The sequence below is a fragment of the Mustela putorius genome, unplaced genomic scaffold (assembly GCF_011764305.1).
Source record: "Mustela putorius furo isolate JIRA1106 unplaced genomic scaffold, ASM1176430v1.1 tig00003853_pilon_pilon_pilon, whole genome shotgun sequence".
NCBI lineage: Eukaryota > Metazoa > Chordata > Mammalia > Carnivora > Mustelidae > Mustela > Mustela putorius.
In genome coordinates this window covers 22,795,498-23,082,222 of record NW_025422005.1, presented here as the reverse complement: position 1 = coordinate 23,082,222, position 286,725 = coordinate 22,795,498, and the positions used below count along the sequence as shown (strand labels likewise).

At 45.7% G+C, this 286,725-nt stretch overlaps 2 protein-coding genes and 3 non-coding genes across 24 annotated transcripts; all 5 read left to right on the top strand.

The window, feature by feature from the left end:
* Positions 1-65,129: 65,129 nt before the first annotated feature.
* PUM1 (pumilio RNA binding family member 1) lies at positions 65,130-201,742 on the top strand. 20 transcript variants are annotated; one of them, XM_045064081.1, is made up of 22 exons: positions 65,130-65,233; positions 69,564-69,937; positions 113,215-113,283; positions 131,680-131,785; positions 132,758-132,936; positions 142,056-142,222; positions 144,239-144,509; positions 155,412-155,505; positions 156,681-156,797; positions 161,866-162,017; positions 166,430-166,568; positions 168,075-168,218; positions 169,122-169,418; positions 170,504-170,740; positions 180,949-181,216; positions 182,809-182,938; positions 185,473-185,607; positions 188,804-188,941; positions 191,373-191,498; positions 192,788-192,909; positions 197,734-197,926; positions 201,190-201,742. In XM_045064081.1, the coding sequence occupies exons 2-22, from the start codon at positions 69,575-69,577 to the stop codon at positions 201,319-201,321; spliced, it is 3,579 nt and encodes a 1,192-aa protein (XP_044920016.1). In that variant the 5' UTR covers positions 65,130-65,233; positions 69,564-69,574; the 3' UTR covers positions 201,322-201,742. The 20 variants fall into 20 exon arrangements, with proteins under 20 accessions (XP_044920016.1, XP_004741015.1, XP_004741012.1 ...); XM_004740958.3 differs by having other exon boundaries at positions 131,677-131,785; positions 156,696-156,797; positions 185,473-185,601; XM_004740955.3 differs by having other exon boundaries at positions 131,677-131,785; positions 156,696-156,797.
* LOC123387439 lies at positions 166,689-166,766 on the top strand. The gene has a single exon (XR_006601891.1). It is a non-coding gene; the product is annotated as a small nucleolar RNA SNORD103/SNORD85 (small nucleolar RNA).
* Positions 186,539-186,623, top strand: LOC123387438. The gene has a single exon (XR_006601890.1). It is a non-coding gene; the product is annotated as a small nucleolar RNA SNORD103/SNORD85 (small nucleolar RNA).
* On the top strand, positions 198,713-198,797 carry LOC123387437. The gene has a single exon (XR_006601889.1). It is a non-coding gene; the product is annotated as a small nucleolar RNA SNORD103/SNORD85 (small nucleolar RNA).
* A 13,399-nt stretch (positions 201,743-215,141) lies between the features above and the next one.
* Positions 215,142-252,830, top strand: SDC3 (syndecan 3). The gene is made up of 5 exons (XM_045064079.1): positions 215,142-215,474; positions 243,638-243,755; positions 245,396-246,009; positions 247,677-247,968; positions 248,786-252,830. The coding sequence occupies exons 1-5, from the start codon at positions 215,337-215,339 to the stop codon at positions 248,950-248,952; spliced, it is 1,329 nt and encodes a 442-aa protein (XP_044920014.1). The 5' UTR covers positions 215,142-215,336; the 3' UTR covers positions 248,953-252,830.
* Positions 252,831-286,725: the final 33,895 nt, after the last annotated feature.

The following is a 286,725-nucleotide window of genomic DNA, read 5'->3' as shown; positions in this document are numbered from 1 at the left end:
TTGGGAATAAGAGAAGCCACTGGGGAGTTTTGAGCAGGAGTGGCACTGGCTGAACTGCCAGGGACAGAATCTGGGGCCCCCTGAGGAGGCCACAGCAAGGTTCCAGGCCCGAGCTGTCAGTGGCTTGGACCTAAGGGATAGCCAGGAATTGGTGGAAAGGGTCAGATTCTGGATGTATTTTGAGGCAAACCCAATAGACCTTGCCGTGAGATTGCAGAGAGGTGTCAGAAACAAGAGCTAACTAAGGCTGAATTCCACAGGGGACTGGCAGAGCCCCCAGAAAGGGTCTAGGTGACTGCCAGAGGGCCGCTGCAGACTGATGGTGGCTTTGCTGGTTTCTGGGTCCAGGGCCTCCTGCCATGGGAAGCCATAACCTGCACTCAGCTCATTTTTTTTTTTTTTAAGATTTTATTTATTTATTTGACAGACAGAAATCACGAGTAGGCAGAGAGGCAGGCGCAGAGAGAGGGGGAGGCAGGCTCCCTGCCGAGCAGAGAGCCCGATGCGGGGCTCGATCCCAGGACCCTGGGATCATGACCTGAGCTGAAGGCAGAGGCTTTAAACCACTGAGGCTCCTCAGCTTATTTTTTTAAAAATATTTTATTTATCTATTTCACATAGAGAGAGAGAGAGCGCAACTAGGCAGAGAGGCAGGCAGAGAGAGAGGGAAGCAGGCTCCCCGATAAGCAGAGACCCCCCCGATGCAGGGCTCAATCCCAGGACCCTGAGATCCTGAGCTGACCTGAGCTGAGCTGAAGCTGAGCTGAAGGCAGAGGCATAGCCCACTGAGCCACCCAGGTGCCCCCACTCAGCTCATTCTTAAAAGACCTCACTCCCACCATTTCTGTGTAAGGTAGTAAGAGTGGGTTTCCATCCAGATCAACTGAGAGACAATCCCTCCTGATGGGCCCCTCCATTTCACATTTCAGGGACCTGAAACTTTGTAATACTTTCTATACATGTCTGTTTCTACCCCTGGAACCCGAGCTCCCTGAGGGCAGAGACTTTGCCATCCACATCCGCATCTGTGGGACCCAGCCTAAGGACCTGGGCTAGAAAAGTCTTAAGATTGCTGCCCATTCATTGGACTCCAAAACAGAAAGCGTCCTATGTGAAGAGTGCCTCATTTCTACCCCAACCAAACCAATGCTACTTTCTCTCTTTAATATATTGGACTTCCAAGTAGCTTCCTCTCTGAAACCCAGGTACCCCTTCAATCACTTCATTTAACATAGAATCCAGATCTGCAGGCAAGCTTCTACGTGCTTACAAGGAAAACTTTTCTCAGAGTAAGAAAAATATCACCTGACTGATGTTGCTCAGGGAATTTTTTAAAAGTTTTATTTACTTAAGTGATCTCTACCTCTAATGTGGGGCTCGAACGCATGACCCTGAGATCAAGAGTCACATGCTTCTTGGCCTGAGCCAGCTAGGTACCCCTCCCAGAGGGAATTCCTGATACCTCTGTACCATCAGTGTATTATCTATAGTGTCTAGCCGGTCAGTACCCAGACTTACACAGTGTTTCTAAAATATCTCTTTGTTTCAAAGTATTTGTTACCATTTTGAATGTTTCATCCCAGCCAACTGTCTTGAAACTTTGGATGTTCTTCCAGACATTTCTCTTCCAGAATCCTAATTGATACCACATAAATACAACAGTTAGTAAGACCTACAGGTTCATCAGTCTATGGGGAAAACTTGATTGTCAATGCGTGCCACTAATAGCACGATGTTGGTCTGAAGTCACACCTTTCTCATTTCCAGCACTTCCAAATGTGATGATTCCTTTGGTCCAAGGTGCAGTGTTGACTAGTTCCATGCAAGCCAGGAAAACCAATGCTTTGGCATTTGCACAAAGGCGTCTTGGTTTTAACTACTAATTGTGTGGGATTGAAACTACCTTCTTTTTTTTTTTTTTTTTAAGATTTTATTTATTTATTTGACAGAGAGAGATCACAAGTAGTCAGAGAGGCAGGCAGAGAGAGAGAGAGAGGGAAGCAGGCTCCCTGCCGAGCAGAGAGCCCGATGCGGGACTCGATCCCAGGACCTCGAGATCATGACCTGAGCCAAAGGCAGCGGCTTAACCCACTGAGCCACCCAGGCGCCCTTGAAACTACCTTCTTGAGCTGGGCCTGATACTGTGAAAACCAATCTCATGAAAGGAATTTTGTTTTATATTTTGCATGTGGAGATGTTCTTTTTAAAAAAAATTCAAGCCTTTCTTCTGTGTCCAATGATGTCTTACGCACATAGAACACAGCTCTGGGAATTAAAATTATGATAACGTTCAGGAAGATGAGAACAGAAGAGCTGTAAATCTTGGTATGGGAATGTCGCAGAAAGTAGAACAAAAAGGACAGAGATGGAAAATAACAGAGCAATTATCAGAAACTTAGAGGCCCAATCTAGGAGGTCTACTATCTCCATTTCAGGACTTCCAGAAAGAACAGAGGAAACAGAGGGGAGGAAATCCTCCAAGAAAACAATTCAAGAACTCCAAAGAACATTGGTTACCATAGTGAGGCCCACTAAGTTCCCAGAAAAGTAGAAGAAAACTGGTCTAGGCCAAGTTGCATTGACAGGAAATTTCAGAACAATAGGGACAAAGAGAAGATGTTACAAGATTCCAGAGAGAAAAACAAGTTTTCCACAGGCATGCACACACCGAAAGTCTGGTTATGGTGTTAAAACTTGCTGAACAAAGGACATTGGTTCTGTTACAATGCAAAAAGCAGTACTTGCAAGGGTGTACTTTTTGGGGGAGTGAGTGAAGTGTGGGTAAACTCTATCATTTGGTCTGTCTGCAAATACACGTCACTCTTCTGGGAAATGGTTCTGTCCCTCCTTCCTCCACATGTACCATTTGTTTCGAGGGGGTGCTCCCTGGTCATAGAGGCCCCTTTCTATGTGGCCATGTTATACCAGAACCACCCCAAAATTTATGACAATGGAGCTCGAAAGGCATCACCCAGTTCCTGCTGGGTGGTGAAGATGGAAGCTTCCATAGCTGCCGGCCACCATGAGCCCAGGAGATGTTAGAGACTAGAGTCTAAGCAGTGAGAAGCAGAGAGAAGCAGAGGTAAGATTTGGCCAGGTCACAGACTTTGGATCCAGCTGTCCCTGAACCTAGTGCAAGCTAGACCCTTATCTTTTCTGAGGCCATGTGAGGTCTTCCAAAACAAAGCACATTTGTCTGACCTGAGTTCCCATCACTTCAAACAAAGTCTTGCGCCTTGTACAGAAACATAAAGGGCAAACATACTTACTGGTGTGATAATTAATCATTAGAACAGACATGGACTGGGACTTTATCTGTAAGGTAGACAAAACGATACAGTCCAGCCAGCAGGATGGCTATGAGCTTGAGCTCAGTTACTGCTTGTGAGCACCTGGCACCACCATCAGCGCACCGTGACCAGGAGCTGCTGCCACCGCTGGAAGCTGATGTCTCCATCTATTTCAAGACTTTCCACAGTGCGCTTTTGCATGGCTCCGTCTCTATCCTGGCACTGGCATCTCCAGACCAGATACCCTTCGTGGTGATCCAAGTGTGATCTACTCCCAAAAGACATCTCCTGGCCTTCTAACCGATTGGCTTCCCAGTTAGAAACTCAATATTTAAGTCTGGTTAGGTTCCTTTAAAAATAGTTCCTGACTGCATATGAAACACACAAATCCAACCTCCTTATTAAAAATGTATGCATTAGGGGCGCCTGGGTTTTCAGTGGGTTAAAGCCTCTGCCTTTGGCTCAGGTCATGATCTCAGGGATCATGGCCCGCATCGGGCTCTCTGCTCAGCAGGGAGCCTGCTTCCCTCTCTCTCCACCTGCCTCTCTGCCTACTTGTGATCTCTATCCGTCAAATAAATAAATAAAATCTTTTAAAAAAAATCTTAAATATAGAGAGATGCCTGGGTGGCTCAGTCAGTTAAGCTTGACTCTTGATTTCAAGTCAGGTCATGATCTGAGGGTCCAGAAATAGAACCCAGTGCCAGGCTCTGCACACTCGGTGGGGAGTCTTGCTTGAGATTCTCTCTCTCCCTCTCCTCCCCCCACAATAATAAACAAATAATCTTTTTAAAAAATTGAAATATGGAAAAAGTGTTTTTCACCAAATAATTTCCAGAACCACTGACTGACCTTTGTCTTTTAGGTGCCTTGAGTAAAATATTAGGAGGTGGAACAATTCAGTTTGTGAATATTAATTGGATTTAGCCCAAAACGAAGTGAGGGTGAAATGTGCCATGTAGAAATAGCCAAGTCACCCGTCGGTCTCTGATACACTGTTCCACAGCCCCCCGTGCCTGGCACAAGGAAGCAACCCTCATTGCCTCACTTGGGAATCCGGCTCCATAATGATTACAAAATGGCCACTCAGGTTACACTCAGTAGCCAGGAGGCTGGAGGGCTCTGAAAACCAGCCAGTATCACCTGCTCCCAGCGAGAACAAAGATCCCTCTGCAACTGAATTACTTTCCAAGACCTCTTTAACCTGTGACCTTCGCCATGTGAAGTCTTTTTATTGCTATTCCTGTTTACTCGTGATGACTGCAATTTGTGTCTAGAGATTTTTTTTTTGCCCCAGATATGCCTGCCGTCTTTCTGCTTCCAGATGACACAGAACCCTGGTGGTACACAGGGCCAATCTTTTACCCCTCTTATGGTAATACCTTTTGCCATCTTTTGCCCCTTTTATTGTATTTTGATTTGTTCCCCATCGAGGTGTTTTGGGACAGAGAGAAAAATGGGGAAGTCAGTCACAACACACACATTTCTGAAACTGAGTAACCTCTGATAACACAAGATCTAATTTAGCTTGTCCCTGGAGAAAATTCAAGCAACTTTGGTGCTTATTCAAACATTCAGGCCGTGGTGTCAATTTCTAGCATAAATCACAGCTCTCAGCACACATGTACCTTCAAAAGAAAAATAAAAGCAAGCCATTTAAAAATGTTTTCTTAAATGTCACTTGTTGGATTTTTAGAGCAGATCTGAGTATCTAAAACTCAAGCTTGAGTTATTTTTGAAACAGATAAACTGAAATGTGTTCACCAATGGAATAAATTCTGTACATGTAGCCAACTTGTTTACGAGTTTCTTATTTAAAGGCAGTAGGGAATTTATATTTGGCAATATCCAATCTGCAAATCAGGTTATTTTTACTCAGAATTGCATTTTATAGATAACAGAGCATTACAGACTGTGTCCTAGGGTAAGAAATGTGGGTTTTTGACAGGAATCTACACAAAAACCCTTGTTGAGATACTTTCCCAAATTAGTAGGATATAATTTTTTATTACTTTCCCAGAAAAAAACAGGGAAACACTATAAAACACATTACTCTCATAGATAAAAAGAGGTAACGACCCCTCGCTCTATTATTCTTTACTGTAAACATTTTTTTAAGTTCAGTATAATAAGATGTTTAGACATTTCTGTTAATTGTTCATTCATAGGAGGTAACTGAGTAAACCAGAAAAAGCTAAATCTTTTTTCAAAATTTTATTCAGTTTTTTTGTTTTAATTCTGGTACAGTTAACATACAGTGTTATATTAGTTTCAGATGTACAATATAGTGATTCACCAATTCTATACTTTACTCAGTGCTCGTCATGCTAAGTGTGCTCTTTCTTTCTTTCTTCTTTTTTTTTAAGACTTTATTTATTCATTTGTCAGAGAGAGAGCGGAAGCACAGAGAGCTGCAGGCAGAGCAGGCAGAGGGGGAAGCAGACTCCCCGCCCAAGAAGGAGCCTAATGCGGGACTCAATTCCAGGACCCTGGGATCACGACCTGAACCAAAGGCAGATGCTTAACCAACTGAGCCACCCAGGCACCCCTAAAAGCTAAATCTTTTTTTTTTTTTTAAGGTTTTATTTATTTGAGAGAGATCACAAGTAGGCGGAAAGGCAGGGAGAGAGAGAGGAGGAAGCAGGCTCCCCACTGAGCAGAAAGCTTGACACGGGGCTCGATCCCAGGTTCCTGGGATCCTGACCTGAGCTGAAGGCAGAGGCTTTAACCCACTGAGCCACCCAGGTGCCCCTAAAAGCTATATCTTTTTTTTTTTATAAACATATATTTTTATCCCCAGGGGTACAGGTCTGTGAATCGCCGGGTTTACACACTTCACAGCTCTCACCATAGCACATACCCTCCCCAATGTCCATAACCCCACCCCCCTTCTCCCAACCCCCCCTTCCCCCAGCAACCCTCAGTTTGTTTTGTGAGATTAAGAGTCACTTAGGGTTTGTCTCCCTCCCAATAAAAACTATATCTTAATGTTGAACTCTTTTGCCCATCTTTTGGCACCCAGATTAAAATCTGTGGAAATGAAATGGGAACATGATTCGAGATGGGAAAGAATGTCTGTCTGCTAGGGTCTTAGGCCTAGTGTCTTCTGAATGACCGGAAAGAGAAGTCCTGCTCGGTTGACTAAGGACTCATTTTTCATTGAAGTAACTTCCACCCACTTTCTACCTTCTTCATGGCACTTCTGTTTGCTTGCTGCTTTTTTGTAGGAAAGGATATGAATAAGGCCAGATCTTATTGGTTTCTTATCAGGAGAATGGTTCTCACATCCTTCCCACCTAGCCCTCCCCTTCCCCCCCCCCCGCCCCCGTTAATATTGAGGCCTGCAGGACAGGATTTCTTGGGCTTCCTAAGCCTTTGGTCTCTTGGCAACAGTTTCTGGTCAGATCACAGATGCCAGTGGGTGGGGGAGGGTTGGATTCAGCCCGGGACTCAGGACACTGGCTCTAGAAACCCAGGAAGTAGGAAGGCATTGCTTCATGGTCTTTGAAAGGCATGCACAGGTTGATAACTATCTCTGTCGGATAAAGTTAGTCCAACAGCCAGCTCCACGGGGTAAGATTTTTCAACTGAGTCGCACTGCCTGGGGTGGGTATCCCATGCACGATGAAAGTCTTGATTGCACACTGACTTGTGGTTCCCTCGGTGGGTGGTCTTGGAGCAGTGACCTGATGGAGACATGGGAACTGGTGTTGGGGTGATGCCTCACCACACAGTAGTACCCTTGCCTAAACTCAGGGCCCTCCTGATCTCTGTGATCCACAGCTGCCTGGACACCTCCATACTGGAGAGGGACATTAGGGCCACCTCTGGGGTGGGATGAGAGGAGGCTTTTGGTCCAGCGAGGCCACTCACCCAGCTCTTCCTCACTTCCACTTCTTAATGTCTATGCTTTTGAAAGTCAGTTGTAATCATAATCATGGCCATGTCCCCACTTATTTTTCACTTCTTTTTTTTATTTTTAAGATTTTATTTATTTATTTGAGAGAGAGGGAGCGGGGGGACGAACAGAGCAGGAGGGACAAGCTGACTCCATGCTGAGTGCAGAGCCCAGTTCAGGGCTTGATCCAACGACCCTGAGATCATGACCTGAGCTGAAATCAAGGTGCTTAACTGACTGCACCAACCAGGCACCCCTTCAATTCTTTTTTTTTTTTTTTTAAAAAAAAAAAAATTTCCCCTTCAATTCTTTTTTTTCTTTTTTAAAAAATTTTTCCCCTTCAATTCTTTTTTTTTTTTTAAGATTTTATTTATTTATTTGACAGACAGAGATCACAAGTAGGCAGAGAGGCAGGCAGAGAGAGAGGTGGAAGCAGGCTCTCCGCTGAGCAGAGAGCCTGATGCGGGGCTGGATCCCAGGACCCTGGGACCACAACCTGAGCTGAAGGCAGAGGCTTTCACCCACTGAGCCACCCAGGTGCCCCCTCCCCTTCAATTCTTAATAGAATCAAATTTCCTTAGCATGAAATCCTCAGGTCGTAAGTATGCAGCCAGAAGGGTTCTGACAAAGGCATACACCCAGTAACCCTTCTCAAGATAAAGAGTATTTTCATCACCCTATAAATGTTCCTCAGCCCTCCTCTGTTAATCTCCCCCACCTCCATCCCAGGCACCTGGTACATTCCTGATAAAAAAGCACAGGAGGAGTTTGGTGTTCTGATTTTCGCAGATTGTGTTACAGCATAAGTTAAGTATTCACGGTAATGCATAAAAGAAAGTTAGAACGACTCACTGGGACTTCATGTATATTACCTCATTTATGTCTCACAACAACCCCGTCAGGTATCAATAGCTCAAATTTACAGGTGAGGCGACTGAAGCCCAAGTCATTGAAGCTGCTTAATTAGTAGCCTGGTCCTAAGTGGTGGGACCGCTGTTGGGAAATCAGGCTATGAGACTCCCAAGTTTCTGTTCCATTCTGCTCATGTTGCCTCCACATATAGCCTTACAAGTAACTTTTTTCTTTCTTTCTTCTTTTTTTTTTTTTAATAACAGGGCACTGCTGAGGTGGGATGGAGGCCAGATTCGACCTAGAAGGTGCCAGAACCGTGGGTCTGTGGGCCCTCGGGAAGGTATGCTGGAGTCGGCTCACCTGAGCAGACCATTCGAGCAAGCTGATGCAGAGTTGGAAACCAGCGTGAGGAAAGCAGCAAACACTGCAAGCCCAAGCTGTCTTTTCCGGGGCTTGTTGGTGGGCATTGAATGGCACGCTGCTGGTGACCCTTGTCATGCCGATTGCCCTTGCCTGTGCAGAATGGTCCACTGTCAGATCAGCCTTCCTAAACAGCTGAGTGGAAAAGGCTCTGGAGACCAGCATTTTGAGCTGAGCTTGGCAGTCGGCTAGGTGAGTGACCTTGAGCTCATTGCTCACCCTTGAGTTTCAGGTTGGTCCTCTGACAATGAGGGAGGGAGCAAGCCAAGGAGTATGGAGTCAGGGTCCTGATCGCTCATCTACCTGGGACTTTCTGAATCTCCCAGGCCACAGGGCCCAAGCAGAGACTAGGCAGGACCAGGCAGGTTTTAATGGTCTCTTAGCCATTAATAATGTAGAAGGCCGCCTGGTGAGACAGGCCTTCATTTTTGGTTTGGCAAGAGAAGCTGCTATTTTAAAATGACTGCTTGCTTGGCACCCTGGAAGGACATAGAAAGTCACCTAGGGGCTGAGTTGTCTAGGCAAGGATTCCTGGAGTGACCCCCATTAGGTATGTAGCATAAGGCTGGTTGCTCCCTATCTCTTTGTCTGTCTGTCTGTCTGTCTGTCTCCATGTGCATGTGCGTGTGTGTGGGTCAGGGGACAGACACACTTTGTAGCCTGACAGAGGCTGCTTCGCCAACTGGAGTCTTGACGGAGACAGAGGAGGGAAGGAAGGAAATTTGTATTGTGGGAATGACCAGCTGGAGACCCTGAGACACCGTCCCTTTGAGGGTCAGTGTTTTTAGACCATTTCTGTAGGACTAACATGTCTTCTCTCTTTCTGTTCTTTCTGGAATTCCTCGTTGTTAGACGCTGTTCTTCCGTACTCACTTCTCTTTATCTCCCTCAGATTTCAAGTTAACTTAGAAAAATTAGAGAGGTGCCTGGGTGGCTCAGTTGGTTAAGCAACTGCCTTCTGCTCTCACAACAAGGTTGATTCCAGGGTCCTGGGATCAAGGCCCACATCGAGCTCCCTGCTGAGCAGGGAGCCTGCTTCTCCTTCTTCCTCTGCTGCACCCCCTGCTTATGCGCTCTCTCTCTGACAAATAAATAAATAAAATCTTTAAAAAGAAAAGAAAAGAAAGCTTAGAAAACGCATGTGCATGAAATTAAGGCACACATGGGGAGACGGAATAGCAGCCCCTGGATCCCACAAACGAAGATATTGCTGCAGACTTTCTCACCCATTCAGGTTGCCCTTTCATTTCCATTCAAATACACACAGATGGGGCACCTGGGTGGCTCAGTGGGTTAAAGCCTCTGCCTTCAGCTCGGGTCATGATCCCAGGGTCCTGGGATTGAGCCCTATATTGGGCTCTCTGCTCAGCAGGGAGCCTGCTTCCCTTCCTCTCTCTCTCTGCCTGCCTCTCTGCCTACTTGTGATCTCTGTCAAATAAATAAATAAAATCCTTAGAAAAACAAACAAACAAAAAAAACAAATACACACGGAGAAGAGATATCTCCCTACATGTGTGCATTGCAGCCTCTGTTTCCACCGGACGTTTTCATTATAGAAATGTACCAGTGCAGCCCTGTTGTCTAATGGGTATCATTTTATTCTTCTGACTTATTTCCATCCCATTATTAATTTCATCAAGCCCCTGAAGCTAACAATGAGATTGTTCCCTCTAATTTTTGCAACTAATGTATTTCTTGTACTTGTTTAAGAACAACCATATTATTGGGGCGCCTGGGTGGCTCAGTGGGTTAAGCCGCTGCCTTCGGCTCAGGTCATGATCCCAGGGTCCTGGGATCGAGCCCCATATCGGGCTCTCTGCTCAGCAGGGAGCCTGCTTCCCCCTCTCTCTCTGCCTGCCTCTCTGCCTACTTGTGATCTCTGTCTGTCAAATAAATAAATAAAATCTTTAAAAAAAAAAAAAAAAAAAAAAAAGAACAACCATATTATTATCCTTGTTTCACTAACTTAAAACTTGTTAAAAACTTTTTTCAACCTCTTCTCTCCTCCTCTCCTTCCAAGCACCCCTGCCCAAAAGTAATCCGTTTGAACTTTCTGAACATGATGATGTATATCCTTCCACATCTTTCCTCGAACTCGTCCAGTTATTATTTATACACATACTTTATCATGGCTTTTTGTCCACGATAGGATCGTGTTATGTACATTTCCATGCAATTTCTTTTTCTCACCTGACAACTTGACCTGGAGGATCTTACCAGTCAATGGATGGAATTACCTCATTTTTTTCTTTTAGTAGCTACAAGATGTTCCATAGTGGTGATGGGCTACCACAGGCCCGACCATTCTCCTACCCATGGGTATTCAGGTGGTTTGCAGATTGTGTGTTTTTTTTTTTTTTTAAAGATTTTATTTATTTATCAGAGAGAGAGAGCGAGCATAGGCAGGCAGAGGCAGAGGGAGAAGCAGGCTCCCTGCCGAACAAGGAGCCTGATGTGGGACTCGATCCTAGGACGCTGGGATCATGACCTGAGCCGAAGGCAGCTGCTTAACCAACTGAGCCACCCAGGCATCCCTTTTTTTTTTTTTTCTGACTCTCCAAACAATATTGTGATTAACGTTCTTTTTTTTTTTTTTTTTGAAGATTTTATTTATTTATTTGACAGAGAGATCAGAAGTAGGCAGAGAGGCAGAGAGAGAGAGGAGGAAGAAGGCTCCCTGCCAAGCAGAGTGCCCGATGCGGGACTCGATCCCAGGACCCTGAGATCATGACCTGAGATGAAGGCCCTTGACTGACTGAGCCACCAGGTGCCCTTATTTTCATATTTAAATCCTTAACTCATCTGGAATTCACTTTTTAAAAAAATTTATTTATTTAGAGAAGGGACCTGGAGGGGAGGCGCAGAGGGAGAGAGAGAAAGAGTCCTAAGCAGACTCCATGCTGAGTGCAAAACCCAATGGGGCTGGAGGGGGGCGGGGGAGCGGGGGGCTGCGGGATTCAATCTCACAACCCTGAGTTCAAAACCTGAGCCAAAAACAAGAGTTGGATGCTTAACCAACTGTGCTACCTGGGCGCTCCTGAAATTCACTTTTGATCTAAGAGAGGGATAAACCAGCTTCATTATCTTCTAGGGTAGACTAATACCACTTATGCTAGCATCGTTTAATACATGACCCCCTTTTCAATTTGAAATTAAATACCACATTTGCCATTTGTTATACATGCATATGTGCACATGTGTGTTTTTATGTATGTGTATATGTACATTCGAGTATTTCTGGATTGTTTCTTTTTTTAAAGATTTTATTTTTTTATTTTTAAAAAAATATTTTATTTATTTATTTGACAGAGAGAGAGAGAGAGATCACAGGTAGGCAGAGAGGCAGGCAGAGAAAGAGCAGGGTAGGGAAGCAGGCTCCCCGCTGAGCAGAGAGCCTGATGCAGGGCTCAATTCCAGGACCCTGAGATCATGACCTGAGCTGAAGGCAGAGGCTTAACCCACTAACCCCTAAGATTTTGGTTTTTTTTTATTAATTTTTACACCCAGCCTGGGGCCTGAACTCACAACCCTGAGGTCAAGAGTCACATGTTCTACTGACTGAGCCAGCCAGGCACCCTTGGATTCCATTTATTTCTTTTAATTTTATCATTTTAATATATTTATGACTACAATATTATAATATTTGCTCACTTCTCCCCTGTAAATCCTATTAGCTGGTATGGCTAGACCCCATCTTTATTTTTCTCCTGCACAATTTTCTTGGCTGGTCTCAAATGTTATTCCTCTGCATGAAGTCTGAAATAATTGCATACTCCCCCCTGTGTCTAGCTCTTGTTTTATGTCATTTATGTCATAAGATTTTATACTTTTCTACAATTAGATGCAGTAACTTTTTTTTAATTGTGTGGCTCTCCTAAAATGCATTTTTAATTGCTTATTGAAAGCACAAAGAAAAACTCTTTGATTTAGTCATGTTTGTCTTGTCGTCATCCTCTTGCCAAATTACGTTCCTAAGGCTGACAGCAAACTATGGTAAACTTAGTGGCTTAAAGGAACAGATACTTTCTTTCTCACCAGAGGCCAGAAGTCCAAAATCAAGGTGGCAGGGCCGTGCTCCATAGGGAAGGGAGCTTCCTTGCCTCTTCCAGCTTCTGATGGCTCCTGGTTTTCCTTGGCTTGTAGCTAAGACCAATCTCTGCCTCTGTCTTCATATGGCCTTCTCTTCTCTGTCCATCTCTGCATTGCTTTTCTCTTAAAATGGCAGTTGGCACTGGATTTAGAGTCTACATAGATAATCCAGGATGATCTGGTCTCTATGTCCTATTTATTTATTTATTTTTAAGATTTTATTTATTTATTTGACAGACAGGGATCACAAGTAGGCAGAGAGGCAGGCAGAGAAAGGGGAAGGGAGCAGGCTCCCCGCTGAGCAGAGAGCCCAATGCAGGGCTCGATCCCAGGACCCTGGGATCATGACCTGAGCAGAAGGCAGAGGCTTTATCCCTCTATGTCTTTTCTTTTTTTTTTTTAAGTTATTCTTAAGTAATCTCTACACCCAACATGGGGCTTGAACTCATGACCCCAAGATCAAGAGTCACTTGCTCTACAGACTGAACCAGCTAGGTGCCCCATCAACATCTTTAACCTGATTCCATCTACAAAGACTCTTTTCCCAACTAAGGTCACATTCATGGGTCCCAGGAAGTAGACGTATCTTCTTCAGGAGCCACCGTTCAACCTACTGCAGGTAGTTTGGTGTTCCTTTTTGGTTTTTATTCTGTTAGTTTTTTGTACCCGGAGCTTACTGGGTTTTCCCTAAGTGAATAAATATATTGTTCAACATTCATTAATTCAACGAGTATTTATTGAACAGCTATAATGGGCCCAGGGTTCTAGGCGCTGGGATACCATTAATAAACAAACATAAAAGTCCTTGTCCTGGGGTGCCTGGCTAGCTCAGTCGATGGAGTATGTGACTCTTGATTTCGGGGTCATGAGTTCAAGCCCCACGCTGGGTGTAGTAGAGCTTACTTTAAAAAACAAAAAAGTTCGGGGCGCCTGGGTGGTTCAGTGGCTTACAGCCTCTGCCTTCGGCTCAGGTCATGATCCCAGGGTCCTGGAATCAAGCCCCATGTCCGGCTCTCTGCTCTGCGGGGAGCCTGCTTCCTCCCCTCTCTCTCTCTGCCTACTCTGCCTACTTGTGATCTCTCTCTCTCTGTCAAATAAATAAAATCTTTACCAAAAAAAAAAAAAAAGAAAAAGTTCTTGGAGCAGCTGGGTGGCTCAGTGGGTTAAGCCTCTACATTCGGCTCAGGTCATGATCCCCGGGTTGTGGGATTGAGCCCCACATGGGGCTCTCTGCTCAATGGGGAGCCTGCTTCCTCCCCTCTCTCTCTCTGCCTGCCTTTCTGCCTACTTGTGATCTCAATCTCTCTCTCTGTCAAATAAATAAATAAAATGTTTAAAAAGTAAAAAAAAAATTAGTGAAGAAAGAAATAAATAAAAAGTTCTTGTCCCTACAGAGCTAACATTCTAATGGAGAGAGACAGTTGATCATACACAAATAATATAAAATGTATCAATGTATCTTTGTTATAAGAAAAGTCAGGCAGGCTTTGGGATAGAGAGTGACTAGAGGGGGTATTTTATTTTTCTTTATCTATTTAAATATTTTTTTTAAAGTAATCTCTACACCCAGTATGGGGCTAAACTTAGATCAAGACTAAACCTGAGATCAGGAGTCACAGGCTTCACTGACTGAGCCAGCTAGGCACCCCTAGAAGGGCTATTTTAGATACATTGATTAGGGAAGACCACTCTAATCAGGTGACATTTGGGTAGTGACTTGAATCGGGCAAACTGCTGGAAGAATATTCTTGGTAGAGGTAAATGTCCTGAGGTGAGCATATGCTTGATGTGATTTGGGGATAGAGTTAAGAAGAGCAGTGACAAGTTTTACAAGCATCACTCTGGCTGCTGAGTGGCAAGTAGACTACAGGGGTCAAGGGTAGAAGCAGTTAGGAACCCAACTGAACAATCCAGAGGGAGATGACGGTGGCTTGGACCAGCCTGGTGACAGTGGGGTGTAGGAAGTGTCCAAATTAGGGATATATTTTGAAGACAGAGCTGACATCATTGCTGATAGATTGAAGAGGCAACACATGAGAGAGAGAAGATTCTAGAAGGACACAATATTTTTGGCCTGAACAACTAGATGAATGGAGGCTTTGCAGGGAAAATTGACTCCATTTTTTTTTTAAAGATTTTATTTATTTATTTGACAGAGATCACAAGGAGGCAGAGAGAGAGGAGGAAGCAGGCTCCCTGCTGAGCAGAGAGCCCGATGCGAGGCTCGATTCCAGAACCCTGGGATCACGACCCGAGCCGAAGGCAGAGGCTTTAACCCACTAAGCCACCCAGGCGCCCCTTGATTCCATTTTGATTAGGTTGCGTTTGAGATGCCTGTTGGGGCCACTAAGTGGAAGAGATTAGCAGGTAGTAGATTTCCTTCTCTGGAGGTCAGGGGAGAGGTCGGAGCAGGTGATCCAAATCTGGGGTTTTTCAGGATAGAAACAGAATTAAAAGCCATGGAATTGGAAGACTTCACCAGGGAGGAGAAGGTAGATAAGAGAGGTCCAAGAACTGTGTCCTGGGGAACTCTAACTTGTAGAGGTTGGAGAAGTGGGAAGGATTCTGCAAAAAATACAGAGGAGGAGATACCAGGGAGGTAGGAGGACCAAGAGACTGATGTTCTAGAATTCTATTTAAGAAAAGGTTTCTGGGGTTGCCTGGGTGGCTCAGTTGGTTAAGCATCTGCCTTCAGCTCACATCATGATCGCAGGGTCTTGGGATAGAGTCCTGCATTGGGCTCCCTGCTCAGCGGGAAGTCTGCTTCTCCCTCTACCCCCTCCTCGGCTCTCTCTCTTTCTATCTCTCTCTCAAATAAATAAAATCTTTAAAAAAAATTAAAGACAAGAAACAGCTTCTAGGAGGAGGAAGTTGTAGGCCAGATCAGGGGCTGCTATTCAGGCAAGTAAAAGGGAGCTGAGATTGATCATGGGACTTGCAGCAGGAAGGTCATCAAATGACCTTGTTTCATGAAGAAGTAGGAAGAGAAGCCTGACTGGAGCAGATTTAAGAAAAATGAAAGGAGCTCCTGGGGGGCTCAGTGGGTTAAGCCTCTGCCTTCAGGTCAGCTTATGATCCCAGTGTCCTGGGATCAAGCCCTGCATTGGGCTCTCCGCTCAGCCAGGACCCTGCTTCCCCCTCTCTCTCTGCTTGCCTCTCTGCCTACTTGTGATCTCTCTGTCAAATAAATAAATAAAGTCTTTAAAATAAATAAATAAATAAATAGAAATTTAAGGAAAATGAAAAAAGAAAATGTGGAGAAAATAAGGGTGGATAATTATTTTTAGACCTTTTGCTGCAAGGGGACCAGAGAAGTAGGGTGAAAGTCTCATGGGATCTGGAGATAATCATTTTATCCTTTCTTTTCCAATATTTATACTGGTTATTTTATTTTCTTGTCCAACTGAATGATAAAACCTCTCAAAACAATATTGAATAATAGCATGCATATAGAATCTGTATCTTGCCAGTTTTTATGGAAAGGGTTTTCAGGTTCAACCACTGAGAATGATTCTTGCTGTTGAATTTTGGTAAGGAAGTTGTGGCCTTTAAAAAATAATATTTAAGGAGTTTTAAAATCCATATTTAAATGAATTAAGGAGGAAGCACCTTGGTGTCTCTCTCAGTTAAGTCTCAGACTCTTGATTTTGGCTCAGGTCATGATCTCAGGGTCCTAGGATTGAGCCTTGTGTGGTGCTCCAAGCTCAGTGGAGAGTCTGCTTCTCTCTCTCTCTCTCTCTCTCTCCTCTGCCCCTTAAGCCCCACTCACGCACACATGCACTCTCTCTCTCTGAAATAAATTTATCTTTTTAAAAAAGAAATAAAATAGCATTAGATATACCTGATTTTTAATGATTAGAGAAAATTCAGCTATGGAAAGCATCTGATCTGGTATTTTTTAATGATTTTTTGTTTATTTTGATATAATCTTAGGCTTGGAGAAAAGTCTTAAGAACCATACAAGGATATCAGATTCAATAAATATTTACATTTCGCCCTACATAATTCTCTCATCCTTCTGTTCCTCTTTCCCTTTCTCTGTGTATATAAAACAAGAACATTCTCTTATATAACCACAGTACAATGATAAAAAATCAGAACATTTCGTATTAGTGCATGACTATTGCTTAATATACAGTCCATATTCAAAGTTTATCAATTGTTGCAATAATGCCCCTTAGAGCTATTTTTTTTCAGGTCCAGGATCTAATTCCAAAATCACAAATTGCATTTAATTGTCCACTCTTCAATGTCTTTTAATCTGGAGAATAGTTCCTCTGACTTGGCATTTTGGAAATGTCCAAGCCAATTATCTTGTAGAATGCCCATCAGCTGGGTTTGTCTGATGCTTCTTCATGATTAGATCCAAGTTGCGCACTTAGCAGGAATACGACAGAAGTGAGCTGTGTCCTTCTCGGTGCAGAGGACCCTGGTCAACTCTCAGATTGTCCTGGTCATGGGGATGCTAATTTTGGCCATTTGGTTAAATTGGTGTCCTCCAAGTGTCTTCATTGCCAAGTCCCTGTTTTTCTCTTTGTAATTAACAAATATTTATGGGACATGACTTTGTGTCCACTTAAATATCCCATTCCTCATCGAACATCTGGCCTCACACCTTTTAGAAAAATAATAGAGCTTTCATCACTTTCCAATCGCCTCTTGATGATCGATGTTCCAACTTGTCTATTTATTCTTGGGTCAGCTCTCAAATTTTCTGCCCATCTTCTTAACTCTACATTCTGTGGAACTTTGTCACCTTTTGTTTAAAATCTTTTAATTGGATTTAAAAAAGTAAACTTAAGCAATGGTATAATTAATTCCAAGAAGTCTTTCCTGTCCTCTGTTTATTTTTTAAAGCACGCTGTTGTTGTTGAAAGGATTATAATAACTTCAAATTTCTTTAAGGATAGTAACTAGGGTCCCTTAAAGTACCTTTGCTACCTCCAAGACTTTTCCTCCTTGTTTGTCTTGGTCTTCTCCCTTCACTCTTTCCCGTAGAAGCCTTCTTCACATGCCTGACAAACCTTGTTTGGTGTGCATTTCTTTTCTTTCTTTCTTCTTCTTCTTCTTCTTTTTTTTTTTTTTTTTAAGATTTTATTTATTTAGGAGCACCTGGGTGGCTCGGTGGGTTAAGCCTCTGCCTTCCGCTCAGGTCATCATCTCAGGGTCCTGGGATCAAGCCCTGCAGGGAACCTACTTCTCCTTCTCTTTCTCTGCCTGCCTTTCTGCCTACTTGTGATCTCTCTCTGTCAAATAAATAAATAAAATCTTTTAAAAAAAGATCTTTTTTAATAGATTTTATTTATTTATTTGAGAGAGAGAGGATACGAGCAGGCAGAAGGGGCAGAAGGAGAGGGAGAAGCAGACTCCCCACTAAGCAGGGACTCCATCCCAGGACCCCAGGATCATGACATGAGTCGAAGGCAGATGCTTAACTGACCGAACCAACCAGGAGCCCTGGTGTGTATTTCTAAGAAGGAGGCAACACGAAGGTTCTCGGGGGACCTTGCATGAACTTGCTAGAGGCTTTCTAACTGAAGACTTCATTTTTAGAGGCACAGGAGGGACCCTTACAGTGCTGGAGGACCTCAAGGAGAGATTTATTCAGACAATAGCTCTTCTCCAGCTGTCTTCATCATCCGCAGAGAGTTTAATTGCATGGAGAAGAGACCCTATCAAATGCCTGCTGTTTTGTGTGGTGGAAGGACATCTGGGCAAGGTGTGCCATCAGTACATACATTTACAGCCCATTTCTGACTCTACCACGTTACCCCCCTTCTCATTTCTCCATCAGGCACTTCTCTAGAACTCTGCCAAAAAATAGATTCCCTCTTTTCCTGCAGCCCCCTCTCTACATTCTCTAATTTGCTGCCTTTGTCAATATACTTGGCCATTTTCCATCCTCTTGAAATTGGTTGAAACCTCTAGTTCTCTGGTAGATCATTCTCCTTTTTTAGGTGCAGATATATACAATTTAAAAACATTGTGCTATCATTTTAGTCGGCTCTCCAGCTTGAACATGATGCAAGGATGAGATTGCTGCCTGGAACCATAGTCTCTCTCCCCTGTTACCTTGGCATAAAATCCCCTTTACTGAGATAGCTGAAATTTACATCTGTTATTTGTAATCCAAACATTTTGAGAGAGAGGCGCATGGTCAGTTTGTATCTCTCTGCACTAGGCTTAGGGTCCTCACCCATTGCCTTAGCCTTTCTGCAAATACACTACAATGTGATTGACTCCAGGTCTGGCTTGTTGCAGGAGAGCTCTCCCAGATCACCTTGGATCAGAGTTTTGGTTGCTCCCTAAATCCTCCAACACAGTTAATTTTCTCTCTGATTCTCACACCCAAATACCTGGAGGACCCAGACAGGTGTGACCAGTGAATGATGTGGGCTAGCATGGGGACTGGGACAAACCGAGGGTTTGTGCACCATGGAGCAACAGGGGCCACTGGACCACTCAAGGTCTCTGCCGTGTGGACATGTGACCAGAGTTGCCAGATCTTCTAATTTTCGAGAGAAATTGGGAATCTAAAATTTATGTAAAAATTCCAGATTTTTAAATATTGGCAACTAATTTTTTAAAGATTCCATTTAGGGGCCTCTGGGTGGCTCGGTCATTAAATGTCTGCTTTTGGCTTGGGTCATGATCCTGGGGTTCTGGGATCAAGCCCTGCATCAGGATCCCAGATCAGTGGGAAGCCTGCTTCTCCCACTCCCCTTGCTTGTGTTCCCTCTCTTGCTGTCTCTCTCTCTGTCAAATTAATAAATAAAATCTTAGAAAAAAATAAAATAAAGATTTCATTTATTTATTTTAGAGAGAGAGAGAGAGCGTGCACATGCACAAGTGGGGGAAGGGGTACACAAAGAGGTAGAGAGAGCATCTTTTGATTTTGGCCTCAATCCCCAGACTCTGGGATCCTGAACTGAGCCCAAGTCAGATGCTTAACTGAGCCACCCATGCACCCTATGTGGGGAGAGAGAATCTAAAGGAGATGAAACAGGGCTCAATTCCAGGGCCATGGGATCATGACCCGAGATGAAATCAAGAGTTGGACACTTAATGGACTGAGCCACCCAGTTGCCCTGGCAACCAGTTTTTTAAAATTTAAAACATTGTTCTGGCTAAAGAAAACATGCTTTAAGACCACATGTGTTACTTCTAATTTAATCCTGTAGGTATTTAATCACATCTGATTTATGGGACCCTTTTATTACTTCTACTTCGGGTGACAATTTTACTGTGTGTTTACTATTAGGCATTGTGCTAAGTAATTCATGAACATAATTGTATTTCATTGATATTACTTTTCCATTTTATAGATGAGGGTGTCTGCGCAGCAAGAGCGAATCTTTTGAAAAATAGCTCTTAAATCCTTAAATCTGTTCAAAGTTTCCTTCTTACCCTTAGAATAAAAATCAAACTCAAGATCCCTTAGCTTGGGGTGCCCGGCCGGCTCCATCAGTGGAGTCTGTGATTCTTGGTCTCAGGATTGGAAGTTCCATTCCCCACACTGGGTGTTGATATTACTTAAAAATAAAATCTTACTTTTTTTTTTTTTAAGATTCGTTCATTTATGGGCGCCTGGGTGGCTCAGTGGGTTAAGCCACTGCCTTCGGCTCAGGTCATGATCTCAGGGTCCTGGGATCGAGTCCTGCATCGGGCTCTCTGCTCAGCGGGGAGCCTGCTTCCCTCTCTCTCTCTCTGCCTGCTTCTCTATCTACTTGTGATTTCTCTCTGTCAAATAAATAAATAAAATCTTAAAAAAAAAAAAGATTCGTTCATTTATTTATTTATTTTAAAGATTTTACTTATTTATTTGACAGACAGAGATCATAAGTAGGCAGAGGGGCAGGCAGAGAGAGAGGAAGGGAAGCAGGCTTGCAGCTGAGCAGAGAGCCTGATGTGGGGCTCCATCCCAGGACCCTGGGACCATGACCTGAGCCAAAGGCAGAGGCTTTAACCCACTGAGCCACCCAGGCGCCTCTAAGATTTATTTATTTTTCTGAGAGGAAGAGAGAGTGAGCATGGAGAGGGGAAGAGGGAGAGGGAGCAGACTCCCTCCTGAGAGCAGATGGGCAACCAATCCTAGGATCCCAAGATCGTGACCTGAGCTGAAATCAAGAGTCAGCCGCTTACCCAACTGAACCATCCAGGCACCCCCGAAAGAAAAAAAATCTTAAAAAAAAAAAAAAAAAAAAGTAGAGAAATAGAAAGTAAGGCTGCCCTCGAGAATTAGTTTGGTCCATGGAGTAAAGTGTTAGGGGTCCAGACTCTTAAGGCAGACAGACCTGGACTCAAACTGCCTCCCGTCAGGGACACAGTATGACCTTGGGCAAGTTAATCAACTGCTCTAGCCCTAAATTTCCTCCTTTATTCGTTCATCTGACTATTGAACGCTAACTCTGTGCTGGGCACTGGGCTAGATGTTCATAATACAAAGGAGAACAGGGCAGTCTAGGGCTGACAGGTACTTGCCCTCATGGAGAGACAGACCCCTGGGAGAGACGGACTACAAAACACGCTGTGTTTATTATGACCAGGCTAGCTGCAAATGCAATGACGCCCCGACTAGCTGTGTCTGGGTGGTGGTCCAGGGCTTCTGTATCATTCTCTTGTCAGGAAATACGTTTCCTCTATTTTTACGGCTCTATCACACTTGATCTTAACTTCATGTTGCAAAAAGCCAGATCCATATACTGGAAAGGAAGGAAGAAGTGAAAGGGCCTCATGTTGGGATTAGAAATTACTTACAAAAACCTTTTTATAGGGATGCCCGGGTGGCTCAGTTGGTTAAGCATCTGCCTTTGGCTCAGGTCATGAACCTAGGATCATAAGTTTGAGGCCTGCATCTGGCTTTCTGCTCAGTGGGGAGCCTGCTTCTCCTTTTCCCTCTGTTGGTCGCTACCCCTGCTTGTGTTCTCTTTCTCAGTCAAATAAACAAATAAAATCTTTAAAAGCAAAAAACCCCACCTTTAAAAAATAGATTATTATTATTAATAGTAGCAATTATCTCCTCTCTCTCTCTCTCTCTGCCTGCCTCTCTGCCTACTTGTGATCTCTCTCTGTCAAATAAATAAATAAAATCTTTTAAAAAAAAAAAAAAAATAGTAGCAATTATCATATCATTTCCTTCCTTATTCATTCTCTGTGCTATGGGGAAATATCTATTCTGTGCCTCTCCCTTAGCTTCCGGTGGTTTGCAAGCAATCTTTGCAGAGACCTGGCTTGTAGAATCGTCATCCCAAACTCTTCCTTCATCATCATACCCTGTTCTTCCTGTGTGTGTGTGTGTCCCCAGATTTCCCCAACCAGTCCTATCAGATTAGCACCCACACTAATGATCTCATTTTAACTTGATTATTTTTGAAAAGATGCTATGTCCAGGGGCACCTGGGTGGTTCAGTTGGTTAAGCCTCTGCCTTCGGCTCAGGTCATGATCTCAGGGTCCTGGGATTGAGCCCCACATCAGGCTCTCTGCTCAGCGGGGAGCCTACCCACCCTCCCCACTGCCTGCCTCTCTGCCTACTTGTGACCTCTCTCTGTGTGTCAAATAAATAAATATCTTTTTTAAAAAAAGAAAGACGCTATGTCTAAATAACAACACGTTTTGAGGTGCTGGGGGTTGGGCGTCCACAAATGAATTTTAGGGGGACACGACTTAACCTCAGAACAGTCTCTCAACAGCACAATGAAAGCCTCAGCCTGGGTAGTCGTTCTGCGCCTCCGTACCCAGGGACGGGAAGTGGCGGGCCCAAGGCCACAGAGATAGTGGCTCAAGTGGGGACTCACATCCAGGTCGGCCTGACTCCAGACCCTGAACTTTTAAACCAGTACAGATTTACGGTGCCCAGTTCATAGGGAGGGAGACTTCAATTTCATGGACATGCAGACCTTGGTTCCAGGGTCAACATGTCCGCCATGTCTCTTGTCTAGGCAGCTGTGCTCACCCTGAGCCCTCACTCCTCCAGCAGAGTTTTCTGTCCCAGGCAGGAGCTCACCTGCTATCACATGTCCTGTCCTCTGCCCCAGCAGGGAAACAGGGACGCCCAGACCTTCTCCATAAATATTTGTCTTGTGAATGTGTGGTGGGAGGATGGGGCTGGGTTGCTAGAATCCCCAGAATGGTTGAGGAGAAATCCACTGTGAGGGGAATTGGCATCTTGCCTCCTGGGCTGAGGCCAGGAAGCCACTGGGATTTTTCCATCATGGTACACAAGGAGTGTGTGGTGTGGGTGATGAGTGGGGAGACACTTGTGTGGGTGGTTCCCATACAGGGCACTGCCTCGAAGTCTCAAACACCCCAGAACAATGCTAAAGAATCACAGGAATGGCTAGGGTCTCGGTCTCTCTTTATTTCTTTCTTAAAATGCTTTCTTTCTTTCTTTTTTTAAAGATTTTATTTATTTTACAGAGAGAGATAGCGAAGAGAGGGAACATAAGCAGGGGGAGTGGGGGAGAGAGAGAAGCTGTCTTCCCGCAGAGCAAGGAGCCAGATGAGGGGCTTGATCCTAGGATTCTGGGTTCATGACCTGAGTCGAAGGCAGATGCTTAATGCTTAATAACTGAGCCACCCAGGCTCCCTCCTTGCTTCCCTTCTTCCTTCATTTCTTTCTTTCTTTCTCTTTCCTTCCTTCCTTCCTTCCATCCTTCCTTCCTTCCTCCCTTTTGAATTGATTTATTTTATTTTTTTAATATTTTAATTTATTTTTTGACAGAGAGAGACGGGGAGAGGGAACACAAGCAGGGGGAGTGGGAGAGGGAGAAGCAGACTTCCCGCTGAGCAGGGAACCCGATGCGGGGCTCAATCTCCAGACCTTGAGATCATGACCTGAGCCAAAGGTAGATACTCAATAACTGAGCCACCCAGGTGCCCCAAGATTTTATTTTGTTTTTTTCTTTTTTTAAGTAATCTCCATACCCGACATGGGGATCAAACTCACAACCCTGAGATCAAAAGTCACATGTTCCACTGACTGAGCCCGCCAGTCACTTCTCACTTCTCATTTCTTTTTTTTTTTTTAAGATTTTATTTATTTATTTGACAGATAGAGATTACAAGTAGTCAGAGAGGCAGGCAGAGAGAGAGGAGGAGGCAGGCTCCCCACTGAGCAGGGAGCCTGATGTGGGGCTCGATCCCAGGACCCTGGGATCATGACCTGAGCCGAAGGCAGAGGCTTTAACCCACTGAGCCACCCAGACGCCCCTCACTTCTCATTTCTGACTTCAGTTTTACCATCTGTAAAAATAGAGATAAAACTACTGATCTCTTACCATTGTAATAGATAGCTAATAGTCATTGAACTTGGGGCACCTGGATGGCTCAGTGGGTTAAGGCTTCTGCCTTCGACTCAGGTCATGATCCCGGGGTCCTGGGATAGAGCCCCAAGTTGGGCTCTCTGCTTGGCAGGGAGCCTGCTTCCCTTACTCTCTCTCTCTGCCTACTTGTGATCTCTGTCTGTCAAATAAATGAATAAAATCTTAAAAAAAAAAGTCATTGAACTCTTTGTAAGGATGAGGAACTGTACTAAACCAGGGACTGGCAAATGTTTTCTGTAAAGGGCCAGATGGTAAATATTTTAAGATTTGTAGGCAAAGAGGGGGCGCCTGGGTGGCTCAGTGGATTAAAGCCTCTGCCTTCGGCTCAGGTCATGATCCCAGGGTCCTGGGATCGAGTGGGCTCTCTGCTCAGCAGGGAGCCTGCTTCCTCCTCTCTCTCTCTGCCTGCCTCTCTGCCTACTTGTGATCTCTGTCTGTCAAATAAATAAATAAATAAAATCTTAAGGAAAAAAAAAAAAAAGAGATTTGTAGCCAAAGAGCCAAAATTGAGGCCATGATGTAGGTATGTATAAGATGAGAGAGAAAAAAAAATTTCCACTAATTTTTTGATGATATTAAAAACACAAGCCCGTGAGTTGTATAAGCATAGGCAGCAGGCCAGATTTGGGACACGGACTGTAGTTTGCTTATCCCTGTTCATTGCATTAGGTATAATGGCTCAATTAATCTTCACATCAATAGGGGTGTCTGCTGATGAGGGATATGCGGTCTTTATCCTTGTTTTGCAGACAAGGAAACAGAGAATCCCAGAGAGGTTGTTTTTTTTTTTCCCCTAAAAGATTTTATTTATTTATTTGACAAAGAGAGAGAGCACAAGCAGAGGGGGCAGCAGGCGGAGGAAGAGGAAGAAGTAGGCTCTCCGCTGAGGAGGGAGTCTGACTCAGGACTCAATCCCAGAACCCCAGGACCATGACCTGAGCTGAAGGCAGACACTTAACCAATTGAGCCATGCAGGTTCCCCCAAAAGAGTTTAATAACTTGCCGAAGTTCACATAATTCTTTTTTTTTTTTTTTTAAAGATTTAATTGTCTTAGGTAATCTCTATACCCAATGTGGGGCTTGAACTCACAGCCCTGAGATCTGGAGTCACATGCTTTAACCAGCCAGGTACCCCCTAAATTCACATAATTCTTCAGTGATGGAGCTGGAACTTGAACCAAGGCAGTTAGTTCACTTCTGGAGTCTGCAAACTTAACCAACTCATTGTGCAACAAACCTAAGGCCCATGTAGGACTTATCCCCTAAAATACTTATTTATCTGTGATTGCTTCCCTTTTTTCCTCTGAAGCGTGCCAAATTGGGAAAAAGATATGTCTTTTTTTTTTTTTCCAAAGAATTGACAGAGAGTGAGAGAAGGAGAGAGAGCACAAGCAGGGGGAGCAGCAGAGGGAGCAGGCTCCCTGCTCAGCAGGGAACCCAATGCAGGACCCGATCCCAGGACCGTGAGATCATGACCTGAGCCAAAGGCAGAGGCTGAGCCACCCAGTTGCTCCAGGAAAAAGATATTTTTAATCCAGAATGATAAGTACACAGAAAGAAAGACATGCAAGGGGCTTTAGGAGGAGAAGAGTCCCCAACACTTCCAGTTCCATGCCCATCACCGCTGATAACCTCATGATGACTTAATGAGGGCAGATTTAATGATCTCTGTTTTACAAACACTAAGGAGAAACTCAGAGATGTAAAATGACTTGTCCAAGTTCACACAGCAAGTATGTGGCAGAGCCAGGATTAGGGCTCCTGCCTCCTGGGGCTTGTCCAGGTGTACCCGCCCCCCCCATCACAGTGTCTTTCAGACCCTGTCCGTGTCTGCAACCTCCCCTATTGGGGAATAGGTTTTCCAGGATCTGGTTCTTCCAGAGAACACCATGTGTGATCCTGGGTTATGCTCTAAACCCCAGAATGTTCAAACCTCTAGGAGATCAAAAGGGGCAAGTCCATGAAAGACGGTCAGGGACCCTCCTACTCCAGTAGTCTTCAGTGTATCAGGCGTCACTGGCAGCTTGGCACCCATTATTTCCTTCAATCTCACAAGAGTCTCCTGGCTCAACCATTTACCATGTCTGCGACCCCAGTTAAGTTGTTTTACCACTCTGAGCCTCAGTTTCCTCGACTGGAAAACTGGGACGATATAACCGATCTTGCACAGCTGTTGTAAAAATTCAAATGAACATTGCGGTTCTTTTAAGGATTTTAATTTTAAATAATCTCTATACCCAACATGGGGCTTGAACTCAACAATCCGAGATCAAGAGCCACACGCTCCACCAACTGAGCCAGGCCAGGTGCCTCCAAATTAGGATTTGTATGTCAGATTGTTCTCAGTGGTTATTACTAAGGGACAGCGCTATGGGAGACATGTTTCACAGACTTCTTTTATTTATTATTTATTTATTTGTTTATTTATTTGACAGAGGCCACAAGTCGGCAGAGAGGCAGGCAGAGAGAGAGAGGGGGAAGCAAGCTCCCTGCTGAGCAGAAAGCCCGACTTGGGGCCCGATCCCAGGACCCTGGGATCATGACCTGAACCAAAGGCAGAGGCTTTAACCCACTGAGCCACCCAGGCGCCCCTGTTTCGTAGACTTCTATACCTGTAAATATTTTATAATAACCATGTATTATTTTGTAAATAAAAAATATGTTTAGGTGACTATGTCATATGTATATATACAAGCTAAGTACATACAGTAAGCACTCAATTCATTCGCTTATGTGTGTATTTATTCAACAAACATTTAGGGAGCGTCTGCTGTCTACAAGGTCCTGGCTATAAGAATTTGTATGTGGGATTTGAGCCCTGAAGAAGTTCCCAGTATGATTCACACGGGATGAGGGTGGGAGGCATCTGCTGTGTGGAGGTGACAAGGCCAGGGAGTGTGAGCCTCTAATTGCCAGTTAGGGGTGACAGAGACACTGGGGGAGGCGGGCACACAGAACAAAGGGTAGGTTTTATGGATTAGTTGAGCTTTGCCGGAGGGCAGATTGCGAAGGTACTTTCCCACAGCAGCAATGATTTTTTTGCAGGATTATAAGGAAAAGAGTTCTTTGTTTGAGGATGGCTCAGTATATGTCAACCTTTGTAGCAGGGAAGACAGGGCCACAAGATTTAAGGACCCACAGGTCACTCGTGGTTGGGGACAGTTCCCTGAGAGAGGCTGGTTGTCATCCAGATGGAGTCTAGTTCCCTTGCAAATTTAAATATTACACATAGAACCATCAAAGTTCAGGAAGAAAATATGTGAGTGAGTTTACAACACAGGGTTGAGAAAGGTGTTCCTCTTGTACACAGAGCCAGAAGCCAGGGTGTAAAAGACTGATTAATTTGATGGGGAAAGGGACGCCTGGGTAGCTCAGTTGTTAAGAGCGTCTGCCTTTGCTTCAGGTCATAATCCCAGGATCCTGGGACTGAGCCCCGAGCCCCGCATCGGGCTCCCTGCCTGGCGGGAAACCTGCTTCTCCTTTCCCACTCCCCCTGCTTGTGTTCCCTCTCTTGCTGTGTCTCTCTCTGTCAAATAAATAAATAAAATCTTAAAAAAAAAAACTGATGGGGAGAAAAAATCTAACCGTAAGTACAGTAAGAGTCCAAAACCAAGTTAAAAGGCACATGACAGATTGGGGGTAAATATTTCTAACAAATATAACATATGCATAGTATAAGCACAGGGCACCTATAAGTAAGCAACAGAAAGACAAAGAAGATAGACCACTCACAAAAGAAATGGCTGAGGAACATAAAAAGATGTTTAAAATTCCTACTATTTATGAAAGATGCAACAAAGGAATGCAATCTTTTTTACCTTTCATGAAGATGGACAAACTTCATGAAGGTTTACGACAGCCTGGGTTGGTAGTGCTGCCTCTGGGTGGATTTGTGTACCTTTTTTTTTTTCCAAGTGTAAACTCTACCCTGGGTGCCTGGGTGGCTCAGGGGTTAAGCCTCTGCCTTTGGCCCAGGTCATGATCCCAGGGTCCTGGGATGGAGCCCTGCATCAGGCTCTCTGCTCAGCAGGGAGACTGCTTCCCTCTCCCTCTCTGCCTGCCACTCTGCCTACTTGTGATCTCTATCTGTCAAATAAATAAATAAAATCTTTTTAAAAAAAAATTTTTTTTGTTTCTCTAGGTGTGGAAATTCTATTCCAGAGAGTCTCTTAAAAAAAAAAAAAAAAAAGTTTTATTTATTTATTTGAGAGAGAGAAAGAAAGCAAGAGAGAGAACACAAGCAGGGGGAGTGGCAGAGGCAGAAGCAGGCTCCCCGCTGTGGAGGGAGCCTGATATAAGACTCGATCCCAGGACCCTGGGATCATGACCCTGAGCTGAAGGCAGACACTTAACCAACTGAGCCACCTAGGTGCCCCATATTCTAGCAAATCTCTTATTGAAAATATTTCCACTCCAGAAATCCCAATATTGCACTGTATGTTAACTAAAATTTAAAAAAAAAGAAAAAAGGAAAAAAAAAGAAAAATACTTTCATGAGGGGACAAAGATATTCCTATAAAAATATTTATTGAAGAAGCTCAGTCAGTAGACCGTGCGACTCTTGATCTTGGGGTTGTGATTTTGAGCCCCATGTTGGGGGCTTAAAATTAAGCCCTTAAAGTTAAAATAAGGATTACTTAAAAATAAAATCTTCAGTTAAAAAAAAAATTCATCGAAGCATTATATGAAATGGTGAAAAGAAGATGACAATCAAAATAAATGTGCCTCCATAAGGAGGATACACGGAAACAATTTTTCACCCTGGGATACTATGTGGTGAGTGTGGATATTTCTCCAAAATCCTGATTTAATTTCTTCGGAGGTACCCAGAAGTGGGGTTGCTGGATCATAATAGTAGTTCTATTTTTAACTTTCTTTCTTTTTTTTTTTTTTAAAGATTTTATTTATTTATTTGACAGACAGAGATCACAAGTAGGCAGAGAGGCAGGCAGAGAGAGAGAGAGGAGGAAGCAGGCTCCCCGCTGAGCAGAGAGCCCGGGACTGATCCCAGGATCCTGAGATCATGACCTGAGCTGAAGGCAGCGGCTTAACCCACTGAGCCACCCAGGCGCCCTATTTTTAACTTTCTGAGGAATCTCCATACTGTTTTCCATAATGGCTGTGACTTTTTGGTCTTGTTTGAAATGTTTATCATGAGCACATATTAGAATGATAACTGAAGAATAAAGGAAAGCTAATGAGACATAAATATTATTTTAGAACAAAAGGACTAGAGAGAAAAAAATCAACAGCCTGTCTGAATCACCGGAGTCTGGATTTTGGGTTTTTGGTTTTTCTCCTCTTCTCCTTTCCCTCCTTCTTGACCAGTTCTCCTCCTTCTCTTCTTACTCCTCTTTTATTATTTTTTAAGAAGATGTTTCTTTAAGTAATCTCTACACCCAGTGTGGAACTTGAACTCATGGCCCTGAGTTTGAATCCTGTGTTCTTCTTCCTGGGCTAACCAAGCATCCCTTCCTTCTCCTTCTTTTAGAGTCAGTATCTTTGTTTTTGTTTTTCGTTTTGTTTTGTTTTGGTTTGGTTTGGTTTTAAGCACAGAAAGACTATCAAGTTTGTGCAGCTGCGGCCAACGTTGGGGCTGGTTCAGAAGGCTGCCTGAGGAGGATGGATGGCAGCGGACTGGTGTTTGCTGGGGGGTTCCTGGCGGCGGGCTGGTGTTTACTGGAAGTTCCTGGCGGTGGGCTGGTGTTTACTGGGGGTTCCTGGCGGTGGGCTCATATTTACTGGGGGGTTCCTCAGAGCAGGTACTGTGGGAAACACTTCCCACTCCCTGTCTCCTCTACCCCTAACACAGAGTCTCTGAGGCGGGTGCTGGTGAAGGCGCCTCCCGCATACAGCCAGGAGAGCTCAGTGGTGCCCCCTGTGCCACCCGTGAGCTGTGGAACTTTAGTTACATTCTTACCCTTAACGTGTCTCAGTAAAATGAAAAGAAGAATAGCAGTCCCCTCACAGGGCTGTGGTCAGGATGTAGTGAACTGATCTGCATCAGATTTCTAGAGCAGGGCCTGGCCTAAGTCCACAGATGAGGAAACTGAGGTAAGCCAGCACGGCTGGGTGCCTACATCCCTTGGCCTGGTTCCAGAGCCTGAGTGCTAGGCGCCTGCTGGGTCCTTCCACTCAGCCCTATTTTGGGAGCCAACCTTTCACTTGGACTCTGAGGCAGCATGGGGAGATGGAGTCGGGAGGAGTTCCCTTCTCGCTCCTTCCTGTGTTTCTTCAGCTGGGGATCACAGCAGTGATTTCCTTAATGAAGCAGGAGGCAGCTTTGGGAAAGCAGCAGCAAGTCCTCCGTACTCCCAAACTCTCAGAATTTCTATAATGGTTGCACAGGGAATCTGTGCAAATCCCTGGGAGGGTCTGGAGTGCTGCGTTGTGTCTGTGTGTATATGCGTGTTGGGCGGTGGGGGGCGCAGGTTCTTTCCTCACTGGCCTGAGGGAATCAATCGCTGCTCGCACAGGTCAGGCCCTGGTCAGCTCCCCATCCCATCCCTGGTGACCCTGTGTGGCCCCCGCTTGGTAAAATAAGTGAGAGAGAGGTCCCTGCAGAAGGTTGGTTTGAAAAATCATCTTTTGAAAGTATTTTGCTTTGCATTGAAAATTTTTAGATGTTTACAGAAGAAAAAGTCAATGTGAAATTATTTCTTCTTAAGACAACTGAGGTGGGGCGCCTGCGTGGTTCAGTGGGTTAAGCCTCTGCCTTCGGCTCAGGTCATGATCCAGGGTCCTGGGATGGAGCCCCAATTCAGGTTCTCTGCTCAGCAGGAAGCCTGCTTCCTCCTCCTCCTCTCTCTCCCTCTCTCTCTCTCTCTGCCTGCCTCTCTGCCTACTTGTGATCTCTGTCTGTCAAATAAATAAATAAAATCTTAAAAAAAAAAAAAAAAGAGAGAACTGAGGTTGGGCAACCCCTTCCTGTCCCCTGCCTCCTTGGGAGTTTTGAGTTTTGTACTATCACTTTGCTATCACTCAATAAACCTTGCCTTGCTGCCCATCAAAAAAAAAAAAAAAGAAAAGAAAAAGAAAACTGAGGTCACGAAGGGAATGTGGCAAAATCCAAGGCTTCCTTTGCCCCGCCCCTGCCCAGGCTGACCCCACCCCCCCTCTCCTTTGCCCCGCCCCTGCCCAGGCTGACCCCCCCCCCCATCTCCTTTGCCCCTCCCTATCTCCCCCTACTAGGGGTGTGTGTCTGTGAATGGGGACAGAGCCTTTGGTTCTGAACAGGTCTTTTCTTACCCAAAAGCCTGTCCACACTCTGACCTCTCCAGGACCTGGACTCTTCCTCCACCCCCTTCTTCCCCCTTATAATTTTGTGTAAGAATTTAATTCCTGGGGTTTGTATGTGTGTTAAGTCTGTGTGTGCCTTGTGGAAAGGAGTCTGGCTTCTACTCCACTGAAAGTAAAGAATAATAAACCACAAAATCAAAACACATACACAAAAAGGCAACTTAGAAAGCAATATTTATTCTGCTTTTGCTTTTGCTTTGAAAGGTAATCATGTTCTTGACAGTGCAAAAGGGAAAACACAGCTCCTCCTGGCACCAAGAGCAAGCCAACCTTTTCGTTAACAGTTGGCTTCTTCTCTTTGGGTTACAGGACACCTGTGATGTTTATTGACCCTGGGCTGGGGAAGACACAGCCACCTGTCTCTGCACCCCCTTCCTTCCCCCCTCCAGCATGGAGAGGGCAGAATCGGGGGCACGGCTCTGGGAAGTGGGTGGCTAGAGCTGAGGACCAGGCGGGAACCCCAGTGCATTTGTGCCTTTGCCGTTGTGGGTGTGGGTTTGGGAAAAAGCGAATTGACTACAGATTCCATCTGGGTCCCTTGACTCAGCAGAAGGGCTCCCAGGGGGTAAAGCATAGACTCCTCTTTCCTCCGTCTTCCTTTAACAGATATGTATTCACTCACTCATGAAACATTCACTGACCCCACCCGCCAGGCTGTGAGAAGTGCCCTTCCCGGCCTTCCAAGAGCTCTCTGCCTGCTGGGGACAGGGTGGGAAGTAAGAGACAATGAAGATGACCAAGGGGGCACCCCAGGGATGTGGGCGGGACAGGGGAAAGGGGAGAAAGCAGGGCCCGTAGCAGACCCTAAAATGTGTGTGGACCATTAAAAAAAATATATTATGTAACAGCATTTACTGTATTCCAACAAAATTTTATTTAGGGACACTGAAATGTGAATTTCATATCATCTTTATGTGTCAAGAAATAGTATTCTTGAGGCGCCTGGGTGGCTCAGCGGGTTAAAGCCTCTGCCTTCGGATCAGGTCATGATCCCAGGATCCTGGGATCGAGTTCCCCATCAGGCTCACTGCTCAGCGGGGAGCCTGCTTCCCCCTCTCCCTCTGCCTGCCTCTCTGCCTACTTGTGACCTCTTGTCGAATGAATGAATAAAATCTTAAAAAAAAAAAAGAAAGAAAGAAATAGTATTCTTCTTTGATTTTTTGTCAACCATTTTAAAAACATTAAAACCATTCTTAGCTTAGGGACATCGTATAAAAACAGGGAGCAGGGGTGCCTGGGTGGCTCAGTGGGTTAGAGTGTCTGCCTTTGGCTCAGGTCATGATCCCAGGGTCTCACTTTGGGCTCTCTGCTCAGCCGGAACCCTGCTTCCCTCTCCCTCTCTGCCTGTCTCTCTGCTTACTTGTGATCTCTGTCTGTCAAATAAATAAATAACTAAAAATCTTTAAAAACAGGGAATGGGGGAGAATTTGGCCCTCAAGCTGTACTTTGCTGTTCCTTGATTTCCAAATAAATTTGGAAAATGCAAAACAAAACTTTTTTCTTAATACAGACTATGGAAAGTAAAGCGGGAGGAAATCTGGTAAAGAAATCTGGTCTTGGGGTTATCATAAGTCTAATACCGTGCCCCTGAACCTGGTGGGACTGGAGGGGACGCAGGGTCTTGACCATTTCCAGAGGCTGACCAGGAATGGGTAGGTATGACCAGAATGAGGAGGACTTAAAAAGGTGAATTCCAGATGGATGGGGGAGGGTTGCTAAATGGAAGGTTAGAGGACAGCCCTGATTAGGAAGCAGGGATCTGAGCCCTGGGGGTCAAAGGGAGAGCTTGGCAAATTCTGGGACACAGTAGGAGCTGGAGGGGGGAGGTGCTCAAAGGGTAGTGGCAGGAGGTGACACTTAGGACAAAGTTTCTGCCCTGTGTTCCCAGGGCAATGGGAAGCCACGGGGGTGTTGGCTAGAGTTCTTTGGTTAAAGGGGACAAAATTCTCCTGGAACTATGTTTAAAAAGACAAAGAAACCTATTTTTTTTTTTCATTCTAATTATTGTCATTTTTAAGTAGGCTCCATGCCGTAGGGCTTGAACTCAAGACTCGGAGATCAGGGCCTGAGCTGAGATCAAGAGTCAGATGCTTACCTGACTGAGCCATCCAGGCGTCCTGACCCAACAAAGGGATCTCTTAAAGAGAACTAAAGAGATAATGGCCAAGCTGAGGGAAGAGAAAAGGGATGTCCCAGCTGTGGGAATGTGTGTGCTAACTCTCTGGGTGGTAAGTATAGCTTCTTTTACTGGGTTCCCACTTTGAAAGCAAAGCCAAGCATTGCTTTCAGTCCTTCACATGTGTGAATCTAATTAATCCTCAAGTAGTAAGGCCTCAGTAAGTATGACCTGTTGTTCTGACCCCCTGCTGCGCAGGTGAGACGGGTTATGTGACATGCCCAAAGTCACAGCCAAGGGAACAGTGGAGCTGCAATTAAAATCTGAGCAGTATGGCTCTAGAGCCCATACCCAAATCCCTGCCCTCTCCAGCTGCGTCTCGTGTTGATTAATTCAGCATCTAGGCATCTTCACTCAAGATGGAAATTCCCAAGAAAGAGCATGACTGGGAGGATGCATTCCCAGCGAAAAGTGGTCCTTGGGACCAGATGCCAGGATTATCAATGTCATCATCCCCACGCAGAAAGAGGCCTGAGAGAAAAGATGGCGCCATGACAGGAGGAGACCATGAATGGACACATGGTCTAGTTCTCCCCCATGGAGGGACTGATGAGGTCAGATTTGTATTCTAGGAGAACCACTCTGGGTACCTGGTGGAGGATGTGTGAAAGGGCTCAAGAGGGGGCTCCAGGAGCCCTACCAAGGACACCCGTCCAGCCATCCTTCAGGAAATGCCCACGACTTCAGCCATGGTGATGGCAGGAAGTGTGTGGTAAGGGATGAATTTAGAAGATACAAGAGATGGGGTGCCTGGGTTGCTCAGTTGATTAAGTGTCCACCTTCGGCTCAGGTCATGATCCCAGGGTCCTAGTATCGAGCCCCACATCAGGCTCCCTGCTCAGCGGGAAGCCTGCTTCTCCCTCTCCCACTACCCCCTGTTTGTGTTCCCTCTCTCGCTGTCTCTCCCTTTCTGTCAAATAAATAAATAAATAAATAAATAAATAAATAAATAAAATCTTAAAAAAAAAAAAGATAAAAAGAGATGATTAATAGGATAGAGAAGCAAGCAAGTTCAAGTGGAGGGAAATCAAGAAAAATTCCAAATCTCTGGTTGAGCAACTGGGTTGATGAGGATGCCAAAGGAGCAAGTCTGGGGCCACGCTGAACTCAAGCTGTCTTCGGGCGCCATCAAAGTGAGATGCTCAGGTGGCAGCGAGGGGTTTGAGAGACCGAGAGGGACCTTTGCTTGGATTCAAGTTTCCACGGGGCTGCCTGAAGCCCATAGAGTGGTTTTTGGAGTAGGGGTTGGCAATAATTTTCTGTAGAGGACCAGATGGTATATATTTTAGGCTTTGTAGGTCATATGGTCTCTGTTGAAAGTACTCAATTCTGCTGTTGGAGCATGAAAGCAGCCACAGACAATACTTCAACAAATGGATGTGACTGTATTCCAACAAAATTTTATTTAGGGACACTGCAATATGAATTTCATATCATCTTTATGTGTCAAGAAATAGTATTCTTCTTTGGATTTTTTTGTCAACCGTTTTAAAAACATTAAAACCATTCTTAGCTTAGGGGGATCATATAAAAATAGGGAACAGGGGGAGAATTTGGGTCTCAAGCTCTACTTTGCTGATCCTTGTGTGGAGAATTAGAAAAGGAGCCCCAGGGACTGAGCCTACGTGGCTCAGCTGCTTAAGCAGCTGCCTTTGGTTCAGGTCAGGATCCCAGGGTCCTGGGATGGCTCCTTGCTCAGCGGGGAGCCTGCTTCCCTCTCTGCCTGCTGCTCCCCCAGCTTGTGCTCTTTCTCTGACAAATAAGTAAATAAAATCTTAAAAAAAAAAAAAGGAAAGTAGCCCTAACCTCCAGTAAGACATTGCATGATTTAGTTAATTATTTCTCAGTAACAACAACTATGACAAATATTAAATCACTTTGTATAAATTATACAAATCAACTGTTGGTGACAATAATAGAAACGTATCATTGTTGCAAACACATTGCGGTTTTCCAACAGTAATCATACCAGAGTTTAGAGAAGAACAAGATTTTTGGTTCTTAATACATTAATATCCCATCAAAATCACTTCTTTCTTGGGGCTCCTGGCTGGCTCAGTCAAGAACCTGTGACTCTTGATCTCAGGGGTTGTAGTTTTGAGCCCCACATTGGGTACAGAGATTACTTTAGGAAAACTAAATAAATAAATAAAATCTTTAAAAAAAAAAAAAACCTGTGACTTGATCTCAGGGGTTGTAGTTTTGAGCCCCACACTGGGTACAGAGATTACTTTAGGAAAATATAAAGTCTTAAAAAAAAATCACTTCTTTCTATGTATATGTTTGATTTCAATTGTAAACTTTTACAGAGTGACAGTGGTCTGTATTTATCATAACCCTTTCAATTGTGTATGTTGCCTGGTTTAGAATACTTTTAAAAGGCCATGATGCTCTTTTTTTTTTTTTTTAAGATTTTATTTATCCATTTCAGAGAGGGAGGAGAGCACGAGGGAGAGCACAAGCAGAGGGAGGGGCGGAGGAAGACGCAGATTCCCAGCTGAGAAAGGAGTGTGATGTGGGACTCCATACCAGGACCGTGGAATCATGACCTGAGGTGAAGGCAGCCGCTTAACCGACTGAGCCACCCAGGTGCCCCTTTTTATAAGATTTTATTTATTTATTTGACATAGAGAAAGAGATCACAAGTAGGCAGAGAGGCAGGCAGAGAGAGAGAGGGAAGCAGCTTCCCTGCTGAGCAGAGAGCCTGATGCAGGGTTTGATCCCAGGACCCCGAGATCATGACCTGAGCCCAAGGCAGAAGCTTAACCCACTGAGCCACCCAGGTGCCCCAAAAGGCCATGATGTTCTTTCAGAATCACAAAATTTCTTTTAGCAAAGTAAAATGAAATAATTTTGAAATTTAGTTTTGGATCTTGGAAATCAAAACAAAAGGAATCTTCCTCCTTTTTTCTTAGCATTGTCTACATGAGTAAAGGCACCAAGATTGAAATTCTATAATTTGGCATCACTAACCTACTTTTCATAACTCTTGCTTCCTTCCCTGTGTGTGTTTTTGCTTTCTTTTTAAAACAAAGAATATCTTTTTATTTTATTTTGAGGATCTAATTGGCTTTATTAAGTGATTCATGAAGGGAGCCTGGGTGGCTCAATGGGTTAAGCCTCTGCCTTCAGCTCAGGTCATGATCTCAGGGTCCTGGGATCAAGCCCTGGATTGGGCTCTCTGCTCAGTGAGGAGCATGCTTCCCGACCCCCACCCCGCCCCTGTCTCTCTGTCTACCTCTTGTGATCTCTCTGTCAAATAAATAAATAAAATCTTTTTTAAAAAGTGATTCATGAACTGGGCAGCATCCCTTGCAAGCAGAAAAAAAGCTCTTAAAGAGCATCTTAACTCTTTTTAATGTTTTCAGGGGCTGTCTGTGTGCTAAATTTTGGCTCTTGTATGATCGATTGACTTAGAAGATTTCACCCTAACGCCTCTTCATATTAGCTAATACATTTAAAAGTTGGAATTTGATCGAGTGTGCTTTGCATTCTACAATCTATCTCTTTATTAATGCAATAAACTGTTCCTAAAAGGTATCTTGCTTGCCTTTAAGGTTTTTAGTGATACGATGATATCCACTTGACTTTCTCATTGTGGATTCAACATGGACATTCAATATTTGAAAATTTCTGTTTGAAAATATATGTTCAAGGGGCACCAGAGTGGTAGTCAGTTAAGCATCCAACTCTTTTTTTTTTTTTTTTAAGATTTTGTTTATTTGATTGAGAGAGAGAGAGAGAGAGGCAGAGAGGCAGGCAGAGACAGAGGGGGAAGCAGAGAGCCTGGTGCAGGGCTTGATCCCAGGACCCTGAGATCATGACCTGAGCTAAAGGCAGAGGCTTAATCCACTGAGCCACCCAGGCACACCAGTATCCATCTCTTGATTTTGGTTCAGGTCATGATTTCAGGGTTATAAGATCAATGCCTGCATCTGTATTCCGTGGTCTGTGCTTAGCCCGGAATCTGAGATTCTTTCTCCCTCCTTCCCCCCTTTGACCTGCCTCCTCTTGTGTGCTTGCTCGTGTTCTCTTTCCCAATCTCTCTCTAATAAATTAATAAATAAATAAAATCTAAAAAACAAAAAAGAAAATACTTGTTCAAAACACTCCAACATTTCATCAAAACTGTAATTTTGCTGTGTAGATCCTAGACACTCTTTAAAAATTCAAAGATGTCACAATGCTTGGGTGGGTCAGTGGGTTAAATGTCTGCCTTCAGCTCAGGTCATGATCCCAGGGTCCTGGGATTGAGTCCCCTGTCGGACTCCTTGTTCAGTGGGGATCCTGCTTCTCTCCCCGCTTGTACTCTCTCTCTCACAAATAAATAAATTCTTTAAAAAAAATTAAGTGATGTCAAAGGAATTTTTTTTAACACATCATTCACTATCAAGTTTAAAGAATATACAAGACAGGGCGCCTGGGTGGCTCAGTGGGTTAAAGCCTTTGCCTTTGGCTCGGGTCATGATCTCAGGGTCCTGGGATCGAGGCCCGAATGGGGCTCCCTGCTTGCCAGGGAGCCTGCTTCCTCCTCTCTCTGCCTGCCTCTCTGTCTACTTGTGATCTCTCTCTCTCTCTCTGTCAAGTAAAGAAAGAAAGAAAGAATATACAAGACAATATAAAATAGATTTCCCTAGAATTATTTTTCAAGGCTCCTTTATTACAATCCATCATAGTTTTCCATGCATTTTTTGTTGCATTGTCACATTCCTGGCCCTTTGGGCTATTTTTGTCTTCCTCTCAATTCAGTTTTTATAAGTCATCTACTGAGACTATGAAACCTTTCCCTAGTCGAGTCATCTGCTAAACAAAATCCCCCAAGATGTTCACACATAGATATATTTGCATTTTGGAAATCAACAAATCTAAAATAATTGTCATGATTTTTGCATAGCTTGTTCCTGGAGTTGTACTTAAAATAATTGAGTAATGTCTAACATTTCTGTATTCAACACGATCTCATTCATTGCAGCTCTCATTTTAATTATTTAGTTTTGTCTTTTAGTCCCTAAACAATGTGTAATATTATTTTGTGTCAATGTTTATATTTTGCATAAATGTTCTGACATGATTGTATCCATTTTTGCTGTGATTCCTGCCAAATAAAGAACATTTCTCATTATCACCCTCATTAACTTTCTTGGCCGAGCTTAGATAGTCCCTCACCAAAAACTGAATCATAAGTATCATATGCTCAAAAACAGCACCCATTTCCCCCCCCTCATTTTCACAAGGATATTATATATTTTTGGAATCTGATTTCAATTTGGTTGTTGTGCATTTCATTTCATGTTTATTAGGAATATGCAGTCAATGCTGCCAGTCTTTGCTTTCATTCCTTTCTCATGTTGATTTGATTCTTTCCATCCCTGAAGATTTTACAATATAGACAAAATATAGACTCCTTTGTAGAATAAAGTAACCAAGATCTAGTGACTTTTTTTTTTCTGGAAGAACTGCAAGTCTTTTTTTCCCCCAAATTTTATTTTTAAGGCATCTCTATACCCAAAGTGGGGCTTGAACTTACAACTCCAAGATCAAGAGTCCCATGTTCCACCGACTGAGCCAGCCAAGTGACCCCGAAGTATGCATATTAAGTTTCCAGAGCTTTCTACCTGAGACATTATCTGGAAATTTCGCATTTCTTACCTGAGATAGATCATGTCAACCAGGGTTGCTCATTTAAAATGCGAAGTTATGTGGTCAGGTGCCTGACAGGCAGAAAGAGAACTGGGTTTAATGAATTCCTTGAGGGTGTTTTTTTTTTTTTTTTGTTTTGCTTTGTTCTCTCTTACAGTGTTTCTTGAATTCCATCTGTTACAGAGTATTGAAGTCAAAGGTAATCTCAAAACCTGTGAGTTGTGTTAGTGTTACATTTGCTAAAACTTATACCTCTGAAGTGTTTCCTTTTCTTCTAGCAATCTTCCTAATTTTTTCAGAAATCCAGTGATCTGGAGGAGTCATAAGTTTGGCCACTGGAACCCAAATGAGTAAGAGAGTGCCTAGATCACTGTAAGCAAATATCCACACCTATATATATTTTTTTAATTAAAAAAATTTTTATGGTGCGCCTGGCTGGCTCAGTCGGTAGAACACGAGATTCTTGATCTTGGGATCATAAGTTCCAGCCCCACGTGGGTGTAGAGATTATTTTAAAAAAAAATTTTTTTTTTAAGTACAGTTGACATGTAATATATTTTATTTCTTTTATTTTCTTCCAGGAAAAACAGCTTTATTTGGACTGAGAGTTGGAGAAGGAGAAAGACCTGAGCCAGCTAAGGAGCCTCCAAAATGGCAGGCAGAGCTAATCAACCAAATGGACTCCACCTCCCAGCAGCCTTCCAGTTAGTATAATCAATAAAGGCTGTAGGGAAATGTATTTGTCACTAAATCACCAAAATGTGCCAGCCACCATTACAAAAAAAGTATAGTATCTTTGTCCATAATTCAATTTCTGCAAGATCTTCCAACCACAAGTAATATAAAAGAAAGTTAAGGGTGTCTGCGTGACTCAGTTGGGTAAAGGACTGTCTTTGGTTCAGGTCTTGATCCTGGAGTCACAGGATGGAGTCCCGTGTTTGGCTGTCTGCTTGGTGGGGAGATTGCTTCTCCCTCTGACCCTTTTACCTCTCATTCTCTCTCTCTCTCAAATAAGCAAATAAAATCTTTAAAAAAGAAAAAAAAAGGGGTGCCTGGGTGGCTCAGTGGGTTAAAGCCTCTGCCTTCGGCTCAGGTCATGATCTCAGGGTCCTGGGATGGAGCCTGCTCCTCCTCTCTCTCTGCCTACTTGTGATCTTTGTCAAATAAATAAATAAAATCTTTAAAAAAAGGGGGGGGGATAAAGTTAAAAAAATCACATTTTACAGATCTTAAACTCATTTTTGGTATTTAAGTCTCACCATCCTCAAAAAATAGTTCACCTGGTAAACTCATCAGCTAGAAGTTCTACCCAAGTAGTAAGAAGAGGGTGTTTGTAAACTCATGGTAATTTCCATTTTCCCTAGCCAGTTAGGGGTGAATAGCAGAGTGAGGCTCGGATTGTGGGACTGAGAGAGAAGGGGCATGAGGGCTAATTTTCCCTGATACGAGTTGGCATCTGAAGCGTGATGGGGAGCAGAACCAGAGATGCTGGACGGAAAGAGGAGGAAGAGTCCCTGCTGGACGAGGAGGAGGAAGAAGAATGTTTTGTCCTGCTTAGGATGTTTGTGCTTTTTTTTTTTTTTTTTTTTAATTTATTTGCTTGAGAGAGGGAGAGTGTGAGCGGAGGGGAGAGGCAGAGGGAGAAGGCCAAGCCAACTGCACACTGAGCACAAAATCCCACACTGGGCTCAATCCCATAACTGGGAGATTTTGATCTAAGCCTCAATCAAGAGTCAGAGGCTTTAACCAACAGAGCCACCCAGACACCCCTACTTTGTAGATTTTTAATGTTAGAGTCATTCTCATTATTATGTAAGTTTGTCACAATAAAAATTCTGGTAAATTTAATTGGAAACTCAATAATAATCTCATGGCATAGATACATAGTAGCAGATGGTATGAACTATAAGATAAAATACAGCTGGCCCTGGATAACATGGGTTTGAACTTTATGGGCCCAGTAATATATGGATTATTTTTGATAAATATGGTACATTATTAGGGCGCCTGGCTGGCTCTGCCAGTGGGGCACATGACTCTTGATCTCAGGGTCAAGAGTTCAAGCCCTATGTTGGATGTAGAAATTATTGAAAGTTAAATCTTAAAAAATATATACATTTTTATTGTGTTCTTTCCTCTAGCTTGCTGTAAGAAAACAGTATCTGATACATATGACATATAAGACTGTTTATGTTATCAGGAAGGCTTCCAGTCAACAGTGTTGTATTAGTAGTTATGTTTTGGGGAGAGTCAAAGTGATATGGGGATTTTTAACTGTGCAGAAGAGTCAAATACCTCTTGTTTATATTAGATGATATTAGAGCAACAAGTTTTTTTTTTATATTAGATGATATTAGAGCAACAAGTTTTTTTTTGCACAAGATTTTTTATTATTGTCAAAATGGAATGACATATGGTGACTTTGTTATAAAAAAGATATTTTAGTATATGCTTGAAAATTGTTGCATTCATGATACAAATCACTAATCTTTTGAGTAAGCAAAATTTAAGATTTTTCAGTAATCTTTACACCCAAAGTGGGGCTCAAACTTACAACCCTGAGATCAAGAGTCACATGCTTTACCGACTGAGCCAGTCAGGCGCCCCTAGAATGAAACACTTACAATTCAAAATAACAAAGCTATCTACCACTTGAATGACACTCCCTTAGATAAGGTGGCGTTGTGCAGTGTACAACCTTAACAACAATACCCAGAGGCTCTGCTGTGGGAATGATAAGATGAGAATGGTGATTAATGTCATGGGAAGGGACACTGATCTCAGATGAGGGGCATTATTTTATCCTAACCCCATGACCACAACTGCCAGCAGAGGGTAAAAGGGGAGATAAGAGGAGAGCTACAGATAAAGCCTGAAATGACTCACTCCCTGTGAAGGTTACCCCCAATTATGCTACAGTGTGGCTTCCCTCTTATTTCTCTGACCTGAAGAACTGGCCCCTATCAGCAACCTAGTCCCTACTCAAGCTTGTTCCTGCTCAGCTTTCTGAAATGCAGCACCATCTTGGTTCGCATATTCCCTATTGAAGCTTTTTGACTGGTTCTTCTTCCTGCCTTCCCCAAGACTGCTGTGATGCTCCCTTTGACTGCTACTCTAGTCTTTCTCCCTATGCCATCTTCTCATTCATTCATTCACTTTCTCACTCACTCACTCATTCATCCAATAAGCATATCAGGCCTCATGCTAGACCCTGGAGGTTTGAAAAATGGACCCATCACGGTCCCTGGCCTCTGGGCCTAATGGAAGATGCAAACAGGTAGACTATGTTTCAGACCCTGTTCTTAATACTTTACAGGGGTTATCTCCTTTAATCCTTGCCACCCTCTCAGTAGTAGATTGGAGGAAAGAATGGGGGAAGAAGGAGGTGCAGTGACCTAAGGTTTATGGGCTGATTGGATGGAACAGAGAGAAGTCTAGTATACTTTGGGGGAGCAACTGGGTGAACAGTGATGTCACTTACAGACACAGGGATAAGTAGTAGGTTTGGAGAGAAGGAGCAAGACGGTGGCTGAAAGTCCAGACAAACCGGGTTTTCAATATATGTGTGGGCTATCCGTGCAGGAGAATCTATAAACAGTTGGTGGCTCTGAGGGAAATCTGTACTAACCCCTTAAATTGTAGCTGGAAGGTTAGAATCACTCAAGGAAAGACTGATGAAGAAAAGAGAATCCAATATTGGGGTGCCTGGCTGGCTCAGTCAGTAGAGCACATGATTCTTGACCTTCGGCTTGTGGGTTCAACCCCTACATTGGCTGTAGAGACTACTTAAAATCTTTAAAAAAAGAAAGATCTAGTAAACAATGGAAATTTCAGAAACTGCACCCACACACATGCCTTCCCACTGACCCTAGTAGATTAAATTTCTTTGTTCCTGTCTACTGCCAGTCATCTCTCCTCTGAGCCACCAGCCGCATCAGTGACAGCCATCTTCTTCTCTCTTCCACATCATCTACTTGAGTTCTCTGCTGGCTCATTCCCACCACCTTACAAACATTCTACTCTTTCTCCCATCTTAGAAGAAACTCATCTTCACTCTACCTCCCAACCAGTGAAAGTTTCTTCAAAGCCAGTCTCCCCCAAAGAGTTGACCTACCCACTGTCTCTGACGTCTCATGTTCTCTGTTAACCCTTCTTCTCCAATCTGGATTTTGCCTCCAGCATTCCACAGACTTTGCTCTGGCCAAGGTCACCAGTCACCACCACTTCGTTAAGTTCAGTGGTTAATGCTCCTTCTTTGTCTAGTTTGACTGTCTGCTCACTCTCCCTTCATACACTTTCCTTTCTTGGTTCCAGAACACTTCACCATTTACCTCCATTCCTTCTCTGTGTCTCAGTGGAACTGTGCGCTTCTCCTAAACCTTAGTGTAGCAATGCCGCAAGGCCCCAGGTTTGATCTCATTCTCCTTCTGGATCTACTGTCACTCCGTCTCCACCCCCACCCCTGGCTCATCCAGTCTCATGGTTTGAATGCTAGCTGTGTGCCAGTAACTTCCAAATGTGTATTTCTAGCCCAGACCCCTTTCCCGAACTCCAGACTTCCTTATCTGTCTAGACAACAATACTGCTCGAATCTGCTTGAATGTTGAATAGCTATTGCAAATGTAAAATGTGTGAAACTGAACTGCTAATCTCTTCCCCACCGACTTCCTCATTCCATAGACTTCCCTGACAAAATTGAGCACAACTGTCTAGTACTCGGGTCTCCAATCCTCAAGTCATCTAAGTGACATGCCAAGGTTGGGGGTTGGGGGGGGTTGGGACAGACAGTGACAATGGCCTGCTGCAGTGGGGAGGGAGTATTTTATAACTTTTGGGACAATATTTGATATTGGTGGTGCATGGGGACGGCTCAGTTGGAGGGACATGTGACTTTTGATCTCAGGCCTGTGAGTTCGAGCTCCATGTTGGTTGTAGAGATGACTTAAAATCTTTAAAAAATAATAATTCAATAAAGTCAGTGGTGCATGAGGCAGCAAGGATGCAAGGCTGGCAGCTTTGCAGGAGTATGGTTGGGTAGGTAGCGCTCACTAAGCACCCTATTATTGCCATTATTTATAATAGAGCCCCTCACTGCCATAATTTATAATAATAAACAGCAGGACAACATCTGGTCCATTTTATTGATTTTAAAATTCTCCACAGACAAGGCATCCCCCTTAATCCTTCTTACCTAAGTCGAGATATTCTAGAACTGTCTCATGGCCACGCATCTCACCCCTCCCTTGGTGGGCTACCGTCTTGAGTCCTGCCTGTTCTTATATCGTCTTCATTCTTCCATTGAACAAATTCTATTAGCTCTACCTTCAGAAATATCCAGAATCCAGAATCCACCCTCTGTCACCTCCACTGATGCTGCTTTGTCTGAGCCACCATCACCCCTTGTTCACATCTATTATAAGTAGCCTCCAACGAGGTCTGTGCCTCCGCCCGTGCCCCTCTCAGTCATTCCTGACACAACAGCCAGAGTGATGGTTTGTTGTTTTTTTTTTTTTTTTAAGAAGCATGAGTCACGGTGTGTGGAGGCCCCGCTCAGTATCTTGCAATGGCCTCTGAGTCCTGCAGTCAGTCTAGCCCCTCAGTCTCATCCTCTTCTACTCTTGTGTCTCCCTCCCTGGCTCTTGTTGCTCCAACCCCAGGGCCTTTGCAAGAGCTTTCTTGGTTGCCTGACTGCTCTTCCCCCAGCTGTCAGCTTAACCAACTCCCTCACTTCCCTCAAGCGTTTGTTCTTGTGTCACCTTCTCAGTGAGCCCCACCTACTCAACCACACTCCTGCGAAGCTGCCAGCCTTGCATCCTTGCTGCCTCCCCGACCCAGAACCTGTGTGAATCCTCTTATCTTAAGTTGAAGACATCAATTGGCTTTACTAAATAATTCATGAATTAAGCAGCATCCTATCTAGCAAGGAGAGGGACCCTTTAAGGAGGAGGTGTACAAAATAGGGTTTTTTTTTTTTTTTTTTTTGGTTTGTTTCTTTGTTTGTTTTTTAAGTGGGCTCCATACCCAACATGGGGCTTGAACTCATGACCCTGAGATCAAGAGCCACATGTTCTACCGACTGAGCCAGCCAGGAACCCTCAAAATGGAAGGTGTTTCTAGAAAAGAAGGTGGAGCAAGAAAGTTTTAAGCAAAAGAAAAGAAAGGATTGGGTAGCTGGGGCCCCTGACACTCGATCTAAGAGTCATGAGTTCAAGCCCCACGTTGGGCCTACAACTTGCTTCGGGACAAAAAATGATAATTCCAGGCAAGATCACTTTTTCTCAGGGGGCGGGACAGGGGTTCTCATCATGCAGATGACCTCATCTTCTTTTGGGGAATGAAGATGGCTGAGTGACAGACTCACGGGTGCTCCCTGGCAAATTCTTGACCAATTGGTTAAAGCTACCTTCTCCGGGGTGGGGAAGGGGTGGTGTGAGTCCCCTTACCTTCATCTCTGTTTTGTTTTCCCTCTTTCTTTAGCACTTTCCCTGTCTAATGTGCTATATCATTTGCTTATTATGTTTATTATTTCTTGTCTTTCTCTCCAGAGTAGAATGTTAACTCCCGGAGGCCAAAGATCTTTGTTTATTCACTGAGGTTCCCAAAGGTAAGGTAATCATCACATTTACCATCTCGGCTGGGAGTGGAAGAAGGGGTTATTCTCCGCGATATCTTGGGTGTAGAGACTTTTCCCCCCCGGGACACTGGCGCAAGATCATCCTACCCAAAGGCGCAGATAGAGGCAAATTTTTCACCTGCTTATCTGAAAAACTTTGAAGTTGCTGCACACTGGGTCCGAGGACCCAGAGGAGGGTCCTTGCCTTTGGGCAGGGTAGAAATCAAACGGGAGCTGGGGAAAGTGAGAGCGAGATTTATTGAATCACGTGACAGGTGGAGAAAGGCAGATGGAGTGTCTGGGGGACTCAGAAAGGAAAGGAGAAGGGGTCTCTTTGTTGCTTCGGGCTAGGGGTTCGTACAGGAAGGGGGCTAGGGTACGTGTTCCTTCTGGAATCCAGGGGACGTCCCAATCGAAGGAGAGCGCCAGGTGAATATTCGGTGCTATTTCGTAAATCATCGAAGGTGGAGGGTACTGACGTCAGCGTCAGCGGAGGTGTGTTTGGAGCTAATGCTCTGAACAGGTTTGGGCTCTGGCTCCCTTTAGATATTATCAGGTGTTTGCCGCCTAAGAAAAAACTTAGACAATGATTAACTTTCTTGTCTCCTGCTTGGAATGGGAACACAGTTTCTTTGGCTAATTCAGAGGCAAATATGGAACATGAGTAAATGGGGCCCAACAGACAAGCAACTGAGACTGAGCCTTTCTAAAACGGGGTGCCTGGGTGCCCCGGCGCGCTCAGTCCACACAGCCTGCGACTCCGATCTTGGGGTTGTGAGTTTGAGGCTCACGTCAGGTGTAGAGACTACTTTAGAAAATAAATAATAAATAAAAAATAAAATAAGATAGGAGCACCTGGGTGGCTCAGTCGATTAAGCGTCTGCCTTCAGCACAGGTCGTGACCCCAGGGTCCTGGGATGGAGTCCCACATCAGGCTCCCTGCTCAGTGGGGAAACCCTTTCTCCCTCTGCCTGCCCCCCCCCACTATCCCCCCCCCCCCCGCATGCCCTCTCCCTCTCTCTAATAAATAAATTCCTAAATAAATAAATAAATAAATAAAAAGTGAAATAAGATGGGGTGCCTGGGCGGCTCAGTTGCTTAAGTGTCGACTCTTGTTTTTGGCTCAGGTCTTGATGTCAGGGTTTTGAGATCCAGCCGCCTGGGCTTCGTACCCACCCGGAGTCTGCTTGCGATTCTTTCTCACTCCCTCTGCCCCTCCCTCCCCTGCCAGAGTGCACACGCATATGTTCTCTCTCTCTCTCTCTCTCTCTCTCAAACAAATAATTTTTTTTTTTTTTTAAAAAAAAAAGCAGAGCAGGGACGCCTGGGTGGCTCAGTTGGTTGGACGACTGCCTAGGATGGAGTCCCGCATAGGGCTCCCAGCTCCACGGGGAGTCTGCTTCTCTCTCTGACCTTCTCCTCGCTCATGTTCTCTCCCACTGTCTCTCTCTCAAATAAATAAATAAAATCTTAAAAAAAAAAAAAAAAAGCAGAGCAGAGAGCCCCATGCAGGGCTCGATCCCAGGACTCTGAGATTATGACCTGAGCCAGACAAGAGTCTTAACCCACCTAGCCACCCGGGCACCCCTAAAAATTGATTTATTAAATAAAATAAGATAAAATAGAGTTCTTTCATCTTTTCTACCTCAAAGGTATTCAAATATGTAATTGCCAGCAGCGTTCCCCATCCATCATTTTCCATCACACTTCTCACCTCTTTGCTTTCATTCTGAACCCTTTATGATACAGTCTCTTCACTGCTGGCTGAATACATCTTTCTTTCCCCATTTCCATTCCCTTAACTCTCCTCTCCCCTCAAAGACAATCATGTAATGTGTATACTTAGACTTATAATGAAGTAAAATTATAAATTATATTTTAATACTAGCATTTTTGTGGGTTTGAATTTAATTTATGAGAACGGGACTGTGTTTTTTAAAACTTTTTCTTTTCCCTGGGGCACCTGAGTGGCTCAGTTGGTTAAGTGCCTGCCTTCACCTCAGGTCATGATTTCTAGGTCTTGGGATCAAGTCTCACATCAACTGTCCCGCTCCTCAGTGAGTTTGCTTCTCTCTCCCTCTGCTTGTTCTCTCTCTCAAATACATAAACAAAATCTTAAAAAATAAAAACATAACTTTTCCTTTTTGGGATGCTTGGGTAGCTCAGTCAGTTAAGCATCTGCCTTTGGCTCAGGTCACGATCCCAAGGTCCCGGGATGGAGTCCTGCGTCAGGCTCCCTGCACAGCAGGGAGTCTGCTTCTCCTTCTGCCTCTTGCCTCTGCCTCCTGCTCCCCCTGCTTGTTCTCTCGCTCTCTGTGACAAATAAATAAAATCTTTAAAAACTTTTTTCTGTAAATATATATATTTACATATATATTTTATATATGTTTACATATGTATTATATATATATATAAATATTTATATACACACACTTTTTTTTTTTAATAATCTGTTTTCCCAATTTGTGGGGAACTCCTGACTGAGATCAGGAGTCACCTGCTCTAGTGACTGAGCCCTGTCTGGGGCCTCTGTAACAATGGTTTAAAGATCTATTCATGGTGCTCTGGGCCCTGAAGCATAACACTTCCCTGAAGGCGTCCACTCCATTTCATTCTTTCAAGGTCCCAGTGATGACCACCAGCTGCCTCATGGTCTCTGCTGCCACAAACAAGGCCTAGATGGACATCCTTATACAAGCTGCTCTTAGGACCCTTACACACATTTCTTTGGAATGGAAGTTAGGAGGTGAATGGCTGCACCATAGGAGGTGTTCATCTTTAATCTGATCAAGTTCAGATACATTGATCTCTAAATGGCTGCAGGGCCCGAGGGATCTTCTATGTCTGTCTCTCTCCTGAATAATGTTCGGATTATCTAGCTTTTCACCATGGTTGTAATTTGCATTTTTCTGATGACTAATGAGCCTGAGTGTCTCTTCACATATTTGTTAGTCTTTTGCTTTTCCTTTGCTGCAAATTATCTACTCATACATCCTTTGCCAATATTGATTTGCAAGAATGTCTTGGTTTTTAGTCATTGTTGGTTTTAATGATTGCAAGTATCTTCTTCCACTCTGTCTTCCTTGTTGTAACTTTGTCCATTGTATCATGCTTTGAATAGAAATCCTTAATTTTAAAGATGTGTTTATTTTAGAAAGGGGGGAGGGGCAGAGGGAGAGGGAAAGAATGAATTTCAGGCAAAATCCACGCTGAGTGTAGAGCCTGATGTGAAGATCAAACTCAGGACGCTGAGATCATGACCTGGGCGGAAATCAAGAATGGGATGCTCAACTGACTGAGCCATCCAGGCACTCCAGAAACATTTAAGTGGTTTTTTTCTTAATTATTTTTTTAAAATTTTATTTTTAAGCAGTCTCTATAACCCAACATGGGGCTCAAACTCATAACCCCGAGATCATGAGTCACATGCTTCACCAACTGAGTCAGCCAGGAGCCCCTTAATTTTTTTTTTAAACTAAGTTCTATACCCAATGTAGGGCTTGAACTCACAACCCTCAGATCAGGAGCCACATGTTCTACCAACTGACCAAGCCGGGAGCCCCCAGATTTAAGTTTTATTTAAAGAATACTTACCCAATCCTAGGTCACAAATATGCTCTCCTATTAACTCAAGACTTTTGCTTTTCATGGTTAGGTCTTTATTTCACCTGGAGTCTGTCTTTCTATATAGTGGTGAGTAGTCATCACGTTTATTGTGAGTCAATTTTCCCAATTACACTTACTAAATGAACTAGCCCTCTACATTAATGGAGGTGCTAACATTGTACGTTAAGTACTCATATCTACATGAGTTTGTCTCCAAGTTTCCTATTGTATTCCGTTGGTCTATTTGTTCATGAATAAAAATATGTGTTCTTGAGAAATGCTACAATATATTTCATTCTGATGGTTTTGCAGTGTGTCTTAATATCTGGGACAGTTGGTCTTTCCTTCTTTATTCAGCATTTTCAAGGTGAACTTAAAATCTGGAATTATTGAGATTGCAATTAATTTATAGAACATTGGGGAGATCAACATCTATCTAATTTTGAGTTATTTCATCGAAGACATTTCTCTTCATTTAGTGAATCATCATCAGTGTTCATTGCTAGGTTCTTAAAGTTTAAAAAAAAGTTTTCTATGCAGATATCTGCATAGCCTGAGTTCTTAAATACATGAAGGGTTTTTTTGTGCTTTTTTTGTTTTTATTTTATTTTTAAAGATTTTACTTATTTATTTGACAGAGAGAGAGAGTACAAGCAAAGTACAGAGAGAGAGAGCAGCAGGGAGAGGGAGAAGCAGGCTCCCACGGAGCAGAGAGCTCAACGTGGGGCTCTATCCCAGGACCCCAGGATCATGATCCAAGCCGAAGGCAGATGCCCAGCTGACTGAGCCACCCAGGTATCCCTTATTTTTTGTTTTTTTTTGTTTTTTTTTTGTTTTTTTTTTTTTTTTTTTTTTTTTGGAGATTTTTTTTTTTTTTTTTTAAGATTTTATTTATTCATTTGACAGAGATCACAAGCAGGCAGAGAGGCAGGCAGAGAGAGAGAGGAGGAAGCAGGCTCCCTGCTGAGCAGAGAGCCCGATGCGGGGCTCGATCCCAGGATCCTGGGATCATGACCTGAACCGAAGGCAGAGGCTTTAACCCACTGAGCCACCCAGGCGCCCCTTATTTTTTGTTTTTAAATATTTTATTTATTTATTTGACAGAGAGAGAGCACAAGTAGGGGGTGCATCAGAAGGGGAGGGAGAAGCAGGCTCCCCAATGAGCAGGGAGCCTTATGTGGGGCTTGATCCCAGGACTCTGGGGTCATGATCTGAGCCTAACGCAGACACTTAATGACTGAGCCACCCAGATGCCCCACATTAAGATTTTTGTTGCCATATGTGATATGTTTCTTATTTTTTTTTTTAATTTGGGGTGCCTGGGTGGCTCAGTTGCTTAAGTGTTGGATTCTTGATTTCTGCTCAGGTCATGATCTCAGGGTTGTGAGATAAATATCTTTAAATTATATTTTTCAGTAGGGTGTACCTGGTAGAAAGTAACCTCCTCCTTGTCTTTCAAGGCATCTTTTGGTCAAATTCTTCCCCAGATGCTTGATTTTCAGCTTGATGAAATTCCTTCCCTCTTTGTTAAGAGTTTCTGGCACAGCAAGAACCTTCTTTCTCTCTTCTTCTGTACACTCCATGTTTCCAGCTGGAAAAGAGGAAGAAAAAAAAATTTTTTTAAAGCTAACAGAAAACACATCTCTGGTAAGACTTAATGAGAACAACAACAACAAAAGAAACACAAATAATATTATAAATTAAAAAGGGAATATAAAAACAGAAAAGGAAAATTTTTAAAAAGGTTTTATTTATTTGGGGCACCTGGGTGGCTCAGTGTGTTAATTCCTCTGCCTTCAGCTCAGGTCATGATCTCAGAGTCCTGGGATGGAGCTCTGCAATAGTCAGGCTCTCCTCTCCACTCAGCAGGGAGCCTGCTTCCCCTCTTTGCCTGCCTCTTTGCCTGCTTGTGATCTCTCTTTCTCTGTCAAATAAATAAAATATTTTTTAAAAATTATTATTAAAAATAAACAATATTTTTTAAAAAATATTTTATTTATTTATTTGAGAGAGAATGAGTGAAGGAGAGAGAGCACAGAGGAAGAGGAAGCCCAGAGGGATAGGGAGAAGCAGGTTCCCTGTTGAGCAGAGAGCCCATTGTGGGACTTGATCCCAGGACCCCGAAATCATGACCAGAGCCAAGGGCAGATGCTTAACTGACTAAGCCACCCAGGTGCTCCAAGATAGATTTAAAAGGTAATAAGAGAGGGGCACCTGGCTGGTTCAGTATGTAGAGCATGTGATTCCTGATCTCAAGGTTGTGAGATTGAGCCTGATGTTGTCCATAGAGCTTAACTTAAAAAAAAAAAGAAAGAAAGAAAGAAAGAAAATAGTCTTCACAAAACAAAGCACCTATATACGATTATTCATAGCAGCTTTACTTGTAAGAGCCCCAACCTGGAAAGAACCAAAATGTCCTTCATTGCTTACATCTGTGGTTCATCCCTAGCAAGGACTCCTACTTGTTCTGCAAAAAAAGGAACAAACTATTGATACAAACAAAACTTGAATAGAACTCAAGGGAATTATGCTGAGGGAAAAAAGCCAATCTTGAAGGGCTACATGCTGTATGATTCCATTTATATAAGGTTCTTAAAAAACAAACAAACAAACAAACAAACAAGGGGCGCCTGGTGGCTCAGTTGTTAAGTGTCTGCCTTTGGCTCAGGTCATGATCCCAGGGTCCTGGGATTGAGTCCCACGTTGGGCTCTCTGCTCATCGGGAAGCCTGCTTCTCCCTCTCCCACTCCCCCTGCTTGTGTTCCCTCTCTCTGTCTCTCTCTGTCAAATAAATAAAGTCTTTTAAAAAACAAAAACAGGGGTACCTGGGTGGCTCAGTCGTTAAGTGTCTGCCTTTGGCTCAAGTCATGATCCCAGAGTCCTGGGATCAAGCCCTGTACTGGGCTCCCTGCTCAGCAGGAAGCCTGCTTCTCCCTCTCCAACTCCCCCTGCTTGTGTTCCCTTTCTCGCTGTCTCTCTCTCTGTCAAATAAATAAATAAAATCTTTTAAATAAATAAACAAATAAACAAACAAATAAGTAAGTAAATAACAAAAACAGAAACCAAAACCGTGACAGATTTTATTTGTAAGCAATCTCTTCATCCATCATGGTGCTCGAACCCACAACCCACAGCCCAAGATCAAGAGCCCCGTGCTTTACCTGTTGAACCAGCCAAGGGCCCCTACAACATTTACTATTGAAATAGCAAAATTATGGAAATGAAGACAGATTTGTGGTTCATAGGAGTTAAAAATGGGGGAAGTGATGTTTATGGCTATAAAGGGGTAGTAGGAAGGATCCTTGTGATGATAAAACAATTCTAGATTATGATTATGGCATGTTTACACAACCCTCCATGTGCAATAGAACTGCACAGAAGTGTACACACACCAACCCACGAGTGAGTGCAAGCAAAACTGACGAAATCTGAATAAGCCTTTTGGGCTGCACCAAGGCCAGTTTCTGGCTTTGATATTGTACTTGAGTTACGCAAGCTATTGCCTTTGGGGAAATTTGGGTGTAGCCTACACTGGACATTCTAATACATTTTTGCAACATCCCATGAATCTATAATTCCTTCAAAAAAAAACAGTTTTTAAACATTAAGCAGTAAACAATGTCTAGCAAGGAAAACACCAGGCCCTGATGGTTTTACAGGCAAATTCTTTCAGCTTTCAAGGCAGAGATCATTCTCATCGTATACAAACTGCTGTAGTGTTTGAGCGTGGAAAAAGAGGGGCTATCTCCCTCCTGCCAATTCCATGAGGTCCATATAATTTCAGCTAAAGGAAGAACAGGAGAATGATATTATAGGCTTATTTCACTTGTGAATATAAGTGCGAATATCCTAAACAAAATATCAGTGAATAATATCCAATAATGAAATAAAAGAAACAATATACCATGACCAGTTTGGGATTATCCCAGGAATAATGTATCTCCAAGTTAGAATATCTGTAGATGGGGATTTCTGGGTGGCTCAGATGGTTAAGTGTCTGCCTTCGACTGAGGTCATGATCTCCAGGTCCTGAGTTCGAGCTCTGTGTGGGGTTCCCAGCTCAGTGGGGAGTCTGCTTCTCCCTCTCCCTCTGCGCCTCTGCCTGCCTGTGCTCTCTGTCTCTCTCTCTCTCTTTCTCTTAAATGAATAAATAAAATCTTTTTTAAAAAGATTAAGGTATAATAAAAGATTAAGGTGAAAAAAATCTTATAAACATTTCAAAAAGTATAGGAAATTATTTGACAAATCCAGCATAAATTAAAAATAGAATGGTAACCAAAGAGACCTACAAAAACTTACAATAATTGTTAAAGTTCGAAAACTTTAAAAGCATCTGCTTTAAAGTTATAAACCTGATATGCAGGGCACTTGAGTGGCTCAGGTTGTTAAGCATCTGCCTTTGGCTCAGGTCATGATCCTAGGGTCCTGGGACCAAGCCCCATGTTGGGCACCCTGCTCAGGGGGTAATCTGCTTCTCCCTCTGCCCCACTCCCTTACTCATGCTCTCTCTCTCAAATAAATAAAACCTTAAAAACAAAATCCTGATATGCATGCCAACTATCCTTATTTCTTTTTTTCTAAAGATTTTATTTATTTATTTGAGAGGGAGAGGGAGAGTGAGATAGAGCACGAGTGGGAGCTGGGAGGGTGGGAGATAGGGAGCAGAGGGAGAGGGAGCTGAGCAAGAAGCCTGACATAGGGCTCCATACCCGAACACCAGGATCATGACCTGAGCTTACAGCAGACACTTAACTGACTGAGCCACCCAAGCCCCCCATCATTATTTCTTTTCAAAAATATGATGGAGGTCTTAGAGCAATAAGATTATAGTAAGAAATTCATGGCATAACTACAGAAAAGGAAGAAGTGAAATTGCCATTATACTCAGATGATAGGATTCTTTTTTTTTTTCAATAAGATTTTATTTATTTATTTGAGAGAGCGAGAGTGAGCGAGAGAGAGAGAGAGAGAGCGAGAGCGAGGGCACACAAGTGGGAGGAGGGGCCGAGGGGGTGAAAAGTAAACTTCCGGCTGAGCAGGGAGCCAAGCTCTGGGCTCAGGCATCATGACCTGAGCCAAAGGCAGATGCTCAACTGACTAAGCCACCCAGGTGCTCCAATATGATTATTTTCATTAAAAATAACACAGAATAGGGACGCCTGGGTGGCTCAGTGGGTTAAGCCTCTGCCTTTGGCTCAGGTCGTGGTCTCACCGTCCTGGGATCAAGCCCTGTATCAGGCTCTCTGCTCAGCAGGGAGCCTGCTTCCCTTTCTCTCTCTGCTTGTCTCTCACCTACTTGTGATCTCTCTCTCTGTCAAATGAATAAAAAAATCTTAAAAAAAAAAAACCAGAACAATTTATAGATGTTATTAAAGTATTAAAGTAATATAGTATGGTAGCTGATTATAAGGTTCATATACAAACCTGATTATAATTCTATACAATCATATCATGTAATTATACAAAGAAGTTATTAAAATAGCAACAAGACTATGACATGCTCAGAAATAAACTTGACAAATGAGGTATAAGATCTGTACCTAGAAAATTATAAAACTGTACTAAAAGGTGACAAAAACCTGAAAAAGTGACAGCTACTCCATATTAACAGTAGAAGACTTAATGGCAGAAAAAGATAATTTTCTGCAGGTTGATCTATAGATTTAATAGATTTTTACTCAAAATCAGTATTGGATTGATAAGCTGATTCTGAAATGTATATGTAAGAATAGACCAAGAATGCTGAAGAAATTTTAGTTTTAAACTTATTATATATATTTGAAATTTTCTACAGTGAAGATTTTTAAAAGATCTTGTCTGTCCTTTGTCTTTTCATCTTCCTATATTATAATAAAACTCTCGCATACTCATTCAGTTTCAACAATTATCAGTTCTTGTACCATCTTGTTTCATTTATACTCTCATCTATTTCCCCCACTCCAGATTATTTTGAATCAGATCCCAGACATGACATCATTTCATCCTAAATACGGAACTCTCTTTAAATGTTTTGACAACATAGCTGCAAGAAGAATCTTTTTGCTCTCCTCTTAAGTTACTGATACATTCCAATAAAATAAAATAGAAGTGGAAGTTAGATTGTGTTTCACTTAAATATATTTTCAAACTTCTCTTTAATCTTGCCAGTTTAATAATATAACTAAAATTTATAAATAAATGCAAAAAAAGGGGGTGATTTACCTTTTCTTTTCAAACAATCCAGAAGTAAAGGGTTAACTCAAATACATCACACAAATGGACTGTGGAATTGATTTATCTCAGACATGATGCATTAAATTTTATTTTTATTTATTTATTTTTTTAAAGATTTCAGTCGTTCACTTGACAGAGAGAGAGAGAGCATGCACAAGCAGGGGGACCAAGAGAGGGAGAAGCAGACGCCCCTCCAGGCAGGGAACCTGATACAAGGCTAGATGCCAGGACCCTGGGGTCGCAGTCCACCCAAGCTGAAGGCAGATACTTACCTGACTGAGCCACCCAGGTACCCCTAAATTTTATTTATCTTTTTAAAAGTAATCTCTACCCAACGTGGGACTTGAACTCAATGGCTCTAGAATCAGGAGCTATAAGCTTTACCAACTCAGCCAGTCAGGTGCCCCATACTTAAAGCATTTCTAAACATTGGTATCCCCATGTGTTATTACATTCATTTAAAAAGTCAAGTATTGGGGTGCCTGGGTGACTCAGTCAGTTGGGCATCTGACTCTTGGCTGCCACTTGGGTTGTGATCTTGGGGTTGTGGGATCTGGCCAGGTGAGGGGTCTGTGCTGGACACGGAGTCTGCTTGGGATTCTCTCTCTCTCTCCCTCTGCCCCTCCCACTCGTGCTTTCTCTCTTTCTCTAAAATAAGTAAATAGATCTTTAAAAAAAATAAAAATAAAAAGTCAAGTACTTGGGTAATTTTTCAGTTTTCATCATTTACTCACAATATCATAATGCATTCCAGACAATATACCTTCAGGGTCACAAGCAGACTCTCTGCTCGTGTCCATTGACTAAATGTATTTATCCAAATATTTGCCTATGAATAGATGGTTTTGTCTGGTAATTTTCCATCATTTTTTGAAAAGTCCTGCAAGATCATGCAATTGACCTTTGGTCTCTCCACAGAGTATAAAAGCCAACAGGTCTTTTGCCGTTGGATTTTTGTGTTAGCATACCCTTAATTTTCTCTCATAGGATGCACATTGTTCTCTTTTCCTTTTCCTTTGGGTTTGTCCTGTAACTTCTTCTAACTTCTTGAATTTGGAGTAGTTGGCCCATTTGCTTGGAACAATTCTAACTCCAAAAAATATGTTGTAAATAAAGTCTATTTAAAATTATGTACTTCCTCCAAATATTGGGTTTTTTTTGCTTGGTTCCACAAATTTGACATGTAGTGTTTTCCTTATGATTCATTTCTAAGTGATTTCCTTTACACATTGGAAGCACAATGGTTACTTAATAATGTAGTTTAGTTTCCAAGTAGACAGGATGTGTACTATTCAGCAATTTAAAAAACAAAACTTTCAATTTCTCATTTTATAGCTAGAGAACATGGTCTATGTGATACTGATACTTTTTTGGAATTTATTGAGGCTTCTTTTATACTATAATGCATATTCCATTTTTGAACATGTACTATAAATGTCTTGTGATTTTCTGTTGACTGGGAATAGACTTTTACATACAACCAGTAGGTTGAGCTTATTAATTGTGTTGTTCAGATTTCTTTATATTTTTACTTATTATTTGTATTTTAAAGGAAGTTATGTTAAAATCTTTCCTTTTTTTTTTTTTTTTTAAAGATTATTTTAAAGGAAGTTATGTTAAAATCTTTCCTTTTTTTTTTGATTGATATAGCTATTTCTTCCTGTTGTTCTGTCAGTTACACTACTGTAGTTCGAGGCTGTGACGTTTACAAAGGTCTGATATTTACAATTCATGATCTATTGATGTTTTTACCAATATGTAACATACTTCTTTACCATTTAGGTTCATATTTAGCTGGTATTTATATTTAAGTGTGTGTCTTATAATTTCATCCATATCATAGAGTTCTCATCTTTTTTTTTATTTAAATTTTTTAAATTTTTTTTATAAACAGATAATATATTATTAGCCACAGGGGTACAGGTCTGTGAATTGCCAGGTTTACAAACTTCACAGCACTCACCATAGCACATACCCTCCCCAATGTCCATAAACCCACCACCCTCTCCCAATGCCCCTGCCCCCAGCAACCCTCAGTTTGTTTTGTGAGATTAAGAGTCTCTTATGGTAGAGTTCTCATCTTTTATTGGCAAGTTTAACCTTTTTATATTTATTGGAATTACTCTTTTCTTTTCTTTTTTTTTTTTTAAGTAATCTCTATATCCAATGTGGGGCTCCAATTCACTGTCCCAAGATCAAGAGTTGTGAGCTCCAGGTCATGATCTCAGGGTCCTGGGATCGAGTCCCGCATCGGGCTCTCTGCTCAGCGGGGAGCCTGCTTCCTCCTCTCTCTCTCTCTCTGCTTGCCTCTCTGCCTACTTGTGATCTCTCTCTGTCAAATAAATAAATAAAATCTTTAAAAAAAAAAAAAAAAGAGTTGTGAGCTCAACAAACTGAGCCAGCCAGATTGACCCTTTTCCTTTCTTTTCTTTTTTTTTTTTTTTAAAGATTTTTTATTTATTTATTTGACAGACAGAGATCACAAGTAGGCAGAGAGGCATTCGGAGAGAGGAGGAAGCAGGCTCCCCGCTGAGCAGAGAGCCCGATGTGGGGCTCGATCCCAGGACCCTGGGATCATGACCTGAGCCGAAAGCAGAGGCTTTAACCCACTGAGCCACCCAGGTGCCCCCTTTCTTTTCTTTTTACTTTACTTTTTTTTTCTTTCTTTCTCACCCACTTTCAGGATGATGTTTTCTTCTGTTGGTTTAAAAGTTGTAAATGCTATTTTTATTTTTTGGTAATTGCCTTTATCCTAAAACCCATACTCAGGTTTATTTAGTTCCTATCATTTCCTAAAATCTCTCCATACCTTATCTTCCCCTAATAAGTCCATACTTTCGTATCTTTTTCATGTGCCATTGGATTCCTCTGTGAGATTATTTATGGTCATATTTTCTAAAATTTTAGTTCTGGGTTGAATAAGCTTCATAATTCTGGGGCACCTGGTTAGCTCAGTCAGTGCAGTGTGGAATTCTTTTTTTTTTTTTTTTTTAAGATTTTATTTATTTGAGAGAGAGAGAGAGAGAGAAAGCATGAGAGTGGGGAGGGTCAGAAGGAGAAGCAGACTCCCCACTGAGCAGGGAGCGAGAGGTGAGAGTTGATCAGGGGACTCCAGGATCATGACCTGAGCCTAAGGCAGATGCTTAACCCACTGAGCTACCCAGGTGCCCTATCTCTAACTTTTTCTTTTTTTTTTTTTTTAAGATTTTATTTATTTATTTATTTGACAGAGAGAGAGAGAGAGATATCACAAGTAGGCAGAGAGGCAGGCAGAGAGAGAGAGGGGGAAGCAGGCTCCCCACTGAGCAGAGAGCCTGATGTGGGGCTCAATCCCAGGACCCTGAGATCATGACCTGAGCCCAAGGCACAGGCTCAACCCACTGAGCCATCCAGGTGCCCCTACCTCTGTAACTCTTACCCTTTGTCTCTTTTCTATCTTTTTGCCTCTTTATGTTTCATTCTGGATGTTGCTTCTCTATATTGACTACTTCTGCCTTCAGCAGTGTGTAATTTACTGTTGGTTTTTAATTTCCCTATCATATTTTTTAGTTAGAGCATTTCCAGTTGGGCGTTCATACATTTTCTACTTTTCTGCTAAAGTAATCAGCCTATTTATCTTCTTGAACATAGTAAGTAATTTGATGCCTACCGTATCTGTGGTCCTTTGGTGTACTTTTCAGTTGTCCTTTGTTGATCCTGGGTTTTGTTCATGTTATCTTGCCCTCCAGTACGTGTGACTATTTTTGTTTGTGGATTGAATATGATAAATGCGTAATTGTTCATAGAAACCACTGGAGGCCTAGGATGGTCATCTCTTTTAAGCAGAGAGAATTCACTTTGTTTTCTGCCGGGCCCCTGGAGGCCTTGGCACTCTAGGATCACCTTGATACATAATTCAGAATTTGAGATGGTTTGAAGCTGAGTTTTGATTTCTGTGAGAGCTTGTCTATTCTACTCACTTTTGTTTTGATTTTTTTTTCTAAAGATTTATTTATTTATTTAAGAGGTGGGGAGGGGTGAGGAAGAGAAAGTCCCAAGCAGACTCCACGCTGAGCAAAGAGACCAACTTGAGGCTAGATATCATGACCCTGAGATCTACACATGATCGAAAACCAAGAGTCAGACTCTTAATTGACTGAGCCACTCAGGTTCCCCTAATGGTCTCTACTTTCAGAGAAAACTGAGGGGTGCCTGGGTGACACACTTGGTAAAGCATCTGCTTTCAGCTCAGGTCATGATCTCAGGATTCTGGGATCCAGTAGCCACACTCAGCAGGGAGTCTGCTTCTCCCTCTGTCCCCCTCCCCCACAACAGTTCATGCTTTCTCTTTCTCCCAAATAAATAAAATCTTAGAATAAAAAACAAAAGTGGAGTCCATCAGTAAATAAATAAATCATAAAACAAAACAGGGGTACCTGGGTGGCTCAGTGGGTTAAGCCTCTGCCTTCGACTCAGGTCATGATCCCAGGGTACTGGGATTGAGTCCCGCATTAGGCTCTCTGCTCAGCAGGGAGCCTGCTCCCCTCCCCCCCGCCTCTCTGCCTACTTGTGATCTCTGTCAAATAAATAAATAAATAAAAACTTTAAACAAACAAACAAAACAAAACAAAAAAACGGGGAATGGGGTACCTGGGTGGCTCAGTCCGTTAAGCATCTGCCTTCAGCTCTGGTCATAGGTCTTGGGATGGAGCCCCACATCAGTCTCCCTGCTCAGCAGGGGTTCTGCTTCTCCCTCTCTCCGCTACTCCCCCTGTTGTGCTCTCTTGCTCTGTCAAATAAATAAATAAATAAATAAAAATCTTAAACAAAAACAAAAACTGGGGTGCCTGGATGGCTCAGTGGGTTGAGTGGCCAGCTCTTGATCTTGGCTCAAGTCATGATCTCAGGGCTGTGAGATTGAGCCCTGCATAGGGCTCTGTGCTCAACAGGGAGTCGGCTTGAGATTCTCCCTTTCTCCCTCCCCCACCAACATGTGCACTCACACACACACTCTCACTCTCTCTCTCTCTCTCTCTCTCTCTCTGAAATTGTAAATAAATCTTTAAAGTGGTGTCTGTTGGGATCCACATCCAAACCGAGAGTTATTTACTAGGTGCTTTCTTTCTCAGTGGGGTCTGGACAGCAGTCTCTGCCCGTTTAACCCCCCAAGGATGCTAAAAGCTCAACTCTTTCTCTTCGCTACATCTCAGGAAATGCCCCACCTGGAATTGTAGTCCTAAATATGGGGCTTATAGTCCTTAATTTCTCTCTTCCCAGATCTTGGCTCAGGGATTCTTCACTAACTTGTTAACTTTCCAATGATTTCAAGATGAGATATTTTGATTTTTCCAGTTTTGCTAGTTTTCCTTAGTGGGAGAGTTGGTCAGAATTACTGGTCACTGATCCCAGAAGCCCGAACCAACCCTCCCTCTTACCTTCTTATGGAAAATGTGTTGTAATAACCAAGATTTGCTAAGAAACAAAATGACAATGAGAATGTTAACATTGTAACCATTACCCAAGCCCTAAAACAATGAGAGGAAGTGCCACCTAAGGGAGATTCCACAAATATACAAAAACACAAGTGTAATATAGTCTAAAAAGGCAACTCAAGCCAACACTGACTGCTAACAAATTATGTTTCCAGAAAGTGGAGTATTCCAGCTCTGCTTGAGAACGCTTTACATTCAGTTTAGAAATACTGTGTTATAGCAACCTTTACTAGCCAATAGCAGTTGGCTGGAAGAGAGGATAAAGGTCTGTGGAATTGAAAATCACTTATGTTCTGGAATTTGTTCTCTGCTGTCAGCGTGACCAGGTTGGCTGACTCACCAGTGAGCCTCAGCCCATACTTTGAGAACCACTACTGGACGAAGGAAGAGGCAACTGTTTGAAATCCTTGAACCAAGGTTTTTTTGCATGGCCTTCACTAAATGTTTCTGTCTCGAGATCTCTGTCTTTCTCTGATTAGGTTACAATGGAATGGATTAGGTTTCTACTGATTAGACCAAAGAACCCTTCTCAAATCTACCCTAATCTTCACCCAAGGCCAGCTTGATTAGAAATTTTTTTTTTTTTTAAAGATTTTATTTATTCATGAGAGAGAGAGAAAGGAAGGGAGCGAGCGAACACACAGACGTGGGGAGAAGGAGACTCCCCGCTGAGCCGGGTACCTGCCTGGGGCTTGATCCCAGGACCTGAGTCAAAGGCAGACGCTTAACCAACTGAACCACCCAGGTGCACCTAGACTTGGTTTTTGAAAACTTCCAGAGATTGGTTGTATTATCTATTATATACGGGTTTAACCAGATGAATTGTGGGGAGTCCCAAGTTTGGGGGATGAGTTCGACATCCTGCTGACCAGACAACTCTCAGCAAATAGCCCTAGATAACACGTTTGGATATATGCTAATCTGGTTCCTTAATCTCCCAGAGCCTCAATTTTCTCATTCTTTAAAAAAAGATTTTATTTATTTATTTGACGCAGAGAGAGAGAGAGAGAGAGAGAGAGATCACAAGTAGGCAGAGAAGCAGGCAGAGAGGGAAGGGGAAGCAGGCTCCCTGCTGAGCAGAGAGCCTGATGTGGGGCTCCGTCCCAGGGTCCTGGGATCATGACCCGAGCCGAAGGCAGAGGCTTTAACCGACTGAGCCACCCAGGTGCCCCAGTTTTCTCATTTAAAAAAATGGGAATAATTATGTTGTCTGTGTCAGAGGTATTTGGGGAGTTTTAAATGATGAATATAAAAGTCTTAGCATGGTGCATGGCCACAGGTAAGCACTGTTTCAGGAGTTTGTTGGAAGGTGATTCTCTGCTGGGGTTATTTTGGGCTTGGACAGGGGTCTCAGGTCCTTTGAGAACAATTAAGGGAAATCAGGGATGAGCAGCTAGTATTCTGTTGAGACTGCAACATTTGACTGGGCAAGGGCATGGCTACACTGATATTTGAATCTTTATGGCTGAGTAATGAAAGCTAAAGCTTAAAACTAAGGAGTTGTGAATCTTAGAATGAAATCATGGAGCACACCTGTGGTAAGAGTCTGGAAACTTTGTAATTTTGTCATGTCTACTATGTTTCTTCCTCTAACATGCTCTTCTATTATGGTTACTCAGCACACAGTGTCTTGGCCCCATGGGACTAAATGTTTTATCTGCTTTATTTCATTTAGTGCCATTGTATTAGCCTCATGTTTCATGGGAGAAAATGGAGACTTAGGTTAAGTAATTTCTTCTCTGGCTTAAGAGCCGGATCTCTGAACACAATATACTACTTTTCAGGTTCTTGAATTTGAGAGGTGACACTCCCAGTGGCTGTTGAATTCATTCATTTAACAAATATTTAGCAATGACCATACACCCTGTACTATGTTGGTCTCTGGGGATTCAGAAATGAGTAGAAGGCTACAACTACAACAAAAGTTATATTTATTGAGTGTTAATTCTGTGTTGGGCACTTTGTACATGTTAGTTCACGAAACTGTTATAACCACCCTGTGAGAAGAGTACTGACATCCTTTTTTTATGGATGAGGGAACTGAAGGGACCTGCCCGAGGCCACACCACCAGGAAGTGGCAGAGCTCAGGGCATCTAACTTGCCCTGAGCTCTGCCTTCTTTTTCAGAAATGAAAATCTTACTTTTTTATTTCTTAAATAAAAATAACATTCTTTTTAAAAATAAAAGTAACATATACTGACACAACTGAAACAACAGGAGTACTGATTTTCGCACAAAACTTGCCTCCACGGGTGTTAATAATCATTTTAAATTTTGCCAGTAGGGGTGCCTGGGTGGCTCAGTGGGTTAGAACCTCTCTGCCTTTGGCTCAGGGCATAATCCCAGGGTCCTGGGATTGGGCCCCACATCCGGCTTTCTGCTCAGCAGGGAGCCTGCTCCCTGCCCCTTCCTGTCTGCCTACTTGTGATCTCTCACTGTCAAATAAATAAATAAAAAATAAATAAAATCTTAAAAAATAAATAAAATTTTGCCAGTATATTGTGTTTCTTTTATTTTCCCATTTTTATACAGCTTCACTGAGATATATTTCACATACTGTAAACTTTGCCCATTGAAAGTACATCGTTCAGTGGTTTTTAGTACACAGTATTCTCAGGGTTGTACAACTATGATTACAATCTAACTTTAAAACTTTTTTTTTTTAACACCCGGGAAAGAAATCCATACCCATTAACTGTCTTTCCCCATTCCCTTACTCCTCTACCCCTCAGCCCCAGGCTAGTTGTCTTTATGTGTTTACTGGACACTAGTGGTTTTATGTCTGTTTATTTTGGATTGCTCTCTTTACTTTTAAAAAAATTTTTATTTTTTTTTAAAAGATTTTATTTATTTATTTGACAGAGAGAGACAGCAAGAGAGGGAACACAAGCCAGAGGAGTGAGAGAGGGAGAACCATGTTCCCTGCTGAGCAGGGAGCCCAAGGCGGGGCTCAATCCCAGGACCCTGGGATCATGACCTGAGCGGAAAGGCAGACACTTAACCCACTGAGCCATCCAGGCGCCCCTGGATTACTCTTAAAAAAAAAAAAAATTCATTAGAGATGTTCTGTATTTATCATGAAGATTAACCTTCTACCATGCATATTGCAATATTTTAAAGCTTATTTTCTCATTTGTTCTACTTTGTGACATCTCTATGTGAAAAACGTTTAAATATCTTTCAATTTAAAAAATAACTAATTGATTTTCGTTCATTATAAACGTTTTTCCTTCCTCCAGTTATAAAGTTTCCTGGCATATCCCCTTCTGGTCTTTTGTAGTATTGGGGTTTGCCTACGTTTTCCATCCATCTTGGGCTTAGTGGGAGATACAATAGCCATATCTTATCAAATACTACTGATTTTAAAAGTCACTCGCATCAAATGGCCAAATTTCTTTTCCTCCTTGAAGCTGGGCAGCATGACAACAGCGAACACTGGTTGAGTGCTTACGAACAGGGTCGGCTTTATGTCTTTGGTTTTGGTTTACGGCTCTGCTACTGCGGTCTCAAAATTCCTTAAACGATTTTGAACAAGGGGCCCCACACCTTCATGGTGCACGGAACCCTGAAAATTATGCTTTGGTCCCGTTTACAAGTCCTAGGAGGCACTGTACCAAGCGCTGGAGATCTTTCAAAAGGAATAAGAAGCCACATTATTTCACTTAATCTTCACGGCAGTTCTGTTGAGTAGCCGTTCTCATTTTCCTCTTCACTCTCTAAATGGGGCGATGGAGGCAGGAAGATTAAACAAGGCCCCAGAGCCGGAAAGCTGCAGCAAAGGGGTCAGAAGTCAGCACCTGTCCAGCCAGAGCCGAGCGATAAGCAAGAGTCCCTCAGCCCCGCAGGCTGCTGCAATCTGGCGGTGAGGCTGGGAGCGCGCGGGAGCGGGCGGTGCCGCGTCTACGGTCCCTCGGGGATCCGGCGGGGCGCCCCTGTCCGACCCCCCGGGGCCCTGCTCCGTGCGGCGCGTGGCCTGGCGCCCGCAAACACCACGGGCGCTCCTGTGCCGGCGCGGGACCCCGCCTTCTGCCCGCGACGGCGCGCGCTCGCTTAGCGGGCGGGCCCTCGCGCGCGCAGCGGTTGTGTTGCCTGCGAGTTTCCCAAGTTCACACAGGCCCTGGGTTGGCATGGCAACCAGGCAACCTGTTCCAGAGCCGCCTGCCTTCTCCGCACATGCCGCTGCCACCGCCGGAGCCGGGGCCAGAGCCTATCCCAGGATGCACCGCGCCAGCCCCGTCCCCAGTGGGCCGCCATGTTGTCGGAGTGAAAGGTAAGGGGGAGCGAGAGCGCCGGAGAGAGAAGATCGGGGGGCTGAAATCCATCTTCATCCTACCGCTCCGCCCGTGAGTATCCGCACCCCGCCGGCCCCAAACGCTGCTCCGGACCCCCAGCGAGCAGATCGCCCCTTTGTATTGGTGTTTGAGAGCGGTTGTGGGGGTGAGAAGGGCTTTGGAAAAGCCGCCCGGGGCCCTGGCTGAGGCTTCTCACTCGCTGTTCCTCGTACATGTTTTGGAGTCAGCAGCAAGGCCCCTATTGTTATCAAAGGAGGGAGGGGGTGGGGAGCGGGGTCGAAGCGAGGAAAATGCCGGGGCTTTAGGCCCCGGCTCGGGGCAGAGACGTGCCTGTACATTTCTGCTGGGACCCGTTGGAGCCCCCGAAGATTGATGTTGCCATTCGGGTTGCTTTTTTGATGGGTTTGCGAAGCCGCGAGTCTTCTGTGTGGCCATGAAGTGTAATTCTGGGCCACCCTGGATTTCTTCGACTTCTTGAGCTGCCGTGGCAGTGCCGAAGCAGGAGGAACAATAAATCGCTTTAGAAGCAGCCTTGGCCCTTGTCTCCAGGCGAGACCCACCATGGGGGAACTTTGCGAGCCTTAAATGTGAAGAAGTGGCGATCAGGAAGTTTCAGATCGCTTTTTAGTCTCCTGGGTGCTTGGGGCCTTTTGTTTCCGTGAGAGCTTGGGTTTTCGGTGGGTTCTTCCTCGTCGAGCCTCCCTGTGCTGGTGAGTGTCTGTCTTAACTCAGAGAGGGGCGCACCCCTCGGTAGTAGGAAAACAGATAGTTTTAGTCCTCGCCGACGTTCTTGGTAAACAGGCATCGTTTGTTAGACTTGTCAGTACCACTCCCACGTCAAGTGAGGAATAAGCTCCTGTAACTTTTTCTCCCCACGAGAGCCCCCCCCCCCCGCGTGTCCCCCGACGCGCGCGTACACACACACACACACACACACACACACACACACACGACAGATAGCATTAGGGACGGTTTTATCTTCCCCATAACTTGAAGAATTGTTACTCTTCATTGTCTAATTGATAATAACAAAAACAAAAACAAAAAAAAACACACACCGTTTTTAGTTGTCCGTACCCAATCCGTTCCTTTTCTATTCTTCCTGGGATGAAGGATAATGAGACTTTATGGAGGGTTTTGGGGGGTTCTGTTTTGAAGTCAGTTACTTCTGAAACAATAGGTTTATAGCTTTAGCTTTTGTTTGTTTTAAGAAACACCTAAAAACTCACCAAAACAAGCCAAGATTTGTGGCCCCCAAAGGACTTTTTGTAAACAAAATAAACATTTTAACTCTTTGCTGATTTTAACTTTCTAAAACACCCTTTGGGGCTGTTGATTGTTTATCAGGATCTTTGGGAAATGCTGGATTTTGCACTTTGAATTAGCATTTCGCCTTAGCTACAGTTGAATTCATTTTGTTCAAGGCCACAGCTTTTTGAAGTTGGGTTTGAAGTTTAGTTTGGGTTTGAGTTGAAGTGCTTTAAAGTAAATTTATGACCACAGATTTTTTTTTTCCCCCTCAGTGTGGAAAAAAAAAAAAAACACCTTTTAAACTAAGCATTTTAGTTAAAGGAAGGTGAGTGGTGGAGAAATTAAACTGTGTTCCTTTGCTTGAAATAAAATGTTAGTGATATTGCAAGAAAAACTTTCATGAAAACAGTTTGAAAACTTTGGAAGAGTAACTAGAATCAGCGCTTATTTCTAGTTGCTTAAAATAATTTTTATAATGTGCTGTTTGTAAAAAGTCACATTTCAAATGGTACACATAACTTTTCAGTGGGCTTTGAGAGTTTTCTCTAAAAGGCATCAGCAATTTAAATGTTTTCTGATATTTAAGTGATTTCTTAATTTTTGTGCTGTAATTGCCAAGATATTACACAACTACCCAAGACACATGTTAATTGCTTAGGTATTTGCTCACTTTCAAACTGTCCCTTCTGCCAGGTTTTCTCTTGTTTCAGAAACTGCCTTGCCTCATTAGGTAAAGCAGGAAGTCTTAGGGCAAACAGATAGCTTTACAAAAGCCAATTGTTTTGTTTGAACTTTTTTATGGAAACTCCTCCCCCCTGGCCAGCCCCTTGTTTGACTGTAGTAGTGAGAGTTTCAGAGGTAAACCTTTTTCATATGGAAATTATTCGTTAGATAAGTATTGTGGCAAATCTTTTATTTTAGTAAAGATTGCATTTGCTATTTTAGGAATCCTCTTAGGAACTGGTGCTTCATTGCCTTAACTGGTGGTAACTGAATGGCTGGGGTCCCAGCATGGTGACTTTAAAGTTACCCAAAAGTTTTGTATTGTTTTATTTTGATGAAAAACAAGCAAACAAATTTGTGAGTCCTAGAGAAAGCATTTCTTCTATTTTCTAGGTGGGGAACAGGCTCTGAGAGGTTGCTGTTTTAGTGGTAAAACTTAGGTTTTGGGACTCCTTGCTTGCTGTAGAACAGACTGTTAAATTGATATTCCCTTGTGGAAGAAAATGGAACTGGCTACTGTTGGTAATAAGAGGGCAATGAGTTTGTTTGGTGATGGATAGTAATTAGACTTATTGTGATCATTTCAAGTGTATACAAATATCCAGTCATTATGTTGCACTCATGAAAACTAATACCATGTTATGTGTCAGTTATACGTCCATAAAAAGGGGCAATTAATTCTTTTGAAATTCAAACAGGAGGGTATTAGACTGCTTGGCACTTTGTAGACACCTATGGTAAATACAGCTATATGACTTTTTGGTTTTGGTATGTAAGCATGAACATGAGTCTATTCATGAAATCAGAAACTAGTTGAAAGCTAGACTACCCACTACCCTAGTAAGATTCTGATGGATTGGAATTGTTAACTGAAACTAGGCATTTCCAAATTAGGCTTTGAATAAATTACAGATTCCATTGTGTTGTCTTCTGGCTTCAAAACATGAATTGTGAGAAGCAGTTCTTTATCAGGAAGCTTAATTCTGTAAAGAAATAACTTAATAGATTCCTCATAAATCTTGTGAATGGGTTTTTGGAATGTTACAGTAGGGCTTGGTGGAGAGAGCAGGCGTTGTAGCAGTGGACTATTAAATTGATAGCCTTGAAATTGGACTCCAGTGAGTATAGACAGTTATAGTCTAATAGGTAACTTATTACTTTGTAGCAATTTTAAAAGCACCCACAGGCTGACAAATGTTCTGTATTATGTACAAATGTAGTTTTTGATTTTAAGAAATTTAAATAGTAACATTTCATAGTAACATTTTAGAGATTCTTTGTTCCAGAAAAGAGTAGTGGGTGCAAGTGAGAGAAATAGTATCTGTGTGTAGCAAGAGGTGGATACAACTAAGCTTGGGTGTAAACAGGTTTATTTGTCATGTTTTAAAGATTTTATTTTTTAAGTAATCTTCCTACCCAAATTGGAGCTCCAGCCCATAACCCGGAGATCAAGAGTCGCAAACTCCACAGTCTGGGCCAGCCAGGTGCCCCTAAAACAGATTTAGGTTTGATTCTCTCTTCTACAACTCAGCATGGCCTTTGGCACACCACCACGTAGCCTTAGAATTTTCATTTGTAAAGTAGGACTGATAAGATACTACTGTCTGCAAAATATTTGCCACACAGTTGTTACTGAGGCATCTTTTTTTACAGTGAGGCTTTCTACACTAGTAAAGTGTTTGGATTTAGTTGGTCTCATCCTGTTTATAAACGGAATAATGATGTGATTACAGTTGTAAATTATTGGTAAAAATTTCCACCCCCTTGCCCAACAGCGGCTAAAAAAGGTTTAGGCTGAGAACATTCTGTTGCTGTTCTTGGTCAGGGGGCCTTATGTTCCTTCAAAGAGCATCCTATGACTGTGTTGGACATTTTAAAGGATCTTCTCAAGTTTTAGACAGTCTGAGTCATTGCTAATTATATAGAGTTTGGATTTTTGTTTGGTTTATTGGCTTATATCTGCTCTATTTGTAAAGTGGTATTTCATAGATCTCTTGTTCATTTAAGAAGTATTTGCAGAATTGGCTTAAGGTGCAAATAAGTTGGGTAGACGAGCCATTGATTGAAGTCCAATTCTATGTTGTTAGGTTTGGTAACAACATAAGCTTTCCTGAAGTTGCTGTATTAAATTTTGATCTCAGTGCCTTGTCATACTGCCTGCAACCAACCAACTACATTTGTTTTCACACCTGCTTGTATTCAAACTTAAAAATAGAGGTTTCAGTCTGGAAAATTGTGTAAATACTGTAAAGTATTTAGCTGCTTGGTAGAATTGGTTATAGATGTGGTACTGCAAAAGACACGGGGCTCATATTTTTGTATTGGTATATATCAAGTTATTTTTTTTTATTCAAGTTATGTTTTTAAAAACACAAATTTTAAACATTTGTAACCTCTTTGTCCTTAGGTGTTGGTGGAATGAGCGTTGCATGTGTCTTGAAGAGAAAAGCAGTGCTTTGGCAGGACTCTTTCAGCCCCCACCTGAAACATCACCCTCAAGAACCAGCTAATCCCAACATGCCTGTTGTTTTGACATCTGGAACAGGGTCGCAAGCGCAGCCACAACCAGCTGCAAATCAGGCTCTTGCAGCTGGGACACACTCGAGCCCTGTCCCAGGATCGATAGGAGTTGCAGGCCGTTCCCAAGACGACGCTATGGTGGACTACTTCTTTCAGAGGCAGCATGGTGAGCAGCTTGGGGGAGGAGGCAGTGGTGGAGGCGGCTATAATAATAGCAAACATCGATGGCCTACTGGGGATAACATTCATGCAGAACATCAGGTAAAAAAAAGTTCACTATTTCAGCTTTGAAATTCTTTTATAATCTCTGTTCACTTAGGATATGTGCTTTCAATGAATGTCTTTAAAAGCCTAAATTGCTAATTTCATTTGGTCCAAACATAAGAGTTACTTGTTTTAAAGGATAAATGTTGTAATACTGTTACTGGGTCATTTATCGTGCTAAATAGTAAACCATCAATTCATTTAAGAAAAGTCAGAGTTATTTTAATGTGCATGTGCTACATTTTCACATATGCTTCTTTTTTTTTTTTTTATGTTTTATTATTTTTTTTATTTGAGAGTGAGAGATAGCAAGGGAGAGCATGAGCAGTGGGGAGAAGGAGAGGGAGAAGCAGGTTCCCTGCTTAGGGATCATGACCTGAGCCAAAGGCAGATGTTTAACTGACTGAGCCACCCAGCTGCCTCCCCATACATACTTTTTAAAGCAAGGATACTTTTTCCGCTTTGACATATATTCTTTTAAGAACTGTTTGGACTGTTTATAGCCTGTATCCATATTTTCAAAGCCTTTCCTGTGGGGTGTGGGTGACTTTAGTTTTTAAAATGTTATAGTTAAAGGTTACTAGGAAGTTGGTAACAAAGTAGTTGCTCGGGTGAGATTTATTTGAAATGGAACTGGTATATTTGATGTTTTGTGTCAGAGAAGAGTGGTTGTGGCTTTTAGGTTTCAACCATCTTTGTCCTCTTGTTCTAAGCACTCCTTTCATTTGGTTAATTTTGACGTGCTAACTCTTAATTCAAAACCACAGCTAGAATCACAGCATATTTTACTGAGAAGAGTGTTTTGCCTGATCTGTGTTTCCTAACTTATTCATAGTGATGAAAGGATTAGTGTATTTAATCAGGCTATTCTTTGACACAAGGTATAGGTTGAATTTGCAGAGGGTTCATTTCATACTGTCAGTGTCTGAGTACTGACTAGCAAAATTAACTGACATCTTTCACTAGGTCTCTGGTGTTTCTGTTCTGTTTCAGAAATAAATCAGGTACGAGCACATTTGCAAATTTGAATTCTCAGTTGTGCTTTCCCTGACCCTTCCAAAAAGGCAGTGTGTGTGCCATGGTGTTTTACCATAGTAGAAATGAGGAGGTGGTGTTTACTTCTTATTCATGAGATTTATGAGATTTATTGAGCACATTAATTATATGTCTTTGGTTTATTGGAACAATCCTCAGCATTAGTGCTGATTGATAAGAACATAGTATGTGTAGGTAGGTGAGGGACAGTAAAAAGTTAGACATACAGGTTTTTTTCTTTATTTTTTTTTTAAAGATTTATTTAGTGAGTGAGTGGGGGGCAGTGCATGGGAAGGGTGGAGAGAATCCTAAACAGATTCCATGCCAACTGCAGAGCTTGTTGTGGTGCTTGATCTCAATGACTCTGACTGAGATCATAACCTGAGTTGTAACCAAGACCTGGACACTCAACCGACTGAACCACCTAAGTGCCTCTAGAGGGCTTTGTCTGCACTTAGGGCACATTCTGTCTTCTTTGTTTATTTAAGATTTTATTTATTTATGTAGAGCATAAGTTGGGGGAGGGGGAGAGGGAGAGAAAGAATCTCAAGCAGACTCCTTGCTGAGAATGGAGCCTAACACAGGGCTTGATCTCACAACCCTGACATGACCTGAGCTGAAATCTGGAGTCCGATGCTTAACTGACCGTCACATACATGCCCCAGGGCACTTTTTAATCTTTAAGGCACTATATTTCTTTCCTGTTTTCCTGGAGTCTTGCAGGTGGGAATCAGATTTTATTCACCTCAGTATCCCATTTCCCTGGAATTTGGCATATAATAGAGCTTCAGAGGAAATCTGTTAAACACATGAATCCCTAATCCTTTGGCTTTAAAATAAAATTGGAGAAAAAGGATATTGTCACAAAGAGAAGGGCCTTGAATGCCAGGGCTAAGATTTATTAATTCAATAGGCTGCAGTGTTTTCGAATGTGTGTGTATGGCTTTTATCCAGGGGTGTTCAGGAAGATTGAATTGGCAGTGAGAGATTGGAGTGGGTGAGGCATGGTGTGAGCAATGAAAAAAATAAGTTATGGGACTGAGAAATACAGAGTTTGTGGTGACTGAATTAGAAATCTTACCCTGAGAAAATGAAGTAATAAAGGAAGGAATAGAGAGGGGTATCTGGTTTGGGGCAAGATAATTAAATTTGGTAGTGTGTATGTTGAATTTGAGATGTAGACAGCTGTACATGTAGAGACCAGAGTAGGAGGTGTTTGGTTTGGATGGTATCTATGTAGTGGCATATGTGGAAGGCCTGTAATCTTTGCCTTATTGGCTAAACATTGTTTAGAAATCATAAACATTGGTTTGAAAAATCTCTATTATAGATCTTGTGTTGTCTTTTCTAATGATGGGCTGTTGGGTAAAGCTTAAAGGAGAATCAAGGTGCTCACCTGTCTTGGGCGAGGTGGGAGAATCAAACTCGGGGTCAGTTCTGGCAGAGCTCTAAGATCTAGAATCTGGTTGTGCTGTGCAAGTTAACAAGTGTTTATTGAAGGCTTAGTCTGGGTTGTGTCGTATGCTGAGCTTTATTTTAAGGAACCGCATCTGACTTGTTGAGCAGTTTTATGTGGGTCAGTTAGCAAACTGGAGTTACTGTTAAATGGTGAAACCTGTTCCATACCCAGGGGCCTAAACCAGTGAACCAACTTGGAATTGGCACTCATCACAAAATAGTTCTGTTGGGCCAGACACATGATCTAATAAAGAGTGTTAGAGAAACTCAGGGTAGTTGCTGTGTTGCAGATATGGGCCACACACAGATTACCTCTTCTGAGTCATTATAGTGTATTATAATTTACTGGGTTTGGTGTTGATCTCATCTCTTGGTCTGAACTGTTCCAGGGCAGAGACTGTTGTGTTTTTCATGCCCCTTTGTCAGGTGATGTCTGTAATTTTTGTGTTGATTGAATGAGGACCTTAAATTCTTCAGATTTGTACTCGGGTAAAGTGGGAGATCTTACAGCTCAGCTGTCCTGTGGGGAAAAACAGGTAACAGGTAGGCAGAGGTGAGTATAGCATAATTGAAGAGTGGAGGGGCCTATCATTAAGCAGACAATCACTGCCCTCATCAGCCACTGTTACTGACTGGAGGAATAAAAAGGTGTTTGATCTGTCAAAAGGGAACCACTGATGGGGGTAGAAACATTTATATTTTAGGCACTGGGCTATATTTCCTGTACTTAAGTCTCAGAACAATGCCATGGGGGAGTTAATATCCTTTTTGAGAGAGTAGAAACTGAAGCTTAGTTGCCAGTTGGAATCTGGTTTTGAAATCAGGTCTTTGTGAGTCCATTTCCCATGCTCTCTCTGTATTTCTGGCCCCCCTCCCCCAATAGTTTAAACCTTAAAAACTAAACCAAAACAAACAAAGTGACTGCAGCAAAGTAGCACAATTCGAGGTCAGAGAATTGCCATAATTTTGCTTGAATTTTAGAGATGATAAACTTAATAATACGGAGTGGAATATAAATAATGTTGACCTTTCTCCTAGAATTTCAAGAGTGCCTTTTTTTTCCACAGTAGCAGCAATGCAAACGTCCTTTCCCCCCGCAGATTTGTTTTTATTTACATGTGTATTCTATTTAGTAATTGTGAGAAACTTACATATATCAAGACTGAATTAATATAAAGTGATCTACTTGCCATACTTGCCAGCGCATTCTGCTGTAGTAACCCTTGGGATGTTAATTCCTCTTTGGTGGGCTTACGTCCTTAGCTTTTTTTTTTTTTTTTTTTAAAGGCCTTTTGGCATAATGGAACAAATTTGATCGAATTGGCAGAATGCTTTTAGCAGTGACCTGGCGAAGTAAAGAATATCACAGGCTGTGATGCCAGCCGGCAGTGTTGGAGGGAAGGAAACTATTTATTATTCCAAGTACCTTAGAGCCGTTTCTCTCATTATTACTCTTTTATGAACAATCAGTTTTTTACAATTAAAACTTTTTTTTCACCTTTTGAAATTAGGATTTTCCTGCCTGATGTAGAAATTTTCTTAGTGTCTGAGTTTTCCCCTCTTTTAATAGTGAGCTCTTTAAGCTGTGCCTAAATGTGTATGTGTGTGCACGTGTATATGTATACACACACATAAATATACATGTCTTTTTTTTTTAAAGGTTTGTTTATTTATTTATTTATTTATTTGACAGAGAGGAATCACAAGTAGATGGAGAGGCAGGCAGAGAGAGAGAGAGAGAGGGAAGCAGGCTCCCTGCTGAGCAGAGAGCCCGACGCGGGACTCGATCCCAGGACCCTGAGATCATGACCTGAGCCGAAGGCAGCGGCTTAACCCACTGAGCCACCCAGGCGCCCCTACATGTCTTTTTTTAATACATGAATTTTATTTTGAAGTATAAACCTTAAGGGATAATCAGCACGAGGCTCTTTAATTAAGAGCTTGAGAACATGTGTTGAGGTGATATGTACTACTTTAAAAATCTTATAAGCTTTATTTACAATTTAAAATAATTTAATTTAAAATATTTTAAAATTTAAAATTTAAGTTTAAGGGGCACCTGGGTGGCTCAGTGGGTTAAAGCCTCTGCCTTCGGCTCAGGTCATGGTCCCAAGGTCCTGGGATCATGCCCTGCATCGGGCTCTCTGCTCAGCAGGGAGCCTGCCTCCTCCCCCCCCTCTGTCTGCCTCTCTCCCTACTTGAGATCTCTCTCTGTCAAGTAAATAAATAAAATCTTTAAAAAATTTAAGTTTAAAATTGAACTGTTTATTTTTATTATTTTATTAAAAATTTAAAAAAAAGATTTTTTGTTTATTTAAAAGAGTTTGAGAGTGAGAAAGAGGATGAGTTGGGGGAGAGGCAGGCTTCCTGCTGAGCAGGGAGCCTGATATGGGGCTCAATCCGAGAGCCCCCAAGATCATGACCTGAGCTTAAGACAGATGCTTAACAGACTGAGCTGACCCAGGTGCCTCAGGTGTCTCTTCCTTTAATACTTAAAATTACTGTATTTGGGGACGCCTGGGTGGCTCAGCTGGTTAAGCAGCTGCCTTCGGCTGGGGTCATGATCCCATCGTCCTGGGATGGAGTCCCCCATCGGGCTCCTTGCTCGGCAGGGAGCCTGCTTCTCCCTCTGCCTCTGCCTCTGCCTGCCATTCTGTCTGCCTGTGCTTGCTCTCTCCCTCTCTCTCTCTGATAAATAAATAAAATCTTAAAAAAAAAATTACTGTATTTGACATACTTAGAAACTTCAGAGCCTCATTTTTGGGCCGAGTTGAATGAAGTCTTTGGAGGGGAGTGAGGGAAAGAAGTCTCATGAATTTTGTATTTTTGGCCCATAAAACTTACACGTAGTAAACAATACATCTTATTTAAAAATCTTGCCTACAAAAAAATTTATATTTATTTGTTTTTTGTGTGTGTACTTGTTTTAACAGTAATTTTTATAACCCGAGAACTTTTATTTTGAACAGCATTAAAGGTTTCATCATGCAAAAAACCCAAGGTCAGGTCTTTGATTTGTTGGATTATTTTATTCTCTTATTGTGAAATCTGTTTTCTCTGTAAACTGCTGTGAGATAAAGTGTGTGATGAAATAGGGAAAAAATTTTAGGGTTGACCAATTGAACTGTGTGGCCTCTGTCCTGGTTTTTAAGGAGCAGGGATAGGTAGCTCTGCTTTGGTGAAAGGAAATTTAGAGGGCAACCTCACAGATCTTTTTCACTTTTGCTAGTAGTCTGTTGGTTCTAGGATAGATGAGTATCCACCATGGGTTGATAGCCAGTGGTAGATAATTCTAGATAGCCAGGCGAAAGTCAGTGAATGAACCTTCTTTTTGATTCTTCCTACCCCCATTTTTTTTCACTTGGTGGTTTCATCTTTTTTTTTTTTTTTTTTTTTTAAGATTTTATTTATTTATTTGACAGACAGAGATCACAAGTAGGCAGAGAAGCAGGCAGAGAGAGAGGAGGAAGCAGGCTCCCTGCTGAGCAAGAGAGCCCGATGGGGGGGGGGCTCCATCCCAGGACTCTGGGACCATGACCTGAGCTGAAGGCAGAGGCTTTAACCCACTGAGCCACCCAGGCGCCCCGGTAGTTTCATCTTTTAATGGTATCTTGACACCTGCCCTTGATAATGGCTGTGGTTACTCTCCAGTGGCTGTGAGTTAGTCCTTATATTTGTAATTATTAAATACTGTGTTAAACTGGGAGGGAGCTCAAGTATCCAGGTATTCCCCATACTGACAATCTTGTCATTCTCTGGAGATTTTCTCTGTTGTCCCTGCTGAATGATTGTGTTAGACTGTGAGCCTCTTAGCTTCCTGGGTAGAGTGCTTATTGGTTAACATTGTACTTGAAAGCTGAACCGTCCACGATGCCGTATTTTGTTTTGTGCCAGTGTTTCCTGGAGCCTTTTTCATTATATTTGGAGTTTACAGAGACTTAATGTTATGTACTTAACTTGGTTAGAAGCATCATCAGCAGGCTTTCTTTGACTATAACTTTGAGAACTGTTTTCTATTTTTAAGAATTAGGTTCCAGTGTTAAAAAATCAGCATTCAGTCAGACGCTCTTCTCTAATACTATGTGTGATACTTGATTGCCTGTGCCCCCAGATGGCAGCTTGCAGAGGTTTATGACCCATCTTTGTTTTGTTTTGGAAGGTGTTTGGTGTGGAGTTAGGAATTGTAGGATAGGTGGAAATGAGATGTAACAATGGGAAAATAAGGGTATGTCAGGAAAATGAAGGGAGTAAATTTAGAATTTATAAATATGTACTGGTGGGGTGGATTACAGAATTTGTTCTCAGATTCCCTGTGGCCAAAGAAGGGGGAAATGTCATGAATTAATGAGATTTCTTTTTTTTTTTCCTTAAGTTTTTAATAAGTAACAGCAGTTACTAAGGAAGAGCTGTGTTTTAGCTTTCAGTTATGGATGTGTTTGTGAAGTGCTTTATAAGTAAAGTAATACGATGGTACTGTTTCTCAGCACACTTCTCTGTACTTGGAGAAGAGACACACATCTTTTGTGCATGGGTGTGTCTTGGCAATAGCATTTGCTGAATACTTTGTACAGCCTGAGCCTGATCACAGAATTATGCTTCCTCACGTTGTGGAAAAAATACTTGGAAAAAAAGTTCTGACACTTGCTTAGAATCTGTCCACCCTTGGGAAATGTCTTAACATTCAGAGAGAAACATAGGACTGTCAACACACTACTAAGAGAGTAGTTTAGTGCTGAGGATAGGATAAATAATAGTTATTTTATTTTTTTAAATTTTTAAAATTTTTTTCATTTTTTAAAGATTTTATTTATTTGACAGACAGACATGACCAGTAGGCAGAGAGGCAGGCAGCGAGGTGGGTGGGAGGAAGCAAGCTCACCGCCAAGCAGAGAGCCGATGCGGGGCTCAATCCCAGGACCTGGGATCATCACCCGAGCTGAAGGCAGAGGCTTAACCCAGGTGCCCCAGTAGTTATTTTATTTTTTGGTTGAGTGATTTCTGGCCCTCTTTGCTCTATTTTTTACTTTCAGTTTCTTCATTTTTTGGATATAGTAAGGAGATGTAATGAGAGAGTGGCTTCTGCTCATTGGACTGCTCTGGCAGTTTGCACCCTGCCTACCACTGTAGCATGGAGTGATGGGCAGTGATCAGCGTTAGGTTGGGGAGTTTAATTTGGAAATCTGACTGAAGAACTTGGGCCTGAAGGGTGTACATGGCATTGGTGATAAAATTATAGTTGAAGAGTTATTGGACCTTTTTCAGAGGAATGCTTTTCTATTTTTTTTTTTCCATGTAATACTGTTAGAGAACTGTTGGTTTTAAAATGGTTTCAGAAGATTTAGCAGATGTGGATTTGTCTATTTATTTCCTTTAGTAAGTGCTCTTTTATGGTTAAAATACTGTTTGTAGTGTTCTTATGAACCTCAGCAGGAAAATTCTTAGGTTTGTGGATGTCGAAGGCCCTAAAATTTTTTTAAATAATTGCCTTATTGATACATAATTAATCCATTTAAAGTGTATAAGTCAGGGTACCTGGGTGGCTCAGTGGGTTAAGCCTCTGCCTTCAGCTCAGGTCATGATCTCGGGGTTCTGGGATCGAGCCCCGCATTGGGCTCTCTGCTCAGCGGGGAGCCTGCTTCCCCCTCTCTCTGCCTGCCTCTCTGTCTGCTTATGATCCCTCTCTGTCAAATAAATAAATAAAATCCTTAAAAAAATGTACGGTTCATTTTTTTATTATATTCACAGAGTTGTCCAGCCATCATCACAGTCAGTTTTAGAATATTTTTATCACCCTGCAAAGAATATACCCAGTAGCATTTATTATTTTTTTAAAGGTTTTATTTATTTTTTGAGAAAGAGCACGTGTGTGCAGAAGTATGAGAGGAGCAAAGGGAGAGTTTCCCAAGCCTCGTCTGTGCTCAGCTTGAGCCCCTGCATGGGGCTGGATGTCATCACCCAGAGATGATGAGCTGAGCCGAAATCGGCATTCTAACGCTTAACCACCTGAGCCACCCAGGCACCTGAGTAGCATTCACTTTTTAGTCCTCAGCAACCACTAGTGGCAACTCTGTGCGGATTTGTCTGTTCTGGACATTTACCGATATGGGGCTTGATCCCAGGACCCTGGGACCATGACCCGAGCCAAAGGCAGAGGCTGACATTTAGTTACTTTTAAGGTGGTTTTACCTTTTTAATAATTGATTAAAACCCAGGATCTGAATCACAAATGTCTGGTTGCACTTTTCTGTAGGCTTTATTTTTTTTCTTCATGTAAGCTCTAGGCCCAGTGTGGGGTTGGAATTGATGACCCTGAGATAGAGTCAAGAGTTGCATGCTTTACGGACTGAGCCAGCCAGACACTCAGTATTTTTTATTTTTTAAATTTTAATTTTTTAATTGAAATATAGTTAACATATTTTAGTGTCAGGTGTACAACACAGTGAGTTGACACATGCATTTTGAAATGATCACCATGATAAGTCTCGTTACCATTTGTTACATAAACCTATTATACTGTTATGGATTGTGTTTTCTATGCTGTACTTTACATTCCCATGACTTACTTATAGCTGGAAGTTTCTATTTCTTAATCCCCATTACCTTTTTGCCCATTCCCCTGAGCCCTGCTGCTGCCACCCCTGCAACTACCAGTTCTCTGTACTTACGAATCTGCTTTGTTTGTTCAATTTTTAAAGATTCCATATATAAGTGAAATCATACTATATGTGTCTATTTCTGTATGATTTTAACATATCGTCTAGGACTATCCATGTTGTAACAAATGGAAAGATTTCATTCTTCTTTTTTTTTCCTTAAGATTTTTATTTATTCATTTGGGAGAGTGAGTATATATGCCTACAAGCTGGAGGGGGGTGTAAAGGGAAAGGGGGAAGCAGGCTCAATCCCAGGGTCCTGAGTGGACGGCAAATGCTTAGCCAGACGAGCCACCCGGGTGCCCCAGATTTCACTCTTTTTTTTGTAACTGAGTAATATTCCATTGCATGTATATACCACATCTTTTTCCATTCATTTATCAGTGGACGCTTCGGCTGTTTCCTTATCTTGGCTATTATAAATAATGCTGTAGTGAATGAGGGGTGTATTTATCTTTCTGAATTAGTTTTTTCATTTTCTTTGAATAAATTCTGACAAGTGGAATTGCTGGATTATATGGTATTTCTAGTTTTGATTTTTAAAAAAGTTTATTTATTTAAGTAATCTCTGCATCCAACATGGGGCTCGAACTCCTGACTCTTGACGTCAAGAGTCTCGTGCTCTTCCAGCTGAGCTAGCCAGGCACTCCTGTAGTTTCAGTTTTTTGGTAAAGATTTTATTTGAAAGAGAGAGAGAGGGAATGAGTTGAGAAGGAGAAGCAGACTCCTGCTGAGCAGGGAGCCTGATGTGTGGGGCTTTATCCCAGGACTCTAGGATCGTGACCGGAAGTGAAGGCTCCATCGACCAAGCCACCCAGGTGCCCCCCTCTAGTTTTAAGTTTTTGAGGAACTCCGTACTGTTTTCCATAGTCTCTGTACTGATTTACATACCTACCAACTGTGCACAAGGATTCCCTTTTCTCTACATCCTTGACCACACTTGTTATTTCTTGTCTTGTTTTTTTTGTTTTTTAATTTTTTTTTAGATTTTATGTATTTGAGAGAGAGTGCTCTTGAGAGAGGACCAGCCCAGGGGGTAGGCAGCAAAGGGAGAGGGACCATGACCTGAGCGGAAGACAGATGCATAATTGACTGAGCCACCTATTTGTTTGTCTTTTTTTTTTTTTTAAGATTTTATTTATTTATTTGGCTGGGGGAGAGAGATTGAGAGCACAAGCAGGGGGAATGGCAGGCAAAGGGAAAGGGAAAAACAGGCTCCCTGCTGAGCTGAGAGCCTGATATGGGGCTCTATCCTGGAACCCTGGGATCATGACCTGAGCAGAGGGCAGACGCTTAACAGATTGAACCACCCAGGTACCCTGGTTGAGTGTTAAGAGTCTTCCTGTAGTAGTATCATGTCATCTGCAAATAGTGTTTATTTCTTCCTTACCAATTTGGATGCCTTTTATTTCTTTTTCTTGTTTGCTGTGGCTAGGACTTCCAGTTCTCCGTTGAATAAAGTGGCAAGATTGGGAGTCTTTGTCTCCTGATCATAGAGGAAAAGCTTTCAGGTTTTCACCCTTGAGTATGATGTTAGCTGTGGGTTTGTCAGATATGGCCTTTATCATGTTGAGGTGTATTTCCTCTATCCCCATTTTGTTGAGAGTTTTTGTTAACATGTGCCAGGGCTTTTTAGAAATAAGGTTGGGAGAGTCAGTTTATTTACAGCTTTATACCACAGATTGGGAATTTCTCTAAGCAACAGGTTTTACTGGAACTAATGGTAACAACTTCTCTCTCTGTGAAGTCAGTATTTTCAGGTTAACAGCGTAAACAAACTTGTTTACAACCGTGGGAAGAGGAATGCTTAAATTACAGAGAACAGCAGGTGTTTTCAGGGAACTCTACTCTTTAGATGTCATGAATATACAGTCAGTTGATCCACTAATGACAAATAATTTTTTTCTGTTAAAGGAAATTCCCTAAGGATTTTAATAGGAGAACACTTCATTAACCTAATTCTAGTTATTGTATGTATTTAAAAGCAACATACCTGCTGTTAATTAAAAAATGTTCTTTAATTTGCTAAGAATTTATTGATTTAAATTGTTTTTGCCCCCAGTTGGCCAAATTAAGGAGATACTACTTATAGGGGTCAGAAGCCTAATAAAATTCCAACCTGTGAAATTAATATAGTATTCTTTTCTATGAGGAAACCTAGTTTCATGAAGTGAGGAAGGAATTATAAAGAAGATTTCTTCTAGGTGAGAATTTCAGTGAGTGTGTACATTTAAATGAGTGCTGAAGTAGGGCTCTTTTGTGTTTGGGTGACACAAATCAGATGAGACTAAATTTTATATTAAATACAATTCCTTTGTTAGTTTATTACCTAGAAAATGGGCTTTGAGTTCTAAGTAAGAGTGATGTACATGGGAAAAACACTGGTAGGAAATACGAGAAAATCCTGCTTTTATTTGGGTGGGTAGGGAGATTATGAGTAATTTTGTTTTGTCTTACATGTTTTGTATTTTCCAAATTTCAAACCCTGAAATTTTTATAGGTTGAAAAAGGAAAAAAGATAAACCTTACGCCTTTTTTTTTTTTTTAAAGAGATTTTACTTATTTGAGAGAGAGAGAGAGAGGGCACGCAGGTGCATAAGCAGGGTGAGGGGAGGAGCATACTCCTGATCATGAACTGAGCCAAAGGCAGACACATAACTGAGTCGTTCAGGCACCCCAACCTTGTACCTTCTGTTAAGAGCTTATTGGGGCCCCTGCCTGGATCATTCAGTGGAGCAGGTGACACTTGATTAGTTTCTGGGTCTTGAGTTTGAGCTCCACATTAGGCATAGAGCTTACTTAAAACTAAATAAAATTGTTGGAGCACCTGGGTGGCTCAGTGGGTTAAGCCTCTGCCTTCAGCTCAGGTCATGATCTCAGGGTCTAGGGATCAAAACCTGGGTTAGGCTCTGCTCAGCAGAGAGCCTGCCTCCCTCCCCCTTCCCGCCTGCCTCTGTCTACTTGTGAACTCTCTCTGTCAAATAAATAAAATTCTTAAGTAGATAAATAAATAAATTGTCTAAAAAAAAAACCCAAAAAACAAAGAAAAATGCATACAGAAAATAAGGAGCTTGGTTTACTGTATTAAATGTGTAAAGTGAATTGGCTTATACATTTGCAGTGGAATTTTGACATTGGAGAAGATCTTGGAAATTATTTAACTTTTTTTCCCAATGCAAGGATCTCCTTTAATTATCTCTGTTTTTTTGTTTTGTTTTTAAAGATTTTACTTATTTGACACAGAGAGAGAGGTCACAAGTAGGCAGAGAGGCAGGCAGAGAGAGAGGGGAAAGCAGGCTCCCCGCTGAGCAGAGAGCCCTATGCCGGCCTCCATTCCAGGACCCTGGAATCATGACCTGAGCCGAAGGCAGAGGCTTAACCCCCTGAGCCACCCAGGCATCCTAATTGTATCTGTTTTAATAAAAAGAATGTTAGTGTTTTGAGCAGGTTGCTAGGTTGAGAGTGTAACCAGTGAGATCTGAAGGTGATTTTTTTTTTTTTTTTTTTTTTTTTTTAGTATTGAGTACTGCCTTTTTGTATCTGGAAGTAATAATGACAGGTACTCTCCATAAGTGGTATGCTGGAGCTGTTCTCATGTTTTACATATGATTTGGATTCCCAGTTTTTATCATTTCCATTTTATGAATGAGGAAATGCAGGGTCAAAAAACAAGACCCCATGTTTTATGTTTCCAGATGATACATGTTGAAGGTGATAACCTCATGCTTTTATCACCAGGCCAGTCTGGAGACCTACCATTCTTCATCATGGAGTAGGTCAACTTTTCCCTAAAACATACACAGGCTTCTTTTTACACATTTTAGGCCCTACCTGCTGGGCATATGTTAAAGTTTAGGGACAGCAATAAGAGGTTAGTTGTATGTCTGATTATAGGAGCCCAGTATGGATGCACAGCAGGTGTCAGGAAGTGCTGTGACTCTTCAAAACTGGTTAGTGTCCACTGTGCCCTACGCCCTGTTTTTGTGGATGCCGTCCCCATTCCGGGCACCCTAGGAGTCTTAGCTTCCTGCAGCCAACCTCCAGCGGTTCCCAGGTTATATTCGTATTGCCTTGTTTGGAAGGTTCATATTTCTTGCCAGGACATTTACAGTAGTCTTCTGATAGGTTTTCTGTGAACACCCTCCCCCGTTCCCTGCCCCCAGCTCTTAGTTCTCTGTTACTGCCAGATTGGTATTTCTGAAGACATAGATCTTATGTCTCATCATTGCCTAAATTTTGTTTTTTGCTTTTCAGTTGTTCTTAGAATAACTTCCAGGCTCCTCAGCATAGCATAATTTAGGCCCTTCATGTTTTGAACCAGCTTACCAGTCTTTGCTGGTACTTCACCTCAGCTGTACTGAAGTATTTGTAATTTTCAGAACACAGATGCTAATTTCATAGTGTGTGTAATTCCTCAACATGGTTGGGCAATTTTTATTTACGTACTTTTCTCTGTTGAGAACCCCCTTCCCGTCTCATCCACCTAACCACTTTCTCATCTTTCACGTTTCAACTCAAGTATCATCTCTGGGAAACCTCCTTCTTTGCCCCCCCCCCTTTTAAAAGATTATTTATTTTAGGGAAAGAGAGTGAGTGTAGGGAGGGGCAGAGGGAGAGAGAGAGAAACTTTAGCAGACTCTGCACTGAGTGCAGAGCCCGACATGGGGCTCAATCTCATGACCCTGAGCCCAAACCAAGAATCAGATACTTAAGGGACTGCACCATCCAGGGACTCCTTTTTTTTGAAGGTTGGGTGTGCTTTTGATGCTGTTGTCATTATTTGATAACTCATCTTATTGAAGCATTCAGCTCCCTGTATTGGAGTTGAGTAACTACTTTTTCTTTTAGCATTGGGTACTAGGAAGCTGTTTAAGTAAACACATTCTTGGGCTTAAGTCCAGACCTCCTGAATCTAAATCTCTAGTGATGAGCTGCAATTCATGCTTTTTTTTTTTTTTTTTTTTTTTTTTAAACCGCTCCCTGGTGATCTTATGTGCACTTTGGTTCAGAGCTACTGTGATGGTTCCTCTTGAAGAATCTTTCAGCCTTGGGTCTCCAGCACCTGGCAAATAGTGTATACCTCATAAATGATAAATGAATCCATTATGTTATCAGGGCATATTGAAGAGCTTTATTGAGTGGAGTATTTTGTTTTGGAGGGTGTTAAGATGTCATTTTGAATTGATAAGGTGTAAGGTGTAACAGAATGTGGAGTCTTGAATACTGAAAGGCTTTTGGGCCTGAAGTTGAGTCAGTTAGCATTTATTGAAGGATTGCTTTTGCTTTGCTCCCTGACACCATGAGATTTCTTGAAGCCATAAGGGGTTGGAGGAGCAAGGTTTACTCTTCTTAATTTGTAAGACTTTGAAACATTGTCTCTGTTCACAGTTATAACGCATAATTGGAAAACAGTGCCAGCTTTTTCAACTTAATACATTTACAAGGTTCATTCCTGTTCTCTGACTTGAATAGTATGTGCCAGCATAGTTCAAGAAACTAACATCCTTGTGAATGTAGGATTGAGATTGTAATTTAACTGTTTATTGTCTGCAGTTAACTGCTTTTAAGACTAGTGACTCATTTTCCTACTTGAAGCTTTTTAAGAACTGCTGTTTGGGTTTGAGCTTTCTATTGGGGCATGGTAAATTAAAAAAAATCTATTAGGACATGGTATAAGGTACAAACTATGAATTTATTTTTATTTTATTGTTTAAATCTTTATTTTTCAAGTGATCTCTGCACCCATTGTGGGGTTTGAAATCATGGTTTCCGAGATCGAGAGTTGCATGCTATACTGACTGAACCACTTAGGTGCCACCCAAACTGTGAAATTTAAAATGCACAATTTTTATTTTTTATTATGGTTATGAATTTTGTTCTAAAGTAGAATTTATTAAAACGTTTTGAGATACAATTCACATACCATACAGCTGACCCATTTAAAAGGTTCTGTTCATTGATTTTTAGTATATTTAGAGTTGTGCAGCTATCACCATTTTCATTATGCCAAAAGAAACTATGTATGCAGTACCAGTCACTGTCTACTTCCCCCTTCCCCTTAGCCCTAAGCAGCCACTAATTTATTTTCTTTCTAAGAAGGAAATTTTTTGGTGACTTGAAACTTTTTCAGAGTTAAATGCTTAACAGCACAGGTCATTTCCTTCTAGATGTTTCCTGTGCATATATAAACACGGATTCAGGAATGTGTTGTAGTTTTAAGCCAAATGGGAACATTGTAAATGTATTGCACCTGCACATAATTGTGAACACACTGTGTGGTAGTCTTTTTGCCCTTAATAGATTGTGGCTATCTTTTCAGGTACCTTTGTATCTTTTTTAAGGGCCATGGTACATGAAACCACAATACTTTGACTGACTTATCCCAGGTCACTGAACTTTTTTTTTTTTTGGCTTTGACTTTGTAAACAATGCTTTAGTAAACAATATGGTAGTTTTATTTTTGTATTCTGCAATCATTTCTTTAGAATGTATTTACAGAGGTGAAATAGATCAAACAAAAGAATGCATTTAACATTTTGATACATATTTTCTTTTTTTTTTTTTTTTAAAGATTTTATTTATTTATTTGACAGACAGAGATCACAAGCAGACAGAGGGGTGGGCAGAGAGAGAAGAGGAAGCAGGCTCCCTGCCGAGCAGAGAGCCCGATGCCGATGCGGGGCTCAATCCCAGGACCCTGGGATTATGACCTGAGCCGAAGGCAGAGGCCTTAACCCACCAAGCCACCCAGGTGCCCCTTGATACATATTTTCACACTGTTCTCCAGATTTCCACATTGTTCTACCAACACTGTATGAGTATTGTTAATTTTTTCTGTTGGTGTATATATTATTTTCCTAGATTTATAGGACCGTTTTTGTATCTTTTAACTTTATTGTGTCTTTTGCAAAATCAGAGTTTTAAAAATCAAAAGTATTGGTCTTCTGCTTTTGACTTCTTATATACTTAGGTCATCCCTCACCCGAGCTCCTGCATTTCTTGTAATATTTTTGTAGTTCTCTTTTTGTTTTAAATCTGTAATTCATCTGGAGTTTGTTTCTGTGTATTGTATAGGCAGGAAGTAGTGATGTAGTTTTCCTTTTTTCACATTGGTAACTAGTGATCCTAGCACCATTTGTTGATTTCAGAGACCTCCTTTATAATAAAGTAGATCTCCTATATGTGGATCTGTTTTGACTTATTTGTTATATTGGTATGTTTATTCTTATTCTAGGGCTAGAATTTTCATTAATTCCCATCTTCTCCAAAAGTTTTGTGGGCCTCTTTTTATTCCCCGAGCAGCAACTGGTGGTGAATTGCTTTCTGCCTAGGCCTAGAATTTAAATACTGTATTTTTTTTTTTAAGATTTTTTATTTTCAGACAGATAGAGACACAGCAAGAGACCGAACACAAGTAGGGGGAGTGGGAGAGGGAGAGGCAGGCTTCCTGCCAAGCAGGGAGCCCGGAGTGGGGAGCCCGACGTGGGGTTCTATCCCAATCATGACCCGAGCCAAAGGCAGTTCATAGGGTTATACTTAAAACAACTGAGCCATCCAGGTGCCCCTAATTATTGTATTTTAATGGCATTTGGAATGACAGTAAAACAGTTATTTCTAGAGTCAAAGGTATACCCCAGTCCCAAAGGGATGAATGCTCCTCTGGAGATACCTGTAAAAGTTGCTCCCTCACCACTGTCAACTCCTTTGCTTAAATGTTATTCTCATTGAGGCCTTCCATGAACATTATTTAAATCGCAGCTCAATAGCCATTTATTTATTTATTTATTTGCAAAAACAATTGAAAGTAATTCTTAACATTTTCTGCATTATTTATTTATTTATTTAAAAATATTTTATTTATTTGACATAGAGAGACATAGCCAGAGAGGGAACACAAACAGGGGAAATGGGAGAGGGGGAGGCAGGCTTCTCACTGAGCAGGGAGCCCTGTGTGGGGCTTGATCTGAGGACCCTGGGATCATGACCTGAGCTGAATGAAGGTAGCCACTTAACGACTGAGCCACGCAGGTGCCCCCACTCTGAATAGCCTTTAAACCATCTTGTAATTTTCTGTACTTTCCAAAATGTTTGGAGTGAAGGTTTATTTTTAGAATTCAAAATTACCTTAAAGAGATTAATTTTAATGGGAGGGAAGAAAACCTATGTGTTTTGATTTTTAAATCCAATTTCAAACATGATTCTGTGGCACTCATGGCACCCATAGTCTTGAAATTTAAAACCCAATAAATACACTATATCTTAAGTTCCTCCCAACCCGGGGAGGGAAAACTTGTTGCATCATCACCTCACAGTAATACAAAGTGTAGAGTAATGAACTAAAGATAGTAACTGCTCAGAAAAGGAACAAATTAAGGTTTATTGTTTGCATCATATCGGGTGGAATTCTTTTTTTTTTTTTTTCTTTCCCTTAGGTGGAATTCCAGAAAAAAATTAAATCACCTAAACTAATACATGCCAGTGCTTAGAAGATTATTTTGATTAGCTCATCCTTTTCCTTTTTTAATTCAAAGGAGATAGGAACTCTATTAAAATATATTCTCCACAGATAAAGTTTGGATTTATGTATTATGTGTTCTTTTAGGATCATAAAATCCAGAATGAGCTGTTTGATGTGCTTGGTAGCTGCCTTCTTTTAAGATTTTATTTATTTGACAGAGAGCTCAAGCAGCAGGAGCAGCAGGAAGAAGGAGAAGTAGGCTCCCTGCGGAGCAGGGAACCCCGGTGGGGCTCAATCCCAGGATGCTGGGACCTGAGCCACAGGCAGATGCTTAACTGAGCGAGCCACCTAGGCGCCCCTTATAGCTGCCTTTTTAATTATGTTGTTGTGACTTACCTGGGTAAATTTACTCAATGAGAAGATGTAGTTGAAGATTCGTGTCAAGGCTGCTGAATGGAGGAAGACATTTTGTCAGCCTTCTTCTGGCTGAAGACCTGTTAGATATAGGAATCTCCTATTTCTTGTGCCAGTTGTTTGTACTGTAATAATGATAATGAAGTGTTCAGCTCATGAAACTTTGTGTTTATGTCACCAGAGTTTATTCCCCTTACATGTAAAAATACATGCAGAGGGGCATCTGGCTGGCTGTCAGTGGAGCTTGTGACTCTTGATCTTAGGTTGTGAGTTCAAGCCCCATGATGGGTGTAGTGATTATAAATAAATAAATAAACGAACAAATGAAGATATGATAAAACAAAGGTCATTGTTATTAGCGATGAATGTAATTTTGTTCTCAATATTATAGGTGAATTAAGGACTTTTTCCACGGCCCAATTTCATTCTGTATATCATCATAAACAGTGATTTGAAAATCAAATAACGCCTGGGTGGTTCAGTCAGTTACGCATTTTGCTTTCGGCTCAGGTCATGATCTGAGGGTCCTGGGATCGAGTCCCACATCCTTATTCAGTGGGGTGTCTGCTGCTCACCCCGCTTGTGCTAGCTAGCTCGCGCTCTCTCTGACAAAATACTCAATAAAATCTTTCCCCTTCCCATTTAAAATAACTTGTAGTTACTTTTGATTTCTAAAATCAGTAAATGCTTATTGTAAATATTTTGGAAAGTATGTACGATTACAGAATTATAAAAACACCCAAGATGCAAACCCCAAACCCAGCTAACCAACCACAAAGTAACTGTAATTCAGTCTTCTGCAGTATTCTACTGTTAATTTACCTTTTGTGACAGGACCATCTAGTTTTTTTATTCAAAGCTTGTAAAAATGTAAATGATTATAGTATATTTACAGACAGAAAGATCTCTTTGGTGCTAGTAATGAGAATGACTGCTTCTTTTTTTTTTTTTTTTTTTTTTAAAGATTTTATTTATTTATTTGACAGAGAGAGATCACAAGTAGGCAGAGAGGCAGGCAGAGAGAGAGGAGGAAGCAGGCTCCCTGCTGAGCAGAGAGCCCGATGTGGGACTCGATCCCAGGACCCTGAGATCATGACCTGAGCCGAAGGCAGCGGCTTAACCCACTGAGCCACCCAGGCGCCCGAGAATGACTGCTTCTTGACCTTTGCTTTTGTGTGTATGTTTTTCGTTGGTTTGTTTTTTAAATCTGATGGTCAGTATGAATTTTTACTGATTATTTTTCTTGTTTAGAGGTAAACTTATGGCATTTCTAACAAGTATATAGGACTCAATAACATTTTATTTATTTGTTCATTTAAAGATTTTATTTATTTGACTGAGAGAAAGACTGTGAAAGAGGGGAACACAAGCAGGGGAAATGGGAAAGGGAGAAGCAGGCTCCCTGCTGAGGCTGGATCCCAGGATCCTGGGATCATGACCTGAGTTGAAGGCAGTCGGTTAACCACCTGAGCCACTCAGGTGCCCCTCAATTACATTTTATAAGCAAGTCTCTTCTCATTTTCCCTTTGCCTTAATTTTCTCACTAGTTGAGTTTATTTGATTTGGTAAGTCACTCTGAATCCTTTTTGGAAGAAGTTGAGATAAAAGTAAAAACATTCCTGTATTACAGTTTTGTGTCTATTTTCTTTCTTTCTTTCTTTTTTTTTTTAAAGATTTTATTTACTTATTTGACGGAGATCACAAGTAGGCAGAGAGAGAGGAAGGGAAGCAGGCTCCCTGCTGAGCAGAGAGCCTGATGTGGGGCTTGATTCCAGGACCCTGGGATCATGACCTGAGCCGGAGGCAGAGGCCTTAACCCACTGAGCCACCCAGGCGCCCCTTCTGTCCATTTTCAATTTAACATATCAGAGTATTTTATGATAGAATATTTCCATAGATAATTTTAAGGTTGTGTACTATTCTCTTTTCCTAATATTGTTCATTTAGGCTTCTAAATTTTTACCATTGTAGGTGGTGTGTAATGAATAGTTTTATCAATTGTAGTTTGAATTATTTTCTTCACTTAAGCCTTAGAAGCGGAAAAATATGGCTAATCCTTAATAATGCTGTTCTACCTCTTTAACTATTTTTTCCCCATTTTTAAGATATAATTTACATATAGTTAAAATATAAATTTACAGAGAGAGAAGTAGACTCCCAGTGGAGCTGGGACTGATGCTGGACTCTATCCTAGGATTCTGGCTTCATGACCTGAGCCGAAGGCAGTCGCTTAACCAACTGAGCCACCCAGGCGCCCCCTACCAGCAGTGTTTGAACACTGTAGTTTTTCTGTCCCCTTAGGAGCATTTGGTGGTGTTACTGTTTTTATCTTAGTCAATCTGATACGTAATGATACCTCACTGTATTTTTTTTTAAAGATTTTATTTATTTATTAGAGAGAGAGAGAAAGAGATCACAAGTAGGTAGGTGGTCAGGGGGTGGGGAGAAGCAGGCTCCCTGCTGAGCAGAGAGCTTGAAGACCTGAGCCGAAAGCAGAGGCTTAACCACTGAGCCACCCAGGTGCCCCTCACTGTAGTTTGAATCTGTATTATCCTGATGGCTAATGATGTTCAGCATCTCTTCATGCGAGCAGTTACCTTTATTTTTTAATGTGATTTTATTCTTTTTTTCTATTTATATGAGCTTAATTATAAATAAAAATAGTAAATTCTATTGAATAAATTTCCCGTTTCCTTTATCCTAATGATATTTGCGGAACTCCATTTATAAGTTTGATAAGAGATCTTTACTTAGTTTATGGATCAACATTAACTTAGTTTGTATTCACTTGGAGAGAATTTGTTTTTTAAGATTTTATTTATTTCTGAGAGAAAGAGAGAGATGGAGCATGTCAGGGGAGGGAGGAGGGCAGAGGGAGAAGCATACTTTCTGCTGACCAGGGAGCCTGACTTGGGACTCAGTCCTAGGACCCTGGGTTCATGACCTGAGCCAAAGGCAGATACTTAACCGACTGAGTAACCCAAACACCCACTTGGAAAATTTCAATAATTCATTTTACTTATTTATTTATTTTTAAAATATTTTATTTATTTATTCGACAGAGAGAGATCACAAGTTAGGGAGAGGCAGGCAGAGAGAGGAGGAAACAGGCTCCCCACTGAGCAGAGAGCCTGATGCGCGGGGCTCCATCCCAGGACCCTGGGATCATGACCTGAGAAGAAGGCAGAGGCTTTAACCCACTGAGCCACCCAGGCGCTACCAAGATTTTATATATTTATTCAACAGGGATCACAAGTAGGCATAGTGACAGGCGGAGAGAGAGGCGAAAGCAAGTTTCCTCCTGAGCAGAGAGCAGGATGTGGGCTCAATCCCAGGACCCTGGGATCATGACCTGAGCCGAAGGCAGAGGCTTAACCCACTGAGCCACCCAGGCACCCCTTTTTTATTTTATTTTTTAAAAGATTATTGTGAAGAGAGGGCAAGCATGAGCATGAATTGGGGGCGGGACAGAGGGAGAGACTCCTAAGCAGACTTCCCTTTGAGCTGTGGTGCCCATGGGGAGCTCGATCTCATGACACTGAGCAAACCGAGAATTGGATGCTTAATGCGCTGAGCCCCCCAGATTCCCCTTAATGATTTATTTTTAAACTAGATTTGGCAAATCTGTGGCCTCTGTGCTAGATCTGGCTTGCTGCCTATGGGTGTATGGCCCTTGAGCTAAGAATAGTTTTTACATTTTTAAGGTTGAAAATCAAAACAAAGAATATATGACAAAAACCCTGTGTAGCCCACAAAGTCTATATTATTTGGCCTGTTACAGAAAAAGTTTGCCAACTCCTATTTTTTAAATAACAGCTTTATTGAGATGTTTTTCACATATCTTAAAATTCATCCTTATTATAATTCAGTGGTTTTTAGTACTTTCACAGTGTTATGCAACTATCAGCTATATAACTGTAGGACATTTTTAGCACTCCCAGAAGAAACTTTGTACTCATTAGTAGTCATTGCCTATTTTCTCCTTTCCCAAGTGTTTGGCAAACACTAATCTCTTGTTTTCTGTAGATTTATTTATTATGGATGTTTCATATAAATGGGATCATATAATGTGTGGCTTTTTTCACTCACTGGTTTTAGGGTTCATGGATGTTTATATATCAGTGCTTCATTACTTTTTATGGCCAGGTAATATTCCTTTATAGGATATTCTATATAATTTTAATACATCAGTTGATGGGCATTTGGGTTTCCATTTTTTTCATTTATTTTTTATTTTAATCTTTGACTTTTTCCTCCAGATTGAGCTCTTTTTAGATTTGTTTGCATTATTTGGTTTACTGCTTACTGCCTTGTGGATTTTAATTTTGCTATGAATTTTTACCTATGTATATTCATTTCCTCTAACAATAGATAATCATTTTCTGAAATCGTCTCTTCTGTATCTTCAGGATGTGGTTTCTCTTTCCTCGTTAAGTAGTTTACTTCCTATAGTCTCATGGTGACTTCTTTTGATCATCCTTGAATTAACAGAGAAGAAAGAATCCTAGAGTTCTGGCCACAGATGGGCTGTGTGGGTGGCTGTTATATCTTCAGATATACAGTTGGGTAGCAGAGTAATGTGCACAGCTCCTTCTCCACTTTTGAGTTTCTAGCAGACTTTCATCTAGTGAGCTTCCTTGGATCTCGATGGGTCCCTTTGTCTTTGTTGCTGAAACAGTTGGAGTATCCTAAGAGTCAGACTCTCGAGTCAGCCTGCCTGGGTAACTTCAGGCAAGGTTTTCACTTTCCTCTGTCAGTTTTCTCCTCCATTAAAAAAGTGGGGAATGTTCAGCTCAGATCAAGATCTTGGGTTGTGAGGGTGGAGTCCTGCCTCAGGCTAGGAACCCAGCAAGTAGTCTGCTTCTCTCTCTCCTTCCTGACCCAGCCAGCACAGGTACTTCTGTGCGTACTCATGTGCCACTCTCTCTCTGAGGAAATTATAGTTGAGACCTCAAAGTTGAGTAACAAGTATGAAGAAGGGACTCCTTTCAAGAAAGCACATGTGTGGGGGCCACTGATTAAGAAGGAGTTTGGCCTGTGTCTGGAGAGTTAAGAGGCCAGGACCAGGACTTGGACCAGATCATGGAAGACTGCAGTAGAGATTTTGGCCTTGATCCTTAGAGTAATTGGGGGAGGCCTTTGGAAGTTTTAGCCAGAAGTCATGTGGTCACATTTTGAATTTTTCAAAAGAATCCGTTTCAGATGAGAAGATCTGAGCTTGAATCTAGCAAGTCCCCTTTTACAGACAGTACGTGGCCCATGGCCTTAACAGATGGATCTGGGAACCAGGGCTCCTGAATCCTTTGGGGTTTTGGACCACATGCTTGCACAGGAAGGGAAGAAACAGGTGAGGCCACCCGTTCAGAGGTTCCCCACCCAGTGACCTCTGAACCCTCTCTCAGAACACCACTGAAGAGGCTCACATGCGTGATTTGCATACTCATGCTCTCAGCCTCCCTGTCCTCTTAGGACTTTTCTCTGTGTGGAAAGGGAAAGTTCATTCCTTTTTTTTTAAAAAAAGATTTTGTTTATTTGACAGAGAGATGACAAGTAGGCAGAGAGAAAGGGGGGAAGCAGACTCTCTCCTGAGTAAAGAGCCCAGGGCGGTCTGGATCCCAGAACCCTGAGATCATGACCTGAGTGAAGGCACAGGCTTAACGCACTGAGCCACCCAGGTGCCCCTAACTTTTTTTTTTTAATTTGAGAGAGCGAGCATGAGAGGAGAGAAGGTCAGGGGGAGAAGCAGACTCCCCGGTGAGCAGGGAGCCCAATGCGGGACTGGATCCTGGGATTCCAGGATCATGACCTGAACTGAAGGCAGTGGTTTAACCAACTGAGCCACCCAGACACCTGGGAAAGTACATTCCTGATGTGGAGTAGAGGCTGTCCTACTGGATTGGGGGGTGGGGAGGTCATGTGGAATAAATGAGCTGATTTACTTAACCATTTTTCTATCACTAGGTAGTAGAGTTGTTTGAAATGTTCACTATTATAAAAAACACTGCAAGGGGCACCTGGGTGGCTCTGAGGGTTAAGCGTCTGCCTTCGGCTCAGGCCCTGATCTCAGGGTCCTGGGATCGAGCCCTGCATCGGGCTTTCTGCTCAGAGGGGAGCCTGCTTCCCCCACTCTCTCTGCCTGCGTCTCTGCCTACTTGTGATCTCTCTCTCTCTGGCAAATAAGTAAATAAAATCTTAAAAAATATATTGCAGAGAATGTCTTTATATCATTTTGAGGAAACTTAAGCTCCTAAAACAAGATTTTAAAAAATGGGGAATGGATGATAAATAAGAATTATTTCATATCTGGGGCGCCTGGGTGACTCAGTTGGTTAAGCATCTGCCTTCGACTCAGGTCATGATCCCAGGGTCCTGGCATCTAGTCCCAAGTCAGGTTCTCTGTTCAGCCGGAGCCTGTTTCTCCCTCTTCCTGCCACTCTGCTGGCTTGTACTCTCACTTTCTCTTTCTCTCTGTCAAACAAATAAATAAATAAATACATAAATACACACACTCATACATACATACAAATCTTTAAAAGAAAAATGAATTCTTTCATGGTTTGAGAATTAAATAATATCTATTGCTACCTAGAACATAGTAAGTACCAGCTGTTACAACAGTTAAAAAAGGCTCTCCTGTTTCTGTTCTTTTCACAGTGCTGTCCCTGTGGAAACTGCTTCTGGATATACCATAATGAACCTTTTTATTTACTGGTGGCTATTCCTACCCTTAACTTTTTGTTGAGAGTATTTACTGTTTTTTCTTATTGATAAAATTAACTGCACAGTGAACACCTTGGCTTATCGGCCTTATGCCTTATTTTGGTTATTTAAGATGTTTTAGAAGAGAATTGGTTTGAAAGGTATTCATATTTTAAAGACATCACAAATGTCAGATTCATTTTTAGAAGATTCTGATTTTTTTTGTAGGTGTTAAACAAAATGTAGAAACTAAGAAATTTTAAATTAACATTTGAGTAAATTATCTTTTAGTCTTGTTTTATTTATGTCTGTATGGAAATATATATGTATCTTTATATATGCAGATTTGTAGAATCCTTACATGTAGACATATTTTTCTGTTTAGCAATTTTAAAAATGTCTTAAATAGCTGTATAAAATTCTTTAAATGACTTTTTGTTATAATGATTCCTGATATATTTAAAATTTTTACCACTTTTTTTTAAGATTTGAGAGTGAACGCACACATGTGTGTGTGGGAGAGGAGCAGAGGGAGAGTAAGAATCTCAAGGAGACTCCCACTGAGCAGGGAGATCAATGTGGGGCTCGATCTGAGGATCCTGAGGTCATGATCCCAGCCTAAAGCAAGACTTGGTCTCACTATGGACTGAGCCACCCAAGTGCCGAATAAGACCTTTTTTTTAAACCACTTTTGCCGTTATAGTGTTGGGTTGATGATCTTTATTAATAAATCTTTGATGATATTTCTGATTATTTGCCTTGGCTAAATTCCTAGAAGTGGAATCAGTGCATCTGAGGGCATGACCATTTATAGAACTTGATGCATATTGTCAGATTTTTCTCTTGAAAAGCCCTAAAATGCCTTACAAGGTACTAAGCAAGATAAGAACCATTTTAAAGAAGCTGGCACTAGAAGTCCCCGTTCTGCTATTTTTGTCACTCCTAAGACCAAGGGTTATTTCTCAGATTACAAATAATAGTGTGTAACATGTGTCATGTTTTTAATCCCCGGGGGGTTACTTTTAGGGAGATCAGGTAAACTACCATGGCATTATTGGTAGAGTGCAGTTTTGCTGCTTAGTGGTTGTTACTTGAGAGCAGCTGAGAGAGCACTAAGACAAGTACCACGGTCCTTGAACTTTTGTCTACATCGATTGACAGCACATTAACTAGAGAAGTAGTCTTTAAGTACTAAGTACTCCTCCTACCCAGAGACTGACACTGTAGGCATACTCTGTAGCAGACAGTTTCCCTTTGAACTTATTTTCCAAAATTGGTAGTTTTCACTGGTGGTAAGTTGTGTATCTGTTTAGAAGTATTCACTGTTGTATAGAAAATTCTTATCAGTGCATGTGTAGGCCCATAAATTTTTTGACAAACTCTTTATGGTAGAAATTCTTCTAAACCTTTAGTGCCTATGAATACATGTCTATTAGTGAACATAAGGTATGACAAAGTGAATCTCAGAAAACTTGGTATTAGCAAAACTTTGGAAAAGCCAGTTGTGTGCCTTTTTTTGTGGACAAATACTTGTTATGTTCACATTACTTTACACATATTCCAGTACTCTGCCAGTAGGATTGTTCCTGATTCCAGTGATGGCAAATATGTTAAATTTTCATTTTTTTTGAAAAGGTCTGATACTTAACAGATTTGCCACAACCTGATCTAACAATTTTTGGATGAGTATTCTTAATTTTTAAAAAAATTTTCTTCCATATGTCCTCTCGAGACTGGCATTTTAGAGTGAAGTTTTTTTTACTGCTAATGGACACTTTTTGGTGTGTGCTGCTTTTGCAGATAAACATTTTTTGATGTAATGTAATCTATATAGTGCTATGGGAGTCTCTTATGTTTTTGAAATTTGTTCTTTTGATAGTCAGGAATATGCCATTCAGATTTCTGGCTGTAATTTATTGCCAGGCAGAGATAAGGCTGATTGTTATTTTTAAGATTATTAAATATTAAAATTATTTACAATATATTTAAATTTATAATAATATTAAGATCATTAAAGATATTTATATTTGTGATATAATAAAATACATAAAATATAATTAAAATATTAAAAATATTTTTATTGTGAGATTGAGCCCACACCAGTGAGGGGGCAGAGAGAGAGACTCCCTGCTGAGTAGAGAGGGCCAGCAGCAGGGCTCCATGCTGGGGCCCTGAGACCATTAATTACCTGAGCCAAAAACAGATGCTTAACTGACTGAGCCACCCAGGTGCCCCAAGATTTTCTAAGTAATCTCTATACCCATCGTGGAGCCCAGAGTCACAACTCTGTCTTCTGTGCCCCTGATAATCATTATCTTAAGTCTTACACTTTTAATTAGGTCCCTATGTAACAATTTAATTTTATTTCTGTAGTTAAAATGGCCTACTCCTCAGTATTGATTTCAACTTGAACATGATTGGTGAAATAAAGACTGGCAGAACCAGCAGTTGCAAGGCTTTGTGTTTAAAGGTCACTAGTATCATTAAAAGATTTTGAAAATACATGTTCATCCTTTACTTTGTAAGTTGTTTTTTGTCTAGGAACTGCTGACATTTACATGAGGTGTATATATTCTGGTAGCAAAACAGTTCTGATAACTTGTTTATTATGTGGGTCTGTCACACATTAGGTAATCTTTAAACTCTTTGTTTTTACTTTTATTCTTTAAACTCTTAATGTTTTTACTTTAATTGCTAATGATAGTAGCAGTCTTTAATGAGAGTAAAGTGGAAGTTCATTCTTAAAATATATTCGGGGGGGGGGAGCTCTATACCAGACTCCTTTCAGTTCTGAAATCAGGACTAAGTTGACATTTGACTGAGGAACTTCCACCCAGGCACCCATGGAAGTTCCATTCTGACCCTGGTTATTGTGGTGACTTCATTTCCCCCTTGTGTATCATGGAAGACCCTATCATAATAGTAATCACGTGTTGGAACAGCTGTTTCTACGTGTCCTTTTGTGCTTGCCTTTGATGAGAACAGAGCTGTTGAAGGTAGAGACATGAATCTGAATTCCATTTCTAGTTCTGATCATTGCTTCATGACTTCACTGAACCTTGGTTTCATATATAAGATAGGATGTCTCTTCTGTAGTACAGCATCTTGAAACTCAGCAAACTCTGGTATTTAGCATTATGGGCAGTGAAAAAATACGAGTGGAAACATTCATGAATGTGTTAGGCTAAAAGAGTAGGTCCCCCCTCTCCTTGGAGGAACCACCCAGACATCCCAAGATGTTTAAAATATCTATACCCAGTGTGGGGCTCAAATATGTAACCCCAAGATCTAGAGTCATGTGCTCTGAGCCAGCCAGGTACCCCTCAAGTTTGCTTTTCGTGGGTTTTTCTCACTGGTATCATCTCCTGGTAATGGTTCTTGGCCTGTTAGTGAAACAGAGCCATGGTGATCTAGGCTTGCCTATGCATAAAATCCTCCAGGAGAGCAAAGGTAGTGGAGAAAATCTGACAACTTAGATTTGGTAGTCAAGGAAGCCAATATTTGAGTAAAGGCAGTTTTAGTCTCAAGGTATAGACAGAAATGTGTTTTTAGCTAGCAGAATTTCAGGGCATTAAATGAAGGACTACCAGGGTTTCTCTGATCCCCCTGCCCCTGCAGGAAATAGGTGGACCTTCTTGGTACTGGGTGGCTTTTTCATGGTCTGGATTTCCTGCCTTTTTTTCTTTCTTCTTCTTCTTTTTTTTTTTATTTTTAAGATTTTATTTGACAGAGATCACAAGTAGTCAAGAGAGGCAGGCAGAGGAGGAAGCAGGCTCCTGATGTAGGGCTAGATCCCAGGACTCTGGGATCATGACCCGAGACGAAGGCAGAGGCTTTAACCCACCGAGCCACCCAGATGCCCCTTATTTCTGTTTTTTTCAACATAATCTCTTCTCTGTGTTCACATATTCACCTGGTTATACTTCAGTAGAAAGAATCTTTACAAGCTATCTGGTCTAAATGCTTAGAGGGAACCTGAGTAGGTCAGTTAACCATTTCTCACCAGGTGCAAAGTGATTTGGCCATTTAGGGGAATACTTTTGCTGTAGTTGTTGGTGGCCTGAGGTGGTAGGAATCGCTCTTTCTAGGCTGGTATCCTGAAACATGTTCATATAAAGTATTGAGCTGTTGAATTTTACTTTGATAGAGCTTAGTTACTCTTTAAACTTCCAGTGTGATGTCAACAATAAATCTCAGTGATACTCTTGTGTCTGAGTTTGGTTCTTCTGTAGCAGAAAACTCATCAAGCTGGTTTGTAAAGGGACATTCATTCTAAGAGACACTGAACATTTTAACAATGTAATAAAAACATTCTTTTAGGTTTTTTATTCTGGTCTGCATGGTCTGTTTACCTGCTTCTGCTCTGTAATTTTAATTTTCAATAATAGCTACCTGAGAAACTGATAAATTGTAATTCATAAAGTATTTGGGTCATGAACTTCTTACATTTGTGCCTAAGTTTCTTTTTTTTACCCTCCCTCCCCAAACATTGGCTGGCAAGACACACAAACATCTAAATGGTGAGGTAGGTCAGGAAACAGTAGTGCCATGAAGTTCAGGAATAAATTGTAGAAGGTAACTTCTCAGTCTTGTGACCCTGAGATCACAACCTAAGCCAAAATCAGAGTTGGACACTTAACCCACTGGGCCCACTAGGTACTTCTGTGCATTGATTTTGGAAATGCTGAACTTGAGAGACAACCAACCCTCCTCACCCCCACCCCAGCATGGGAAAGAAACGGTGAGTGGTTGAAAGAGACATTTCAGTAACTTTATAAAAGTTAAATATGTGGTGAATACAGAAGTGCTTAACTAAATACTGGACATTCTGTCTCATTAACCAGTACAACAAACTGGTATATACAGCAGTTGCAGGTGAGGAAACAGTGATGCATTATTGTGTATGGGATGTTGGGTATGTTGAGTAGGATGATGGGAAAGTGATGTAGTTTTGGAATATAGGTGAGGTTTCAGGGCTGACGATGACCAAGAAAAGAATTCATGAGCTGTCTTTGGTGCAGAATGGTAGCTTATTAAAGGACAGGGACAGAGCGAACTGCTGCATGAGGATCTTGAGGACTGGGAGTTGGGAGAAAGGAGGGAAAGGTCTCAAAAGAACTTTCATATGCTAAGGAGAACCAACCTACAATACACATAAGAGACTGGAGACCTTGCCTTTCCTTAAATTTGTTTTCCTCTCCAACACGTTACTATAGTTGGCAGATTCCTGGAAGATTGTCATACATCTCCAACCCAAGATTCCCCGGGGGTGGGAGGGGAGGTTGCAGGGTACAGGCTTCTGTTTTGTCCTCAGCTAGTGTTCAGTTCCCGCATTTCCTCCCTGAACAATTGACCCTTAAATCTGAGGTTGCTGAAGGTGGGAAGTTTTCATCTTCTGTTAAGATCCTCCTGCTGTAGGGGCATAGAGACACCCTGAACATATTACAGAAGTGGAGGCAGTTGAATCCAATGCTGACAGAAGTATCTGAGTGATAGGATCATCTGTTGTTTTGAAGTCTTAGTGGGGATAGAGTCTCAACAGCAAGCGGAGGGAGATTAAAAAGGCAACACATTAAGATCAGTATGGCTATTAAGAATGAGAAATCCAGGGCACCTGGGTGGCTCAGTCATTCAGCGTCTGTCTTTGGCTCAGGTCATGATCCCAGAGTCCTGGGATCAAGTCCCACGACAGTCTCTCTGCTCTGCAGGAAGCCTGCTTCTCCCTCTCTCATTTTCTCTGCTGTGTTCCCTTCTTGCTGTGTCTGTCTCTGTCAAATAAATAAAATCTTAAAAAAAAAAAAGAGAAATCCAATAAAGTGACCCCTAATAGTTGACTGTAATTTTTCTCTAAGCCAGGAACTTAACCCATCATTAATGAGACAAGAGATCATTTAAAGCACCAATTTGAGTATTCATGTCGGTTAGAAACCCAGAAGTATTTTTGTGGTAATCTGGAATATATATACAGCATATTTATGATGGTGCAAGTTCTACCTTATGCAACACTTAAAACATCTAATGCTATTCTGTTTTGTAGAACTGCTTCATACAGCTGCATTCTTTTATTTATTTATTTAAAAAAAAGATTTTATTTATTTATTTGAGAGCGAGACAGAGCATGAGAGGTGAGAAGGTCAGAGGGAGAAGCAGACTCCCCATGGAGCTGGGGGCCCGATGTGGGACTCGATCCGGGGACTCCTGGACCGTGACCCGAGCCGAAGGCAATTGCCCAACCAACTGAGCCACCCAGGCGCCCCCTCCTTTATTGTTTAATAGAAGAATACTATTTTCAGTTGTCATTTCGGGCTTTGAGCTTCCCTGTGCCAAACATCTCCAGTCTTAAAGAGGGAAGAAAGATGGATGCTAGGTGGTCCTACCAGTGTAACACAGAACAGGTCCACTACTGTTTTAAATTTGGAAGATTAGCTGGGTTGGTAATAGTTTTAAGAGTTGCATAGCCACTGGGTTCTAGCCAGGAGCCAGCCATCTAATACTGGGCATCTTTGAAGTGCAGTCAGTGTATCAAGGGCTATTCACTTGGAGGCCTATCCTTTGAATTTGTGTAATAATTTCTGGGTCAATATGATTGAGGAATTACTTGATAATAACCCCCTTTTTAAATTGCGCTATGGGCATGTAGGAATACAGAAACATATTTGTAGTCCATACAAATATTAATTTAAGACTTCAGCAGTTGCCAAGCACAAGTGAGCACTACAGCGTACCCAGCTTTTCTTGTTCTTTTCCCTAAATTATTGCCATCATGAAACCTGACTGTTATTTGCATTTTTTAATAGGGGCATCTTGAATCTGGATAATCGGAATAAACGAGATCAAAACCTCTGAACAGTTGCACTGGTAGATAGATGGGTTTAAAGTTTGACAGTTTTTAAAAAAATTTTTAAAGGTTTTATTTGACAGACAGATCACAAGTAGGCAGAGAGACTGGAGGAAGCAGGCTCCCCGCTGAGCAGAGAGCCTGATGTGGGGCTCGATCCCAGGACCCTGGGATCACCCAGTCCAGTCATAAAGTGAGGTCATCCATTATCACCTTTAAGTCCCTAGTTAACTTTGTGGAGTGTGGTATGCTCTGGCTTTTCCACCAAGAATTTAAGTATTAGTGAAGTTAGATCATCATTGGGGAATTAATCCTAAATAACTACATGCCCATGGGGTCCTGTTATCCCTACATTAGAAACAATTATACATGAACTATTGTGTGGAAGTAGAAAAGCTGTTTCTCTGAAGTTTACCTCAAGCTGTCTACCTTAACTAGGACTTAACAGCCACAAAGGTGGGTTACTGAAACAATTTTTAAAAAATAACCCTCATTTTCAGAGATAGCCAAAATCAAGACTTATGTTAGCAAAAAAAGTCCTAGTTAACAAACTTGGCCTAACTATTTAAGCTCAGTAAGAATGATTGATTATATAGATCTTTTAGAATATGCTTTACCAAAACTTTTTAAGATCTTATTTATTTATTTGACAGAGATTACAAGTAGGAGAGATGCAGGCAGAGTGAAAGAGTTAAGTAGGCTCCCCGCTTAGTCGAGAGCCTGATGCAGGACTCGATCGCAGGACCCCGGGATCATGACCCGAGCTGAAAGCAGAGGCCTTATCCCACTGAGCCACCCAGGTGCCCCCCAAAACGTTTATAGAGTCTTTAGGTTGAACTTTTAGTAGCCTTTCCACACCAGAAGCCCAGACAGGTACTGCCATCAGACATGCCTGTAATTCCTGTAGATGTGGGCAGATCCTCTTCATGAGGTCCCCAATATATCCTGAGGTTTCCCACACCAGCCAGAAGTGATGATCTTTATTCACCTGGTGAGGATGGTGGGAACTCTGTAAGCAAGGTATCAAGCCAACATTTCCAAGGAGCCTTATGGTTCTAGGTTTCATAAAGTAAGCCATGTTAGTTCCTCAGAGCTATTTGGTCATATCTGAGTCTATGCATGGCTCTCTCAAATATGACATTCCAGTCTAAGCCTTGGTGAAATAACCAACATTTCCAAGTGTATCCTGTTACAAGGAGACCAGATTTTTTTTTTTTTTTTAAGACTTTATTTATTTGACAGAGATCACAAGTAGGCAGAGAGGCAGGCAGGATAGAGAGACAGAGGAGGAAGCAGGCTCCCTGCCGAGCAGAGAGCCTAGGCTGGGCTCAGTCCCAGGACCCTAGGATCATGACCCTAGCAGAAGGCAGGCGCTTAACCCACTGAGCCACCCAGGGGTCCCAGGAGAACAGATTCTTTTTAAATTTATGCAAATGATAATAACTGCCATGGAAGAATACTTACTGAAACCTTTTGAATTTAAGAGAGAAGTTAAATCCTTCAGTTTGTTTACAAATGAGTATTTTATCATCTTAAGAGAGTTCCCTTAATCTGGAAGAGTAAACATGAAGGAACCAGCAATATTTTAAACAAGTCACAAAACTTGTAATAATCTTAGTTCATTTAGTTCCATGTTAATAATTCTTGTTTAATTTAAATGCAGCTTTAGTTCATTTTGAAAATGCCTATTTCAGAAAGTTTTAGGATTTTAAAGATATTGAATACCTGTATTTGTCCTTAAAAGTCCTTTATATGGGGACTCCTGAGTGGATCAGTTGCTCGGTGTCTGCCTTCTGCTCAGGTCATGATCCCAGGTTCCCTGGATCAAGTCCAACATTGGGCTCCTTGCTCAGCAGGGGAGCCCGCTGCTCCCTCTGACTGCTTCTCAGCTTGCTTGTGCGTGCTCTCTGACAAATAAGTAAATAAAATCTTTTTTTAAAATATTTTTTTATTCTTTTGTGAGAGATACAGAGAGGAAGAGGAAGAAGCAGACTCTCCACTGAGCTGGGAGTCTGACATGGGGCTTGATCCTAGGAACTGGAGATCATGACCTGAGTCGAAAACAGACTTTAACCATGTGAGCCACCCAGGCACCCCAAATAAATAAAATCTTAAAAAAAAAAAGTACTTTATATGAATCTCCCTAAAGATGAAACATTTTACAAGAGAATAAGAATAACTATAAATGACAAAAAACTCAGAAATGGACATGTTTAGAAATCCACGAGGTTACAATGTAACTGACAAACCTGGTCATTTCTGTGACACATAACAATTCAATAATCAAAATATTGAGTGATGATGATCTTATGCCGCCACAAGGTAACAAACCTTATTAGACTGTTCATGATTTAAGTCTTGGGAGAGTTCGCTAAAACCTTAGAAAGTTTTAAAGCACATGCTTAACTGGGATTAGGGATCTTTGAAAAGACCTGATAAGGGAAAACATAGAAACTGGTTTTGTGGGCAGACAAAAGAGGAAAAAAAATTCCCTTTTTTGGGTGCCTGGGTGGCTCAGTGGGTTAAGCCGCTGCCTTTGGCTCAGGTCATGATCTCAGGGTCCTAGGATGGACCCTGCTTCCCTTCCTCTCTCTCTGCCTTACTTGTGATCTGTCAAATAAATAAATAAAATTTTCAAAAAAAAAAATCCTTTATTTTACTTTTAGTCTGTTCTGACCACACCTAAAGCTCCTTTCCAAAGATTTCCTATCACAAATCTTCTACAACTTTCCCTTGCACTCAGGTTTTGTCCCAAGCATTTTTTATTAGAGATGTTTTAAAAAATTATTTGATTGGCAAGAGATGGCAAGAGGGAACACAAGCCCAGGGAGTAGGAGTGGGAGAGGGAAAAGCAGGCTTCCTACGGAGTAGGGATCCTGACCTGAGCAGAAGGCAGGAAGGCAGACACAACGACTGAGCCACCCAGCACCCCAGCATCCCAGCACCCCCAAGCCATTTCTTTCCAAACCACCATCTTATTTAGGACAAAATTACCTTCTTTTACCTTCAACAAAATGCATTCCTATTCTTTATGCCTTTCTTCCATATCTCCCACTTTTACATTGAGTTGTTTCCTTTTTTTTTTTTTTAAAAGATTTTATTTACTTGACAGAGATCACAAGTAGGCAGAGAGGCAGGCAGAGAGAGAGAGGAGGAAGCAGACTCCCCACTGAGCAGAGAGCCTGGTGCGGGGCTCGATCCCAGGACTCTGGGATCGTGACCTGAGCTGAAGGCAGCGGCTTAACCCACTGAGCCACCCAGGTGCCCCTGAGTTGTTTCCCTTATTCCCATCAGTCTTCATTACATTTTAGCAGAATTTTGCACTCCTAGAAATCTTGTCTCTCTAAAAACTTAATATCAATTATGAAGTCTTAACACCAAAACTTTAGACCACAAACTTCTGAGTCACTTAAGCACAAATCATGTTTACCAGCAGACCCTAATATTCTTATTTTCTGGGCATTAAGTATAGAAGTGCAAACCTGTATTTAGTAATTAATGCTTTAGCACTTTATCCTATTTGGAAAAGACCCAGATGTCTAAATCAATCCCGTTTACCATCCAAGCAAAACTTTGAAGTTTCAGGTTACCAAAGACTTTTAATACTACCCATGAAAACTTTCCAGTCAGACAAGATTAACCATCATTTTAAATCATCTTTTTGCTAACAGATTACAACAGAGATATTTTGAGTTTATTTGACCTTCAGCAAACCTCAGTAGGATCAAAGTTTTACTACATTTGATGCTGATGATTTTCAAGACATGTCTAAATTAAACCCAACAGGTTAAATACTGGATATATTCCACATGGGCCCATCCCATTTTCAGTTTTTACCTGATGGGGACTCTGGAGTGGGTAGTGTTGAGTCCAGGGGGTTCTCTTCTTGATGGGGTTTTGGAATACAGGTAAAATGAGTTAAAATTTAGTGGGGTGAAGTCTGGAGGCAACAACCAGGAGTTAATGGGGACTGTGGGGCCCAGGGCTTGCAGAGTGGCTCCTAATATACTGGGGAGTTGGTAAGGGAGGTTTAAAAACAACTTTCATATGCTAAAGAGGGCAGACTTACTAGATACCTGGAGGCCTGGCCTTTGTCAAGTTAAGCTTGTTTTCCCCTCTAGCAAGGTATTAACATTGAGTTGGGGACATCTTGGAAGAATGTAACACTTATTTCACTCAGAAGTGGGGGTGGGAGGGAGGTTGCAGGGTGTCGCCTTCTGCTTTGTTCTCAGCTAGCCCTCTGCTCCCTCTCTCCTTTTGACAGTGAAGGGAGGAGTCATGGTGCCTGTGGCACTGAGGTTGGTCTAGAAGCCAGTTTGTTGTCGGCACCCAAGGGCCGAAGGAAAGAAGTGGGGATGGGAAGACTGAAGAGGTGGAAGTTTAGCCAGAAGGCAGAGAATGGGTTCCCAGTTCTAGATTTCATCAGCTCCAGAGGAGCAGACGCCATGTTTTCCTGCCAACAGGGGACACTAGGCAGTCCTTGTTGGACCAGAGAAGCTAGGGAATTCCCCTGAAACAAAGGTAGTTTCGGCAGCTGCTTGGGAATATTCCTTCAAGTTCCAAGGTAGACTAACCATAGATGGCTCGCTCCAGCTATAGTCATTAACCTGGGAAATGAGTATAGGAGAAGCTCCCATATATATTAGGAAGAAAGTGAGGGACCCAAGAGTCCTCTTGGTCTGGGATTGTCTTGTGTTTCCTCCGACAACCTGGGTTTACTTGGAGGAGGCCTATTTGTTTAATTATCATCCAATATGTGTGGGGGGCGGGGCATGGCGGCTAACAAGCAACACATTTGGGCAAGAGGCCCTTAAGTCAGGGTCCTGGTGTAGAGCAGCGAAGGCCCAAGTACCAGTAATAAAGGTCCTCTAAGTCCATTTGCCCTATTAACTGCAGAGCAGACCCAACTAAATAGATCCCACCAAGGCTGTGCAGTTATAACACAGTTCAGTCCTTTCCTGAGTTTTGCAATTTGAACTGTTTCTGGTGGGTTAAAAGGCACCCCGAGGAGGAGTCCTTGGGAACTGAAGAAAAGAGAAGATCCATTCTCCCCGGTGGCATAGCAGGATATGTCATAGTTTCCTGGTGTCAAAGCAACCCGAGGTGTGATTACTGTTGGGTCCCCCAGTAATGGGTCCATGGTCAAAGGAGGAGACTGATACAAAGCGAAGGTCAAACAAAGCTTTATTTCGCACCAAGCATCAAGAATCAAGAATCAAACCGACTGTCAAACAGACCAGTCGGGGCCGCCTCTTACGGACTCACAGACTAACTTTTATAGAGCAAAGGCCATGTGGTTGGGCCTGGCCATACACAGGTGGCGAATGAGATAACACACAGAGAAAGCTGACAGTCATGCTAGGTCACACACACGGGTGGCCAATTGAATTACAATTCACCCCATAATAGCTATTTGAACTAGCCTGTCACCTTAGTCAGAATTGGCGCCCAAAAGGCGGGGCCCACACTCCTTGGTAGCTAGGGAGACAGTATGCTGCTTTACTGATTGGATGTCTTCACCTGCCCCAACTCATCCCTGCATTCGGGCTGTTATCTCCACCTGACCTGACCCACCCTGGTATTTGGGCTTTGTTACCTGGGACTGGTTTCCCCTGCTTACTTTTAAGTAAGTTCCCTTGGGGGGGGAGGGGGGGGAGAGGCAGGGTCAGTTTAAGTTTTACTCCATAAACAAAATGACTGTTCAACCAAGATGGGGCCGCTCTGGCTAAATAGCCCTTACAGTTAGCACCTCAGTTAAAAGGTCCCTGTAGGAGGGAAGCCTTTCCCTCTCCTTTGCTTCCCCATTGCATTCTAGGCTGCAGACAGGTGCCTGCATTTGGACTGAAATACCATGCCTTGAAGGTCATGTGCCTTTTTTACCTGTCTTGAAGGTGATGACATAGAAGGTTATGCCTTACCGTTCCTTGAAGAACCTGTCGTTTTTAACCCATGGAGAACACTAGAAAAGTTTTACATGGGGGAGTTACCGAACTTTGTATCTTAGTTAGTAGAGGACACTGACGCAAACAGTAAAGATAGAAAATACATCATGATTCTAAGCCATATTCCAACACATGTGGTCCTTCGAGCCACCTTCCCTAGGAAATGGTTCCTGGTTGGGTTTTAATTCCATTGGGTACTGGTTTCAGCCAGGTCCTAGTGGAGGTCTCATGGCCAGAAGTGAGTAGACCAGGGATGTGAAGGGGATCACATTAGATCAGTCCGGAGGAAACCTCACATGGGAGTCTTAAGATTGGCAGTGTGCTAGTAACTTAGATGGCTGTCTTGTGCTCAAGACAGACAGCTTTGTTTAAAAACAGGAATAAACAGAGGGCATCAAGTTTCTGGGTCTTTTTATTTATTTGAAGAGAGAGAATGCGAGAGAGTACGAGCAGGAGCAGGCAGAGGGAGAGAACAGACTTCCTGCTGAGCAGAGAGCCCAGGGACTGGAGATCCTGAGACTATAACCTGAGCCCAAGGCAGAGGCTCTAACCCACTGAGCCACCCAGGCGCCCCAAGTTTCTGGGTCTTATTACCATCCTGGCCAAGGTACCAACTTCTAGCCGAAAGGCATGCTCTCTCCTCCCTATACAGGCTAGAGCCTGAGCATTGACATGAAAGTAGTCTAGTAAGACTGTATTCCTTGAAGAGCCTCTGAACTGAGAGTAAAGGAAGAGAAAAGAGTACTCAGATTTGCACCGAAGCCGAGTCCAGATGGGAAGACTCAAAGCTCCATGTTCGGGTGCCATATGATGTGGTTTTGGAAAATAGGTGAGGTTTGGTGGGTTGAGGTCTGGAGCCCACGACCAACAATGAAGTCTTTTTTTTTTTTAAGATTTTTTTTTTTTTAAGATTTTATTTATTTATTTGACAGAGAGCGATCACAAGTAGGCAGAGACGCAGGCAGAGAGAGAGAGAGAGGAGGAAGCAGGCTCCCTGCTGAGCAGAGAGCCCCATGCGGGACTCGATCCCAGGACCCTGAGATCATGACCTGAGCTGAAGGCAGCGGCTTAACCCACTGAGCCACCCAGGCGCCCCAACAATGAAGTCTTGAGACATCTTTGGTGCAAAATGGTGGTTTTTTAAAGCAGAGGGACACAACCCGTGGGCAGAAAAAACTGCTGTACCAAGATCTTGAGGTGTGGTGATACATACTGGGGAGTTGGGAGAAGTAAAGAAAAGGGAGGTTTCAAAAGAACTTTCATAGGCTAAAGAGGGCCGAACTACAGGACACCCTCATTGGGCTCCCTGCTTGGTGGGGAGCCTGCTTCTCCCTCTCCCTTTCCCTCTGCTGCTTCCCCCTGCTTGTACTCTCTCGCTCTCAATAAATAGATATTTAAAAAAAAGATAACCTGCAAGATACCAGGGGCCTTGCCATTGTCATGTTAAGGTTGTTTTCCCCTCTAGCAAGGTGTTAACATTAAGGTAGTTGGGAGATTTCTGGAAGAAGGTCACATATGTCTCTCCCAAGAGTGGGGGTTCGGGGGAGAGGTTGCAGGATGTAGGTTTATGCTTTGTCTTCAGCTAGTCTTCTGCTCCCTTATCAGAAAAAGCAGGTAGTGCAGAATGTGATTATTTTAAAATAGAGATTTATAAGGTGCTACTTTTGCTTAATTTTTAATTTTCCAAGTGTGATGCATAGTTCTGGGTTTATCTCATTTGATATATTTTTTAAAAGATTATTTATTTATTTATTCGACAGGCAGAGATCACAAGTAGGCAGAGAGGCAGGTGGAGGGGGGTGGTGGGGGAGTGGGGGGTTGGGAAGCAGGCTCCCTGCCAAGCAGAGAGCCTGATGAGGGGCTCCATGAGGGGCTCGATCCCAGATCCCTGAGATCATGACCCGAGCGGAAGGCAGAGGCTTTAACCCACTGAGCCACCCAGGTGCCCCCTCATTTGATCTTATATGTAACTTCCTGTGTGGTAAAACATGCAACTTTAGAGCTACACTATAGCTCTAGTCCGAATAGGATCCCTGAGAGGAGGAGGCAGCTGTTGAGGCTTACAGAAGAAGGTTCTGGGATCTGGAGAGTGGAAGGGAAACTCAGAAGCATGGGATATGTGCATCGGTGATATGTGTGGTGGGATGAAGGCCCGAGTTACAGAGGTAGGTCAGGCAGTGAAGTGCTAATCTTGCTTTGCCTCTTCAGTAGAGGGAGCAGGAGATACATTTGTGGGGAGGGGCAGCAGTAGTATGAGAAAGTTAATGGTACTGACAAATAGCCCAAAGAGGAAAAGTAGGAAGCAGATTGGTGAAACCAGAGCAGATAGGGAAGATCAGTTAGTAGAATGAAGGGCATCTTCTAAATATATAGCAAAAGTGGAAAAGGAATTAGCAAGTAGTGCTAGAAATGAACATTAACCTGGCACTTAAATTCTAGAGAAAGGGGAGGTAGAGCATGAGAAGTAGAAAAGATTATTCTGTTGTGATGGGAGCATTTACTCTGATTATAATTTGTAGCCACTTTTTCTCCTTTATGATAGAAAGGATACCTTTCTAATACCTGCCTAAAATATTTCTGTTCTTTGATTTCTCTGGATTCCTGAGCATTTTCCTTTGGTCATTTGTTTTATTTCTTAGGAAGAATTTGTGTGGACTCTGTGTGGTATCTGTGACCATACCAGGTATAGCTCCTATTATAAACAGTAAGTTTCTGACGAGTTAGAAGCATTTTTGTGAGAAATATTTGGTTTATTTGGTCTTGTCACCTGTGGGCAGATGATTTATAATGGAGTTTCTGGAGTAGCAGATCAAACTTGGGGGATTGAGTCTCCTTCTCATCAGTGTCTACAGGAATTAGGAGGGAGTACACAGAGGGAAGAGGAAGACATCTCCCCCCCCCCCCAAGAGGGATGGCTAAGGGAGCAGAAAAGGGAGTTGGAGAGAGGGAGAAAGAAGACCTGAGCAAGCTAGGAAATTAGGAAATGGAGTTGGGGGGGTGGGGGCGGGAGATGTGATAGGTGGGGAGATCCTAGAGAAAGGAATGCAAATTGCTCCAGGGGCAGGATGGGCAGACTTTGAAGGTTGGGGGAGGGGAGAGAGGAGACCAGGGAAAACAAAGGCAAAAAGACCACTAGAGAGCGTACTCCTCAAAACCCAGGCAGAAAACGAAGGCACTTCTATCTGTGGGTGGAAACTTGTGTGGCTCCCTTGGAGGCAGCATGGTGACATAGGAGGGACATTACATTATGAATTGGGAGAACTGGATTTAGATTCTTTCAGTGTCATTTAAGTGCTCTTTCCCTCTTAAGAATAGTTGGGAAGGGCATTTCTTGGAGGCTTAGTTTTCTCATTTTCTTTCTTTCTTTCTTTCTTTCTTTATTTATAAGATTTTATTTATTCATTTGACAGAGAGAGATCACAAGTAGGCAGAGAGGCAGGCAGAGAGAGAGAGAGGAGGAAGCAGGCTCCCTGCTGAGCAGAGAGCCCGATGCGGGACTCGATCCCAGGACCCTGAGATCATGACCTGAGCCGAAGGCAGCGGCTTAACCCACTGAGCCACCCAGGCACCCTCTCATTTTCTTTTTAAAGAGATTTTATTTATTTTTAGAGGGAGCAAGTGAGTGGGGGCGGGGGACAGTGGGAAACAGAAAATCTTGGGCACACTTCCACTGAGCACGGAGCCTGGTGGAGGGCTTGATCTCCCAACCCTGAGATCCTGACCTGAGCTGAAACCAAGAGTACACATACTTAACCCGACTCCAGGCGCCCTTCTCATCTCTTAAATGGGAATGATTGCTATGATGATGTGTTTGTGACGATGACCAAAATACGCATCCTGCATGTTCTGTACCTTTCCTTACTACTCCTGTTTTTTTATTGGGAAATATAAATAGAATTTCCAACATTTTTGGTTAGAAGTCTTTGTAGACTTTTGGATTTTCAAGAAATGCCTAGCTCTAGTTAAACATATGATTAGATTCCACAGAAGGAGCTGGATATAGGGTTTTTATGCATTTGATTTGCATGCTTTGTAAATGTTAACTCTGGCCTGAAGCTTCAAAATAATTTCATCTGACATTTGTAGTTTTCCAGCTAATATCCTGTTCTTATCCCTTCCTTGACCCTCCCCCTTATCTTTGCTACCTTTAGTTTAGGAGCTCATTCAGTGTTTACCTAAATAATGGAAACACCTTGTTATGTGTTCATAGCTTCTGTTTCAAGGACTTTTGAAACAGTTTTACCACAAAAAAAGCTTTGTCTCTATGTCTTTTTGTTTCATTGGGCTGAATTTTAGCTTCATTTTGAATTTTATAAATTTACATTTTTAGCAGGCATCCCAAAGCTGTTTTGTTTTAGTGACACAGTGTGTCATTTTGTGGGATATTTCAGAGAGCTCTGGGTTTTGAAAATAGATGTTTTAAAATAGCAATGCAACTTTATTTTTATGTGATAATCAGTTCAGTCAAATTAAGATTATTGGATGACAAACAGGAAGCTGTTAATATAAATCTTGAATTGGTTCTCCTACCTGTTTTCCAGCTCATGCTCTCTGCACGCATCCCTTTCCCTGCCTGGCCTTAGCCTCACCTCCTCCTTTATATGTACCCACTGCTGGCAGTTGTGTACCTACCCTGGGAGGTAGTGATGGTCAGATGAGGGGGTCTGGGAGATTCCTGCTTCAGGCACTTGGCTCCCATGTTTTTCAGACAAGCAGAGAAGACTTCTTTTTGAATAAACAAGGGACTGTCCTCTAGCCTTAGGCAGCATGGATGACTTGCCTTTCATAACTGAGAGGACTAATAGAATATTGGACAACACGGTTTTTGAATTATGATCGAACTATTTTTTTTTAAAGATTTCATTTATTTATTTTACCGAGAGAGATCACAAGTAGACAGAGAGGCAGGCAGAGAGAGAGAGGGAAGCAGGCTCCCTGCTGAGCAGAGAGCCCCATGCGGGACTCGATGCCAGGACCCTGAGATCATGACCTGAGCCGAAGGCAGTGGCTTAACCCACTGAGCCACCCAGGCACCCATGATCGAACTATTGAATGAACTATGAACTGTTTCACACTTCATTCTTGGTTCTCACCTTAAACCTTGTAGAAATAACCTTAGAGATGAGTTAATTAAAGTCTGGAAAGATTGTTATGATTTGGGTAACACATTTAATGGGTGAAGTTTGAAGGGATTCTTGTGATACATGCTGTCTTTTTTTCCTTTCCTTGACATTCAAGGAACCCCCAGAGATCTTCCAACATGGAGAAATGTTGGGGCACTTCATTATATAATTTGTAACACCTTTTCCTGAGGTTTATTAAAGAATAACTGGGTCGGATCAAATGAGTCCCCTGGTTTCTACTTGCTGTTTGCAGTTAGGGGCAAGTACTGTGGCCTTTTGAGTCTAGCCATGTTCAGGTCACTAATCATATGTCGTTGCCCTTGAGCATATTGGTCTTTACTTATTAAATTAAAATGTATGAAAAATAGTTAACAATTCTCTTGTGATGGAATATGCTTTTTCTTTTTCTGGATTATGTGTTTTTCATGTTTTGAAAAAAAGAAAGGGACTGGGAGGGGAGAAAACCGGGGTTATTGGCTCTGTACCCTGATGATTAAAGGTAAGTGAATATTTAATGTCAGTCACTTGATTATTGTTACTGTCTTTGTCAGTATCTGAAAGTAAACATAGAAAAGCCTTTCAGTCGTGTTTAATGTGTATGTGAAATTCAAGATCCTAACTTGAAATTTTTCCCTTCTGTATTATGAACTATAGGTACGTTCTATGGATGAACTGAATCATGATTTTCAAGCACTTGCTCTGGAGGGAAGAGCGATGGGAGAGGTAAGTGAACTGGTGTGTCAGAGAAGTGGGACTGTTTTTAAGGGAAGTTTGGAACTGTCTTTCATCAAATGTGTCTGAATCTAGTCTCCAGAAGTATGTGCTTGCTTTTCCTTGTTGCCATCCTCATGATAGGAGTGGGATATTGCAGAATTTTGCCAAAATGATCTCATTATAGGAAGAATGTTAACCTTACCCTAATGTCTTCAAAACAAAACATGAGCACAAATTATTGATGATTATATTAACCAGTTAGTTGTAAATTGAGGCTTTAAAATTATCAAGTAATTTTATATGCATCAGATGTCCTTACTTTTGCCTCATTATCCAGTTGCTAGGTTTTTTTTTTTTTTAACAGTAGAAGGGAGTCTTAGATTGGAACATGTTAATAACCTGTTTTTAGAGTAGTGCCATTTTCTGAGGAGGTTGTTTAGGGCTCCATTATGAAGAGGAAGTTGCTAGATTTCTGGTGAAATAATTCCAGAAGGTAGAGGCCTCTGTCAGTCCCCCTTTACCTACATAGATGTACAGAACAAGAATTTTGGTTTGTTTATAATGTTTAACATTTGCAAGAACAAAATTTACTGTTACCCAAATGTGGATAGGGAAGACTGCCAAAATTCTAAAAGAAATGGATGTATAAAGTGCAGCTGACTTCTGGTGATTTCTAGTTGTTGACAATAAGAATGTATTGGTCTTAAGGTAAACATACAGTTTGAATTAATAGAGGTGTGATAGGTTCTCAAGCTGGGGGCATGTGCTTGTGGTTCTCTTGTTCTGGAGATTAACTGTAGGTTTTTATTCTTTTGTTTTATTTTTTACATATCTAATGTTTAATAGCTCCCACATCTATTTTAATGTTTTAAAGGAGGGAAAATACCTGTATTCTGGATTCTCTTTTATATCAATTGTTAAATACATTTGTTCTTTGATTTAGCAAATATTCTTTGATCCAGGCACTGTGCTAGGTTCTGAGGATTCAAAATTAAGATAATTCTTCTCCTGATTTGTAGTAAATATTCATTGACTGCCTTTGTGGTTAAGCGTTAGCTAAACTCTTTTGGTGTTTTGGTTTTGAGATTCGCTTCCTGTGTTACAAGACTTTGTTTCCAACTTTTTTGAATCATCTTGTGGTCAGAGTTCCAGTGTCCTATCATCTTGGGTTTATGGGTTTGGGGACTGTTCTTGTTTTTCCCCTAGAGTTTAAAGAGAAGATAGGTAGGTGGCTTTATGTCTCCTGTACTTGCCTAATATCATTAAAACAGTGCACAGCAATAAACCTTACATGGTTATTGGGGAAGAGATTTTTCTCAATTAGCTTTTGGAGCAAAATTTGAACAGAAAGTTAACAGATGAATCAGATACTAAGTATAGACGGGAAACCATATTTGTCTTGTGATTTTAACCTGGTCCACTCTACCAAAAATATAATCCCAGATTTTAAAAATTAATTTACAAAATAAAGCTTTTTGCTGTTTTGTACACAATATTTTATAATTTCTAAAGGCTTAAGTCTAATTGAATAGTGAACAGAATTGAATAGAAAGTTGATTTTATTTAAATGGTAACAATAATATTTTTTAAGTCATTTTTTCCTTCTAAATATGCCGTTTCTCCCGCAAGGTTTCCAAACCTCACTCTTACTTTTTTAGAAATGTTATTTTTTTGGGATCCATATATAATTCTCAGACCTGGATGTAGGCATATGTAGATAACCAAAGTATATTCCAACAGTAATATGCACTATTACTCTTCCTTCTTCATTCCTCATTATTTATTCACAGAGTAATAATAGCTACCCTTTTGCTGGCCATGTATTCCACAGATGCTAAGGGGTCTGCATCCATTGTCTCATCAGTAACGCTATCAGGATAGATCCAGTATCCAGTTTAAGAAATATGCTGAGATAAATGAATTAATTTGCCCAAGATCGCATATGATGGAGCTTGGGATTCTGACCTGGCTTCCTTTCTAAAGCATGTTTCCTTAGAGTAAATGAAGCCAATACTTGTAAAATAATTGAAGGCAAAAATCTCATCTTGGTAAGCTGTATAAAAATTGACATTTTGCCTAATATGCCTCCTCCCAGAATATAGATAACGAAATGTTTTTTTTTTTTTATTTTTAAAAATTTTAATTTAAATTAAAAGTTTTTTTTTTTTTTTTTTATTTATTTGAGAGAGAGAGAGAGAGCACAAGCAGGGGGAGAGGCAGAGGGAGAGGAAGAAGCAAACTCCCCGCTGAGCTGGGATCCCGATGTTGGGCTTGATCCCAGGACCTGGAGATTATGACCTGAGCCAAAGGCAGCTGCTCAACAACTGAGCCACCCAGGTGACTCTGAAGTTTTTTTTTGTTTTGTTTTGTTTTTTACAAAAGCAAACTCTGCCCCCAGTGTGTGGGGCTGGAACTCATGACCCCCAAGTTCTAAAGTCACAAGCTGTACTGACTGAGCCAGCCAGGCATCCCTACCTACTTTTAAATTTTTATTTAATTTTTAAAAAGATTTTACTTATTTATTTGAGGGAGAGCGAGAACACGTGGGTGTGCAAGCTAGGGGAGGAGCAGAAGGAGAGGGACAGACTTGAGCCTGACACCAGGCTTACTCTCACAACCCTGAGATCATGACCTGAACTGAAATCAAGAGTCAGATACTTGACTGAGCTACCTAGGGCCCCACTGATGCCCTTGTTTGTTTGTTTGTTTTTTTTAAGATTTTATTTATTTATTTGACAGAGAGAGATCACAAGTAGGCAGAGAGGCAGGCAGAGAGAGAGAGGAGGAAGCAGACTCCCTGCTGAGCAGAGGAGAGCCCAACACGGGACTCAATCCCAGGACTCTGAGATCATGACCCGAGCTGAAGGCAGTGGCTTAACCCACTGAGCCACCCAGGCGCCCTGCCCTTGTTTTTTTGAAAGCATAACTAGGTTAGTCACAAAGGAGACAAACTAAGTGCAGAGTGAGGTTTCTGTACTCAGGGAGCTCTGTAGCGGTCAAGGAGGCAGTGAATACAGACGATAGAGAAAGAATGCACAGTATTTTCTATGTATGGTTCAGATTTAGAGAAGGGAGTGATTAGTATCTGCCAGACTAGTTTGTGATTACTTATTCGAGAGTGTAAGACTTGGGAAACATTTTCTGGTTTAGTTAGGGTCTGCAGAGGTACAGGATGGGAGAATTTTTTTTTTTTAAAGATTGATTTATTTACTAGAGAGAGAGGGAGAGGGAGAGCGGGAGCTTTGGGAGGGGCAGAGGGAGAGCATCCTTAAGTGGACTTCCCAGTGAGCACCAAGCCCTTTACAGGGCGCCATCCCAGGACCCTGAGATCATGAGCTGAAACCAAGAGTCAGATGCTTATTAACTGACTGAGCCACCCAGGCTCCCTGAGAACTGCCCCCCACTCCCACCCCCAAGCTTTACAAGGGAGAACAGCAAAAGAGAAATGAATTAATAAGCTTTTATAATATAAAGCACAGCTTCTAATTAGTTTAACTTCATTAAATTTCCTTTCCTTTAAGCAGTGAAGCATCTCTGGGAGAGAGGATATGTATAAATACAGTCTTTACCCACATGGGCACTAAAATTTGAAGTAAATTGTATTGACTTTTCAGCCAGGCACAGAGTATTTTTGCTACACTTACTACATGTGTATTGGTGTGGGTGTGTATGCGTGCTTGCGCTTGTGTGAGTCCTCATTATGGTAAACAATACCTAAATCAGGAATGTGTGAATCTTTAGAATTGGAAGAGAATTAGCTCCATTCAGAGTAATTGATCTCAGGTAAAGTTAGTGCTGCTTGGCTCTTGTTATCAAAGCCAGTACTAGCCTCTTGGTGTCCCTTTGTAAAATTTACAGCATTTCCTAGTTGAAATCTTGCTAGGAAGTGGCTACTTTAAAACATCTCCTCAAACCTTACTAGTTGTTTGATGTACAGTTGTTCTTAGCTGAAGGACTCACAGTGCAAGTGGTTTACTTGCCTCTTATTCTTGAAAGTCAGCATTAAAAAGGAGATAGTAATTTGCCTTAGGAGTAGGGCCAGAAATTGTTTTCCAAATATTTTAGCTGGTCTCCTTGCTGGCCACTTTCATTCAACTTAAAGTTGTAGTCCTGAAAATTAAAAGGCACATCTTTGAGCCCCCCACCCTTTAAAATTTACATATGAAAAGACGGGTCTGTTAGTTGACTATTTAAGAATGTTTCTTTGTACTACTGAGGAGGCTCACTAATCTTGGGTTGCTGGACTTGGTTTCTACATTGGTTTGGTTTAGGATCTTGTAGGACTTATTTGCTCTATCTGTGGGAGGGCATTGACTTTCTGTGTCCTAAAAAAGGATGGATTTGCCAAAGGGAGAGCTGTTGGCAGAAAAGCACCTTCTGCATAATTGGTTTTCTAATTTTTTTTTTTTTAAGATTTTATTTATTTATTTGTCAGAGAGAGAGAGAGAGCAAGAGCGAGCACAGGCAGAGTGGCAGGCAGAGTCAGAGGGAGAAGCAGGCTCCCTGCGGAGCAAGGAACCCGATGTGGGACTCGATCCCAGGACGCTGGGATCATGATCTGAGCTGAAGGCAGCTGCTTAACCAACTGAGCCACCCAGGCGTCCCTGGTTTTCTAATTTTTAAAACCTTTTTCTGTTTAAGATTCCTTAATGTTTTACATGTAGGAAACTTGACCACTTTCAGGGATGTTAAGATAGTAGTGATTATATGGCCCTTCATCTTTGTTTTAGAAACCTGAAGCGATAGAAAAACTTAAAATAGACAAGTTTGTAAACCTGAGGAAGGAGATCTGGCAAGTGCTCTTGTATGTGGAGACATGATGAACCCTATCACGTTTCCTGCAAGTAGAATAAGGTGAGAGATATTTAAAATACAGCTATAGATTTTCATTAGATATCACATAGGCATTCTCTCTGTAAGTGTAAAATAGCAGAATGGCTAGTAGAGGGAGGAATTTGGTAGTGAGCTGGAGAGCTCCTCACTCAAAGAAAAGTGTAACTTGGCAGGATAGAGCTCTCTCTGGACCAGAACTCTGAAGCCACCATCCAGCTAAGATGTTTGTCTTCTTTGGACTTTTATTTGTTTTCCATCTGTATGACAAAGATGTTGGACTAGTTTCCTAGGACTCTCTTAAGTCTAGGGTTTTGGAGTTTGTCCTTATTTCTCTATCTTTAAAAAGATAGAAAAGAAGAATAATTCTACTTTTTCTAGGATATACCAAAGGGCATCTAAAAGATGTCTTTTTAGAGTGACTCCCCCTGTGTGGTACAAAGGTCCTGTAACTTTTCACTAGGTTTTCTAAGTGACTCATTCACCAGTCTGCAGTTATCTAAGGCACTGAAGTATTTGTCCCTAAGGGCTCTTGGGTGCTGATTCTGAAATCAGGGCAGGTGGAAACCTGATGTGGATACCAAGTCTGCTAAGTTCTTTTCCACATCTTTCCATCATGGCAAACAGAACAGCTCATGGAATTGGAGGCTTTTTGGCTGGCTAAAAGTACTTGTAGGAGTTATAGCCCAAGGACTACCTTATGCTGGCAGCTTCTTACAGCTAGGGTCCCCTAAGAATAACTCAGTTGACACCAAAATGGGTTGAATTTTGAAAAGGAGATCTATATATATGTGCCAGCAAAATCATACACCCTTTCTTGCAGAAGAGAAGAAAAATTAATACAGTCTTTAATGTATTGATGTAAAAACACCTGACCAAACAGTGTAGTGAATCTCTTTTTCCCCAAAATGTACCTTGGAGTATGGACAGGAATGTTAAATCTGCCTAGTTCCTTGAACCTTGTATTAATGCCATTTGGTTGTTGGGCATTTTTGGCATCTTGCTATTGATATGTTTACTTCAGAGAAAACATATCTAGCCAGACCAAGTGATCTGGAGAAAAGAGATCTTAGTTCATAACTTTCCGGTATTAGATTTGTGACTATGTGTGAGAGACAAAGTGACCTTTTAAAGAATATTTTTTTATTCTTTGGGGAAGTTCCTGGGATCCATAATAGTTTGGGGATTGGGCGTTTTGAAGAACTGGAAAGAGGAAAGTGTCTTGTAACCTTGACAATGTGGATGCATCGGATATTTGGAACTTGGTTCTCAGTTCTGTCCTGTCATTCTGAGGCCTGTTTGGAATCGCACTCATTCCAGTATCTACCTTCTATCCTATATTGGGACAACAAGAGAGACCTACCATTGTAGTGCTTGCAGTGCTTGAATGCAGGAAAACATGCTCCTTTGCAGCAGGATGTAGCCTCTCATTGTTAAATTTCTCCCCTTTTATCCTCCTTTGGCTAAAACCTGTTCATTCTTTTCATCTGCATCACTATGCTTTATTTGAGGGTAAGTCAACTAAATAATTACAATAATGCATTAACACTTTTCAGGATACTTTGGCATTGATTTCATTGCCTATGTGAATGTCCCAACAGATTTTGGGGAGATACTTGTAACATGGTTTTTACATGAGGAAAAGGGGTCCTAAGGTCAAGTGACTCCAGTTAAGGTCATGAGTATTAAGATGTGGGTTTGACTCCCAAGTTCTATTTTGTTAGGCTAAGGAATAATAGTAGCTGCAGTATATCGAGCATATATGATTTTGCAGGTAGTATGCTAACCGCTTCATATGCATTACAGTCTTGACAGTGTCCTGCAATGTTATGATGCTCTTTTATAGACCAGGTGAAAATGGATCAGGGAGGTTAACATGATCATGAACCAGCTAGTTGAACTCACATCTTTGTCACTCTAAATCTTGTTTTTTTCTGTTATTTATCTCTGCGTGTCCAGAGTCTACCCATTATTTAAAATCTGACTTCAGTGATCAGCTCCTCTATAAAACCTTTTTTCCTCTAACCAACCAGAAACTGTGGAGAGGAAGTTATTTGTGTCATTCTTATGGCCCTGGTTTATTTTATATGTAGTGATTTGTATAAATGTTTTCTGTTTCCCAGTATGCAAGTTTGTTGAGGGTAGGGGCTTCAGCCAGTAATGTACTTTGTAAACAGTGGCTGCCTAATACATTGTGTTGAACAAATCTTAGACAAATGCTTTTTTTCTAAGCATGGATTCCTCTTTATTTTCTCTTTTACTCCAAAAGTTGATACTGCCCTCCCTTCAAGGGACCATAGTCCAATTCAGTAAATACGTATTGCCTATATTCTTTATTCAGATTACATTTCCATCCCGAGGAATGTGGGGTTGTAGAGGGGAGGATGAGGAACTGACAAAACTGAAAAGCCTCCATTCATTCACGCTTCTCTGAATATTTTTACATTTTCAAACTATGTGATTATTACTTTCCTAAAGACAAGTACAAAAGATGAATAGTCAATCAGCAATGCTGTTACCATCCAAGTTGAAATCGATATAAGGCATTTATTATAAAAGATCTTTTGTTTAATATAGTTGTACTAGATCAATGGGACACTTTCTCTGGGCCATCTGCTGGGACATGGAAATACCTTCATTATATATACACAACCAGACATAATAGTGTTTGAAAAGCGGAATTACTTTTGTTGTTATATTTCCTGTTCAAGTGTGTATTAAATAATATTGTGTGTAACTCTGTCCTCTTTACTATTATTTTGCTGATGAAGAACCAGAATTAACCAGTTAATCTGTTGTCTCTTGATTGATTAATGCAGTCTGTGATTCTCATTATGGGAAAGCATGTGGAGGTAGTAGTTTATTTTCTGTGTCAGTCTTCCTGGTATACACAGTAGCCATATCTATGAAATTTTCATCTTGTGGAGTTCATGAAAAAGGGAACTTAACCATGTCTGGTACACTGAGATCTTTGTCTCGTCAATTTAATAATTAAAAATGCCCTGAGGCTGACTGGGTGTGTGGGTGGGTTTAAGTATTTGTTCCCATCTTGAGGCAAAGGACCCTTTCTTCCTCTTTTAGTTAGTTGTGCCGTTTCCTGCTTTGTAGATATGAGGTGGGTAGGTCATGAAGCAAATCTATGTGGTTTCATGGTTTTATGCATGAACTTTATACAGGTTTCCTAAGTGATCTGCAGGCTTATCTTTTGCACATTGGACTGTTAGGTACTACTGCAGGAATCACTTATATAATGATTAAGTTTGGACCTAGTGTAGCATGCATGTGGTTATGTTGTAGGTCAAACCATATAGTTTATACTTGTGAAAACAAACGACCTGATTTATAGGTAACCTATAGGTAGCCAGGGTAACATAGTCCTCTGTTCCCTTCCATTGGTTCCTTTATCCTACAGAAAAGCTTAGTTCACCCTGGCATTTGTTCGTTTTCTGAACAGTTTCATAAGACAGCAGAGAAAAGAAGTCTCATTGGCTCTGTTCCAATAATTTGAAGGGGGAAGGTATAAACAATCTTACTTTCAGTGGATTGGTGAAAGGGTGTGCAGCTTCGTTTGGAGATCGCCCTATGGTAATTTGTCACGAAAGAACATGGAGATTGAGGTGTTAACGGTGTCTCTGAATTTTTTTTACGTAAGCATGAAAGAGGTCTAGTGTGTGTTTAATTTCCCAAATGAAGTTGTTCACAGTGATTGTGTTCTCTGTGTGGTCAGGAACTACTGTGCTCCTTTGAAGAGAGTGCACTGCGGAGTTCAGCAGTCATCAGTTGAACCGACTGCAATTCTGTCCTCACATTTTAGATGTACAAATTCTTGTAACGTCTGCTTGATTGCTCTTTTTGCACCTACTGTTCCCCAGTGACCCACCATGGATCTTCAGGGGATCTTTAAAACTTTACCCATTGAACCTGTGTTCTTAAACTCGGAACACCATGTTTGTATGTACTTGGGTCCTGTTTTCATCTAGACTTTGCAATCAGCTGACACTACAGAATAGATTTCTGGTTAAAAGAATTTCAGTGATAGATTTGTGCATACTTACTGACTTCATTCTTGATCATCATAATGGGCTACGAATCCTCATTTTTGAAATTACATAGTTTTGTTTTTAATTTTTAATTTTTTGTTCATTTATTAGAGGGAGAGCAGAGCATGAAAGAGGAACACGAGTTGTGGGGAGAAGGGCAGTGGGAGAAGGATAAGCCAGGCAGGGAGCCTGCAGATTCAGATGCGGGACTCCATCCCAGGCCCCCAGGATCATGACCTGAGCAGAACTCAGGTTCTGCTGACTGAGCTTAACTGACTGGGCCACTCACGCGCTCCAGTTTTTCTTTTCTTTTTTTTTTTTAAATGCTTTGAAAGCTGAGAGAGGCATCTAAGCAGCCTTTTTGTACCTTCCTTGCCCCCATTTCCACAGGTTCCTTCTCTGTTTCATACCTAGTTACTGCAGTGACCTTTTTGCTTAGCTTCTCAGAATCCATTTAACTTGCCTTCACCCTATTTTATGGAGGAATATGAGACTAATTTTCTGGACTTAATTTTTATGATGTTACTACCCGTTGCTGTCTATTGCATTAAGAACCTAATGCTTTGGTGATCCATGAAGCTTCACTGGTCACTGGACTAATTGCTTTTCTACCTTTCCTTACTGCTTTCCTGTGCCACTGGCTAAACTCCTTTCTTGGTGGGCACCTGGCCCGCTTGCTTTTCTTTCTTTCTTTCTTTCTTTCTTTCTTTCTTTCTTTCTTTCTTTCTTTCTTCCTGCCTGCCTGCCTGCCTTTGCTCTTTGTGGAGTGTCCTTCCCACTGTCTCTTCACTCTGAACTCTCCCCCTCCTATATGGTGGTCCTGACCAGTCCTGTCGCTACTAGTGTTCCTTTCTTCATCCAAAATAGGTGGTGAAGTTTAACAGTCTGAAGCACACTGTAAGTGTGCTTAAAATGAATGCCTGCGAGCTACATCTCTTTGATTCCTGATAGGTTTTTCTTTTTACTTTTCTATTTGGGCAAAGAGAGTCTTTTACTACTTTTATTTTTAGTAGTAGCTACAATAGGTTGTGCATTTCAGGGCCTGTTCAAGTAGTACTTCACTTTTTGACATCAGTACTTCAGATCTGAAACTCCTGAAACTTTTCAGTAGCCAGAAGAGCAGTAGTGGTTTTCCAGATGTGAGGTGAGGGTTCTAGAAGGTCAAATTTTACTTCATATTGGCCAGGCCTAAGTGATTTGTGTCATTTCATCCTTAGTGGTGGGAGTATTTCTGAGGGACGTTAGATGTAACTATTGACTGTGCTAATGAAAAGTGCTTAATAGCTGGCAAATATTTCTCAAAAAATCTGTTAATTTTGTATACCGTATAATTATAATTATGTAAAATAATAAACTTTTCTTCTTGAAAAGTCCATTAAATTTTAACCAAAAGAGATATTTACTTAAGAGACCAGTAATGTGTAAATTGTTTTCAGTAGAGAGCATCTTGACACCTAGATGAATAGCTTAAGCAATAATTACAAGGTGCCATGTTCTGAATTTGCCTGGTAGAAAAATGTGAAAAATACTGATTCTTGGACTGTGTGTGTGTGTGTGGTGTGTGTGTGTGTGATTTGAATGTAGTGAAGCAGGACATAGTGTTTTAATATTTAAAAATAATCTTTACATGTCAGTATTATTTAATTAAAAAGAATGCAGGGTGCTTCCTCAATTAGAAGATATATAAACAGGAAGTGTGAATTGAGAAGATCCTATTCATTAAACTGAAAAAGAATATGAAGGGCGCCTGGGTGGCTCAGTGGGTTAAGCCGCTGCCTTCAGCTCAGGTCATGATCTCAGAGTTCTGGGATCGAGTCCCGCATCGGGGTCTCTGCTCAGCAGAGAGCCTGCTTCCCTGTCTCTCTCTCTCTGGCTGCCTCTCCGTCTACTTGTGATTTTTCTCTGTCAAATTAATAAATAAAATCTTAAAAAAAAAAGAAAAAGAATATGAAAATCAAAGCACCATAACCATATATATATATATATAATTTATTTATTTGAGAGAGGTGGGGAGAAAGAGAGAGCATAAGCCAGCATTGGGGGTGGTGGTGCAGAGGGCCAGAGGGAGAGGAAGAAGCAGACTGCTGCTGAGCAGGGGAGCCCAACTCAGGGCTCTATCCTAGGACCCTGAGATCATGCATGACCTGAGCTGAAGGCAGACACTTACCTGACTGAGTCACCCAGGTGCCCCTATACTTGTTTTTAATTAAAAAAAAAAACAAAAAAAACTGAGTTGTGATTAAACCATTGAAAACGTTCAACATTCCTTATGTAAGCTACAGTTTTCAGAGTGGATTAGATGTTATTAACTGCTTGCTTAGAAATATTTGCAACGTAAGGTGAGCTCTTCTTAAAATTGCCACTAACTTTGGTTACTGTGAAGTTAGGTTGAAGTGAAATGTGTCAGTTTAAGAGAAAATGTCTTATTTGTAGGAAATTCCATACCACCAGAATCTCAATTTTTGTTTATTAGAATATCAGTTCTAAATCATAAAAGTATATTATATTTTGTAACAAGTCATTCATAATGCTACCACACCAGTAAGAACCTATTTCAGTTTTTATTTTTCTTTACAGTCTTGATCCAGAAGGGAAGAGTGCATAAGAAGTAGTAGTCTTTACACATGCAATTTTGTATTTTACTTTTAAAAGTTAGTGTTTTTTTGTAAACACACGTAGTCCTTGTGGCTGTTGTGGACGAGCTTCCGTTGTGCTTACATAGCGACCTTGGTGAACATTTAGCTTGCTCCCAACATCTTTGCTCTTAGACTTTGAACGTAGAGGGTTTTTTCCCTTTTGAATTGTCTTTTTGTTATTGTTGAGATAGATTCTCAGGAATGAATGTGACCCTTGATGGACTTACTTTCTAAACTCTTTACCAAAGAATTATCCTAACAGTAAAGTAAATGGATGTACCTTTTTTTTTTTAAGATTTTATTTATTTATTTGACAAAGAGAGAGCACAAGTAAGCAGATCGGCAGGTAGAGGGGCGGGGGGAAGCAGGCTCCCCGCTGAGCAGAGAGCCTGATGTAGGGCTCTATCCCAGGACCCTGACATCCTGACCTGAGCTGAAGGCAGAGGCTTAACCTACTGAGGCACCCAGGCTCCCCTGAATGAACTTTAAAAAAAAAAGTCTTGTAAAATATATTGATGTATATTTGTCTTGTTAAAAGCTTTTTTTCTTATTAAAGCTTTAAATGACTTATGAGTGTAGTTCATAGTATTTATGAAAGCACTTTGTGTCCCGTCTCACTTGATACCCCACCAAACCTTTATGACATGGGGGTTGGGGCTAGGCCAATCCCTAGGCATTAAGCTTTTTAGAAGGGATTTCTGAAAATTATACAATTGTCACACATCAGACCTCTGCCTAGAACATGTGACTGTCAGTGGCTACCAACTATACTTCTTTATTTCAGTCAGTTCTGAGTGGTTCTTTCTTTGAGTTGATGTCAAATTCTTTTAATGCAATAAGAATGTGTGCTAAGAGATTAAAAAATTTGGGCAGGGGCTATGTCTTCCCACCTGGTTAAAATACCAGGTATTTGACTCCTGCATTGTTTACATCCCAGTGATGAAACTAGGCTTGTGTTGGAAGTTTGCGTTGCCAGGTAACATGATCGAACCTGATGGTGCCTCCAGGGCTGTACCATGCATCCCTGCGAACAGTCCTCCTTAAGAAGCCTAATTTCTGCTCTGAGAGACAGCTCTATGCAGCCTCTGTTGAGTATGTCAGCAGTTACCTGGTATTTTATTTCTCTTGAGTGCAGAGTACTTGTTGGAGTGTGCATTTGGGTTTGAGACCTCAGGAAACCTCACTGATACTTTCCTGTGCAAATATTAGTAACCATTGTGGTCAGACAAGTCCAGTCCTTAATAATCATCTTGCCTCTTTGTTTTTGCAAAGCTGTAATCATGGCTCTTTTGTTAGGGCTCTTAATTTTATGGGATTTACGCTGAAGTGGGTTGGGTGATGCTGTGCTCACATCTGCTAGCTGAGTACTGAGGAGCATTTCATTGACTAGCCATTAGTAGTGTTCTTAAATGATAGTAGCAGCTGATTTTTTTGAGTGGTTGCCCAGAGCTCAGCATTGTACTGCCTTTTTTAATTTTTTTATTTATTTAATTGACAGAGACAGAGAGATCACAAGTAGGCAGAGAGGCAGGCAGAGAGAGAGGAGGAAGCAGGCTCCCTGCCTCACCGAGATCCTGATGTGGGGCTCGATCCCAGGACCCTGAGATCATGACCTGAACCGAAGGCAGAGGCTTTGACCCACTGAGCCACCCAGGTGCCCCTGTACTGCTTTTTTACATAGATCTCATTTAATGTTCACAATAGTTCTTTATAGGTGAGAAAACTGAGGCCAACAGGGATTAAATTCTGAGTTGGGATTTTAAATCAGGTTGGTTTTTAAAAATGATTTCAGAGTGCTGGCGTGTATTTTACTACCATATTATATATTATTTCTTAAAATAAGAAGCCCTTTATTGTCTATATCTATTAAAGGGCTCTTAGTGGGGGCTAATGTTGGATTGATCGTGCAAGGTTGGCTTTGGGTATTGTCTCTTTTGTTAGGTGATAAAAGAGAAAAGGTGTTTCCAAACAAAATCTAGAGGTTTTCCAAGTGGCTGACATTGCTTATAAACTAGTGCTTGATTTCTCTCTTGTTCTCCAGAAGCCTCATGAATATGCTTACTGATTTTTTTATTTTCTCTAAGTCGTCGTCTTTTATAAATCCGTAGTTCAAGCTGAGATAAATAGTGTGTGTGTTTTTTTTCCCTAAAGGTTTGAGAACTGACACTATTAGGGGTTTGGGCCAACTAGGAATCCCATTTCATGGGACAAGACAGGGAAGACTATAAGGTCTGTTGTATGGTTGGGTAGGATGGTGGGACTTCCTAAGTCCTGGTTCTCAGTTTGTAGGTCTTAAAAGGGATTTCCATCACTAATTCAGAAGCAGTTAGCTTATGGGATTGACCTACACTAACAAGAACCACAAGAAACTTCTGTATGAAAGTCAAAATGCAGTGTACTAATTTATAAGGAGAAATAATAACTCTCAAGTGAACAAGGTAATTGTGTTCAGTGATCAGCATGCTTGGCTAGAGGAGGAATCCAAGTTCTCATAAGAAGTTTGCTTGCTAAGCAGAGTCTGAGCCAGGGAAGTTAGTTGGATGTTTTTCGTGGCTAGTGTAATCAAGCTACTGTCTAGCTTGATGCGTTAATTGCTTTTATAAGGATAGGCTTCTTTGTGCATCATATGCCCTCTCCCTAAATATGCCAACTGGGTCATACTACCTGATTCCCTGGGTCTCTTGCTTTTGTTGGACTCATTCCTAATTTCAGTTATCTTCCTTTGGAATTGTCAAATCTTTTAATCCTCTTATTGCCTAATCTTTCTTTAAAGTAAATTTTGTAAACCTCTGCTGTGATCTGTTCCTTTTTTGGCTTGTCAAAGAACAGTTTTGTTTTTTTTTTTTCCAAGTTCTTGATGGGATAAAGGGGAACTGTTTTCTCATGCAATAGTTGGATTTAAATTTGTTGATTGGATTTAGGTGTGGCTTGAGTGAAGGTTTGGGAGCTCCCAGTGTTGATGCCAGTGGGTTGGAGAACAGATATGTTTTAGCCAGTACTATCAAGACGTTAACTCCAGAGGGTTGCTATTGAATTTGAAATAACAACTGGAGTCTCATCATCACTTAGTTTTATTTTATAATTCAGTAGATTATAGCTTCTTTCATTCTGATCAGATTAGAACAGTTAATGTTTTCAGTTGACTTGAATATGTGATTGCTATTAGTTCTCAGTAAGCTTAATATGTGTAAGACCATCTAATTTTGCAGAAGTTTATACGTTTTTTAATACAGAGGGACTATAAGACAAAGTAGGGGAGAACATGACAATAGAAAGCATGTAATTTTTCCAAATTCAAAAGCACTTGGATTTTAGACATTTGAAATGGAACGAGACAGGCTTCTTAAAAACAAACTTGAAAAGAACTGTGTAGACTATCAATCAAAGCAACCCTGTTTAAATATATTTGTAACTGTATTAGTTCCTGTTGCTACCTAGTAGATCACCTCAGAATTTAGTGGCTTAAAACAACAGAGTTGTTTCCACCTATAGTTTCTGTAGGTCACCCAGTCATGGCTTCGAAAGATCCTCTGTTTCAGGGTCTCCCACACCCTGCACTCAGGATTCCAGCTGGGGCTGCAAGTCATCTCAGAGTGCAACTGGGGAAGGCTCTGCTTCCCAGCTCACTCTTGAGGTTATGTCAGGATTAAGCTCCTCACAGGTTGTTGGACAGAGGGCCTCAGTTCCTAGTGAGTTGATGTCCCATGACCTCGCTTGGTTTTTTGCCATGTGAATCTCTCTGCAGGGCAGGTCACAACATAGCAGGAAGCTTCATCAAAGTGAGCAAGCAAGAGGGCAAGAGAGAGTTGAACGCAAGAGGGCGAGAAAAAGAAATAAGACAGTCAGTTTTTTGTAAGATAGTCTTGAAAGTGATATGTCATCACTCCTGCCATGTGTTACTCCTGAGGAACGAGTTCACAGTAAAGGGAAGGGGATTACATAAGGGCATGAGGGCCAGAAACAGGAGTCCTTTCTGATGCTGCTTACCACACAAGTGAGAGGTGGGGATGGGGATGTTTTAGAGGAACGTGAGAAATGCTAGGTTCTGTAAAATATCCAGACTCAGAAGAGCTTTGCTACATTTGCTTCTGTCTTTGCCTATGTGCCTGGGGTCGGTATTTAAATTTTCCTCCCTTTCGCAGAACACTCTTGGAAAGGTTCCGCCTTTCTCCTTCCCAGAATTGGCATGCTAGCACCTTCCTTCCATTTTTCTTTATCTCTTATGCACTTGCCCCTTCAGTCCAAGCTGTTTTCATTGATAATAGTTTCTTGACCACCTCACTACTACTTTGCCAAAGCATGTGGCTTTCTAGTACTTGCCGCTGCTTTCTACCATCTGTGTAGGATTTATATTTATTCTAATGATTAATAGTGGGAGATAGGGTTGCCTTTCAGTATCTGATTAGGGTCTTGGGGTTTTTGGTGTGTATTCCTTTGAGACTTGTTGCACCGGTTACTACTTTGAAGTAGAATCTTCACTTTTTAGCACCTTTCTAAACGTTTGTTGTGCTGTTGATCTCTTTTGAGAGACTTTGACTCAGAACCAGTCTTGCTTACATGTTCACCTGCTTTTGCTGGCTTTGCATGTTATGACAGCCTGGCAAACTACAGTGAAAGGTGACAGAATTCTAGAAGTCATTTTTGAAGCCTTGAGTTCAAGGGCTGCTGCTTTCAGTCAGTAAACAGTTTGACAAATTCTAGACAGACTGTATTTGCATATGGAGACTGGTACCTGAGGAAGTTTTTCCTTGAGCTTTCAGGAAGGATTTCCAAATTTGACAGAGATTTCCAAAATTGACAAATTTGGAGAGGGATGAGCGCCATATTGAATATATTTTGATCTCCTGTGCTCTCTTTTCTTTATTTTATGGAGAACATCCATTTTTATATGAAAATTCACCAAGTGAGGTGTCCCTTCAGCCGACATTCTTTCTTGTACACACAGGAGAAGTTTGTCCTATTTATTTACAGTCCCTACACATACAGGAGAAAAACCACAATTTTAGTTGGAAAAGATACAACCAGTAGGGAAATATTTATAATCTTGCGAGAGGGCATTTTTGAGACTAAAAGAAAAGGAAGTTTAAAAACAAGAATTCTTGAATTGTACTTGGGTAATTCACATTAATTTTTCAGTGTCCCTTCTGTGATTTACAGCTATTTTTCCTTGGTATGATGCCACTGAATACATTTATTGAGAATCTGCTATGTGGTGGGCATCATGCTTGGCACTCATCAACACGATCTCTAATCATCACAAACTGGAAATTATTTCCTTCAACAGTACAGAGAGAATGAGGCTCAGGACAGTTCAGCAGTTTGTCCTAGGACACATCAAAGTTACCTAGGCCTTCACTTCCTGACCCCACTTGTTCCTGACCCCACTGGTTCCTGACCCCACTGTTTAGCTCTCTCTCTCTCCCCCTTTCCTCCCTTCCCCCAGCCCTCATCCCTTCAAGTTCATAGACCATTTCTGTCCTTGTTTCCCTCAGAGAATGAATCCAAGAGGCTCACTGGAAAGTGACTGCTTATAACTGCGTATCTTCAAGTAAACCTGTGTTTACTAAATGTCAGACCATAAGTGTCTTTCATCATGATCTTACTGAATTAGAAAGTAACAAATGAGGGGTCAAAAAGTGTGTGGGACACTGCTTTGAGCAGGTTTTAACCCAGGCCTACCAGATAGATTTATAGAGCTAGATTGGAATTATGCTAAGAAACCCATGATCCAGATTTGGAAAGCCAAGATTTGATTTTAGTGAGGGCAGAGTTATTTCTCCCTTATCATTGGGGTATAAATTGGAAAGGTAAATTTTCATTGTCAAGGAGGAGAGCAAATGGCTTTGCTTTCTGGTTTTTGGTTCTATTCCTCTGAGAAATTCAGCTTTCTAGGTGCCGCCTTTTATGCTTAAAAGCAGTTACTAAGTATGATTTCAAAGTTCTGAATTTCTTGTCTTATTGTTAGTAGCTGAAATGAAAACATACGTAGAAGTGATAAGGGGGACATTTTAGTGAGTAAAGCTGATGTCCAGAATGAAGAGGGATGGAAGTCTAGTGGAATTTCACTTTGTAACCCTGGTCACTAATGCTTTTGGTCTTGTGCACACTGTATTGGGTTTTACTTGAAGGGTACTTTCCATTTCCTTGGTCATAGCTCGTTTAAAGTTCTCATACTGGTTTAGGGCCAGTGGGGTGTGTACATGTCTATGAAGCATGGAATGTTTTGTGAAGTCACTATAATGGCATCACTAAGTTTTGTTAAACTTAATTGAGGTTAGGAGATTTTATTTCCCTTCCAGGAATGGGGAAATAGCTTGTCTGCCTTTCCAGAATCTTGGAATAGGTTTATGTTGTGGTTGGGAAGTTTTCTGTTTGTTTTCTCTTTCTGGTAATGAGTGTTTTTGGTGAATACAATCTCTGTGTGTGAAGGAGGGGAGTTTTGCCTCTAGCATTCCATAGCTGGGGTCTGAGTTCCTGCCCCAGCTTGAGTGACTTTGTATGGCCAGTTAGTAGACATGAAGGCAGAAGTAGTATTTTAGTAATTGTAGGTACTTTCTGTTTCAAAAGGAGTCTTCTTAGCAAGCATTTAGCTAATGGGTCTCACATAACTCCCTTCCCTTCCCACCCCCCATTAAAAATCTTGGCATAGGTTAAGTGAATGATTCTAGATATTTAAGCTGAGCCTCTACTGTGGTGGGTTGATCTGTGGTCCCTCCTTGCCTTAGGCCTCTCTGTGACTTTTACCCAATATACAGTCTGTGTAGTCAGAACACCGTGAGTAAAGACCTTCAGGACACATGAGCATCTGCAGTACCCTTGTCTAAAAGAAAGTGTTGACTGCTGTACTTTCATCCTTTATGAATTCTTTAAAAGCGTCTATTATTTTTAATTTGCAGCAGCTCTTGCCAGGTAAAAAGTTTTGGGAAACAGATGAATCCAGCAAAGATGGACCAAAAGGAATATTCCTGGGTGATCAATGGCGAGACAGTGCCTGGGGAACATCAGGTAATCTAGATCTAGCATCTGTACTGTGATTTATGCCTGTCTTAGAGCTCCTTTCCTCAGCAATTGGCAAGTCATGAATTTCACATCAGTGACATAAGCATGTCAAGCAATGTCCTGTCCTGTAGTATAATTGCCATGAAGGAGCTTATATGATGTAATTTATTAAAACATAATTAACAAAAAATCAAATCTTCAATATTTTATTGAAGTGTTAGCTGCAGGGGAGTGGTCTTATTTGAAATGACCATAATTTCAGCTATAACTTCTTGTTCTGTACTGCTGTCAGCATACTTGGAATTAGAAAATCCATGCCTGCCATTTGAAGTTCATGTTTCTTTTTCCTCCCCTTGCTCCCCTGTGTACTGTGTATGGGATGATTTATTTGTAAATGTGGTTGGGACCAAATCAAGTCACTGGGCACGGATGCTCTTCTGACAGACTACCCCTGAGGAGGGTTGGGGAGAACCTGTAGAGGCACACACTGACAGCAGAAGGAAAGAACAGAGGCTAGGGAGGAAGGAGACCCACACCCAGAAGCCGATGTGCTTTGTTACAGCGCAGGGTAAAAATGGAACCTCAGATGACAGTGAGTCATCAGAAAATATCAAATTATGTTGTTGGTTTTAAAAAGGGCAGTAAAATCACATATTGTTTTAGTAATATTACAAATAAAATATATTAAAAAGAAATTCTGCTACTTGAAAGGGATAAACAGTTTACCCACTATAGCTAGATAAACCAGTTATGTGAACTGCTGTCTTGCTCTGCTGTCCGGATATATGAGGAGTATGTTCCGTTCTCCTTAGTTTATGTAGAATTTTATACTTAGAGAAAAACACAGTAGGAGGTTTTGGCTCACCTGACCATGGCAGGCTTCCTGATTCCCAGTCATTGGTTTATCCATGAGACATCACTCATAATTTGTTTGAGCCTCTGGCTGCACTGTATCATGCTTGTGTATCTTTTTTGTAGATCATTCAGTTTCCCAGCCAATCATGGTGCAGAGAAGACCTGGTCAGAGTTTCCATGTGAACAGTGAGGTCAATTCTGTACTGTCCCCACGGTCGGAGAGTGGGGGACTAGGCGTTAGCATGGTGGAGTATGTGTTGAGCTCATCCCCGGGCGATTCCTGTCTAAGAAAAGGAGGATTTGTAAGTTGGCTTGAGGAACTTGTTCCTATATCTCTCTTTTTTTTACCCCCCTAAAGCAAAACATGCCTGTTTAGTTTCCTTAGATATTCACAGCACTAATTACAGTGTATTTTAAAACACTTCTGTTGCAATTAGGTGCCAGCAAACACAGTAGGGGATGCAAACTGAACTTTTACAAAACAAAGACGTGATGTTTTGGGGGGGATACATTGATAATGTGAGGTAGAACTGATATCTAGTTCTCAGTTCATTGGTCTATCAGAAGACATTTATAGTTCAAAAAAAAAAAAAAAAAGAGAAGGAATTAAAATAAGAAAGCTGAAGTTGGGAGTCAATAGGAAATAGATCTGAGAGCAGTGATTTGCCAGTTCGTAATAATCCTTAGAGTGGATCAGGTACGTAGGATCGTTCTTGGTTGCTTTGTTTAATTATGGTATAGTCTTTGGCCCTCTTTGAACAGCTTTGCCTCTTATACCTTGCCTGTTAGGAAATTCAAAGTTCCGTTAATTCCAGATCTGTGTGTAATATATATATATATAAATTTTTTTTTTGGACTCATCACCATTTGACCTCTCTGATGCTCAGTTTTTGCCAAAGCAGCTTGTCTGCCCCTAGCCTCTTCCCATGTAAGTCTTCCTCAAGATGTTTTCCTCAAGCATCTTTGATAGCCTTTCTTTCTCAAAACTCCTTTCTTGTCATCAGCTCTCTAGATGTGGAAAGTGTGACGATGTATTTCCATTTGAATCTTCCTTATTTTGTGTTTTCTGCCTGGTTTTGTATTCCATGTGGTAGTCAGGACACAGCCTGAGACACAGCCTGATGCAGCCTGAATCTGTCTTCCTCTTTACCTCCTGACTTGGCTTGCTTTGGACCTTTTCAAAATCCTTTCTCTGTGAAGTCTTTTTCAGCTAATCCTTTTTGTTGGCAGTCATAGAAAAGACTTTCTTTCCCCCAAATTGTATTAATCATTTTGCCTCCATAACTGTCTTATGTTACCTTAGAGTATTGGTTGTCAGTATTTTTATGTCTGTCAGTATTTTTGTTTCTGTTGCTAGGTGTCAAAAGCTTATTCCTCTTTTCTTCATTCTACCTGAAACTTCTTCAGAATAGCAGGAGTTCATTCTTGTTGCAGCTTCCTCAAGTGTTAAGTACAGTTCCATCATATGTTAGTGGACCTTAAATGAATGTTGACTTGGTTGGCATGAGAACAGGTGATGTTTAAGGTAACTGGAATCCATATGGAGTTAGCTTTCTTCTAGGCATGCCAAAGATGATGCTTCAGCTGCCATTGACACTTCCCATATGACTGGAGCTTTTAATTGCACAGGAAAACCAGAAAAGATGAACTTCTCTAAGAAGGTGCATTGGATTTCTCCCAATTTCACACCTAGAAATTTGGTGTGAGGAATTAAGCCAGAAGAGGATCTTTTATTTTTATAATGACTCTTAGGAGGATCAAGGACTGAACTGGGGCTTTTGTCTTGAATCTTGAGTACTAGTCATTCCAAAGCTGACCTGATTGCTTCTGTGTCTTTTGACACTGCAAATACATACATAGGTCAGATCAGCAAGGGAGAGCCCTTCTTTATTTGAACCTTCCCGAGAGATTGCTTGGGAACAGTAAGATATACCCTTCGGATGTGAGGAATGGATTTGGGTAAAGTGATCATTTTCTTCTTGTCCCATGGGAAGGATGGTGTTACTCCTCCTCTTTCACCATATCCCTGGTTCGCCTCTTTTTCTGTCCTCACACTACCCATCTCATGAGCGCAGATTTCTCAGAGGAAGTGCTGCCTGCTAATTTCTGTGTATAACTTCTAGTTATTTATTGTGGAAGAAAAGTCAGTATTGTATGTAGGTAAGTTGTCAGTGTGGTGTGGTGAGTTGGAACCTGTATGACTCTTGCCATGAGTTCTCTGCCATGCATGTGACCATTTTCTAATCCTTGGGTATTAGCCAGGAGGCTCATGCCTGGATTACTTTAAAGTTTATAAGCAGGCAGAAAAATAATTGGAATTAGGAGAAAGATAAAACACTGGGACTGAATTATTATTATTTTTGCCTGCTTCTCTCTTTTAAGCAATTACTTTGGCAGTCAATCTTATGATAGAGTGCGTTATCTTTTGCTTTCATTGTCTTGCTTTTCATTTTGTAAAGATGGCTTTCATCCTTGGTTGTCCTAAGAGACTGGTAATTTTTAGCTCTTGTACAGTATTGTCACCAGAGGAGTTTGAGATCTCAGAAGGTTAAGAGGTTGGAAAATTGAACTCTCATAATCAGATAATTTACTGTGCTTCTGAGGTTTGCATGAAGATGAAACTTCTCCAAATCTGTGTTCCAACTTCTTCTCAGAAGGCAGATTGTGGGTAATGAAATACTGTGGTGTCTTTTGACTTGAGTTGCATCTAAAGGGTTACCCAGGAGGTGACATCAGGCTACCACATTGCATGTCCAGTCTTTTGGTGGATGGAGGCCTGAGGATCAGTGACCTCCTTTATCAACCTTATGGCCTGGCTTTGCTCTGCCTGTTAGATGACATTTGACCAAAGCTCTGGTCACGGAAACCTGAATCACTTGTTGGTTGTCATGGTATGCAGGCATCTTCTTGGAAAAGATGACCCTCCCCCTGCCTTTTAAAAAAAATCTAGTCTGTCATTGAAAGTATTGAGTTCAGAGGCCAGGGAAGAGAGAATATCTGCTGCTTTGTAGATAATTGTTCTAAAGTGGCAATTGGTGGTGTATGGGTCAGAGCTCAGGTATTTTTACTTTGGATGCTGTACCTGCAGTAAACCGTGAAGAGTCTCCATTTTAATTCCAAGAGCTGAAAGCATCATCTCTGATGGTGTAATGAATGTAGATTTCAAGCAAGCACTTAAGGGGCCATCTTGGGTACTGACAACAGATAATCCAGACTCTGACTAATAACTTTTCAGTTAGAGGTGGTTTAGGACTAAAGTAAGCTACTCATTCTACAGTGATTTTCCACTTTCAGTAAGGTGGTTTCTTGCTTACAGCTTTAATGAAGGTATTTAACTCTTTGTCTAGCTTTCCTGAGCTTTCTTAAGTTCATTTTGATTGTACAAATGGACTCAGTTGAGTACTTCAGCTTCTGTGATGAGATTACTTTCAAGCTGACAGTAAGAATCCTAGAGTAGTATTTTGTTCTTAGCACCCACTGTAAAATTTTGGTATTTTTCTACATATGAATCAAAAACTTCAGGGTGGCAGTTTTCAGAACAATAGGAAGATTCAGAATACCAGTTAAGTCAGAGTCTGTCAAGTCTTGAAAATATTCTTTTCATATACTTTATTTTATTTATTTCTAGAATAAGACATTCCCCCCTCCCCCAACAAAGCATGGCTCAGAGTGGTTATAAAACCACATGTGACTACTGTATTGTGAGGCCACTGAGTGAAATATACCATCAAAGGATCCTGCTGTTTGTCTTTTGGAATTCCAGCCAACCTTGAGATAGATCAGAGTCCAGCCGGTCAGAAGAGTGGATCATAATTTCTACCTTTGTGGTTTATGGTGCCTAGGGAAATGAGAAGTCCACTTAAATTTTAGGTGAAGATCACCTTAACCTTGCAGCGGAAAGATTTTTTAGAGAAAATAACCTTTGGCACGCCTTTCTACTTGTACGTAGAGACTGGCTGCTTTCTGACCTGAAAGGAGGCATGCACACTCCTAGCATTTGGGTCACAAAACTTGGTAACTGGTTTTTCTAGTCTTCCCCGCATTTGTTTTAGGTAACCAGTGCTATGTGCAGTGTAAAACATTTAGAAGTCAGGGGTTTGAATTTCAACTGCAACTTAATTTTCTCATCTGTGAAATGGAGTAAATGAAAACACACAAAGTCTAATTCATGTGGATGTGTAATATATGTGACAGTGCCTTTTATTTTTTTGAAGATTTTTATTTACTTATTTGAGAGGGAGTGAGAGCGAGGGGGATCATAGGAGAAAAGGGAGAAAGCAGACTCACTGTTGAGCAGGGAGGCCGATGTGGGGCTCAGTCCCAGGACCCTGAGATCACGATCTGAGCTAAAAGCAGACGCTTAAGTGATTGAGCCACCTGGGTGCCCAGTATATGAAAGTGCTTTGTAAACCTTACAGAATCTTCCTCCACAAAGTCCATGGGCCAGTAGCATTATCACTGCCTGGCTGCTTATTATATATTACCAGTTCAGAATCTCCAACTCAGCCCCAGCTCTGTTGAATCAAAACCTGCATTTTGCCAAGAGCCTTAGGTGATTTGCATGCACACTGAAGTTTTGAAAGATACGTAATCTTCTCGGAAGATTAAATTACCAGAAGACCATGGATCACATTCAGAAACTTCAGCTGTAGGGTAGAGCCCCTCCAGATTTGAGCTTCCCTCAAGCAAGAATTCTACATGCTTTACTTTATAATGTCAAGCTTTTAACTACTGACTAGGTAAAAAGTTTAAAAAGCACCAGATGACTTTTAGAAAACTTGTTTTGTTTTTCGTCTCTAATAACAAATAATATTCTGCATGGTCAAGATACGTTTTTTGTTTTTTACTTCCTCCTGGGTCTGGTGGTTACCACAGCAGAGGGGAACACTCTCCTTACCTTTCTGTACACCTGCAGTTAGGTGATGATGTACACAGTGCCTGGGATAGTCTGTGTTCCACTCTTTCTAAAGTGTATACCTCCCCACTTTGTTCATTTTGAAAATGGGATGCATCTTTCAAATGGTAGTATATCATAGTTTAATTGCCAGCATTTCCTTTTTAGCAGGACATAAAATGATGTTTCATAAATTTCATAAATTTATGTTTCATGAATTGATGATTTGATGAAATGTGGTAGTTGGTCATGGCTCAGTTCTGCACACATACTTCACGGAAATCAGTGCTACAAAGGGTCTAATGATCAGAGCCGTAAGTTTTTTCCCAGGGGAGAGACATAAGATATCTAGCAATTTTGAGGTTTTGAGAGAGTGGGGGCTGGATGTCTCTGAAAAAGACAGGAAAAAAATGTGAAAGTGGAGTAATGAGCACTTTTAAGAATTTTTTTTTAAAAGAATTTCACTTTCATGAATTGCCTTATTAACTCCTTGAAACAACCCTTTGATACTGTTGTCCCTGTGAGTTGATAGTAGTGAAAAATGAGGCTTAGAAGGGAAGTGGTAGGGCCTGGATTCAAACTTTGTTCTAATTTCAAATACGCAAAATAGTCTTTTTTAGAAAGAAGGGAGGAAAATTACTAATCTCATTGACTATGACTTGCTCTGTGGAGCCTTGTGGGTAAGATCACTGCAGTAAGAGGAGAAATTAAATTCTCATTTCTCTGACTCATTCAGAATTAATAGATACTCTCTGAAATATTCCTCCTGTTCTGTGAGGCTTTTGAGGAAGCTGATCTATAAGTGGATGGACTCTACTCTCCATAATAGAAGGTTCTTCTCTCTTTCTGCTCTTCTCTCAGTTCTTTGCTGTCTTGCAGTGGAATATAGCCTTGTGCCTCAGTGTAGACAGGGGATCTCTCAGAACCATTCTTGGCCCCACTCTTGAGATTTTGATGGGGCTTGGCCATGTGCATTTTGAACACTCACTGAAGCTTGTATGTGAGTACAGGTTTGGGTTAACATTCATTTAAAGGAAGCCCACAATAAAAATATGCTATTAATCCATCTTTCTTTTTTATTTAGCTAATAGACTTTCAGTACTATTATGTACTAGGGAATGCATGACGAAAAAGCCCAACAAAAACCCTGCCTTTATAATGCTTATGTTGGACTTAATTACAGCAGTTGTCATTTGTGAGTGCTTATGAGAGTTGCTGGAGGAGAAGCCTTTTATAATACTTGTGGGAGCTTCTGCAGACCAATTAAATCAGAATCTCTGGGTGTGAGCCCAGACACTTGTAAATTTTAAAAAGATTGTGATGCTCAGCACTAACCATACAACCACTGCACTATGAAAATGATAACCCTGGGAGGGCCAGATTGGCTATATACTTCTAGTAGAGTTAAACCACTTAATTGGCCATTTAAGAGGTTTAATCTTGATATCTTGGATAACGTTACAGAAGAAATACCATCCCAGTGCTTAGCTTTTACTAATTATCATATTGCTTTTGTATAATATGATTTATACTTCACAAATCCTTTGTATATGCATCATTTCATAACTACTCTGTTGTAAACAAAGTTATCCCTGTGCTATAGATGAGAGAACTCAGGCTCGGATTTCATGACCTGTCAATAACCTTTGCTAGTACGTGTCAGCAGTTGAGATAGAATGTTGGTTCTGTGCAGTCTGGTTTAGCTCTTTCTTCAAGACCACATAGCTATGAATACCTATCCTTATCTTAAATATTAAAAACATTTGTAAAAATCCTGTAAAATATACCAGACCATTTCTATCCCTCTTCCCTCTCTAGGGTGTTCACATTTCTGAGAGACCCTTTTTATGATTCTGAACCCTGTATTCTCTTTTACTCTCTGACTTTTGACAAAAAGTCTTTCCATTCTGCTCTTGGTATCACTTAAAAATCAGACTTGTCAGCCATTTTTATTTAGGGCTATTGTTGATTTACTCAACTTTTTTCTCTTAAGTAAACTTTTTACTGAAATATGACCTGTGTGCTGAAAAGTGTTTAAGTCATAAATGTTCATCTGTGTGTGTTTCTACAAAATGAATACACCCAGTGACTATCCAGATCAAGGTATGGAAGCCTCCGTTAGGCTCCCTCACCTTCAGATAGAAGGAACCTGCTGTTCTGAGGAATTTATAGCAGAAAACCAGGAAGCTATGTTTTATAGGGATAGACTGTACAATAAGGATGAAAAACAGCCCATCCTAGGGATTCCTTTGAAAATCTGGTCCTTGGCAGTATAGTGAAGAAAGTTAAGTATCAGGGACTGTTTCCAGAACAGTCCTCTTAGAGTCAGCCCAGCAGCTTCTTCACAAGCTCTTCCAAAGGGTCACTCAGGAGAGCTTCTGCAAAATGTTTGTTGATTTGGCGAGTGAGTCTCCCCTGTCATCAGCCTTCTCGCTTGTTGGTGACACTTCCTGCTGCTTCTTTATCCCATTTCCTTCCTGTTTTTGCTTGCAGACCTTTGGAACTGCTGATGAGAAATTGGAGCTGGGATGCTCCTTCTGGGTCGGTGACTTGATTTGTAGATTTATGGAAGATTACTTAGGTGTGTCAGTGGGATTATCCTTCTAATTAATACTTTCGTTACTGACATTAATAGTGGCTAATGCAGGCAGAGTTGTTTGTTATCTAGACCCTGTCATTACCTCCTGGACTCTTATGATAAAGACAGTGGGAGGATCCTTCTAATTTTAGTGGTTCAGTTTTTCAGGATTTTTTTGGTCATTTCAGTTTACTTTGTCATAGTTTTTGAACTTCTGCCAAGCACTACACTCAGTGTTGGAATATGAAAGTGAATACACGGTTTTTGTCAGTTTTACCTTTGCAGTAGGAGGGAGCTATTGTCTTCAGACGTTTTCAAAGATCTCTGTCTTTAGGATCTTATTCCATTCCCATCTCTACTTTAGGATCTCGCTTTGGTGCTCAGTTGGCTGTCATTCACTCCTCTTGAACCAGTAGCAGTCTTACACTTCGATGCTGTGAAGGTCACATCTCAGTGGCTGCCAGAACAGTAGTTTGCCATCTTGATGCGACATGAAACAAAGTTGTGTATCCTTTCTTTGTTCCTTCTTGGGTGTGTTCCTTAGTTCACATTAGCCATGAAGTCTTTTTCTGTGTCTTGAACAGAGAATAATTTTGAAAGTAAAATGGGCTAACAACCGACAGGTGAAAACTCTAAGAATGTCAAGATTCTTGAGTTACCTTTTCTGGGCCAGAGATCTCTGGGTACTGCCCTGAGAACATCTGTTTATTTTGCATCACTGGCCTGTGTATTCACAATGGAGTGTCTCTGCTCCAGCCTCTATTATGATCCTCCCCTACCCAAGTGAAATTTGGTTGTGGTGACTGGAAATGCTGTGAAGTAGCTCTCATCTTTTTCTCTCACTGGTTCTTGCCTTTTGCCACGAGCTTTAATTTGGTCCAGAAGTCAATGGTGAGGACAAGCAAGGTTGCCTCTCTCCAGTTTTATAAAAGCAAAGGTTACTTACCATTTGATAGGATTCTACAAAGCTCTGTGAACCATGTCAAGTTACTCTACCAGATCTTCTTTTCCTTTTGGAAATTAAGGCACATTTGCTTTGTATGTCACGGTCTTAATGTAAGATGTTGGCAAGAGGGGACAGACCTTATTTCCTTAGAAGAGAAGGCATCGGTGTACTTGGCACCAAAACAATTCTTTAGGTCTAATCTTTCAGTCTTTGTAGTTTGAAACACTTCAGAGACAAAGTCTGCTGCATCAGCGATCCAGCCAAAGGGGCTTTCCTGTATACTGGTATGGGGCAGCCAGAGAGGGAAAGACAACAGATAAGCACTTAAGAGTACTTTTGAAAGAATTTCACAGTTCGATATAACATATTTTGAAGGATTAGAAACAAAGTAAAAGATGATGGGTGAATTACTGATGCAGTAAAGCCCTGAGATGGAGAGTAGAGCTGGGGTGGTGGTAGGTGATACAACTTGGCAGGGCCTGTGTCCCAAGGTAAAGTGGAGGGTAATTGAATTGGAATGATGTCAGACCACACTTAGCTCAGTACTCAGAAGTAAGGGAGTTTACACAGGCAGTTGTGAAGTAGGAAATTCTTTTTGTAGGCTTATCACTTTCCAACTGTACTGTTAGCTGCCATACCTGGGGCTTAACTAGAAGTTGTGCTACTGTATAGAGTTAGATTTGGAAGTAGAGAGGTGGGACCAAGAGATGTAGAGTTGTGGCTGGGCTTCAGGTAGAAAGGAAAAAATGGGATGGAGGGACATTGGGTATGGTAAGACTGTCCTAAACTCTGTAACATAATTGTATGTCTGTCTCCCCCATTTGGCAAGACTTTCTGCAGTGTTCCTGCCTCTGTGTTGTCTGTTAATTAGATTGTAATGTCTTGAAAGGGCACGGACACTACCCTGTTTTAATTAGCATTTAGTGTAGTCTCGTGTCCACAGTGGTTGCCCACTATTGTTAGTTGATGATGATTAGTGAAGCTGAAGCTATTTTTTAAACAGGGCCCAAGGGATGCAGACAGTGATGAAAACGACAAAGGTGACAAGAAGAACAAGGGTGCGTTTGATGGAGATAAGCTAGGAGATTTGAAGGAGGAGGGTGATGTGATGGACAAGACCAATGGTTTGCCAGTGCAGAATGGGATTGATGCAGACGTCAAAGATTTTAGGTTTGTATGTTTTACACTTCTGACTTTTGAATGGGGGCAATGGGTTTTTGTTTTGGTTTAGTTTTATTTGGATTTTAGGGGTCCCCCCCCTCCTTATTTGTCCTTTTTAAGAATTGGGTCCAGTGCAGGCCATACCACAAGACTGTAAATTTACTACTGGCAAGGTGGAACTTCTAAGAGCCTTCAGTTCCTGGTGCTTTGCCAAAACAATAGAGTTTTGCATTTCTGTAGGGCTCTATTATTTGCAGAATGATTCTATAAATATTTTAGTGATTCTCAAATATCAAAATCACTTGGCATAGGTGCCTTGGGGGCTTTCCCTATATTTCTCCCAAATCACTAGCTTGGGAGTAACCATGGTCACTAATGGAAGCGTGTCCCCTCTCTCTGGCATGTTCGTGTGGAGAGAAACAGTTGAAAACCTATGCATTATTTTATTTGAGACTCTTAAACTCCTTGGGAGGTAGGTGGGTCAGTATCATTTTCTTCAGTTTGAAGAACCAGAGGTGCAGCTTACATGACTTGTTCTTAGTCCTCTCCCTTCCATGGATGCTCTCATTCCATCTCTGGTCATGATTGCTTTGAAGGTTTTACCCTATAATGCAATACGCACACTTTGCAGATGATGTTGCACATTTGTCTTCTACACTTGGCATTATTCTTCATTTATGTAGGTAACCTTTAGTGATGGTCTATAATTTTAAAAATGTAAAAGTCCTTGGTCAGTGATATACAGATAGAGGATTTGATTTTGAATAATTTAATGTTAGTCTAAAGCTAGTATATGTGTGTCTGAACACACACACTTATCTCTCTGATCCTGATAACCCTCTGAGGCCAAAATTAAAATTCATTTTGGATCATCGCATGCAGAACAACATTCAGTTGTTCAATATTCCTAATTTACTTTGTTAACCTTGTGAGTATAAAGAATTACAGAATTTGAGGTACAGAGTAACAACCACTTACCTAACGTCTTTCAGATGAAGTGGTAGCCTTTCCGTCCTGAACCTCAGGTAGCCCGTAGCAGGGGTTGGTAGCGTTTGACTTCTGGCGGGGCGGTGTTGGTAGGCCACGGTGTTGGTAGGCCAGCAGTAGCTGTAATTTGTCCCAGCTGTAGGCTTTCTTTTAGGACTGAAGGGCACAGAGTGCAGTCATAGGCTACGCTCCCCTTACTAGAATGTAACAGTGTTCTGTATTACTCTGATTTGAAATTACACTGTCCTGCAGTCCTTTTACATAGGGAGATCCTATGTCCTGGGTCACCGGAGGCAGTACTCCTTTCTGCCATGTCCTAGAATATTTATTAACAGTGTCCCTTTTTTTGCTCTTAGGAGTATCCTGGTTTGGATGATGAATGATACTGTCACACTACTTTTAATTCTTAGAGTTGTCTCCTCAGCAGGGACATCTACTAGATAATGAATTTATTTTGTACTGTTTTGTAATGGCTTTGCTTCTAGTTTCTTAGAAGAGGAAAATGGGAGACAGGTTTAGCACTGAACAGTAGTACCAAGATAATACTTAAAAGTTTTTTTCACCTGTAAAAAAGGTTTTTTTAAAATAGAATCATTCTCATATATGGAATTTCCCCCAGAACCTACTTTTTCCATTGATTCTCTGTTTAGAGAGTAGGTGTTACTTTGGGGGGAGGGGCTGTGGTTTACTACCTGCATTTTGGGACTTGTTTGCATGGTTGCCACAGGCAGTGTTTTTTTTCTCCAGTTCATTCATTGTTCCTCAAATCTGGTCCCTTTGGTTAAAGGGATTGTAAATTAATACTAGTTAATGTGAATTTACAGGGTGGGTTGTGGTGGGAAGGCAAGCAACAGAAGAGTTGTTTTAGAGGATATAACATACAAAGCACCGTAAAGTGTCTCTGGTTGTTCTGTAGAAATAGTTTTAAGTTATGTTGATGATAAAGTGTGTTCAAGGACATCATCTTTAAACTGGGGTTGCTGTAGTGTCCCTCCCCGCTCAAAATAAGGTTTAATGCCCTCTACTTTCTCTGTTTAGCCGTACCCCTGGTAATTGCCAGAACTCTGCTAATGAAGTGGATCTTCTGGGTCCAAACCAGAATGGTTCTGAGGGCTTAGCCCAGCTGACCAGCACCAATGGTGCCAAGCCTGTGGAGGATTTCTCCAACATGGAGTCCCAGAGTGTCCCCTTGGACCCCATGGAACATGTGGGCATGGAGCCTCTTCAGTTTGATTATTCAGGCACGCAGGTACCTGTGGACTCAGCAGCAGCAACTGTGGGACTTTTTGACTACAATTCTCAACAACAGGTACTGTGTGTGTCTCTCTGTCACTCTCTCTGCTCTCCTCCAGCTAGCACGTGATGCAAGTGACTAAGAATGGGGGGGAGGGAGGAGGGTGGCGTTTTTATAGGCTATAGTAGCCATTCTTAATCCGACAGTGAGGTGGGCACACAAAGCCTCTGTACTTTTCCCTCCAGAGGCGGATTCCCATGAGTATGGGCAAGAGAGCACTGTGTTCCACATGTACTTCCTTTGGCTCCTCTGTCACCCCAGGGCCTGGGCGGTTGGGTGAGGTGGTGTTCCCTCTTGTGACACAGTCCTCTTGGATGCTGAATTGATCTCTCTGAAGATTAATAAGATTGTGATGCTGTTGGTTTTGTTTTTAAAATGGTAAACTCCGTTACCTACTGATGGCGAGAGTCCAGTATGAAGTTATCTTATTAGTCATGTCTTTTAATTAAGTGAGTAACTATAGCTAACAAACATACCTGCCACCCAAGAGTTAAAATATGAGTAGGGGAAAAACACAAATCACTCAGTGTACATCTCTACAGTGAAATTATGTGACTCTTTCTTTTCTTCATAAATCCTTGGAAGACATTATATGTGTGCATTTTGGTTTTAAGGGCATGGTATGCCTAACTCTGGGGTTTACTGATCCCTCTGTTTAATTTTTTTTTAAGTAAAAACCCCCCAGCTGTCTGAATTATAAAAGGGGGCAGGTAGCTTCCCCATCTTGTCAGGTACCACAAGATCTCTCTTGTGGCTGGAAGCACTTTGATGGGCCATGAATTTCTGATAGTCATTAATTTTGGACTGGAACATAAATTCAGACCTGTGGGCCTGAAAGGTTAAAATCTCATTTTGTTGATTAGAAATTCTATGTCTGTGGGAGAAATTGATGTATGGTCTGTTCCTTTGTTGTTCTCATAAATAGTTGATTTTAAATGAATTTTGATGATAAAGCTAACCATTTAATATTAATAAGAATCCTAATAACAGTAATAGTAATATTAATAAAGTTTATAAAAGGAAATCCCTTTAAGGGATGATGTGAAATGTGTGCTCTGGTAATATCAGGTGGATCTGTTAGGTTTAATTAACAAAACTCTTTTTCTAGAGAGAGTAAATTCTAAGTGTCCACTACTCTCCCTGTGGCTCCCAATAGATGTGCCGTCTCTCCGGAAGAATGATTTTCTTGTGCTTTTTCTCTTCTTTCACTGTTTTGCCCCCCTTCACAGTGAATCCTCAAAACAACAGATTTGAGTGAAGCCAGAAATTACCTCAGGTGCTGAAAATAGATTAGACTTCAGCTATGTAGGGGACACTGTTACCACATAGACTTAAGCTTGCTGAGCTTAGGATAGGAGTGTGGTAATTCTCTGTCTAAACTGAGGTTTCTGAGTGTAGTCTACTTTTTTTTTTTTCCTTTTTAAAGTAGGCTCTACATTCAGTGTGGAGCCCAATGTGGGACTTGAACTTACAACCCTGAGACCAAGACCTGAGCTGAGATAAAGAGTCAGATGCTCAACTGACTGAACCACCCAGGCTCCTTGAGTGTAGGCTACTCCCAATCAGGACTCTTTAGCCTGGTTATATCAAGAAATTTTATCTGAATTCTTAATTCTTTCTTTTACCTTGTCTTTTGTGGTCTGAACTTCTAGAACTCTGGCTATTTTTGTGCTTAGCTTTCCATTTCTCATCTAATCCAGTCAAACCCTTTGCTTATTGTTGAAGAAGTGTTTGTCTTTAACCTCTTATAAGGAAAAACCCGATGCTCTTTTACTGAATTGTTCTTTACTTCATAATCAGAGTTGAGATTCTCTTTTGATATATTGACCTCTCATTTCAAACTAATTTTACCAGTGTTTTGGGAGACTGGATAATTATTAGAACTTCAGGGACATCTGGGTGGCTCAGTCATTTAATCATCTGCCTTTGACCTAGGTCATGATCCCAGGGTCCTGGGATCCAGTCCCACATCGGATTCCTTGCTCAGTGGGGAACCTGCTTCTCACTCTGCCTGCTGCTCCTCCTGGTCATGCTCTCTCTCTCCCCTCTCTGACAGATAAATAAATAAACCTTTAAAAAAAAAAAAAGGAACTTGAACAGATTCGTCCTTTTACAAACTCACAAGCAGTTAACATGATTACATTAAAGATAACACCCACTCAGATTTACGAAGCCTGGATGCTTTCACCACGTATCCCATTTCAGTAATTTTTGAAGCTGAATGTTACGATTTTGGAAGTTAAAATATTGTTGGTTTTTGGCTTCCCATTCATGCCTTGGTTGTAGTACCATAGGGTCATTGTTACATAGGTAGACCACCAACACGCAATGTGATAATTTTTGTTTTATTCCGTGGGCCCATAATTCTTGCTTTTCTCAGTAGATTGTTTTACATGGTCGTGTAGTGGGCTCCCTAATAGCATGCCTGGGAACTGTTGGGCCAAGACTTCTCAGTGTTTTCAAGACTCTTAACCCTTAACATTCTCCTGCATAGAGGCAGGAGTAGCTGTTAAGGTGGTAGGATCCTTTTTCTACTGGAATTTGGTGTTTGATCTCACATTTTATCCCTTCAGTACTCCTTACTCTCTTGCTCTCCATTATGTTTTACTCCCCTTTCCCTTTTTACTATTTTAATTGATTGTCATTCTTGAAGATCCAGTGCTTGTTAGCTTTCTTGATCTCCGTATCAATGAGTTTGTCTGTCTCCTTTGAACTCTGTAGTGCTTTGTGCTTCCCTTGAAACCGGAGTCACCATATTCTTCCTTGTGTTATAATTTCTTGTTTAATAGTCCTTGCTAGATTGTAAGCCCCTTGAGGGTAAACTCTTTGGGTCTTGTTCTTCTGTGTCTTCTGCTTTTGCTTTAGCAGACCAAGTTTTCAGGAAATTTTTAACATATTCCTATTACAGTATCTCAGATTACCCCCTTGATTAAATGGGGTTTACCCAAACTGAAATTTGGAACTAGCCTTCTAAGAGATCTAGAGATCACTCTTTGAGGCACTAGCTTGTATGCTACTATGTTAGTCCTTTAGATCTAGCCCGCTAAGCTTGTTTGTTCTCATGTTTGTAACTAGATCTGCACAATATCCAGGAAATTACCTCTTTTTTAGAGTCACAGCCTCTGTTGCCATCTGATGAAAAAAAGTACGGAATTCTTTTGAAATCCAGTTTTGTTGGTAACTTCAGGGAGATCACAGATTTGTGGACTGTGGATTGTAACTTTGTTTGCATTGTTTGTTCTCACCTGTAGCTGAGCATATCTTTCATGAGTGAAATGGGTTTCCCCCAATCCATAGCTCTCAGTTTGGGTATTGTGACTCATTTGGCCATTTAACTAGTGCAAGGAAGTACTCAAAGACCAGTTTAGGGCTTGCCTAGGTCCTAGAACCTTAGACAAGGGAGCTCATACTCTATTCTGGGGAAGGAAGGATTTTTGGAAGAGGTAGATCTTGAGCTGTGCCTTGTGAGACTTATTTATATAAGGAAAAGAGTGAAAATTCCACTAGAGGAAATAGTAAAACTTAAAGGGTTACTATGAGAACTTAACAGGTGCCTGTTCATTAGATAATGTAGTAGTCATCCTAGGCGGTGGGGTGAGGTTGGGAAACAGTGACCTGTGAGATTGCACAGATGGGGTTGTGGGTCTTAGCAACTTTACCATGCTGCCTGATAGTGACAAGACAGTTCTAAGGAGAAATGACTTAATTAATATGGTTTAGTTTTTTTGTGCTGTTAGTTCAGTAGCAGCTGTAGACAATTCTTACCCGTATTAATCAGTTAATTATTGATGATTGTGTCCTTCCAGGAATCTGGTTCTGCTGGTAGTGAACAGAGCTGGTGCGCCTAGTATGGCCGACTTAAGTGCAACTGTATGGGGCATTTGGGGAACTAAGGCTAAACTGGGTGGTCAGGAATGCTGCCAGAACATGGGAGTGCTCGATGGGGACCAAGGTTGTATAGACCTTTCTTGAAAGACAGGTGCAGTGTATAGAAATATACACTCCATAGTGTATCTCTTGTGGAGATAGAAATGAGCATGGTGTGGTCATAGGTTGACAGCAGTAGAAGGCGCACTTAAAGGGAAATGCAACTTGGTGCGTTGGGCTATTGAGTCCAGGTCCCAGAGGCTTGAGAGCTAGGCCCAAGTCCCAGACATTATTAATGATTGTGAGGATTGAACCACAGATCTAGTGTAGTACGTGTTTTTCTACACATTTCTGCTTTTTAGTATTGGCTTTTTTTTTTTTAAAGTTTTGAGTCACTTGCTATAGTTAATGAGGTAGCTTTATATGTGATTTCATGATGGGATCTGGTTTGGACATTGACAAAATAATTCTTTCTTGTGTCCTATTTCCTTTTAATAGGGATTTTGTTTTGGTTTCATAAAACTGTTAGTATCAACTTCTATTGACATATAGAACAGCCTGCAAATACAGGAAAGGTAATTTTCATGTAGTTCATTACAAACTTAGTAGTACTTAGGGATACTTTGGGCTTTGGCTAGTTAAATTACTTGTCTAGTCACTGTTTATCATAAACTTAAGATTTATTTAAAGCAAGGATTCTTTTTTTTATGCCATGAACCCCTTAGCAGTTTGAGGAAAACTGTGGGCTGCATTGTGTGAATGATATATTTAGTATAAGTAGGTTTACAAAAGAAATAGTTATATAGAAATATTACAGAATATTTAACAATATTTATGAAATATTTAATAAGTTGAATATGTATCTACTTAGTCAAACAATGCGTGTAGCAGAAGTGGGCATACCTAGTGATCATGATGAGGATAAATATGGCTTTGGGATGTCTAATAGTTGTAAAGGATCATGAAAAATGTATGGTGACTTTTTTTTTCTTTTTTTTGAGATGGGCTGGGAGGAGCAGAGGGGGAGGGAGAGAGAGAATCTTAAGCAGGCTCCGTATAGAGCATGGCCTGCCAGAGGCAGGGCTGGTCTCACAATTCTGAGATTACCACCTGCACTGAAGTCAAGAGTTAAAGTCAAGTCAACTGATGTGCTGAGCCACCCATGCATCCCATATGTGACTCCTATTGGTGATTAAGTCACAAGTGTATAGCTAATGTTAATGTGCTTTGTTGCCTACAGTCATAATTGAAAGACATGCTGAATTCCATGAAAATAAGGATAATTTTACCTATCCTAAGTATGAAGATTTGAGGTTTAAGTACCCCTAGTTTAGGACATTTTGAAATGTTCATTGGTATTTCTGGAGTATTCTCCCTCTTTCCCTCACTTTCTCTTCATTTTCTTCTCCTTAATTCTGGACAGTGAACAGTGAGCATTATAAACAATGACAGTTCATAATAATGTGTTTGTACCATTTTGTGTTATGGTACACTAGCTATCTTCTTTGTTTTAATGAAGACCATACAATTATTTATATTTGCCCAAATATATTTTATAAAGTTACTACTAGATTTCATTATATTACAGTCATATGTAGCAGAAACCAAAGCCAGGATTACATCCTTATAGATTAATAAGATTAATTGTTGATACTCTTTATTTAGAATTCAGTTAATCTAAAAATAATCCAATGCAGCATGTTGTACAAAATTGCATACTGATGTGCTAAAACTCTCACCTGTTAAGCATGAATTTTAGCAAAGAAACAATACTCTGGAAATCATAATTGAAGTACAGATTCATTCCCTCACAGCCCTAGGCAGATGGGAGAGGAAGTGGCACACAGTGGTTTTAAAAGTGTGGTAGTGATTAGATGTCATTATTCTGAAGCCAGGTTTGTGTAGTTTTAATATAGGTCTTTAATATTCTCAGCTTTCCTTTCAATTGACAAGTGAGAGGAAGGTTATTTTATCAGTGTCATGTATAGTCACTGTTAAAATATTGACTTTAGCTAGAGGTTTGGGTCAGTTGAAGCTTACCTTTATTGCTCTTGGACTTTGTTGGAATTTTCTTTTCTTTTTTCTTCTTTCCTTTTTTTTTTTTTTTTAAGATTTTTATTTATTTATTTGACAGACAGAGATCACAAGTAGGCAGAGAGGCAGGCAGGGGGAGAGAGAGAGAGAGAGAGAGAGGAGGAAGCAGGTTCCCTGCTGAGCAGAGAGCCCGATGCGGGGCTTGATCCCAGGACCCTGGGATCATGACCTGAGCCGAAGGCAGAGGCTTTAACCCACTGAGCCACCCAGACGCCCCTGGAATTTTCTGATTTTCCTCAAAAGATACTTATTTACTTAGTAGAAGGACATGTTTATTTTTCCCCTTCACATGTTAAGAGATTATTTTGGAATCAAAATAGCAGATGTTCCATCTGCTAAGGAAATGTAAGGAAGTTTTCTTTTTGACAGTATCATCAGCATGATTCATATGTACCTGTTCATCCATAAATCATTGTTGATCCTTGTAGTTGTTCAAATAACCTGGTCGAAAATGGGCTTTGATCTGGAAGCTTCAGACAGTAGCAGACTTTCACATATTTCATGTACTAAAGACTGGCTATCATGATAAACTTTTTTTCTTAAAAGATTATAGTCCCACCATTGATGTAATAATACTTTGAGTGTTTCGAAGATCTTTTCCCCGTGAACCCTTATAATATCCCCATGGGATAGGGCTACTAAACGTTTACAGATAAGAAACTTAAGACCTCATGAAGCTTGGAGAGTTACTGAAGGTCATATACTATAAGCTGTGGGAACATCTGTGTTCTGGTGTCTAGCTCTGGGCTCTGTCCTTTGGACCTAGTACTAGAAAAACAAAGCCTTTTGATACATGGGGCTGTCTCACCTACAAATTCAGTTGCATTTGTGGTTTTCTCTACATGGAGTATATGGTAAAGCATATTCTTCCACAGCAAAACAAAAGAGGGTTTTCTTCATTCCTTTTTATCTTTGTGACCTGTTGACAGCAGTTCATGCTCATGAACTCATTGGGGTTTTTTGTTTTTTTTTTTTTAAAGATTTTATTTATTTGACAGGGAGAGAGAGCATGAGTGAGAGTGCACCACATGAGCAGGGGCAGAGGGAGAGGGAGAAGCAGGCTCCCCGCTGAGCAAGGAGCCCGATGTGGGACTCATCCCAGGACCCTGGGATCATGACCCGAGCCGACGACAACCACTTAACTGGCTGAACCACCCAGGCATCCCTCATTGGGATTTTTTTATTTTTTATTTTTTAAAAGATTTTATTTATTTATTTGACAGAGAGCTCAATTACAAGTAGGCAGAGAGGCAGGCAGAGAGAGATAGGGGGAAGCAGGCTCCCTGCTGAGCAGAGAGCCTGGTGCAGGACTCATTCCCAGGACCCTGGGGTAATGATGATCTGAGCCAAAGGCAGAGGTTTTAACCCACTGAACCACCCAGGCGCCCCTGGGATTTTTTTAAATTAACATTCACTCCAAGGAGTTTTGCCCTCTCCTTTCTTCATCCTGAGCTGCCCTGTTGGGGAAGGAACTGTAAGAGGTGTCTCACAGAAGGGCCATGTCTGTATAGGGGTACTCCCCCTATTCATTAGAAAGGACACACATAAAGGACAGTTCCTAGCTTGTGTTTTACCTGTTAATTTTATGTGTGTTAATTTTGATACTTCCAGCTACCTTGCATGTTAGACATGTCTTTCAATGAGTCACAGAGAGATTATCTTTGCCCTGTGTCATGAAGTCTGCATTGGAGCTAAGATATGACTCCAGGCTTTCTGACCCCAGAGTCTATGCTCTTATCCTCTGTCCACTGTGTATATAGCATTAAATGGGTCAGAAGCCACGGCTGGCAGGACATTTTATTTTGGTGGGGGAGTGGGGAGACAGTCTTTCACACACATCAGCTCCATATTTAGGTATTACTACATATTCTGAAAACTGAGCGACTGTTTTCATGCCAACACATTATTGATAACAATATAACAACAGTGGTAGCTGTCTTTTATCACTTAGCACTATAGTGGGTGTTTCTGACTGCCCCTTTCTGGAATAAAAACCTTGCAGGCTATCTTTTGAAAAGTCATGTAGTGACAGAGAAGGGAGTCAAATCAGTTTGCTTGTGTAGTTCCCAGATTATGCCTTCAGTGTTTCTTACTAGGAACCTTGATGAGCTTGAAGTAGTTGATGCATTTTCCCTTGCATTCACTGTCTTGAACAATTTAAGAATTCAATCCAAGTATATTGTAATCAGTAGTGGCACATTTGCCATTATTACCACCTTTAAAACAAGCGTGCTCTCCAAATCTCACAGTATTGTGTTTCTCAGTTACCATTGGCTTGCTTTCTGAAAATGACGAAAATGTTAACAGAGCTCAGTGCTTTGCCCAGCAGATGGCATTTGTATGAGTTTTTCAGGATCCTTTGGAATCCATTACTTGCCAATTACCCAATTTTGTTTTGAATACCCTGTATTTCCAGTTAATATTGGACCATTTACATAAAGAGAATGTGCCAGAATTGCTGTAATCTATGCTATAATCAAATCTGCTTGCTGTAGATGATAATTTACTTTTGTTAATTGTTTACTGCAGAATGCATTCAAGAAAACAATTCCTTCTCTATTCACCATAATCACTGCGATATCAATCAACTCTCAAACACAGAATATGTGGGAGTTCTTGTAGGACCTGTATGTTTTTAGTTCAAAGTAGTAATTTTTACTTCTCAAAGTACAGTGAAGTGGCGCGGAGACTCACAGACCAAGGTTGTGCAGAATGGTTGGTATTTACACCGACTGGATATATGTGGTACACATACAGTTAAGGGGTTCTATGCCATGTTAAAAACCTGTGAAGTGGGGGTAATTCATATGGCATAGCAGTGAGTACTGTTTTTGGTTAATGAGATCACTTCAGAAGTTCTGTTCTCAACACAGTCTTTATTTCTCTGGCTCCATATCATAGCACCTCACTAATAAGTTCTCAAAAAATGTTGAATGAATTGTTTGCAGCAGGGCAAAGAAGTATAGAGGGAAGAGGCTAGAATGAGCCATGTCTGATATGTTAAATATTTCAAAAAGGCTTGAGGCTAGGAAAATTCCAGAGACCCAGTGAAGATACAGTACATATCTAGTGAAACTATGAGGTATTTTTATAGCATTGGAAAAAGCTTAGAAACAACTTTCCACTATTTTACTGTAATGTTTTCTCCCTCCTGGCTGCCCGTCTTGGGTGAGCTGTTTCCTGTTGGTAGGAATACTGTGGAACACTGTTCTTTAGGCAAGACAGACAAATGAAAAACAACTTGGAAAAATCACAAGATCATAGTTACCCAGTAGTCCTGATTGGCTCCCTTCCTGGAGTGAACAGTTGTTTTGATAGGCTGGTCTATAAATCCCAGTATTGCTTTTGAAGACTTGATATTTCATCATTGCCCCTAAAGGAGTATATGTCTTTTTACCGGCATCATAATGAAGTTTCTTGTTTCTTTAACCTTTGAAAATAAAACTCAAAAAGTATTTTTGAAATCTATACATGGTTACTTTTTATTTCCTTAAATACTATAAAGACAAAGGCTAATTATACGCTGGTATTTAGAAAGAAGAATATTTACAAAGAGAGGTAACAGGTGACATTAGTATGTTCGAAATATTCACCTTTTGTTGTTTCTTTAAAAATTTCCCTACTCATAATAATGTCTCTCCACTGCTGAAGATAACATTATATGTCAAGCTCTGATTATAATTAAGCTGAGTTGGTGGGATGACATTATCTCTTAATGTCTACAACAGTCAGGTCTCTTCATGAGGAAATCTGTTATTTAAGATCCATGGTGTCTGCTGTATGTCCTCCAGTGATGTCGGCTCACCTACCAAAAACTGTAGAAAGAGCAGGTAGGGAGGTTGATGATCCTTCCTAGGGAGGTGCCTTCAGTGAGCTTAGTGAATGAGGACATTTTCAGTATGACTGTCTGGAAGGTGACATGTCAAGGCAATTGATAACCCCCCCCTTTTTTTGCACCAGCACTTCAGGCTAACGTGTCACCATCTTAGGCAGTGTTGCATCCTTAGTCCTTTGCATAGTCCTTGCATGGGTATTATTGGTTTCATATTATTTGTAGGATGAATGAGTGAATGATTAACCTTGTAGTAAAAAAGAATTTTGACATATTCTTAGTGTCAGGGCTTTTGCATTCCTTTCCTGTTCCTGTGAACTAAGAAGTGTGCTAAGTCTGTGCTCATAACCCAGGTTTTTTTAGGAGCAGCTGTATTTCTGTTGTTTGATTTCCTACACATAAAGAATAGGTATTTTAGAAAACTGGAGGGCTCCCAAAAGTTGGCAGCTGTCTAATTTATTTTATTCAGTGTTCCAGGATTTATTGTTTATGCACCACACCCAGTGCTCCATGCAATACGTGCCCTCTGTAATACCTACCACTAGGCTTGCTAACCCTCCCCCCAATCTAATTTATTCATTGTGATAAGCCACTAGTTGAGGAAGGTATCCAATATCATTTCCCTGGGAAGAGAGAGCCAGAGGATGAAATGAACACTTTTTTGCTTTCCTTTCCAAAATGTGAGGATTAATTCAAAGTGTTTGTGGGGTTCTTAAAAGAGCTGAAGAGAGGTGACAGGACTAGGTGCAATAGGGTGTAAGTTATTTTTGCAGTAGATTTAATTTTGAGTGTGCCTTGGATCAGGCAGGACCCTCAGACCTGTTGACAGCTGTTTGGGCGTTTGTATGATTGTTTGTGGTTCAGGGGACAGCAGACTAACTTGTGAGGTAGTAGACAGCACACGGGAACTGGGTGCACCCACTGGAGATAGAGAAGGAGAGGGCAAACCTTACTATGAAGTTTGATGATACCATCAGAATGGGACTGGAGTAGAGCAGGAGAACGTTTTTATTTAAAAATGTCATTCCTGAACAAGGGTTTATAGAAATTTCTATTCAGAGAGGTTTCTAGATTATTTCATGAGATAGTTTCTCTAACCTCATCATGTCTTTCTCTTCCTTCAGCTGTTCCAAAGACCCAACGCGCTTGCCGTCCAGCAGTTGACCGCAGCTCAGCAGCAGCAGTATGCACTGGCGGCGGCTCATCAGCCCCATATCGGTAAGTCCTCGGTGGTCCCCAAGGGGGCGGGCCCACAGTGACACCGTGGCCACCACTTTAAGCTGCTAGCTGCCACGAAACCCACTGCTGGAAAGTGATTCTAATCATCTCAGAGTAGATGGCCTCTTCCTCCTGTTCTGCGCTACCTTTTGGCAGTTCTTTATTTTTGGCAACCCTCTAGACTTCTAAGATTTCTTAGTGTCCAGGTATTGGTCTGCTCCCGCTGTTTTGGGATTTAAAGTATCTAACTACAGTAGTGACTAGCATCAACTCTTTTGGCGAGACTGGGTGAAAGCGATGGCATAAGAATAGTTTTGCTCTTGTCAGAGTTGCCTCAACTGTGAGTTTATCAACTTACCATCTTGCTTAGTAGCAGGTAGTAAATCCATTTTCCAAGCAACATGTATTGAAGATCTGAAAAAGTTTTCTCATTTAATGTCTGTTTTTTAAAGTAGCTTTGCCCTTCTCCTATAGCACGTGTTAATGTTTGGTGTACATATCTTGTCTTCCTGCCTAGACCTCCCACGGAGCTTTTAAAGGTCTCTTTGAAACAAAAGGCTGTGTACATAAACAAGCAGATGTAGAATTTTTTTTTTTTTTATGTGTCAAAATGATACCGTTCAGTAGGAAGGAGATCGCAAATCAGATTGTGATATGTTGTGGAAGAAAAGACTTGCTTCCAACCTAAATGTATTAAGGCTAGGCATAACAGCTTTTGCCTTAATCTGGTTTAATTTATAATTGAAGATGCTAGTCTTCATAAATACCTATACATTTTCTTTGAGAAAAACTGTTAGGAAAATTGTTTGAAGTGGAGATAAATTCTTCCTCCCATCCCATTACAGAGTCTTTAAAATTGCTTTGTTTTAGCCTGCCATAATTTTGATAGTCCTTGAGAAATTGTGCTGAATTTGAAACTGCTTAACAGATTAAATTGTTAGCAAAGATAAAAAACAAAAAACAAAACAACAAAAAAAAGACAAAAAAACAATATATAAGTGTCACTCTGATCTTTAGTATAGGGATTATTTTAACTTTTTAAAAGACCTCTTTCCTTTCAACTTATCCTGTCTTGTCTTTTTTCTTTTTTCTTCACCTGAAGTATGGAGTGAGTAGCTAAATTGTGTAGGATCTGGTGGGGCTGCAGTTCTAGTTGGGTGTGTTTTTACTGACAGGTGTGTTTTCAGCAGGTTTAGCGCCCGCTGCCTTTGTCCCCAATCCATACATCATCAGCGCTGCTCCCCCGGGGACGGACCCCTACACAGCTGGACTGGCGGCAGCTGCAACACTAGGTGAGGTGTTCTTCTGCATGTGGGACTTTATCCCCTGCTAAAGTTGTGGGGGCTGGCAGGCATTCTTTGGACCCTGTTCCCCAATCCAAGTGGAGATTTTTCTCCTGGTTTCCAGTGTCCTCTCCCTGCCAGCTCGATAGCTCTCCTTAGCTGTAACTTCACCTTGAACACATCCAAAGGCAAATTCATGAGCTGCTCCTATATGGGTGTTTGTGATCCATGGAACCACCAAACTGCTCGTACATAGTTTGGGAAATGATCCCCTTTCCTAAGTCATCCTACTGCCTGTGGTCTGCCACAGGCCAGGTCCTTATACTCTATCTAGCAGGCTTTGGCACCTGTTCTCACTTACATGTTCCTGATTTGCTTACCCCTCCCCACCAGTGTTCTCGAAAACTGTTTTTAGACGTAGATCTTACCTTTTCACCTTTCTTCCTTAAATCCATCACCAATTTCTTTTCTTTTCTTTCTTTTTTCATAGTGTATTATCTTTTTTTTTTTTTTTTAAGATTTTATTTATTTATTTGACAGAGAGCACAAGCAGGGGAAGTGGCAGGCAGAGGGTGAGGGAAAAGCAGGCTCCCCACTGAGTAAGGAGCCTGATGCCAGGCTTGATCCCAGGACCCCGAGATTGTGACATGAGCCAAAGGCAGACACTCAGGGGTGTCTGCGCCACCCAGAGGCCCCTCAGGATGCATTATCTTTAATAAATGCACAGCACCAGTGTCCTCTGCCATTTAGTGTTTTCTCATAGAAGAAGCCTGTACCGATTTCTGGTTACCCACACAAACATAGCCCACCGCAGCTATCAGACATGGCTGATTATTCCATCCTGATTGGGTGGTGGTGCGCTATTCCTTGGTACACTGTTTTTAAGGAGCTACCATGACAAACGGAGGATAAGCAAGGATTAGGACCCACTCTGATTTCGCTGTGATTTGTGTGTAGATGTCCCCACATGTATACCACTTTTCTCCCCATCCAGATTAGTTGTCACTGGCTCACCCAAGACATTCTAGCAGAGCTAAAGTGATTTTGATTGCTGTGGGCACCACACTGGCTTAGGTCTCTGTGTCTTAGGACACTGTAGTTTCCTTAGTCTTCTGTAGTAAATGCTTCCCATTCTTTGCCTGGTGCTCTCCTTAGCTCTCACTGCCACCACCTAGAAACCCTTCCTTTACTGATTCCCCTGTTCTTTCTCTGTTACTTACTTTTACTTTGTATTTGTTGTGGATGTATGCATGAGTGGTTTGTTTCCCCTTGAGACTGAACTCTTTCGAAAGCAGTCCTTTCTGTTACTTGACTCTGGAGCACCATTGCTGGCATCATAATGGGCTCACAAAGGTATGGTAGATTGAATTCAACATTGGGACAAAGTCAGTGTCTTCCAAAGTAAAAATTCTGTGGGAACAAATCCCTCCAAGTCATGTAAATCATAATTAAATATTACTGTTATAAGATTTTATTTACTATTATATAGCATGTGATTTGCCACCTTTTTTTTTTTTTTTTCTGAGAGCACAGTAGACGGAGAGGCAGGCAGAGAGAGAGAGAGAGAGAGGGAAGCAGGCTCCCCGCTGAGCAGAGAGCCTAATGCAGGACTCGATCCCAGGACCCTGAGATCATAACCTGAGCCAAAGGCAGTGGCTTAACCCACTGAGCCACCCAGGCGCCCCTGATTTGCCACTTTTAACTCAGATGCAGTATAGCATTTCTTACTATTTTCTTTAGCATAGTTCACATTATAGCATGCATTTTGATGGGAGTGTATATAGTGTAGTTCCTCTGTCTCCCTTGCCGTTGAGGGAAACAGAAAGCTCTTACTAGCAGAATGATCTTTGCTAACCATCTTTAGTATTTATTCAGCTGTTACTAACTATTGGCCAAGCATTGTGTTGGGTGCTTTTCTTTCATATGAGTTGTTGGACGACGGTCCCCCCCCCCCAAGATTGATTGATTTTATTTATTTATTTATTTATTTCAAAGAGAGAAAGAGAGTGAGAGCAAGAGTACACTTGCATGAGCAAGGGTAGGAGTGGGGGGCGGGAATCTCAAGCAGACTTCCTGCTGAGCATGGAGTCTAGTGTGGTGCTTGAACTCATGACCCTGAGATCCCAGCTTGAGCTGAAACCAAGAGTCAGATGCTTAACCGACTGAGGTAGCCAGTGCTCTGGATGATGATTTTACAGATTAAGAATTTGGGGCTCTAAAAGCTGTTTTTTTTTGAGGTCACACTACTTAAATATTACAGAGTTCGGGTTTGAACCAGGTCTAACCCAGAGTCCATGCATGCACGTCACTGTAGTGTAATGTTGAATTATCTCTTCTCTTTCTTTTCTCTGCTGACTTAGTGTATGTTATTTACAACGAAGAGCTATCTTAGGGACAACACTCTAGTCCTCACTGGAATCATGGTTTGGAGATGAGAGTCTTGCTCTTTGTACCTACCCATCAGCTGAGCCAGATTGAGAAAGACTTCAGTGCTTTCACGAAGAACCAGAGATGCTAACCACCCAGACTGTGATACTGCATATGCTTGTGGGGTGCTGATCACACGGGAATTAGAGCAGGCATCCTGATGAGCCAAGTTCCATTGACGATGCACCCCGGGAGGTATTTTCCTAACCGCAGTCAGAGGCCATGTGACCCCAGAGAGTAGTAGAAATGCTAGTTGAGAAAATTGAAGACGATTATATGAATGTTGGTGGTAACAGCAGTCTGTGCCCAGTTGAAGGTTTTGTTGTTGATGTGTGTCAGAGCCTTGAGACTGTGGCTGCAGGTTGCAATCCAGTCTTTCCCCATGGATGTGGCAACACCGTTACCCTTATCATACCCATTTGCAGGTGAGGAAACTAGGGCCTAGGTTAACGTCTCCATTGTGGTGTTTTCTCTTCCATTCTCTTCTGTAAATGCCCAAGACCACCCCACTTTGTAAACACTATTCAGGTGGATTTGGGGACTCCCCTACTCTCTAATTTGGAGGTGTAAGGTTTTTAGACTCTTCAGATTCTGAGGAGTTAAAAGTTTTTTATAAACCCTTTGCCTGCTATAAAAAAGTAGCCCTTACTGTCACCTAGGTTCTCTAAGCAGCATGTTTATTTTGCACCCAGATGTAGTATTTCACAGTGGGTAGCCTTATAAACAGAGCTGCTTGATCTTGGTTAATAGGCCCACAGGTGCAGAAAATACCAAATCAGAAATGTCAGAGCAGTATCGGGCAGTGATGTAATTTGACTTATTGGAATCTTAGAAGCTTAAAACAAACAAACAAAATACATATTCCAGTGGATTTTTGTCTTAATGAAATTTGTTTCTCTTTTTTTATTTGAAGGAGGGGGAGAGAGAGAGCACAAGCGAGGGGAGGAGCGGCAGGCAGAGGGAGAAGCAGGTTCCCTGCTGATCAAGGAGCCCAAAGCAGGGCTTGATCTCAGGACCTTGGGATCATGACCTCCGAAGGCAGACGTTTAACTGACTGAGCCACCCAGACACCCTGAAATCTCTGTTTCTGCAGGATTAGCTGCCATGTCAGAATAGACACATTCAAAGTAGCTCTTTGGAACTCTTATCTATAGGCAGTGCTATTATTCAGTCAAGTTGCAGATATTTTAAACTTTGTTTTAAGAAGCTTCTCATTGGAGGATGTATTTCAGCAGCTACGAGGAGCTGGCTTTGAACCCTTGTCTTAGTTGGCAAAATGAAGCCTTGGTGTTTCTTGCTGCCATCTTCAGAGAATTCTGTGGTATAGATTTCTGCCACACCCAGGCTGCTGTCTATGGGGCTGTATCACCTGTGCTGCCTACTGTGTATGGCACAGACTGTAGCGAGAGCTTGTGGCCAGAGGGGAATAGCTCATTGAGACTGAAGCAGAGGGCTTGGTTTTATCTAGGATGCTTGGCAGGTCTGAAAGGTTTTGCTTCTGTTGACTTAAATTCAAAATTTCATGTATCAGTGTCTGAATGTAGTTGTGTTGAATGACTTCCAGCATAGAAATAGGAGAACCAAGGGCGCCTCGGTGGCTCAGTGGGTTAAAGCCTTTGCCTTCGACTCAGGTCATGATCCCAGGGTCCTGGGATTGAGCCCTGCTTCGGGCTCTCTGCTCTGCAGGGGGCCTGCTTTCTCCTCTCTCCCTTTCTGCCTACTTGTGATCTGTCTGGCAAATAGATAAATAAAATCTTTTAAAAAAAAAAAGGAAACAGGAGAACGAAGCCCTTTTTTTTTTTTTTTTTTTAAATTGTTGTTGTTGTTGAGAACCAAGCCTCTTAGAAACTGAATGTTGGGGCGCCTGGGTGGCTCAGTGAGTTAAAGCCTGTGCCTTCAGCTCAGGTCATGATCCCAGGGTCCTGGGATTGAGTTCCGCATCGGCCGCTCTGCTCAGCAGGGAGCCTGCTTCCTCCTCTCTCTCTCTGCCTACTTGTGATCTCTGTCAAATGAATAAATAAAATCTTGGGAAAAAAAAAAGGAAATTGAACAGCGGAGGTTCAGTGGAGTGTCTGGGTTATGGCGTCGAAGACTGATGGGTTTTCCTGCTTCAGGAGTTAATGAAGCACCATGGCCCCTGTCCCTGTCAGTCATCTCAGGTGCCATCCTTACCATTGAGAGCAGGGCACAGCTGAATCTTTATCTTTTCCCTTCACTTGATGCACACAGACGCGTCATTTATTTCCCTTCAAACAACAAACTCTGTCTCTGTCTGTCCCATGTCCGTTCTTTCTCAGCAGACGCACAGGCCTTTGGCCGTCTTCCTGACCGAGGCCAATTCTTCTGTCTGTTCTTAAAACCCGTTCCTTCCAGCTTTGATCAGTTATTCTCCCTTTTGTAATATCTTTAATATTTTTTCCTTCACTAGGTTCTTCATCTAGGCCTGTAGTAAGTTGCTGACTTCAGAAGACTTTTACAAAAATAAAAAATACGTTCTATTTTCACAAACAGAATTAACGATCAGCTAGTACGAATCTATGTATCTTTACTATTTTACCGTAGGATCTGCTGAGTCTGATGTAGTCTTCCGAAACCGTGGGATGATTCCGACTAGTCTAAACTTGCCTTACCTTTCTCTTGCTATTTTTAGGTCCGGCAGTGGTCCCTCACCAGTATTACGGAGTCACTCCCTGGGGAGTCTACCCTGCCAGTCTCTTTCAGCAGCAAGCAGCTGCTGCAGCAGCAGCAACTAATTCTGCAAATCAGCAGACTACCCCACAGGCTCAGCAAGGGCAGCAGCAGGTAAATGTAAACAGAACTTATCCCCTGTAAGTGTGAATTTTAGTAATGGTGTATCATTAAAGGGTAATGCTGCTCCTGTTAGAGAAATGCTGTGGATTGGCGAGTTCCCTCTAGTGTGTGTTACCTGAATTCAGACTGAGACTTAATGAGACTTACCGAATGCTTTTTATGCTCAGGTTCTTGGTCTGCATTACCTAGGTAAATTCATGAGATTGTGTAGGAGAAAAGTGCATAGAGGAGCATCCACTTAAGGGTACATGGTTAGCAAGTGGCAAATGAGTACTCATACTGATAGGAAGAGCTGCTTTTCCGCCTTAACTACCGGATGCCGTTGCTGCCTTCCAGACACTGTTCATAGATCACCTCTGCCTCTCCATAGGCAGCTTGCCACAGGGAGGCTCGTGCTCCAGACTGCTTATTGAGGACATCAGCTGAACTGGATATAGATCTTTAAACCTATTACGTACATTTTAACTTAGATAATAAGAGCTCTTTAATGAGTTGGGAAAGAATAATGAACTATAAAAACTTAAGTATGCCATTTTATTTTGAATAAGCCTTTTCTCCTGCTTATTAGAAAAACACTGATTTATTGCTGAAAATTGTGATGAATTGGAAAACTCAAAGGAAAAAAATCCTCATGTCAAGATAAAACAAAATTAATAGGTGGTATTTGTCATTCTAGGTTTATTATTCAATTTCTGCTAAAATTGGGCTTACGCTGTCCACGTGGATTTGAGTTTCTACAGTTTTCCAGTTTTCCATTTAACTTAGTGCTTTTTAGAGATATTTACTAGCTACCTTTAAATCTGTCAGAATATCCCATACTTTATTTTTACCGGTTTACTATTTTTTGATACTTCGCAATATTTTGATGTTACAATTAAGACTGATATGCTTGGCATACATGTATTATTATTTCCATGGAATAAATTCCTAGAAATGGAGTTTTTTCGAGCAAATAAAATGAACATTTAGGCTTTGATACACATTGTCAAATTAAAGCTGTCTTTTGAGGCAAAGCACCATGCTCATCTGTGTACATGTGACATAATGCAAACAAGAATGCTTTGATTTTTACCAGTTCCACTGTTTAATTTTTCAGATTCTGCAAAATTATAGAAAAAACACAGGTCTTGAAATTCTATCCAATTTATCCTGGGTCAGTAATTTTATAGTATGATAAGTTTCTGGAAGCTAATGCACGATTTTCTTTGCAGTAGATACAACTCTTGTCCCAGGTATATTAAGGAATTTAGCAGAATATTTGTTGACATAATGGGTGATCCCTGTGATATATTTAATAGTTATTCTTTATGGATAGTCAGTATTTACTTGTGTGATGATCTTTGTGTTTAAACGGCTGCCAGATACTTGTGGATTTGGTAGACAGAAGTAATTGCTATGTTTTTAAAATTAGTTCTGCTAGAGTGCATAAGAAAAATAGTAGTAAATACTACTTCTTGAAAGCTTTTTGTTTAAAGCTAAGTGCTACATATGATTTCTTTTATATTTTCTAATTCTGATAAATAGATTTTATGACTTCCTTCATAAGATTGAGGAAATGGGATTTGTGTGCCCAGAGTCACATGGGTATTAAGTTGTTAAGATTTGAACACAAATCTATAATTTCACAGCTGGTACTATTTTCTGACTATATTGTGATGTTTGGAGTTACAGAAAGCCAGAGATTTGGTCTTTGTTCTACTACTGACTGGTTTTGCACCTAGGGGTGGGTTGCATGAATATGGAGAATATTGGAAGTTCTGAATATAGAGAAGCTATATCCTTAGCTATAAAATGAGCATTGTAATCATTTGCATATCAGGGTTTTCTGTCATCCACTATTACAGACCCCACTGAGAAAAGGTTACTGACACTCCTTTTTAATAAGCAGCCATATTTTAGTTCCATTGCTGTTTTTGTCAGTTTTTGGTTTCGGTTGTTTTAGGAAAATATGATCAAGTTCTTGGTGAACTCCTTTGTTGTAGTCACTAAAGTGAGAGGCCCTTTTTAAAGTTGCTTTTGACCTTTTGGTCTTGAGATTTTATCAGAAAACAGAACATTTGTTATGTTCTAGGCATGGTAACTGTTCCACACCTAACTACTGGAACTTGGAGCATAGTCAGCCACTACATCTTGCTTCTGATTCCTTTTCATCCTTTTTATGCAGGTTCCTTTGACCTCTGACAAAAATTTTGTTCTTTTCTATTTCAAAATGTTTCCTAAAGAAAAACTCCGTGGGTGCTGGGTTGAAGTCAAGCACACGTTGTCATACTTGGTAGTGATTTGGTGCTAGGTATGGCATTTTGAGAGGGAAGTGTTTAGAATGCCTTCTGAACTTTCTAGATTGGGGGAGACTGTGTAGATGATAATTCTGCTGAGCATGGTGAACGATTATTAATTAAGATATCCCCAATGAGCATCTACTTGTGTATTAAGTATAGGGTAGATTTCAAAAGCTGTATATAAATCAGTACCTTTGAAAAGAAATTGGAATTTAACAGATTTTGAGCCAAAAGGTAGCTAGTAAGCAGACTCTGAGAGTAGTGTTTTGCAAGCAGATGTTCAGTCATTTTTGTTGATTTTATTCGATGTTAAACTGTTACTTATAAAATTTTACATACTTGTTTCCACAAAATCCAGACTTGATAGCTGTTGATGAAATTAAAAATAACATGATTACTGGCAGCTGACTTGAAAACTTTGATTAATCATCCGTGTCCCACACAGATTTCTAAGAAGACAGTGGACAAAAAGGAAACACCCTGCTCTTCTCATTAAAACTGGGCCCAGTAGTCTGGATTACCTCTTTCTTCAGGCACCATGTCCCTTACCTTGTCCCTCGAGCCTTACACAGCTCTTAACCATACATAAACCTGGTTCACAGTGCCTTATGGAAATGATGCTTTCATTGATGTTTTATTCATTCTTGAACTGTTAGTATTGGCCGTATCTCTGTACATGCTGTTCACTTTTCCTAGAGAGCTCTTCTGGGTCATTGGTTAGGCATCTTCTAAGTCTTAGTGCAAACACTTATCTGGGCAGCCGTCTTTGACTCTTCTGTCGATGTGGATTGAAACACTTCTTCTCTTGTAAAGTCCGTTAGAATCTTTAGGTCACAAACAAATATTTTGATAGTAATTAGCTCTTGGTTATTGATTGTCTCCTGGATACCAAGTATTGTGCCTTGCAGACATTAATTCTAATACTCCCAACAGATCTGCAAGATCAGCAGTACTCTCACTACTTGTACAGATAAGGAAATAAGAGACTTGGAGTCAAGTAAATGTCTACATGACTTTTTGCCAGTTTGGGTGGTGGTGTTTCCCTTATACTCATTTAATAAATAGTTGATGGTTAGTGGTATTTTTCTTTTACATTTTTTGCCAAATGGTACCAAGGATAATCTGTACGCAAGTTCCTGATCATATGTCTAACTTTTATAAAGAGCAGAGTGATCGTGAAAGTGATCTGATAAGAACTTTCTTTGCCTTTCAAAACATGTAAAACACATTTTATAATTTTAGGCTTGGTCTGTGGGTTTTGCGTTTTTACTTGCTGGAGTGTATAGATCATGTGCAGTAGATTCTTCAGAGCATTCGGAGTGAGAGTGATCTCCACAATTTTGATACCTGTGTTTCATTTGTGAGAAGTAGATCCTTCAGCACAGTGACAGAACTGGTATTCTGTACTGAAAGGCAGTGTTCTTGACACTCATCTCCATTTAGGCAGTCTGTGGAATTTAGGAGAGGAGAGATAGGAACAGGTCAGAAGACTCCGAGGTCAAATCTGATGAGCTCGTTTGGGGCCACGGGGGCCTTGTTGAATGAGAATAGTGTTAATAGGGTAGAGAAGGTGCCTTATACTCCATAAAGAAAATATAGACGTTTGGTGGGGTTTTTTCTTTTCCCCTCTTTAAACACAGATATTTTGATTGAACTGTGTGGGTAAATTACCCCTGTTCATCCTATCTAAACTCCCCTCCCCACGCTCCTAGACTCCTCCACCCACTTTTTGTCAAGCACTGATATTTTACAGAGTTGCCATTTGTTGTCTCTCTCATTCACTAGAATAAAAGCTTCAAGAGGGCAGGGGCTCTGTCTTGTTCATTGCTTTATCTCCAGTACCTGCCAGAGGATAGATGTTATGTATTTCATTAATGAACCTTTTTTTTTTAATGCTTTTGGCTACTTATAAAGGTATAATAATGTTTAAGAATGGTAGAATGAGATTTTACTAAAAGAGATGTTGCTAATTGAATTTTTATCCTAACAGCAATGCCATATAAGACATTATAGGAGAAACAGTTTACAACTATCAGTTTTTAAAAGTTGGCCCAACTTAAACATACGGTGGGTCTTAGGTATTTTCAGTGAGAAGAAAGTAGTTGACTTATTTCTGTCTCCCAGGTTCTCCGTGGAGGAGCCAGCCAGCGTCCTTTGACCCCAAATCAGAACCAGCAGGGACAGCAAACAGATCCACTAGTGGCAGCTGCAGCAGTGAATTCTGCCCTTGCTTTTGGACAAGGACTGGCTGCAGGCATGCCAGGTGAGGCTGCATTGATGTTTCTAATACTGGAGGGAAAAACAGTCTGCTTGTTGGGGGAGATCGAGAAGAGAAGGGAAAAGGCAGTGCTTTAAGCTTGTGTTGGCTTTTCATTACTGGGGGACTGGCAAGGATGACATACACTTGCCCTCACTTAGACTGTAGTTCGCTGATGAGAGCACCTAATTGTTCTGAGCCAGTCTCGTCTTACATGTATCTCCCCACACACTGCTTGGAGTATTCTGTATTCCTTTGTGATGATCTGTTTTCTCCCTTAGGATTATGGATGATAGATGCAGTGGCCAGGCTACTTTAGCATCACTCCAGGGCCTTAGCCTTCATGCTGATGTTCTGAACAGTATTATTAGGAAGTTCCAAGTGTTCCTTAATGGGCGAACCCTCCTGGGATTTCTCCCAAGCCAACAGCAGAGATGCTTTGTAGCTGCCTGCCTGTGATTGATACTTATCTTGAATATGTGTTATTTTTGGCTCACTGTCACCTGGTCCTGTTCTTTGCATGGATTGGAAGTAATTTGTGCTTCTTCCTTTGAAATAGGTCCTTATAGGACCTTGGCATAAATGTATGGGTTCTTACAGATGGTGGAGTATAGCCCAATTAATTGATCTATTTATGGATTCCTACTGAGTAACTTTAACATATGTCATTTGTTATATAGTTATTAAGCATTCAGGTTTTATTGGGAAGTCACTTATTATTTCTCCTGTTGTTCAGTAGAATTTGGAGAGTCCATCTCATATGGTGATGTGAAAGATCCTATTATTTGATGTGTGTCTAGGTTTTACCTGCTAATTTGCAGGATATTTCTGCTTACACTGTTAAGAGGTATGAAAGTACCATGATTGTTGTAATCATTTATACCCTCTGTTACTTCTGTAGTCAAGAAAACATAAACAGTTGTCAGTGTATGATTTCTGGGCTTGATACTCTGAAGAGTGTGGGTGTTCCCTATCCCACTGATTTCCCTTTTATTTATTCATTATAAAGATTTTATTTATTTATTTGTCGGGAGAGGGGGAAGAAAGCACAAGCAGGGGGAGCAGCAGGCAGAGGCAGAGAGAGAGAAGCAGACTCCCTGTTGAACAAGAAGCGCCATGCAGGACTCGATTCCAAGACTCTGGGATCATGACCTGAGCCAAAGGCAGGACGCTTAACCGACTCAGCCACCCAGGTGTCCCCTGAGTTCTTTTTCTAACACTTAGTAGATGGTAAATAATATAACCCCTTATTGTGCCAGATATCATGGTAGATCTGTCACATTCATACTTTGTCACAGAAGCTTTATGAAGTAGGTATTATTATCTGCATTGAAGAAATGGATGCTCAGAGATAAAGGGTCATACAGCTGTTTAGGTGGTGAAGCCAGGAGAGAGATTCTATGTCTGTCTGTCTGTCTCCACATCTGAGAGTCTGTGACTGTTGACAGTATGCAACTACCCAGGAGGCACTGTTAGTTTCATATATACTTGTATGTGGCTTAATATTTCCAGGTTACCCCGTCTTGGCTCCTGCTGCTTACTATGACCAAACCGGTGCCCTTGTGGTGAATGCTGGAGCGAGAAATGGTCTTGGAGCTCCTGTTCGGCTTGTAGCTCCCGCCCCAGTCATCATCAGTTCCTCGGCTGCGCAAGCAGGTGAGCTTCCGTCTTTGTGAACTCCTGTCAGTGGCCCAGAAGAGGTGGTGGATGATGTTCTGAAACGATGTGCTGAAATGTACTTTATTTGGCAGTTCTCAGTATAGCAGTTCTGCCCTGTAATGTTTCAAAGAGAAAATGAGAAGCAGCAAGTGACCTCGATAGATTCTGTTGACAGCCACATATCAGCTGGTTAGCAGCAAGGACCTGCTCCTCCATGAACGTAGGAAGTTGGATTACTCACACAAAATGGCACCGTTGGCAGAAGTCCAAGGCTAATTTCACAGAAATCCATGACATTATTTTAAGATAATATTTTGTTGTTGTAGTTTTTTGTTTTTTCGATGTTGGTGTTTGCTTTTCTTTTTTTTCGGAGGGCGGTGGGATGGAGGGGAATAGTGAGGAATGGCAGAGCAATACATTTTAATAGGGGTGGGCCAGAATGGGTTTTTATTTTAGGCTTTATGTATGTGTATATATATTAGGAATATAAATTAGGAACAATAGCAGGAACATCCAGAAGAGAGCAACGTGTTCAGGAATTCGAGGGGATTGTATATATTGCTGACGGGTTCTGGAAAAGTCCTCAACATTGATATTTGTGGAACTTGAGAATTTAGGAAGTAGTCGTATTTAAAATGGCTACATTTGACATCTGTACCTATTTTAAACTGCAGACTCTTTAAAGCTACCACTGTAGTGAATTTGGCTTCCATGGTATTTTGACTTCAAATTGGAAGCATAAGTAGAAAATAGAAGTCTCAGATGGAAGGCTCAAAGGCAGATTCGTGTCTGCTTTGCGAAGCTAGGAGCATGTGACAGTGTTTCTGGAAGGCTAGCTCCAAGGCTGGGGAATGTGGCCAGCGCCTTTCCCAGCCCAATGCTTTGCTTTCTTCTTCGTAGCTGTTGCGGCGGCCGCAGCTTCAGCAAATGGAGCAGCTGGTGGTCTTGCTGGAACAACAAATGGACCATTTCGCCCTTTAGGAACTCAGCAGCCCCAGCCCCAGCCCCAGCAGCAGCCCAGTAACAGCCTGGCATCCAGCTCTTTCTATGGCAACAACTCTCTGAACAGCAATTCACAGAGCAGCTCCCTCTTCTCCCAGGGCTCTGCCCAGCCTGCCAACACATCCTTGGGATTCGGAAGTAGCAGTTCTCTCGGCGCCACCCTGGGATCAGCCCTTGGAGGGTTTGGAACAGCAGGTAGACATCCAACTTAAGTGCTGTTAAAACTGAATTTTTGTTGTTTTTACAATCTCTATGGAACACTGATGATGCATGGAACCCTGGACAGATAACCCAGGCAGATCTGGACCGAGCCCCGTGGGAATCCGGCCATCCCACATATCTTTGAGATGACGGACTGTTAAAATCAAGTTTCACAGTTGGGGCTGATTTCAGGTTTATGCTCATATTGCTACTTATTTATACTCTCATAGTTGATTTGTTTCAGGGATTAGAAAACCTGGGGAGGTTTTTTAACAGGCATTGGGAAGAATCTGGAGGGAAGTGTAGAAATGTGGATGTTAAAAACCGAGGGAGGAGGACTGACCAAAGACCACAGGGTAGTGTACCCCACAGTCTGCAGGCCTTACAGAGTCGGGAGTTTGCTCCAGTCTTTTGAGAAGAATGAAGGTGGCTATTATGGAAAAGTGGGAAGAAGGACATTAGACTGAGATATTTTTAATGTTTCAATGGGAGGATAAAGCAGTAAAGTAGTAAGGAAAACAGTGGGATAATTGCAGTGTTTGTAAAACAATGTAATTTCAGAACAGAAGGGCATGTTTTGAGAGAGAGAATCTTAAATTGGAATTGGGGGCTAGCAATAACTCTTTATTGAACCCATTGAGAAAACAGGCTTTCACATGTAAGTCTTGTGTAGTGGGGAAATTACCCCATTTACAAATCTTTTTTCTGTACTCCATTTTTCTACTAGAACCTTTGGGTTGATGAAAGGCATTCTTTCTAGCCCATTTTCTTTCACCTTTTCCATAGCTTATGTGGCCGTCCGAGCTTTTTACCCCATTTCCACTCCATAATATGTGACACCAAAGGAAGGTAAATTCAGCATTCGTGTGATGGTTTGAACAAAAGCTTCATGTTAACCTGAGCCATGTCCTCTTTATTACTTACCTGCCCCTAGAACTGCCACATGAACAGTTAGGCTGTCTCTGCTGACAAATTTGCGGTGGTAAGGAGTCTGGATCAAAGTGTTAGGAACAGGTCACTGGGCTTGTTCTTCAAAGAACAGGCCTTTTCTTATCTGCATTGTTTTAATTCCATTTTAGTTGCAAACTCCAACACTGGCAGTGGCTCCCGCCGTGACTCCCTGACTGGCAGCAGTGACCTTTATAAGAGGACATCGAGCAGCTTGACCCCCATTGGACACAGTTTTTATAACGGCCTTAGCTTTTCCTCCTCTCCTGGACCCGTGGGCATGCCTCTCCCTAGTCAGGGACCAGGACATTCACAGACACCACCTCCTTCCCTCTCTTCACATGGATCCTCTTCAAGCTTAAACCTGGGTAAGAACCATTACTCTAACACCACCTTGAACTCTAGAAATCTCTTGCCACTGATGACATTACAAGTTCTTTGCGTAAGCAAAGGACAATCCCTTTATCCTAGGAAGTGTCCTGGGTGTTCTGTGCCTTCCTTAAGTGCCTCATGTTATTTAGGGTGTACCTAGAGAGCATAGCAGTTTTGGATTTATTGGGTGCATCCCCTGTATATTCACTTCAGCTTCAGTCTGAACATCTTGTTCTTTGGCTGCACATGGGAGTCTTTCATTATAAACCCAGGATAGAGTAATTTTCAGGGAAGCTGGAAAACACAGAGACATAGACAAAGAATGTGTTCACCTAGTGTCACCACCGAAATATCACAGTTAATATTTTGCCTTATTTTTCAGACTCCCTCCCTTCTCCCCTCATATACACTTAATATCTTACTTTTCCACATAAAATGTTTTATTTTTAAAAATTGCCAGACTCTTACTATTATTTTTTTGGTATAAATTACCTAGTATGCTAATGAGTATAGATGTGTATTTCTCAAGTGTATGTTTAGGTTGTTATTATGTATGGGGATTTAAAAATGTTACCATCTAGTTGCCAAAATGAGGAAAGAAAAGAGGATTGTAAACAGCAGGCTGTAAGAATGAGAAGAAACTTACATTAGTACTTTGAGTGGCAAATTCCCAAGTCTTCCATGAGGTGGAGTGTGGTGCATACTTCCTTCCCCTCAGTTACTTACCAAGTTTGCATTTTGAAGTGCTGATTTATTTCTTAGATGAGTCAAGTTGAGACATTGAAGTAGAGTGACCACGCAATTTGCGGCACAACCCAGGACACATTTGAGAGTAGGTGGGGGTGCTGTTAACAATGAACTCAGTGACGACAGACCTAAACAGGCAGTGTCCTAGGAAAAGTCAGCATGTATGGCCATTCCCTAGAAGATTTTGTTTGGTTTTTATTTTTAATCCTCTCTTTTGTTTGTTTGTGTATTTGTTTGGGGGCTTTGGGGGAGCAGTTTTATCTTCATAGTAAATTTGAGGAGAAAGTACAGAGATTACTCCTGTACCCTCGGCCCTGTACACATGCAGGTTTTTTCAGGATCAGCACCCGCCACCAGAGCGGTACCTTTTACAGGTGATGAACCTGCATTGACACATCATTATCTTCCAGAGCTTGTAGTTTACATGGACTCTTTTCAGTTTTTAACCAGCAAGATTAGAAGTGGCTTTATGGGCTCTGAGATGAAGACTGACTGAACACAAATAGTACGCTTTCATTTGGAAATACAGAGACTGGGGAGCGATTTATAAAAATCAAAGAAGCCCTGATAGTAGAGGTAATATTCTGGACTAAGAGTGCCATCTCGGAGTTGGAGAGGTGGTTTTTAAGGCAAAACTGTGTACGTATGTATGTACATACACATTCTGTGAGCGTGTGTGTGTTCTGAAATCTCACATGGTCAGAGCTGTCCTTGTGGAACTCATTGTCTTAGGTTATATATAGATGTTACTTTAGAGAAGTTGTCGGGCCATTCCAGATTGGAATATCCAAGTTGGACTGATAAGGCAGTGGGGTACATTGCACAGTAGTGTTTCCTAGTGACAGAGTGCTTGACTTTAAAGACAAGGGTAATGCATTGTAAGGGGTAAATAAAAGTCCCAGTTTGGTGTGTAGATGGAAGGAGCTAACACATAGTAGTTATTATCTGCTACTGTTAATGGTTTTGGGTAGTGTACATGTAACTCTGGTAGGTGTAGTATTTTGCCCGTGGTATGGAAGTGAGGAGATTTCCTGAAATATCTTGCCGAGGTCTTCTCGTTATTTGGAGATTGAGCATCAAACCTCTTTGGCTCCAGAGCCCACGCCATCATTGTACATCTTGTCACATGATATGCCCAGGGTATCTTTTAAACCAGTGCATTATCAAATCCAGAAGTCTTACCTTTTAATTCCTTGATTTAAACATTTGAACTGTGTCAGCTCATATTGACATTCATAGTACACCAACTAAATCTTGCAAACTTTTTTGTTGGGGGAGGCGGCCTAAGAGCCGGGTAGTAACTATTTCAGACTTGCAGGTCAGGCAGTCTCTATACAAGCATTCCGTTCTGCTGTGCAGTACAAAAGCAGCCACAGACAAAATGTAAATGAATGTGTAGCTATCATGCAGTCAAATTTTATTTCCAGAAATAGGCGGCAGCAGGCCACATTTGTCCTGTGGGCTGTGGTTTGTCAACCCTGAACTAGATGCTGTGGCTCTCGGTGTTTGAAAATGGAGCCGGAACTTACATGCATGTACTTACATGCATGGTGTCTTTGCTCTTTCCAGTGCCTCGGCGATGTTGTGAAGTACACTTCCTTCTTAATTCATGTTTCCTCTGTGAAGGAGGAAATAACTGTTAGTACAAGTTGTTTCTCATTTAATGACTTGCCGTCTGCCTGGCTTTCTTTTTAAGATATCTTCCCTTTTAAAAGCAGTTGACCTCATTTAAGCAATTTAGTTGCGTATGTTTGCATGGGACTTCCATTACTGCGTGTCCTGTATCTGTCAGGCATGTCATTCCTCAAGAACTTTGTGTCCTGATCGATAGAGCTTTGCCTTTGCTCAGTCTGTTTCCTTGACTGAAGGGTTCTTGCGTGCTTTGGTCTTAACCTAGAGAAAGTAGAGGTACGAGAATTGGTCTCTAACAGTGTCCATACAGAGGTCCTGAAGACATTTTTTGGTGCAGGAAACGTAACATTTCTTTACCAAATATATATTAGGCCACACCTGATCTGGTTTCTTTGCTGATAATGCTGTACTGCTGACAGCGGCCATTAGCTCTCCGATCGCTAAGGGCTGTGCTGTGCATGCATTCATTGTGTGCAGTTCTCTCCTGACTCGCTTCTGCACAGGGAATTTAAACTCCGTGTGATCTCATGCCTTTCATAATACCACACAGCTAGCAAGTATTTGAATGCACATGCCAGCCTATAGATCTCTCTTTTTTTCCCAGTATGGATCTTTTCTCCATCATATGATTTTCATACTTCTTCCTCAGAGTCACACGTGTTCGTTAGAATATTCTCCAGATGATCACTGACCTGCTTAGTCAGCTTAGTTTTTCTTTTCCTCATTATTTATTCAGCGACCACTTGTTGGTGCCTACTTAAGACTCTTTAATGTTTTTTCCGTTAGCAGTTGTTTAAAGACCAAAATTCTTTTTTTAAAGAAATCTTTATTGAGTTATATTTTACATAGAAAATTCATCCATTTCAGGCTTACAACCATCACCATAAATCGGTTATAGAATATATAGAATATTTTTATCCCCTCAGTTTTCACAAGACCAGTTACAGTTAATCTGCATTCACACCTTTAGCCCCAGTCAGCCACTGATTTGCTTTGTTTTAAAATTTGTCTTTTCTGAACATTTCATATAAATGGAACCATACAACATGTGATCTCTTTTGTTTGACTTCCTTCCCTTCTCATGGTGTGTCCCAACCTTCCACCGCATTCTCATGTGTTTGAGATTTCATTCATGATCTTATATGTGTCAGTAGTTTGTTTCATTTTATTGCTGAATTGTTGTCTTCTTTATGGACATACTACATTTTGTCTAACCATTCACAGTTGAAGGATTTTTGTCGGTTGTAAGTTTTGGCTATTAAAAATCATGCTGCTGGGGTGCCTGGGTGGCTAAGTGGGTTGAAGCCTCTGCCTTTGGCTCAGGTCGTGATCTCAGGGTCCTGAGATCAAGCCCCGTGTCGGGCTCTCTGCTCAGCGGGGACCCTGCTTCCTCCTCTCTCTCTGCCTGCTTCCGATCCCTGTCTATCAAATAAATAAATAAAATCTTTAAAAAAAAAAAGAAAGAAAAAGAAATCATGCTGCTATGAACATTTACATGCAATTCTTTCTTTGGACACATGTTTTTATTTCTCTAGTAGTAGAATTGCTGATTTGTGTTTCAGTTTTATGTTAAACTTATTGAGAAAATGCCAGTGTTTTCCAAGTTGGTGCACCATTTTACATTCCCATCGGCAGTGAGGGCTCTGACTTCTTTGCATCTTTACTGACATTATTCTTGTCTTATTTAATATAGCTATTCTAGTGAGCTTGAAATGGTATGTCAGTGTGGTTTTAATTTCCATTTCCCTCATGACTAAGGGAGGGATGTTGAACATCATTTTCTTGTGCTTATTAACTATTAACTATTCTTTGGTGAAATGTCTGCTCACATTTTTTGCCCATTTTAAAATTTGGGTTGTTTTTCTTATTACTGAGCTGTAGGAATTCTTTTTATATTCCTGGCTACAACACCTTCATTAGATACTTGCTTTGCATGTATTTTCCTCTGGTTTTCTGCTTGTCTTTTCTTTCTCTCCTTCTTCTTCTTTTTAATATTACATCTCAATCCTTTTTTTTTTCTTTAAAAGATATTTATTTATTTATTTGTCAGAGTGCGTATGAGCACAAGCAAGGGGAGCAGCAGGCAGAGAGAGAAGCAGGCTCCCCGCTGAACAAGAGGCTCCATGCAGGACTTGGTTCCAGGACCCTGGGATTGTGACCCAAGCCACAGGCAGATGCTTAACTGACTGAGCTATCTAAGTGTCCTGTTTTTCATTTTGCAGTAGTTTTTAATTTTGATAAGGTCCAGTGTATCATGCTTTCTGGTATAGGAATCTTTGCCCAGCTCAGGCTCATAAAGATTTTTCTTTTATGTTTTGTTCTAAAAATTTTACTGTTCTAACTCTTACATTTAAATTTATCATTCAGGGTGCCTGGATGGCTCAGTGGGTTAAGCCTCTGCCTTCGGCTCAGGTCATGATCTCAGGGTCCTGGGATAGAGTTCTGCATTGGGCTCTCTGCTCAGCAAGGAGTCTGCTTCCTCCTCTCTCTCTGCCTGCCTCTCTGCCTACTTATAATATCTCTCTGTCAAATAAATAAATAAAATCTTTAAAAAAATTTATCATCCATTTTGAGTTAATTTTGTGTTACTGCATGAGGTGGAAATGCATTTTTTTAAGTGTACACCATTTTCCCCAGCAAAGTTTAAAAATTTTCAGTGTACACGTCCTATACCCCTTTTGTTAAATTTGTTACTATCTTCTTTTTCTTAAGCTTTTATGAGTGGAATTGTATCCTTACTTTGGTTTTGGATTGTTTGTTGCTTGTTTATAGAAATACAGTTGATTTTTGTGTATTGATTTTACATTCTGCAAATTGGCCATACTTACTTATTAGTCCCAATAGGTTTCGGTAGATTCCTTAGGATATTCTCTATGTAGGAACATGTTACTAGTGAATAAAGGGTTTTCCAGTCTGGCTGCCTTTTATTTCATTTTCTTGTCTAACTGCCGAGAAACTCCAGCACAGTGTTAAATACAGTAGATAAGAGCACACATCCTTGCCTTGTTCCTAATCTTGAGGATAAAGTATTACTCTTTTACTTTTAAGTATGATCATTGTATTTTACTTTTAAGTATGATCATTGTAAATTTTTCATAGATGCCCTTTATTGGGCTCACTTCTGTTCTAAGTTTGAGCATTTTGCCATAAATGGAATTTGGATTTTGTTCAGTGCTTTTTCTGTTTATTGGTGAATGTGTGCTGTTCTTCTTTTATTCTGTGAATATGATGTGTTACATTAATTATTTTTTGGTTGTTATACACGCTTGCGTTCCAGGGATAAACTTTGCTTCATCCTATGGTTAGTATTTTTTTTGAAGAGTTTTTGATCTATATTCATGAGGGAGTCTGTCACTTCCTTTCTTTGTCTGACTTGTTATCATGGTGGCATTGACTTTATAACATAGGTTGGGAAATGTACCATCCCCCTCCGTTTTCTGGAACAGTTGGTGGAGTATTGGTATTATTTCTTTAAACATTTGAAAAATTCAGCAGTGAAACTATCCTGGCCTGGGTGTTTACTTGTGGAAAGATTTTTAATTACTAGCTCAATTTCTATTTACATCTTATGGAGCCAAGTTTTTCATTTCTTGAGACAGTTTTGGTAATTTGTGACTTTCTAGGAATTTGTTCTAAGGTGTCACATTTGTTGGCATAGAGTGGAAATGTCTTTTTTTTTTTTTTTTTTTTTAAGATTTTATTTATTTATTTGAGAGAGAGAGAGAGAGCGAGCGAGCATGAGAAGGGGGAGGGTCAGAGGGAGAAGCAGACTTCCTGCCAAGCAGGGAGCCTGATGTGGGACTCCGTCCTGGGACTCCAGGATCATGACCTGAGTTGAAGGCAGTCACTTAACCAACTGAGCCACCCAGGCACCCCTACGGTGGAAATGTCTTAAGAAAGAAAATCTCCCATCCACTTTCTCAACTCTCCCTTCTATCTCTCTCACAGATAAACATACATACACATATGTGTGTTCAGTAATAGAAGTAAGTTTTTTATGACCCTGAGCGAGTCAGATTTTGAACTAGGTGTCTTAAGTGTGTGTTATACTTCTCAGTTTAAAAGTATTGCTTTTGTAATTATTACTATTACCATTGATCTTATTATTATTAACAATTGGACTTACAGCTGCCATTTTGTGGCTTGTATGTGGGTGAGATGAAACCTTTAGGCTCTCAACCCGTACCTAAAACATTCATCTCTATTAAGTTCCAGCTGTACCTCAGCAAGAAAAAGTAAGGGATGTGGAGATGAGTCTCCCAAGGATTTGATTCTTACCTAAATAGTTTCGTGTGTTGCCTCCCTATAGATGGCTCCATTCCACACCCATCTCCCCCTCATTTCCTGAAATGCTCCTTCATGCTTACGGTTTTCTCCATAATCTCCAGATTGTGCCATTTTTAAACTCTAAGCATCAAGAAGTAGCAGATGTAATATAATGTGCATGGTTGACAACTCCCAGCTGTATCATGTGCCCTGGAAGAAGATTGCTGTGCTTGTTAATTCCCACAGTTTTGAAATACAGTAAAAATGAGCTCAAAAGTTCATAATCTGTCCAAGGCAAAAAAAAAAAAAAAAAAAAAAGTAAGCACTTAGTTTTATATGATAGAATTCCTATCTTCTTAAAATTAATTCTCGCTGTTCTCATATGTCCTTAGTCCTTTAAGAAGAGAAAAGTTCAAACATGAAATGGTTTTCTCTGTCCCTGCATAAACTGCCAGACATGTTTCTAATTTATTGTTCAGTAACTTACTGTTTCTGGTTATTTACTAGTCATGTGTGTGCCTTTTGTTCTTCTCCATTCTATAAGGTAATGTAGTATTTTGTGACTGCTCACCTGAAAGTGACTTGTCACCAGTAAAATTAACCATGTGAAAATTAACTTATTTTGGACTCAGTAGTATGCACTGGTGACAACTCATTTTGAGCTTATTTTAATTTAGGGCTACCTGGCTGTGGTATTAATATTAGGGAGTAGATTGGGGAGAACTTATGGTAAACATTTTGATGAGTGGTGTTGGCTTCTGCCTGTATTAAAAAGTCAGATGTTGGGGATCTTGGCAATTTTTTCTTTAAAGGTGAAGAAGGTAGGATTTTGCCCCATGGGTATTTGATTCTGTTTTTCTGAGTCTCTGTTCTCTTCCTTTTTGGTTTTTGGGGATTCTATTGATACATCCTCTAGCCTAGAGATTCTTCCCTCATGTGGGTCCCATTTACTAAGAAGCCCATCAATGAATTCCTCATTTAGGTCACAGAGTTTTTTATCGCTAGCATTTCTTTTCAGTTCTTAGGATTTCCGTCTCTGCTTCCATTGCCCACCTGTTCTTGGATGCTCTCTGCTTTCTCTGTCAGAGCCTGTAGCATATTCACCAGAGTTGTGTTCATTTCCTGGTCTGATGACATGATTACCCCTGCAGTGTGTGTCTCCAATGCTCGCTCTTTCTCTTCACATTGTGTGGATTGACTGTCGGTGTGCCTTGTAATTGTTGAGAGCCGCCTCTGATGCACTGAGTAAAAGGAACCAATATAAATAGGCTTCCGGTCATGTGTTGTTGAGGTGTATGGGGAGGGGCAGTGCTCTGTAGTCCTGTCACTGGGGCTCAATCTTTTTAGGGAGCCTGTGCTCCTCAACCCCCAATTTCACAAGTGCTTCTCATTTGTTTCCTCCCCTTTGTGGTGGGACAGGGTGGGTTGAATAGGCTGGAGTTGTGTATTTCCTGTCCCCAGCTCAGTCAGTCTCTGACGATAACCCAGCAGGTTATGCTAGTTTCCCCAGAGGGCAGGCTTGGTGAAGAACAGAGTGCTCTGGCCTATTTGAGAATGGTTTCTTTCCTCTTCACCTTACTTAAGCCTTTTTCTTATATTTATTGTGGAACCTGGTTGCAGTCTCGGAGGTAAATCTCAAAATATTGTGGGGGTTTTAACTCTCAAGGCTGTCGGTTTCTGAGTTAATAGCAATTTGTCAATGACAGTTTAGGTCTCCTTATGTTTGTCATCCATATTAGAATGTTTTTTTTAGGAGTTTGATTCTGTTTCTCTGTTGATTTGTTACTTCTCCCTAAATGCCTTTATTAAGTGATGAGATTCCTGAAATCTCTTTTATTTTCAAAACTGTGTGTGTTTGTGCCATTCCTTCTTCTTAAGCATGTTCCTTGCTGTTCCCATGCTCTGCAAGACCTGCTGACTTACTTGATTTTCACCTCTTTCCCCATTTCTCCCCTTTCTCAGGCCAGGGAAGAAAGAATTGTTTATGAAATGGTTTAATAAAGAGCAGATGTATGGCTACTTAACTGTTCTCTCTTCTTATAAACCTCCTCTCTTTCTTGATATAACTGAGCCTGAAAATGAGTTTCATTTGGTTGCAGAGGCACTTACTCTGGAGTCGAGTTGTGTCACAGATTCTAGCCATGATCATCTTGGGTTTTGTATCTTTGGGTGAGCATTTTACCTCTTTGGGCCTAAATTATCCGTTACATAAATGGTAATTTAGAACTTCTTTTCCACAATACCAGTAAGAATTCAGTAAAACAGTGTATGGAATACTTCTAGTATAGCACTTGGCATAGGACAAGTGCTCAGTAAATGTTTCACGAATTTTAACATTGAGCCATTTCCTTTTGGTTCCATCACTTTGATTGAGATCCAGATCTTTGAAGCTGGACCCTAGAATTCTGTGGAGAAATCCAAGCTGGGTATCTTTTTGTAGCTGCCATTAAACTCCAGAGCAGACATTAATTACATCTCATGAAGAATTTAATGGACAGATCATGCTGGGTGACTTTTCTCATGGATTCTGAGTTGTTATTCATCTGTGCTCTTTGCGGTTTATTAGGGTGTTTCTTACCTACCTTGCCTTTTTGTTCAAAAAGAGTGGGGTTAAATAACACACAAAAAGGGTGTTTTGTTTTGTTTTGTTTTAAATAGTGTAAAGTTAAAAAAAAAACCATTGTAAAAAACTAAGAATATTGAAAATACATTCTCATGGGTTTTTTTTTACTCTGCTTTACATTTTGATAAGCTTTTTGGTCTTACCTCTATTTTATCTCTGTGTTATCTTCTAGAGATTCACAATTATTTTTCCCTTGTCATCGGTTCAGTCATTACTATCCGTGGCATGAAAGTTGTTGCTACTGAAATCATTTCAGGCTCTGTCCCAAAAGAAGGTGTTAAGAGCTGCCCATTCCGGATGCAGAACTTGAAAACCTTCCACTGCAAAGCATATGTCCTTTTCCCCGACTCCTTATGTCTCTCCTCGGCCTAGGGTGCCTTAGTGATTTTCAATTTCTGTTTAGTGGCAAAAGCATTCCTTCGAAGCTTTTTGGGAAGCTGTTTATATAAAACAGACCAATCTGGGTACTCTTGATTTGTTTCTCTTTTCCTTTTTTAAGGAAGGGTTTCTGATGGGAATGAGATTATTCTACTCATGGCAGGAATCTCCCCAGAGCTCAGACGGAAAATGACCTGAGGTCTCTGTGCGATGTGTGTTTTCGGATTCCTGGTGCTCAGGTGCTGGGTCATAGGACAGGCACTCTCTCATCTTTTCCTGATTAACGGCTGTGCTCACTATTGCTCCGTTATTGCTAGCAGTGCCCTGTCAGTGGGTCCAAGCATTTCCCCTTTTCTTTGTGCAGAAGTTTCTTTCCGTCATGGTGAGTTGGCCTTATAAAAACTGTGGCACTAATAGAATCGAATCTTAACACCGAAGGAGTAGATTTGAAACAAAATCAGAAATGGTGCAGGCTTTCATGTGTGGGATGCTTTTTCCCTCTCTTGAACAGAATTCCTTAAGAGTGAGTCTTGAGTTGTCCTGTTCTGTAACCAACAGGAGGCCTCACCAACGGCAGTGGGAGATACATCTCTGCCGCGCCAGGCGCTGAAGCCAAGTACCGCAGTGCGAGCAGTGCCTCCAGCCTCTTCAGCCCCAGCAGCACTCTGTTTGCTTCCTCCCGGTTGCGGTACGGAATGTCTGATGTCATGCCCTCCGGCAGGAGCAGACTTCTGGAGGATTTCCGAAATAACCGGTACCCCAATTTACAACTACGGGAGATCGCTGGGCATATAATGGAGTTTTCCCAAGACCAGCATGGGTCCAGGTGAGGACTTGGCTTTGGCACTTAAGGTAACTGAAATCTTAATGCCTTAAAATTCCATGCCTCAGATAAGGTATACACTAAGTAAATAGCCATAAAGTAATTGAAACAAAGTTTGCCTCTTAGTATGCTTCCTGTTATTTATTTCGGAGGGATGTGGGCAGGTGGGGCTCATTAGATACACAGGTGATTGAAAAGAGCCCTTTAGCAATCCAGATCACATGCTTCATCCAAACCTTTTTATCTTACTGTAATGTTCCTAGTTCATGGGAACCTTCCAGAGTGTCTATTTAAGGAATTTAAGGAACATAAACACTAACACAAAGATATATGCACACTTCTGCTACTTTAATCACTGTTAAGAGTCTTGCTCTCTCTCTCTCTCTCTCTCTCTCTCTTTTTTTTTTAAATTTCACTTATTTGAGAGCACAAGTGGGGGGAGGGGCAGAGGGAGAAGCAAGACTCCTTGCTGAGCAGGGAGCCCAACATGGAGCTCAATCCCAGGACCCTGAGATCATGACCCGAGCTGAAGGCAGACGCTCAGCTGACTGAGCCACCCAGGCGCCCCAAGAGTCTTGCTTTTAAGGAGACATTATTCATATGTAAGTTTGGATATCTGCTGGCTCAGGAGTAAGATAGCTCCACCACTTTTCTGTGTCATTCCACTCTGTAGAAATGAGAGTCTACATAGAGGTGAGAGAGAAGAAGCTACTATAAAACACAGAATCTGCTTTGGCTTATCCCTCTCCATTTGCCTGTTCCAGTGGCCTTTGCAGAACAGGACCACCCTGGTCCTGGGGGAAAAAGCCTAATTATTGTGACGTCCATCACCCATCCTTTCATATTTTTTTCTGCTTCTCTTTCTTGCTTTCTGTGCCCACTGAAACAGCTTCTAAGGAACGCATCTCCTCTTGGAACTCTGCCATCTTGCTACTGGGCAAGGATTTCTCATATTTGGATCCTGTGGACCAGATTGAGAGACAAAACTTTTTCTTATATGGTTATCTGAACTGAAAACCACAAACTGAGTATTACTTCAGAAAACACTGCAGGCATAAATCATAACTCTTCATATCATGAATGAGTACTGCTTCATATTCACATGAGTTAAAGAAGATACTAAGGGCTATAGGCGTTGAGTTTATTGATGTAGGGCTGGTTTCTAAAAGAGAAGGTCAGGTAGAGTTCTCCCTGAGTTACGGCCACAGAGAAGGTCAGGTAGAGTTCTCCCTGAGTTACGGCCACCTTCACCCCCCTTTCCCTGCCCACCTGCTTGTCTCCCCCTCATCCCACACACAAATACAGTTTAGTTGTATGTAATGAAATATACTAAAGTGTAAATATATTTTAGAAGTTCAGTGAAGTTAGGGGTACTTCACACTATAATTTTTTTTCCTTTTCAGAGAAAAGGAAATGAAGTGAGCTCAAGTAATTCATTTAATAACAGTTGTTTGTGTGTGTGCCCGTATATATGGGCGCCTGCACAGGCACATGTGCGGTTTCAGAACGGATACATTATATAAGTTGAACTAATCCTTACTGATTTCCAAGTCTTTCTGAGATGCTAGGATTGCCATTTTTACTTTATACTTCAGATTCATTCAGCTGAAACTAGAACGAGCCACGCCAGCTGAACGCCAGCTTGTCTTCAATGAAATCCTCCAGGCCGCTTACCAGCTAATGGTGGATGTATTTGGAAATTACGTCATTCAGAAGTTCTTTGAAGTAAGCTTTGTTCTTTCTATTCTTTGACGTTAGAGAATCTCTGGAGCATTTTGATTTTCATTAGCTGTTTTTAGAATGGCAGTCTCATCCCAGTCCTCAACATGAAGTGTGTGTGGTCTTTTTGAAGAGCTTTTAAATGTTTCTCCAAGTTACAAGCAGCAGTATGTCATTGAAATACCCAAGCAGATGTGCCAGTCTATTTTAGGAATGTGTTTGGAGAACCACTGTCCCTATTTAGGATCCAGCACATTATTTCTGATTGTTATGATAGATTAACTAAATATGTCTTTTTAGAGGAAATAATCCTCGTAAGATAATTTTAGCAGGATCATGATAAAATGTTCTAAAAAATGGATTTTTAGGATTCCTGGAGAGTTATCTTTGAATGTCAACTGTAGTGTTTTTCATCATAAACTACAGTCACGAGGATTGTTAAATGCTTCTTTTTAGATGATCCTTCAGTTTCCTCTTTACTTCTGTTATTATGAATAATGTCTACTGTTGTTACTGTTGCTTTTGGAAAGGATTAACGAGATTGCTGGATTAATGTCTGTAAATGGCAGAAAGGCAGGGATTTTTTTGTTATGTTCTTGTAACCCTGGTGTGCCAGTATCAGCAATTTTAAGTCCTAAATCCAGAAAGGATTTGAGAGGAAGAACTTGGAATAGGGGAAAATGCTGGAACTGCATATTACCTGCTCCAAAATAGAAGAAATTTGTCAGTTTTGTACATCTTGCTTAGTTCATTTTGTGTGAGATGTAAAAATGGCTCACTCACCGCCTTTGTATTCCTATCTTCTCACAAAGACTGAACTTCTTTGACTTTTTTTTTTAATTAAAGATTTTATTTATTCATTTGAGAGACAGAGAGAGCACAAGCAGAGGGAGAGGCAGAGGCAGAGGGACAGGGAGAAGGAGATTCCCTGCTGAGCCAGGAGCTCAATAAGGGGCTCGATCCCAGAACCTGTAGATCATGATCTGAGTTGAAGGCAGGTGTTTAACTATCTGAGCCATCCAGGTGCCCCAGCTCTTTGACTCTTAACTCTTCAGTGATACACTAAGAAGCCAGCATATTTGTAACGTTTCAGTTTACTGAGATTTTGTGATTAAATTCTGAGCAAAGTGGAAGTGCAGTGACTTTTAAGGGAAGTTTGTTTCATAAACACATCTGTCATCTTTGTGGTCTATATTAACAGTAAGAATTGTTATTACTTTAGTTCTTATAACAAAGAGTAACCTTTTTGTGGTCCCTGTAAAATTACCGTAATACTTGGTAGCAAATAATCCACATGCCCTTTGGAAGGTTAGAGTGAATAACCATGGTATCTTTTTAATTTGAATGTTTGCACTTTTTAAATTGATCCAGTATTTGAGGGGCAACTATCAGTCAAAATCAGCTTGTGGAATAAGCAAAAACTGGGGGTGCTGTACTCTAGATATGGTCTGTTTCTAAAAATTCAGAGAAAGATCTGAAAAACTTTATGATGATTCTTGTTTCTGAAATGCGTCTCTTGAATTGGTAAAGTAATACCAGTGGCTTTTGATCCTGTGCATCTTCCCCCTAAAATTTCACTTAAAATGTAAGATCCTCAATAAAAACAAGAAATGAACAGAAAATGACTTATAATTTTGACTTTAGAATGTCTTTTCACCACCCTCTTGTCCCAGATAGAATGTGGAACTCTCCAGCTTCAGTGCTGGTCATGTGCTGGCTCAGATGGCTGAATGAAGAGGGGATGATAACTGTAGGTTAGAGAACTTGCCTGGTGCACACAGCGTCCCTGGTCGGTAGTTCTCTTGTGTGGAAGCTGATGATGTATACAGTCTCCTCCAGTCTCATGATTATGTTATTCCAATGAACATAAAAAACCAGGAATGGGAAATCCTTGTAGGAAGAGTTTTAACATTTTTGCAGCATTACCTCTAAATGATTCTACTAACTCCCCCTGGACTGTGTTGCCCTATATAGAGAGAACATTCCAGTGCTTAGAGTGACGTAAAATCCTAATTCAAAACACAATGTCTGTATGTTAAGATTTCATGTGGGTGAGAGAAGACCTTTCTCACCCATGGGCCTCAGACACCTGAGAGCTATAGATTTGCTCCAGGAAGTGCGTGACTCTTTCCCATACATTCACTAAGGTTCCAATAAACAGTGTTGCCCACATGTATTACTATTTTTAGAATAAATGTAAATGCTCTTATATTTAATGGGAATATAGATTCCTAGCATTAGTGAATTAATGGCAATTTTGAGGAATTACGTATTTGTTTAACATACAATAATGATGAAACTGCTGCTGTTGGATACGTGAGAAGTTTTTCAACATAAAATGGGTTCCTTATAGTTAGAGGCTGAGAACTCTGGCTTGAAAAAACAAAGTTTTTGAACAAAAAGGTTTAGTTAATTAATCATAGGGTGACAAGGCTAAAAGAAGTTGTGCCAGTGGTTGATACAGAATAGTGGATGCTTTGCTTTCTCTGGTTTCTTTCCTACTACCTAAGTAATGGTATTCACCCACACACTGTGTCTAGTTTGGCAGCCTTGAACAGAAGCTGGCTTTGGCAGAACGCATTCGAGGCCATGTCCTGTCACTGGCACTGCAGATGTATGGCTGCCGTGTTATCCAGAAAGCTCTTGAATTTATTCCCTCAGACCAGCAGGTAATTGTAAGTTTCCCCTTTAACTTTTCTCTTGGTGTTCGATGTTTCTCCATGGCACATGTAGTGAACCTGTAAATTTGTCAGTCTTTAGTTTTCTTGTATGGTAGTGTTTTTGTTTTTGTTTTTTTTTGGGGGGGGTGCTTGTGTCTGCCTTTCTGTGCATGGCACGCATGAACTGTGCAATTAAATGTGTAAATTTACAGTAGATCGAGTGTCTTATGTTAAAGCTGTTGATTTTAAACACTTTTCTCATTGGCCAGTCTAGTAAGTACAATTTTACAGGTGGGTGTTTTGTATGACAAGAATTAAAGCAGGCTAAAATGCTAGACCTGACCACTCCTACAAATCAAACTTAGGTGATCTCGCCCACTTACAATTTTCCTCCACTTCTTCCTTATTCATTCCAACACCTTGCACCGAGAGAGTGTCTGCCCAGTGCCTGGCCCGGTGCTCACTCTGTGCCAGGCACTCTGGTGCCCACTCTGTGCCTGGTGCCCACTCTGTGCCAGCACGAAGATTGGTCGCTGCCCACAGAGCACTGTGTGGGGAAAAGCCATGGAAAGCACTGGTGAGCCCGTGAGAGCACGTGCTCGAGGCTTCTCGGGAGGCTCTGCGGGAGGGGAAGTCCAGGCTGAGGGGGAGTGAGGAGGAGAGACAGAGATCCGAGCTGTTAGGTGCCATGTGTGAGGCCGACACCAGCCGGACACCGAATGCACCTGAAGCCACCCATGGCTTCTGGAACAGTCGCAGGGCCGGTCCAGCCAGCCTCCCTCCCACGCAGCCCCCTGGGCTCGGGAAACAAAGCACACACGGGCAGGCACGCTGCCGCTGTGTTTGTGCCAGGCAGCGCCGCGAGCCCCAGCTGCTCCCGACCTGAACCCTCGGTGTTTAGGCTCTGGACTCCCTCTGCCCTTCTCAGGGGAGGTGTTGGGCACGGTCTGGCGATGATGAGCCGCTTGCCCTCACTGAGAACAAAGTTCGGTAATGAGAATCTTTGTTATGGACTCAAGTTCTGAGCCAGACGAGGCCCCCACCGCCTCCAGTTCAAAACACAGCACTGCAGTGGTGTTGGCAATGGTCTCCGAAGGCTGGGGGAGTCCAGAGTCCTTCCAGCTGTGAGGCTCGCAGATGCGCGTGTCAAGACGCTGGGGAGGGCAGCGTGTTTCGAGACCGCGGGGTTCATCAGCGCTCCGCACTGGCAGCGCAGCGGCCCGGCGTGGCGACACCAGCACCATGTGAGGAGTCAGAAGCACGGCCAGAGCCGCTGCTCTTCTTCCCCTAATGCTCAGATGGTTATCCGTTTTCATTTTCCATGGATTTTTCATGGATGAAAACTTCGCAGTTGAATTTTTTCCTCTTAGATTTTCTCGTTTCTTTTGAACATGGAAGTTTCTTCCTTTTTTTGACTATAATGCTTACTTGCTCAGAAAAGCAAGAGGAATATTAGTTTCTCTCAGTCTTTGCCTCTGTCTTAAATTGTTGATTTAGTCTCCATTTTTTCAGATTTTACTGTTTGCTCTTTTCTGATTAGACGGCTGTGCTGTAGTAGTTTTTCACTTCCTTTCTCTCTTCCTGAGGTGTGCTTTTCTATCCCACATTCCTGTGTATTTTTTCCTGGTCTGGTTTCTTTGTCTACCTTGTTCGGGGCCTGGTATGATTCTTCCTGTTATGGGTATTTTACTGTTTTCTAGATGGAAGTGTATTATTTTCAGTGAAATTAACTCCTCTCCAGTGGGATTTTTAACCTCTTTGGGCTCCAGAACATACGCAAGGAAGCCACCTCCCCTTTATTTTGATTAAAAATGTTCCAGTCTTTCTGTTTATATATTCTGCATTCTCCACTTAACAGTCCCATAATTATATTTCCAGAATAAATGTTTTCCTGACATTTGATTAATTGCTTTAGGAAACTTTCCTGAGTTTGTTGCCTTCAGCTTTTTTAGTCCTTGGTATTATAATCCTGAATTTCTTTAATGGGATAATCTCTTAGTTGCTTTGTCATAGTCCACATCTCAGAGGTTTAAGATGTTCTTCTCATGAATGTCACCATTGTGGAATGGCTTGTAGTTTCTTCCATAAATACATATTCAGTACAAGGGAGCGAATAGACAGGGATGGGATACAGCAAAGAGATTGGGCAGCAGGTGCCAGAGCCCAGCCATTGTGCGGATATTCCGCATCAAGGAAGGGATTCTGTGAAAATCTCAATGTCTTGTTTCCTATACCCTTGTCATCTCCACTCTTACCCTGCTTGCACACACTCGCACGGTCAGTCTCGCACTCCCACAGCACCAGTATCTGGTCTTTTCCTGTATTCCCTGAATAAATGCACAAGCTTCATGCACTTGGCCAGCTCCATGTCTGGTCTTCTGTATTCCCAGGCAGTATTGTCCCTGCTGTCCTAGCTGTCACTGGCCTGGTGGAAAGATCACGTTGGAGTTCCAGACCTGGGTTAGAATCTGGGTCAGTGGCTATCTGCATTCTTGGCCGCACTGGTTACTTACTCCCTCTCTCAGTCTCCGTCACCTCCCTCATATATGTATGTGGAGGGTATGTGCAGGATAATATATAGCTGACTGACAGGTGCTTTCCTCACCCACATTATTTTGCCACACAGGTACCAGATCACTTGGGTTTGCATCTTGGCAGTATAGGTCTGTGATTTTAGCAAGTCAAAGAATTTGTGCCTTGGTTTCCTCATCTATAGTAGTGTCCAGGTCATAGGATTGTTACGAGGATTCACTGAGTCATAACACATTAAGCACTTACAGATATGTCTAGCCTATAGTTAGCTGTAGATCAACTCTTCTCATTATTAATAACATGTACTTTACAGCTTTACAGGGTTATCATGTTAAGAACATGATCAATTATATGTGAACTTCTCTAGTATCGTGTATATCATATAGATTGCTTTCTACAGATGTCTCCATTTTGAAAAAGTCTCTGAGGTTTTTTGCAAGTTAGAGAACTTTTTTAAAACCCAGGTTACTGTTACAGGAAGTTTGCTAATCCATGGAAACACTGCTGTCCTCATTTGGAGCTGCTGTGTTGTTGTCATGGTGCCATAACTATGTGGTTCTACTTCATCATCATAGATTCCCTGCCTAGTGCTTTGTGTTGGATAAGAAGACTGTTCATTGTCCGGGTGTTCGGCTTGCTGTGATTCTGGTGGTGCTTTTCTTTCCTTGTCTTCTAATAGAACGAGATGGTTCGGGAGCTAGATGGCCACGTCCTGAAGTGTGTGAAAGACCAGAATGGTAATCACGTGGTTCAGAAATGCATCGAATGTGTGCAGCCCCAGTCTTTGCAGTTTATCATTGATGCATTTAAGGGGCAGGTAAGTGACTTAAGAAAGAAACAAAGGAAACAAGTGTTTGGGTGTCTCTACGCCCAGAGAAGAAGGTAGCATTAGGGGGCTGTCCCCACATGGCCACACCACCAGAGATAGCCTCTTGTTTGTCCTGTTTACCTGTATGTCATAAGAACCTCTGTGCTCTTAGCATCAGCTTCCAGGTAGAGCTGATATTTTCTTACATCATTTTTCCAGAATTGCCCCTTAATTGGCTATTATCATTAATTTCTCTTCCCTAAAACATCGTCTTCACACCCTCCTGAGCTACGTGGAACAAAGAATAAAACACACACCTCCTTGGGTCTGTGAAATTGTTTTTTGTTTTTGTTTTTAAAAGGGAAAACATGGTAAATACCAAGCAGATTTTCACGTGCAGTCATGTGTACCACTAAGCTGAGACTGAAATGGGATTTTAGAGTTGTTTAGTCTTTGGGGTTTGCTCAGTTATGGCAGCGGTAAGGAGATTGAAGGGGTTAACTGGGGGGTTGTTTGGGTTTTCTGAGTTAATGAAAAAAGAGCAGATCTGTTTACTTTAAAAATAAGGACTTAACATTTATCAAAATAGACAACAAGGAAAGTAAAATGACTAAGCTGCCAAAAGGGAGAGAATATTTTCAAGATGAAATTGCTGAAGAATTAATAACAAATATATAATCAACTCCTATAATCAAAGACTACCATACAAATTAGTGCAAAAATGACCACAAGCACTAACAGACAAAAAGAAACACAAATTGCCAGTAGACAGAAGACAGAATGATTCCATTAGTAATCAGGAAGATGCAGAATAAGGGTACAGGTAATAGACCACTGTTCCCCTGTTGGTCGGCCGCTGTGTCCTGGCAAAACTGTGGGATCTGATCACTGTTAGTGGGAATAGACATTAGCACAGCCATTTGGAAAATCATTTTGCGACATCCTTCAAAGTTCAGCACACGTATTTCCTGTTACCAGGCATTCCTAGCCTAGGTGGATACTGGGAGACATAACTTCAACATATTGAAAGCAGCCTTATTCTCCTAGGAAAGACTGAATGATCTAGATGTCTGTCAGCGCAGGGTTAGACGAATATTAAAGTAACAAATCAGGTACTTGCCCAGCAGAAGCTCCACAGTAGAAGTAAATACTTCAAACATAATGTTGAGTGAAATAAGTTAATTCATTATAGACTGTGAGTTTTTAGCATTAAAAAAAAAATTTCTTTAAAGATTTTGTTTATTTGACAGAGATAGACAGTGAGGGAGGGAACACAAGCAGAAGGAGTAGGAGAGGGGGAAGCAGGCTTCCCACTGAGCGGGGATCCCGATGCTGGGCTCGATCCCAAGGCCCTGGGATCTTGACCTGAGCCGAAGGCAGACGCTTAGTGACTGAGCCACCCAGGTGCCCAGTTTTTAACATTTTTATAAAACAGAGCAGGACCATACTTTATACTGTGGAAGTTAACACAGTTGTACACATACAGCTATGCATTAAAAACCACATGAAAAGCACTTAATGCGCTGACACTTGGCCAGTGTCTAGTAAGTGTGAGCTCTTGTTATTCTTATTATTCCTGTGATGATTTTTTTTTTTTTTAAGATTTGTTTATTAATTTGAGATAGAGAGCAAGTAAGCACACGGGGGGAAGGGCAGAGGGAGAGAATCCTCAAGCAGATCCATGAGATCATGACCTGGGCTGAAACCAAGAGTCAGACGCTCAACCAAATGACCCATCCAGGTGCCCCCTGTGATTATTCTTAATGACAGACTTGAGTGCAGGTTACTCCATGTCATTCTTGCTAGGAATGCCAGAATTGAGAGTGGGTGGTCCAGAGCTGAAGCCTGTGTTCTTATCTCCTCCAGACCCAAGAAAAGAGGAAGAAGCTTTTCTTACTTATTGCTGGAAAACACCCTAATTAAATTTAGAAGATTTGCAATGTGGTTAAGTGAAAGCATTTAGGATTTGATCCCAGCCCTTTCTTTTTCTCTTGTTAACCCTGTTCTTCGACACCGTGGACTCTTAACAAAGTGTGTTTTGTGACTTCGATTAATTCTCTGTCCATTCTAGGCTTCTTGGAAAAGTCCTTTTCAGCTCTGAATTTATGTACATCTCTAAATTCCTAGGATAGTTATGAAATGGGTTTACACACCTCATTATTTGTAGCGAGAACTCGAATGTGCCACATTTGTAATTTGGCCTTCTGAGTTAGACTGGAACATACTGTCCTGGCTTTGTCAGTTACTGTCTGTGTGGTGGCAGGCACACTGTAGAAACCTCTGGGAGCTGCAGAGCTCTCTTCCGGATGCTGGGAATACTCATCGCTCACTTTCTCTCTGTCTTTGGGAAGATTAACGGAATAATGGATATGAATGACGCCGAGGCATCAAAAGTGGCAACTGTCATTCTTGGCTTTGTTGTTTGTGTTGTCTGTCCTAGGTATTTGCTTTGTCCACGCACCCTTACGGCTGCCGAGTGATTCAGAGGATCCTGGAGCACTGTCTCCCTGAGCAGACACTCCCTGTCTTAGAGGAGCTTCACCAGCACACAGAGCAGCTTGTGCAGGTAGTGGAGTTGCCAGTAGAGTAACTGCAAACACCTGTGGGCTCGTGCAGGCCCAGACCTTGTGTGTTTTCTCAGCACAGGTATCCGTTCCAGAAGAGTCAATGTTAATGTGTTTAAAATGCCCATTGGCTTTGGAGCAGGTTCTCATTTATACCGTCCTGGTTTGTGCTTTTTGAATATGGTTGAAGAAGAGAGCCCTGGCCTTGGAGTGGAGGGCGCTGCCTGCCAGCCTTCTGCCATGGACAGGCCATTTAACCTCTCTTGGTCTCAGCTTCATCATTGCAACTGAACTAAGTGGATTAGGTGGCTTCTTTTTAGCTTTGGTAGTTTCGTTTCTTTTGCCATTAAACATTTCTCCGCCATCACAATAACCAAGAGAACACTTTCTAAGTGTAGTGTTGTACTGAAGCAGCACTTTTGTTGGGAGTTTGTTGTTTGTTTTGGTGGGAGGTGTGATGTTATAAATGTATTACATCCTCATTGTGGAAAAAAATTGGGAGCACAGAAAGTAAGAACAAAAGAAATCATCCATAATCCTGCCATCCAGAAGCAAACACATTTGGGCTTTGCACTTGTTTTTAAAAGTATAAATTTGTACATTTATTTTCTCCAATACTTTTAACCTTAGATGAGTGAATATATCTATCGTATGCTTGTGATGTTATTTAATTAAGTATTGTCTGTTTTGTTGGACATAAACATTGTTTCCCATTTTTCTTAGAGGTAAACTTCTGTTTGAGAGAAAAATAGCTCTTTACTCCCAGCTATGCCTTCCTTTCTTTTTTCTTTTTTTTTTTTTTTTCTTAAGATTTTATTTATTTGAGAGAGAGCATAAGAGGGGAGAAGTTCAGAGGGAGAAGCAGACTCCCCGTGGAGCTTGGAGCCCGATGTGGGATTCGACCCTCGGATTCCAGGATCATGACCTGAGCCAAAAGCAGTTGTCCAATCAACTTAGCCACCCAGACACCCTAGTTTTGTTTTGTTTTTAAAGGAGAGGAGGCCTACTCTTTTGGGCCTAGTAGCTAATAAAGGAAGAACTTAAATAGGACCTTTGGGCATAAATATATAGAGAAATAGTCCATAATCTGGTAAATATTCCTCTTTTGTAATGATAAGGAAAAATTTGTCACTCCCTGTTTATTTTTTAAAGTTCTTAAGTATTCGTTATTATTCAGGTAAACCATCGTGGTGCTGTAGGAAGGAAGGTAGGTGGTGATTAGATGTAAGGATTTAGGTAATTCACAGAACTCACTTTTGCATAAATTTTTTTTCTGTTGTTTCTCGAACAGGATCAATATGGAAATTATGTAATCCAGCATGTATTGGAGCATGGTCGTCCTGAAGATAAAAGTAAAATTGTAGCAGAAATCCGAGGCAATGTACTTGTATTGAGTCAGCACAAATTTGCAAGGTGTGTGCTTTGAATCACATGGACTCCATTTTCCAGAGAAGACGATAAAATAGTATTTCAAGGCTAGAGAGAAGGAGTGAATTTTCATTCTCTTCTTTTTTTACATGTTTCTTTTTCTCCAGGTATACACAGCTTAAAAAGTCCAATGGTTCTATTATAAAGTATAAAATAAAGCAGGTCCCTTAATGTCTCCTCACTCCACTGTGAAATCTGAGCATTATGTTTCTAAAGAACTTAAATCTTACACTGTGGTGAACTAGACATTTTATTAACTTATTTTTTCAGAATTGTGAAATATTCTTTACTCAGTTTCCTCTCTGGTGCCAAAATGAAGAGGCAGCATATACTGTATCTACATAAACAGTATTCTTAGAGTCTCTTTTCCAGTCTTCATACTGTGTGAGGTCAAGAATAAAATGGGCTAGTTATCCCCCGATTGTGAAAAATGTTTTAGGTGACTTACTATTAACAGTGGTTGGAGGAGAAATTGATGGCCCTCCCAAGGGATTAGTGGTATGGTCTAAGTGGAATGTGTGTATCCTACAGTATGTAGTATAGTAGTTTGTATTTTGGGAATATTTTTCTTTGGTTTTTAGGATACACTGCCAAGCAGGTATGACTCTACAGTCTTGATCTTTTTAAATTGCTTGTCTCTAAGTTTTGTAATTTTATAACACTGCGGCATGGAAAGAGAAGAGAAGTAAAAACACTCTTTGATCCAGTGTCTCAGTATCCTGACCAGTTCAGGGTCTCTGTGATCCTGATTTGCCTTTTTTTTTAAAAAAACATTTGGCAGGACCAGGGACTTAGGGGCAGAATCTCTTAGAATTCTTCCTTGGGTCACTATCATCTATTTACTTTTTTTTTCATTGTATTTAATATCTCACTCTTAGGTATAAGTATTAATTAATATTACAGTAGACTTGTGTGTGGTCTGGTAATGACTGAGTAGCTGCTTTGGGCCTAATCCTCCCACAGATAACGACTATAAATTGTGGACAAAATGCCAAAAATCTTCCTGAAGGCATTAAGCCGTTTAAGAGAGTGGCCAAGAACAGGTAGATACCAGAAGGGTTTGGGGGAGGGGAGGGGAGGGGAGGCTTATTGATGACTTGGAAGGACATAATTGCACTGGGGAAATCACCCTGTTCCTCCCCCCCTTCCCCTTTAGATTTTTCTTTTTGTATTGCATTGTATCGAGATATAATTGACAGATAAGTTTGTCAATTATGTAATTGTGTAATTATGTTATTATGTAAGTTTGGCATACATGGTGTGTTGGTTTGATACATTCATATACTGCAGTATGATTACTGCAGTAGCATTAGCTAACACCTTTATCATGTCATATAATTATTTTTGTGTGTGTTGAGAACACCATTAAGATCTAGTCTCTTAAAAAAAAAAAAAGGTCTAGTCTCTTAACGATGTTTTGTGATACAGTATCATTGACTATAATAATCAGGAAATTTCCCAGTTTTAATTGGCTTTTAGCCTGTAGGCAGTTCCTGTTCTGCTCTGGGCTTCTAAAGTTGGATTAAAAAATCTCCAGTGTCCCCAGAAGGCAGAGTTAGGGGCAGCCGTGGCAATGAGAGTGACAGAGTGACAGGGCAGAAATTCCAGAAAGTAAGAGAACCAGGGAGGGGAAGGCCCACATTTAATTTCCCAAATATCTGCTTGACTCCTGACCCACATGTAACGGCACAAACTTGAGGCAGGCCAGCGAAGGCTCAAAGAACTGAACTGAGATCCCTCTTGTGTGGGAGAAGCTTGCCGTTGCAGTTCAGCCAAGTTACTGTACTAAATAAAGGAATGGGGAGAGTAATATCCTTGGGGGAATGTAACAGAACTCCGTTTCTCCTGCATATCATTCATTGTCTAGAAAGCAGAAAATTGTGATAAGACATATAGTCAAGAAAAAAAGAAGAAACAGAAAAAGAAACAACTCCCAACTAGTTCCAGACCACCCCGATGTTGGAATTAGTAGAGAATGATTTTAAAGCACCTATTTTAATTATAGTGAAAGATGTAAAGGAAGATAACAATCGTAATGAATGAAAAGATGTTAGTAGAGAATTAGAAGCTTTGGTATAAAAAGAACAAAATGGAAATTCTGGAATAGAAAAATAAGTCCTCTGAGATAGAATTCACCACGTGGCCTTAACAACAACAGATTAGAGATAACACAAGAAAGAGCTGATACACTTGAGATAAGTAGAAATAAAATAGATTAGTGACTTTCCTACAGTTTTGATGGTGACCCAGAATAAAAAGTAAAAGTTTCATTGATTTTGCACGTGCAGGCACACGCATACACGTATAACTGAAACTGTGTTGTCCATGATTAATTCTAATACCTACTGTTCTGTTTTTTTTTGTTGTTTGTTTGTTTTTGTTTTTGTTTTTTTTTTTTAAAAGAAAAAGCTGGTCACAAATCACTAAGTTGATCTCACCACCCACAAATGGGCTGGGAACTGTAGTTTCAGAATGCCTAAAATAAACTTTAAAGACACAACACTTGATCATATATTAAGGTGGAAGTCTTTGGCCAAGTGGGAACCCATGGTGGTAGCTGAGTTACCTGCTTGCTTTCTTGGAAGACAGGTCAGTGTTGAGGATTGAGTCCTCTACCCAGAAGAATGAGTGTCCTGTTCTAATCCCGACCAGTTTGTAGGGGAGGCAGGCCTGGACTGGATGAAGGTATGGTTCAGCTAAGCAGTCCTGAAAACTGCTGAATTCTTTGCCTGAGCATTTGGAGATCATGACAGGCTTTGTGCTCTCTGAGCAGGATCAGTAATATCTTAAGTCCCTTTTTGGCTGAGGGAGGAGCTGGTGGCTATTAGGAGATAACTTCCAAAGTACCACACTTTGAGTCACACTAGAGCAGTACTGTAGTAGCATAGTGCTGTAGAAGAAAGGTGGGCAAAGAAGTTTCTCTGTGATGCTGTTTCAAAAAGAGGGGAGGCTGTTGGCTTAATTAGACCTGATTGATCAGTTCACCAGACTTGACACTGTGTATTGCTCGCTCACTCGCTCGCTCTTTTTTTTTGTTTTTTGTTTTTAAAGATTTTATGTATTTGATAGAGAAAGACAGTGAGAGAACACAAGCAGGGGGAGTGGGAGGTAGAGAAGCAGACTTCCCCCTGAACAGGGAGCCTGATGTAGGGCTCTATCCCAGGACCCTGGGATCATGACCCGAGCTGGAGGCAGAGGCTTAATGACTGAGCTACCCAGGTGCCCCAGACACTGTATGTTAAGAAAGGTTGAAGAAGTGATCAATAGGATGGTAGTTCTTAACATTTTAGCTTGAGAATTTTTTTTCTTTCTGATCTGTTTATTTGAGAAACAAAGAGAAAGCTTGCACATAACGGGGATGGGGAGAAGCAGAGAATCCCAAGGGCCGAGGGCAGGGCCCAATCCCACAACCCTGAGATCACAGCCTGATCTGAAACCGAGAGCCGGACACTCAACCAACTGAGCCACCCAGGCGCCCGGAGAATTTTGTTTTCCAAATTAAAGCTCACTGTGCGCAATGAGCTAACACCAAGAGCTCTGTGGAACAGCATCCTCTTACCGTGTAAGAACTTGCAGATTAGGGACTTACTCTGGTGATAGTTACTGGACTATTCAGATATCCAGAGGGCTGGGCTCTGGAAGGAGTAAGACAGAGTCCCTGCCCTAAGGTACTCACGAAGTAGGCATTTATGTCCTTTTTCAGTCCCTGAGAGCAAAATTAAGTCGAATGGGTGAAATTTTAGGGGAGAGGATGTTTTGTTTCAGTATATAAAGAAGAATGTTTCATAGAGCCATTCGCCCATACGATAGGTTGCCCTAGAAAGTAATTACTTCCAGGTTATGAGATAATGCTAAATGGCCATATTTAAGGACTGTCACAGAGGAAAGAGCTTCCTGCATTAGCTAGGTCTGGGCTCTTAAGTTCTTTTTCTCTGTGAGAGTTCTGTGACCCAGAGCAGCTCTTCCCCCAGGCGTGAACTCTCTGAAAGCCTTCAGCGTTCAACTGCGCATTGACCCACCAGATGTCCTCTCTGCTGGGTATTGATTCCAGTGATAAAAATACAAATAATATGTATTGTTCTTTGACATCACACGACTTCCTTGTACCCACAGAGCCACAGATGCATAGTAGTATTGGTTTTTAATCACTCCGAGATGGCAAATACCCATGAGCACAGGCGTGTGTAATTTAATTGCCCCTTCTGCCCCCCCCCCCCCCCCCCCCCGCATTTAGTATAGCCAATTCCTGTTTTCCTTTCCCAAGAGGACAGAACTGTGCCAGGTTCAGAGATGCTGGCAGACCTATAGGGGGACTCTTGTTCTTAGACTCTGAAGACGCAGCAGGAGGCTGTTGAAATGAGCGCTGTGGTTCCCGTGCACACCTTTCTTGACTAAGTGTGCAGGGCCTCCTCTCCGGGTGTCCCGCTCTGTGGTTGGCACTAGAGATAGCGACATAAGGGAGGCTTGTTCCCGACCTCTGTACACTCAGAAAGGAGAGGATTTGTGGATTTTGGTTGTGTGTTGAAATTATAATCCTTAACAAGTACAACTTACTAAGCAGACGTGAGCCTTGTATGTGAGTTGCTTCACTTACCTGGGCTGTTCCCTCAGCTGTGAGAAGGTTGGGCCTAGTCTTAGCCACCATTCACACTGGCAGCCACAAATGACAGAGGGCACACTCATAGAACCAGATCTTCCCCAAATGTCAGGCTCTCTTGTGGTGCTGACTGAGTCAGGACAGAGGCCAGACAGACACAGCCCAGCAAGGTCTTTGTTCTAAGAGTTGTCCCTGGATTTGTCTCCTTACAGCAATGTTGTGGAGAAGTGTGTCACTCATGCCTCCCGTACGGAGCGCGCTGTGCTTATCGATGAGGTATGCACCATGAATGACGGTCCCCACAGTGCCTTATACACCATGATGAAGGACCAGTATGCCAACTACGTGGTCCAGAAGATGATCGATGTGGCCGAGCCAGCCCAGCGGAAAATTGTCATGCATAAGGTAGGCCAGGGTGGGCAGATCTCACTCAAAGTCTATAAGGCCTGAGGTTCTTGGACATTTCTGAAATGCAAATAAAAGTAGACAGCTTGCTGCTTTTTGTGGCGTTTGTCACTGGTCTAGGTCTCATGCTGTGCTTCTGTTTCCTTTTATCTACAGTGGCCACTCTCCTCATGTTTTAGTAGCTCACTAGTGTGAAAGAGTCTGAAACTCCCATCCTTGTGAGGGATTTCCCTCCGTGGTCCTCAAGGCATGGTTTTCTGCTCCTAGGAGACCAGTTTCTCAGTCCAACAAATCAGCCTGCTTGCCTGCCTTTTCTCTCATTCATTCCACCACCTTGCACTGAGAGTGTATCTGCCCAGTGCCTGGCCTTGTTCCTGCTCTGTGCCAGGCACCAGCACGGACATGATGAGATTGGTGCTGCCCACAGAGCACTGTGTGGGGAAGAACTGTGCAAAGCGCTGGTGAGCCCGTGAGAGCACGTGCTCGAGGCTTCTCGGGAGGCTCTGCGGGAGGGGAAGTCCAGGCTGAGGGAGAGTGAGGAGGAGAGACAGAGATCCGAGCTGTTAGGTGCCGTGTGTGGGGCCGACACCAGCTGGACACCGAATGCACCTGAAGCCACCCATGGCTTCTGGAACAGTCACAGGGCCGGTCCAGCCAGCCTCCCTCCCACGCTGCCGCTGTGTTTGTGCCAGGCAGCGCCGCAAGCCCCAGCTGCTCCCGACCCGAACCCTTGGTGTTTGGGCTCTGGACTCCCTCTGCCCTTCTCAGGGGAGGTGTTGGGCACGGTCTGGCGATGATGAGCCGCTTGCCCTCACTGAGAACAAAGTTCGGTAATGAGAATCTTTGTTATGGACTCAAGTTCTGAGCCAGACGAGGCTCCCACCACCTCCAGTTCAAAACACAGCACTGCAGTGGTGTTGGCAATGGTCCCCGAAGGCTGGGGGAGTCCAGAGTCCTTCCAGCTGTGAGGCTCGCAGATGCGTGTGTCCAGACGCTGGGGAGGGCAGAGGCCATCCTGGAGTCCTATAGAAGTTTTAAGCCTGTCCGTGCATTCAGTCCTGCCTTTGACAAGTGCTCACGTGCAGACTCAGAGCGAGCCCTCCTCTCAGCAGGGCTCCGGCGTCCGTGAGACGACAGTACCCCACGCGGAGAGCTGCAGTCGTGCTGCGGAGGTGTGGGGCAGGGCCGTGCAGGCATGTGTCAGGGTTTTCTAATGTGGGAGAAGGCTCCCCCAGAGAGTGACATTTGAATAAAGCCCTGAACCCTTCCAGGCAGAGGGAACATGGAACATGAAGGCTTAGGAGCAGGAGACAAGACCATGTATCTGGAGAGGTCAGGCCTGTCCCTGGGTGGGGGCGGGCTTGCAAGGCCAGGTCACATTTGTGTTTCATGTGATTGTCCTGGCTGATGACTAACCTAGAGTAGGGCAGGCAGCAGGGGAGGAGGCAGCGAGGAAGCCGGATGGGCGGCTTTAAAGCCAGGAGGTGGGTAGTGGTTCTGGGACTGAAGACAAGTGGACAGAACAGGGCTTAGCAGTTGGCTGATGGAGGGAGTTGAAAGGGGAAGAAGAGTCCCACAGGCCCCAAAACCTGAGTTTTCCAGCTTTCACTGCCTGGCAGTGTCCTTTCCAGCAAGAGGAGACGGGGGCAGGTTGATTTCCTTCCATCTCCCACCAAATAAGTAAAAAGTGGAGTTGAACAGTGGTGCATGTGCATGAGCACGAGGGTCATTAGTGTCTTGTCTGGGAAAGGAGAAGGATCAGACTTCAGTGGCTGGGTTTAGCAGTCACCAGTCCCGGGGACAGAGAGGTGAAAGAATTGAATGTAAATGTCATTAGTGTTTCTAAAAGGAGGGCCACCAAAAAGCCAGGGGGTCCTGAACTTCACATTCTGATGCCAGAGACCCCGGCGATGTCTGTCGTCCTCACTACCCCCCAGACAGCAGCATAGCATTACCACACATTCTTTTTACAGAGCTGTGAGGCGAGTGCTGTGGGCCACACAGCTCGGAATTGGACCCAGGGCTGTTAACGGTTCCCCACGCGGGCTTGTAGGTGAGAACATGGTAGCTGCTGTGGGCCTGTGTCCTGTGGTGCAGCAGTGGTTTCTAGAGCTACTTGGGACTTCCTTGCTGTGAGGACCTGGCCGACTAGACAGAAATCGTGGCCTGCATGGAGCTCTCAGTGGGGCCACGTGCCCTGGTGTAGGTGGCCAGTGTGTTTGAGTGTGCAAGTGCGCGTCCGGGTGGGGAGCAGGCTGGTACGCACTGTCCTCCGCTGTTGGTGGAACCTTGGGGTGGCGCGCTCCACGCCCCAGCCCGGGCCCGGAGAAAGCTGCGTGAGCCTCCCGGCAGAGAAGGGGGCTCCAGCGAGGAAGCCCCTCTCGTGTCTAGGGTACTCCATGGGGACCCACCCAGGGGCTGGAGAACAGAAGAAAGTGAGCTGAACCCGGGTACAAGAGGGGGAGGGGGCCAGACTGGCGCGGAGTTGGTAGAAGAGTCACCGCTGTGGGACTCAGGGCCTGCCCGGGTAGCTGGCTGGTGCTGGACACACCACTTAGCTGGGCCTCTGGGGTGCATCTGTAGAATGGGGATGAGCACACCTGCCATATGGGCTCACACTAGTCATTTTATTTATTTATTTAAAATTTTTTTTTTCTTTTAAAGATTTTATTTATTTTTATTTGAGAGAAAGCAAGAGCATGAGAAGAGGGAAGTCAGAGGAAGAAGCAGACTCCCCATGGAGCTGGGAGCCTGATGCAGGACTTGATCCCCAAGGCAGCTGCTTAACCAGCTGAGTCACCCAGGCAGCTCACACTAGCCATTTTATTGTTGTCAGTCATTCTCCAGGATCCTCTGTGAACCAGAGGACGGGGTCCTGTGGTGCCTAGAAAGAACAACCCCCACCCGCACCGCTCCACTGCTGAGGGGAGCTGAGGTGCCTCGAGGGGACCAACGGGGCTGAAAGTATGTCCAGCGGCTGCCCTACAGTGACGGTGTGGGCGCCTGTGAGGACGCACGTGCTCCATGGACCGACGTGGAAGTGGTCTGTGGCAGCTGCCTCCGGAGCCCTGGTATCCCCTCACAGAGTAGGGCTCCTCCCTCACACACTCAGCTCACTTCCTGTGGCTGTTGAGTGGCGGGGCTTTGACTGAACTGGGGGGGAAGGTGTCGCCTGGCGGGCTCACAGGCTTGTGTGCACGCTTCGGTGCCTGGCAGCTCGCGGCCGGCTTGCGGGCCAGAGTAACACTGTGCTTCCTCCCCAGATCCGGCCCCACATCGCCACTCTGCGCAAGTACACCTACGGCAAGCACATCCTGGCCAAGCTGGAGAAGTACTACATGAAGAATGGCGTTGACTTAGGGCCCATCTGCGGCCCCCCTAATGGTATTATCTGAGGCAGTCGCCCTGTCCCTCATTCCCACTGACCTCACTGGCCCACTGGCGAATCCAACCAGCAACCAGAAGTGTTCGCGCAGAGAAGCTGAAATGGGTGAATGGTTGCTCCAGGATTACCCGCTCCTCCAAAAAATGGAATCAGATCCACAAGTGGAAAAGCCTTTGTAAATTTGTTTAATTTTATTACACATAACATGTACTAATTATTTTTTTTAATTGACTAATTGCCCTGTTGTTTTACTGGTGTATAGGGTACTTGTACATAGGTGACCAATGTACATGGGAGGCCACACATTTTGTTCATGTTGTATCTATATTACGCGTGTGGAAACTTTCAGGGTGGTTGGTTTAACAAAAAAAGTTAAAAAAAAAAAAAAAAGAAAAAAGTTTTTAACCCATTTTGCCTTGCCGGCAAATTTTGCAAATAGCTCTTCCCCACCTCCTCATTTTAGTAAAAAACAAAAACAAAAACAAAAAAGCCTGAGAAATTTGAATTTTGTTAAATGACCCCAAACTGGCATATAACACTGTTTATAAAGCATATATATATATACATATATATATATATATAATGAAAATTGTTTTAGAGTTGCTAAAGCTTCAGTTTATGACATTAAGTTTATGAAGCTTTGAAAAATCGCCTTTTTTGGAGACTATTATGCTGAAGGAGATGTGTAGTCTGTTTTGTGAGGAGGAGATGTAAGCTCCTAAGATGTCTTTCAAGGCCGGGCGGGTGTATTTGTTTACTGCCTACTGGATTTTTTTCTGTTAACATTGAAAGGCAAAATCTGATTATTTAGCATGAGAAAAAAAAAATCCAACTCTGCTTTTGGTCTTGCTTCTATAAATATATAGTGTATACTTGGTGTAGACTTTGCATATATACAAATTTGTAGTATTTTCTTGTTTTGATGTCTAATCTGTATCTATAATGTACCCTAGTAGTCGAACATACTTTGGATTGTACAATTGTACATTTGTATACCTGTAATGTAAATGTGGAGAAGTTTGAATCAACATAAACACGTTTTTTGGTAAGAAAAGAGAATTAGCCAGCCCTGTGCATTCAGTGTATATTCACACCTTTTATGGTCGTAGCATATAGTGTTGTATATTGTAAATTGTAATTTCAACCAGAAGTAAATTTTTTTTCTTTTGAAGGAATAAATGTTCTTTATACAGCCTAGTTAAATGTTTAAAAAGGAAAAAAATAGCTTGGTTTTATTTGTCACCTAGTCCCACAGTAGCAAGATCCTTTCTAAATGTTATTGAAGATGATTCAGTTCACACTAGTGTTTTTTTTTATCCTAAAAAAGTAATGTTTTGCTTATTTTGTGACAGTCATAAGAACGTGCAAAGTTCAGCCCTGCCCTAGCTTTCCTTACAATCAGAGCCCCTCTCACCTTGTAAAGTGTGAATTGCCCTTCCTTTTTGTACAGAAGATGAACTGTATTTTGCATTTTGTCTACTTGTAAGTGAATGTAACATACTGTCAATTTTCCTTGTTTGAATATAGAATTGTAACACTACACGGTGTACATTTCCAGAGCCTTGTGTATATTTCCAATGAACTTTTTTGCAAGCACACTTGTAACCATATGTGTATAATTAACAAACCTGTGTATGCTTATGCCTGGGCAACTATTTTTTGTAACTCTTGTGTAGATTGTCTCTAAACAATGTGTGATCTTTATTTTGAAAAATACAGAACTTTGGAATCTGAATTTGTGCTTCTGTGTTAACTCCTCCTCTCCCCCTTAACATTCGTGTCCCAGGACAGCCCTTTCCTTCTTTGTGCCTTTCTCCTGCTTGTTTGGTTTTTGTTGGCGGGAGGGCAGGGTGGGATTGGAATATGGCTGGGATGGCGGAACGAAAGCTCTGGAATCCATTTTGACCCACAGATGTTGGCTTTAGCCTGCTTAGTGCTTTCAAAAGCAAGACTATTAGTCCAGATTTCCAACTTCAATTGAAAAATCAGATCGTCTGCCTCCCTGGGCCCAGGGTGTGTGCCCATCAGTCGCAGGGAGCGTCCTCCAAAAACCAGTGCCCTGTGGCGAGACCCAGTTGGATGCTCTTCATTTGCTCTTTCCGGCCTTTTCTGCCTTGTGAGCCTGGGGTCTGGGTTCGAATCCAGTCAATTGCAGATGTTTCCCAGCTCCAGCGTGCACTGGAGCACCTCGTCTTTGGAGGTGGGCGACCATTAAGGCATCCCCGACTGCTGTGCGGTCTGTCTCAGTCTCCCCTCCCGAGGCCCCTTCCCTTTCCTCAGTTTAGGCTGCTGCTGCCCTCATCCTGCCCCACCATGTTCACACGTGGAGTCCTGGCCCCGGCTGGCCCAGGAGCCTAGCTTGCTCATCTTGCTCATCACCCTCAGACTGGGGGCGGTGTTTTAATATGGGAGGCTCTAGCTCGCGGAGGCTGGCCTGCCACCTATGTCTGGGGACGCTCACGTTTCGCCACCTTTGCCCCACGGACACGGGTCGGTGTTGGCAGCTCCAGGATAGCTTCAGCCAGGGAGGCCAGGTGGGAGCCCGCACGACCTCATGACTGCAATCAGAGCCCCAGGGCCAGTCATAGGAGCTTTGCCCTGACCCCTCCCACAGGTAAGGGACTGTCAGTAGCGGGTCCTGGCCCTGGGAATGAAGGGAGGGAAAGGAAGCGGAGCTAAGGCAGGTTTTGAGCCCAGGACCTGAGCTGAAATCCAGCCCTTCCCAAGGTTCCTCTCTCTGGTAGTCCTCATGGGCCCACCAGAGACTGCACGCTAGAGGCCATCGCCCTCTGTCCCCACCTTGCGACTCCCGGGTGTCATGGCTCTGGAATCGGACCAGGTTCAAAGCCGGCTCCCTCCACTCACTGTGCTTGAGGGTGTTACTTCATCTGAAACGAAGTTCCTCCCTGGAAACTGAAGGCGTGAACACATACAGGGGCAGCGGTCTCATTTCCAGCCTTGACTGCGGAGCGCTTCTGGGTGCGGGACCCTCGCGGGGGCAGGGCACAGAGTAGCCAGAGCTGGAGGCCGGGAGTTCTCTTTCCCGGGTGCCCACCCACCCTCTTCGTGGCCTTAGGCCGGCAGCGTGACCTGTCGGAGCCCCCCCTTTCCCTCTTCCATGAGATCGGAGGCCCCGCCGGAGCTGCGTGAGCTGGTACTCTTGGTGGACGCGTGTCCAGGGCACGGACCCGGCATCTGCTCACGGGACGGGTTTCTTCCTTCCCACCTGGGCTCTTCATGTTCACGCTCCGTGCTTCCTTCTCTTGCCCTTTTCCTCGTGGCATTTTATGAAATGTTTCGTCTTGGTGTTTCTTAGTGGTAGCAAGCAAGACAACGCGGTGGGTGATGTGATGACCCTCCCTTGTTCAAGCCTGGGTCTTGAAGGCCTGGGGACGTGTTTCAGTCCGACACACATGGGGCTCAGTCCCTCTGATCCCGTGTCATCTCTTGAGGCCAAGTTTCCTTCTGTGCAAAGCGAGAGAAGTCACAGAAGCTACGTATCAAAGGTCGGCTGTGGGGAGTATGTGAGCTCACGTAGTTGAGCGTCGTGAACGGTGGTGACAGGCCATGTTCTACCTTTGGCTTCACTCCTCCGGCATCTGCATGTGGGCTTTGGTGAAGCCGACAACCTTGACCGTCACGTACAAGGTCACTTGCTGTGAACCAGCTGTCAGGTCCTCGCCCCAGTCCTGGGATCTGAGGCAATTCTTTTGGGGTCCCGAGCCTAGTTTCCTTGGTGCATCATGGGGCAGACCCCTCCCTCTGCAGGAGGGAGTTTCTGTTCTGTTCTTTTTTTCTTTAGAATTTAAAAACTAACGCTTAAAGAGAAACTAACATTTACTAATTCTTCCAACCAGCAAATGTTTTATAGATATATACTGCCTAAGTCAAAGACTCAGGGAAGGAAAATGTCATTTCTCCAGAACAGTGACTAAAATATTTTTAATTTTTATTAATTAATAATTATTTCTAAGGTGTACAAAGGTACAGAAAATAATATAACACATAATATGTACTCATCTCATAGTCTGTAACCACCCTGAACAAATGCTCGTATTTTCCACCTCTTCATTGGGTAACCTCTGTTCCGCCTGCAAGGCCCTCACCACCCTTTCCCACCCAAGTGGGCTTATCCAGGGCCCACGTTACTTTCCTTCTAGGGCCATGGAAGGACTTCATGGAGTCCTCCCTGACTGACTCAGCTGTCTGTGCCCTTTACGTGCTCCTAAACTCCTGCAAAATGGACAGACTGCGTGCCGCTGGCAAATGCAACAGTCAGTATTCATCTGTAAAATGGGCATAAGGGTACTTGCAAGGTAGTTGTGAGGACTAAATGCATTAAAACGTGTAAAGCAGCTACAGCTAGTACTGTGTAAGTACTAGCTATAAAAATTAGTGGTATCGGGGTGGCTCAGTGGGTTAAGCCTCTGCCTTTGGCTCAGGTCATGATCCCAGAGTCCTGGGATCGAGCCCCGCATCGGGCTCTCTGCTCAGCAGGGACCCTGCTTCCCCTCCTCTCTCTCTGCCTACTTGTGATCTCTGTCTGTCAAATAAATAAACAAAATCTTAAAAAAAAAAATTAGTGGTATCATTTTAGTGTCTTATATTCTTAATTTTTTTTTAATTATTAACATGTATTATTTGTTTCAGGGGTACAGATCTGTGAATCATCAGTCTTACACAATTCACAGCACTCACCATAGCACATACCCTTCCCCAATGTCCATCACCCAGCCACCCCATCCTTCCTACCCGTTCCCCTCCAGCAACCCTCAGTTTGTTTCCTGAGATTAAGAGTCACTGATGGTTTATCTCCCTTCCTGGTTTCACCTTGTTTCATTTTTTTCCTCCCTTCCCCTATAATCCTCTGCCTTGTTTCTCAGATTCCACATATCAGTGAGATCATATAATTGTCTTTCTCCGATTGACTTATTTCACTCAGCATAATACCTTCTAGTTCCATCCATGTTGTTGCAAATGTCAAGATTTCATCTTTTGATGGCTGCATAATATTCCATTGTATGCAAACACCACATTTTCTTTATCCTTTCATCTGTCGGTGGAGATCTGGGCTCTTTTCATAGATTGGCTATTGTGGACATTGCTGCTATAAACATTCGGGAGCAGGTGCCCCTTCGGATCGCTACATTTGCATCTTTAGGGTAAAGACCCAGTAGTGCGATTGCTGGGTCATAGGGTAGCTCTATTTTCAACTTTTTGAGGAACCTCCATACTGTTTTCCAGAGCAGCTGCACCAGCTTGCATTCCCACCAACAGTGTAGGAGGGTTCCCCTTTCTCTGCATCCTCGCCAGCATCTGTTATTTCCTGACTGGTTGATTTTAGCCATTCTGACTGGTGTGAGGTGATATCTCATTGTGGTTTTGATTTGTATTTTCCTGATGCCAAGTGTTGTTAAGCACTTTTTCAAGTGTCTCTTGGCCACTGGATGTCTTCTTTGCAGAAATATCTGTCCATGTCTTCTGCCCATTTCTTGACTGGATTATTCATTCTTTAGGTGTTGAGTTGGATAAGTTCTTTATAGATTTTGGATACTAGCCCTTTATCTGATATGTTGTTTGCAAAGATCTCCCATTCTGTCGGTTGTCTTTTGGTTTTGTTGACTGTTTCCTTTGCTGTGCAAAAGCTTTTCTTTTTCTTTAATTCATATTTTTGAGAGCTGGAATTTTTTTTTTATTTTTTATTCAGGGTTTTATTTATTTCTTTGACAGAGACACGGCGAAAGAGGGAACACAAGAAGGGGGAGTGAGAGAGAGAGAAGCAAGCTCCCTGCTCAGCAGGGAGGGCTCAATACCAGAACCCTGGGATCACGAGCTAAGCCAAAGGCAGATGCTTAACGACTGAGCCACCCAGGTGCCCCTGTGCAAAAGCTTTTTAACTTGATGAAGAAGTCCCAATAGCTCGTTTTCGCCCTTGCTTCTCTTGCCTTTGGTGATGTGTCTAGGAAGAAGTTGTTGTAGCTGAGGTCAAAGAGGTTGCTGCCTGTGTTCTCCTCAAGGATTTTGATGGATTCTTATCTCACATTTAGGTCTTTCATCCATTTTGAGTCCTTTTTTGTGCATGGTGTAAGGAAATGGTCCAGTTTCATGCTTCTGCGTGTGGCTGTCCAATTTTCCCAACACTATTTGTTGAAGAGACTGTCTTTTTTCCACTGGACATTCTTTCCTGTGTTGTCGAAGATTAGTTGGCCATAGAGTTGAGGTTCCATTTCTGGGCTCTGTATTCTGTTCCATTAATCTACGTGTCTGTTTTTGTGCCAGTACCACACTGTCTTGATGATGACAGCTTTGTAATAGAGCCTGAAGTCTGTACTAGTGATGCCATCAGTTTTGGTTTCTTCTTCAACATTCCTCTGGCTATTCAGGGTCTTTCTGGTTCCGTACAAATTTTAGGATTATTTGTTCCATTTTCTGTTTGACAGAGATTGCAGTGAACGGGTAGATTGCTCTAGGTAGCATAGACATTTTAACAATATTTGTTCCTCCAATCCATGAGCGTGGAATGTTTTCGATTTCTTTGTGTCTGCCTCCATCTCTTTCATGAGAGTTCTGTAGTATTCTCAGTACAGCAGGATCGAGCTTCTATCCTGGGCGCCTGTTCACCTCTGCATTTGACTGCCCACCAGTTCTGCTCCAGGATGTGGTATCCGGGGCTGCCACCAGCTAGATGGCTGCGTTCTCGAGCTTCTCTTCCAGAGTCCCTTCAACACGTTTATATAATGGCCTTCTTCTGGTCACAGTGCTTTACAGTTGACAGAGTGAATCCATATTGGTAATTCCTTGATGCTCATGAAAGCCTTGGGGGTAAAGGTGAATGGACGTTATCAGCCCATTACACAGATGAGGAGTTTGAGATCCCCCCATAAAAACGAATGAATCAATAACCAGGTAAGGATTTGGTCTGAAGTTTCCTGACCCTAAGTCCAGGGCTCTATCCATGCTGTCTTGCTCTTATCACCTTCCGTTAGCCCCAGGAATAGCTGTCTTCTGTCTTTCCCTGGCTCTGAGTCGGTTTCAGAAGCTGGCGAGGCGGCCTTTGGTTCAGGAAAGGGACTTCATGTAGTTCCCAGCTTTAGCCACACGAGGGTGCTGCTGCCTAAAGAAAGTATTATAGAGACCAGAGGGTTCCAGGCTCCAAGGTGAGGGCTTGGTGAGGGGGGGCCAGAGCGGCGGGGGTGGGGGGGGATGTCCCCTGACTTGAGGGGCTCAGGAATGGAGTCTCACCCAGACTGGCATCTGCCCTAAAATCAAGCTTCCCCTCTTCCCCCTCTGTGCCCAGCTTCTCCTGGGTACAGGGCTAGTCCCTCACTCTGGTTAGGTGTGACTCCATGTATGGTCGAGTGAATTCGGCTCAAAGGCCCCAGTGTTGCCTTTGACTCACTGGGTCTCCTCTCTGCCACATCACTGACCTCTCTGAGCCAACTGTCACTGGCCTGGTCACCCAGTACTGCGTCCTTCACGGGGATGGCATGAGGTCAGGTGGGCGGGGCTGACGGGGGCAGGCCCATGTCTCTGTTAATATGACCAGAGGCCCTGGCGCCACTTTATGGGGCCACCTCCCTGGTTTCTGCTCCAAACTTCAACAACTAAAACCTTTAAGCCGTTTTTGTTTTTGTTTTTGTTTTTCCCCTTCTAAGCCTTTTTATGACCCTAGCTCCACAGGTCCTGTGCGACCTCTGTGGGTCTTGGTCCTCCCTTTAGACACTTGGCACAGGGCTAGGCCCATAGTAAGCCATAAATAGGAGTTGTTGTCAATTATCATCGGGCCCAATTTTCCCTGCCATGTTGGGGCCCTTGGAATCTTCATCAGAGTCACTGTTCAATTTAGTTTTCCAACTGGGACGTTTTCAAGCACGAAGCCAGAAGCACTGAGTTATCCCTGCTCCACAGCCCACATGTGACTGGGCCCTACTCCTGGGGTCATCCCACATGAATAGGGCCACAGGGACACAACAGGACATTGTGGAGAAGTGGGGTGTGACTCGCAGACCAGGTCACACAGCCAGCATGTTCTCTCCCGGATTGCTTGCTCCCTGTCTGGGACACTCTATGGTGAGGTCCCTGTGGGGAGGGGCCGGGGACTCACACCTGCCACCTTGCAGGCAGAGCCTCCTGCCCATGCAGCCTTCCAGGACTGCAGGCTCGTGAGAGAGCCCAGGGCAGCTGCTCCGGAAGCTCGATACACGGAGAGACCGGAGAGACCAGGCGAGCTGATCAGTGTGTTCGTGCATCACCTGTGTTTGTGATAATTTGTCACAGGGCAGTAGGTAGCAGTGTCCCCCCCAACTCCCCACCCCCACGGCTGGTGTAGCTCAGGAGGGTCCCTGGCAAAGCAGAGCACCCGCCTGTTTCTCATTTCTCCCAGGAGCCACAGGCTGCCACAGTCTGTGCTGGCCCTTGTGAGCCAGCTCCCGCCCCTGCTCCCTCCCCAGGACTCCAGGAAACTTCCATGGAGCTTCACAGAGGCCAGGTGGGTGGGGGTCTCTGGGGGGCGGGCTGGGCCAGGGATTCTCAGGAGGCCACAGCTGTGTTGTTCCAGAGGTGGCTCGGCCTCAGTCCTCAGTCCCAGCGGAGGGTCCCCAGTCCCTGCTTGCCTCCCTCAAATCCTGGAACAGGACAGTCACTCACTCTAACTTCCATGGCAGAAACGTGGTCCCCGATGTCACCCGGGCAGGAGGCAGACCTGGGATTTGACCCCTGCTCCTGCCCTCTGCCAGGCCTGTCCCAGGGCCCCTTGCAGGTGCTGGGAATGAAGTCACCCCTCGCCCCCTGCCAGGACCTGATCCTTGTATGGGTGAGGAGCCTGAGGCCCAGGGCCAGCCACACCCCCCACCCCAACAGGCAGTGAGGGACTGAGCAGGGACCTGTTCCACGTGAATGCGGTTGCTCTGTTGCTCGTGTGTTGCCCACGCACGCCCTGGGAGGCCAGCTCCCTCAGTTCCCAGTCTGTGCCCACCTGGCCCGGAGCAGGGGCTCCAGAACTGAAGGCTGAGGTATGGAAGGGGCCTCTACCGACCTCAAAACACCAAGAACCACCAGACAGCCCAACTACCTCAATAAGCGCAGTGTTTGCTCAGATCCCAGGGCTCGGCGGGGTGGGGGGGGGGTCTCCTTGACGCACTCAGTCCTCTTTCTCATGCCCCCCTCCTGCTCCAGGTCACTCTCCTGCACCCCCTTTCCTTGGCTGCACCCCCTTTCCTTGGCTGTCACCCAGCTGGGCAGCTCCAGCCCCAGGATGAGGTGAGAAAGGAAAAATATTTTTAGAGAGGCTTTTTTTTTTTTTCTTCCAGGAAAATGACTCCAAATGTGCAATTTATTCCCAGGAATGGGGGGGGGTGGGCAAGTGGGTTGGCTTCTGGAATGGCAGTGCCCTCCTCCCTTCCCACCCCTTCTGCTCTCTCCCTCCCCTTCCTCCACATCCCTGCAGCCCCCCTCGTCTCCCCCCTTCCCCTTGCTGGGAAAGACCACCTCTGGGCCTGTCCCAGCCCCCCCCCCCACATCCATTTCCTAGCCCTGTGACCTGGGCCTGGTAGGACTGGGCCGCCCCATGGAAGGAAGGGCTTGAATGAGGGCCTTGGTTGTGCTGTAGGTTTTTGTCATGAGTTTTTGCAAATAGGAGGAAAGAGTGGGTGAGAGAAAGCCTCCAGGGCAGGGAAGGAAGCAGCCTGGGATTCTGCCTTAGACTGACTCTGTGACCCCAGGCCAGTCACTTCCTCTTTATGGGCCTCACTCAGTTTTCTCACTCATAACATGGGCAGATGAAGGGGGTGCAGTAGGGAGAGCAACACGAGCCCTCCCCGCCCCCCCATGCTCTGCTCTTATTTCTAGGTGAACAAGCCCCTGGAATGTTCCTGGCCTCATCCACACACAGCTGGAGCTGGCTCAAGGCCTCAGAGGCCATCTCCTGGGCCGGGCTCAGCCTCAGTGTGATCTGTCTGCCATGGATCAGGGGAGATGCTGCCACCACCACCCCTGTGAAGCCTTCCTAGATTGCTTCTGTGGCAATCAACCCCTCAGAGTGTTGTTAACACTTCCTTGCTTAGTGCCCTGCTCACTCACAAAAACGTAGGGGCAAAGTTGTTGTAAACTTAAGGAAACTGAAGCTTCAGGGCCCTTTGCCTGCATGGCCCCCTTCTAAAGCCTTGTTCTTAATTTTGTATTCGTGGTCCCCTGAAATTGTGTAAGCTTTGGACCCACACAGCTGGGAGCCACCCTCATCTTTGTCCCTGCCCCCCCCCCCTCACCAGGTGGCCTGGTGCCTGGGGCAGACCTGGCCAGACAGGAGTTCAGGGTGTCTGGGCCTCCCCTGGCCTCACCTGCAAGACCAGTCTAGTCCCTCAGCTGGCCTGTCACCAGCTTCTCAGAGCCCGTCTCCCTGAGTGTAAAATGCGGCCAACTGGAACCGCAAATATATGTGTTATGCTCCCCGGGGGCCAGGCTTTGTTGGAGGGGCTCCCAAGTATTGGCTCTTTGGTCCTTGTGGTAGCCACCCCCAGAGGCAAGTGTGTTTGCTGTCTGCACTTCACAGGATCATGGGGACAAGTCCGTGAGACCGTTGCCGGCAGGTGCTCAGAACAGTGCCTGGCGAGCAGTCAGCCCTCCGTGGATCCTGGTTCTCATCTTAAAGGGCAGTGCTGGGTGATAAAAAGCCAGCCTGTGGAGCCAAATGTCTGTGGGGCAGGCAGCGTCAGCCAACAATTACTGAGCACCAACTGTATGCCAGGCCTGGAGCTGGAACTGGCAACAGGGTTACTCGGGCACAGAGCTCAAAGCTGTTGGCTAAGGCTCCCCTGTACCCTTTGCTATCTTTTTGGAGCCCAGGGTCCAGGCTGAGAGCTCGGGTCAGGATCTCAGCTCTCATTTACCAGCTGTGTGACTTTGGGCTTGTCTCCTATCTTCTCTCTGCACACTTCTCAGCAGCGCCGGGGGCACGCTGAGCTCCGCTGGAGCTCTGCGATTGTGATCCACTGGGAATTCCAAGGTGTTCCTGCTTTCGGGGGAGCCAGTAAAGTCAGGTGGGGAGTGCAAAGATGGAGCTTGAATGGCCCTGCCCAAGGCAGTCAGCGAGGCTCCCCAGAGGGTCCTGGGAGCAGGGGGGGACCTGATGCCTGGGTGGGTCACCATGGGGGGGGAAGGGAGACCCCGAGGGGCTGGGGCGGAGCTGGAACACACAGGTAGGCAGGGGGGAGATGACTGGATGGAACCCTGGGTGTGGGAGGGCCCATGAAGGTGTGCATCTGTGAACCCCAAGAAGAGCACGGGCGGGGGCGCGGTGGGGGGGGAGAAGGAGCGGGATGAGACGCTCAGGGGTCCAGACCTGTGCTCACTCCTGCTGGTGACCAGTGTCTTTGAGGAGCGGCAGGTGGCGCTCCCCGCCTGCCCAGCTGAGAGATCCTCCATCTCCCCCCTTCCTTAGGAGGTCAGGGAGGAGGGGCTGCTGCTTCTAGAAGTCTCAGGACCCGCAGGAACCTCTGAAGATGAGCCACACTCACTGCCCACCTTGTGCGTGGTGTCCTGATGGCCTCCCTGACAGCTCCTTCTCAGAGCCTTGCATACCTCCCAAGACAGAGTCTCCACTACCGCTCCTAGTAGCTATCTGTGGCCAGCTCCAGGTGTTCGGAGCCCCCCACACCCCCTTACATCAAACCAGCTTCTCATACCCTCGCCCTAGCCTTGCTGACCCTAACTCTGCCCTTTGGAAGCCCTCAAAACCAGTCTGGTCCCTGGCTGGTGGCAGCCCTTCTGGAAGATGCCTGCCGCTCTAACAGGTGCCTTATTTTATAGACCCCACTGCACCCTCCTTTACGGAATCCAGAGTACAAGGGCAGGGGAGGGGTCGTGTTGTCACGACCTGGCGCCTGGCACCGCGCCTGACACACAGAGGCACTCATCTTATATCAGGAGAATGAATGTGTGAGTGCATGGACCCTGCGTGGTCACTATCTCCATCTTCCAGCTGGGAAGCTGGGGCTTGGGAAGGTGAAGCCTCCAGTGTCACATATGTTAGTAACTGGCAGAACGGGGATCTGCCTGACCCAGAGCTGGCGTGCTTCACCTCCAACCTGTACTGTCTCAGCTGGAACCCCTCCTCCTCTCCCGGGCCCCATCGGCCCTCTTGGACCCGTCTCCCCAAGGCCAGAATTCCAAGACTTGGGCAATATGATTCCTAGAGACTGGGACAAGAATTCCTAGGGATTTTTGCATCTCAGAGTTGGAAAGTTTCCCTCCCTTCCACTCCAGGATCTGTGCCATGGGGCAGCTAGCCGGGTCCTCTGCACCCTTTAGGAACTAGGTTCAGTTCAGCCTTGTGCCGAGCTGACATTTGTCCTTGGGACCTCTTCATCAGGGCCCTGAAGGACAAGTGACAGTCCCCCCGACACCCCAAATCATGGTTGGCACCCCAGGATCTTTTTCCCTGGGCCCAAACCCAGCCCTTTCCCTGTTGGTTCCATTTGTCCTGGTTTCGGTTCCCCTTTTCCTTGGGGGAACTGTCCCAGTTTCAGCTCGATTTGGTTCCTATTTCCTGATAACAGGCCCGGAACAGGGTGCCAGACATAGGAGCAGACTTCCAGCCTGCCATCATTAGCAAAAGACCTCCCTTCCCTGGGTCTCAATTTCCCATCTAGGCACTGACAGCGCCTTCTTCATGGGGGCTGTTGACAATGAAATGAAACAACTCAGGTAATGAGCGGGGGGCCATGCCTGCCTGGGGTTGGGGCTTAATAAATATTCACTTTGCCCCCCATCCCCCACCCAACATCTGGGGCCAGGTGAGCTCAGGTGAATGGGAAACACATTCACTGACATAACAGATTGATTCTGAGCTCCCACTATGTGCCAGGGTCCCAGGGATGAGCCAGGTGGCGCAGACCTGCCCCCCCCAAATTGCCCCGCTCCTGGAGGTCCTGTGCTTCGGGATGGGGACTTGAATAAAAAGTAAAGTGCACAGAATGTTTGGGGGGGCAGTAGAGTTAGATCAGGCAAGACACCTGCACACCCCTTCTCACACCACCCCACTGGAGGTGTCAGCGAGCTGGCCCCCCACAGCAGGTGGGGGTGCAGCGGAGGCAGGGCTGCCCCACTTTCCCCCTGCTGATCCGGTAACTGGGGCAGAAGCCTACAACCCTCAGGTGTGCAGGGGACACGGAGGCCTGGAGAGGTCCAGGCTTGGTCAGAGGTGTCCTGAAGGTACCAAAGCCCCTGGACCTGGGTGACATCTGGCCCACTGTGTCCACTGGCCTGGGACCCGGAAAAGCCACAGGAACGGTACCCTTACGGGTAAGCTGCTAGTGATCACACAAATGCCACCCATCTACTCAGGCCCTCAGTGAGCCAGGCCCGTCCTCCGGCATTCCCACGCGGGATCCTTTCCTTCCTGCGCTCCTGCCAGCCCTCGGAGGAGCGCAGCGTTCTACGGGATCCCCATCCTTGTGGTCGAGGCTCAGCGAGGCAGCCCACGAGTCCCAGGCGCACAGCAGCCACTGTGGCCGAGGCCGGCGAAGGCCAGGGCGCGGGGTGGCGGAGGTCGGGGAGCGGGGCCGGGGGGGAAGGGGCTGGGGCCGGGAGGGTGGCGCAGAGCGCGGGCGGGAGGAGACTAGGGGGTAGGCGAAGGCCGGGGCGCGGGGTGGCAGGGAGGGGAGGGGTTGGGACGGAGAGAGGGGCGCAGGGCCCGGGCGGGGGGAGACTAGGGGGCCGGTAGAGGGGGCGGGGCGGCAGGGGACGCGCTCCGGCCCGCCCCGCCCCCCGCCCCTCCTCCCGCTCCGCCCGCGCTGGGGGCGGCCCGGCGGCGGCGGCGGCGGCTGTGGCGGCGGCGGCGGCGGCGGCGGCGCACGCTTCCTGCGGGCGCGGCTGCTGTGGGCGCGGAGCTGCGAGGCGGAGCCGGGCCGCCGATCCGGGAGCCCCGAGCCGGGAGCGCGTCGGTCCAACCTCCGGGCCGCGCCGCCGCCGAGCAGCCGCCCCGCGCGCCGCGCCTCGGGAACAAAGGCGCCCGCCGCCGCCGCCGCCGCCATGAAGCCGGGACCACCGCACCGCGCCGGGGCCGCCCACGGGGCAGGCGCCGGGAACGGGACCGCGGCCGGGCCCGGGGCCCGCGGGCTGCTCCTGCCGCCGCTGCTGCTGCTGCTGCTGGCCGGGCGCGCCGCGGGGGTGAGTGACGCGCGCCGGTTCCCGCGGGTCCCCCTCCCCCCGACCCCCTCCACCCAGCCCGCCCCCGCACCCCCCTCCCCCGACCTCCGCGCGCCCCCCAGCCCCCGCGCCCCTCCGCCTGCGGGCGCTCCCCAGCCCCTCGTCCCCCAGTCCCCAGGGCTGACCCCGTGGGGGAGGCCGCCCCCGCCGCCGGCCGCCTCCGGGGCTCGCTTCTCCGGGCTCTGGGGACCCCTCCCTCGGCGGGCGGCCGGGCGGGAACCGGAGCGCGGGGCGCGGAGTACCGCGCCCCTTTCCAGCGGGGTCCTCGGCCCCGGGTCGAGAGGCGCGGGACAGGCTTGACGGCGGGCGGGGGGTCGCCGGGCGCGGGGCCCGGGTTGGGTGTGTCGTGGGTCTGGAGCGAACGTGGCTTTGGCTTCGCGGGTGTGCCCAGAGCGTGGCCACTTTTAGAGAATTGGGGTGGGTTTCCTGCCGGGGCGGGGAGGTGTGCGTTTGGTTCCTCCGAGGGTCGCTTTGGGAAGGACAGTGGGGGCCCGGAGAGGGGGAGGGGTGGAGGGTGATTTGCGTGAAGGTGACCTGAGGGGGTGAGTGAGGGTGACCCCGTGTGTCTGATCCCCTCCGCGCCGGGTGTTGGGACCTGTCGGCTGTGTAGGGGTGAAGGATGAGGGATGAGCAACAGCCCAGCACATGGCTGCCTGCCGTCTTGCCTTACCTGGATGTGGACCCTGTGGGAGTGACCTATTGTGTGTGCCAGCGGAAGGGTGGGCAGTTATGGGCTGGGGCTGTGGGTGCCCGTTGTGGGGGGGGGGTGAGTGTGTGTGTGTGGGAGAGATCTCCGCGGTGGGTGTGTGCTTGGACCCATGGGAATGTGTGTGTGCGTGTGTGCACGTGTGCAAGTGCTCGTGGCTGCATGGGTGACCCTGTGCAGTGGGCTCGTACAGTCGAGGGGGGCAGAGTGTGTGCAGGGCGAGGGGAGTATGTGTGTATGTGGTGACCCCTTCAGTCTCCCTTTGAATGACCACGCAGCTGTGGGGTTGAGCTGAGTCCCTGTTCCATTAGGGGGAGCGGGAGGAGCTTTAGAGAAGGACCAGCTCCCCACCTTGAGGGACCTAGGTCCCAAGTGAGTTCCCCCACAGACGCCAAGTCTGGAGCCCAGGCTGGGGATGAGGTGGGGGTTTCTGGGCCCAGTCTCTGTGGCTCGTTCTAGGAGCTGCACTTGTCCCTCATTCCTCAGGCTGGAAAGGACCCTGGTCTCTGAGGCAGCCCCCCGGGAGCCGACTCTGTCCCTGCATGTTTCCGTGGGCCTTGGTGGGCTGGCCTGTAAAATGGGAGGACAGGCATGGACCGAGAATTTGCTTTTTGGACAGACAAGCTCCTCAACAGCCTTCCCACCTGGGGGCTGAATGAAGGGTGGAGGGAGCATTGAATGCCAGGTCGAGTACAGTGCCTGGTGGGCTGGTAGCCTCATCCCCAGTCCTCTCCCAAAGGGGTTGAGAAGAGGTCCCTGGGTGGGACTGGGACCCAGCCCATCCTAGCGCCTGGGTCACTTTCTGAGCCACGCTTTTGAAAGAGCAGTTTTGAAATCAAAATCTTGGAAATAACCCAGCCTTGGGTTCAAATCCTGGCACCGCCCCCCCCCCTCATGCTGTGACCTCGTGCACACTGTCACATCTCTCTGGGCCTCTACTTTCTCTTCTGTAAGATGGGGCTGGTAACACCATCCTCGGAAGTGAGATGAGATGATACGTGGGCTCATTCACAGAAGTAAATGTTTGATGTGTAGATGAATGAAAAGGGGACATAGGACAAAAGGCTTGATATTTGGAGACCCGGCAGGGATCTTGAGCTGTGTGACCCCGGGTCAGGCCCATCCTTTGCTGAACCACTGTTTCTCACTCCTACAACAAGGCTAATATAGTTCGTGCCCCACAGGGTGGTGGACGAAGGAAGGGAGTGCCTGGCTGGTGGAAGACTGTTCTGGAGAGCCTCAGTGAGACAGGGTGTCCCTGAACCCGATGGCCAAGCAGAGTGGGTGTGGTTCAGACCCACAGCTGAGGAGCAGATAAAGCAACACCCCCTCATTGGGTCTGGGCCTGGAGGCCAAGGTGGTGGGCTTGACTGGGAGGGACTCCAGATGAGGTGGGAGGGGGAGCCCCTCTCCTCACCTTACCTCTTCCCCAGGGTTGGGCTGTCCAGGAGGAGTGTCACCTCCCCTGGCCCAGGAGCCAGAAGGGTAAAGGGTGGGGCCCAGCTGCCGGGCGTGCCACCCTGAAGGAAGAAGGAGATGCCTGTAGCAGGAGGGACCGAGATTAGACCAGAAGGGCCCCACCCAGGATGGCTCCTGGTCTCCATGGTGGGGTCCTCTAAGGACATCATCGATGGGGCGTGACTGGCTCTGGGCAGGAGAGGAACAAGATGACCCCTGCTCTGCTCACCAGCTTTAAAGGGAGCGTGTGTGTGTGTGTCCTGGCATTTGCTTTGCGGAGTCCTCTCTCCTGAGAGACCAGGTGACCAGGACTCTTGAGGGATAGCTGCCTTCAGAGCCACATCTGTCACCACCCAGACAGGCTTGGAGTGTGGGGATTCTAGAAGTTCTAGCTTGGAGACATGTTCATGTAGAAGTTTGGATTTTAGGCTTCATCTAGTCGTGTTTGAATATCTCCAGTGATGGGAATTCACTGCTCTGGGGCCGTGACCTTGTGAAAGTTAGTTAACCTCTCTGTGCCTTGCTTCCATCTCTGCAAGACCGAGAGAGTAACAAGGAAAGAGGTTCATGCAGCCCCGTGGTTGGCTGAGTCCACACTCAAACAATGCTGGTTTCTTGTTCTAAGGCTGCCATTGCCCAGGCAGGCACTGTGAGGGTGGAGGCGGGGGGGGCGTGGGGACGCAGTGACGGTGGGGACGGGGAAATTAATTGAAGCCCCACCCCTGTTCCTGCTCCCTTCCCAACTCAACTGTTCCTCCTGCCCTAGAGCTCCCTGCTGGTCCTCCAGCTACACTGGTTGACTCTGGATGCTGAGTTGTCAGAGTGGGATTGTCCTCACTGTAAAAATTAAAAGTTGGGGACCCTGGGGCTGTTGGAGGCCAGGCCCTGACACAGGGACGTCACAGGGGCCTGCTGTCTCTTAGCCCCCAAGGTGGCAGGGCCTTCAGGGATAGACACCTGGTGTGTGACTTTGAGTAAGGGATTTCTCTGTTTTAGCTTCCCCATCTGTGAAATGGGGACTGAAACAGTGCCAACCTCACTCACAGCGATGTTGTGATGAGGACATGAGCTCCTTGGGTAGAATGAACAGAGCCTGGCATGTAGCAAGCTTTCAGGAGACAGGACTTTTCCAGGAGGGGGCCTGGAGAGGTCAGAGAGGGCTTCCTGGAGTAGGAGGTTTTGCGATATGTCATCAAAGTGGTCACCATCTGGCCCAGAGCAAGCTGTGGCCTGCCCTGACCCGAGGCTCTCATACTTGTCGGTTGGGGACGAATACTTCAGGACTGCTACTCGGGGTTACAAAATTCTCATGGCGGAGTTGGGACAGGGAGCGACATGGTGCCGCCATCTGGGAATTCAGTTTGTTTCTTCTTCCCTTGTGTTGGGGGTTGGTGTGGGGTTGAGCTCTGCTGAAGGTAAAAGCATTTTAGGGGCAGCTGGGTGGCTCAGTCAATTATGGGTATGCCTTCGGGTCCAGATATGATATTGGGGTCCTGGGATTGAGCCCAAGTCGGGCTCCCTACTCAGTGGGGTTCTGTTTCTCCATCTGCCCCTCTCTCCCACTTGTGTTCTCTCTGTCAATAGATAAATAAATAAAATCTTTAAAAAAAGAAAGAAAGAAAGAAATAAGCCGTGTGGCCTTTTGAAAACAGATGGCTCCTCCCACCTCATGGACTGGGACATGGGGTCCCTGGGGGCCCCAGGCAGCACTGGGGTAGGGCAGTTCTGGGCTTGGGCTCTGGAAAATGCTAGGGCACCCGTGGAGAGCGAGGTGGAGACAGAGCTCCTCAGAAGCCTGGCCCTGCCACAGGCGTCCCTCCAAACTCTCCCCCTGGAGCTGGGAACCCCCTTCCCCACCCAGGCCTCACTGCTGCTTTGGGTCATTCTAGCAGGGGCCCCAGTAGGATTGCGGAGGCTTGGAGCAGACTGAGGCAGCTGGGACTGGAGGGGTGAAGTCTCCATCTGTCTTTGTCGCCCCCTCCTCCCCCAAGGGCTGTGGGCACGATCTGGGGAGGGCGTAATGACATGAACAGCAAACTAATGTTCACGGAGAGCCCCGCCCGCTAAGCTCTCATTCTGTATTGGCTCATTTAATCCTCATGATAATCTTGGGAGGTGGGAATGATGAGAACCTCCGTTTTATGGAAATGAAGGCACAGAGAGGTTCAGTGACTTGCCCGCGGTCAAGCGGGCTGGAAAGTAGCCGAGCTGGGTGAAGCCAGGGCCTGCCAGGCTGGGAGAACTGGGCTTCGTCCTGCATTTACCCCTTCTTGCTCTGTGGCCTTGGACAAGATGCTCCTCCCTGGGGCCTCCTTACCCCACCCCCCATGAGGCTCACTTTTCTTTTTTTTTTTTTTAAAGATTTTATTTATTTATATGACGGAGAGAGATCACAAGCAGGCAGAGAGGCAGGCAGAGAGAGAGGGGGAAGCAGACTCCCTGCTGAGCAGAGAGCCCGATGCGGGGCTCGATCCCAGGACCCTGAGATCCTGACCTGAGCCAAAGGCAGAGGCTTTAAATCACTGAGCCACCCAGGCGCCCCCATGAGGCTCACTTTATCCACTGTTTTACGGGGCTCCCTCTTCGCCAGGCTCTGCTGGGAGTGTCCTCTGTCTTTTCACCTCTGCTCTCACCCTGGCCTTTGGGGTGGGTGACAGTAGCCACAAGTAGCAGGTGGGGGCAGGGCTCAATGAGGACTTGGCCCCGGGGCCCTTGCTCTTCTCCCACCTCACAAGGTTTTGTCATCTGTACACTGGGTGACTCTGAGGGTCCTGAGTTTGGGCTAAGGGAGAGCGTTGAGGCCGGTGCAGGATGCGGGGGCAGGACTCAGGTCTGGTCCTGGCACAGGAGAGGGGTCTAAAATCCCGCCATTCCCCGGGCAGGGGAATGCACGGGATGCCCCTGGTGTTGGGGCTCACCCTCTGCACGGGTGACCGGGCCTGTGTTTAACCCCCCCTCCCCCTCGGACTGCTGTCACGGGCCCAGCCCAAATCTTCATCCCTGCTGCCCCGTGTCCCCCTTGTCCCCAGGGTTCCCTGTGGCCTTAGTGACTTGATGGGTCTCCTGCAGCCTGAATGGTTCCCTTATAGACCGTGAACCCCCACGGGCAGGCTTTGTGGCTGTTGTCTTTGCTGAACCCCAAGGCCAGCTGCGCACCTGGCCCAGAATTGGAGGGTTTGAGTGAAGGAGTGAGCGGGTGAGGGAAGGAAACCAGGACTGGGGCGTGGACCCTGGGCTGGGGCTTCGTGTTCTCTCCTTTGGAGGTGTGTTGAGGGCCAGCCAGACTGGCAGGAGTCTGCTGGGCCCCGGCGTGCGCCCGTGGGCTGGGAGGCGCCTGGGGGCTGCGCAGGGTGGGCCTGCGGTCTGACTGCGGGGGCGCCGGCCACCACATCGGGGTGGGACAGAGGCTCGGCGGCCCTGGGCTCCAGCTCAGCTGCTTGGAAGCCTGTGATTTTGTGTCTGGGAGCGGCGGTGTGGGGGGAGCTGGGAGGGAGGGCAGGGTGCCAGGAACTGTCCTGAGGGCCCTGCCTCTTGCTCCTGCACCACTCCAGCTCCACAGGGGGCGGGGTCAGGGCTGGTCTTGGACCACCACGCTTGTCTTGCTACCCCCACTAACAGTCCGCCACATCGTGGGAACATCAGGCCAGCACCTGGTAAATATTTGTTGACTGACCTCCTTGTAGGGAGGAGGGGGGCCCTGCCTTGGCTCCCAGACTCCCAAGATTCCGGGAGACTGGGGGGCCCTTACTTCCGGCTCCCCCCTCCTTCCAGAGCAGGCCCTGGCCAGAGGGGTGGCTGCTTCCCTCCCCCCACTGACCAGGCGAGTCTCAACGCCAAACAGGAAGCTGTGATTACAGGGGGAGTCTGGGCAGCAGTGGCCGAGGGCCCAGCTGCAGGATGGGGGTGGGGGGTGGCCCCTGACCAACCGTCTGGCCTTTTCCCTACCTGGCTGCTGATGGCAGGGGGACGAGGAAGGCCCGTGCTTGGCCTTCTGTGCCAGGTGGAGAGGGTTCTACTGCTTCTGTGACCCAGCCGGCCAATGGCTGCCTTCTTTCCACCCTGGGACCCCCAGCTGGGCTTTGGTGCCATCTGTTTTGGGGTCTCCACACCTGAGGGTGTATCGTGAGGTCATAGAAGGAGCAGGGGCCCCAGAGCCAACTGGACCAGAGTTGAAATCCTGGTTCTGTGACTTTCTAGCTGTGTGATCTTGGCAAGTTCTCTTAGCCTCTCTGAGCCTCGTTCCCTTGTTCCAAATGGGCTCAGAGAACCTCTGTCTTGAGAGTTGCTTGAGCGTGAACCCCCGGAAACAATAGCGAGCCTGATAAGGAGTGGGCACTCGTGCAAATACCGATTTCTTCCACTTCCCCGCTTTGGTTTTGCTCTTTTCCTGTCCCTCGCTCCATCTCACTGCAGAATTGCTTTTTGGGGCTGGGATTGGGAATCAAGTTGGAATGATCAGGGCTGACCCAAGCAGAACCGTGGAGGTGGGAGCTGGCCTGGAAGGGAGACCCTGCCATCTCACAGGTGGGGGTCCTGAAGCCCAGAGGCGGCCTGGAGCCTTGGCCAAGGGTTGGGGCTGGTTATTCAGTCTTGGATGAGCTCGCCAAGCCCTTGGCTGCTCGCAAAGGCTGTGGCATTCCACTCAGCCCATGCAGAAGGCTCTGAGCTGTAAAGCCACTCAGCAGGGCTCGCCCAGCCAGGTCCCGGTGGAGACCCGTGTTCAGATACCCCTTCGCCCTCTCTGGAGTCCTTTTTGTCCCACTGCTGCCCTTGGGGCCAGGGTTTCCGCAGACAGGATGGGGATGGGGAGGGGTGGGGTGGGGGATCACTCTAGTTAGGGCCTTTCTTCTGCTTCGGGGATGGGCAGTGGGCTTGCTTCACTCTGGGATCAGCGTCAGCCCAAGCTCCCCTAGAGTCTACCCCTTGCACCATCCACCAGCACCCCCATCCCACGCCCCTCCCCCCCCCAGCCCTGCTTCCCAGCCAAGACTTTAATAGGAATAATTTAGGATCAGTCACCAGTGGGATCTGGGAAATCTGATTGCGGCAAACTGATCGCCAGTGGGCCTGCAGGTGGCTTGTGGTGCCCGTCCTTGGGCTGGGGTTTGGGGGAATTCGGATGCGGGATTCGGGGGCTGAGGAGACAGGGCCGTTCTCCTGGGAGCAGGGAAGGATAGTCTTGTTTGTCAGGGTGCTTGGCAGAAGCCACGTGCTGCCATCCCCCGGCAGGGCCCATGGCCGGGGACAGGCGCCCATGTTCCCAGCTGCCCTTCACCAGCCTACCAAGTTGGGGCTGCCCCCTCCTTAGGGCCTGGGACCGTGGAGGTGGAGGTCGGGTGTCTGCTTCTGAATTCTGGCTCTGGCCCTCCAGATGTGTCCTGTGTTGGGTGAGCGCCTGGGTGGCTCAGTGGATTGAGCATCTGCCTTCGGCTCAGGTCGTGATTTCCAGGTCCTGGGATCCAGCCCCAGGTTGGGCTCTCTGCTCAGTGGGGAGTCTGCTTCTCCCTTTGCCTCTGTGCTCTCTTTCTCTCTCTCTTTCCTTCTCTTCATCTCTCTCATGTACATAAATAAGATCTTAAAAATAAAAAAGATGTTCCCTGCGTTGGGAAGACAGGCACAGATGGTGACAACCGTAGGACAGTGGCAATGACCAGTACCTACAGGGTGTGTGGTTCCTGTGCTCACCGTGTGGCATCTCAGTCCTTACTGTGACCCTGAGAGGGGGGCGTTGTTACCCCACTTTGCAGGTGGGGACCCAGAGGCCCTAGAGGCTAAGCAGTGAGCCCAAGCTGAGGCCGCTGGCAGGAGATAATGTTACTGGCGGTAATGTTGGGGGCGGGACCCCACATTCTCACATGGGGGCGTCTTCTGCCTGATGAATTTGTTCATTTTGCAGCCATTTTTGAGCACCTGCTGTGTGCTGGGCCCTGCGCTGGGGGCGGTGGGTGTGCAGGCGTATCTCGTGTGTGTGTCCTGCGTCTTGTCGCCTTGCCTTGTCCGGTGAGATGTGTGTTGGTGGTGGGTGTGTGTTGGGCCTGGGCCTGTGTGCGAGGCGTCAGGGGCAGGTCCTGAAGAGAAGCAGGGAGGGAGCCCCCGCCTCCCCCACCCCAGCCGGGTTCCAGTCCCAGTCTGCCGTGGACTTGGGCAGGCTGCGGTCTTCTCCGCGGCTCAGAGGGCCAGTAAGGCCTCGCTCACTAGGCTGGGGGGAAGCTGGTGTTGGGGGAGGCGCAGCCAGTTACCTGGTTGGCAGCTAGATAAAAGGAAGCTGCTCCTGGAGAGTTATTTTGACTTTTCTGACATGAGGTATGTTTTCTTTAAGATCCTTACGTTTCAGAGGTGAGTTGGCTACTGACCTGTCGAGTAACCACGGGCAGCTTTCTCCTCCTCTGAGCCTCTAATTTCCTCATCTGCGCAGTGGGGCGGTTGGACTGGGTGACCCAGGAACCCTTCCAGTCTTCACATTTGAGGAACTATCAGAGAGACATGAGTCCAGGGCTTGGCCTGGGGTGACCCCTTTGGGAAGGGAGAGCTGTGCTGGGGGGGGGGGCAGGTGGGTGGGGAGGAGCGGAAGCTTGTTTCCTTCACGTGGCCTGTCTGTGGTTCCTCTTGGGCCAGGGTAGGACGCGCCTCTTTCCTCACCCATCACCCTGAACACCAGCCTCTGAGATGGGATCTGTCAAATCCAGGCTGCCTGGGGGCTGGGCTGTGAGTCTGGTCTCCTGGATAGGGGAGGAGCACGGGGCAGGGAGTCCAGTAACCGGGTCCTTGTCCCTACAGTGCTGCTGACCTGCCAGTTACTTTATCTGCTATTTACTGATATCCCCTCTGTGTCTGGCCTGTGCTGAGCACTCAGAGGCCTTAGGGAGCTTAACCTGGCCTCTGACCTTAGGAAGCTCCCAGTTAGGGTAGGGAGCCAGCACCTGTGAGGGGCTGAGGGTAGTGAGTCAGAGGAAGGAGGAGTTGGTTTTGACTCTGGAGTATCAGGGAGGGCTCCACGGGGGAGGTGTCCTTTGTACCAGGCCTTGAAAGGTGTACCAGCACAATGATAGGGGACCAGGGTGGATGAAGGCTTAGAGGTAGGAAGGGTCATGGCAGATTCGGGTGTGGTTAAAAGCAGCAGTTCCCAGCTCAGGGAGGAGAGCCATATGTGGGGTCTAGGAGCCATTGCCCGAGGGGGGTGCTGTTTTTCACAAGAGTGTATTGTTCCTGCATTTAATACATTCACTGGGCACCTGCTGGGTACCTGGTCCTGTGCGGGAAGGTGGGGGGAGGGGATGGATCTGGTACTGAACAGTTGAAGCCCGTGGGGCATTGGCTTTGAAGATTTCTGGGTGGGCTTTGAGTCCAAACCAGGGCATTTAGATTCCCTCCTGCTGTAGGGGGTGTTGGTCTTGAAGTGGGTGCAGCCCCATGGCCCCGAGGGACTGGCAGGGGTGCCAACAAGAGCACAGATGTGGTAGTATTAATATTGAATTATGCCTTCTGAATGCCTGCCTGGTGCAGGGTTCTCTGCCAGGCGTTTTACAGATAAAAGCTCACTGAAGCCTTACAACAGCCTTATGAAAGAGATACTATTATGGTGATTTCACAAAAGAGGAAACTGAGGCACAGAGAGGTTAAGGAACTTCTCTGGGCTCACAGAGTGGCGTATTTACTAGGATTGGAACGGAGGTGGTCTAGAACACTCTCTGTGTAGAGGCACTGCCCTGCATCATGAACGGTGATGCATCGCAAACGGTGATGTGTAGGGCCCGGAGAGGGTGAGTTTAGGGCCTGTCACGTCTTGTTCGGTGCCTGAACCTGGGTGGCCACTGTGGGAGAGGCCCTGATGCTGGTCTGGGGGCTTTTGGCTTCCCCCACAGGTCTTTCCTCTGGTGCCTGTCTTCTGTCTAGGTGGGGTGATGGGCTGAGGCCATCCTAGGCTGGGGAGAGATCGGAAGGCCAACGAGGCTTTCAGCTGAAAGGGCCCTTGGAAGCACTCTTGTCCAGCTTGTTCATTGTCCTGAAGGGGAAACTGAGAACAAAGAGTGATTTCTAGTCCTAGCAAGGCTCTTCTGGGATCTGGTGGTTCAGCCTTGTTTTGCACATGGGGAGACAAAGGCTGAGAGAGGTAGAGGGCTGGCCCAGAGTAACCCCTCAAGTCAGTCGCTGCGCTGGGACGAAGAACTGTGTCTCCTGACCCGCAGAAAGGGCCCCCCGTCTCTTGTACCATGTTTCTGCTATTGACCTGTGTCTCTTTGGCCCAGATGGCAGGCCCAGCTCCCACCCTTCTCTCCCGGGAAGCTGTCCCTCCTCCAAGACTCAATGCCAGATGGATTCCTGTCAGCACATCCAGTGGACTTCTCCAGCTTCTCCCTCACCCCTGTGTACCCTCGCTGCTCCCCACCCCGCGACTCCCAGCTGCTCCCTGGGCACAGAGGATGACATCATTTCTTTCATCTTCGCGTCTAGCCACACGCTGTTCTGTCTCTGTGGACTGTTCCCTTCTCTAGAGAACTCCTACTCATCCTCCAAAACCCAGCACGGCTGTCCTCTCCTCTGGGAATCCTTTATGGACCTCTCCCCAGCTCTCAAGCACCGTGAGCCTTCTTCAGCCCCTTCTTTCTTCCCTCCTTCTGGATTTCTGGGCTGAGCCCCTCTTCCCATGTGTTGGGATTCTCTGCGGAGCCCCAGCTCTGTTGCGTTCTGCCCTAGCTCCTGGCTCCTGCGGGGTCCCACCGTCACCTCCTCGGAGCCCTCCCTTGGTGACTTTGTGGCATTAGCAGCCACTGTCAGCCCTTTCATCATCTCACGGTTCCTCCTTCCCGCGGACTACCTGCTTTCATTCCCCGCGTCCCGACAGTCCTGTGTCGTTTTCTTTCACACATCCTGTCCCCGGCCGCACACCGTGTTCTTCTCCCCAGCCCCTGCTCCTGGGATCCCTGAACTTGGGGCTGAGGAGTGTGGAGGCTGGCAGCAGAGACACAGCCTTCCTGCCTCATTTAGCTGGGGGAGGGGGGCACCCCGGGTCCTTCTGGCCTTCACCATTCTGGAAGATGGATACACCGTGGGCTTCTGGAGGCTCAGGCTTGGTTACCAGAGATCGTCCCCCTGCTCCTCTCCTGCCCTCTCTGGAGCCCCCTGCTCCACTCCTCCCTCACTGGTTGGGACCTCCCTGGCTGCCACTCAGGGGGGCCGGGACCTGAGAAGTCCCCTGGGGGATGGGTCTTACAGACCGAGGGGGTGGTCAGCATCAGAACCAGAGGGACTCTTCTTTACTCTAAACCCTCCTCGACCCAGACTCCTCCCCACCCTCCTCCCCTCCCCATGCCTTCGTCCACCCCTGCAGAAGTGCTGTTGTAAGGGCGGAGGGCTACAGGAAATCAGCCTTCCACCTTGCCGTTCACCTGGGGACACGAGGCCCAAAGACAACCCTGGACTGTTTGGGGCCCCCCAGCGGTGAAGGCAGAATGGCTCTCCCCGGGCTCCTTGGGGGCCTCTGGGAGCTGAGCCCTGGCTCGACTGAGTCCTGTTCTCACTGAGGCGGGGGAGCTGGGAGGTCTCAGCTGGGGACGGTCTCAGATCCAGAAACTGTCTTTTATTTATTTATTTATTTATTTGACAGACAGAAATCACAAGCAGGCAGAGAGGCAGGCAGAGAGAGAGGGGGAAGCAGGCTCCCTGCTGAGCAGAGAACCCGATGCGGGATTCGATCCCAGGACTCTGGGATCATGACCTGAGCCGAAGGCAGAGGCCTTAACCCACTGAGCCACCCAGGCACCCCTCCAGAAACTGTCTTGAGGGGACCGTCCGTGAGGTGATGCCGGAGCCCTTGGGAATCTTTTTTCCCTGTGGGGCTAAGGCCTTGGTTCAGCTTCGGTCTAGGCAAGGGGCAGGATTTGTGTACATGTGCATGTGTGTGACAGTGTCCCTGGGGATCTGTGCTGATGCATGGGGCCCTGGTGTCCCCATGCCTACTCCCTTGTTTTAGTGGCTCGAGTGTGGCCAGTCTTGGTGACGTAGGACAATGTAGGTTGCTCCCTCTCCCCTTCTCAGCTGTGGGGAACTCACCCCCAACACCTTGGATGGCGTGAACCTGAGCAGCTCCGGGGAGAGTAGTGGGATGAGTTGGGAGATGTCCTCCCTACCTCGGGGAGGTCGAGGCACACATAGAAATGTGCATGCATGCGGGCCGATCTGTGTCTTTGAAGGGGAATGCAGACCCTAGCACACTCCCTTGCCTTGTGCACACACACACACTTGGAGACAAGACGCACGTATGTGTTGAACACACAGAGGCACACATGGACAGCGACACGCACACGACCCCACCCCCCAGGCACATGTAGCTCTCATGCAAACAGAGCCAGACCCACACAGGTGTCTAAGACCACTGGCAGGTGCACACACATGACAGTGCCCACAGCATGCCTGGAAATACCACGAGTGTGCTTGCACGTGTCCACTGGCACGCCCACGTGTCCACACGCACACGCGCGCACACATGCACGCTGCCGGGCCTCTGAGCTACCAGGACCATGTCCGTCCTTAATCCCAGCTCTTAATCCCAGAGTCTGGGGAGCCCAGGCCAGAGGGGCAGCTGGTCATCTGGCCTCCTTAGCGGTGATTAAGGCAAGGGCGGGGGCTGGGGGCAGAGGGACACGGAGCTTTGTCTTCTGCCTGACCTCCAGGGACACTGCAAACTCAAACCTCGGGTTCCTTCGGAGGTTCTGTTATATGACCTTCACAGAACCCTGGGAACAGACATCCTGGGGAGGGGGGAGATGGGCATGGCTATGTGTCCCCTGAGGAAGGTGACAGCTGGGGTCAGGGAATCCCGGGGAGGTGGTCCCTTCCTTTAACGACTTACCTGCTGCTGACCCTGTGTCGGAATCTTCTGCCCAAGGTGTCCTGGGGATTCTCATGTCTGGGAACCCTGTTTTTGGCCACAACGTCTCTGAACTGCATGGTAAGATGTGGCCCAGCAGGACATGCTGAATCTGGGGCCCTGAGCAGGGGCGGTGGGGCCACTGGGACAGGGTGGGAGGGGGAAGCTTCTAGGACCAAGGGAGGCCTGAGTTGGGCATTGAAGGTGTCTGTGTCGGGGCGTTGGGAAGGGTGCCAGGACATTTTTGGCTGTCACAAAAACGGGGTACCACTGGCATTTCTGGGGGAAGGGGAGTGGTCAAGCCTGCTAAGTCGGGGGTGGCAGCATTGGTGCTGAGAAGTGCCGTTAGGTCATGCGGTGTGGTGAAGGTGCTCCTGGTCAGGGGCAATGTGGACCATGGCCCAGAGGTGACTCTCCCTGGCACACGGTGGGAGGGAGGGGCCCCAAGATTGTGCGGGCCGGGTGTCCCCTTCACCCCTCCTGCCCGGCTGATGTTTGGATGAATGTGTCGGGGGGTGGCTGAGATAGACAGTGTGCTGGCCCCACTTGGGCTCTGACCATGACCTCTGCTGGTCTGCGGGGTGACCTCGGGCTGCTCACTGTGCCCCTCCCATGAAGTTGGGCACTGGTCGCCTCACCATGGGGCAGTTGCGAGGACTGCGCTTTCTTAGCCCAGAAAACCTCACATTATAGCACCCAGAGCTGGTAACCAGGACTGGCCAGCCCGGGGCCAGTGGTCACGAGAGGCCTCTGTGACCACGGAGGGGACAGTTGTGACCGCTGTCCTCGTCCTGGAGTTTGAGGAATAGGACGGTGTCCTGGCATCAGCTCTTCCAAGCTGTCCTAGCTTTGCGCCCCACTTCCGCAGCCTGCCCTTCTCCTGCAGGCGCTGTCTGCTCCAGGCCCTGGGCCGGACCGGTGGGCCTCATCCAACCCTCTGTGGGGCCCCTCGCTGTTCTGGGGCGGGGCTGGCCCTGGGGAGCACCCTGCAGGGAGCAGGCGTGTGGGACTGCAGCTCTGATGGTAGGAGCCCAGGGCTGGAGCATGACCGGCCTGCAGAGGGTTGGGTGAGGGGACAGGTGAGACCCAAAGGAGCACTGGTCAGGGAAGCCATGGTCAAGTGACGGATGAGGAGAGGAGGGGCTGCCTCATCGGGCTGCAGGGCCCGTGGGGGCCAGGACACTCGGGGTCCTTATATCCCTAGTGGGCATCACACTCCATCTGAGCTCAGTGGAGAGGCTCTGCCTTTGGGCCAGCAGGCGGCTGGACAGGAGGTTGTGCTGGACCCACAGGAGGCTGGGTAGATCATGTCAGGGGAGGGGAGGTGGGGCACTGTGGTTTTCTCCGGCACCTTCCACTTCCTCCTAGGGCTTTCAACCCCTTTTCCCCAGGACCCTCTGTGGCTCCACGGTCTGTACCATGAGGCTCTATGAGGTCACCTTTTCCCTCACGGTGCTCAGATGGGGGACCAGAGCTGGCGACAGAGCAGGTGCCAGGCAGGGGGCTGGAACCAGGGACTAGGTGGGTGGGAGCTTCACACCTGAGTTCCACGTCGTAGGGGTGTGCAGGAGGTACAGAGCACCCATCAGACACAGCCAGCCCGCAGGATAGATAGGCCGCTGTGTGCCTAGTAGAGGGTGGGAACCAGTGGGCGGGGGGGAGGTGGGTGGCAGCCGCCAGCTGAGATAGGCAGGGGCTGGTGCCTTGGAGCCTTGTGGAGCGTGGCATGGGGGGAGGGGCGGGCCCCAGAGTCATGTCTGTCTTCAAGACTGCTTTAGGCAGCCATAGGGGGCAGGGGACAGTCATGCTTGTCTTAGCTTCAGACAGGCTTTACCACTGGGCCCTGCCCCAACTCCTGCCCCCTTTCCTGGCAAGGCCACATACTCATGCCTCTCCCTGAGGGCAACCAGGGGCCAGCTGCGTGGACAGAGGGTACCGCGGAACCTCTGAGGACTGGGGGGGTTGTGGTGCTGGCATAGAGGGGTGGAGAGGGTGTTCAGCCTGAGTTTGGAGCTGTCTCACCTTCTCTTGGAGTCACTCTGGGCCAGGCCTGCCCCCTCCCAGTGGTCCCACCCAACAAAGTGGCCTTTGACAAGCACAGAGGAGGCAGTCACAGTGCTGGGCCTCTCCCACTTGTGGTCTGCAGAGCCCGTGTTTGCCCTCCTGGATGGCGGGGGTGGGAGGCGGGTGGGGAATGCCTGGGGAAGCTTTACCTGGGTCGTGATTGGGGAGATGTGCAGATGGGAAAGTTGGTGAGCAGGGGGAAAGCCTACCTCCTCTTCCACCTGAGTGTTTGAGTTTGGACTCTGCTGTGTGACCCTGGACAAGTTCCTTACCCTCTCTGAGCCTCAATCTCACACTCATCCTTTTGTTATCCCTTCAAACAGCAGCTTTATTGCGATCTGATTCACATACCATCCAGTGTACCATCTAAAGCATCTAGTTCAGGGGATGTTAGTACATTTACAGAGTTGTGCGGTCATCCCCAGTTTTTACACATTTTTCTCACCCCCGAAAGCAAGCCCGTACCTTTTCAGCAGTCCCTCCCGTCTCTCCCAGTCCCCCAGCCCTAAGCCGTCTCTTGTCCTTTCTGTCCCTGTGGACCTGCCTGGCACGGCCCGTGGGAGCGGCCTCTCGCGCAGTGTGGTCTCCTGCGCCCGACTTCTTTCGCTCCGTGTAACGTTTCCCAGCTTCATCCACGTGGCAGCGGGTGCGGGGACCTCAGTGCTTTCTTTGTGGCTTGGAATTCCGTGGTGTGGACTTGCCATCTTTCACTTCTCTGTCAGCGGATAGACGCCTGGCTCAGTTCCACTTTGTGCCCGTCACGAATAAGCCGACTTTTTTTTTTCTTTTTTTAAACGTATGTGTTTGTGCGTTTTCCCTTCCCTCGGGTGCGCACCCTGGGGGTAGGGTTCCTGGCTCACACGTGACTGTCCGTGTAACCTTCAGAGGAGCTGTCGGGCCCTCTGGTGCCATGGCCACCTCGCGAGGCTCCGACTGCCCCGTCTTCTCACCCACGCCTGTTCTCTTGGGACTCTGGTTGCCTTCGTTTTTGCATCTCTCCTTCCTGTAAGTATTTATGGAGCATCTGCATTCGACAAGCTGAGACAAACGGCCAGGACCCGTTTGGATAATCTCATTTCATCCTCCTAGCCCTTTGAGTTTGGTTCTGTTATTATGCCCATTTTGTAGGGAGGAAACAGCCTCAGAGAGGTAGATGTACTCACCCAGGGCCACACAGCTCCTGAGGGCCAGGACTGGGATCTGGACCCAAGCAGTCTCGCTTCAGAGCCCCTGCTCATCGCCAGGCCCTGCCTGTCTGCCAGGACTCAGAAGAGGGGGTGAGAGTCCCCTCCCTTTCCCGATCAAACCCCCAGTGTCTCACAAGTGTCATCTCGGGCTGGAAGCAAGTGTGGCCCTGAGGGGGCTCTGCCTACTCCTCCCCCAGTGTTTTGGTGTGATTCCTTGCCCTGTGCCTCACTCCTCCTTGGCAGCAGTGGTGCTGGTGGGCGCCCGTGGCTCCCTCCCCGAGTCGGGCTCATTCTACCCTTGCCGTGGAGCGGCTCCGAAGATGGTGGGGTAGCTCCGGGCTGGGGATGGGGAGTCGCCTCTCCGCCACATGTGAGCTCCTGCTGGGTTATAAATAACAGCGAATGGGATGGTGGGGAGACCACAGCCGGGTTCCTCAAGGAGGCTGGGCTTGGACACACACAGATGGGGACACCTGGGGGTGTGTGTGCGTTGTGGGGCCTCAGTGGGTTTGCTGGCACGTGCTAGCCTTGGGGGAGGGTGTCAGAGGCTTCGCAGGACAGCTGGAAGGGCTGGGTCTGCCCCGGGCTGATTCCGGGGTTTGTTTGGTTTCCTGGAGGAGGGCTGGGGGTCACCTGGCTTTAGGGGGCCCCCAAGATCAAGCTGAGGATCGCTCTGCCCCTTCAGCTGGACGTCTTTCTGGTCCCGAGAGCATGAGAACGAGACGCAGGGCCCTGGGTCCTCTCTGTGCCCCCCGAACCCCCTCCGCACTGCCAGGCCCCATTTCCCCCTGCCCGGCCACCCCCCAGCTTTATCCTGACTCTCTACCTGCATTCTCTGTGACCTCTAGCAAGTCACCTGGCCTGTCTATGGCCAAAGGAGGGTCGTCTCACCTGGCTCCTTGGAAGGAGCCTGGCGTTCAGCAGGTGCTCAGGAAATGCTCTTTCCCCCTAGCCCGGGCCTGCTTGTCAAGTGGCTGGAATTGTAGGCTCCCCTGGGAGCCTGCTAATCTGCAGATTTTTGCATATAATTTGAGTTATTTTATGAAAAAAATATGCTGGGCTCAGCCTCAGGTTCTCATTCCTCCTCTGAGCTGTGCTGGAGTCCTCCTGGTTGGGTTTTGGAAGGACCAGAGAGAAGCTTTGTCGGAGCCCCTGGTTTTATATACAGGGAGACTGAGGCCAGAGGCCAGGGCCTCCCGCGGGTTCACACAGTGACTGGAGGCAGGAAGGGGGTGCCTTGGGGCTGTGGAGGGTGAGCCCATGCCCAGTGTTCACTGAACAAATATGGAGGCTGACCATGTCCCAGAAATATTCTGGGTCTTGGGAACATAGGCGTGGCCTTGGCGGACGCAGTCACCGTCACTGTTGCAGGGGGAAACAGATGTTAGACGAGAAAGTCAATAAGCAAATTTTGCGGGCCCTGGTGAGCTAGGAGACAACCCTGGTGTCGGTAGAGCGACTGGGTGTGGCGGGAGGTCATTTGGGTGGATTTGGTAGTCGGGGTCCCTCTCTGAGGAGCTGAGCTTTGAGTTGGGACCCGTGGCATGTCCTAGCACCTCCTAACCACCCAGTCCCGGCTCGGCACATCACGGCGGGTGTCTCAGCTTGTGGGGAGTCATGATCCTCATTTCGTAGGAGAGCACACTGAGGCCCGGAGAAGCGCAGGACAGGACTGTCTGAGCCCACGCTGGGTTGTTCGGAGGCTTGTGGGCCCCAGGAGCAGGCAGGCCCTCAGCTCGATGGCTGCCAGGGCCTCAGGCCTGAGGCAGCTGCTGGTGAGTCATGGAGTGGTGGTTGGGGCTGCACACCTGAGCTGGGCCATCTGTCAGGGGAGGACGTGTCCTTCATTTCTACTCATTCCCGGACGTTCAGTCAATCTGTCTATCTGTCGGTGTCTGTAGAGGATACTGTGGGGGGTGAGGGTGGGGGTGTTCCCACTCCCGAGGAACTTCCCAGTGGGGCAGGCTAGCCAGGTCTGGGAGTAGGTGTGCGCCACGGTCTTGGGGTGCAGCTAATCTCGGGTTCAAATCTGGCTCCACTGCTGTGTGACTTTGAGCCACTTGTTTGCCTCTCTGAACTCTGATGTGCCCATCTGTGAGATGGGGAGGATGGTCCTTCCCTGGGAGGATGTCTGTGAGGACTGAGGCAAGGTGCCTAGAGAGAACCTGGCACATAGCGAGTGCTCCCTCCCTGCTGACGGACTCTTGTTCAGGAGAAGGGATGGAATGGCCCAGGGCCTCCTCAGAAAAAACCCCCACTGGAATGTCACATCCCAGCTGGGATCGCTGCCTGCAGTCTTGGGGGTGTAGGAATATCCCAAGGATAGGGTGTCAGTGAGGCCAGGATTCGAATCCCTTTCTGGTGGCGCAATAGCCCCGTTCTCACTGCGGATGGGGACAGGAGCGTCTGCATCCCAGGGAGGCCGAGTGGGTTCAGCGAGGTTTGGTAGAAGGGGGGCCCATTCAAGTGGGAGCATGGTTGGTGGCCCCACTTCCCTGGTAAATGACAAGACGGTGGAGGTTGTCCCCGAAAGGGCCTTCCTAAGGTGGACCATCAGGCGGTTGGTGTGGGCAGGCCTCGCTGAGAAGGCATATTTTGAGCTGACTGAGCTCATGAGGACGGACCCTTCCTGCTGATTGTGGGACCCTAAGTGCCCAGATTAGTGCCCGCCACACAGTGGGAGCTTCCTGAATCCTGCTTCTTGATCAGGTAGGTGCTGACCAAGGTGGAGGCGGGCAAGCATGGGGCAGGCCTGAGCGTGCGGGGACAGCATGCAGGCCTGAGCGTGCCCTACCGTCCCCAGCACCGAGAGGGGCTAACTGTGGGGGAGCAGGAGGGGAAGGTGGGCCGCTGGGGGAGCAGGCCGCTGAGTCTAGAAATGGGGCCTCAGTGGGTGGTCCTGCTCTGAGGCACCAGCTTGGGGACAGGAATAAATGAGCAGTGTGAGGCAGGATAGCCAGCAAAGGGTGACGCTCGAAGGCAGGTGGCTGGGGTTGACAGGGTGGTGACGGGGGCGTCCCACCCCTGGGCTGAGGAGGGGTCTCGGCGGAGGCCACATGGTGGGCAGCTGTTCCGTGCTCCCCCAACGGGGACTGGCAGGAGTGACAGGGGCAGGAACTGGGCTGGCGGGAGAAGGTGGCGGGTGGGAGAGTTGTCTGGCCGGGCAGGCCACCAGACCTTTCCGTGCCTGGGGAGGAAGCTGGGCCCTGCCAAGCCATCCCGTTTGTGGCGAGGCAGGCTGTGCAGGGCCTGCCAGCTCCCCTCAGGCTCTTGGGTGGTTCCAGTCTGTTCTGCGTGTCCCTCTGTCTGCCTGTGAGCTTCCTCCGGGACGAACTTTCCAGTGGGCTCTCTGCAGAATGAAGGGGCCCAGGAGTTTCACAGACCGGAGAGTGGCAGGAATGGGGGTACAGAAAGAACGCGCTACTTCTAATCCTAAAAGTGCCCTGGGGACGACTGGGCGGCTCAGTCGGTGGAGCGACCTGCTCTTGGTTTTGGCTCAGTGTCGTGGGATGGAGGCCCGCATGGGCTCCGTGCTTGGTGGGGGGTCTGCTTGAGACTCCCTCCCTCTGCCTCCAGCCCCCCAATAAGTGCATCTTAAGAAAAAGTACTCTGAGTTTATCATAGAAAACTTGGAAAACAGAGGCAGGTCCTGAGAAAAAAATGAAAAACTGTCATCCCGCCACCCAGAGAAGTCTCTGGAAAGCTTTAGTAGGATTCGGTGTGAAGAAGTTCACTTTGGTGGGGAGTTCCTTGAAGCAGGGTCATGTTCCATATTTCTTTTTTGTAACCTATTTTCTAAACTTAACGATGGTAATGGCATGAAAGCCAGCGTTTACTGAGCAGTTGGTTAATGGCGGGGCGGGGGGTGTCTCTGCGAGGTGGGGATTTTCTTTGTTTACCAAGGAAACAGTCTGAGAGAGCTAAGGACCTGCCCCAGGTCACCCAGGTCTGAGACATGGACCCGTGCACTGGATCTCAACAGTGCAGGCTCGGGGCCTCCCGAGGGCAGTGCAAGCCTCTCCATGGGTCCAAGGTAGTCTTTGAATCAAGTAGAAAATGAAAGCCTTTGTTATCCAGTCCTGCCTTTTTTTTTTTTTTTTTAAAGATTTTATATATTTATTTGACAGAGAGAGATCACAGTAGGCAGAGAGGCAGAGAGGGGGGGGGGAGCAGGCTCCCCGCCGAGCAGAGAGCCCGACGCGGGACTCGACCCCAGGATCATGACCACACTGATCATGACCCGAGCCGAAGGCAGCGGCCTAACCCACTGAGCCACCCAGGTGCCCCTCCAGTCCTGCCTTTTAATGAGTGGATAGAAGAGAGCGTGGGTTTATGGAAACACCATTATTGACAGCCGTGTAATATTCCATGCCGTGGTTTCACCTCAACTTACCGAAATAGTCGTCTTGTTGGGAATGGTGCTATTTCCAGTTTTTTTTTTTTTTTTTTTCAAATATTGCCTTGGATCCCTTCGACCCCAGGGCCGGATGCCTGGCTGCCCAGTGTCAGAATCAGAAAGGCCCTTAGAGCACCAGGCTCCACTGTTGGTCTTGCAAAGGAGGCAGGAGGAGAAGGGAGAACAGGGCTCCTCCGGCTCGCGGAAGCCGGCTGGTGTCCAGGCTGTGGGTGCGAGTGGGGACCGGCTTGCTCCCCGTGGAGCCCACCCGGGCAAGGAGGGGAGGTCCCGGGAGGTGGCGGGAGCAGGGGATGAGTAGTGGACTAGCGAGGAACTAACTGATTGTGGAGTTCGGATGTGGGGTGGGGAGGGCTCGGCTGCCAGGATGCCCAGCACTTGGCTGAGCCGGGATGGGCCCACGGGGGTGTTTCCTGCCCTCTGAGCTGCCCTCGTGGGAGACTGGAGCTGGGTGTCTGGAAGAAGGGAAGGTGTGTCTGCGACAGTGTGTGCCTCTGGGCCTTGCTGTCAGGTTCAGCGTGGGCCTTCTCTGCCCCTCCTCACTGCTCCTGTCCAGCACTGAGGCCCTGTGCCCCCTTCCCCAGCAGATGCCGCCTTCGTGCCCCTCACCCTTCCAGCAGCCAGTGAATGTGGTGGCTTCTGGATTCCCAGCCAGGGCAGCTGTGAACGGGTGGGGGCTGGGGACCGAGGCGTCCCCCTTTCCCCGTCCTGGCTCTCCATTGTGTTGCCCCCTTGGCTGTCCCGCTGCCCAGAGCATGGCCTGGCCCACATTCCTGCAGTGACACTCTGGGTCTCCGGGTTGGAGCTGGTGAGCGTGAGGGGCACCGAGTTCTCACAGGACTCAGGGCCTTTTGGGGACAGGGACTGGTGGGGATGGAGCCTGTGGGGATCCAGAGGGCGTTGGCGAGACCACCCTGCTTCCCTGAGCTAATAATTACTGTCCCTGGACAAATCCTTTCACTTCCCTGAGTGCCGCCTGGCAGGCTCATTTCCCGCCATGCACCTCTCTAGTCCTGGGATGATGCAAGTCTCCCCTCTCTGGGCCTCAGTTTTCACATCTGTAGGAAAGAAGAGTGGAACCCAGTGAGCACTCAGGCCTGGTTTAGCCTGGAGGTGAGGACTGAGGAGGGGAACGTGCCAGGATAAGGCTGACAAATGAGTATGGTACTCCACCTCTGTAATTAGTGTCCCTGTTTAACCAAAGAGAGGCTCAGAGAGGTTAAGTAACTTGCCCAGAGTCACCCAGCAAGTAAGCCGAGCTGAACTTGAACCCAAGAGTGTGTGAATCTAGAGCTGGGCTCCCAACCGCTGCTCCCATTGCCCCCAGTCACCAAGAGAGCGGCGCCTGAGTCTGGCTCACGCAGGGAAGGAAGCTTGGGTAGAATTAATTATTCCTGGTTTTATTCTTAGCTTATGCAGCATGATTAGCAGTGCACAGGGGTGCTGGGCTCCGGGCCCCCTGCCAGCTGACCTAATTTGTGCGTCTGTGTCTGTAACCCGCCCTTTCTCCCAGCTCATCCAACCTCTCTTTTTCTGTCTGCACTCTCCCCTGCTGTGTGGCCTTGGCAATGCCTCTTAACCTCTCTGGGCATTAGCAGCCTCGTCTGTGGCATGGGTGTAATCATCCTGATTCTGTCTTCCAGGGTGAGGATGGTAAGGGACAAAGGAGACAAAATCTTCAGAAAGGATAATAGAAAGATTAGCATAGAATTAACGATAATTGCGCTGTGTTGATTTATTCGGCACTGCACCATGGGTCCTGTGCTCAGCCCGTTACCCGGATGATCCTATTTGATGCTCACAGCAACTGTAGGAAAGCAACACACTATTGTCAGCACCCCCATTTTACAGATGAGAAAGCTGAGGTGAGAGGTTCAGAGGCTTGCCTGTTGTCCCCCGAGTAGGAAGGGAGGAGCTGATACATTCTGGCTTAACCTCTGTGCTGTCCTCTTTTTCAGAGAAGGCTCATGATGGGTGAGGTGCGGGGCAGAAGCAACCCCAGACTTCTCTGGTCCGGGATGGGGGGTGACGTGGGGGGGAGAGGTGCAGAGGGAGGCTCCTCTGGTTTTCTCCCTGAATGCGTGCCCTGCGTCCTGCCCTCGGAGTGAGTGGCTGCAGACTGCGGATGTGAGCAGACATCCCAGAAGTCCAGCTGATTTGGGTCCCTCACCCCACCTGGCTGCTCTAAGACTCTGGAGGGGGTGGGTGAGGGTGAGTCGTGGAGGGGGAGGCCCTCCGATGGCGGTGGGAGTGTGTGGTGCCTCTTTGGGGTAAAGCTGTGGGCCAAGGTGGGTGGTGGGGAGGGGACAGCGAGGAAGAATGGCAGGGGTGTGGCAGCTCTGGGAAAGGGGGTCGTGTTTCACCCCGGTGTTGTGTGTACTTGTTTGTACCCACAAGGAGAGCACGCGTGGCACACATGTGTGTGTGAAGGAGACCGAGGGGTGCAGTTATCAGGGGCCTGCTGGTACAGCATCGGCAGCAGGATATACAAGGGTGCAGTGGGTCCTTTTTGGGGTATGTGGCTGGGGCAGCTCAGGGAGCACACGGTGTGTTTGCTGTGCATTGGGGCGTGTGGACAGGGCTCAGACATGGGTGTGTGTGAACAGTTGGGGGCGGTGAGTTCCAAACTGTGACCACACAAGGAGGGAGTGGGGCTGGGGGCGCAGGCGGAGGCCAGGCAGTGGGTTTGGGAGTCCAGACCTTCCCCCACTGCTGCTCCTGGAGCCTCGGGGTGGGAAGCAGGAGAGTCATGGTTTCTGCGCCGGCCTTCTGCACGGCCGGCGGTGGGGTGGGTGTGCTGGGTGGGTGTGCCACACGTGTGCAAGAGCAGAGCTTGGTTACAGCCCGTGAGGTCTGCGTGCCTGCCGTGGGGAACGTGTGCAGGGATGTGTGATTCAGGGAACAGACTCGGACATGGGAATGGCTTGGCATCCCCACGGTGATGGGGAGCCGCTCTGTGGTTCCATGTTGCTGGAGCTCGTGTGGGCCGGGTTGTCTGTGAGCGGAGGGTGTCGGTGAACGTGGCTCATAATCGTGTGTGTGCCGGCTCTGTGTGTGCAGCTGTGTGTGTCTGTGGGGCACAGCAGAGGAGGCAACCTGGATTGCTTGCTGGCTGCAGCGGGGGCCTGTTAGGCCTGTGGACGTGGGGTGCAGTGAGGGGCAGGGTCAGGCCATGGGTTCCTGGGGCCTTGGGGGTCCTGGGGCCTTCGGAGTCAGTGCTCCTTTAAGGGAAAGGCTTGGATAATTATGCTAATTATGCACGGAATTATGCAAATGGAGAGGTCGTTTAGGGGTCAAAGGCTGTTGTCCACATCCTCCTCTGGCACTTTGTGACTGCCTCCCAGGCTCAGTGCCCTGCCGCCATCTCTCCTCTCGTTTCTCCTGATCCTGCGGGAGCTGCAGCCACCCGCACCCCTGCAGCGTTCCTGGGGGGGTCCCCACTGAGCCCCTGCACCCCGGCTGGCCCAGGGAGGGGTCAGACTGGCACTCAGCTGGCTTTGGGGGGAGGGCTGGACAAGATGGCATCCTGGACCCCACCCCTCACCCCCACAGGTGTCCCCCTGTGTTAAGCTTTCAGGGGTGACTGGGCTGTTGGCCGTCCCTCCTTCCGTCTCATCTGGGGGCTGCTTATTATTCAGAAAGGAGGTTCTCTTGGATGCAGGTTTGGAAAATCACTGAGGTGGCCCCTTCCCCAGCTTTGCCTGATGAGCGTGAGGCTAAATTAAGATGTGAGAGAGTTCTTTCCCTCTGCCTCCCACTCTCGCCTTCTCTGCTTTCTCTCCCTCACCGAGTCCTCCCTGCGCCGCTCCCACCCCGTCTCCCCCCTCCACGTGCCCCTCTGACCCCTGGCTTCCCTCTGTCCTGCATCTCCGCGCCCCTGCCCCCCACCAACGCCCCGCATCCTCTCTGTTCTTCCATGATCTTTCCTCTCCTGCCCCCACCACATCTCTGTGGGGAGCTGGAGCTCCTGGTCCTTAGCATGGAGGAGCTGGTCGCCATGGTAACGGTTGTCATGTGGATGGCTACTGAGCTAGGGATGAATAGTATCTAGGTGAGAGGTACCTGAGTGGAGGCTGGTGGCTTCACAGGAGGCTCCGTGCTTGTCTCTGAGCCTCAGAGCGGCACCCTGTGGGCCCACCAGTGCCTGCCCCCTGCCCCCCACAGCCCGTGCCTGCACCTGTTTGTACCCAAAGGCACGCCAACACGAAATGCCTCTCCGCGGCTGCCTCTGGGTGCATGTGTATCAGGGTGTGTCTCTGTGCATTTTCTGTCTCTGGGTGTGTCATTTCAAGAGTCTGTGGCTCTGGGGGGCGTCTTTGGATTTGTGCAGGCCTTTCAGGGAGTTATCACAGGCTGTTGTGAGGCATTGGTCACCGAGGAATCATGTGGACTCCCTGTTTTGGCGCTCACATTTCCTCCAGTGTGGGGGTCCTCAGCGACCTCAGACCTCTTAGAACCCCTCCTCCAAGCTAGAGGTCTCTCAGCTACTCCCTGGCCTTTCTGGAAGGAGGGAAGGACCGGGAAGGTGGCTCCATCCACAAGTGGGAGTCTAGATCGCCGGTCCCTGCTCAGTCCCCATCCTGCTGTGTGGCCCTGAGCAGGAATCGCACACCTCTGGCTCCTGGCTGCTTGCCTAAGAATTGCGCAGAATGTCTCCAAGGGACTTCAGCGTGGCTGGTCTGGCGTGAAGAGGCTGGCAGTGCGGGGAGCCTTCCGCCTCCCTCCTCTGGGGTCCTGGGATTCACTCTTCCAGGCAGTGGGGGCAGAGATGGGGGCTGGGGCAAGTCGGGTGAGAGCTGCTCTGAGCTCCTGGAATGTCTAAAACCAAGAAAGACCCAGCAATTAGTCACGGGAGCAATTACACTAATTGTTCCACTCCATGACTCACTGGTAGCAAGTAAATACTGATTAATTCATTACTTGGCGTGTGTGTGTGTGTGTGTGTGTGTGTGTGTGTGGTAACAGGGGTGGGGTGGAGGGGATCTCCTGGCTCGCTGCCTTGGCCTCCTGCCCTGGTGGGCCTGGGTCGGGCTGTGGAGCAGGTGGTCAGGGCTGAGGCAGGAAGCCAGGTTTGGGGGCCTTGCCCTAGCTGCATGCGATCCCCAGAAGGGGGTCCGTCAGGGGGGTGGGGTTGTGAGAGCCGAGCTCCACACGCAGTGCTGACCCGGTCCCCCTCTGGCTCGCACCCCTCTTGTGGCTCCCCTCATCGGGCAGATGGTATAGCTGCCTGGACTCTTCCTCAGATCAGCGCTCGTGGTCATCTGACCTGCGGTCAGGATGAAAAGTAACCTCTTTCCAGGAGGAAGCTGTTCGTGGGTCTGCCAGAGCCTCCCATGATGGGGCTTCCCCTGCTGCACCTCCAGCCCCTCCTCCTCCACCCCTGCCCCAGCCATTAGTCCTGTCTTCCAGCCCAACTGTCCCTTAACAGACACTTCCTGAATACCTACTGTGTGCTGGGCAAGGTCCTGCCGCTGACCGTCGGTGGGGTGGGCAGCCGCCGAGTGAGGGCACAGGCAAGCAGTAGTGCTAAGTGTGAATTCAGAAGCCCAGGGGACTCTGAAAGATCAGACTGGGGGGCTTCTCGGCAGAAGTGATAAGGGCGGAGAGGTTAGCTGGCCGGACGCCGGAGGGTGAGGGGCTGGGGAGGAAACGTGTTCTGGGTGGAAGGAACAGCACGAGTGACAAGAGAGATCAGGCGTATTCCAAGAACCATAAGCTGCCGGCGGGCTGGAGTCCAGCAATTGGAGGGGTGCAGGGTGCAGAGGGACCTTGGATGAGGCTGGAGGGCAGGCAGGGCCAGTCCTGGGAGCCCAGGCTGTACCTCCTCACCTCGGAGCCTGTGCTCACTCCCTTCCTTCTGCTGGAGACGCCTTCTCTCTGTTGGGTTCTTGTGGTTGGAAGTGCCGATGCTCCAGATCTGGGCCCCAGGCGTCCGTCTCCCTTTGCTTGGGCGATCTCCCTGAGGGTAGGGACTGCCTGGGCCCAGCCTGGAATCGGGGTCAAAGGTATGGCAGAGGGTGGGGCCTGCCCCTGGGGGTGTGGGGGTGCCCTCCTGCTTTGCTTGCCCTTGCGCTGGCTCTCACACTGTGCAGGGTTGCAGTGGGGAGGGACGGCCCCAGCTCCAGGCCTCCTCAGGTTCTGACACCAGGAGGAGTCTTAGGCCAGGTGAGCTGGACCCTTCGAGAAATCCCTCTTACCCCTTCTGACCCTGTGGAAGTGGAAGTGGCCTTGGGGCCCTGAGCTAACACAGGCATTGAGATCCTTTGTGGAAAGATGTGCCAACTTCTTGTTTTGGGGAAGGACCAGGGCCAGGGCTAGAGCCGGCACTCCCCTCTCTCCTCACCCCTGCCTCAGCCACCCTTACCCAAGGTACTTCCCTCTCAAAGCCCCAAATCTCCCCAAACCCCATGTCTGTGTGATGGGACTAATTGCACTGCCTTTGGGATTGTGGGGTCTCAAACTTCGGGTCCCCAGCAGGGTCTGAACCTCACTGTGTCATGTGCTATCTGGTGACTGGGGGCGGCCGTGTGGGCCTCAGCTCCCTAGTCTGTGGAATGGCGGCCCGTCTCTGCTCTTGAGGACTGGGTGGGCTGTCTGTGACAGGCACTTTGAGGGTGGCTCTGATGACAGCGGCCACACTGAGAGTCAGGCTACTCTGTGCAACAGGTGCTCGACGCTGCGCCTGTGTTAGCCCGCTGCGTGCTCACACCTGTGTTAGCCCACTCTGCGTGCTCACACCCGCATTAGCTCACTGTGTGCTCACACCCACGTTAGCCCGCTGTGTGCTCACAACCACGTTAGCCCGCTGCCTGCTCACACCCATGTTAGCTCACTCTGCGTGCTCACACCTGTGTTAGCCCACTCTGCGTGCTCACACCCACGTTAGTCCACTGTGTGCTCACACCCACGTTAGCCCAGTGTGTGCTAACACCGTTAGCCTGCTGTGTGCTTACACCCACGTTAGCCCACTCTGCATGCTCACACCCACATTAGCCCGCTGCGTGCTCATAGCATCCCGAGAAGGTGGGCACTGTTTGCTTATGTGTAATGAGTAAACTGAGGCAGGGAGAGACCAAATAACTCTCCCCAGGTTACCCACACGGTGAGTGCTGGAGCCAGACTCACAGCCAGCCTTCTGGCTCTCAGCCCAGCTCTGCCACCCCTGCAGTTCTGATCAGGGCGTGGGGGAGTGGCCCGGTCCCCAGTGGTGGCCAACTGGCAGGAAGATGGGGCTGCTACCCTGGCCCCACCGGGCGGGTGTGGGAAGTGATAATCAGGCCCTCCTGGCTCTGTTTGCCCATGGAGTGGCCACGCCCAGTGCTGTCCCTCATTGTCACTTGGCCCCTGAGCGTGTCTCTTGTCCCTCCGGGCCCACCCAGGCTGCTGGCCTCAGGTACTGAGCTCTCTGCCTGTCCCTGCCCTCCCTAGGCTCAGCGCTGGCGCAGCGAGAACTTCGAGAGGCCCGTGGACCTCGAGGGCTCTGGGGATGATGACTCCTTCCCCGACGATGAGCTGGATGACCTCTACTCAGGGTCGGGCTCGGGTTGTAAGTACCAACCCCACCACCATGCCCTCCACTTCCATGTGGGGTGGGGGAAAGGGGAGGTCAGGCAGGGGAAGCTCCTGGACCCCAGGCCCCAGAAGGGCAGAACGTCCTCCTGGGGCTGGAACCAGGGCCTTGAGACCTCAGAGCTTAGGACTGCCCACTCCCCACTGTTCTGCTTGCATTCTGCAAGCCCTGCTTGTGACTCTGCAGACCTCCCACCCGTGTCTGGGGTCATGATGCTCCTCAGTGACCCAGGGAACAGTACTGTCCTGACCTCTTGCAGGGTCGTAGTAGCCTCATCTGGGTTGCAGGGGCCTATCCTCAGCGAGATCACTGGGCTGACTCCGCTTGGGTCAGGTGCCTCTCCCATCCAATCACCGGGGGCCCAGGGCAGTTTCAGGGTGCGACGGAAAGGGGCAGAGGCCTCCACTGTGCCTGGGAGTCCGGTTCTGTGGCCTGGCCCTGGGGAAGGCCAACAGAGTGGTGCGAGGGGAGGGAGGACCTGAGTTCGAATCCCGGCTTTGCCACCCAGTGGCCGTACCTGCTGCAGCCTCTCCCCCTCACTGGGGCCCTGTGTTCTCACCTGGGAATAATGAGACTAAATATGCCTTCTTCTCAGCGCCTCTGGAAGGCTTCAGCATAAGATGTCAGGGCCTGGAACAGAAAAGGAGCTCAGGAAATGGTGGTGAAAAGGGCTGTGTGCTCGGGGTGCCCGGCTGGCTTGGTTGGTGATACCTGTGCCTCTTGATCTGGGGTTGTGAGTTTGAGCCTCACACTGGGTGTAGAGATTATTTAAAAAACAAAAAGGAGTCCGTGCTGAGATTGGGCCCAGGGAGGGGACAGGACTGCCCGCTGGGATGTAGGAAGTCTGCGAGCCATGGCCCCGGTCTCCCGTGGTCCCCTGCCTCAGGTTTCCCTGCTTTTGCTTCCTCCGCGTAAGCCTCTTGCAAGTTAATCTTGGTAAAATCCACCTCTGCTGGGTCATGTCTCTCCTGAATCTCTCCGGCCACTCTCTACCCCTCCTGTCTCTGTCTGGTCAGGCACCCCTTCTTTTTGTCCGTTTCTCCTCATTTCCTCCCGGGCCCCTTCATGTGTCCTGGCTCAGAGACAGCCAGGGTGCCCTGGGATTCCCCTGCAGGAGGGGCGCCTTCTCCTCCTTGCTGTCTCCCTGTGGCCTGAGCCTTTGGGGGAGCTGTGGCTGTGCCCACCCCACCATGCTCATGGTAAGGGTACCCAGGTCTGGCTTTTCCCAGAATGCCACTCCCTGCTGGCCCCCAGTCTTTAGCAAGGGCTAAACGCCCTGTAGGGATTTAATTGCCACTGGTCTGGGTTCAGCCTGCCAGAAGGTCCAGGCTGGGTGGTTTGGGAATAATCAGAAAAGGCTTCCTAGAAGAGGTGCCCCCCTAGAAGAAATTCTGGCCAGGCAGAGAGGACTTAGGGAATAGCCACCAGCCGACTAGTAACCTTTGGCCAGGTTGTGCCTTCCCTCTTTCCGTCATCTTGTCCCGGGAAAATTAAGTAAAGTGAGGGTTGGGAGCCCCCCCCACCCCACCAATTTGATGGCCATTGCTTCCCTGGGACCCTCGAACCCCTCGTGAGCACCCAGCTCCCTAGCTCTCTCCTCTCCCCTGCCTCCTCAGACTTTGAGCAGGAGTCGGGCATTGAGACAGCCATGCGGTTCAGCCCAGACGTGGCCATGGCGGTGTCGACCACGCCCGCAGTGCTGCCCACCGTGGACATCCAGCCTGTGGGCACCCCGTTGGAAGAGCTCCCTTCTGGGCACCCCACCCCAGAGCCAGCCACTAGCCCCCCCGTGGTGACAGAGGTACCAGAAGAACCCAGCCAGAGAGCCACGACCATCTCCACTCCCACGGCTACCACAGCTGCTACGACTGCAGGGGCCCTAAGTGTGGCCACGGTGCCTGCCACGGTGGCCACTGCCGCCCCCAGCCTCCCCGCGGCCCCCCCTTCCGCGGCCACCACCTCCGTCATAAGGACCACCGGTGTGCGGAGGCTTCTGCCTCTTCCATTGACCACGGCAGTCACGGCCCGGGCCACCACTCCAGCGGCACCCGCACCTCCCACCACGGTGGCTGTCTTGGACACAGAGGCCCCGACACCTAGGATGGTCAGCACAGCTACCTCCAGGCCAAAGGCCCTTCCCAGGCCAGCTACCACCCAGGAGCCTGACATCCCCGAGAAGAGCACCTTGCCCCTGGGGACCACTGCCCCTGGACCCACAGAGGTGGCTCAGGTGAGCAGGTGGGGAGAGGAGGGAGGGTCAGGGCCTGGGGGGAGGGTTTGGGGATGGAGAGGGTGAGAGAGGCATGAGGCCAGAGGGCTGAGGCTGAGAGTGAGTCCCGGGATGGGGACAGAGGTCAAGGGGCCGGGGATGGAAAGGAGACCAGGATACTGGGACCAGATATGGATGGGGAAAGGAGTGGGTGAAGCGTGGCGGCGGTGGGGAGGGCCAGGGGCCTGTGGGTTGAGGTGAGCATTGCGGCGTGGGGTTCTCCCACTGCCCTTGGGAGCCCCATGACCTCAGGAAGTCACCAGTCCTCTCTGTACATCTGTTCCCTGTTCCCTCATCTGCCAGGAGGAGGAAACAGTAGGATGCGAACAGTAGCATGGTGGGAATTGTCCAGTGCCTGGAACAGTGCCTGGCAGTAGTAAACCCACCAGAAGTTTCCCTGTTGTCATTGTCACCACTGTCGCTGTCGCTGTTAGTCTGAGGGTGACTGAGAGGGAGACTGCGGGAGAGGAGAACCTGTAGTCCACGCGTGCAGCCTGTTGCCCGGGGGCCCCCTGCCAGCCCTCAGCCCGCACCCACACCTGTCCCTCGGGGCGGCACTGCCTCTTCCTCCCGTGACAGAGACGGCTTAGTGGGTCACTGCCAGGTCGGGATCTGAGACCTGCAATAGGCTGGGGTGCACGCGTGTGGTGGTGGGGAACAGTTAGGGGTAGGGGATGAAGGGTTCAGGGGAAGAGGGTGAAGATGTCAGGGAGGTGGGGATGCATAGGATCAAGGAATTGGGAGAAGTCGCCAGGTCCCTGCTGGGTACCAGGGGCACGTGGGGCGGGGGGGGGGGAGGTAGCAGCTCCAACCCAGGTACAGAAGCCCTTTGTCAAGCAGAAGAGGGCCTTTAGGGGGCTGAGCTGCTGGCAGGTCCAGGCCAGCCCCAGCTGGGTGCGAGCCTTGCCCTCAGCACCCCTCAACTCCCGGGGCAGCCTGGTGTCCCATGGTTTCAGCTAGGCAGGAAGGGTAGAGAAAGCAGGACACCAGGCCCAGCTCTCCTCACTCACCCGGGGGACATCTGAGCCCTGGTCCTGCTTCCACACAGTGGGAGCCCCTGGGCTGCTCTCCCGGACACACCTCCAGGGGGCATGGTGCCCTGCAGGGGTGCTCTTGTGCTGACCCCTCCACCCCCAGGCCGAGGTACTCCCTCTGCCCCAGGTACACGGGCGGTGGCCCAGGCTGCTTCGAGCAGCCCCCAGACAGCAGTTTGACACAGTCCCCCAAGGATGATCACTATGGCGGCAAGAGGGAGATGGGACAGAGGGCTGGGGACAGGATGTGGCTTGGGGAGAGAGGCAGGGTAGTGTGGTGGTCACAGACACAGCCAAGGGAGCTGGAGACAGCGGGATTTTTGTTCTGTTTCCACTGCTTCCTAGCTGTGTGTCCTTGGCAAGTCACTTTGCTTCTCTGAGCCTTTTTTCAGCTCTGTAAATTAGGGGCAATAATATCTCCTTTGGGAGATGTCGTGAGGGCCAAATGCCTATAACCTGTTTTAGCACCGTGCCTGGCATGTGGCGAGTGCTTCATAAATGTCAGGCCCACTGAGGATGGGGGGGTCGTGTGTGGGGGAGGAGGGTGGGCTGCGGGGAGGCCCAGCTCCCGGGCTCATGCCACGCTCCCCACAGACCCCAACTCCGGAGTCCGTCCTGACCACGATCCGGGATGAGCCTGAGGTGCCTGTGAGTGGGGGGCCCAGCGGGGACTTTGAGCTGCCAGAGGAGGAGACCACACAGCCAGACACAGCCAATGAGGTGGTGGCCGTGGGTGGGGCCGCCGACAAGCCATCAGCTCCACCTGGGGCGCTGCCCAAGGGTGCACGCCCAGGCCCCGGCCTCCTGGACAACGCCATCGACTCAGGCAGCTCAGCGGCTCAGCTGCCCCAGAGAAGCATCCTGGAGCGGAAGGAGGTGCTCGTAGGTGAGGCTTGGGGCCCGGGAAGAGCCCAGAGTGAGGCAGCTGGTCCAGCCTCAGTTTGACCTCTAGGAACCCAAGAAGAGGTCTGGGTATGGGTTTCTAGGAGCCCCGTTTCCTAGGGAGGGAAAGGTGGGGACTCAGCCCCCAGACCCACCCTCTAGGTCGTCCTTTGACCTTCCCCTGTCCCAGGGTCTGACCTTGATGCTTGCTTCCCTGGGCCGTGCTGGTTGACCCTTCTGGGCCTTGGTCCTTGAGCCCTGATCTCTGACTCTATCCTTTGGCTTGACCTGCCCCCAGCCTTGACGCCCCAAGGACCTGCCTTGGCTGAGTCTACAGTCTCTGGACTCGTGTTCCAGACTCTGCTCCCCGCTCAGGAGCCGCATGGCCCTGGTGCGGGTCTTCCAGCTCTCCAGCCTCCCTTGTCCTCGTCCATGGAAGGGAGGGGCGAGTGTCATTCTGCTCTTCACTGGTTCTCACTGCACATCTGCTCCTAAGTTAACTTTTTATTACTTTTTTTTTAAAGTAAGCTCTGGGCCCTTCCATAGTTGGGATGTATCATAGTTCAGCTGCCACAGTTTTTTGCTCTCCTAACGTCTATAAAATGTGGGCTCGTCCATGACTGGTGGCGTCTCACACTCTCTTGGAGCGTGTGTGGGGTTTTGAGTGCGCAGGCAGGCGCCTGGAAGGGAGCCAGGCCCGAGCAAGCAGCTGTGAGGCCCGGCCCCCAGCCTCAGATTCAAGGCTCTGGGCCCCCCTCCCCATGCCCAAAGCTCCTCCCGCCCTGTCTTCAGCCCTTGACCTCTGCCTTCTTCCTCCACAGCTGTGATTGTAGGTGGGGTGGTGGGCGCCCTGTTCGCTGCCTTCCTGGTCACCTTACTCATCTACCGCATGAAAAAGAAGGACGAGGGAAGCTACACCTTGGAGGAGCCCAAGCAGGCGAGCGTCACGTACCAGAAGCCCGACAAGCAGGAGGAGTTCTACGCCTAGCGGAGCCACAGTGCCTCCCGCAGCTCAGCAGCGCCCCCTGCCTAGCCCCCGGCCCGGCCCTACCAGCCCTGGCCCAGGACTGGGCCTGGAAGGGAGCCCGGCCTCAGTTCATCTCTGCCCGCCCTCCTGAGGTCTGCCCAGACTGCCAGCCTCACAGAGACCTCACCCGAGGAACAGGGGGCAGTGCCATCGGCTCTGACTGTGCCCTTACGAGCTCATCTGTCGTTTCCTCCTTCCCATCGGCCTGCAGCGGGACCTTGTGTCAGACGGACAGGAGGAAGGAGGCTGCGGATTGGCTGCCGGCAGGAGGGGCGGGGCTTGACAGGGGCTCGAGCCCCACCCCGGCCCCACGGGGCTGGCCCACGTCTCCTTCTGGAGCCTGACAGGCGCTCAGGCCGGTTTCCAGGACGAGCACTGGGCCGGATCAGCCCTTAAAATCACTAAGAAGCGGCAGCCTCTTGCCACTGTCCCAGGGCCCCTCTCTGCCAGGGAGAGAGGGTACCTGTTGCCACCAGCCTGTTCTGTCCTAGCCTCTCTGGGGCTGTGGGGTCCTTCTCCCCTCACCCTGCCCTGTATGCCCATACCACAGGCCTCCCCTTAGTCCCCATCTGCCCCCGAGGAACTGACTTCCTGAGAGTACCCTGGGGGCCCCTGGCAAGGACAGGCGGGGCTACTCAGACTGCCCTCTTGCCAGTGGGCTCTGCCCAGACACCATCTCCTGCACGGTCACATCATGTCACACACAAGCACGCAGTGACAGAAGCCTACTCGATCCTGCTGCCCAGTGCAGACCTGTCACAGACACGCACGTTCTTCCAAAGACGCTGATTCTCCCGTGTCTCTCACAGTCCCCTAAGGCTTATGACGATGGGAGTCACCAGATGCCATCACCTGATGGTGACCGTGCGGCCTGCCCCTCTCCCCAACATACACTGTGGCACCACGCATGTTGTCTCCAGCTTTCAGGTTCCCTGGAGATGGTGGAGGCAAGCTGGAGCAGTCAGCCCATATTGGGTCCCCTGAGTTGCCCTGTCACACTCAGTCCTTCACCACGACACCAACACCAACCACATTGCCCGCGACCCTGACCCGTCAGACACAACCCCATGTGGATGCCCAGGCTCGCCCCACACGGCCCCAAGCTCGCACCCTGGAATAAAGGGTGGCACGGTGGGTATGTGGCCATAAGCCCCCCGGGGCCCTGCACACCTGGGAAGCTCGCCCCCCTTCCCGCTATCACTCGCCAGGGGGTTAGTCCAGGGCCAGCACCCCTGCTCGCCAGGAGCCTTGCTAAGGAGGGCAGGCTGGTTCTTGGAATGTGGCCCCAGGCTGGGGAGGGGGCTGGGGTCTCCTAGGACCACAAGCCCTGGGCAGGGAGGGGCGTGTGGCCTGGCTCCTGGTCTCCTCATGTCCCCCTTCTGCTCTGAGCTAGGGGCTGATTCTGCCTCCCAGGACACAAGTCCCCAAAGTGCCTGCGAGGGTGGGCCCTGCTGCCCGGGGCCTCCTGCACCCTCTCCCCCACCCACCGGCCTCTCCAGTCCCACCGTGGTCCCTCCCTGGGGCCCTCCCCGTGCACACTGACCCCCTCATTGGCCAGACCACCTGCTGGTTCTCCTGGGTGTGGTTGCACAAGCCGCACCAGCAGGGAACAGTCCATCCAGACTCACAGCCCCAGGCCGGGGTGCTGCAGGCCTCAGCCTGCCTCCCCCTTCTTTGTTACCCTTATGGGGGTGGGGGGCTGCCTCTGTAGATATTTTAAATGTGGGGCCACACATCTCTTGTGGGGAGGCTGTGCTTGGTTGGGGGCTCACCAGGGCACGGGGTGGGATCTGAGTTGTGGTTGGCTGGCACTCACACCCCCCCATCACCTTCAGCCCGGATTAAAGTCAGGAACCCAGCTTTTATTTCTGTTCCCTTTTCACGACTCCCTGGCAGCAAATTTATGCAGGGGGAGGAGGAGGGGTGCCTGAGCTTCCAGGGAACTTCTCCCCGTCTTTTGCTACCATCCTGCTTCCAGGTCAGGGCTCTGTCTTTTAGAGCCAGTGTCACCCTGGGTAGGGCCTGGAAGCTTGTGAGGAAGTCAGCCTTGGAAGGCGGCAGGAGTGAGGGGAGGCACCCTGCGCCCATGATTTGTTAAGGTGAGGTGACCTGGCCTCTGTTGTCCCCAGAGCAGAAGGGCTGGGGGGAGGGCGAGACCACCACCCCGGGCTCCCTCTACCCTGCTCCCGGGGCGGGGGGGGCTACTGTCTTGGGGCCGGCAGCTCTGGTGACGAGGCCTGGGCAGGCCAAGGCTGAGAAGCCAGGGAGCATGGAGGAGAGAGGACACGAACCCAGGGATGGTGGGCCCAGGGTTGGAGACCCTGGCGCGGGCCAGGGCCCATAATCGGGTAGGGCCGGGCAAGGATGAGTGAGCTGGGCTCGGTCTGACTAGAATGGGCTCGGAGTGGCCTGCGTGGGTCTAGCCAGGCTCCAGCAGGCCTCACTCCCCACATCCTGTGGGCTGGCTTCTAACTTGGGGCTTTGCCTCCCAGCACTGGCCTCTTCTCTCAGTCCTTTGCACTTGAGAGAAGGGGCTGAGGGCCTTGTTCGTGGAGCCCTGGACCCACGACAAAGGCCCAGGCATTATTGGAGCCCTGGACCCACGACAAAGGCCCAGGCATTATCCTCATGAAACTGAATACATTCTGACTGGTCCAAATGCACTCCAGCCGGCCCAGCTTGGGCAGGGCTGGCCAAGAGAGAGGTCGGTTCAGAGGATGAGCTGGAGCTCTCCTCGGTGCAATGTGGGAGCCGGGGCTCTCCCCAGCCTGGGCGCAAGGGGGACATGTCTGGTCAACCCAAGTGTGGTTGGGAGAGGGAGTCCTGGGGGAGCCCTGGCATCTCCTGGAAGCCGGGCAAATTCCCAAGGGGAGGGAGCTGGTGTGGCTTGAGCCTGGGCCTCAGCTGCCAGGGAGAGCGCCTGGGGCCTCCAGAAGTGGGGTTTGGCTCTCCCTGGCTCTGCTTCCCTAGGAGGCCAGAGTGGGGTGCGTCTCCTGGAAGGTTTGTCCCCTTGAGCCCTGCAGGCGGCTGCGTGGTAACCAGGGCTGGATGAGACAGACCGGCGGACAGTGGCCAGACGGCCCCCCACAAGGGTCGGCCAAGCCAGCTGTCCAGGCCTCCAGGCTTGGGCCCAGGGCATGGGATGCAGACCCGGCTGGGCCTCTCAGGTGGGGGCAGGAGTGGCCACCTCCTCCTCTGCTCTCCTGAGTTTCTCCTGACAGCCAGCAGCCTGGACTTGCTTCCTCAGGCCTCCTGCCTGTAAATAGAAGCCCACAAACTGTACAGATTTACAGAGACGCCAAGACCGGGCCCTGGGGTTGCCAGCTCAGGGCCGATGGTTACGGCCTCCACCAGGCGCCTGCTTGGCAGCTCAGTGCACCAGCTCAGTGCACCCGACCCCAGCGTGGCAAACACATGTAAATATATTTCGTAGGCAGTGTGGCTCCAGAGAGCCCCCTGAAGACAGTGTCCCTCCTGTGCGCCCTTTCTCCTGTACAGAAACCCCCTGAGCACCTGACGGGAGTGTGTCCTTCCCTCCCCCAGGCCTTCCCCGCCCTTTCTCTCCCCCATAACCTGTTTATTAACCATAACTGTCCTGAGTTCATGGCCAAATCTCTAAGGAGAAGTGGAGGGAAAAGACTGGAAAAAGAGACCCAGGTGCCTGACCCACCGTGGGTGCTTACCTGGCCCAGCCTTGTGAAGGAGCTGTTTGGGGTTTTTTGTTTCTGGGTTTTTTTTGGTTTGTTTGTTTGTTTGTGTTTTTTTGTTTTTGTTTTTGTTTTTTAACACTTCCCGTGCTGTGCCCATTTATAAGAGGAAATAAAATTAAGCTGAAATGATGCAGTGTCGTCAGTGTGAGATAAATATGGATGCTTTGTTGGGGGTGGGGGACAGCCTGTGCCCTCCCCGCCCCCTACCCAGGCCGAGCTACCCTCACCTTCAGGGGGAATTGAGAACCAAGCAAGGGAGATTGCCCGGCAACTCCTCATGGGAACCATTATGGTCAAAGCTGCTGTTGGTTGAGAGTGTTCGGGAAACCACAGAGCTGACTGTGGTAAGGCCAGATGGGGGCTGTGGTTGGGTGGGGGCCACGCTGTGGTGGTGCTGGGGGGCCTGTGGTTCACCCCCAGGGGAAGATCTGGTTTCAGGCCACAAAGAAACAATCTTGGAACCTTGGTCTCAAGGACCAAGGACTCGGACAGACCAAGCCTGGGTGGCTCTGGGGTCAGTAGGCCCGGCTTTAAGCTCAAGTGACATTTCCTACCTCTGATGCAGGAGAAGCTGCTTATGAGCTCTCTGAGCCTCAACTGTCTCACCTGCGAAGCAGTGATAACAACTGCCATCCCCTAAATGGAATGGGGTAAGGGTTACGTGAGGAAGAGCACGGCACAGAGCCGGAATGGAGCAGAACGTCAGCAGAGGACAAGTTAGTTCCCTGACCTGGAACCACAGACTGACACCTGTGCTTACAGGTTCGTGGAGCTGAGAGGGCCATGGGCCGGGCCCTGCCTTCAGACCTCTATGACAGGTGGTTTGCTGTATCCCAGGGACTAGTGGGTCACTTTCCCTGTTGAGAAGTCTTTTGTTTTTAGCCCAAACTCACCTCACCAGTGTTGCCTTTCTCTGGTTCTGCCCTCTGGCCATGGCGTGGCCCCGGGGTTACAGTGTCATGGCTGTGAACTTCCCTCCTCCAAGGGAAACCACTCCATGGTCCACAGATGTCCTGTAGAAAGTTACTCCTCTCAAATCATGATACCCACCCAGGTCTGGGCAGTTCTGGGGTGCCACTCCAACCCATTCCTTCCCTCCTCCCTCACTAAAGTTTCTTGAGGCCTCCTCTGTGCCAGGCCCTGCACTTGGAACTGGGGGACAAGATGTCATCAGGACAGACCCGGCCCACTGCCCTCAGAGCATGTATAGTCTGCTGAGGAGAGAGGAAATATCCAATGTCTCAGGACCAAGTCATGGGTGGGCGTGTCTTTTCTCCTCAGCCAAGACCTCCAACCCCCACGTGCCCATTCATTTCATGGCTGGACAGTTCTGCCTGGGTCCCAAGGCCTCGGTCCTCGCTGTGGGACCCCAGACAGTGGATCCCCCCATAGCCTCGGACCACATAGCTATAACGGGGTGAAGTGGGGGGCACCTGGATGGCTCAGTCAGTTGGACATCTGCCTTCAACTTGGGTCATGATCCTGGAGTCCAGCTCAGGAGGGAGTCTGCTCCCTCTCTCTCTGTCTCGAATAAATATACAAAATCTTTAAAAAAGTATGGGGAGTGGGGCACCTGGGTGGCTCAGTGGGTTAAAGCCTCTGCGTTTGGCTCAGGTCATGATCCTAGGGTCCTGGGATGGAGCCCCGAGTCGGGCTCTGCTCAGCAGGGAGCCTGCTTCCTCCTCTCTCTCGGCCTGCCTCTCTGCCTACTTGTGATCTCTGTCAAATAAATAAATAAAATCTTAAAAAAAAAAATCTGTCATTAAAAAAAAAATGTATGGGAAGTATGAAGCGACCAGCCCTGTGCTACCTCAAGCTTTTATCAGATCTGGCCCCAGCTGGAAGCCTGCTGGGATGTGAGGGGTAGGTTGGCCACCATTAAAGGCCAGGTCTGGACACAGCCCCTCATCTAGGAGGCTTTTGGAAGGCGCTTCCATCGTTTAGTGAATCCGCACAGCCTAGAGCTGTCTCCCTTTGGCAGGACTCCACTTCACCCTCCTGGTTGAACTCCCGTGTGGCTGGCCTGTGCCCCTCGGTTGGAAGCATGGGACAAGAACGCTCCTGGAGTCGGGAGGACCCAGCTGTGTGCTCTTGGGCCCGCTGCTTGGCCTCTCGGAGCCTGTGTTCTCACAGACAAGGGTGGGCAGCAAGGCGGGTACATGGAAACTTGTGGGAGTGACATGAGATTGTAGTGAAAGCAACTAGTGTCCCAGGGACTTTCGGCCCCCTCTGCACCTTCCAGGTTTGCAGGCAGACCTTTAATCCCAGCCCTACTGCAGGCCAGCTGAGTGGCCTTGGGTGGATGTCCCACTTGGTGCTCAGTCTCCTCACCTGGGAAATGGGGACAGTAGTGGCACCAGCCCCATACGGGTGGTGCTTAGAATCTGCGTGGCCAGGAGCAGGTGCTGTGCCCCGTGGGCCCTTATCATTCCTGTTCTGGTCCCAATTCTTGTTACAACGGTGGGCAGAGCCTGGCGTGCTGCCTCCTGAATGAGGGAAGGACGCCGACCCTGCGTAGAAATCCATACGTCGGTATCCGCTCTGGTGTGAACTTGGACTTCAGCCCCTGGGCCCATGGGGTCCTAGCTAGGTGCCTGGAATCGTACGCAGAGGACGTGCAGATGGGCACGTGCTGGGGGGTGGTGTCTTTCTGGGCGGGGTGGGGGGCATGGCTCAGGGATGGGCAATGAGCAGAGGGGGCAAGGGGAAGAATAGCGGATTGTTTCCCTCAGCCCCAGAGGTCACAGCCGCCTGCCCAGGCTGCCGGAGGAACAGAGCGCACTCAGCTTCCCAGGCCACCCACCCTGACTCTGCCAGCCTGCAGGTGGGCTGCGGGCAGACGGAGGGGCCAGGCTGGCCGCCGCCAGAGCTGGGAGCCCACTAGCCTTCTTTGCACTCAGGGAGGACGAAGGCTGGGCCTGATTCAGCAGGTTGAGGGGATCGTTGTCAGTGTTCTTAGCCATGATGGTGGATACTACACTTTTGTTTTTTAATTTAATTTAATTTAATTATTTTTTGAAAGATTTTATTTATTTATTTATTTATTTATTTATTTGACAGAGAGAGAGAGAGAGAACACAAGCCAGGAGAGAGGGAGAAACAGGCTTTCCACCAAGCCGGGAGCCTGCCACGGGGCTTGATCCCAGGACCCTGGGATCATGATCTGAGTCAAGGGCAGACGCCGAACAACTGAGCCACCCACACGCCCCAACACTTTTTTTTTTTTTTTAAGCGTCTTTATCCTTCTGCAGACTGAAGTATTTGCACATAAAGCGATAGGATGTTTGTGATGGGCTCACAGCTAGTGCAGCGGGGGAGGGCGCAGGTGGGAGAAACAGGGCATTTAGGTTCCTAACTGGAGAAGCTGGATTATGGGCACAAGGGGACTCCTTGTATTATCTTATCTACTTGAAGTTTAAATTTTAAATTCTTCATAATAAAAATGTTAAAAAGGAAATCACTCAATCAATCAATCAATCACCGGGAGCAGGAGGACTTACCGGGGTTCACACCACCGGCAAGAGCAAAGCTGGGTCCTCTGACTCGGAGCCCTGGCCTCTGCTGGCCCTCCCTGCTGTCCCTGCCGTGGGGACTGTGGGCTCCCACGGTGCCACACGCCCCCTGCTGCGTGTGGCCGACTTCCAGGAGGCCACTCTCTTCATGGGCCTCATCCCTTCCCCTGTTGGGAACACTGACACCCCTGAGCGGCTCTGGAGACAGAATTCACGTGCAGTTAGGAGGGCTGACGTGGCGGGGCCACCCTCCTCCAGAGAGAGGGGCAGACGCGGCCCTTCCCCTGCCGGCAGCATGTCTCAGCTTTCCGGGGAATTCTCAGCCTTGCTCACTGGTCACGTGGGTCCCGGGAGGTGGGCTGGCTGGGCATTAATTCTCCCACTTTGAAGAACATTGGATCTGATCATTTCCTTCCATTTGCAAGGCTCTGGCCTTGTCTAGACCTTTATCATGTCTTGCTGGGAATCTGGACCCTTACCACCCTAGCAGGCTGCGAGGAAAGAACACAGACTTGGCACAAACAGACGTAGGTTATGCCCAGCCTCAGCCAGTCCTCCCGGCCATCCTCGGGAAGCCACTGTGCCCCCACACTGCACCCAACTTTGGCTTCTTCCTCTGTAGAATGGGCACAGTGGGACCACTAAAGGGGTTTGTTGGGATCCAAAGGGCAGGCAGATCCAAGTGCCCACCACAGTGCCTGACACACAGCAGGTGCACAACAGCGACAGTGTTGGTTCTCCCAGTCATAGTGCCCCCAGGACGCACGGACAACACTCCGCAAGTGCCCGGCCTGCCCTGAGTACTTTTGAATATGTGTGAAATTCAGAACAGCACCTGGCATGTGATACAGACCATATAGGTATTTATTGAAATAGAATAATTTTTCACATAGTAGCTTATTTTATGCTGTAGACAGAATGGTCTCCCCCACAAATCCATATCTGGGAGCTCTAACCACCAGGAGGACTGGATTTAGAGACGGGGCTTCTAAGGAAGCAATAGAAGTTAGATGAGGTCACCAGCGTGGAACCCTGGGACACTAAATGGACAGGATCGGTGTCTTTACTTCTAAGAGACATCCGAGTGTCAGAGCCCTTTCTCTCCGTAAGTGCGGAGGAAGGCCATGTGAGGACACAGCAAACCAGGAAGAGGGCTCCTGATCTCAGACTTCCGGCCCCCAGGACTGTGAAAAAACAAATGTCTCTTGTTTAAGCCGGTAAACACGGTCTGTGGGATCTAGTGATGGCAGCCAAAGCCGACTAAATACATTTAATCCTTACCCAAACCCTGACAGCTCGTAGATGCTCTTATTACTCTCATGTTTACAGATGAGGAGACTGAGGCTTATGGATTCCAATAAAGCTGGGGACACAGGTCATGAAACTGTCCAGTCAACCTTGACTCCCCCTCGCCCCTTCTCCTGGGAGACTCCTGAGTGTCCTTCAAAGCCCTGTTCTGACCACCCCTCCTTGCGATTGTTGGACTCAGTAAGAGGCGGCCGGGAAAATGCTTGGACCTGGAAGAGTGGGGGATGGAGAGAAGGGCGGGCCTCAGGGAGACCATCAGGCCAGTGAGGCCGGGAGCAGGAGAGCTGAGGAAGCTTGAGGGTTGGCTGTCGGGAAGGGCGTGAACAGAAAAGTTCTTGGTCCTTCTACTCACCGCAGGTGGCTGTCTCATGGCTCGGTGTCCAGCTTTTCTTGAGGTCAGCTGTGCGGGGCCAAGTCAGGAAACAGAGCGGGGGCGCACTGTCCCGGTTTGAATGCTGGCTCCTTAACTTACTGGCTAAGTAATAAATGAAGTTCTTGACTCTCGTGTGTCTCCGTTTCTTTGTGTGGATAAAATGGGGATAGTTACAGAATGCATCTCGCAGAAGGGGCCTGAGGTTGAATTAAGTTGATACATGGTGCAGAGGAAATGCTTATCGGTAAATGCTAGTGGATATTCAGTGCTCTCTCCTTTCTCTGAGCACCAATGGGCTTGCCTATAAACCACACAATTTATCACAACAGTGTGATAAAAGCAATGAACCTGGGGCACTGGGGTGGCTCAGTTGGTTAAGAGTCTGGCTCTTGGTTTCAGCTCAGGTCACGATCTCAGGATCTTGGGATGGAAACCCCCTCAGGCTCTGTGCTCAGCGCAGAGTCTACTTAGGATTCTCTCTGTCTCCTTCTCCCTCTGCCCCTCCTCCCACCTCTCTCTAAATAAAACCAAACCAAATAAAAAAACCCAATGAAACTTTATTGGACATTTTCTATTGGCCAGGCTTTTGGCCTGTTCTGTATAGTGTTCTGTTTAGCTGTCATAAAAACCCCACGAGATAGATGCCCATTTTACAGATGAGAAAATTGGGACCTCAATAAAATATGTCTAAAATCACAGCTCTGGGGCGCCTGGGTGGCTCAAATGATTAAGCCTCTGCTTTCGGCTCAGGTCATGATCTAAGGGTCTTGGGATTGAGCCCCAAGTCAGGCTCCTTACTTAGTGGGGAGTCTGCTTCTCCCTCTCCATCTCCTGTCTGCTCATGCTCTCTCTCTCTCTCTGTCTCTCAGATGAATAAATTAAATCTTAAAAAATAACAAAATACAATCACAGAGCTAATACAGGGTGAAAGGAAGATTTGAACCTGGGCCATCTGGTCTCGAGCCCGTATGATTCATTCTCATCTGTCATTCACAATATTGGGAGATGCCTCCTGTGTGCCGGCCACTGTGCTGGGTATCAGGGATGTGGAATTAAAAGACACACAGTCCTGGCCCTCAGGGAACTCCCAGGCTGAGGCAAGGAATGTAGACGTGGAATCAAATACCTGAGAATATTCCTGATGTGGAAGGAACAGGGCTGTTAGAGGCTGTTTTCTTAAACCACACTCCAACAGTTACCAGGTGTATGGTCTGTATAAAAATTAATGCTCTCTCTTCCCAAAGACAAGGCAGGCAGGTTTCTACAGTGAAAATGATGTAAAAAGCGCAGCTTTGACATTATTTTTAGGCTTCCAAGGAAATCTGAAGTTGTCAAATATGAGTACTGCTGGAGCCATGGTTGATCAGCTGGAGTTCTTAGAAAGCTCCTGCGCCCTCGCAACCGCCGCTCCTTTCCTACCCGGCCCGGAAGAGCCCAGCTAGCTCCTGTGCGACACGAGGGCCACACGGAACAGCAGAGTTCAATAATGCCTGGTGACAGGGATTTGGGAAAAGCCTCTGGGAGTACAAAGGTGGGAACAGTGAATTTTGGAGCTTCCAGGAGGAGAAAATATTTGGGTTTTGAAGGCTATATAGGAGTTCCCTGGGAAAAGAAGAAGGGAAACATTCCTTAAATGAGGGGGAAAGTGTGCAGAAAGCACCCCAAGATGTTTGGGGACAGGCAGAAGGCAAGTGAGGCTGGAGTGTAGGGTTCATGGGGGTGGTGAGGGCTTAGCTTATCAGCAAAGGTGGCCCGAGGCAGGGCGGGGGCAGGGGGAGTGGGCGTTGCTTGGGAACTTTTTAGGGAGCGATATGGACAGATTTATGGTTTTGTAAACATGGTTTGGCAGCTTGCCCTGAGGTAGGTGGGAAATTGGTGGTGAGACAATCAAGTCCCCAACCAGACTATAAGCTCCTTGGGGACCAATGACAGTCAATGTCTTTCCTTCTGGTATTTTCCATAACGCCTAGTAGGGGTGGGGCATGAGGGAGGTGTTCAGCCAATGTTTGCTGTATGAAATCCATGCATGTCCCAGGACATGCATGCACATGTGGATTTTAACAGCACCCAGAGCCTGCTTCGGCACGCCCCCCCCACCCCGCCCGCCCCGTGCTGTCCATGGTACTAACCCACACTCTAAGGTTGCCAAGCCCTGTGGGCTCCCTGGTGGCAGCTTTGTGTGTACATGTGTATGTGTGTGCATGTGCATGCTTGTGTGTGTGTGTGTGCATGTGTATGTGTATGCATGTGCATGCATGTGTGTGTGTGTGCATGTGTATATGTGTGCATGTGCATGCTTGTGTGTGTGTGTGTGTGTGTGTGCGTGCGCATGTGGGATGAAGCTCGGGAGGGGACCCTCAACACCCGTTTCCTGGCATCAAGGCAAGGTCCCAGCTGCTCAAATTTCAGGAGGGCTTCCCCAGGGCCTGTGTAGTCTGGGAAGTGGATCCTCACTTCATCTGGCCAAGGCTCAGTGCATGGTTCTGAGGCAGGAAACAAAGACAGACAGAAGGCCCATGACCAGAGTTGAGAATGAGTTTGAATGCCATGCTGGAGAGTCAAGATCTATAGAAAGAGAGTGACCAGGTCACGTTTGTGGTTCAGAAAGATCGCTCTCGTGGTAGCAGGGAGGAGAGCCTGGAGAGGAAAGGCATCTCTGGAATGTCTGGGTCGAGTAGTAGCACTTAGTGCCAGGCAGAGCAACGTAGGTGAGGGAGAACGTCAGTGAGGGTTAGAGTAGGCAGACAGATATCCTGCAGGAGGTGGGGCCTGAGCCGGCCCTGGCAGCATTCATAGAAGGGGGAGAGCGGAACGGAGCGGGAGGAGAGAGGGGGACGCCAGGCAGGGGACCATAGGAGCACATGCAGAGAGGTCAGAACAGCCAAGAAAGAGGGGAGCGGCACCTGCCTTTCTGTTCTCTCTCCTCCCCACCTTCTCACTGGGGTGCTTCTGAGCAGGGAGGGGGCTGGCTCTGGGACTGAACTCAGCTGCCTTTCTGGGTGTCTCTGGCTGATGGCGGGGGCAGGCTGGGTGCGACTGCGAAAGGTCCTTCCATTGTGTGCGAGGCTGGGCCAGGGTGGCGGAGGCCGGTCCATGGAGCCCTTTGTGTGCAAGTCACCGACCCAGCGCTCTGGCGGCCTCCGCAGTCCTCGCTGGCCCTGGACTCGGGGCTGTGCCATAGAGACAGGCTGTTCTTCCTCGGCTGGCTCCGATGTCATAGCTGAGGGAGGGGGTGGGGCAATGGGGTGGACTCTGGCGGTCTTCAAGGCTGGCTGAGGGCTGACAAATTGCTTCTTGCCCTTGAGGCTCAAAGAATCACCAGTTCATGAAATCCCTTAACTCTGTGATCTGCAGACCAATGGCTGAAACCTTCTGGCACCTGAGTATCCTAGAATAATGGAATCTTTTTAGGATGTGGCTCTTTCATAACAGACCCTGTGGGAATCATTTAGGATCCTATAGAATAGCAGAATCTGAAAACCATAGACTCCTCATGTCTTCTTCAGGGCTGAGATGAGGATAAAGTGAAACCTTACATGGAAGCACATAGAACATGCTGGAATGTGGTAAATGGCCCCTGAGCATCAGCGGTTGCCTGCCCCAGAGAGGGGAGGTGATGTGACTTGCCCAGGGACACGTGGCTGGGACTGGTGACATGGGATCGCTGTGGCCTGGAGGAATCCCGGGTGGGCTGAGGCACTGTGATGCAGACTCTGCCAACAGCCGGGTCATGGGCTTCCGGGTCTGAATCCAGGTCTCTGAGTAGGAGGCTCACTGGTGGGGCCAGGGTGGGAGGCAGGGAGGAGCGTGCCCAGGACTCCAGGCTTTCGAGCTAGCCCTGGTTCTCCGGGTCAGTCCCTGGGTGTCTCATCTCTTTGGATCCCAGTTTCTCCCTCTTGAAAAGAGGAACAGCATTGACCTCCCTGCCTCCATCTCAGGGGAGGGGTAAGGCAGACTCTGAAATCAGACAGCCCCTGGGTCCTGGCTGTGTGTTCCCAGGCAGATGACATCACTTCTCTGAGCCCATTTCCTCATTAGCGCAATGGAGGGGAATAAGAACCCAGAATTGCCACGAGGACAGAGTGAGCTCGTGTCCTTTGAGGCGGCAGCACATGGAGGCTCCTTGCATTCAGGACCCAGCTCTGCTGCTTGATGGGTGGGTGAATCGGCCAAATCCGAGAACCTCCAGGTGCCTTGGTTTCCTCAGTGCAAAGTGGACTCGGCAGAATCACTTACTTAGATTAAACGGGCTATGCAAGTGGAGCACTCCGACCAACGGCCGGCAGGTGGGAGGTGCTTGGTAAGGATCTACGCTCCCCGTTGCAGTGTAAATGCTGTCTGTGACTGTGAGCGTGCCTGAGTGTGTGCACCCTGCCGTGTGTGCGAGTATGCACACCCCCCGGTGTGTGTGTGTGTGTGTGTCCGTGTGCCTAAGTGTGTGTCCGCCTGAGTGTGTGCCTGCGTGTGAGCGTGCACCTCCGGTGCGTGTGACAGTGTGTGCAGGTGCGTGTGTGTGCATGTGCGTGTGCGGGAGCGTGCGTGAGGATGCTTACTAAAAGCAGAGCCTGCGGCCCAGAGCTGAGCGGTGTGCCGGGAGTAGCTGGTTCTCCTGGCGGCCTCCCCGGGGACAGAGCGTAATGAGTGTTTACGGAGCCCCTGCCAGGCAGAGATGAGAGGCTCGGAGGAGCTCTGCGCCAGGCAGCGGCTGGGAGCCCAGAGTTATTATATTAACGAGCATCGGGGTGATGATTACCATTAACGAGATTATTCACCAGGCGGCCTCCCCCGCACCAGGTCGTGGCTCCGGCAGGGAGGCAGGCAGGCTCCTGGGTCCTGTCCCTCCCGCCTCTGCCTTGGGGGGTGAGGGGAGAGGGCTTCCTGGTGTCAGGCATGGCGCCGAGCCCCCGACATCCCTGTCTCATTGCATCACTTGGAGCCCCTGAGGTTCGACACTGGTGTCCCACTTTATAGATGCGAAAACAGAGGCTCCATGATGGGGCCTGGGCCGGTATTCTCTGTGGATGCTTGGAATGGGCAAGCCTGGGGGAGCTGCATGTGGATGAACCCTTTAATCTTCGCTGGACCCTGTGAGAAAGACGCTATTGTTATCCCTCCTGCAGTGGGGAAATCGAGGCACAGAGCCCTCACAGTGACTTTCCAACCATGTCATAACGTCTTCTGCCTCCAGGGGCCCCTCTCCTCCCCGGTGGTCCCCAGCCCAGGGCCCTGGGATTGGGGGCAGTTTTCTCCTTGTCCCTCATCACACAGGCCCTTCAGGCAGGCTTACCCCTGTGCACAGGCTCGTAGGGCCACCTCCCACTCAGAGCTGAGACTGCCAACCCCTTGTGCTACAGACATGATCCCAACCCTCCTGGGGACCAACACATCGACCGGTTTAGACACAGTGCTAGGGGTCGGGTTCCCTCACTGGCTGGCCCTGGCTGGCTACTGTGTGTCAAGTGCTGTGTCGAGTGCTGTGCCAGTACCTGGGGACACAATGAGAGAGAGACAGGACCGCCTCCTGGAGCAACGCAGTCACAGTCTTGGGGACAAAGGAGCGCCCCACAGCTGGGCAGGGCACTCCCAAGGGCAGGACTGGGGCTGGGGGTGGGGGGAGGGCAGGCCCACCATCATTCAGTCAGTAGACATGGAGACCCTTAATTCAGGCTGGGGTGGTGGTGATCAGGGAAGGCTTCTCGGAGCTGGAGGAAGGAAAGTGGAGGTGGGCACTGGTGCCCAGCACGCACAAAGGTGTGACTCCCAGGATCCAGGCTGGCTGTGGAAGGCTCTGGATGCCAGGCTGTGGCAGGGACTGGGACTGCCCCCTAATACCCATGCTCCCTTCCTCCCACAGTAATGATATGCGGCTGCTTGGAAGATGGACTACATTTCCCAGCCTCCCTTGCATCTGGGGGGCAGGTGACCAATGTGGCCAATAGGATACGAGCAAAGGGATGGTGGGTTTCAGGGTTGTTTCCCAAGAGCGTAGTGGTGTGCCCTCTCCTCTATGTAGCTTTCCCCCTATCATGTGGGTTGGAAGGTACACTCGGTGCCATCCTGGGATGTGTGAATGGAGGCAAGAGCCCAGGAAAGATGAAGCAACAAGACAGAAGAAACCAGAGTTCCTGAGGCCAAGGAGCACCAGCCCCTGGGTGGTGTGTGTATGAATCCCTATCTGACGGCCGAATAAACTCTCTCTCGTTTAGGCTACTGCTATTTGGTGTCTCCGCCTTGAAGGCTAAACCCATGTCCTAGCTGATGGGCAGGCTAATGGCTCTTTCCCCCAGGGCAGAGGCAGTGAGCGGAGTTCTGTTGGATGAGGAGTGATGATGTCAGATTTGCGTTTTTGGAAGGTTTGGCTGCAGAGTACAAGGTGGGCTGGAGGGGAGAGAGACGGGAGGCTGGATGATCAGAGAGGGGTTGATGCCTCAGAAGAGGGCAGAGTTGGGGCACCCGGGGGCTCAGTCAGTTAAGTGTCCGACTCTTGATCTCAGCTCAGTCCTTGATCTCAAGGTCGTGAGTTCAAGCCCTGAGTTGGGCTCCCTGCTGGGCATGCCCATCTGTGATCAATCACTGGTCGGAGGAGGGGGTGTTACGTTGGCCGGGCCTGGGTCTCTTGTCCAGTCTAGGGCAAGGGGCTGGGGGCTTGGGATTGTGCCCCCCACATGGAGTAAAGGAGAGGAAACTTCCTTCAGGAAGAAAAGTGTTTTTCTGTTACTTGGAGGCCAAGGACACAATCTCTGGGTGGACAGTACAGCCCCAGGCAGGGAGGGAACAGGAGACTTCTGGGAGGAGGCAGGGCAATGACTGGTGGTAGGGAGGGTGGTTGGGGAGGTCTGGTGGGGGCAGAGGCTGATGGATGCTTGAGGTTTGATCTTTCTGTGCCTCTCCTCCTGCAGTGAGCACACCCCAAAATGGACCTCCAATCCCCTCTTCTGCTCCGGACTCCTGGTGTCTTCGTTAATTGTTAGGAAAGAACACATCACACTGATTCCTATGAGAGCGGGTGGACTAAGAGGGGCCAAGCTACTCTTTCTAAAGCACACCCTGTCCCTTCCTCTGGGAAGCCCTCCCGGACCTCACTCCAATTTGCAGAGCTGGTGTTTCTCTCCTCTGGGCCCTATGATCTCTGTCCCTGCCCGGCTCACCGCGTGCTCCAGGGAGGGATCCACACATCCATGTACCCCTCAGTTATGAGCCTTTTGAAGGCCCATGTCCGTCTTCTCTGAGTTAACCCCCCTCCCTCAGGCTTTGATTCTGCCAGCTCTTGTGCGGCTGCGTGCATCTTTTATGTGTCCTCGTGTGAAGATTTGTTTGCGTGTGTCTCTGTGTATGCATGTGCACCTATGTGCATATAAGACTGTGGGTGCGTCGTGTGTCCGTGTAGGGGTTTTGTGTGTCTGCCTCAGTGTTACTGTGCATATGGGAGGGTCTGGGCCACTACTCCCCTCTGGAGCCTAGGAACTTTGAGATATACACACACAATTACATATACACAGACCCACACAGAGGTTCAGCTACACACTAACAAGGACACACACACACACACACACACACATAGAGGTCTGTCTGGAGGCCTCCGGTAACCCTGCCCAGGGCTGGCTCTGCATGGGGCTACCCTCCGGCAGGAAGGCTGGGAGCCATTGCCCTGGGGCAGGGCTGGCTGGAGTGGATCCCAGGGCTTCCTGACCTGGGTGGGAATGTTCCCTTACACCCCAGTGTGATTGAGAGCCAGCCCCACCCCGCAACTTCCATTTCCAGTCCTGTGGCAGCACCTCTGATGGCAGGACAGCAGGTGGCTATGTGGGTCACTAGTTCTGGAAAACACCAAGGGCACGGGGAATTGGCAGAGGGTAGTTCAGCCGGCAGTCTTGGGGAGCACACACTGCAGGTGCCAAGCCTCCCATCAGAGCGCCTTCGAACCGCGGAGAGAGATGTCTATGGTTGTGTGTGTAGGTGAAGGCCCTACGGCAGGTGCTGTGGGGTACACCCAGGCACGGGGAAGGTGAGGGGGATGGCCTGGCATTGACGGCTGGATCCTGACAGCCCCGTAGCAGGTGTCTTCACTCGGCATCCCCCGTTCTCAGCACAGGACCTGGCATGCAGTACATGCCCGATAAACGTATGTGGAACCAGTTTATGAAGGAGGCTCTTGCTTGCTCTACCTTACAGCCATGTAACTTGAGGTCAGAGGATAAGTTTGCTCATGGTCACCCAGCAACCACACGGCAGAAGTAGGATTTGAACCTGGGAACGCTCAGAGTATCCAGCTCCAACTTGTCCCACTGTCCATTGGGGTTTACTCAAAGTGATCTGAGGACTCGGTGAGCTCCTTGCCTGGGAGGCACATCTTTCCTACTTATTCTAAGTCTCAGTTTGCCTGTCTGTGTAATGGGTTTGATGATAGGGTGTCAGGTACGAAGTCACAAAATCAGTTCATAAGAAAGGTAACTTCCTTTTTTTGAAACTGACCCCATTTTACCGAGTGTGGCAGGAAAGTAATGAGCTGGGTTGGGGGGATGATTTGGGGGAAGGGGAGAAAGGGCAGGCCTGGTGGCAGACGCTCTGGGTTGTCGCTACCCCAACTCAACTCTGTTGAGATACCCTCGTGCCTGCCAGGCCTTTGAGGTCAGCCCTCAGATGTCCCAGCTATGCTGCCCGTTGTTCCCCTCCCAAGCTGTCTGGCTCCTGTGCTCTCTCAGCCCCTCCCAGTGCACAGAGATTGTTCTGGACCTGGGTATGTGTCCCCGTCTTGCTTCAGCACTTAGCAAGTGTCTTAGCAAGTCTTAGAAAGGTCGGTTTCTGGTCTATGAAATGAGGTTAACGGCACCTGCCTCATAGTGTTGCTTGTCAGAATAAGCAAACCCATCCGTATCAAAGGTTTAGAACAGCACCTGGTGGGCACCTGGGTGGCTAGTGGGTTAAAGCCTCTGCCTTTGGCTCAGGTCATGATCCCAGTCTGGGATTGAGCCCCACAATGGGTTCTCTGCTCAGCAGGGAGCCTGCTTCCTTTACTCTGTCTCTCTCTCTGCCTACTTGTGATCTCTGTCTGTCAAATAAATTAAAAAAAAAAAAAAAAAAAAAAAAAACAGTACCTGGCGCATCAAAACTGCTCAATAGATGTTCTATCCTGTTCTGGAAGCTTGGCTCAGGCCGGTGCGGGGCAGGGGTAGGTTTGTGTGGGCAGGACTCCCCTGTCTTACAGCTTTGTCTCAGGTCATCTCCCTCCCTGGCCCCTCCTCCTGAGAGTCTCGTCCTAGGTCATCGGGTCCCTGGAAAGTCAAACTCCAGGCTTTTTCAGTTTCTTGGGGTTGGGGGTGGGGGGCTGAAGTACAGTCTGGAGTCAAGGGGCCTGAATGTTTTCAGAAGACTCAGGTCCCAGTTCCTGATTTAGTTCTCACCAGCCTTGTGACTGTGGGCAAATGACTTTACCTCCCTGTGCCGCACTTTCTCATCTGGAAAATGGGCACGAGACTCCCAGGGCTGGGGCCAGGGGAGTTGGACACAAAGGGCCATTGTTGCTGGCATTTCCCTCAAGTACACGGCCGACCAGGGAGATGACGCAGGAAGGTTGCCCCAGCGACAGTTTTGGACACAGCGGTCCTCGAATCCCTCTGGGAAACAGGAAGTTTGGACTGCCCAGATCACCGCCCCGGCCACAGGAAACCAGCTGACCCCTTCCTTTCCCCCCTCCCGACCTCCCCCCAAGCCCAGGAAGGGATTTGCTGTCCTGTCAACAATTCAGACCGGCTTCTGAGAGCAACGCTCAGAGCCCCCCGCACCCAAGACAGCTTCCGGCCCCTCATTTTGTAAGATGATCTGCTGAGGCTCAGAGAGGGGAAGGGACCTGCCCCGGGTCACACAGCACCCAGGGGTAAGCAGAAGGAGAACTCTTGGAAGCTCTGCAGCAGCAGCGGCCACGTTAATCATGAGTATCGGTCTCCGACTTTCATTTTTTTTTTTTTTAAAGATTTTATTTATTTATTTGACAGAGAGAAATCACAAGTAGATGGAGAGGCAGGCAGAGAGAGAGAGAGAGAGAGGGAAGCAGGCTCCCTGCTGAGCAGAGAGCCCGATGCGGGACTCGATCCCAGGACCCTGAGATCATGACCTGAGCCGAAGGCAGTGGCTTAACCCACTGAGCCACCCAGGCGCCCCAGTCTCCGACTTTCTGTCAGACTCATCACCTTGCGCAGGACAGCGCGTCTGATCCTCACAACACTGTGGGGTAACACCACGACTGTCCCTATTTTCCACGCAAAGAAACTTGAGGGACAGACTTGTCAAACGTCCAGATCACACAGCCAGTAGTAGCAGAGGCAGGATTTCTACCCAGGCAACCAGAATTGGAGAAGGTTGTCTGGCCCAATTCTGTTTTTGAAATAGGGATACTGAGGCCCAGAGTGGGGAAGGGGCGTGCCTTAGGGTGCAGGTGCTCATGGCAGGCTGGGGCTGGCTGGCCCAGTGACTTGCCCCCCACCCTCTTCTTCATCTTTACTCATGGGACGCAGGCTTTCTTCATGGTGGCAGTGTGCCCAGATTAAAAAACCCAAACTATTTTTCTCATTCTCCCTGGTGTATTGGGATGCTGTGTGACCCCTTCTGGCCCCTGAAATATAAGCAGATTCACTGGGCGAGGCTTCCAGAAGAGTCTTTATTTTTATTTATTTATGTTTTTAAGATTTCATTTTTAAGTAATCTCTACACCCAGTATGAGGCTTGAACTTACAACCCGGAGATCCAGAGTCTCACGCTCCACTGTGGGAGCCAGCCAGGCGCCCCTCCAGGAGAGTCTTTAAAGGGAGGTCATCCAACTGGTATGGGCTTTTTAGCTCTTTACCAGTCCCTTTCTTCCCACCCGGAACCACAGACAGGATGCTGGAGCGTGAGCAGCCATCTTGTGTTCCTGAGGCTCTGGCCTTCCTGGTGGATAATGACAAGAACAGCCTTCTGTGATTTAAGCCCCGGGCCAAAGTTGTTCTTTTAAATTCTGTTGCTTGCAGCTAAGTGTCGTCCTGACCTATGTCTAGATTCTCTGAGTACAAATATCTGGTCCAGTGATTCTCGAAGTTTGTGATGGCCTCTGTGCAGCATCTGTGCTTAGGAAACCTGCAAAAGCATTGTGAGACAGAGAGACTGGAGGGACCTCGTGGAGAAAAGCCCTTTTCCTTTGCTTCTTTCCCTGCTTGCGTTCTTGCTGGGACCTGCACCCCTGCCTTACACCCCGTCTTACTGTATGTCCTCCTTGTTAAGGCCAAGGAGTTAATGACTTCTCTGGGTCTACCAGCATGAGAGACATAACCTACAGAGACACGAATGTTCTCCAAGACCACAGGCTCCAAACACCAAGACCCCTGGCTTCAGGGAGTGGGTGACTTGGGAAGGACACCTAGACCCTGTCCTTATTCTGACCAGTTCCTGGATGCCTGGGAGAACCTGTGCATCAGATCACAATTGCCGGTAAAAACCCCCAGACAAGCAAAGATGGGACTGCCTCCTTTTCTTTCTGAGTCCCCCAGATGCTCAGTCCGTCTGTATCTGCCTTCTTTATATCTTCACGAAGCTCTGCTTTCATCTGCTGTCTCACATTTGGTTTCCATCCTGTGTGAAGCCAAGGACCGTCTTGGCTGGTCTTGTGGGAACAGGGTCTCCAGACCCAGCCTTTGTCAGTTGAATATATATATAAAATACACATATGTATATCTATCTATCTCACATTTACCTATACAACTCTATATGTGTGTGTGTGTTCATGCGTATTTATACATACATAACCCTCAATTTTATAGGCACTATGGGAGGAGAACCCCATCTCCTTTCTTAAAAGAGAGCAGCTGTTTTTCCATTGCTAAAAATGGTGCTAAAAGCCACCATTTCATCCGATTCTATTTAAAGGTAGGGAAACTGAGACTCAATAAGAATATGGTTGGGGACCGCGGGAGTGGGGGTGAAGAGGCCCTACAGTGCCTTGCACCTTGTGTGGAGGGGGGCGGACAGGGAGGGAGGACCCCGCTGCAGGTGCAAGCAGCCCCTGAGGTCAGGCGCAGACAGGAAGAGTGTGGCCTAGACAGAGGGATGCACCAGGTCTGGACAGGGTCGAAAGACTGGGCGTCGATGTGGTTACAATGCCCCGTGGGAGGATGAGTCCCAGTCAATGTGTTCTGGACACTGGCCTGGGAGGGGGGGCGGGTGGTGGAATGCCCTGGTGGGCGAGGCAGGCATGGTCCCTGCCTCAGAGGGCTGAAAAGGGCTCTGACATTGTGCCCCAACAGAAGAAAGTCCCCGGCACCCCTTCCCTAACAGAGACATTGGCGGAAAGAGCCTCTACCTGGCCACAGCCTTGCAGTGCGGCGTGAAGCCAGCGTTGGCCCTCTTTGGGTGGGGGAAGCTCTTCCCAGGGCTCCTTTGGCTCTACACTCTGGGAATCTGGTGTAACAGGAATGATGCCGTTTTTGAATGTACCCGTGTGTTTCTTAACTGCTTTCATGTGACTCTCTTCCTTTTCAGCCAGAGGCGTCCAGGGTTTTAGGAATGGGATTGAGGATCAGGAGCACAAAAGGGGAGAATTGATGTTCGCTTTTGACTGAATAGGATCCTGCCGTCCTTAGCCAGATAATAGTCTTGAAAGCCGGGCTTTGTGGAGAGAGGGGAAGGCTTTGTAAGTCCCCAAAGTCCTCTTTGCATATCAAGAGCCCAGCCTGGCTGTCTGGGAGATCACAGGAGGAGTGTAGGGAGGATGAAGCAGAGGAAGGGGAATCTCCCTGACCGGCAGAGGACGGGGTGGCTCTGCCACCACAGGAGGGGCAAGGCAGGGGCTCTGGGCAGGGAGGAGCCTGGGTGAGGACATGGCCTGGGGCCCAAGGAGACCCTCAGGGGCCCTCCAGCTTCTGGTGTGGATGAGACCACAGATTCGAGAAATCCTAAATAGGGTCCTAGGACATTGGGGCTGATGATCCACTTTGCCACTTAACAGCGTGGGGAAGGAGGTGGGATGTGGGCGTGGGAACAGGACACCGGCAGGAGGGGTATCTGACCTAGGACACAGCTGGGTCCCACATCTGAGTGGGTCACGAGGAAGTCCAGAATTCCAACATACCTCTAGGATCAAGAGGCCAGCAGAGAGGCACATCTTGTGACCAGGCACAATGGAGAGCTCCCTGGGCCACCACAACGAAGGAGGGCTCAGGCCCAGGTCCGCAGACTATTTCCATTACCGGCAGCACCAGTGTGGATCATGGTCAGAGCCAAGAGAAGCAGAAAGAGGTGCTTTGAGTGGGTGCCAGCATCGACCAAGTGGGCAACACATAGACGGAGACGTCAGCTCATTGCTTCCAGGAAGCCTGGTCAGTTTTCCCCACCAACCTCTACTGTGGCCGCCATATTGCCAGAAGAAGTGGGATGGGGGTAAACCTTGAAACATTGAGCATTCACCCCAAGGCAACTGAGTTCACCCCAGAAAGACCATATTCAACTGGAAGGGGACAGACTCATATTTAATTGGTAATGGATTTGCCAACTGAGAGCACCCCCCCACGCTTTCTCTAGCATCAACAGGATGGGTGTATGAACATGAGCTGAGATCCTGAGTGAGAGCTGTAAGAAATTGCATTTACGTTTCCTCGGTGCATCTGAAAAACAGTGTACAATCTTGGGCTGCCGACCCCAAGAGAAGGGGCTGTCCATCTTTCCATTTGTCCTTCCCTCCCTTCCGTTGGGTTTTGCGTTGCCCGTTACGTAGATGGAAGTTGGTGGTGGGGGTAGGGGGCACACAGGTGATACCAGGTCTTAGGAATCGTTGCTACATGTGGTGTCTTGTTTGATAATGTTAAGGAAGATCATCCCTATTTGGGGCGAATGAAGCTCAGAGAGGTTAAGCAAATTGTCCAAGGTCATGGAGCAAACTGGTAACAGAGCTGGGACTTGAACTTGAGTCTTCGGATTCTTAAAGTCATGTGCTTCCCCCTTACACAGGTGCTGTGGAGAGCACCAGAACCATGTGATTGATGAGAGTGATTACAAGGCCATGATCTACTTGGGGACCCTCCTGGCATGTGACAGGAGACATCCATGGTGATTAGCTGGGGGCCGCATGGGAGCTGCCTGCTGGCTTCTAGGCATGTCACGGCGGTGGCTTCCAAGCCATCACTCTTCTTGCAGTGCACGAGGAGGGCCCAGATGTAAAGCCTCAAATACGCCTGGCAAGATGATGTACAAGAAAGAATCATGCATCTTGCTCCAATTAAGATGTTGGAAGAGAAGAGAGTCTAATTGTCCCACAATTACCTTTATTTATCAAACTCAGAATGAAGTGTGATTATGAAGTATCTCAGGAGAGGAGTGTGGAATTGGGGATGGTCCAGGCTCTGCCTGGCATCCCAGCCTCTGCCAGAGGGAAGGTCAACCACGTGAGCACCTGGGCAGAAAGGATGAAGCCATCCTTGCACATGAGCAGGGTGAGTGCTGGTTCCTGTTCTACCGCTGGCTTGCAGGGGACTTTGAGGTGTCACCTCCCCCAGCATCTGGGACAGACCTCCAGCAGATTCTCCATCAATCTTTGTTGAATCATATAAGAAAACTGAGGCTCTTGGGGGTTTAGTAACTTGCCCAAGGACACATAGTAATTCTCAGAAGCACGATTCAGTGTATTTAACTGAGTTGAGGTCAAGTGCTTTGAAGAATGCACAGGACCAAGGATAAAATGAAGTCATCAGTGTATCATTGCATGGTCACACACCCACAATAGAAAGAGGACCACTTGGATGCATTGGAATAAATGTTCAGAGATAAGAGAATCAATGAACTGATTACATGCCAGACATCGTTTTACACATCAGTGGAGCAGATGTCCATGAGACATCATCTCTAATTTCAAGAAACGCTCAGTCTCGTGGGGAGACAGAGCTGGCAAGATAGTGTGACATATGCCGTTAACGCAGAAATTCAGGGTCCTGTGTGTGGTTTGGCCAGGGTGGGGACCAGGAAGGCTTTCCTGGAGTGTTTAACATTTTGGGTGAATCTTCCAGGATGAAGGACAAGGTGAGGTGGGATAGATAAGCCAGGAAGAAAAGCCCGAGCAAAGGCATGGGAGTGAGAAGCTTGGCTTTTCTGGGATGACCTGTCTGTGTCCAGGTGGGCACCGGAAGCTGCAAGATGGGAAGCTTTGACCCTCGTCTGGCCCCACCTCAGCCTGCCAAGCCAGCTATCCACTGTCAGCTCTGAACTTGCAAACTCCTGAGGCTCCTGGCTGCCGCCACACCCTGCCAGCTCCCGCGGCACGAGAGAGGAGGAAGCAATCTGAGCTTGCTCGGTTTCCTGTGGTCCTTCCGTTATGCCTGAGCTGGCTCACGGAGCAATGCCTCAAGACAGCGTTGCACAGTGGGATGGATGGCGGGCCACGGGCTGCTCTTCCGACCTGAGGCTCCTTAGTAGCCCTGCGTTGGCTGCTGCCGGGCCACAGCCCATGCGTGCCCAGCCATGGCCGAGCTGGCAAGAACCCAGGAGGGCTTGGCATTTGTTGAGGAATTACTAGGGGCTCTTCACTGTGCTGAGCGTTTCATACACAATCTCCTCGTTACATCCTTGAGGTGGCGCTGTTAGCCCCATTTTGAAGATGAGAAAGCTGATGCTCAGGTGGGCTGGGAAGCCGGGCCAGCCTTTGGACCTGGATTGTCTGAGTCCGCTGTGCCAGGCTGTCTTCCAAACTCACCTGAACTTCTTAACAGACCAAACATCTCTCTGGCAGGGTAGGGCCCTGCCTCAAAGGGTCAGATGGGCTCAAGCCCTTCCAGTCAGGTGACTAAAGGCAAGTGTTAGCCCTGACAGGTAGGCAGGCCCAGGGTGCATGAAATAGGCAGTGGGCATGAGGGCCTGGAGGAAAGTGTTGGAAAAGTTCAGTTCTCCTTAGCTAATTCTGACCTTGGGTGACTTGGAGTGTGAGTGCCCTCCAGAGGAAGACAATAATACTATTGATGAGACTATATATTTTATTATACATAAATAGCCATCCATTCACCCATCCAACCCTCCATCTCCATGTCCGTCTGTCCATCCATCCATCCATCCATCCATCCACCTATCCATCCATCCGCCCATTTTCCCATCCATTCATCTATCCCCTTCCATCTATCCATCTCATCCTCCCATTCATCCTACCATCCATCCATCCACCCGCCCATTCACCTATTCCATCCATCCATCCATCCATCCATCCATCCATCCATCCCTGTTTCTCTAAGCATTTCCCATTCACCCAACAATTCATCAACCAGTCCGTCTATCTACCTATCCACCCACCTGCCCACCCACTCTCAGTTTTTCCTTCCTTCCATCCATCCATCCATCCATCCATCCATCCATCCATCCACCCTTCCAGCCTCCCCTCCTCAACACACACACTGGTTATTTCAGTGGTTCTGAATTAACTCTGAGAAACAGTGAGAACCCAGGCTCTATCTATATTTTTGCTCGGTGGAACTCAGAATGTCAGGCTTTTGTTCCCCATCTTCCATCCTTATGGCTGCAGGATCTCCGAGCATCTCATCCTCACACATCAGAAGCCAGAAGAGAGAACATCCCCTCTCTGTGTTCTGTTAATGAGGAAAACTTTGCTGAGGGATCCCCAGGAGACTTCCCCTCGTGCCTCCTGGGTTAGAATTGCATCACATAGCTATTCCCAAACAACTCCCTGGCAAGGGGAATGGCACCTCCACGATGACCTTGAACCAAGCAAGATGGGTCGCCAGGGGCTCAGATCTCCTCCTCGGCCGCTAGAGACCTGAAGGAAATTGGGATTCATTTAGTGAGGAAGAAGAAAGTGGAAGAGGGAGGTGGCTGATGAGTAGGCAAATGTGTCAGCCGCTCCATCCGTCTTCCCATTCGCTCATCATCCGCCCAGCGATTCATCCATTCGTGTATCCCCCATTTATCCATCCATGCGTCCATTCATCTATCAAACGTTTATTGATGCCCACTGAGAGCCAGGCCCTCTGCTCCCTGTCTGGTGGGGACTCACAGGAAAAAGATCTCGTTATGGAGAAATATGGAGTTTCCCATAATACCTCTGATAACCGTGTTATTTAGTCACAGTAAGAATAATATGTGGAGATCGTGCTGTGCGTTGCAGTTTGCAAAGATCTCCCAGGACCACTCCTTCATTCCACACACGTTTATGAAGCATCTGCCACATGCCAGGCACAGCCTTTTAGTTTTACAAAGTGCTTTTTCCTCCATTTGTCAGAAAGAGCCCTCCAAAGGCAGAGACCAAATGTGTTTTTGGAGGCAGGAAGGAAGCATTCTTCAGGCCTTCCTTAGAGCCAAGGGTGGGGAGTCCCCTGGGGTCGGGGTTGTTGATGGGGGTGGGGGTGGGACAGTGCCTTTCTAGAACCACGCAGACGGAGCAGTTTTTAGGGCTGGCAATAGGTGTTCAGAGCTGGGCGGGAGTGTTTACCGGTCCATGGGTAGGGTGTCTTCTGGGACAGACGTTATGGAATTGGACTTTGCCCAGCACAAAGCGGCCATCTCTGCTAGACCCAAGGGGGCACGTCTTTCCTCTAAGAAGCTGGGCAGGGTCCCCCAGCCCTCAAGGGCCTGGAGGTTAGTAGACATAACTGGGTCTACCCCCCCCTACCGTTCAGCCCCCCGATACACGTGGAGCCTGTTCTTGGTCTGTGCCACATCTCAGGATCGCCAAGTGTCCTTGGTATCCCCCCAGCACTCATCATCTCATGTGCTACCTCCTGTGTCCTCCCTACTCAGACCAGGGGTGGAGGGAAGTATTCCTTTAATAATGACTCTTCCTTTTTTTTTTTTTTTTTTTTAAGATTTATTTATTTGAGAGAGAGTAAGAGTGAGTGAGAGAGCATGAGTGAGAGGGGAGGGGCAGAGGGAGAGGGACAAGCGGACTCCTGCTGAGCTGGGACCCCGATGTAGGGCTTGATCCCAGGACCCTGGGATTATGACCTGAGATGAAGGTAGATGTTTTATTTTATTTATTATTTTTAAAGAGATTTTATTTATTTATTAGACACAGAGAGAGATCACAACTAGGCAGAGAGGCAGGCAGAGAGAGAGGGAGAAGCAGGATCCCTACTGAGCAGAGAGCCCAATGAGGGACTCGATCCCAGGACCCTGAGATCATGACCTGAGCCAAAGGCAGAGGCTTTAAACCACTGAGCCACCCAGGTGACCCTATAACCACTGTTTACACTCATGTGTCAGCTACAAAATGGGTCTCACCTCCCAGATGATTGAATTCAGGGCCTTTCAGGTGGGAAGAAGTACCTCGAATATGGATGTGTTCTTCAGGTCATTAGGATAATGGCAGGCCATAGTAGGACAGTAGGAATATCAGGTTTTCAGAATATTCTTGCCTTTTATGTCCTCTCAAATCCCTTTTTAAAGGGATTTATTTATTTATTTGGGGGGAGGGGCCAAAGGAGAGAAAGAATCCTGAAGCAGCTTCCCTGTTGAGCATGGAGTCTGAAGAGGGGCTCGATCCCAGGACCCCGAGATCATGACCTGAGCCAAAATCAAGAGTTGGACACCTAACCGAATGAGACACCCAGGTGCCCCAGCCTCTCAGACCTTTGAGTGGAAGTGGATACCATAAATCAAGGGACAGGGGTTAGCTACATGCACAGCTGTGTCCTCCACACCGGAGCTGTGATGACTCCAGACCCAGAGTCTTCCTCACTCAGAGTCTCGGGGCAGTCCACACCTAGGGACTCAGAGTCCACAACACTCAAAGGTTACAGTCCTCCATCCTTGAGGGCTTACCTGGCAGGATGATGAAACCAGCTCGTATCAGTGATTGTGGGAGATGATTGTAGGTTCTCCTTCCAAACCTGCTTTCAGTGAGGTCATACGGGTAACGCCACTCAGGCAGCTCCCGACTGAGTACAAAGCCCCCAGATTTAGGGGTGGAGAATTCTCCACAGCCAAAGGCAGTGGGTTTTCAAGATCTTGTGAAGAAAAGATTTTCTAGATTTTTAGATGCTGTGTTTTCTGGAGCCCTGGGTGGTCCATTTCATAGTCACGAAGGGGGTGTCTCCTACAGATTTGGATGGAGTGTTTTCCAGAGCTAGGAGTACTCTGATGGCTAGGGGCAGGGCAAAGGTTTTCCAGAGTGTGTGGTGAGGTATTTCCTTGTGCTTGAGAAGGAGTGTTTTGGAGGTGCCTGGGGAATTCAGTCAGTATTGATTTTGGTTCAGATCACGATCTCGGGATCTTGAGAACAAGTCCTGCGTCAGGCTCTGTGCTCAGCAGGAAGTCTGCTTGAGATTCTCTCCCTCTGTCTCTCACCCTGCCCCTGCTTGTGTGTGCATGTGCGCACTCTCTCTCTCAAATAAATAAATATATAAATAAATATATATATATATATATTTCTTTTTTTTTAAAAAGAAGGAATGTTTTCCAGATCTAAGGATAGAGGGTTTCCCAGAGCCATGGACAGTTTTCCCACTCCTAGGTCCAGAATTTTCCAGAGCTGAGGATAGAGAATTTATTCCCCCCAATTCGTGGTCACAGAGTTTTCGAGGCAGGCAAGGAAAGACTTCAAGAGAGAAGACCCTCTCTCAGTTCAGAGTAGAGAACAGCATCTCCCCCAGAAGCAAAGGATGCTGGTGCCTGGGCTGGACCGATATTTCAGGATGTCCACAATCAACATGGAGACCCCGTCAAGCTGCCCTGTCCCTGGTTGCAGCTCCCAGACAGAGGGGAGCAAAATCCGTCAGCATTTCAGCCACATAAATCAACTCGAAAATGATTCCTGCTTCCCAGAGGATCCTGTTCTAGGTCCTCAAGGTCAGAGTGAAAGTCCATCGAGTTGTTTTATACAGTGGAGAAAAAATTCTCAAAGCAAGTTCTCTAGATTAATCCAGCCGATGTAAAGGACCTCAGAGCCCCTTTGGCCAACTGGAGGGCTGACCTCTTCTCTTCCCATCACGTCTGCTGGTTTTTGGTAACTTGCCCGTATGCCCTAAATAAATAGAGTGAACAGACTTGGATTAAGGTCTTGGCTTGGTCAGAACCAGGTTAGCGAGTCACTTATTCAGGCTGTGCCTGAGTTGACTCACTGGGGCAATGGCAACATTACAGCATTTACATTACAGCCAACATTACAGCCGTGTGTGGCGGTCCCCTCGCTGTACTGGGGAGGGAGCAGCCTTCCAGTAACTGTCAGTTACAACGCAGGCCACGAGGAGATGCCAGTACTGGCCTGTCCAGGGGCCAACACTCCTTCGCAGGGTGCCCTGGGAGACCCCCTTCCTCCTCTGACTGTTGTTTCCACACTATAAAAATCAAGGATGAAGAGAGATGATGGCAGCTAATAACCGCACCGGCTCCGATGCACGTAACACTCTAGGAGCCCAACCCTGACCTCAGAAAGCTGCCTCAAAGCCCGTCCTTTGGGCAGGGAGACTGGAATCATCTCTCAGTGTTGTGACGACATCTGTCAACATCTTGTTGGAGGGTTAGGTGAGCTTTAATGGTGCCAACATAGTGACTTGGTCAAGGACCACAGAGTGGGGGATACCCTGTGGCTAATCAGCCCTCCTGCCCTGAGATTTCTCAGGTACCGGATGTGCCAAGATGAACAGCAAATGGGAAATTAAAATGTTGTAGTGATGAGAGCGCAGGGCAACCTGCTTTCTGTCCCCAAGAAGGGCTCTCTGCCCAGAAGGGAAGAACAGCATTTCTTATCACGTGAATGAACTCTGTTCCTGATAGGTTGCAAAGCAAGGCTTGATGGTTTTCCTGATCCCTCTGGACTCCCAACCAATGAACACAGATATCTCCGAAACCCTGCTAGACATGTATACCACAACCTTTCACGGATTTCTGTCTCAAAGAAAGCACTTTAAATTGAAATCAATTTAAGAAAACTATTATTTTTAGTATTTTTAGATCACACAGTTATTTAACCCTGTATGAACGACCGGTGGCTAGGTTTGCGTACAATGGTTCCTACAGGGGAGCACGTGTGCAGTGCAGTGTGAATGGACAGGTTTAGTAGACGGATAGCTGAAACATGGAGTCCATCTGAATTGGATCTGGGCTGGGAGTGCCCCCAGGTGTCTGGCAGAGGCAAGGAAAATGTGTGGAAAATAATCAAGCAAAATCCCTAATCCCTGTGGGAGAACAATTTACCTGCCACACCTGTTCCTTCTCCTACCTGTTCCTGTGTGCTGTGTGAATTTTTCCAGCAGTGAAGAACACATGCATATTAATTACCACGTTGTTTTACTTATTTTAATTAATTAATCAACTTAAAAGCAAACCATTCAGATGTGAGAATTCAGCTAATAAGGGATACAATTACAATTACTTAATTTCAATCAATATTTATTTTTATTTATTTATTTATTTATTTTTAAGGAATTCATTTATTTATTTGACAGACAGAGACCACAAGTAGGCAAAGAGGCAGGCAGAGAGTGAGAGGAGGAAGCAGGCTCACCGTTGAGCAGGAAGCCTGATGTGGGGCTCGATCCCAGGACCCCGGGATCATGACCTGAGCCGAAGGCAGAGGCTCTAACCCACTGAGCCACCCAGGCGCCCCAATATTTAATTTATTAAAGCTATAGATCTCGGAACTTAGCTTTAGCTTTTACTTCCAACTTATAGGTCTTGATATTTTATTTATGAACTTAGTAATTTTTATATAAGAGCCACATCACATTTACTTGTTTATTGATTCATATTCAATTAACTCATAAATTTGATAGATTAAATTCCCATAAACTTTCAGCACCATTTACACATTTAATTAAGCAAATTCCTTTAGATATTTCAGACTACAATTACAAATTCAATTTATCTGATTCAAACACTTCAAACACCTGACAAGGGAGATTTACAAATATGATGAACAAATTATTCCTAAGCACTTAAATAACTTCTCTAAATCAAATAAGACATTAAATTAGTTGCTTGGATTTTGTTTCGCACATAAAAAAACAAGAAGAACATACATAAAACAAAACAATGATTTTGAAATTTCTTACTACAAATGTAAACACAACTTATATGAGATTTTCAATATTTTGATTTATTTCTTTATTGTCTTGCTATGTGAAAAGAAACATGTGTCAGTCGACCTATAATTCCCTCCTATCCCGCCCCATCAAGGTGAACTACCTAACTATCTCGCATTAAAACTCAGGTTACTGGGACTCCTGGGTGGCTCAGTTGGTTGAGCGGCTGCCTTGGGCTCAGGTCATGATCCCAGCGTCCTGGGATTGAGTCCTGCATCGGGCTCCTTGCTCCTCAGGGAGCCTGCTTCTCCCCCTGCCATTCTGTCTGCCTGTGCTCACTCTCTTTCTCTGACAAATAAATAAATAAAATCTTAAACAACAACAACAAAAACCAAAAAAAACCCTCAGGTTACTTAGGAGAAGACTCCATCCCATGACATGGGTAGGTGACTTTGGTTGACTCCTGAAGACTGGGCCATGAGACACCAAAGACAAGACCAAGGGAAGCCCAGTCTTGAGGGGATTTGCCAGACATCTGATGGGTTGGCCTCCATCTCCAGGTAGGGTTCTGTCACCCAGGTCATCAGCACTGTCTAAACTTTTGCCTTTTGTGGGCATCTGGCGGGCTCAGTCTGTGGACCATGTGACTCTTGACCTCAGGGCTGTGAGTTTGAGCCCATGTTGGGTGTAGAGATTGCTTATAAATAAAATGTTTAACTCTTGCCTTTTGGCTGAAACTTTTTGTTCTTTAAGATTTTCTTTATTTTTATTTTAGAGAAGGAGTGAGAGAGAGCATGAGAAGGGAGGAGTAGAGGGAGAGGGAAATCATCTCCAGCAGACACAGAGCCTGACACAGGGCTCGACCCCAGGACCCAGAGATCATGACCTGAGGTGAAACCAAGTGTTGGTTCCTCAACCAACTGAGCCACCCCGGCGCCTCTGGCTGGAACTTAACCAATAGTGTATGTCTCAATTTCTTGCCTTTTAGATTTTTTTCCTGGAAATGACCAGTCTCTTGAATCAATGAGGGGAATTCTTCTTCATTCCCCTTAAGTGACCTTATTGTGTAATTTCTTATGTTAAAGCCTAGCATGCTCAAGTCTCTTGCCCATTTGTTCTACAAGTTTGTCTTTTTCTTCTTCATTTGTACGAGTTCTTTAGATAGCCTGGATGTGAGTTCTTTGTCAAATGTGTCTGTTGTGAATACATCTTCTGCCACTCAGTTGAGATCGAGAAACTGGGTCTCTCCACTGAACCTCTGTGCTTGATTGCATGCTCAAGATCTCTTAAAGGTCCGATGGATGTGTCAAACTTTATAAGGCAAACATGGATTTCTTATTTCTGGGCTCTCTAACTTCTCACTTTACCTTCTCTCCTGAAACTATCTCCAAATCAGATGTTGGCACCATTTTTCGTCCAGTTGCCTGGCCCCATTCTTTTGAACTCTTTTTTACATTGTGGAAGAAAAATTATAAACAGAAAGTCTATACAAACTCAACGCATGATTTAACAAATAAAGTAAACAATTGTGTGACTACCACACAAGCCAAGAAAGAACACTGCCAACATTCAAGTTTCTTGTAGATCTCTAAAAAAATATATAGCATAATATATATTATAAAATATATAGAAAATTAAATATAATGTATAATATAATAATTGATATCTAAATATCTATTTATGAAAATATATTTTCAAAAATTTTGCCTCTACTTGAACCTTTTCTTGATGGATTCGCAATGAATGCTTTGTTTGGTGTCTTTGTGTTTCCTTTCAATGTTATGTTTACAACACGCTGTTGTTGCCTGTCACTGTAGCACAAGCATTTTCATGGTTGTGTAGTTTTCTGTGATAATCTACATGCCATAGTCTATCCTTTATGGATATCCGGGTTGCTTCCAGTTTTTAGCTGCTATGAACAATACTTCAAGAAGTACTCTTGTGAGGGACGCCTGGGTGGCTCAGTTGGTTGGGCTGCTGCCTTTGGCTCTGGTCAGTATCCCAGGGTCCTGGGATCGAGTCCCATTTTGGGCTCTCTGCTCAGTGGGGAGCCTGCTTCTTTCTCTGCCTCTGTCTACCTCTCTGCTTGCTTGTGCTCTCTCTCTCTTTCTCTCTCTCTGACAAATAAATAAATAAAATCTTAAAAAAAGAGAAGTATTCTTGTGCATTTTTATGATGTACGAATGCATGAATTTGCTTAAAGTATACAGCTAGAACTATAATTGCTGGTCACAGGGTAGCTCTATTTTCAACTTTCCCAGAAAAAACCAAACTCTTTTTCCAGAGTGGCTGTAATATTTTTTTTCTTGAGTCAGTACTGGTAAGCCATATTTTTTCTAGGGTTTTTCCATTTCACCTAAAATTTCAAGTTTATTAGGCATGGGATTTTTCATCGTGTTTGCTTCATTTGGATGTCTGTAGCGTCCTCAGTGAGACCTCTCTTTCCTTTTATTTTCAATATTGTTTATTTGTGTCCACTCTGTATTATTGTCGGCCAATGTCCTCAGGACAAAAGTAGTTTCGGGATCACTTTCCGTTCTCGGTTCTTCTATTTCCTCCCCACCTGTCCTGGTCATTTCTTACGATCTTGTCAGCTCTTTATTGCTTTGAAGAAGCTTTTAAAATTTTGTGTAGCATCTATATTTGCTTTTGATGGGATGGCTGGTCTTGACAACCTAACCCTCTGTTTCTGGAAGTTGACAGTCATTCAAGATTCCTGTCTTTCCTTCTAGTCTAACATGCAGGCAGCCAGCCCTATGCGCCCCCCAGCTCTGTTTTTAAAAGAGACCCCAACCCCTGGTTGTCATTCTCTAATAGGATATTTCTTGAGTGCTGTCTTGACCCAGTTTTGAGATCCCGGCTAAAAATGCTCAATTCCCCTTTGCAGGCACTTTGCTAAAATTACATCCCAAACTCTTCACTTATTGGACTCTGATGCCTCTGGGTTACAACACCACCCCCAAGCCAAACATCTAGAGATCACCCTTTCTCCCTCGGGCTCTTGGAGTCATTCCTAATACTCCATCCATAGGAGGCCTGGAACCGCCTCACCCCGCCCTGCTTCTTCTGGCTCGCTGCTACCTTTGCCCAGTGCCCCCAATGCGCCACCTACCATGTGACCTCTCTGGCAGCCTTTTCTCGTCCTGAGCTGTGTGTCCTGACAGTTCTGCCTCCCTTATCTGGGAGTCATTAAGCAGTGTCTTGCCATCATCACGATCTAGCAAATGCTGACGATCCTCTGCCTCCTCGCTTGCTTCAAGTCTCTGTGGTCTGTAGCCTGGTTCTCTCAAACAGCCCGACTCTGTTCCTCTGTGGGCCTGCCGGAGTCCAGCTCTCCAAGCCGTCCAAGCCACACATCCGATCCCTCCCTTCTCCTGCATCAGATGCTCTTGGCATTGAAGTCTTTGCAGTGGCTTCACAGGCTCTAGGTGACTTTGGCCCTGCCCACCTCTTCGATCCCTCCACTCTTCCCCAGTGCCCTGCTTTGGCCACACTGACCTCCTCCTCTTCCTTGACTGGGCACGCTCTCTCCCATCTTCAAGTCTTCACATTTACCGAAGTGTCTGGAACATTCTCTCCCGACCTTCTCATGATTTCTTCTTTCTTTCTTTCTTTCTTTTTTTTTAATGACTTCTTCTTTCTTATTCGGTGTCCAGTGTCCCCTCTGGAGGACTCCCTGACCTTCCTTGCTCAGGCTGTGGCCTCTGATCCCATACCTGCCGCCACACTCGTTACGCCCATTTACTCACTCCTGCCACATCGCAATATGGGTTTGTTTTCAAAGCACGTGCATGTTCCTGAACTCATCCTACATGCTGACGTGTTTGGCATTTTGTTCCCTCCTCTGGGCAGGTCTTGGTCGTCACCCTCCTTGGTCTCAGAACCACGGCCGGCACATAGTGGGCGCTCACTAATCCTTGGCGAGTGTATCCCTCCGTTCCAGTCAGGAAAGCAGAAACCACTCCAGGTACCGCAGAGAGACAGCGGTTTAATTCAGGAATTGGTCACAAACATGTCAGAAGGAGTGGTGGAGTAAACGGGGGGTACAGTCACCATCGATGCTGCTGGACTGTTGTCACTGTCACCAATCTCGAGCGAGGGGCTTGCTCTCCCACTGACGCTCCTTCCAGAAGCAGAGCTTCCTCCTTCCTGCCACCGAATCTCCCATGGATACCAATCCCCTGTCAGAGCGCAACTGGAACCCAGCTCTGAGGGCACCTGAGAAATGTAATTTTTGAACTTCTAGGCTTGGTTATTCCAGGAAGAAGACAGAAGGGCAGGGGTGGGTCATGGCTGTGTGGTACAGGGAGGAAGACCTTCAAATGGCCAGATGCAAATGCCAGGGGACTTCGGTCACACCCCTCCTTTTCTGCCCTGTCCCGCTTGTCTGGGCCTGTTGTCCTGCAGAGTCTTGGCAAGGGCCCATTATGACTTCCGCCAACCTTGGGAACTCCAGTGGGCTCCCCACAGCTGCTGTTTGCGGCTGTTCCCAGGGACCTCACCTTGAGACTCCTGGAGCCTTTCTAGGCTCCAAAGCCACAGGGAGAAGAGGCTCCTCCTCAACTCTGGGCCCCAGGCATTGCAGGACCCAGGAGCTGTCCTGCTAGTTGTACAGAGACCTCACCAAGCTGCTCAAGTAATTGCAGTCTGAACAACTCTGGTCCTCTACACTTGGACCGTGGGAGCTCAGACTCAGCCTGGGTTGCTGAGCAGAACAGACCCCACAGCAGCCACTACCTTCCCATCCTCTTAACACATCCAATCCCCCTCCTCCTAATTCAAGACAAGTCCATGGGCACAGATCCCTCCAGGTGATCATTCTTCCAGGCTAGTCTCCGTGGGCTCCAGATCCCTGGGGGGTGGGGCGTCAGTCCTCCAGAGCCAGGGGTGAAGAGTTCTTTGACTTCAGAGCTGGACCATTTCCCAGAGCTGGGATTGGACAATCTGATGGAGTCCCAAAGGCCGTGCAAAATCAGGGAGGAAGGTTCCTCCAGAACAGGTTGGAGAATTCCAGAACCAGGAGCAGAAAATCTTCTGGAGCCCTGGAGTTTTTCCCAGAGCCAACAATGTTGTGGCCCTATAAATACCTCTGAAATACTTTCCAGAGGCAGGGAGATATTTCCAGAGCCAGATACAGCATTTCTTTTTCCTGATTCACAGTCAAGGTGTTTTCTAGAGCTAGAAATAGAACCTCTGGGAGACAGAGAACCATCTATTTCTTGTGAACAAAAAAACATCTCTTTCAGACTGAGGGAGACTACCCTTCCTCTTCCAGCAGGGAGGAAGGAGTCTGGAGGGCACCATGCGGTGGGACCCTCCAAAGACACAAAGTGAACACGATCACATGGGTCCCTGTGACTGCTTTGTAGACACTCCTCCCCCCGTCAGACACCCTGAATGCGTGACCACCTCCAGACCCTCAAGCTCATGCCAAGGTCTTGTTTTCTTTCCTTTTCTTTTTCTAAAAGATTTTATTTATTTATGTATTTGTCAGAAAGAGAGGAAGAGAGAGAGAGTGAGTGCACAAGCAGGCAGAGTGGCAGGCAGAGGCAGAGAGAGAAGCAGTTTTCCTGCTGAACAAGGAGCCCGATGTGGGACTCGATCCCAGGACCCTGGGATCATGACCTGAGCCAAAGACAGTGACTTAACCAGCTGAGCCACCCAGGCATCCCGGCATTTTCTTTTTTTAATCTGTGTTTTATTCTGGGGCCCCACTACTCAGAGAGTGTGGGGGTGGTGTCTTACTCTGAAAATGTGCCCGAGTCTCAAAATCAGCGTCCCAGATGGTCCCCTCATAGGTCCTCAGGCCGGATTGTAACTTCTCTAGTTATTACTCTGAGGGGTGCTTTACAATACAGGGTAAGCACATAAAACACTGACGTGCAGGAGATCTAGGATGCCTGCTGTTTCTGTCAAGTAGAGGGTACACCTCTTCTCCTTTCGGTGATTATGTTGGCAACTCACCCTGATGCACCCTGATGACCCTGATGGGCCACTCGGCCCTAGGGTCAAACTAATGTTAGGCCAAGAACATGGACTCTGCTTTGGTTTTGGACTCTGACAGACCTGCGTTCCATCCGATGAGGCTGTGCGGTCTTGGGTGAGCCACTTTATCTCTCTGGCCCTTTCCAGCGGAAGTGATAACACCCATCTTGCAAGGGTGTCATAAATGTCTACAGTAGTGACATATGTGAAGACCCCAAGTGTACCCTGCACTGGGGGAGTCCTCAGCCACCGTTCAGTGGCAAGGCAGACCAGAGTTGGAAAATTGTGGTGAATCTAGAGGTTGAGACAACTAAAAAAATCTCCTGGTTCTGCCCACACCCCTGAACTGTGTGACTTGGCAATCATTTCCCTTTTTGAACCCTCAGCGTCCACATTTGTGAGACCGAGGGTTGACTAAAAGGATTCAGCAGGCACCCCCAGCTCTGAATTCCTGATGATTCCTTCATTATAACGTCGGATCAATTCTCTTGACATTTAAGGAGCTGCCGGGATGTCTCACCTTTGTTCCTTGAGAGAGGACATCTGTAGTCATTGTATGAGGGAAACAGGTGAGGTTTTGATGGCGATAATATGGCAGGATGACAAAAATCTAAGGTTCTTGTCTCCCCATTCCATTTCATCTTGTGTTTTCCCCAAGAGAGGGTATAGCAAGCACGTGTGATGAATGAGAAGTCAAAATGCCACTTTGTGATGAGCTAAGTAAACAGCCGCTCTCTCTGCGCAGAGCGGGTTGCGCTGGAGTCCTGGCCGGGCCTCACCGGCCCCTCTAACACTCTGTAATACTAGTGTCATCGCAGTAGTTGACTGATGGGACAGTGACTGTGTGCCAGGCAACAAAAGATGTAATTCTC

Excerpts from the sequence above, each read along its gene's own strand:
- PUM1 (XM_045064080.1), top strand. The coding sequence starts at position 69,575 with ATGAGCGTTGCATGTGTCTTGAAGAGAAAAGCAGTGCTTTGGCAGGAC. Across the intron at positions 156,798-161,865 it reads GGCGGCAGCTGCAACACTAG|GTCCGGCAGTGGTCCCTCAC; the intron begins GTGAGGTGTTCT and ends TGCTATTTTTAG. Across the intron at positions 162,018-166,429 it reads CTCAGCAAGGGCAGCAGCAG|GTTCTCCGTGGAGGAGCCAG; the intron begins GTAAATGTAAAC and ends TCTGTCTCCCAG.
- SDC3 (XM_045064079.1), top strand. The coding sequence starts at position 215,337 with ATGAAGCCGGGACCACCGCACCGCGCCGGGGCCGCCCACGGGGCAGGC. Across the intron at positions 243,756-245,395 it reads CTCAGGGTCGGGCTCGGGTT|ACTTTGAGCAGGAGTCGGGC; the intron begins GTAAGTACCAAC and ends CTGCCTCCTCAG. Across the intron at positions 246,010-247,676 it reads GACCCACAGAGGTGGCTCAG|ACCCCAACTCCGGAGTCCGT; the intron begins GTGAGCAGGTGG and ends CGCTCCCCACAG.